The sequence below is a fragment of the Barbatula barbatula genome (genome assembly GCF_947034865.1).
Source record: "Barbatula barbatula genome assembly, chromosome: 5".
Lineage (NCBI taxonomy): Eukaryota > Metazoa > Chordata > Actinopteri > Cypriniformes > Nemacheilidae > Barbatula > Barbatula barbatula.
The window spans coordinates 17,088,804-17,377,161 of NC_136769.1; the positions used below are offsets into that span (position 1 = coordinate 17,088,804).

At 38.8% G+C, this 288,358-nt stretch overlaps 14 protein-coding genes and 1 long non-coding RNA gene across 28 annotated transcripts; 7 read left to right on the top strand and 8 right to left on the bottom strand.

Annotated features, from left to right (window-relative positions):
- Window positions 1-7,910: 7,910 nt before the first annotated feature.
- On the top strand, window positions 7,911-15,915 carry galr2b (galanin receptor 2b). Its single transcript, XM_079457430.1, has 4 exons — window positions 7,911-8,060; window positions 9,974-10,057; window positions 10,592-10,989; window positions 13,417-15,915. Exons 3-4 carry the CDS (start codon window positions 10,616-10,618, stop codon window positions 14,177-14,179), a joined length of 1,137 nt encoding a protein of 378 aa, XP_079313556.1. The 5' UTR covers window positions 7,911-8,060; window positions 9,974-10,057; window positions 10,592-10,615; the 3' UTR covers window positions 14,180-15,915.
- A 26,618-nt stretch (window positions 15,916-42,533) lies between these two features.
- On the bottom strand, window positions 42,534-66,246 carry axin1 (axin 1). 2 transcript variants are annotated; one of them, XM_079457046.1, is made up of 10 exons: window positions 66,031-66,246; window positions 63,382-64,356; window positions 54,192-54,332; window positions 52,688-52,784; window positions 50,695-50,832; window positions 47,605-48,143; window positions 47,348-47,518; window positions 47,021-47,272; window positions 44,824-44,973; window positions 42,534-44,674 (listed from the first exon to the last, which is right to left on the bottom strand). In XM_079457046.1, exons 2-10 carry the CDS (start codon window positions 64,275-64,277, stop codon window positions 44,548-44,550), a joined length of 2,511 nt encoding a protein of 836 aa, XP_079313172.1. In that variant the 5' UTR covers window positions 64,278-64,356; window positions 66,031-66,246; the 3' UTR covers window positions 42,534-44,547. The 2 variants fall into 2 exon arrangements, with proteins under 2 accessions (XP_079313172.1, XP_079313173.1); XM_079457047.1 differs by lacking the exon at window positions 66,031-66,246 and adding an exon at window positions 64,916-65,803.
- Window positions 66,247-96,293: 30,047 nt separating this feature from the next.
- pla2g10 (phospholipase A2 group X) lies at window positions 96,294-100,541 on the bottom strand. The gene is made up of 4 exons (XM_079457355.1): window positions 100,274-100,541; window positions 99,250-99,418; window positions 97,962-98,068; window positions 96,294-97,557 (listed from the first exon to the last, which is right to left on the bottom strand). The coding sequence occupies exons 1-4, from the start codon at window positions 100,308-100,310 to the stop codon at window positions 97,409-97,411; spliced, it is 462 nt and encodes a 153-aa protein (XP_079313481.1). The 5' UTR covers window positions 100,311-100,541; the 3' UTR covers window positions 96,294-97,408.
- A 558-nt stretch (window positions 100,542-101,099) lies between these two features.
- zc3h7a (zinc finger CCCH-type containing 7A) lies at window positions 101,100-111,869 on the top strand. Of its 4 annotated transcripts, none has more exons than XM_079457356.1 (23): window positions 101,100-101,268; window positions 102,084-102,170; window positions 102,477-102,516; window positions 102,594-102,791; window positions 103,156-103,314; window positions 103,393-103,473; window positions 105,076-105,129; window positions 105,214-105,253; window positions 105,333-105,631; window positions 105,754-105,997; window positions 106,281-106,318; window positions 106,405-106,576; window positions 106,689-106,844; window positions 107,343-107,548; window positions 107,795-107,895; window positions 108,640-108,821; window positions 108,899-108,963; window positions 109,054-109,190; window positions 109,290-109,395; window positions 109,670-109,778; window positions 110,042-110,175; window positions 110,658-110,821; window positions 110,903-111,869. In XM_079457356.1, exons 2-23 carry the CDS (start codon window positions 102,103-102,105, stop codon window positions 111,090-111,092), a joined length of 2,943 nt encoding a protein of 980 aa, XP_079313482.1. In that variant the 5' UTR covers window positions 101,100-101,268; window positions 102,084-102,102; the 3' UTR covers window positions 111,093-111,869. The 4 variants fall into 4 exon arrangements, with proteins under 4 accessions (XP_079313482.1, XP_079313483.1, XP_079313484.1 ...); XM_079457357.1 differs by having other exon boundaries at window positions 101,162-101,268; window positions 102,053-102,170; XM_079457358.1 differs by lacking the exon at window positions 101,100-101,268 and adding an exon at window positions 101,371-101,593 and having other exon boundaries at window positions 102,053-102,170.
- Window positions 111,870-111,932: 63 nt separating this feature from the next.
- LOC306894652 (THAP domain-containing protein 11-like) lies at window positions 111,933-114,020 on the top strand. Its single transcript, XM_079457365.1, has 2 exons — window positions 111,933-112,229; window positions 112,706-114,020. The coding sequence occupies exons 1-2, from the start codon at window positions 112,022-112,024 to the stop codon at window positions 113,026-113,028; spliced, it is 531 nt and encodes a 176-aa protein (XP_079313491.1). The 5' UTR covers window positions 111,933-112,021; the 3' UTR covers window positions 113,029-114,020.
- Window positions 114,021-116,306: 2,286 nt separating this feature from the next.
- LOC306893816 lies at window positions 116,307-120,760 on the top strand. 2 transcript variants are annotated; one of them, XR_013786629.1, is made up of 6 exons: window positions 116,307-116,438; window positions 117,402-117,724; window positions 117,819-117,944; window positions 118,058-118,133; window positions 118,508-118,562; window positions 119,244-119,956. It is a non-coding gene; the product is annotated as an uncharacterized lncRNA (long non-coding RNA). The 2 variants fall into 2 exon arrangements; XR_013786630.1 differs by lacking the exon at window positions 116,307-116,438 and adding an exon at window positions 116,781-116,934 and having other exon boundaries at window positions 117,406-117,724; window positions 119,244-120,760.
- A 324-nt stretch (window positions 120,761-121,084) lies between these two features.
- Window positions 121,085-125,898, bottom strand: snn (stannin). The gene is made up of 2 exons (XM_079456789.1): window positions 125,759-125,898; window positions 121,085-122,682 (listed from the first exon to the last, which is right to left on the bottom strand). The coding sequence occupies exon 2, from the start codon at window positions 122,599-122,601 to the stop codon at window positions 122,338-122,340; it is 264 nt and encodes an 87-aa protein (XP_079312915.1). The 5' UTR covers window positions 122,602-122,682; window positions 125,759-125,898; the 3' UTR covers window positions 121,085-122,337.
- Window positions 125,899-129,450: 3,552 nt separating this feature from the next.
- On the top strand, window positions 129,451-132,125 carry litaf (lipopolysaccharide-induced TNF factor). The gene is made up of 4 exons (XM_079456791.1): window positions 129,451-129,755; window positions 130,231-130,450; window positions 131,011-131,167; window positions 131,285-132,125. Exons 2-4 carry the CDS (start codon window positions 130,234-130,236, stop codon window positions 131,391-131,393), a joined length of 483 nt encoding a protein of 160 aa, XP_079312917.1. The 5' UTR covers window positions 129,451-129,755; window positions 130,231-130,233; the 3' UTR covers window positions 131,394-132,125.
- Window positions 131,854-132,705, bottom strand: rmi2 (RecQ mediated genome instability 2; the record flags this gene model as incomplete). Its single annotated transcript, XM_079456792.1, has 2 exons — window positions 131,854-132,005; window positions 132,408-132,705. The coding sequence occupies 2 exons, from the start codon at window positions 132,703-132,705 to the stop codon at window positions 131,854-131,856; spliced, it is 450 nt and encodes a 149-aa protein (XP_079312918.1).
- A 9,349-nt stretch (window positions 132,706-142,054) lies between these two features.
- On the bottom strand, window positions 142,055-161,912 carry mslna (mesothelin a). Its single transcript, XM_079456227.1, has 77 exons — window positions 161,860-161,912; window positions 161,609-161,672; window positions 161,488-161,513; window positions 161,087-161,108; window positions 160,949-160,980; window positions 160,746-160,856; window positions 160,421-160,620; window positions 160,221-160,315; window positions 160,026-160,138; window positions 159,790-159,939; window positions 159,632-159,700; window positions 159,289-159,503; window positions 159,141-159,210; window positions 158,692-158,832; window positions 158,396-158,598; window positions 157,490-157,593; window positions 157,252-157,370; window positions 156,949-157,125; window positions 156,840-156,871; window positions 156,661-156,758; window positions 156,546-156,568; window positions 156,422-156,443; window positions 156,312-156,339; window positions 156,126-156,222; window positions 155,877-156,017; window positions 155,585-155,796; window positions 155,340-155,443; window positions 154,994-155,112; window positions 154,700-154,876; window positions 154,591-154,622; window positions 154,412-154,509; window positions 154,297-154,319; window positions 154,173-154,194; window positions 154,063-154,090; window positions 153,877-153,973; window positions 153,628-153,768; window positions 153,334-153,545; window positions 153,089-153,192; window positions 152,743-152,861; window positions 152,449-152,625; window positions 152,340-152,371; window positions 152,161-152,258; window positions 152,046-152,068; window positions 151,922-151,943; window positions 151,812-151,839; window positions 151,626-151,722; window positions 151,377-151,517; window positions 151,075-151,286; window positions 150,851-150,990; window positions 149,984-150,102; window positions 149,754-149,909; window positions 149,468-149,676; window positions 149,307-149,392; window positions 149,058-149,188; window positions 148,851-148,976; window positions 148,578-148,768; window positions 148,400-148,491; window positions 148,142-148,275; window positions 147,913-148,037; window positions 147,712-147,829; window positions 146,799-147,011; window positions 146,491-146,658; window positions 146,239-146,391; window positions 146,102-146,151; window positions 145,872-146,004; window positions 145,684-145,766; window positions 145,430-145,559; window positions 145,153-145,343; window positions 144,925-145,015; window positions 144,714-144,837; window positions 144,424-144,611; window positions 144,183-144,338; window positions 143,919-144,052; window positions 143,626-143,771; window positions 143,405-143,499; window positions 143,114-143,327; window positions 142,055-142,980 (listed from the first exon to the last, which is right to left on the bottom strand). Exons 2-77 carry the CDS (start codon window positions 161,646-161,648, stop codon window positions 142,898-142,900), a joined length of 8,625 nt encoding a protein of 2,874 aa, XP_079312353.1. The 5' UTR covers window positions 161,649-161,672; window positions 161,860-161,912; the 3' UTR covers window positions 142,055-142,897.
- Window positions 161,913-170,045: 8,133 nt separating this feature from the next.
- Window positions 170,046-174,142, bottom strand: ubfd1 (ubiquitin family domain containing 1). Of its 3 annotated transcripts, none has more exons than XM_079457285.1 (7): window positions 173,976-174,142; window positions 172,957-173,238; window positions 172,349-172,557; window positions 172,198-172,263; window positions 171,741-171,846; window positions 171,350-171,432; window positions 170,046-171,257 (listed from the first exon to the last, which is right to left on the bottom strand). In XM_079457285.1, exons 1-7 carry the CDS (start codon window positions 173,989-173,991, stop codon window positions 171,147-171,149), a joined length of 873 nt encoding a protein of 290 aa, XP_079313411.1. In that variant the 5' UTR covers window positions 173,992-174,142; the 3' UTR covers window positions 170,046-171,146. The 3 variants fall into 3 exon arrangements, with proteins under 3 accessions (XP_079313411.1, XP_079313412.1, XP_079313413.1); XM_079457286.1 differs by having other exon boundaries at window positions 170,047-171,257; window positions 173,833-173,983; XM_079457287.1 differs by having other exon boundaries at window positions 170,068-171,257; window positions 173,959-174,004.
- Window positions 174,143-174,467: 325 nt separating this feature from the next.
- On the top strand, window positions 174,468-180,253 carry LOC306894610 (UNC93-like protein MFSD11). The gene is made up of 14 exons (XM_079457289.1): window positions 174,468-174,579; window positions 175,080-175,274; window positions 175,799-175,857; window positions 176,611-176,718; window positions 176,808-176,887; window positions 177,026-177,122; window positions 177,508-177,566; window positions 177,791-177,935; window positions 178,164-178,213; window positions 178,308-178,373; window positions 178,464-178,589; window positions 178,717-178,891; window positions 178,999-179,134; window positions 179,233-180,253. The coding sequence occupies exons 2-14, from the start codon at window positions 175,185-175,187 to the stop codon at window positions 179,383-179,385; spliced, it is 1,344 nt and encodes a 447-aa protein (XP_079313415.1). The 5' UTR covers window positions 174,468-174,579; window positions 175,080-175,184; the 3' UTR covers window positions 179,386-180,253.
- An 853-nt stretch (window positions 180,254-181,106) lies between these two features.
- Window positions 181,107-184,353, bottom strand: il4r.1 (interleukin 4 receptor, tandem duplicate 1). The gene is made up of 9 exons (XM_079457288.1): window positions 183,808-184,353; window positions 183,571-183,703; window positions 183,232-183,392; window positions 182,983-183,131; window positions 182,735-182,891; window positions 182,554-182,644; window positions 182,392-182,461; window positions 182,186-182,286; window positions 181,107-182,111 (listed from the first exon to the last, which is right to left on the bottom strand). Exons 1-9 carry the CDS (start codon window positions 183,869-183,871, stop codon window positions 181,541-181,543), a joined length of 1,497 nt encoding a protein of 498 aa, XP_079313414.1. The 5' UTR covers window positions 183,872-184,353; the 3' UTR covers window positions 181,107-181,540.
- Window positions 184,354-186,122: 1,769 nt separating this feature from the next.
- nsmce1 (NSE1 homolog, SMC5-SMC6 complex component) lies at window positions 186,123-189,588 on the top strand. Of its 7 annotated transcripts, none has more exons than XM_079457297.1 (9): window positions 186,123-186,315; window positions 187,438-187,497; window positions 187,595-187,725; window positions 187,950-188,071; window positions 188,162-188,239; window positions 188,318-188,464; window positions 188,567-188,683; window positions 188,835-188,961; window positions 189,068-189,558. In XM_079457297.1, the coding sequence occupies exons 3-9, from the start codon at window positions 187,608-187,610 to the stop codon at window positions 189,175-189,177; spliced, it is 819 nt and encodes a 272-aa protein (XP_079313423.1). In that variant the 5' UTR covers window positions 186,123-186,315; window positions 187,438-187,497; window positions 187,595-187,607; the 3' UTR covers window positions 189,178-189,558. The 7 variants fall into 7 exon arrangements, with proteins under 7 accessions (XP_079313423.1, XP_079313421.1, XP_079313419.1 ...); XM_079457295.1 differs by having other exon boundaries at window positions 186,129-186,462; XM_079457296.1 differs by lacking the exon at window positions 186,123-186,315 and adding an exon at window positions 186,386-186,532.
- On the bottom strand, window positions 189,562-192,392 carry kdm8 (lysine (K)-specific demethylase 8). Its single transcript, XM_079457290.1, has 8 exons — window positions 192,314-192,392; window positions 191,614-192,099; window positions 190,969-191,141; window positions 190,740-190,872; window positions 190,444-190,491; window positions 190,179-190,328; window positions 189,994-190,086; window positions 189,562-189,763 (listed from the first exon to the last, which is right to left on the bottom strand). The coding sequence occupies exons 2-8, from the start codon at window positions 192,058-192,060 to the stop codon at window positions 189,599-189,601; spliced, it is 1,209 nt and encodes a 402-aa protein (XP_079313416.1). The 5' UTR covers window positions 192,061-192,099; window positions 192,314-192,392; the 3' UTR covers window positions 189,562-189,598.
- Between the last annotated feature and the right edge of the window lie 95,966 nt (window positions 192,393-288,358).

Here is a 288,358-nt window from a genome sequence, read left to right on the forward strand (position 1 = left end):
CACCTTCACAAAAATAAGCAATAACTAGAACAGGTCTTCAGCTCAATACTAAAAACAAACACACGCATCAGTGTGGAAGAAAAGGACCACTTCCCTTTAGTCTGAGGTTTTGTGAGCATTGACACTGTGAGATCTGTGAGTCAGCTCCACCAAAGCACAGGGTTTCCAGTCAGCCACAACGCTGAGGGAGCATAAAATTATCAAGCCAGTCCACAGCAGCACTCAGCACATCCGTCCATCCAGAGCGTTTTTTCAAAACAATATAATAAACCAATCCACCACAAACCAAAGAAAAACACAGCAAACTAATATAAAATCAGAGGAAAATCGCTATATATATATATATATATATATATATATATATTAATCAGTAAAAATTCCCAAAATAAAGTCAGGTTACCCATCAATCACACTGCTCCACTTGTTGTATATCACATGACAGTACCTGTGTATTAAAAAAACAACCACATGTGAATAAAGTGTAAAACTACAGCAACAGTCATAAAGTGACTCAATCTTGCAAATACAAATCTGCATTCAACTAAGACTTTCTTTAATCAGCAGGTGAATTTAGTGTGGACATGGTTCATGATGTTATAAAAGCAACCCTGATGTAATATTCACCCAAAACAGGAGTAATTAACTTTCTAATATTTCCAATAATATTAGTAAACATTATTCTAGTATTGCATTTATCTATTCTTTAGTTAAAACATTTAAAAAAGGAATTGCAAGCTGTTTCTTACATTCCACTTAATGATTGTTCAATAAGCATAAGATAATCAAATGAATCTGCACTTACTAATGTGAGTTGAATCTGTGTGCAGAACGTCTTTTTTTCAGTAACGTAGCATCGTCTGGATGACTACAATCACAAGTGTTGTTATGGCCTTGGCGAGATGATATGTGCCTATAGTGTTGTTCTACAGAGACATAGTAATAAATACAACAAAGCCACAGAAACTCAGAGCCAGCGGGATGATTTTGGACTCTTGGGAGAAATTATATCCATCATTGTGCTGAAAAGAGACGCTCGGTCGCTCGCTCTGAAGTGACGACACACAACGTCATAAAGTGCTAATAATTATTTAATACAAGTTACTTTATCCTACATATATTACAGTATATACCTTTATATCAAGTGTAAGTTTAAGTATATGCATTTTATATATAATTATTTGCATTCAAATAATGACCCAGATTTGAGTCCCTTGAATTATTCTCTAGCATGATGACAAGCAGGGCTACCCATCTTTTATATGAAAGAAAATCTCACCAGCATCTTTTTTAATATATTCAGAATAACACAAGTTTTCTTTAAAACCTTACAGAAACAGATCTTAAACCGCCGACTGGTAGCATTAACCAAACCACACATTGTTTCTAAACAACACACATTTTTATTTAATTACAAAATACAGGTTTTCCCCAAATGGGATTGTGGACAACACAATCACAAGAAAAAAAACACACTGTCTATGGCTGTATTTCATGTCAAAGTGGATCTAGCCCTTTACCCAGCAGGATCAGTGAGGACTCCCTCATCTTCTGGAGAAACTTCTGCAGCTCCTCTTCAGAGCAAATCTGAAGGACGAAAAGGAAAAGTATGTTCAGATGCAGAACTGAACATCAATATTCATAAGCGACACGCCTGCGTCATTTGCTAGAAAACAAGCCTCTCGTTCGCCTGCAGCTGAGGGATAACGGACATTATCGGTAATTGAGTTTTAACCCATTCACTCCCATTCTACCTCGTGGAAGTAAAAGGATACGTGGAGTTATAACTCCGACTGCATTATTCTTCAAGAAGAAAGTCATATTCACTTAAGATGCCTTGAGGGTGAGTAAAACATGGGGACATTTTGAATCATGGCTGAAGAATCGCTTAAACCACAAAGCTTTTATCATGTAAAAACTAAAACTGTAATTTTACAGGCTCTTCCTGTCTAAGGGGCTGGTTTTAGCTAAATTATGCTGCAAAAAGCATCTGATGCTTCAGTATGCAAAACGTTTTTCACTTTGACCATTTAGAAAAGATACTATCAACAGCTAATGAAGAGAGACAATGTTAAACCACTAAAGAATTTTCAAGGAAGACCTCGTATAGTTTGTGGTGGTCAGACGCTATGATGTCAGTGAGATGCAGACTCTCCTGGTGGCGTTCTGTACGGTGTGGTACGGTTAACAGCAGGAAGGACATCATAGGCACACACAAACGCCGCAGCAGAGTCTTCTGATGACGCGCTCAGAATGACATGATAGTGCCCTTTGGTTGCTTCTGTAGCTCTCTGTCAAAATAAAACATTTGCAAAAAAAGATTAGAAATGCAACATACCACAATCATTATAGATAAAAGTTGAATTTCATTTAGTTGACAACGAACACTTTTCAACACAAATAAGTATTACTTGGTCTCTAGGAATTCTCTGGATAGCTCTTCCAGTTCCTCACTGCCCAAACCAGAGGAAAAGACTCCAGCTCCACCAGAGTGTACACCATCACCCGGAAATACGACCACACAGTATCCTCCCACGTCTCACACACAGGTGACTACACAACAAACAAAGAATAAAAAGAAAAAAGTAAATGGTTGGACGATTGTACCTGATTAAGGTTTCCACTAAGTGCTGCATAGATGGCTCGTTCATATTTGTTGAACTGCTCCTAAAACCGCAAAAACAAATCAGAAATTTTGTCTGAATCACTCTCCCAAAATAACATCCTAGATGGGAACATCTTTATTATACTGTTGATATCCCTGAATCTCATTTTAAGCCTGTTTACATCAACAGACTCACTGCCCCTCTTTTGTTCTCATTAAAATGATTGTGCCCCATATATGACCTTATTGTATTAGCAATAGCTGCTGAGTTTGACTATAACGTGACTACTGTTATGCATATAGCTTTACTGTAGATCATTTACATTTACATTTACTCATTTTGGCAGACGCTTTTATCCAAAGCGACTTACAAGTAGTTTTATACAGTGGCACATTACTGCAGAGCAATCAGGGGTAAGGTGCCTTGCTCAAGGGCCCTTCAGTCATGACCTGCTGGCACTGAGATTAGAACCGGCATCCTTCTGATAACAAGCCCAACGCTCTAACCATTAGGCCACAGCTGACCCCCCAGATCAGTGGTAAGAGCATTGCGTTAACAACGTGTAGCAGTACCGTTCTCTGTCGTTGGGGTTATTAAATATGAAGGGGGAGTGCCCGTTAATTGCGTCCCTTGCGTATATAAGGTTTTTTTTATTATTATTTTTTTAATTCAAGTTTTTTTTTATTGAAGAAAGTATAAAAACAGACAATAGAAATGCAGTACATTTCTAAAGCTAGGGGGAGGTACAGTCAGTATTATAGGTATACTTTAAAGAGTGTACATGCTTGCAGAATTTTAATAGCTTTTTGTTTCTTCGAGGGCAATATTGTCTCAATATAAAGCTTCACTTCATTTTCAAATGCAACAAAACACGGCTTTTTCCCTAAAAATGTTTATTTATGAATGTGGAATTTAGCCATTAAAATAAAAAAAATTATAAAATAAGTGCGGGGTTGTTTATCTTTTGAGTTTACAATACCTAGTAGAACAATTTTCCACAGTAATGTAAAATTTTCATCAACATTTTCAACAATGAAACAAAGTACATTTTGCCAAAAAAAGATACATAAAGGCAGTGCCAAAATAAATGAACAGCTGTTTCTGGCTTCTTTTTGCAAAAACTACAACTTTCATATCCTTTTTAAATTTGGTTAAATAGTGTTTAGCAGGGTATATTCTGTGAAGAAGTTTAAAAGATACTTCTTTAACCTTGTTTGTTAAGAGATAGCGATTGGGTAGAAGCCAGACTTTTTTCCAGTCAACATCACTCACAAACTGACTCCAGTAAGCAATAACATTTGGTCTTGAATAATATCTTTCTGAAAAAGGGCTCTTATTGTCCTGTTATAATTATAATGACTGGAGAAACATATTTTACCTACAAGGGACTGATTTGGTGAGAGGGGTGGAAGTTGCTGGTAATCTAATCTTTTTTGTTGTTTCAATAACATGCATATTTTAGAAGAAATTGCTCCAAAAACAGTTGCAAATTTCCTTGGTGGTATAGGAATATTATATTTGGACAAGAATTCCTTATAAGTAAAAAGAAGGCCATCTGAATTAAAAAGTTTGTCTACCAAAACAATATTATTTCGAAACCAATTTTCAAAGAAAATAGTTTTTTGTTTGAAAGGAATGTCCTTATTATTCCAGATAAAGTATTTGTGTGGTGAAAAGTTGTGTTTGTAAATTAAACTCCAAGCTAGAAAAGCTTGACGATGAAATGCAGAAAGTTTTACAGGTATTTTGTTAATATCAAAATTGGAAACAAGGAAGAAATTTATGCCACCCAGACTAGATCAAATATGGAGGGGAATAATATTCCAAATCAGTAATAAAGTGAATACTCCGTATCAAGGTTACTTTAGTTGACTAAAATAAAACTTTGAAAATGTTTGTTCATTGAAATCAAAGAAAATAATGACCTAAAGGGATTGGAGAAACCCCACCAAAGGAACAATTTAAATGTTGCCGCATAAATAACCTAAGATTTACTAACAAACTAACAAAAAGTAAAATAAGACTAAAATAAACGTCTGTTAATGTCAAATAGCAAAATAAAAAATTTACGTATAAAATGACTAAAGCAACTATTACTAAAATTTACACAGAAACAAAAAATTCTAAAAGTAAAAGTTAATTTAAAACATGAAACTAAACTAAACTAAAATCAAAACTGTAATAACTGTTTTGATGTCAATTCCACTATAGCAAACACGTATTACACGAAGTATTTAGTTAAAACTACATCAGAGGTAACTTAAAATATTTGTAATCCCTTACTTTACTTTTTCGAGAAAAAATGATTACATTTCAGTAACTAAGTACTCAGTAACTAGTTTACACTCAACACTGCTTGTCAATATTGTCACAGAAAGAGGTCATAAATTATAACCATTATGTGGTTATCAAACTCTTCAAAATAGGATATCAAAAGTGAATTTGTTTCATGGTGTTGGAGGGTAACTGCAAGACAGTTATAGATTCTCAACATCACTATCCATTATCACTACATGGCAAATGTTTTTTTCCCAATGTTCAGTGATTAATGTCCATCTGTTGGATATCTAGTCAGATCTTCTCCCCTGCTGCCCAGCCTCCATCAAATATCCAAATTACATGATTAGAGAAATCAAAGTGCGAATGACTTGTGGTCTTTCAAGGGGATTTTATTCTTTCGCCATTAATCTATTTTCAAAAGTTTCATGTTTAAATGTTTACGATTTTCAAAAGAGCACAGCTCAGATTTGACATGGTTACTTCACATCAGGGATCGTTATTCAGTTGTCATCAGGATAATTAAGACAAGCACACACAGAGAATCTAACAGGATGAATAATCAATATTAAAAATGTCACTTGTATAACCAGTCCAGTTAATTAATTCCTTTAAATTGATTAAATTATAATCTATATTGTGAAATAAAGAGATACAATTTCACATTCGGGTCAATGAATGAAGAATAATAAATATTTGCTAAAACTTTCGTCCTTTCTTTCATAATAAAAGTTATATTTAGACATAGGAACATTTGTAAAAAATTCCTTTATTTTGTGTTTGGACGTTCTATGTATAGTTTGATTTGTCCGATTACTCAGATCAGTAATAATAACGCTTTTTTAACAATAAATAAACACATATTCATGAATATAGAGCTTGACATGGGTGACACTCCTAGTCCTGTGACACCGCTAATTAGAAAACCTTTAAAAATAATGCTGAGATCATTTCACAGAAACACTACTTGGACCAGATTTCGCTGGTTGCGTTGCCATGACAACCGAGCAAAAGAGGGAGAACTATCAGAATGTGCTATGAATTTAATTTGTTTGTGCAGCGTTTAAATATTTTAAGATGTAAGATTAAAGGATATACTGTTCATTACACCAGAGGAAAACAGACTTGAATGTGCAGCGTTGGTTTTAGCTCTTGAGCGGGTGGAGGAATCGAAACACACTGATACTGTTGTGCTGAAACGACAGGAGCTGGCCCACACTTGACCTCCACCCCGGAGCCTCTCACAACGCCGCCTGAGATGCTCACGTTTGTGCAGACATTTAACGCTGTGGGTATAGAATAGAAGTAATGTGGTGTAAATAATCCATTAGCGAGGTGTTTCGTTTTATTCACAGTCTACCAGTAGTAGAAACCCGAAACGCCTGAAGTCATGAAACTGCATCATATACAATTTAAATATGCAGGGTAAACTTCCTGATGTAACACAATGATCACACATGCATTCGACCAGAAGAATCATTAATGTTCTGTTCTGTTCATCACCACCATGGATTCACATGTTCACATTTACTTATTTTTAAATTGTGCATTTAAATGTATTTCAACCCCTCTGAAATAAATAACACACATACTAGAAAGTATGTGTCTCAGAAGAAATACAGCAACACCTTCATACATTCATTCTGTGGGAATGAGAATAAAGAAGACCTTAAATGATCAGCGAGTCTGTTGCATTGTGAGCTTCACACAAAACACACAATCCGACTGCTGATGCTCTTTGTATTCAATGTGTGTCTGCCATCACGCATCTCTAGAGGGATCCCATTCTCACAGTCTTCATCAAAGTGGAACAATTCTCCAGTGACCATCTCTTCCGATGTCTCTAGACTTTTCATCATGCCAATTTATAGCCCCCAAGTCAAGATTTCCAAATAATTATATGGGTACCTTTGCCCCAAAGAAATGTAGTACGTCAGTCAAATGACAGGCAGTGCATGTAATTCTTAATAAGAACAAGTGACTGGACTAAAGCATGTGTTAATTACATGAACATGAAGATTTTTATTACAATTGTCAGAACTGGTTTGAAACCTGACATTATTTCATACATAACAACACAGTTAAGTGATATTTCACCCAAAAATTAAAATAAAAAGTTATTTTGATGAATACTGTTAACCGGCACCCATTCACACCCAATTGTTCCTTCAAAACAACTTCTGTGTTCTGCAGAAGGAAAAATGTCACACAGGTTTGACAAGAGGGTGAGTAAATGATGAATTAACATTTTTTGGGTGAACTTTTAATGTGATCTGGCTATATGCTTTTTCTCTGAGGGTGGGAATGGATGCTTATATCAGGCATTGATGATTTTTTTTTAAAGCACTGTGGTTCTGTGCTGTGCTGTATGGCTCAATTCAAAGCTGTCAGAATCCTTTCGAATTCTGATTGTTGCTGGCAGATTTTCATTTGAAGCATTTGGCATTCATAGTGTCTATTTAATTAAAATAGTGAAAAGAGAGTAAGCATTCAGCAAAAGCCTTTATCTGGCAATTTACAGTATTCAATGTCATGCTTTTTTATACTGTATAAGTTCCCTCAGAATCAAACCTGCGACCTTGGTGTTGCCAGTGGCATGCTCTGATAGCTTTAATTCTAAACACATCTTTGGATACATAGATGATGCATCTAAATGCCAACTATATTTTGGCCCATGCACAGGCGCAAGATTAATCTGATCTATATGCTAAATATTTTATCATGTTTGATAGTCAAGACTTGGGCAGGTGCGCACACCAATGAAAACTCTTGTGTATTGATGCCAGCAGCACGGCATGCATTAGTAAAGTGTATGAAATTATATTTCACATGCATACCACATCGTGAACTTCCATGTGCATGCGCATTGAAAAGTGTAGAAGAGAGAGCACACCATCTCCATCTCTCTCTCTCTCTCTCTCTCTCTCTCTCTCTCTCCTGCAGTGAATTTTGAGTGTCTCCTGCATTTACCACGATGTGGAGGAGGAGCCTCTATATGTGAGGGAGGGAAAGCAGAGGGATGGAGACGCTGAGAAGCGAAATAGCAATTAGAATGAGAGGAGATGAAGGCTGCTGAAGTGTTCAATTCTGCAAGTGCCACCACCTCATCCGGACAACCAAGCTTCTCAACATTACAATGACTCTGAGGAGTGGATGATAATGTTATGGTTCATCCAGCTGGTGAGTCAAATGTTTAAATTGGAGATTTTGGGATGTTTTCTGGCATTTATAGTCTGGACTCTGAGATTTACATTGACACCTTTAGAATAAAGATTCAATGAAGTGTAAATTAGACCTGTGCTTTGGACAGGCTTTGTTTTAACATATGCATGTGCAATTTGCTTAGCTTATCTTCATTCATATTCATAAATCTTTATACGGCACTTATATAATGTTCACAATTGAATGCGTCTATGATTGCATTGGGTCTTATCAAATTGTGTCTGTATACTTTATTTTGTATATTGCGTTCAGTATACTGCACGCTTTTTTCTCCACATTTTATTCCCACAGAGATGCAGCTGACATGCTTTTATTATGAGTTCATAAAAGTTTCAATGTATTTATTTTTTTATTTGTATTTACGTTTGAATTGTGGTTCAGGACAAATGCGGCAGTGAGATGCGGTTTGGGTTTGCACCCTTTGAATCAGACAGATGTATGAATCAGACAGACTGTTACCAAAGGGATCAGTTTAACAGGCCCTTCATAATGAAGGACACTTCATGTTATACTCACTGGCAGGTGGTAATCCAGCATCAAATAAAAAAAAATTGGAATGTTTACAAGGAAAATTGCTCGCAAACAAAAACGCCACAAACAGAGGTGCGAGTGGGATAACCCACAAGGCAAAGCAGAAAAGATGATACCCGTTTATTGAGCAAACATTTATTCAACATTTCAGTCCCGCCATGTGTTCACTCAAGGTAATCCTTTGAAAGGCTGTGAAAACACATATTTATGTGCCATAAATCTGTAAATAACAACTGGAGTGCCTTTCTAGTCTCATAAAATATTTGTAACCTACCATAGTTTTTACATTTTGATCAATAAGATTTAAGCACAATTCTCCTTTCTCACGGGTAATATGACTGAGTCCAAATCGAGCGGTTTTAAAACACGGCGATAATCTTCAGGCTTTGTTGCAGTGTTTACATGAACAGAGGGAATAATATCACAAAGACAGATGATGTCAAAGTGTCTGCTGAGAAATAATTGAGATTAGTCTCAGGGTTCATTTCACCCGATGCGCATACATAACGTCTTACTTGTTTTTTTAGAAACAGAAGACAGTAGACATGTTTCATCCTTACTCTCTAATATGTATTAAGGAAGAGGGATAAAACCTGAATGCGTCCAGGAGAGCCTCCTCTCAGGGTAAACGGCTTTCTGATCATTTAGCCCAATTTACTGCAATAAAGCTCTTGCTACAGTATGAGTCACGCTGAGTATCTGTGCCTACAGTAGTTCACTTAAAGAGCTATAAATACATCTGACATCAGTTGCTCCTAGTTCAATAAAACAATCAGTGTTGTTTCTGTACGGATTCAAAGTCAGCTTTTGGTCGTATTTTTGGTCATAGAATACTCTGTCTGATAAGTATGGAGCAGATAAGTCGACTCTGCACATTAATTTTTGCACTTTGTCGGTCTATTAGGAGCACTGCATTACATTTGTTAGTCCAATTTTCTTAAACTCAGCTGAAAGCTCTCGCTGCTTCTCACACTCAATATGTCTTTGCTACAGAAACACCCAGCTGCCTTAATTGAATCTTTGGCATTCATATTTTTAATCTGGGTTTGGATTGTGTACTTTTAAAAAAATCAGATGGATTAAAGACCAGAATGGATTCAGATTTCAGATTCAGAAGGAATTTTCTTTGGTGATGTAGCTTCAAGAACACACGTTCAAGACAAAAGACGAATGATGTTGAAATTTATAGTGTCAAATAATAAAGAATACATACGTATATAAAATAAAAAATTCAAGTGTATTGAAAGAATATTTCTGTTCAGCAATGCAGCGTATCATTCCCTGAACCTGCTTGTTCACGAAAAAGATAAAAAGTGAGATCTTTTTTAATCCTCCCACAGCTGGATCAATATTTGAGGTGAAGAAATCGATGTCGACTGTCTCTGAGCAACACCTATTGGGAAGTACTCTTGGATTAACCGCTGGTAGGCAATTTTAATCCTTCTGCTTTTAAGGTTTACATAACATAAACACCAATGTACTCCTCTTATTAATATATATGTTAGGTATCTATTCTCATTCCCAATACAAACAACTTTGAACTAAGATCTCTCATGAGTACGAAATTAATTTATCTGTTTTCATTTTGATTAGCTCTCAAGCAGATGGAGACATACTCTTCATACCCCGATGAAACTGCCTCTGGAGGGGTTATCATAGCATTCTGAAATTGATTTTAGCCATGAATCATTTTATCCTCCTCATACTTTCACAATCTTTTGAAATCGTGACGTACTTTGTCATGTTTGTTAAATTTGCAGTTGCAAATGTGTTTCATCTTTCATCGCTTTGTGATCGAAAATCTTCATTATAAAAAACCTCAGATTGCTGTTTATCTGAAATGTTTGCAGAGATTTGCCACTATGGAAATCGTTCACGTTCTTTTATGTGATGGAAATCCATCATGTCAACTGATGCACAGACTATATCCCTGTCTTATATCTCGTGACCTTTTGCAGGGCTCTGAAGCTAAACACCTTAAAATGTCAGATCACGAAGATCTAAATAAAGCCATTGGACACTGGAACGCCTCAGAGAGCTACCAGCTCAACCCAGCCAGCGTCATTGTATCGGTGGTCTTCTCGCTCATCTTTCTTCTGGGGACAATTGGGAACAGCCTGGTTCTCGCTGTGCTTCTCAGAAGCGGGCAAGTCGGATATAACACCACCAATCTCTTTATCCTCAACCTCAGCGTAGCCGATTTCTTTTTCATTATTTTCTGCGTGCCTTTCCAAGCCACTATATATTCTCTAGAGGGCTGGGTGTTCGGTTCCTTCATGTGCAAAGTGGTTCACTTCTTCATCAACCTAACCATGTACGCTAGCAGTTTCACCCTTGCTGCCGTCTCTGTGGACAGGTACGTTGGATGTATGTTATATTATGTTCTGTGTAGACATAATAATGTCCTTGTCACATCATTTAGAGCGCAGTCTCGTGGAGTCAGAACCCAACACGTCAGTGAACACGTCAGAACCCAACAGAAATGTAATTGGTCAGGGCTGTAGTTTAATGAAGTAGATTATCTGAACATAAGGAGGTCTTGCAAATTGCTTCAGCATAGGTTCGAGTTGAACTGGATAAATGTCAAAATTATTATTTACGTCCTTTCACTTTGTGAATGAAACAAGTCCAGATCAGAAGAGAGATCATTCCTTTTATTACAATTAATCTAATCACATAAAATTATTTCAACAAATATCATTTTATTGGACAATGCTCGGTTAGATTGTGTGATATTAAGGTTGAACTAAAAGCTTGTTTACACTCGTGTCTGGCTCCGCACAGCATTTTGTGACATATGACTCATGAGATTTAGAATCTATTGATTTGTGTTCATGCACACAAATTTCCCTTTTTTCCATGTCAGTCAGGATAGCCTTTTTTCAGCACGACTTCCATATCCAAACGTTTGTATGTTAACATACATACATATATATATATATATATATATATATATATATATAAAACCTGATTTCAGGGGAATTCGTACATACATGTATTTAACAAGGTGGCTGAGCCTTACCCCACCTTAACATCACAAGCGCAAAAGCGAACTGTGCTTAAATGTACAAATGAGATCGTACCAATTCATACGAATGAGCCGCAAATTATGTGTACATTCCAGTTAGATTATGTTGATATATCAACACTTAAAAACTTTGCACACTGTGTCTGAAATTTGCATCTGACATTTTTGCAGGTTAAACATAAAAACGATCAATTTTTGAAAACTGTCAATCGCATTTACACATCCTTAGCAAGCATTTGGAGAGCTGTTTTGACAGTTCAGAGCCATCATACAAGCTTATGCCAAAATTTCAGGATGGCGTCTGAGTCCACTTCATCTCATAGCAACAAATCACTGTATGAGAAACAAAGTTCGGATTACAAAGACGAATATAAAGAAAGAGTATGGCAGATGAGCAGATGATTGCGGAACAGCAGGAACAGGATAGTATGTAGCTTTTCCATCAAGGAAAAATGTTTGTAAATGAGTTCTGATTAATAACTGAAATAGTGGAGTTTTACGGGGGAAATAACAAAATGGGAGGATGTCGGGAGGTGGGTGTGAAAGCGGGAGACTCCTGAACAAAATGGGAGTGTTGACAGGTAGGGTATGCAAGACGATGAAGGCAGAGAGTGAGTACAGCCTATGAAAGCCTTTAAAAACGCATACGACATTTTTGGATTGAGTGTGCAAAGACCTTTATAGTTTTTCGAGTCTAAGCCAGCACAAAGTAGTGAACATTTACCATAGTTCACTATGGTATTTGTAATCAAACCACAGTAAACACAAATTTACCATTGCCATATTTATTGTAAAGCTATGGTAATACAAATGCCATTCTGCCCAAAAGCACTTTTCCCAGGGGATACTTGTGAGGTTTGAACAAAGTACATAAATATACACTGAACTGAACAACAGTATCTAAAATGTAAGTTAGTTTTTTGTTTGTTTTAATCCTCATTCACCAGTATGTAAAAAATACCTGGTAGTTTTATTTCAACTACATTTATATTTAGCCATTTTGAAGACAATTTTATCCAAAGCGACTTACATAGCATTATCCTATACATGTATACATAGGTATCTGCAATCCCCTGGGATCAAACCCACAACCTTGCGTTGGTAACGCAATGCTCATACCACTGAGCATTAGTGTTTTCCTCTAAAAGTGTTTATTGAGTCTAGACTTGTCTCGTACTTACTCATTTTCGGATGCTTTGTTGTGAATTTAAAAAACACCATTCGCCTGCCACATGTATTGATGACGCCTTGTGCATGATGACATAATTGATGCTACACGAACCCATACACTCGTACGGCCACATCGAGTATAAACCAGGCTTAAAGTGCCTACCACCTGTGACTAACAGGGCTTGTACACAGATCTGACACAAGGGTTGGCATGTGCAGCAGAGAAAAGCACAGTCAGCCAAGCATTTTCAATAGCACTAATCAAACAAAGCCACTCATGTTTCATTCAGCCGACTGCCCTCCATCCAAACTAGAATCTTTACCTTTGAAAAGGTAATTTCATGCTTCCCTGTAAAAATGGTGTGGGGCTGGGAATCCCCACGGGCTATTACCTGTTTACTGGGAATAAAAAACAACACACATTTGTCATGTGAACAAACACAGCTGCAGTCATGATCATGTTGCGTTTGCCAAATTACTTGATTTTCATGAACAAATCACATGTCCAATGCCTATTATTTATAAGACTTTATACAAGTCAAAGCATCATATTTGATAGCTCTATGTTCACATTTTCTTTTGCAGATATCTAGCCATACGTTACCCTCTGCGCTCTAGAGAACTGAGGACACCGTGTAACGCTGTAGTCGCAATGGTAGTCATCTGGGGCCTGTCTCTCATTTTTGCCGGTCCCTATTTGAGTTACTACGACCTCATCGATTTTGAAAATAGCAACGTGTGCGTACCGGGCTGGGAGGAACATAATCGCAAAGTGCTGGATACCTGTACCTTCGTTTTTGGCTATGTCATTCCTGTGCTCATCGTTAGCCTGTCGTACACACGAACCATCAAGTATCTCTGGACGGCAGTCGACCCTTTGGACGGCATGTCGGAGTCCAAGCGTGCCAAGCGAAAGGTCACCAAGATGATTATCATAGTCACTGTGCTTTTTTGCATCTGCTGGCTACCGTACCACGTGGTCATTTTGTGCTACCTTTATGGAGACTTCCCATTCAACCAGACCACGTACGCTTTCAGATTGCTGTCCCACTGCATGGCCTACGCCAACTCCTGCCTCAACCCCATCGTTTACGCCCTGGTGTCTAAACACTTTCGCAAGGGCTTCAAGAAGGTGTTCAGCTGCATCCTCAGCAAAAAGGGCCGGAACAAGGTGCACGTGGTCCACGTGGCGAACACCGTTCCCGGCTTTGAGGCCGGCTCTACTGAAGTGTCCCAAATGAACGAAGAGAACGCGAGACATAACGAGAACGAAATGGTCAGCCGCCCGATCACTGAGCCACAGAATGCGACCATGACCATGACATTGCCTTTTCAGAATCAGCCATGATGGAGCGGAGAATTGCTAATAATGTCTTACAGAAAGCCTTATTAAAGAACTCAGACAGAGCCGTGGATTTAAGATGCTTTGATCCACATCACTATGGTTTTGTGTTGACCGAATAAGTACAGAAAAGTCTCTTTTGTTCAAATCACTGAACAAACTGAAAATGTGTTTTCAATTGGTTCGGTAAGAACGATCTTTTTCGCTTTGCTTTGTTATTTTGGCTGTAATGCTGGAATATGTTTTATTCACAAGCTCTTGTTTTTTGAGCAGCTTTGTGTGTTTGTTTTCTTTTTAAGTGTTTTCCTCAGAGCATGTTTCAATTTAAAGCTGTGATGACTCTTCACCTGTGAAAATCTGTTAGCGATTATCGTACGTAACACGCTTTAATATCTGAAGAGCGTATTATCTTTACTTGTGTGAAGCTGTCATTTGTTACCAGACTTTGAAGAGCAACATTGTGCTCCTTAGCTTCTCTTTACCTTAGCTCTTTACAAAATGTGCTTATGTTAAGTATGTTTTTGCGGTCACCTCTTTTTTCAATGACTTTATCTCAAATATTTCTAGTGACTTGTTGCATTTTAATTTCTTAATGTCTTAATTAAAGTTCTGTACATTTAAGGAATACTCATGAGTGATAATTGACAACTGACAAATTTAGATGCTGGAAAATCACTAGAAAGGTTTGAGGTCAGTTCAGAATTGTTTACAGTGTTTGTGATTTTTCCGCTGTTGTAAAATGTCTTAAAACTTCATTATTGAGTTTACACCCAATTTAAATAAACAACAGAACATGGTAACACACAATAGAAAATGTAATGGATTTAGGGCCAGATTTACTAAACAGGTTGCACAAGAGCACAATTTAAAAAAAGGGCTGATGGTAATGAAAAACTGCTGGTGATCTACTAACAGGCCCACATTAAAACACAAGCGCAATATCTCATTCCCATAAGGACCAATGACCTACCAAGAGCCTCCACATTAGCATCAGGTTAAAGACCTGATTTAGGCGTTAAATTAGCGCAAACCTAGTAAATTGCGTTGCGTGATTTTATTAAATACGGTCCTCACAAGTTTGCATCTTAAGAGGAAACTCCTAAAGATACAATACAATGTTGCATAAACAGGTTGTATCCACGTCTTTTCAGGGCAAAATTTCACTGTAGTTTTTTTTGCAAGAAGAAATGATTGTGCTGCCACAAACTGTTAGTAAATCTGGTCTTTAATGGATATAATGGGAATTGTATTGGTTTTAATGGAAACTATAAAGCTGTCTGTCATGGATTCTATTGGTAAGCTGTTATCTGGGAGATTAATTCTATTGGAATAATGTCCAAAACTCATTTTGCAATGAATTTCGTAATGGTTTTAATGGAAAAGGTTGGTTCAAAATGGTATTTTAATGGAAACCGTTAGACTTTTTGTAATGGTTTCTATTGGGTGTTTCTACTGGGTTTGTTTTGTTTTTATTCCAGCCGGGCAGAATATCTGCACTTCACAATCTACACACTGCTCAGATCTTCTAATGTTTACTACAACCAAATAAACATGGCTAAACAGAATGTTTATCTCAGAGTACAGGCAACTATTAATTTACTGTCCAGTTCTTGTGCTGCCTTACCTTCATGTCCTCCCTCAGTATGTATTATGTACTGTAGCTAACACCAAGTGGTACTGTATGTTGGCGGTTTTGAATTTGATGTTGACAGTAAATTTCAATAAAACTTGCATTGATAATCCTTTGGCACCAGCATGGTATTTTAAAATATACAAATGAACTTGGAAACGAAATGACCCCTTATGGCGTCGACAGTCGGCTGAGTAATCTTTTAGCCTGGGACAAGCATTTGAGAGATTTATGTTAGATGAAACAGGATTTTTAAGTAGGGGAGTGAAGCTGCAACATTAAGTGAGAATTAAAGTCTAATGTCTTGCACTTACTCTCCTAGAAAAATGACTTTAAAGCAAATGAGGGTTGAAAGCACTTACGCATGCAGCATGAAAACCAAAGCGTCAAGATACTGCAGCCACACAATCTAAACAACACGAAAACGTATCGTTTAAATACACCTTCACTGAACGCAGGCTTTTAAACATCCTCAGATATGTTTTAGCAGAGAAGCTAATATGAGAAGTTAAGTGTGATCATTTGTTCAAATCAGCCAAAGCCCCTCAAACATGCCTCCGGCCCAGATGCAGTTTGTGTATTAGTTTGCCCATTTACTCATGCTTTTAGTACCACCACCGAACAGACAAGTTTTGAAATCACACTTTAACAAAATCTGCCATATTTTATAATTCTGGAATCGATCAGCTTAACAGCAAGACTTTCATGAAGATTTATTGTGCTCCAATGAAACATAACAGTGTATGAGTATGAAGCAGCAGCAAATGATGACATTGATGACATGTAATACCAAACAAAACCTTCTAGACAAAACTGGAACAAACGAGCCACAAAAAAGCTTCATTACTACATCAAGCACTTACCTGTAATGCAGGATGAAAAAAATGTGTCAATTGCCTTGTTATGCACATTAATCGTTCATGACGAATCTGAAAGCTTTCGTGCACAATTAGACGTTTTTCATCTGATAATTAATCTCGACTTTCCGGAGCTCGCAGTCTCATTCACTGCTCATTTAACATTTCTGTCAGGCTTTAGGTACACTCAACTCTTAAAGTAAAAAGACTAAGACTTCTTTGATGTCACAGAGATTCAATGGATAAATTGGCTTTAGTAAAATGCATCAGTTATGTGGACATCAGGAGTCCTGTCAGAAGCAGACTTTAAATATAATCTGACATAATCCTGACATACGTAATGTCACGTTATAATTGATACCAAGAATTTTCTTTTTCAGAAATGTACAATAAAATCCAATAGCTTTTATCTTTTATTGCTCAATGTATTACACCACGAAATGTTTAAATTAAAATACTGCATGAATTTGGAAGTACGGGAAGGCTTGGGTGAAAGCAATTACATTACCCTTCCTTGACTATAACAAATAAATGAAATTACAGTGAATTTCAGTGACAATGCTACTTGCATAACACTGACATCATAAAAAAAACCTGCATGTAAATGCATATAACATGATAGATCCAACTATGGATATGGCTTGCAGATCTTAAAGATTAAATCCAGTTTCACTAGATCTCTCCACGTCAGAAACGTATAAGCTCTGAAAATATCCGTTGTGAGTTAATAGGCTACTTCAAATCAACCACCAAGTAGATACAGAGAGGAATGGAAGAAGAGCAGGCGGGAGACGAAATGATGTTGAATTAAGTGAAAGATGGGTTCTTGAATAATCTCAGCTGTGCATCAATGCTCAGTTTAGCTCTGTCCATCTTCGTCTGACTAGAAACACATTCAATAGGTATTATTTATCATGCAAGATAGTGGAAAACTATAAAAAAATTGTCTTGTGACGTTATTCTGAACCTCGAGATGGAGACCATTGGAGACTCGTATCACATAAAAGACAATACAGCACCCATCAGAAGATTAAACGTTATCAAAATAGAGACAAAATGTAATGAACAATAAGGATAAAACTGAATAATAAAATGATCATATACATGGATGAATTTATATATGATAAATGAAATGTAATAAATGCATACATTTAGCAAGGGTTAGAAAATATATAATGGAAATAATGTAATAAATGAGAAATAGAATAATACAATTAAATTAAATTAAATAAGAAACAAATGTATGTTTCTACTCAGATCTATCAAATAACAGTTCTCATTTGTCAGGACACATGAAATATACTGTATAATGTACATAGGTTGAAGCTTTGAATGGTGGATGTACAGTCTGTTTAATAGGTTGTACTGTCGAAATATAATACTGTATTTTCACAACTTAAATCTTCACAGTTTGGTCAATTGGAAAGTCTTTCTGAACAATCAATACCAAACTACACAACCCTACAGCATTATAACCAGACAGTACTTCTGGCTCTCATTCACATCAAAATAAAATATGCATTTTACCCTGACTAAGGTACATCGGTTTCCACCTTTTTCTGATACGGAATATATAAGTATTCATATATTCAAGTCAAGAGACACTTAATTAGACAGCCAAGCGTAAGATGGGATCTTCTTTCAAGTGTTATTGCAGTATTTGTTATAAAGACATCTGGAAATACGGCAAGGTGTCAGATAATTAAAAAGAGTTCATTCATAGAACAATTAAGAGAGTGAGTTGTGGAGTGATGGATAATATAACAACAACAAAATATAAATACATACCTGGGTTATGGGTGCATGTGTGTGGGTGCATTTGTGTTGCGAGGTTTTCCTTGAAGCCAAGACACTAAATTACCTTGCGCAGTTTCTGCCACTGTGAAATCTATAACTACAGCTCAAACAAGTCAAAGCTATTTGCGATTTAGGTGAGTTTAAGGACCATTTAGGTGTAATGAACTCAAATACATTTTAGGACTGTAAACAGCTCTTTTGCATATCTTGGTGCATACTGTAATGATTTTGTGCTGAAATGGAAAGTACCCAGTGTAGAAAATGCTTTTTTTATTTACAAAACAGCTAAGCTCTAATTTGGAAAATCTTTGAAATAAAAAATCCTGTCTCTTGCTATTATTGTGTAATTTCTGAGCAGTTTTCTGGGTTGCTTGCATCTTTCAAGGGGCCCATGGGCTCGCAGGGTGCATCTAAGGGGCATAGCGCTTTCGCAGGGTGCATCAGCTATCTTGAAAGGGGCCCATGAGATAAGCATCTTGCAGGGAGTTAAGGGACACATGATATATAAGGGCTCGCAAGGAGCATCTTGAAGGGTGTTAAGGGGCACAGGACCTTGTCGGGTGTTAAGGGGCACAGGACATGATATATTTGTTTTGGCATATTTTTGCATCTGGACACCTGGACTTGGTCAAGAAGGGAGGAAGGGTGTCCAGAGAAGGGGCACTTGCTACGGTTAAAAGTGCACACATTGTTATTGACCACATATATAGTTGTCTTCAACATATATACTTGTTTTCTATATGTTTAGATGTTTTAATATGTTTTATTTACACTTATTAAGCATGTTTTGTCACTTATGTTTTAAGAGCACAGCAAAGTAAACACCAGCAATGTCTGTAGGTTCTGAAGCTTGAAACTTGACCAATGCATAAATCTATTGCTGGAATGACAAGACAAGTAAAAAGAGGTAACAGGAGCAGGTCTGATTGGTTTAAGAGAAACCCCTCTTTTCAGGTATTCCACTATAACAATTTGCTGGAAAAAACTGTATGATGCTTTGGGAAGATCTCACTTTGTTTGGCATGTGTAAATAAAGTTTACTTTTTGACACCTGGACCCTCTTGTCTGAGCAATTTCTTGAAACTGCAAGAACAACTTGCGACGACACTATACAGATTCAAACATACACAATAAAAGCTCTTTCAATATTAAATCATTCTTATATTGTTCCTGTAATTTGCTTCTCTTGATACATGATGAACACTGCATCAGAAATCCTCCTCTGTTCATTCTGTTTGTGAATTGTAATGTAGCTAACAGGAGAGCTGTGGGAGGCTGATAACCGGTTACTGGTCTTTCATTCATTTAATGTGACAGTGACGGATTTACTTACCAAGAACAAACCCTCATTTAAAGTGATCAAAATCACCAAGTCTGCAACATTGTTTTTTTATATACATGTTCTGCACATAAAGAACTAAGAGCTTATAGAGCGGGTCTATACATTTCAATTCAATGTCTTGCGAGTCACTCGCTGCTTCTACAGTAACATAATTTGACAAAGTGCCGTGGGTTTTGACATCATCTGTTGACACTGTCAATCACCAGATAGTGCTAGCAACCCTGTCATCTCTAGGAATCTCAGGCTCTCCTCTTCGCTGGTTCAAATCCTACCTCTCTGGCAGATCCTTCAGGGTGTCATAGAGGGGCTCGTTGTCCACTGCTCACCACATGATCACTGGGGTCCATTAGGGATCGGTGCTTGGACCGCTGCTTTTTATCTACACGACAACATTGGGACCTATCATACCGGCACACGGCTTCTCATATCACTGTTATGGTGACGAAACCCAGATCTACATCTCGTTTCACCCAGACGATACCACTGTAGAAGTTAGCATAACAGCCTGACTAGAAGACATCTCAGCATCTCAGACACGTCCAGCTGAACCCGGCCAAGACAGAACTTCTTGTGTTTCTGGCACACCCCACGGTGCAACACGATCTCACCATCCAACTTGGCAATACCATAATCACTTGTTCCAAAACAACCAGGAACCTCAGAGTCAAATTGGATGAACAACTGTCATATCGCTTATTGCTCGCTGAACTCTTTGTAAGTCGCTTTGGATAAAAGCGTCTGCTAAATGACTAAATGTAAATGTAAATCTGTTGCTCTATCAGCAGCTGCAAGGCTTATCCATCCTATCCATTTTCAGCGTAAGGCATAGCTTTGTCACAGTTTCAAGTCAGTGGGGATGTGCCTTATCAAATAGACACAATCAGATGGTTCAGGATTGTCGGTGTTAAAGAGGATAAAAAGTATATTAAAAATCTAATGCACTTTAAGCGACGCTTCCAGCTGTATAAGGACATGATGTCCCAGTACAATGTTTTATGTATAGCATGTGTGCTGAACTTATTGAATAAAAAAGATGATTTATGACGGATCAGTTGAGTAAATATTTAATATGATCACTAAGAATAATAATTAATAAATTAGCCACATTAAAATATGTGTTTTCTTGATGTCTTTATCCAACAAAATCTCACAGGAATTTGCAACTATTTTACAAGGTGGCCAGTTCTTACAATCTTATTCATGCATTTCAGTGCAATTTTAGCACTGCTATTTTTTGAATAATTCACATCATACGAATTAAAATAAAAAAGCTATGAATTCCCTTTATCTTAGCTGTAACTTAAATTCCTAATCATTTTATGAAGTGGCCAACTAGTACGATCTTATGTGTACGTTTTTGTATGATTTGCATTTGCACCAGTGATGGTAGGTTTACGGTGGGGATAGGGGAGGGGCAACAGTATAGTTTTTTAATAATCATAAATTTTTGTATGATTCACATTATACGATTTTGCCACCTCGTGAAATAATTACGAATTCCCTTAATCTTAACTGTAGCTTAAATTCCCCAAATACACAAAAGTATGATACTTAGTACAAAGCAATACTAAACCCCCTCCTCTAACCCCACCCTTTGAAAGCAAATCGTACTAAAACACACAAATAGTAAAATAATTAGGAATTCCTATGAGAGCATGGGACCAGCAGCATCTTCCATGTAATTCTCAAGGACTGCACATACTCATGAACTGTATTATAATTCACTTCGAATTAAAACATCTGATAAAGACATTAATATGATGACTTTAAGACACATAACGTGCTAAAATCCTAAATGTAAAAGTGCACAACACACACACGTATTCTCGGAAAAGCTTTCACATTTCATTCGCAACAAAGACCTTGCTGTGAAAGCTGTAACTGCCTTCTCTCATCAAAGCTCAAACACAAGGATGTTTCTAATGTCTGCCAAAGCAACACTGCCACTTTTGAAACAGGCTCACAATGATCAAAGCCGTATCCGTGCATAAAGGCAATTAGCCAATTGCATCTGAGAACAGCACGCTCTTAAAGGGCCGTGCTATGAAAGACAGGAGTTCTGAAAGGCATCTGGGCGCCCATTTCTTCATTTTCTATTCATGACTGATTTCAACATTAAATCTAATATATCTTGTTTGAACAGGTCAAATATATGGCTGAATTCAGCCGAAGCTGAGGCTTTGAATTACTCATATTGTATTATTGCAATATTGCCAGTTCGCCAGCTTGATCTTACCACCTTCCTGTTAGATCCACTGTTTATTTCTGCCAATCCACTTCATCCGTTTTTTAAATGGTTTGTACATCTAGAACCCTTGCACATGCCAGCGCCTCTTGAACAAAACTGAGCAGCTCTTAAGGGAGAAAGCAAACCAGATGGCAACGCTCTCTTCGGTGGCTCTTACACTCATTTACCTTGATTCTGTTTCCATACTAACCGCTTCACTTAATTTCACTTTCACTTCAGTGATTTAATCAAAACCCACTTATACACGGCAGATTTTTTTGCATTGATCATAAGCAATCACTTATGGAGGAGAAATATAAGATAAATGTGGGCATTCTTCTGAAGAAATGATGAGTGAATGCCACTTGTACCGTATCTTCAAATGTATCAGATAAAATCCAAGTTTTCGTTCTATATAGCATCACCTTTGCTCGGTCTACTCTATGCGAATCACAAAGGATTTAAGACAAAGATCTATACTAGTCACTCTTTACCATGCCACTGAAATGAACGGATAGTGAGGCTTTTAAAAACCGCTTTAAATTACAGAGAACTGCAAATATGGAACGCATCCGTGAAAGCAGTTGGTTTTGCATCTGAAATTCTCACAAAAGCACAAAGTTATGTTTGACTTTTCAAGGACGCCAAGCATTGACTCCTGGTTTTCTCACCAAAGAGACAAGCATGTCTTTTCAAAGGCGCGTGGCACACTCATTATGAAAAGATGAGCCCAAACTCTGCAGCAATTCTGTGTAGGAGTGAAGCCCACTTCCCATAGATGCTTCTCTTTGAACAGATTAGACGGAAGGCAATACGATTTCAGCCGAGAGGAATCTCGTGGGAAATATAGTTCTCTAATTATGGTTGGAAATAATGGAGCTTGTGTTTTGTTCGTGTTTTGTATATCTGCCATTGGACACATCTGTGAATTTTAAACAGTAGGAAACACTTGAAATGTAAAATGACTCTATTACAAACAAATATTTTACACAAATATAATGTAAATAACAGCACTATTTTAAAACCAAACATCATATGTACATTTGCATGAAATGAGGTTGCTGGTTTTGAAGCATGGTAGCCTGGTTTAAGATGGTCATTTTAGGTTTAGGACCACCTTAAACCAGCACATGATCAGCTTAAACCAGCACAAACCATGCTTCAAAACATATACCTAACCAGCAAATGCTGTTTTATTTCATCAGGGATGTAAGGAACATTTCTTCAGCTGTGTACTATTAGCCAAAAGTTCACCTTATTTCACATAGTTGTTTGCAAGACCAATTAACCCCATCCCTTACTGTTTTTCACCTGTTTACCAGTGCAACAGCGAGTGGAGATACATGGTGTCCTCCAGCCTGACCAGATGGTTTCATTAACAGAGCCCAGCCTGGTATAGAAGCAACAGAATGAGCAGTTCAATGCTAAAGGCGCTGGATTGATTACTTCACCCTATAGAGGTAAGAATATTGGAAGACTGACAAATAATTAATCCACACCAATAATGCTGCACCAGTGCTATTACCATTCTCCTCACCTGCTAATGAATCTTATAGGTTTAATGCTTACCATTTGATTTTTTAATGCAGCCTAATTTGTCCCGGCTGTGAATGTGTCGATGTTTTGATTTATTATCTTCGCTGCCGGCCACATGTTACATTATTAAACGTTACCACTTTATTCATTTGCTTAATATAACAATTTTGAGACCATAGAGGTGCCTAGAGAATCACAAGCGGACATCAATGTTTAAATTATGTAAGCAAAGGGGAGCGTTGATCTCTTTATTTTATCATAGGGAGCCAATAGTGAATACTCTCATTTGATGACTGTTTTAAGGAAGAGCCCCAAACCATCTGCTCACAGAGAAAGCCATCTTCACATTCTTCCGTTTGTACTGTATATGGCCCTGACGTTAGGATCTTCAATCTTCATATTATGGCTTAAATCTTTTTTTTACGTGTTTTGTTAAACGTGCAGCTAGATCACTCTCCACAGGCAGTATTGATGACATATGAAGTAATGCTGTAAGCTAATGGTCTGGAAATGTCACCTCTGATAATGATTGGTTCATTTATGCGAATGATGAATAATCCAACAGATCACCACCCCCATTGACAACATCCTCCCCAGGCCCCGGCTCATACATAGCAGTTTTTCATTTCATTTCATTTTATTTATTTATTTTTCAGTGCACTAAAGATAAATATTGCAGTGCCAGCAGAAACCCTTGTTGACTGTATTTCACTGCTTTGACCATGAGTCTACTCAGAAAACTGAACCTTTTCCACATTCCACGAAAATTCATAACACATTCATCGATAAAAAAAAATTTAACAACAATAAACATCTGTGGCATGTGGTGTTATAGAGTATTACAAGAGAAATTAAAGCGTACAAGGGAAATATTATTATTCTCTATTATATCTATTCTTGTTATATTATTTTATTTTGCTGTCTTTAAGGGATAGTTCATCCAGAAATGAAAATTCTGCCATTATATCCGCACTCTCAGATTTGACCAAACCTTTACAAGGGGCAATTCACATTTTGTGTCTTTTGCCCCTATTGACTAGCATAGTATTTATATTCCCTACTATGGCAGTAAATGGGGAATGTGTTTTTTTTTGGTTACTGACATTCTTCCAAATATCTTCCTTTGTGTTCAGAACAAATACATTTATATACTGTAGGTTTGAAACAATCTTAGGGTGAGTAAATGTTTATATTAATGTCTGAACAATCCCTTTAAGAATGTCCAATAAATTAGTATTTTTAGAGAAGCATTATTTAACTATATTTTTTTAAATGACGGGGTTGAGGTTTCATTGAGTCATAGACTTTTCAGACTGTTATTTAATGCCCAGACTGTTTGCATTTCAAAATGTCAGGTACTAGCCTATATAATTGCAAAGCGTGCATTATCATTTTTGCTGTACATTTTCTTCTGAGAATTCTATCATTTAAGGCACATGGTAGATAGAGTATATAGTATCCCCATCTTGCAAGCAATCTGCAACAGCAGGTGCAATGTTGTGCTTTTCTTTTTCCTTGTGGCCATTTGTTTTTTTATCCCTGTTGCACATTCTGTGATGTTCTTGTACTGAGCATGGCATCAGTTGAGAATCAGATGATGATGAACCCCCCCCCCCCCATTGTTATTCATGTATCGCAAGTCTTAAAGAAATGCCCATGAACAGAAATGACGTATGCGTTATACAGAGATTCTGCTGTGGGAAATTGTAGAAGAGTCATTTATTTCACTGATGTTTCACAAAATGGTTTCACTATAAATAATTATTATGGCTTAAATCAAAACAAACCAACTGCAGTTTGATTGATATTGATTGGATCATGAAAAACATGATTTTTGAAAAGAAAATTAAACTGAGTTTTATATATATATATATATATGCATGTCTCGTGTTGAAAGCCTTTTTCAATTTTCTTAATCTTCCACATTGCACCTTTAATATTTGTTGTTGTACCGCTCTGTCTAACTTTTTACTATTTGACTTTGTTTTTTCATTTAGTTTCTGTTCACAAAACAGTTTAGATGCACCAACCGTAATGTAATTCTGGTAGCTGCTATATCAAGCGTTTAACCATTAGATTAAACTCATTCATCTTTCACTGCTTTCATTTTTAGATTAAAGGCTGCAGAATAGATAAACTACATTAAGAATACACTCTGCACACATATCCCTATTTATTGGTTTAAAAAAACTAATTAACGTCATCAAACCATTCATCTACATCCATAATTCCACACAGCAGTCAAAGAAAACATATAAAATAATAATGCATTAACAGTACAGTATATACTATTATTCCTTATCTTGATGAATAATACATACATAGTACATCATAGCCTCTTAATCTTAATGAGGAATAAAACGCTACGATTAAAGTTGATATAAACAAGCAATTAGAGTATTTTGTGAGAAGACTACCAACCAGATCCTAACTTTTTCTCAAATAAAATGTTTATTTTTAACAAGGTCACCGTGAGACCTTCACAGCTTGTGTGGAACATTTCGGCACAGTTATAAAGCAGGTTTTGTTAGGGGAATGTTAATTAAACATTAAGGCAGGCAAATACACATGTTTTCTCGCTGAACGTGGAAAGATGTTAACCAGCTGTAATAGCATTACACACAATGAATGTGTACTAAGCTTGACTAAGAACATCAGGGAAATTGTGCAATGTGAACATTGGGAGGCCTCTGAAATGCCTTGCATTGTGGAGAAATGTTCAATATTTGTATTATTAGATGAGTAGTTGCAGCATCACGCAAGAAATCGATGACAAATTACTTCCTGAGCTGATGTTCACTGTTAGCTGTTTATAAGCAGTAAGAGCTGATCCTATTTGTCTCCATTCAATACTCCATAATATTGCAGGTAATATAGAGAAAACTTCAAACTCAGCTGAGACAAGTATTTTAAAGAAGCACTTTCTGACCATTTACTGTTGAATAAATGAGAAAAAAAAGTGAGATTGTCCACTGCAGTACAATATCAGTGTCGAGAAGGTCCTTACAACTGGTGTTTCTGTTAAAACAGAATTTAGTTTAAGGCATAATGATGGTAGAAACTGAAAGGTGAGAGGACTTCAGCTGACACTCATTCCACACGGTCTCGAAATGAGTCATGAGAAAGGACCACGGCAGTTTTGCTTCATCCATTCGATTGCCTTCCTGCAGCGAGAGTGCCGGAGATGGTGAGGTTCACATGCACCCGATGGTAGTACTATTGCCGTAAAGTGGATCCTAAATTTTCTGGAGAAACCAGGTAAGCCACCTTTCTACTGTGCAGAGCCATGGGAACATTCCTAATTTGAAAGCATGCAATGCGGATTATCAGATCAGGATGGAGAGGCTGCCTTGTCCCTTGCTCTTTCTGCTGACTTCAGGATGGTAAACTCCAAATGTAGCACACCCCCAAGCAGCATTTTTTTTCTCTATTGCAATGTCCTCTTTCATTTTATTTGTATTTGTAATATTTGTGATGACTTTAAATAACAATAAATGCACATTAACAGCATCTGATGTCATACCTATACATGTCTGCCCTATTAGTACCATAAATCAACTGTGTTAACGTGACATGTGACATCAATGCATACGTTGTCTCTGTATATAGTTACAGGCATCAGTTGTTATAAATGTAAGGCCAAGTGCAGGACTAAAAGCTTTCTTTTTACATGGGAAAATTTCTAATATACAGTGTATATTAGTGTGGTCACCTAGCAGCTGAAAGCACTACTACATTTGTGCATTTGAAAAATGCTTTTATCCGACGTCACGTGCAGTGCATTCAAAGTAGCCTATACATTATTATATTCAGTAATTCTGCCAGAAGACTGTAACTGTTTAGAGAACCTTAGAATAGCATCTATGACTTGCTACCGGAAAGTTAAGGGGTTGGATGAAGGTCAGAAGTAGAGACGTTTAGTCCATCTAAAGGCCGAATCACAACAGTTCTGGCAAAAGCGGCACAATAGTTCATAGCACATATGTTGTGGGCACATGGAAACATGCACAATAGAAACATTGGCTCCTATTCAATTGGAAAAATGGTTCCCAGTGAAGCCATTTCATCAACTGTACCTTCACATACAGTTTGAAGATTGCAGGCACATATTATACATTTACAACACATTTATATTCATTTGGCAGACTGTATTATCCAAAGCGACTTACAGGTGGGAGAGCATATAAACACGCACACAACATGCTAAACAACACCTTTACCTAGGCCATGCTACTAGCAAGGGAGATATTGAAACAACCATATCTTTTTAGACACAAGACATAGACAGTTATCGGTAAGTCAAATAAATGCGGAACAGGTATGTTTTGAGCTGTTTTTTTAAGTTGTGAAGGATGCTGCAGTTAGGTTGGAGGCTTAGATGAAGGTTTTTGCAAGCGATTTGGTGCCTCGCTGTGATGGAACAACTAGGTGTCACTCATTTTCAGACCGAAGATGACGGGAGAGGATGTAAAACTGGAGCAGTGAGTTAAGGTAAAGGGGCGAATTTGACATTATCGTTCTGAAGGCCAGTGTCAGCAATTTAAACTTGATGCGGACGACAACAGGTATCCAGTGAAATGAAATCAGCAGGGGTGTTACATTGGTTCTTTTGGGCTGATTGAACACTAGACGTGGTGCTGCATTCTGGATCAGTTGTAAGGGCTTGACTGCATTGGTTGGAAGGCCGGCCAGTGGAGAATTGCAGTAGTCCAGTCTTGATATGACCAGCGCTTGGACTAGCAGAGAGGCATGCTCAGACAGGAAAGGCCTGATTATCCTGATGTTGTAGAGGTGGTTGCTGCAATGTGAGAGGTGAATTTCAGCTGGTCATCGAACATCACCCCCAGGTTCCACCCAGACTTGGTGGGTGTTTTAGTTGAGGATTGATGGGTAGGTTGTTATAACCAGCAGTTCTGTCTCGGAGAGGGTGAGGGTATTATATTACTTACACTACTTCCTTTTTTACAAAATATTTGTGATATTTGGACATTTCTCACATTTGTCCACTCATTTGTTCACACACACACACACACACACACACACACACACACACACACACACATATATATATATATATATATATATATATTGTTATATTATAACCAAACACAGACCAGAAGTAAACTTTGGACCAGGCGCGTGGGTCCAAAAACACGGTCAATAACCACAATGCACCTTCATTTAAACAGAGCTTATCTGACATAAAATGGTCCTTATTCTGTTGCAAGACAAACACATTACAGTTTTAAGTAAATGTTTTTTCTCCGTAGTTATTCTCCATAAAAATAAATGTAACAAAATTCTCCATAAAAATAGTTATTCTCCATAAAAATAGTTATTCTCCATAAAAATAAATGTAACATAATGTAAACCTATAAACAATGGTACATTAACATGACATCATTGTTTTGTATAATCAACAAATACAACACACATGACAAGCAACCAGTGAGACAATGAACTTCACAGTCTTACAATAAAATCCATTCTGCTGTATTATAAAAAAATCCTAAAGGGCACACAGATGTTTTTATAAGGTTAGCATGTTTACGAGAAAAAGTGTCAGTGACAGTAATTCTCTGCATTCTCTGATTTTAACATGTTATAATGTTTAACAACATAATAATTTCTCCACGTTATGCACTGCAGCTGCACAGCACCTCTCCCTGATGTGCTGTCTGCATTAGCACAGAAAAACCCATCGCAATTATCGCACAGCCTTTCTGTTGCGTGACGATGCTGTGTGTCTCCTAAAGGAACGTGTGTGTTACAATAATCAGTCTTTTCAAAAAGATTGAAGTGCTCTAATAGCACCCATGGGAAATACGCTGTAACTTCAATCATTGATCCAGACACTTGCTCTTCCATAATTTATTCCATTTCGTTGCACAAGCTCAAACATCAGATCACACCACAACGACGTCTCAGAGACCAATGCATCAGATTCAAACCTTATATATAATAGGTATTTTGTTTCTCACTCCTTTGGTCGTGTGGTCACCTAGCAGCTGAAAGCACGAGTATTCATTGATCACTTCATACTGAGTGACCGGCCTTGTGTCAGTCAGAAACCTTCCCTGACTCTGTAATGAGACCTGCATCAATGTCGCAGATACGCAGCAAGCACCAGTAAATAAATGTATTTCTCCTGACACTCAACACACTATTATCGTTTCACATGGCTGCTGTTAATCCTCTGCTCAACAAGGGGAACGTGATTGATTTCGAGCCTATCATGTGTAAAACAGCAGATCCATGAAATTACAGCATGAACCAGATAGTATTACAGTACTATTATAGGTCAGTTGTTTGGTTGATAATCCATCAGTGAGCGAGACATTAGCACGCGGCAATGAATAAGGCCCGGTTCTTAGGTTTACTTTTATATGAATTGATTTCACTTTAAAACTAGATAGTGTTGGTTTTATTGACGAAAAAGTGCAATAGCTTTCTTAGAAAGATAAATCAGAGAACACTTTTGGCTTAAAAGTTTTTGGAATTCGCTAAACCATCAAATTAAATGGGTGGATGCTTTTATGATATCTATGGTGTCACTAATAAGATTCCAGAAATCGCTTTCAAAAATATCCATTGAATTTACCTTGTAAACAGGTTGTTAAAAGATTTTTTAAAGATATTAAATTGACCCTTAGTCTTTTGTCAGTTGAATAAAAAAACTATTCAACATCTTTTTATTATCTTCGTAGTAAATAGTTTGGGTTTGATTTTAAGATCTTTTTCAGAAAGAAGTGTGAAATTGATATTATTGTGGACGCTTTTTTTTTTCATTTTATGATAAACCTTTAGTTTATTGCAGTCTTATATTTATTTATTGTGCTTATATTTTTCATTTTTTTATCATTATGTCGACTCTAAATATTTTTTAAGCTTTTCCTGTCTTAAAAATATCAGTCGATAATATCTGCGTGCCGATTATATCGTGCATCCCTATTAACAGTGACCCAAAGAATATTCAGACACCTACACTAAGCATATTCATTTATTAATGTATTTGTATTATACAATACCAAAAACAAAATATCAAAAGTACACAAAACACATCAAACAAAACAATTTGGTCAATGATATTAGTACAGTGGTGTGTTTAAAATGAAGAAAGAATTTGGTTGTAAATTTTTGTGAAACATTTCCATAACATCTATAACATCTGTGCACGTGCCAAATCCATTAGAATTTGCCCCCATTTTGGGGGGTCACTGTACATCAGAAATCAGCTTAATAAAAATCTAGGAATATGGACATATTTCTTTATTGCAGGTTTCAATACCATTGGAGGTTGCATTATTGCTACAGTACGTATGAGAGTCACCTCCGGCCTGTCCCGACATTGTGCGCCTTTTGGAGTGGTTTGAGCAGCCAAAACATCCTGTGCTGATCCGGAAGCGTCCTGATCTGTGTGAAGTTCTCCAACTGCAGCAAAGATACGGATGAGGAAATGGCCAAGGGTGTTATCCTGCAGCTGATCAACACTCTGAAACACTGTGAGAGCAGAGGAGACCTTCACAGAGATGTCAAGTCCGAAATCATCCTCGTCCGACACGTGTGAAGTCTAGTTGCTGGATTTGGCTGTGGAGATTTTCTTATGGGCAACTACTAAAACTTTGCAGGTTGTTGTTGGGAGAGTCCTTAATTAAAGACCTCAGCGTTTTTAGGTTACAGTTTGATATGCAAAGGTTTTTTGGACTGGGACATTTTTGTTTATTTTAATTTTGATTTCTCAGGAACTACTGTCTATGCTCCACCCGAGTTGCTTCTTGCCTTGTAAAGTATTGTATTGTCTGTATTGTTGAAGACAAGGACTATATGTATTGTTTAAAAGACTGTCGACACTTGCTCCAATAGTGTCTTGATAAAAATCCAGATAATCGACCCAGTTTGGAGGAGATTGAGCGTCATCCCTGGTTTATATCTGTATGTTATTAACATAACATAAAGGTCAGAAGTAGAGAACCACTGTTTTTTGTTAGTAAAGCATGCTATGAAGGTCTTGTTTTCTATAGTCTTAAGACTATTGTTTTGAATTGTTTATGCAGGATCATCTGGATGGTCATCTTCAGGACGAGATGGAGAGAGAGTCATATACTATAGAGCAGTCATCCTCAATAGGCGGGCCACGGTCTGGATCCGGACCTTTGCTTTGTTCCATCCAGTCCGCCAGACAGCCTTATAAACCATTTAAACCTTTGCCTTTTTTGGTCGTTTAAATTGAGCCGCGTGTCTTCACAACGGAGAATCACATCTCACGAGCTCTCAGGAACATTTATGTTATTTATCTTTTGCCGCTATATCCTCTAATATCTTTATTTAGCCCCATTTTAACTAAAAGATGCCAAAGATGCACCGCATGAAGAGCAGAAGAACACATGCTTATCTTAACAATGCTAGTGCAGACAAGCAGAGCAGGTAAATGGACACACAACCGTAAACAACATGCAGCGAATATTAAAGCATTTGTATCCGTCAGTCTGTTTCCTGTTTGCTATGTGTCTCCAACCTTTCAAGCAGATTTGGGATATTTTATTAACCATAACGTTTTCATCTACATTTAGCATTAGCATTATTAGTCAACATGTGAACATGTGTGATCCGGTGGGATTCTATGCTTACATCTCATAAAGGAATCGATTACAATAACAAGCATCAAAGATCAATTTCAAGCATTGATTTCACTAAGATTTTGGTAATATTCCATCAATATTGAAGATATTGTTATATTTTCACAGAATATTACTTTACACAGACTTTTGCTGGGTTTTCACAAAGAAAATGTTCACATTTTGTAATGAACAAATTATATAAAGATGGAAGTAGGTCTGGTATGAATGTCAAAAGGTGACAATGGCATGGAAAGGCTAAAATAGTTATTAACTCTGTTTTCTGTTTATGTTATGTTATGTTATGTTATGTTATGTTATGTTATGTTATGTTATGTTATGTTATGTTATGTTATGTTATGTTATGCTATGTGACATTACATTTGCTGTTTGCATGTTGTCAGTAGTTTTTTATTTACAAATATGAATCATCAGACTTCTATTACTGTAAGAGGTCATTCCCCTAAAACCCCAGAGCCTGTACATATATCAAAAAATTTAATAAATAGCCTGATAAAAGATCATATCTTCTACACAGTGTATCCAACTGGGCTAAATAGATGAAATAGTTATTTATTTTCAAAAAACATATTGTCCGGACCTCCGTTTGGAAGAAAATATAAAGACCGGACCTCTATGAACTTTAATTGAATACCCCTGCTATAAAGAGTCAGAATGATGATAACCCCTTGGAAATATCCACAGAGCTATATCTGCTGTTCCTCAAGGTCAAGATAGTGTGTATAGAGAATTTTATCACGCTGAAGGTTTCAATAATGTTAATACCCGATGGTGTCATGTGTTCTCTATATTCTAAGCAGGTATTCAGTGGGAAATGATGTGAAGGGTTGCAACCTTCACTTTGTACACGTTTGTATATATCTCGAGAGAAATGATACCGGTCAGAGGAGGTCAGTGAAGGGTCATGACACCCATTACAAATTCAAAATTAAAATTCATCTGAGAATGTGAGCTCAGGAGAAGCATTTTATTGGCTTTCTAGAAGCAGCAAACTAGGAATGAGTCTTATTAATGGGTTTTAAGCTGTAGCCAGTTCCATATCGACACTTCACTTGCTATGAGGAAAACTCCTTTTTCTCAGATGACTGAAGCTATTTCCAATAATGCAGTGATACTGCACGGCCATTGGTTTGTGAAAAGTAAAACTTTCAAACACTTGCCACACGGGCAGAGCCCTGGTAGGCCATCCCCGGGGTATCGGATAGGGTTCTGGGAATAATAGCAAGAGGCTATACACTCCAGTTCGCTTACAGGCCCCCGCGTATACTGAGGAAAGAGCCATAGAGACAGTTCCCCCAGGCCAATCTCAGACTTTTGAACTGTGCCTTAATGAAACTCTTCGAGGCAACTTTTCTCCTTGGTACTATGCCTCTTGGAATGGGCTCAGTTCAATCTTCGCTCACTGAGGGCAACAAATGTGCCGGGCAAACTGAACCAGGGTGCAGATAAGTTATCTCGGAGCAACGTCCATTCAGACGAATGGACACTCCACCCTCTGACGGTTCAGAATATCTGGGAGATCTTCGGCAAGGCAGATATAGACCTCTTTTGCCTCAGAAGACAACTCTCGTTGCCCAACCTACTTTCGAAGAACCGGGATGCCTTGGCCCACTCTTGGCCCAATCGGCTCCTCTATGATTTGACCCCGATTGCTCTCATATCACAGCCGATCAGAAGGGTTCAGAGATCAGGCGCACAAAGTGCTGTTCGTAGTCCCACTCTGGACAAACCAGACTTGGATTGCGGACCTATCTCGACTGCTCGTGGCAGCCCCGTGGCCCATCCCCTGAGACGAGACCTCCTCTTTCAGGCATTATTACGGTAAATAGATGACTTGGATTCTGAATGACATGTTAAGAACTGATTTACAACACCTGTGAAACTGAAGCTAGATAACAGACAAGCAAACTTGCTTTAACCTTGTCACAACAATGCTCTTGATATATGACTATTATATGTCATTTTTTTGTTGCTATTTACTGCACCTGCAGTATTAGCAACCTTAGTTTTCTAAAACTACTTTGCAGTAGAACTTGTGTGTAGAAAAACAGGTGCACAAAGATATCTAATAAAAAGCTAAATCAACCCTGTTCTTTCCTGTCCTCTTCTTACACACCTGAAAACCTGAAAAAAACAATATTTCACATTATACCTACCCTCTAATTCTTTCTCAACCAAATGTCTTTTAAAAGAAAACAAATTAAAATAAACATGCATATACTGTTCAGCCATGGAAAAATAACATTCTTAAACATCAGGAGTGACAAAGTTCACCCAACAGCAACGTGAAAGACTGACACCATGAAAACTGTGATAAAAATCCAGGTTATCATATAAAACATAATTTTTAATTTTTTCCTAAATCCATGTTCAAATTTGACTGTTGTATTGCTTAAAAGTGAATATGAACTTTTTTCTTTGCAGTATTTGAGGTCTGAAAAAATACAGAGCATCTATTGTTATTTTCACCAGTTTCTCCAGGTCTCATTTTCTGCAAATAAATGCAAATAGAAACATTTTTATTTTTCGAAATGAAATATTGTTAGTAGTTCCCAAGTGAAACGAAATACCTCGGAATAGTACATTTTGAAAAACTGAAATTTTTTTTGAAATGGTCTCTTAATTTTCTTAACTCTGTAACCACTTGCAAATAAAAAATACTAAATGAATGGTGTATCTATTTACACCTGTTTCTGCACACATTTAAGAAATACAGTCATACAGAAAGACCAGGGATGCCTCAGTGTGTGCGGACTCTCTGACACTGTAATACTTGTGCTGCTTTATTTAATTCTACTTCACAAGCAATGAGTCATTTTGCAACAGCAACATATAATCGAGAACAGAGTTATATCTGTGCTAGCGCAAATAAAACACAGATGAGTAAATCACAGCGTGCCAGACGAGTGAAGAACAAATAAACAGCTTGCAGTGAACATTTTCTACTGTGTGCTTACGTGAGATCACTCAAATTTCACGAAAATATGGAGTTTAATCCTAAAAAACTCCAGACAGGCAACATTACCAGGCAGTGCGTGAAACACTGTGTCCTCTATATTTTGTAAGTCCCAAATCCCATTTCCAAGCTCTCTTATGAAGAATACTTATTGCTTTGAGTGCTGCAATACAAGACATGCAATTTCTGTCCCAAGAATCCTTTCACTTGATTTAACAGAAAAAATGTCCTCATTTTGCAGAGATGATGATGTGCTGTGCGTGACACGACTATATTTTAACATTTGGTTTAGGATAATCCATCAGTGTGACAGGAGTTTAGTCATACAAAGTCATGCAGCCAAATGCATGCAGGCAAGAATTTATTATCCCAATAATAATCTCTAAATTAAACCTGGTAATGAAGAGAGAGAATGAAAGTGTTTTTTAAATATGATAATAGGAGAATGCGTTTTGTGAACAGAATATGTTTGAACTGAAAGGTCAAAAACAAAGTAAAATAGTTCTGCAATTTAACTTAAATTCTTCATTACAAGGATAAACTCTGGCAATGTTCCTCAATGACTAACCCAAATTACTGTTCATTTTGTTCATATTGAATGTGCATTTTTATATTTGTAAACATGTAGGGGTGGTTTCCCGGACAGGTCTTATGCCTAGTCCCAGACTAACTTAAATGTTAGAGGTGTCTTGCTTAAAAACAACTTGCATAGACAGTGTGATTGTTTTGTCTCAAGATAAACACAATAATGTTTTTTGTAAAGTATGTTTTTAAAATTTACTTGAATATACCAATTTAACTAATCCCTGTCTGGGAAAACATGTAATTTGGGCTTACATCTTCGCACTAAACCACACAGACCCATTTTAACAGGTTTTCAAGAAATCATGTAAAAAGTGCGAACTCAGAACGTTTTTTAAGGGCTTTCTCCAAAATATTCACTTTCACTTGCATCATTTACGCTGTTTGAAACCAAGGTGCATCATTGGGCTGCTGTAACCATGGAGACTGCAGAATCCACTGATGTTAGCCAAATCCAGCTTCAGCATTGTACTTTGAGAGGCAGCTTTATGTGTCAAGATTATACTCGCGGGAGACTTTTTATGATAGCGACACATATTCATTTTGTTCTGCTTCTTTGTACATTTGGTCCACCGCAAAGGCTGGCAACGTGTTTTATGGATGTAATATCAGTCCTATCAAAGTACACATAATAGTGATAATATATTTTTTATATAAAATAGCCACAGATCTAATTAAAAAAATGAGAACGTACTCGGTTACTTACGTAACCTCGGTTCCCTGAGATACGGGAACGAGTACTGCGTAGCAGGACGCTATGGGGAAAACTCATTTTTCTCCGATGACTGAAGCAATTCAAAAGCGCAGTGAAACTGCACGGTGATTGGTTGGAAAAAAGCAGAGCTTTAAACCTATCGTAGCGGAGCTGCCGGACCAATGGCGATGGCACCCGCCAAAATGGGCGGGGCTTATGGCTATATAAGCAGACACATCGCCGTAGGGTCTTCAGGTTACTTCGACTGAAGCGACGACACAGCAGCTCGTAGCACGGCAAGGAACGCAGTACTCGTTCCCGTATCTCAGGGAACCGAGGTTACGTAAGTAACCGAGTACGTTCCCTATCGATACTTTACTCGTACTGCGTAGCAGGACGCTATGGGGAACCAGTATAATCACCCCGTGCTACAGATGGAACGAAAAACATAAATAGTCTCGGAGCCTTGGTTCGGAGACAGGGTAAAGCAGGGAAACCCTGAAAGCGGCGAAGGCCAAGCTAGAAGGTGGCCTAGACCGGTTATCGTCCCAAAGTAATTAAGTGCTGGCGTGGCTATAGCCATGGCTCAGCGACCTAATTCAAGCAGAAAGGACCCGGGCCTGAAGGGCCGGAACGTCCAGATTGTAAAATCTTGTAAAAGTGGACGGCGAAGCCCAGCAGGCCGCCACACAGATATCTTTTATAGAGACAGTGGAATGGGCTCTAACTCTCGTGGGACATTGAAGGCCCAAGGAAGAGTAAGCCAGCGATATAGACTATCGAAGTGGATAGTTGAGGCTATGTTTCGAGACCGAGGACCCTTTGGTGCGGTCGCCGAAGCACACAAAGAGCTGTTCCGACCGTCTGAATAGGGCGGAGCGCTCAATGTATATTTTTAATGCTCTGACTGGGCAGAGCAGACTAAGCTCTGGGTCCCGCTCGGAGGAGGGGAGAGCAGAGAGCGAAATGACCTGTGCTCTGAACGGAGTAGAGAGCACCTTAGGTACATAGCCATGCCTTGGTTTGAGGACGACTCTGGCGTCGTTCGGCCCAAATTCCAGACAGGATGGGCTCACAGAGAGAGCCTGTAGGTCCCCCACACGCTTCACCGATGCTAAAGCGAGAAGCAGAGCGGTCTTGAGCGTTAATGAACGGAGGTCCGTAGATAGCAGAGGTTCAAAGGGAGGACCCTTTAGAGCCCTCAGGACCGTGGGCAGATCCCAAGTGGGAACTGTAAGAGGGCGAGGGGGGTGTAGCCGCCTGGAGCCCTTCAGGAAACGAACGATAAGATCGTTCTTGCCCACTCCTTGTCCTCCGATGAGGGTATGTGAGGCTGAAATAGCCGCCACATAGACTTTGAGTGTGGAAGGGGCACGGCCGTTATCCAACAACTCTTGTAAGAATGACAGTATCAGCGATATGTCACAGGACACTGGGTCAGCGCCACATGTTGCACACCAGGAGGCGAAGACAGACCATTTGAGGGCGTAGAGACGTCTAGTGGACGGGGCTCTAGCCTGTGATATGGTGTTCAGTACGCTCTCTGGGAGGTCCGTAGGCTCCCGTCGAGAGGCCAAAGGTGCAGAGCCCACAGCTCTGGCTGGGGGTGCCATATCGTGTTCCCTGCCTGAGAGAGGAGGTCTGGCCTCAGGGGAATGGGCCACGGGGCTGCTACTAGCAGCTGGGAGAGATCCGCGACCCAAGGCTGGTTCGTCCACAGAGGGGCTACCAATAGCACTCGGTGCGCTTGATCCCTGATTCTCCTGATCGTCTGCTGCAAGAGCGCGATCGGGGGAAAAGCATAGAGGAGCCGGTTGGGCCAAGCGTGGGCCAAGGCGTCCTTGCCCTTCGAGTAGTACGTCGGGCAATGAGTATTGTCTTCTGAGGCAAAAAGGTCGACTTCCGCCTTGCCGAAGATTTGCCAGATTCGCTGAACCGACATGGGGTGGAGCGTCCATTCGTCCGAAGGAACATTGCTCCGAGATAGCATATCTGCTCCCCGGTTCAGTTTGCCTGGAAGATGAGTTACCCTCAGTGAGCACAGATTGGACTGGGCCCATTCCAAGATACTAGGGAAAAAAGGCGTCTTGAGGAGAGGCCTCCCTGATGATTTATGTAAGATACCACCGTCATGCTGTCTGATCGGACTAAGACGTGACGATCTTTTAGCACCGGTAGGAAGTAGCGGAGAGCCAACCATACTGCCTGCATCTCCAGGTAGTTGATATGGAGGCTTCTTTCCTGGTTCGACCAAAGGCCGGTTCGCCATCGCACAGAGCCCCCCAACCCGTGTTGGAGGCGTCTGTCGTGACCACTTTCCGGCTGGATGTGGAGCCCATAGGCATACCCTGCTCTAGCCAAAGGGGATCTTTCCACGAGGCTAGGGCGGTTACGCAGGCTTGATTCACCAGAACACGCAGTCGTCCAAGACGCCAAGCGTGTGGAGGAACTCTGGGCTTCAGCCAGTACTGGAGGGGGCGCATCCGGAGGATGCCCAGGCTCAGTACCTGAGATGCAGAGGCCATAAGGCCTAGCATTTTCTGAAAAACCCTGAGGGGGCGTGAAACCCCGGGTGTGAATGAGGCCGCAAGCCGTCGAATGACCAGAGCTCGTTCTGGCGATATTCTGGCGGTCATGCGTTTTGAGTCGAAGACTGTTCCCAGGAACAAAATACGTTGGCTGGGTGACAGTGCGCTCTTTACAAGATTGATCCTGAGTCCCAGGCACTCCAGGTGGCTGAGGAGGAGGGATCTGTGGGACCTTAGCTCGTCCTCCGACTGGGCTAGAACAAGCCAGTCGTCGAGGTAATTCAGAATGCGGATTCCCTTCTGTCTGAGAGGGGAAAGAGCCGCATCCATGCACTTCGTGAAAGTGCGGGGAGCTAGAGAGAGTCCGAATGGAAGGACCGTGTATTGATAAGCAATTCCCTCGTAGGCGAATCTCAAGAATCGCCTGTGACGAGGGGCTATCTGAATGTGGAAGTAAGCATCTTCCAGGTCCAGAGAGAAGAACCAGTCCTCTGGGCGAATTTGCGAGAGGATCTGCTTCATCGTGAGCATTCTGAAGCGCCGTTTCATAAGGGCGTGATTCAGATGTCTGAGATCGAGGATGGGGCGGAAGCCGCCGTCCTTCTTTGGTATGAGAAAGTACCGGCTGTAGAAGCCTGACTCGATTTGATCTGGGGGAACCATTTCTATGGCTCTTTTTCCCAGTAAATTCCTCAACTCCGTGCGCAGAACGTGAGAATTTGAGTCCTGCACTCGGGTGGGGACGACCCCGCGGAAGCGCGGGGGTCGACGAGCAAACTGGAGTGAATATCCACGGGATATTATTTCCAGAACCCAATCTGATACCCCGGGGATGGCCCTCCAGGCCTTGGCCTGGGCGGCAAGGGTTTGGGTGCAAAGAGGAGGTACGCAGCCTTTTGGGGGCTTGACTCCCAAGGATAATGGAAGAGGAAGCTTGCTCTTTTTTTGACAGCTCTAACACTCTCTGAAAAGAAAGTGTGTGGAAATATGCTCTTTCAGCGTCGCCGGATAGCGGCAGGGAAAAGACCGTGCTGATAGCGAGAACCGTTCGCTCGCGAAGCCGCCCACAGAAATCCGCCGGAGCGAAGCCGCTTTCGAATCCGCTGAAGCGAAGGCGCTGAGCAGGAGGTCGAATCCGCTGCAGGTGCTCTCTCGACGGCGAAGCAGTCAGTCTCGGGAAGCGAAGACGAGTCGTCGCTGAAGGAGAAGAGATCTGAAGACCCTACGGCGATGTGTCTGCTTATATAGCCATAAGCCCCGCCCATTTTGGCGGGTGCCATCGCCATTGGTCCGGCAGCTCCGCTACGATTGGTTTAAAGCTCTGCTTTTTTCCAACCAATCACCGTGCAGTTTCACTGCGCTTTTGAATTGCTTCAGTCATCGGAGAAAAAGGAGTTTTCCCCATAGCGTCCTGCTACGCAGTACGAGTGAAGCATCGATAGGGAACTTTAGTTCTACAGACATGTTTATTGATATACTCAGTGTAGGGTGTAACTAGTTACTGTAATTTCAATACTTTTCCCTTGAAAAAGTAAAGTACGGGATTGCTCTTATTTTTGTCATTGAAGTACAGTTACTTCTGATATATACTAAATACTGTGTAATATATTCAATAGTGGAAATGACATAAAAATGATGAGCCTAACTTTAAAATGAATCCTTTAACATATCCTTCTTACATTTGTATACTTTGGTCAGTTAATAAGAATCATTTATGAAGAAATTTTTAATTTATTAATTTAATAAGCGGCTTCATGTCATTCCTTGAATCAATTCTATAGAAATTAATTAAATACTTTTTGGAGAGAGTAATTTGTACAGTAATCTTATTACACCATTAAATAAGTCTTTAGTAACTAGTAATTCATTACTTTTCTAGAAAAACCTTTTCGTTTATGTTAATACCATAAACATCATTTTAGACTAAGAGATGTTTAAAGGCATTTCCTCTTCCGTGGCAAATGTTAAAACCCTTCCAACCTTTCCATTTCAATGAACATATTAAAACTGCATATCAACGATTCATGTCATCACGTCACACTCATGGAAAGATCTGCTTTATTTTTAGATGAATTTTACTCATTGCATTAAAAAAAGATATTCCATTTGGACCTTCTCACTAAATAAATCACATTTTAAAGCCACCTGAGCACTAATAAACTGTCACATTCAATGGCTTTCAAATATAATTCGCTGCATCACTGTTTTACTTCCACTTCTTTGTTTTGTTAGCTCAAATAGGAAAACTCATTTCCCATTGGTGAAGGCTCTCACAAAATGGACACACTGTGCACAACTTGTTCAGCACAACACAATCACTTTGACAGCCGCAGGGATCAAGAGAACTTGTCCGAAAGCACATTATCACTGAAACAGCGGACTGTAGTCATCTTTAATCAGACGTGTGAACCAAAGCCGCGGATCAGGATTTGATGAGTGAGGACCTTCAAACGTTCACCTGCCAGCTTTGATCACTGGGTCCAAAGTTGAGAAAAACACCACGTATGATACGCTGGAGATGTGCAGTCCTGCTAATTAAAGTCTTTCTGTTTTTATTTAGTTCTCCTGGCTTGTTTTAGACACCATAATGATCTTTCCCTTTCAATTAAGAAGCTTAGTGTTTTTGTAAGCCCATGTCTAACACGGTCTTCCAGAATTAATTACAAATCCAATATGACAGACTAAGTTTAACCAGCCAGGATCCTGAAGGTTCTTTCAAACCTGAACCTGAAGAAACACAATTAAACGTACCGGCACCCCAAAGATCTTGAAGAAAGCAAAACAAGAACTGAACACGCGTTACTGTGGGCTAAGCTTTCAAAACTAAATGTAAGTTTACACCTTATCTTATTTGTCTGAAGTAGCGACCGACAATACAGTCGCCATTCTCCATACAGCTGCGAGATGAGAAAATGATGTACACGAGTGCATCCAGCGACGCATTTTTGTGGCTTTTTTTCTTGGAGGACCTCTTAGAAGTGCCATCTACAAAAGGGGCCCCCCTAAAATGTTAAGAGAAAACACGCAGAGCTATCAGCTTAGAATCAACACAGACCTGCTGAACAGACACACAGACCCTGTCCGCACTGCTTGTATTTTGATATTTATACTACACAGAAAATCAGAGGACTAAGGTAACTGAAGTCAAGGTAAATTGCAGAAACTTCATAACTATTCCATGGTCGTGGAGCCTCATTGGGTCTAGACATGAAAATGTTGGAGAACAACAGCGCCATCATCTGTTTAGTCTGTCAAATAATATTGCATGCCATATAAACCTTTAATTCATCAAGCCAAAAATTCTAATAAGTAAAAATGCACCATAAACCCCCTAAAACAGTGGTTCTCAAAAGGGGGTCCCCAGCTGACTTTTAAGGGGGTTAAAAATTTAGAATTTGACAAAATGAAATACATTTTTAAAACTAAAAACTATATATTTCTTACTATTTGGCCATTTTTAAATGAAGTAACACGTTTCCAGATCTAAAATATGTTATTGGGTATCATTTGAATATTGTTCAATAGGAGTCAAAAAGGTTGAGAGCGCCAGCAGTGAAATGAATAAAACACAAAAGAACAATGCATATATTTTATTACATGTCTTTATTGTCTGAAGTACCATAAAATGCTAACTGTACAACTCTGCACACTGAAGCAGAACCAGGGCACTAAATATCCAAATGGGGTTGCTGGTTGTAAGTTGAAGACACATAGAAAAATGTACATATTTACATAAAAAGACAAGTGTGGCGATGCTTGCCGCATAGGAAACTAACAAAAAAAGTTCTTAAAAACATAATGCATGTCCCTGGTACTAGACACGTGGGGTGAGGAGAGCAGACAGTGAATCGGAGATGAGCGTGGTCAGAAAGGCACTCTGTGATGTCTATGTACAGGAAATCCATCGTTCGGTGAGACGAGCCCATGGCCAGGCTATTCACAGTAGTTAACACTTTACATCCCCACTGAGAACCTCTGCGACAATTACAGCAAAATCAAAACGATTCGAAGGAACATGAGAAATGTTTGACATTCTGCACTGAGTACCCATATTGTTCAAGTGGATGGAGGACTGACATGAATGAGGGAAAAACGAGATAAAAAAATAAAATGCCAACTTAAAATGGGGATTTATTTAAAATATCCGCTAAAACAGGAAGGTGGGATGCCAGTACAACAAGAAGCATTCTAACATTATAACAGCACCACGTCTGGTCGTCGCCAGCCCGTTCCTAGCGATTAGTACACATCGCAGATCAGCACCAGCGCACGTTACAACACACAACCTGAAAGCATTGCGTTGTAATCGAGGAGCTTCATTTACGTTCTCCCCAAAAGGATTTTATTCAACTCCTAAGATATTTTATTCTCTTTGGTGTTTCATGATCTCAAGGCAGACCATGTTCGGCTAAATCGACCACGGAACCATTCATTTTCGCCAGGCACCAGATGTAGCCGTGTTAAGCGAAAAGGCTACAATTCTCTATTTGTATCTTTTTACTGAAATACATTAAGGTAAGTGTAAACATGATCGTCATCCAATGGCACTCGGTATGGACCCCGGGAGCACACGCATGTGCGTTCATACAACCACAACCAAATACACATTCATCCGTCCTAAACACGTCCCCCCTTAGCCGCTCCAAAATTACTTCCAATTCATCCTCACATCATTTTAAGGATACAACCTACATGCCTATATATCTTTAAGTAACATCGGTATGCTCGGTTCGTTCGCCTGCGTGGGAAATTTCATCCCTTTCACGTGTAAAGAGGGGAGTGAGAATTGTGGAAGTTGTGACATCACAAAGATAACAATGTGGCTGAGCCACAAGTTTAAGCCACAGAGCGGCCGAGCATCGGCAGAAAGGACCTGCGCTCAAAGCTAATCTCACTCTCATTTGACATCAATGCATATCGCAGCTGCGCGTCTCCATTATGTGCCGAACTTATTCAAAACTGGTTGTATGAGTTAAAAGCACTTTAAAAAGCGTGAGCTAATGTCTCTGCCATTCTGGTCTCACACTGCCTCCGCGAGTCTTGTAAAAAGACTTCTCGGGTTGATGCCAGCAACATTGATGCGGGTGATTTTTTTGTCTTTTTTAAATATTTAAATAGATATAAAACTTTCTCTTTTTGCTTTTAAACAGACAGTCTGTACACATCTGGTACCAGTACATATAAAATTACAAGAGTTGTTAAATTAGAAAGGATATGTTCCTTCTGATACGTCATATCAAAAATATGCAGCTTTAGTAAACATATTCATAGTACTTTTTTCTAGACTAACTTTACATTGCTACATTACATTTCAGAGTTAGAGATATACCAAAGGTGACAGAACACCGTCTCGCTTTTCCCCCTCTGTGAGTCCAAAGGCTCTCGGCACAACGCCGTGATGTTAAGCTGAGCAGCCATTGTGCAGAGGTTAACGCCTCAGAGTAAATAGTGTACTTTCCACAGCAACCAACTCTCTCTCCTGCACGTCCATACACCCTCTCAGCACCTCCACACCGCTCCCATCGGTAACTCCACAACTCCAGAGCACCTCCTTTCTCCCTCTTCTCTTCTTTCAGTTTCCGCCTTGTTTCAGTCAATCTTCTCGACTTTTCCGATGATCTTCTCCTCGAAGATGGGCAGGATGGCGTCGTCTTCACGCACCTCCTCGAACACCACTCCGCAGTCAAACTCGTCACTTACTTTCTTGAAATAATACCTGTGGTGGTGAGGGACAGAGAGAGAAGGTGAATTGGTCAATCTTTTAATGAACAATACGACTCACTTCATCTCTTCTCTAAACAGAACAGCGCTGGTTTCTTTTGACTTACTTTATGTTGCACAAGAAAAAAATAAGTGGGGCTTTACCTGTAGCTCCCTTTCTTGGTCAGCAACTCCTTGAACTGTCCCAGCATGACAATCCTCCCTTTGACGGACGTTCTGTACGGGATCGGCTCTCCGCAGAAGTAATATGCCACAGTGATGTTCTCAGAGGGCTGCTTCTTCATATTCTTGTGCCTGCAACAAACCACAATATACTTAAAAACTGCAAATGCAAGTGTTCTTTCCTTAACATAGATTATTAACACATGACACTGGACAAAATGATGCGTCTTGCATTCTCAGTGGCAAAATGAAAAAAAACAATGTCCCCGAAGGATGTTGGACCCAAGCCTTATTTTTAACTCTTGTACTTGCTTTGCCTCCCACTTCCTGATTTAACCCGAGCGAAGGACTGTCTGAGGCCTGCCGAGTAAAACTGAGCCGTTGCTCTAGATTCCAGCCGCCTGACAAATGCTCCCCTACTCAAAAGAAAAAAGCTTGGCACTGTTGTGTAGGGCTGCTTTCAATCCCCCACGCTAATGCTTTGATGTGACTAAACTGCAAATCTGCATGAGGAGCAGGTAGGCAGCACACGTCAGTGGCGAATCGCTCACAATCCTTCGAGTCAAAACAATCACTCCCGCCGGTAGTTGCTTGTTGTGCACGTGACCCTCCTGTAAAGAACAATCACCTGAGATTAACTTTTGTGATTCACATGACATAACATCGAAGCAAGTGGAGTTACAATTCGCAACCTCGACTCTAGATGCCGCAAAATGTCATACAGTGGACCTTTAAAACCCTCTATTCACTACAACAGTGAAATTCAGACTTTATTCCAAAGTACGCTACTTGAAGTATGCAGACAAGGGGGTCGCTCTACACATACAAACAACCTAGGTAGCAAACAGACGTTGGGCCAACGTCAATATTGGTTGGTTACGTTGGCCCAACGTTGGGCCAACGTTGGTATGGTCAGCTGCAATTGCCCACCACTTCCCTCAAATTATATATATATATATTTATATTTATATATTTAGAACAAAATGTGCATTTATGTAGAAATAATTGAACACACCCCCAGATGAAGATCTAAAAAGCTATGCTTTAAAAGCACAATATTTCTGTTTATTTTAATACAATTTAATGTTAAACAAGTTCTACCATCTTAATTGTTTTTAACATGCTGTCTTTTGTTATGTGTTATTAGTCATGTTCGACTTCATGATGACGTCAACGTATCGCGAGTCACGAACTTATACGTAGAGATCTAATTTCGAATTGCTCTCGCGGTACATTGACGTCATCATCCTGTCAGCGCCGCATGAAGCCACATACACGTATTTGTCACTTTGGTTCCTTGTTGATTTCTTTGACTTTGTTTTACTTTTCTTTGCATTTTTTCTGCTGTTTTTTGTTACCAATAAATTTCATTTTTATAACCAATTCAGTTTGTCTGTTGTTCTGTTTTAATGCAATTCAACAATGAATAGGCCTTATCACAATCTTAAAATGTTGTGTTGGGCCAACGTTGGGTGTTGACGTTGGCCCAACGTAATTTTGTCCGTTGGCCCAATGTGGTTTTAGTGGTTTTTATGTTGGCATAAGGTTGGTATGGTATTTTTTAGGTTGGCAGAAGGTCTGCTGGCCGTTCAATAACATGGTTGGATGGACAACGGACAAAATTACGTTGGGCCAACGTCAGCATCTAACGTTGGCCCAACACAACAACAAACGTTGGGCCAACGTCTGTTTGCTACCTGGGAAGGTTGGTGAACTACATGAGGGCGCACATGCCACAGCCCTGGAGTATACATGCATGTACGTGTACTGGTGGCGTGAGATGACGTGTTCTATGGGGAAGCATGAGGTGGACAGAACGCTAAAACCCACATACTCTGTCTCAAAGAGCTCCGTGTCGGAGACGGCTGGCACCACACTGAGGGAGGGAATCAGAGCGGGCCTGACAGCGGCGCGACCCCTCTGGATCACTTCCATCACATACCTGAGGAACAACCCTGAATTAGACACGCCAGCTGCTATTGCAGGCTTGGAACGTCTCGATATATGAATGTACCCGAGCAGAACGCAATGCGTCCGAGCAAGCCTGACTTGTGGTATTGTTGCTGTATTGTTTTGTAGCAAACAGCCTGTGATTATCGCTACATGCTAAAAAATACAGTTACCACTATCACGCTCACGTTGATAACATTTAAGAATCACCAGTGGATGGAACGCTCACCTCTGCTTGGCCGGCAAAGTACTAGATTTCTTCTTCTCCTCCTCCTCGAGCCTCCTACGCGCCTCCTCCAGCTGTGTGAGGGGGTTTGGGGCAGGGTTGGGGGGCATGGTAGGATCCTGGATGAAGGGATGCGAGGGCTGCACGTTGTTGCGGAGCTGAGCGGTGACCCAGGGGTGAACTGCTCCTGGGCGCTCCACAGAGCTGGGCCTCGACACCTCGTGACTTTGGACCTTCTTGGAGCCCGAGATGCTCCTGAAGCGTGAGGGAAAAATGTGATTAAAAATATCATTTCAAAACAAAAAAAATTTGATAGTGACGTGGACTCACCCGTAAGGACTCTTCTTGTATCGTCCAGCTTCTTTTTCTCCTTCCATCATCCACTGTAGAATCTTCTGGTTCCTCTCCATGTCCTCGGGTTGGAAGGGATCTCGCATCTCAAAGTTCCGTCCGTCGTCTCCTTTCCTGACGGTTCGCTTGGATAGCGTGCTGCCTTTACTGCTGTAATGAGAAACATTGAAATCACTAACGCTGTTGTTTGAAAAAGTTTCTACTAATACAAGACACGAAAACATCAAGGAACGTACCCGTAACCATCCATGGCGTTTGGGCCGACGCTCATCCCGTCAGCGTAGTTCCGCGACTTGGATCCATTGTGGTGCTGCTCCATGTTCCAAGCGAAGCCTCCGTGCATCCTCATGGCTTCCGCCTCGGCCTGCTCCTTGGGTTTTCCCCCGGCGACATAGTGCGTGTGGTGAACGTGTTTGTGATGGTGCATGTGGGCCGCCTCACCCTTAGGCCCCAGCCGAGCCGGGTGTTTGCCCTGGCCAGCAGACATCGGCATTATCATGCCAGACATCTTGCCCGCTGGCAGCCCGTCTGGGGAGCGGGACTTGGGAGAGTGGCGGCCTGTGCCGGGAGACTGACACCCGGGCGTTTTCATGACGCGCTGCACATGCTCATCCAGGATGCTCTCGGGGTTCTCCTCGTGCGCATCTCGCAGCTGCAACCCATTGTAGCTCATTTCAGAGTAGCGACCACCGTAATGCTGGACGTGGACGGGAGGAATCCTGTGATTGGCCAGAGAGGGAGCGGTGGAGATGTCAGCATCATCGCCTTCCTCTTCCTACAGAAGACAGAGGTAACAGATACACAATGTTGTAAGTGGAGGACTTTGAATGGGATTTTTCTAGGTTACTTTAACGTGATAGTCACCCAAAAATAAACAGTCTTTCATTATTTACTCACTCTGGCAATGTCAAACCTGTACGACTTTCTTCAGCAGAACACAAAAGAAGATATTTTTAAGAATGTTGGTAACTGGCACCCATTGACCTTTTTTGACTGGTTTTGTGTCCAAACAATAGAAGTGAATGCGAAAGTGTGAGTAGATGATGGGCGAACTATCACTTTAAGTTACAATTAAAAAAATAAATGAATAAAATATGATGGGAATGTCTTTAGGAAATCTGATAGACTTGACTAGAGCAGAGACCCATGAAAATTAAAGTGCAATAACAGGTTTAAACCAGCAGATGTCCTCCTTCCATAAGCAGGACAGGATCACACTGCTATTGAAATGCCTTTGTTACAGTCACATTCACATACAGACAATGACTTGAAACGCATCAACAGCAGCATTTCTTTTGGAATTTCCTCAAAATGCAACTTCATCTTATATTTAGAGAAGACATCAGATGTTTTCATCAAATCGCACAAAATTTAAACTTTATTAATATCCTAAAAGCTGGACTACATTTTAATCAATGTCTTGTGACTTCATTGCATTTAAGTCACATTCTACATTGTTAGATTTAGACAATGAGAACCGAAGTGCTTTTTTAATGAAAACAGCTTCTTGTTTGAAATCCAATTAAGTTTCACAGTGTTCCATGTAATTGACCACCTTTCACAACCCCTTTAAACTCCTCACTGTTGCATGCATATTAATGACTCTGTATTTTGAACATACAGTTTTGTACCCATATTCATATCAAATGTGCACTTTTATGTACTACTCTCTATTATGGAAAAAACATCAACCCTCAGGACACCGCAGGAAATCTTTTTGCAATGCTTTGAATGTCTCTCCAGGTAACAAAGCCTGACAAGATTTGAGGATTTGGCTCATGCATATTTTTATTTCAACTAAACAGCTGCACAGGTCAGCTCTCCAGACACAGATCTTTGACAGATCGTGCCAAAAAACTGAGGAGGAGGTGATAAACAGAACACAGCCGCAATGCGCAAACCAGCCAATTTATGATTGCCCTCTGTGGGTGATTCGACCTCTAAACTGGACGCTTCGATGCTTATCCGAGTCTGATGTTAATTATCCAGCAATAATAAATAATAGTGTAACATCTTGGAGAGAATGTCTAAAATTGCCTACCAAAATACATATATGTTGGAATCAAGTCTGGCCCTGCTTAGTCCTTAGTAATCCTCGAAATATCTGATGTGCTAAAGTTAACTTCGATACCTTCCAAGAACAGAGATCTAATCTCCACATGACCAGTGAGAGTATAAATTAAGAAGACAATGACATTCCTCTTTCGGTGTCTTATTAACAGAAAGTCACAGTTCCGTGACGGAAGTTCCTCTTACAGGAGACCAGACTACATAAATAACCTTCGTTGGGAATTAACACCTGGCTTTGTGTGGAGAAAAAGATTCCCATTTGCGGTGTGGGTAAGCATTTCTTCACGCCTCGACTGACTTCAAACAAAGTCATTACACCCAGGCAGACTGGCAAGTAGGTGGATCTCGACAAGTGATTCACCTGACGCTGAAGAAAGAGAGACTGAAGAAATGAGCTGAGTGGCACTGATGAGCCAGGAAATCTTCAGAAGGCATCCGGCCTCCTGCTCAAAGAGCGCTAGCCAAAATAACAAAGCTTTGCGATTTTGGCTATTTCTACTTTAGAATACTACAGTATGTGTGTATTTTCTGGGTTATCTGAACGGACTAATGTAGAAACTACAAATAAGCACCCCAGTAGAAGTACAACACCACACGTACTTCCAGGAAATGCTTCTATCACTGTGGCCGTTTGTCAATATGCGTTCTTCAGCGGTCCTCGTGTTCTCGCTCTACGTCTTCAATAAACGTTAAAGTTCAGTTCCAATAGAAGTTATGCCTTGACGTCACTTTCCCACGTGAACACGCCGGGACACGGGCCCCCTCGACGGTGATCCTTATGACTTCCCTATAGCTTACAATGGAATCAGGTGTACATGGACACCAGAAATGTTGTACGGAATGTTGCAATAATTTTGCCCCTCACAGGGGCGCACTCTGGCGTGCTCACGTTGTAAAGTGATGACACGTCCATACCCTCCAGAACAGACAACGCATGAAAGTCCTGGGTGCGTTCTTGATATCGAGGATGCATCGAATGGAGCCTTGCGCGCCTACGGAACTAGACAGGTCTATTTTTAGTGAAACTTGTGATGAATCGCGCAGCCCTAGTTCTGAAATAACGGTTTGAAATACATTTAAAAGTTAATAAATACTAAAATCTCACAAAAATTAACAAGCGTGTAAGTTTAAAATCAGTATATTCTGTGTCTCCTTTCCGATAAGTTCAGAGTACGCGTGAAAGGACGACCCTGCTGTATATTGTCAAATTCATGCTGGACATCCATCTGACCATCATGTTGCTGGAATGCACTCACCAGTCGGACCCTCTTGAGTCTCTCCTCCAGCTTTTCCTGCGCTTCACGTTCTCTCAGCACTCCCTCCAGCCTGCTGATCAGCTGCGCTGCAAACTTCTCCGGGTCCACGTGAATATCCTTTGGCATCCGGTTTGTGCGCTGATAGATAGATAGGAAGAGATCACCAGTCAGTGCTCAAGGTCACATTGTCATTTAATTCAGCGCTCTTTAAAAACCAACCATGTATGTGAAGACAGAACAACACCATAATGGTTTTGATCATTTCACACACATTATTACAGGCCAATTTGAGAAACCTTTGTAGCCACTGAGAAATAACACTGGAACACACAACCGATAACCAGAAGCTCAATACAGCTGCTGTTCTGAAAATAATATGACTTTATGGCGCAATTTTCTGCTATAAAACCAAAGAGACTTCAAACAACAGAAGTCCAGGGAATGTATTATTCAAGAAGTCTGGACTGAGAAAAAAGAAAAGACAGAGGAGGAAAAGACTCATGAAGAAATACAGTTGCAGGCAGCGCCTGGAAAAGGTCCAATGAAACCTTACAAGAGCCGTTAAAATTTTGATTACAGGGCCAAATCTGATCTAAAGTCTGTTTCAGCTCTCTTTGTTCTGCCCTTCTGTTTGCTTAAGATTCATCAGTCTCCTCCACAGCCCACATGGTTACATGCCCAGTGGAACTGCAGAATCTGTCAAGACTTGACAAGACATTTTGGTTGCTAACGCTGCCTTCCCGCTGCAGACCAGAATATAAGAGAGCCCCTTTAAACTTGAAATAGAATGAAGGGGAAGTGCAACCAATGAAAAGGCGCAAGCAAGAGGGGGTTGAGGCTCAGGTGTACTTCGATTTTCAAGTCGAAACATCTTGAGCGCAGTAGGGTGGTTGTTTTTATAGGCATTTTCCTCTGACGCACTAGCTGGCTAGAAGTTAACTTTTAGTCTGTTTGGTTATTTAATTTAGTTTTTAATAAATATTTATATTATCATTTTAATGTTATTAATTGTTAAATTAAAACTATTCCGTTATTGATTCTTTGCAGATGTCTAAGAGAAGTTGAGTTTGAGCCAAATAACGTTATACTTCCTCAATACTTGTTTGTTTTGCGTTTATAAATATAAAATTATTATGCAAATACTCAACCATATATTATGTGTAAACAAACTTTTAAATGTTTGTTTATGTTGTTGCTGAATCGTCTGTACAACATAAGGACAACTTTCCTTTACTAGCATAAAATCGTGAACTGCACTTCTGGGCTTAATGTAAACATCCTGAAATGGCATAAACTATAAAAAATATACATTTTGCGTGTTAAAAATATGAGAGAAAAATATTTAGTGACATGTGGGTTAGTACAGAATTGCACATGTGGAAATCAAAATTCAGTAAAGGCTATATTAGTTGGAAAAGTTTGTACTTCTGCTGTCAGGTACGCATTCGAAAAAAGAAAACGGCGCAACGGCTCCGGTACGTCACACGCTCGATTCGTACCATCCAGTTTTCGGTCTCTATAGGTTGAGTGAAAGGCCCCGGTGAGGGGAGGTGTATGTTTGCTCTGTTAAATTGGGCTCTTTCTCAGAGACTCCAATTATGCGGGAGCTGGTGCAGTAGGAAAGCCAAAGCATCAGAAGGGAGGCTTCACATCTGCTGGGGCAGAGCAGGCAGAGCTGACGAGAGCATCAGGAACGCTTTAGACAGCACCCTCGCGCTCGCTCACTCTCCATCAGCTATTCGCCGGCACATGATCAAAGCTCCCCAGCCACCGCTGTGCATCTTAAGAATGCACATTCATTTTAGGGCCAATGGGAGAGACAAGGAAGGGGGAAGAAACGAGAGCGAGCGAGAACGGCGAGGAAAGACCGTAAGATGATGGACGGAGACGAGACGTAGAGAATAGAATAAAATGGGAGGTGGGGGTGGAAAGGAAAGGAAAAGCCAGAAAATGTGTTGTAGAGTCAACACGGTGTTCTGGAACGCATACTTACAGGAATATGAGGTAGTGGCACTCGCCCGTTAACTTTGGCACTTTCGTGTATCTCGCGACGGTGTGGTTTGCGGTGTCTGTACGGTGGGACTCCATCTCTGTTGAGGAGAAAATAAAAACATATTTCAAGATTGCATTTCTTGATGAAACCATGTTTATCGCCACTAAACGAAGACGTTTACAGATCTTCATGTTTTCAGCTCAAACGCAGAAAACTGTGAACAAAGTGAACCGAACACAAAGGGTTTAACAGAGTTTGCTAGTTATTAGCCAATCAAAAAATATATCCACACAACACAACTCTTGTGTAAAAACACGACTATTGTACTCAACAGTGCAATAAGTGATTGGAGTTGTGTACGCTTTTGTTGTCGGACCGAAAGCGGAAGCAACATTTACGCCCATCTGACTGAATCCCTAGGGCACTAGCGACGACCACTTCAGAGATGATCTCGCTCGAGGTCTCTCAGTGCCACCATCCCTGGGAGCTTTTAATCCCCCAGGGTCCTGCTGCGGACCCCCCTGCATCTCTGCCTGGCGAACAGCTGATAATGGCCTCTAATCTACCCCACTTCAGACACATGTTGGCGACTTTAATGTGTTTTTTCCTAACGTGGATCACTCGTGCCATCTCTGAACGCGGCGTGCTCCCCGTTGCCGCCTCAAAGTTGTCCTGCTGTTCTTCACTCGAGCAAATCCTATCAAACACTTCTTAAAAAGCAACTCGCTTCCTGTGGAGGAAGAAAATTTACTCTTCTGCTAAATAACAGTCTGACTGGCTGGCTGCGCGTATGCCAGTTTAAGAATACACCTTTACTTACGTAAACGGTTACCAAAAATACAATTATTTAACATTGGGATATTTCCTCCGATGGACAACATCCTCTCGTTTTATTCCAAAGCAATCATTTAAAATAATAGCATAGGGCTGTGAAATAAGCAGACAAATTTGATTACACCTAAGGGCAAAATGCTGTTCATTCTATTATAAGCTCTTATTTTCCGACCTTGTTTGTTTTCAATAATTAATTTCCTGTTCTTTCAATAACCTGCACAACGTGAAGGCCATTTCCTTTGTTTTCAGGGAAAGTTAATTTAAAGGGAAACAAGTCAATGCCTTCAAATTACAGCTCGCAGCGCCTCATACCTCCCAATTTGAAGCTCTATAATTAGCATAAGTAATGACATTTAGAAGCTTTCATTGGTGTGGATAATGAGCAGATGGTCCTCCTCAGAGGAGAGCAGATTTGTTTCTGTTCCCAGAGCAGTGCTGGGGGGAACGCCACTAATTCTGCATGCGAGAGACGCTGTTCTGAGACCAGCCGTTGCTGATGGCTGCCAGCCTCGGCTTAAGACACTCCACTGACAAGTAATATTAAGCTTCGGGGCTGAAATATCTGAGTTTTTTGGGGGGGAAATCCTGCAAATTTGACTCTGGGATGGCTATAAAATGAAATGAGGATGGATTTCTGTGTGCACGGATCCGTGCATAGATTTGTACGTACATGCTGCTGTCGGTCAGGGAGAGGGTGTCTGCGTCGCTGGACATGCTCTGTTGCTCGCTGTCGTTGGCGCTGGTGGCGGGAGCCATGGCGTAGCCGGTGTTCACATAGTATGGATTGACGGGCTCTCTCCATGACGAAGGCCTGTTGAAGAAGACAGAGAGGAGATTCCTGTCAGACTTGATTATGAAGACAATAACAGTCATTTTGGAGAAACACTTCAATGCACTGACTTGATGCATGACCAATGTTTCTTATATGTCGTATCGGTCACGTGACTCGTTGTTCTGTGCCCTACCTGCTAATTTTGTTCCTTAAATAAATAACCACAAACGTAGTTGGCGTGATGATGATGGCAAACAACTACCAAAAACCTTAATCATCTAATTAACCTAAAGCATTTACTTTGGTCTGGGCGTTGGCAACATGAAAACAGTTCTCTGAAACCAATTATCTTGCATTAAGTTAATAGAGACTAAAAGCGACATACCTCACAGCAATATCACAATCTACTCATGCGAGGACAGCTGCTTTATTAAAGTCATAGCTGTCAAAAATTGCATTACGCACCCTTTAGTCGTTTCACACCTGTATAGATTTATTTGTTTGGAACGCAACGAAATGGTAGTCGAAGGTGCCTCAGAATAGGGCTGGGTGATCTTCCCAACAAAAGCATATCACGATCTTCATAACAATGAAATACAGGGTTGTACGTTTTTTCCACATAGCACCGGTGCTTCAGAGGTTTGAAGTTTTGTAGCACAGGCCAAACAGTTGTACAGGCAAGTAGCAAACATCTTTTACCATCTTTAACAAACACACAGATCATCACATAAAAAGACTGGTTAACAAAAAAAGACATAATAGTTTGTCCACATAAAAATACTGTAGTTGCCTATACTATGGTATTTACCAGGCCTTTGGTAAACTGCAGTAACATTCCTAGATAGTATAGTAGTGTTTGAACTTTACTAGTAAATATTAAAGTATACACATATTACTTCAGTTGATCAATTTACAACAAGAATACCACAATTTGTTAAATCAAATGCTATAGAACACTACAGTATTTTTTCATTCGAGCGTTTAGGTTAACCTCTGTTTTACTTTGACGGTTCGTCGTGATGATGCTCCCACAATAGACACTTGACTTTCAGTGCAAGTAGTTCAGTGACGATAGTTTTTTTTAAACCGTGAAAAACTTTCAGGGCAACTCTGGACATGATGTTCATGTGTTTATGTCCTCATACAGTGAGACACAGACAAATCCATGAGCATTTAACTGTGAAACACATTCACTAACCCAGCCTGGAAACGAGTTAATCGCAAAATAGACTAAAACGAAAGTAAATTAGCTGTGCGCCATTGACTAACGTCACACACAAACAAGCCCCCTGTCTAATACACTTGCAAAACCGTATCCTTGCATCTTGGACGAAAGCGATCCGAAACTCTCTGCTCTCGCGATGTTAAACCAAACAAAGAAATTATACAGGTGTTTGGAACAACTAGAGAGTGAGTAAATGATGTCAGAATTGTAATATTTGGGTTCACTTTTTAACTTGTTTCGGGATTAACCCTTCCGACTCACAACACTCGAAAATCAAACCAGGTTTCAAACACAACAACATCTCTAAAAAAGCTGTCTGATCGCTTTGGCTAACAAAGCAATCTGGATGATCTGCTTCCAGACACCGTTTTGTGGCATTCAAGGACATCAAACTGTTTTTAGAACCGATCTCCACCTGACTTTGGAGTAAAAAATGCCAGCTCACAGCAGGCATTAATACTTGCATGTTTACAAAGCTCCTACCAGCCTTAGTATAAATCCGCTTTAACGCTTAGACCATTTCTACAATTACTAGGGATGTGCACTATGACTAATTTGACAGTCGTTTAAACGAAAGTTTTGTAACCGTGGAGTCCACTAGTCTAATACGAAGAATGGCCCAGAAGGCGGTCCAAAAACTTTGCGTCGGGTCTTTATGGAGGCTGATAGATTTGAAAGACTATAGAATGTCTTAGTCCAACTGTTCATTTCCAATATTTATTGTAGCTAAAACAGGCATACGCGTTGCACTTATTTGCTGATGCGTCAACCCAGACTGGATCATTTTAGTGGCAGGTCTGTACCTGGGGTTAAAATATGTAGCCATAAATCCATTTAATTTTCTTCTTTACGTGCGCATAGAAAGACGAATTCTGTGTGAATGGTCAGTCACAGTGCAATAGTGAAAACGCATCCCACTGAAACAGTGTAACACTGCGTCAAAATGCGCAAAATGTCAGTTGTTTTAATGATAACACTATGATTACCTTCCACAGCCATCTGCCTGTGGAAAAAACCGAGACATATTACATAACCCCGTATGGCCAATTTGAGAATGAGAGATAGATGATGAAAATAAGATCGAATGAAGAAAAGATAGTCCACAGTGCAATACAGATTAAACTTTACTCTGCGTCTCAGTCTTTACACATCCAGCTGTGAGATGTGGCGGAATACAAAAAAAAAACATGGGTGTTGGAATTGTTTCTAAAACAAACGCCTAATCTGACAAATGGCACCAAAGTTCCCAGTTTAAAGCAGGAAGCATTTACTATTTTTACAGCACTGTGTCTTTGCTGTGGTATTTGTCTCTGTTTATAAGAATGATAGGACATTAGAAACAAAGCTTATTTATTGTGTGGTGCTTAGGAACGACTGGGCACTGTTTGAACCGTTCGTAAGCGAGGCTGAAAGATCTCTTTATTGTCAGTCTAAACAGAGAACAGAAACCGACAGAAGCGAATAGATAGAAATGTAGAAAAAGGGAAGGGGAGAGATAGAGAGGAGACTCTCTGCAGTCTCCTGTGGTTATTCCTCACTCTCAACCCATCCACCGTCTTCTAATGATTCGAGCAGCAGCCGTGTCAATATTCACAGTATAAGTAAAACAAAAGCCAGAAGCCTTCAGAGACGATCCCAGCCTTCAGCAGCCTTCTCCACATGCCCGGCATTCCCCATTCCATTTGATTCTTCACAAAACAAAGGCTTTAAAACAGACAGGGGGCATCTGGAATATCTGAATCATTACTGTGATTCAAACTAATCGATCGCCTTGTTCCCCCCAATAACATGCCTTCCCTGAATCCAACACCGCCTGTGACATCTCTCACGAACAAGAAAGAAAACTCACTGTTATATAGCCACATTAGGATTTATCTGCCTTTCCTCACAGCGCATTACCACTTAAAAATCCCTGCATCTAAAGCAAATCTGCTGTGACAAAAGCACGATGCGCATCTGCAAGGGACCATTACCTAGATACAGGCCGTATTTCACGATGTTCTTTTAATTCTATTCGTTGAGCGGTCAAGACGCTACCTACTCTGCGCCAGCGTGTCACGTGTGCTTATCCCACATATGCGGTAGAGAGAAATCTCTGGGAGAAGGAAGCACAGTGCATATGATCGGTGTCTCCACGTAGTTTACAAAGCGTCTTATAAACACAGCAAACTTGAAGCGTTACTGCTGCAGAGTCGCTCCGAAACTCATTACAAAGGCAAGCACAAAGAATTTATATGCCAATGTTAATTTATCGGCTAACGTTAGCTGCTGCTTAAGGTGAAATGCAACAAAGTAAGCGAAAAGAAAGCAGCGCTATACCGATTAGAGAAGAGATTAAGGAAGTCGTATTGAGCATTAAAAGATTGAATGACATGCTAAAGATCGAACAAAGTATGTAATTTGCATGACTAAAGAAATGTAATAGTTTATTTAATATATCTTTTTGAAAGATATTTCTCATTCATTACTGTCACAAGCAAAGAAGCTTCAAAGAGACATGAGCCAATGGCGTTTCAGTGTGAGCTCTGTGAGTGCATTTCATTGGCTGAATATGCCCTTCACTGAACGAACGAGTCAATTGAGTCAAAATGAGACTGAATGAACTGGTAGATGTCGTTTATGGTCTAATATCTTCTGTGTTGCAACATTGCATATGCAGTAGTTACTAGGGGTGTGACGAGATCTCGTGGCTGTGTGTATTAATTATATATTAATAATATTAATGCCAACCACATGACGAGTGGAAGAGAAATATAGACCTTATTTAAATACTTTTTGAAATATTATATCTGATATGAAACATCCATCCATGCTTAATGTGCAATTCTATCAGTGAAACGGCACATACCGTAAAATTTAACATCAGTAAGTCATGAAAACTTGTAGTATAAGAAAGTCAAATATTAAATAAAAAAGCTCGGACAAATTCAGTCAGTCGCCTATTACCCGTTACAGTCCTTAACAATTTGAATTCGAAACAAACAGTTTTAACCTTTCCTGTTCAGACAACCATAAAAAAAGTTACTTTTTTTCCTAGTCGTTTATGAGAAACTAACATGTTGACATTGTCCAAATTAAGATGTGTACAGCTGCATTGAATGCGCATTCAGATGATGTGCTCAGAGCCCAAATGAATGTCTCACCGTGGACAAAAAACAGAAGCTAACGTGGCTAGAAAATGCCCATGTGTGACTGCTATTAGCGTTCTATCAGAGTGTGAGTTCAGTGGAACTGAATCGCTGTTACTTCCCACTGCAGCCTTTTAAACAAAAGAAAGTACACTATTGCTGAAATTCAAATGTCATTAATCCCAATGTTCCATTGATGCCCGCGTGTGCTCTTATTACTTGATTGGCAAACAAGTGCGCTGGTTTTAATCCCTGCAAGGAAAAGCCAGAGTCGCACGCATTACAAGCTCTCTTATGTGCGGAAAACACAAACCACGCACATTATTAACTCTCTCTGGCGTGAAGAAAAGCCAGAGTCACGCACGCGCATTAAATGGTCTCTCGTTGGCAGAAAAATCTGCGGCAAACAGCTAACAAAATTCAAATTGTGCCTGAACAACATTAGATATATTCAGATGGTGTTTAAATATGTAATCTGCAATTGTTTTGCGTGTGCTTCGGTTTCATGTGAGAAAAGCCATTTTCAAACACCCTTTGTGGCGACCCGTCAAAATAAAAGTCTGGTTAACTTGAAGTTATAACCCTCACATTTGATCACACCACTCTTTTATAATGTATTCACCCTCATGTCATTTCAAACCTGTTATGCAGAACACAAAAGAAGATATTTTGAAGAAGGTTTGTAACCAAACAACACTGACCCCTATTAACTTCCATTGTATAGACACAAAACCACAAACATATCATAAAATATATTTTGCATTACACGGAAAACAAAGTCATTGTCATAGACAGGAATAAATCTAAACCCTGCGGGTCAGGTTGTGACAGGTAAAGTAATTGTTACTTTATTTGCAGGGCAGGTCATTAAAAGCTAAAAAAAACAAGGTATATACTAAAATTCTGGAGCTAAATATTATACTTTAAGACCTTTTTTAAGACTCTTTCCATACATTTTAAGACCTGTTTTAAACCTGTATAAATGTCCCTACCATAGTAGGAAAAAAATATTTTATTGTTCTGTTGAACACATTCTGGGGCACCTCTGACTACCATTTAATGGTATATATATGAGGTGAGTAAATGAAGACAGAATTTCATTTTTGGGTGAGCTGTCACTTTAACTTATGGGAACGAATATATATTTTCATATTTTATTAGGTTCATTGATAAGGTTACAATACGTAGGCCTACCTAGCAACGTAACTTGCATTAACTTGCGTGAACTTGCCAAACGGCTCCAGCCGCCAGCCACCACAACAACAAAACAAACTTTGATATAAGAAAGTGAAGATGGAAGACGAGGTGTAAACATTTAGAAGTATTTCCACGCCAGAGTAAGTACGCCAGAGTCAATTTCTGAATGAAAGCCTCTTTACCGGTCTGTAACCTGTGTACTTCAGACTGGAGTGGGTGGTCTGACAGTAGCCTCCGCCGTTCGCGACATCCTTTGACATCATACAGTGAACACGTGCACTCAGTTCCCTGTACTAAACAACTTGTCAAAGTATGTTCTGTGCATCCCGGCCACAAGTGCCCTTTCTAAGAGAACAGTGACAATCAGCTTTTGTAGGCGGAGTTTAGTGGAGAGACATGAAGTGAGAATTGCTTGCATGTTCGCGTGGTTTTGGATGGCGAATCGCAAAGAGGGTGGGATTATAATTTCAGTGCTAGCAGCTTTCCATATCAACCACCCCACCTTTAAATCATTTTGCAGTGTAGCCTATAATAATCCAAAAGTTTTCGTTTATTTAATTTTATAATGTTGAATGCCACTTTTTAATGAAGTATTTTTGTTGTAGAGCACAGTACATTCTTTCAGCAGTCAGTTATAGGCCGATTATAGGCTATACAAGAAAGCAGAGGGCTATTTTTTATTTAGCCTACTTGTTTTGCTAAATTTTATTTCAAGTTATATTGTATTTTACTGAAAAGCAAGACAAAATATACATATAAAAGCATATTTTAACCATTCAGTTTATACAATAGTGAAAAAATTGTCCATGTAGACAGAAGAAATGTGATAAGCCATGTTCGGCATTCTGCCTTTAAGCCAATTGTTTCATTTTTATTCGGCTTCGGACAAAACAGTTCATTTCGGTGTATGCCTGCTCAGCTCTCTGTACAGTCCACATGGTTTTATTTTCAGTCAAACACTTGGTGAACATTACAGATCACAGATGCTCAGTAACACAAAACAAACTAGGAGTATGCTCTCATCCTAAACTTCTGAATTCCCTCGCTTACTATTATTTGCTAGCAAATAAAAGACATACGACTCCTGCAACATTTAAATGCAAGAAACCCTAAAGCGTTGACCTAAAAGGCTATTTAAAAAATAAACGTTGCGTCTTTCTGTAATCCCAGCCAAAAACTTCATGTAGGCCTAATGAAAAAATCATTCGAGAACAACTTCACATATCCAATGCTCCCGCTAATTAAAAACACATCAGGTCCAGGGGCGATGGAACATACGTTCAGCTGGGTGGAGCGTGTTCTCTAGTTTAAGAATATCAGACTTTCATTTAGTCATGTTATGGCTTGTTAAAAGGTACGCTTTTACAGTTTTCCCAAAATTTAAATGCCAAACGGAGCCCTCCTAATGCTAAACGTGAACTGCTGGGAGAAGACGCGAGTCAAAATAGCAAAAAGCCACGGGAAAACAATCTTGAGAACAGATGCACATCCTTTTGTAAAACTCCTGGGGATGTTTCTCGTGCTTACAGCTCACCTGAACGCCTAAAAAGCTGAGATTTTGGACAGAACAGGGTTACTGCATCATCACTAGATGTCAAGGCCTGTCTCAGATGGTTGAGAGAAATTGGGTCAACTTCTAGGGATAGATTTTCACAATTTTCAATCTCTTTTGCGGGAGGAGTGCCAGTGGAGAACACAGCGCAGTTTAGAGCAGAGGAACACAATGTATGCCTGAGCATTTTACACAGGCTAAATCAGGCTGTGTAAATCCTCCTCTCGCTCCTCCATGCCTGCTTAGAATTTAAGCTTTGATGAAAGGAAAAAAGACACTGCATTCAAATATTCATAATATTAAACTAATAGTCCAAAATCTATATTCTGATAGGATGAGGTGGATGCGAAGGCATTGTAAAATGAGAATAAACGCACGACAGGGACTGCACATTGTACAGTAAATTGGCAAATCGTTGCAGTCACAACATACAAATCACAACTTCCTAATTATGAAACATTGACACTTTTTTTATTGAACAGCTCGGAAATACTTGATTTTGATCAATCCCAGAATTCTGTTGCTGAAGGGATAATACACCAGAAAATTTTAATGATGTCATCATTTACTCACCTTTAATCCTGTATGACTTCTAGAGAACACAAAAGATGCTCTTTCAAAGAATGCTGGCAACAGAACGATTCCCTTGGATTGTACAGACACAAAACCAATGCAAGTCTATGGGTACCGGCGTTGCTCGGTTACCAACATTCTTCAAAATAGCTGTTTTCTGTCATACAGGTTTGAAATGACAAGAGGGTGACAGAGTGAACCATCCCTTTAAATATATTTGCCAATCTTCTATGCAGTTTGTTTAATTACATGTTGGTACGATATGAAATTATTTTCACCACAAAACATATGATGCAAAAGAAAAGATGGCGTAGAACGTGTCATCTTGATCAACTCCTAGACGTCTCACAATTTACCCAGCTACCACTGCCATTTTACATAACACACCACACGAAACAGTGCTCGGAGTGATTTAAGCACGGTTCATATAAGTATGGTAAACTCACTGCAACCCATTTTAGAAAACATCAATTTGAATGCACCTGTCGATATTTGCTTTTAAATCATGAAAGCTTTGTAAACTTCTTCAGAGACTGTTCAAATGCCCATGCACAGCTTTCAATTCCAGCAGGACAAGGATTAAAGTATTTAGCAGTCACATCTCTAAATCCCATTTTGCTCGTATGGAGGGACTCGAGGCTCTGATGCATCAAGTGATTTGCTGTAAATTTCACAGCACGGCTTAAAAACCAGCCTCTGCAGATTAAACGATGTCTGCGCGATGCACGATATGGACCAGAATTCCCAGCGCTAAAGCACACAATGGGCCATCACAACCGGTGGCGAGGAATTCCTTAGGAATGTCTGAGCACGAAACTTCACTACAAAACACAATCCCTGAAACAAACATTCCCATATTCACATTCTGTGGGCAGAACGGGGTGGTACGGACAAAGAAAAACAGCGATCGAAACATACAGCTGTGGGCATTAAGTCAGATAAACGAAAAATACCTGAAGCATTCGGTACACCTAAACCTTTCTTCAGACTGTGTGCATTTTTACTTTTTTGCAAATATTCAATCCGGTTTCTCCTTTGTGCACATTCTAAAGAGAATTCATGTTGCGGTTCTCCTGAAGAAACCTTTATTCTACCTCAAAAGACTGCCATTCAAGAGACACCTGCATGGAAAACACAAAGAGAACCCACTTGCACCAACTCGCAGTAGGTAAAGACACCGCTGTGTCCCAGTATCTGTCTCGCAACCACAGTCACAGTTACTTAGAGGTTTCTGCCTGTACTGCATTCCTCTCATCTCCTGTGGAGGGCTGCGCTTAACTCAGATTCTCCTTTTATCTTTTGCTTCTAACTGCGCCTGCACCAGGAAAAGGGAGAGGAAAGAAGCAGACAGGAAGGAGAGAAAGAGAGAAAGGGGGAGAGAGAGAGAGCCTTTTCAAAGCTGCTGGGATTTACCTGTACTCAAGGTTGTCCTGATATCTCTTACTGTTGGCCACCCGGTGAGGCGCGGTTTCCAAAAGCAGCTTCTGGGTCAGCCTGTTGCTCGGGTTGGGGTCACTATCCAGGTCCTGTTCCTGGCCCTGTTCGCACCGCCATTCCATGTCTTCGTGGAGAGTCGGCAAGCAGCCTGGCAAGACTTTGCCGTTCCCCGACACCGAACTCTGGTCACTGAACAGCTTAGGACTTTCCCCACCCGTCCTGGTGTATTCCAAATATATGTCAGACTTCAAAAACAAAGGATAGGTGTTTTCCTCCATCATAGTCTGAATCTCAGTCTGAGCCTGGTCGAACATGGCGGGATCGATGTGAAGCTTCATCACACAGTCCTTGATGAAGCTTTTGGTGGCTGGTTTGATCTGTCTCGAGACGATGCCGTTGTTATCCAATATGTACTTTCTGTAAATGGCTTTTGCCAGCTTCAGCATCTTCTCCTCATTACCCTCGTTCGTCTCCTGCTTCCGGAAGCCGCTGCAGGCGAACCAGAAGTCCAGCATGTCGGCGCATTCCTCCTGTTTGAGGAAAGTCCTGAACATAAGGATGCCGTCTTGATCATCCAGGAGAGAGTGCAGCGACTCGGCCCACTTCAGGTAGGGGGGCGTCGGCGAGGCGCTGCCCTCGGGCTCATAGCCCAGATCCAGGTCGGGCCTTCTGGGCGTAGCTATGGAGGCCTCGTTCTTGAGGATCTCGCTCTTGGAGGAGTAAAAACTGTGGCTGTACTGCCGCCCATCGCTGGACACCAGATCGCCCTCCTCACCGGGCACCGGGGGTCTGGGGGATTCCTCAGTGAAGCTGCCAGCTGGGTCTGCCAGATAACAGCCCTTCTTGTTTACACTCATTCTCACAGTGTCCATGCACCTCGTCCCAGTACAGCCCACGAGCCAGAAAGTTTATATCCCGACTTCTTTTAATGCCACTGCAAAAGAATTCCTCCTATAGGAAAGAAAAAGAAACATTAAAGGCGTGACACATTGAGCCCTCCAGTGTCGGTGTACAGTAATGAAGTTCATTTGAAGAAAAAACGAGCACAAGGCTGCTAGTATTTAAAACATTTCAATATTAACACTGCCATGCGGATAAACGTGAACGCTGATAACAGAAAAATACATCAAATTCAGAGTAAGACAATATTGACCAGTAAAGATATACTAAAAGGGCCGCAGTGGATTAGATATAATCGATATTGCTCTTATTCTATTTATTATTATTAAACGGAACGCGTTGACGCACATCAGGCCACGTGATCACGTGTCTCATCTGTCCAGTCTCAACTAATAAAAGGTAGGAACCACTTCAATCCCACTACAGAATATAAGACCATTAAATGATTCAAAGACTATATAGTGAACATTTCAATGCAAGTCTGAAGCACACACGTCACATCACATAGTTATATTGGACCCAGATTTATATGCAATTTAGGTTGAATTAACCCTGCAATGTTGTATCAACAGAGGCCCGGGGCATTTAGTGCAAACACTCTTTAACTCACCCGTGACATGCCATACATCCAACACTTTCAAGGTTCAACCTGCCTGCCAAACAGATCCGATCTGGAGAAAAGCCGCCTTGAGCTATCCTTGTCCAAGCCTAACAATAACTTAAAACAGCTCAAAGTTTGAAGGAAGCTAGCATCTCACTCCGTTATCTGGCTAATCCAGCATCAACGTACACAAACGCGCGAGACGAAATGATCACCACGCCACAATAAAACCATCGCGGAGCAAAGCAGACCTTTAGAAAAATAACTCCCCGTTTACCACTTCGATCGCGAAGCGAAGCAGCTATTCCGACGCTTGCAGTTACATGCTAAACAACCTCCTGTAAGTGACAAAAACACACGCGATGAAAAGCAACAACCTCAAAAGATCAACGCAACGAGCGAGGAGAGGAAATACGTGCGGCGCGAGACCTTCCCGAAGAAGTGAAGGCAGACGGCGAAAACACTTTCACCATCTTCGAGCGCGTTAGCCGACATTGCTAGCTAGCTAGCCTGCTCCGCTGCAACTGAAAGCGATCCGACTCAACTAGTGCGAGAACACGTTGTTAAAGCGCGCTATCTTTAATCGTTATTAACACCGATCTACGTTCATCTCGCGTATGCGCCGGTACATCGTAAAAAACGGGAACCTAAAAGCAGATCGCTTCCACTCTCGGTGCGTTTTTTCCTCCCCTAACGACATTACAACACCCCTTTCGCTGCCCTCCCGATTTGCTTTGAAGTGAGCCCCACATTCATCGCATTCATGTCTCGGCCTCAGCAGCAGGAGCGGATGGGGGAGGGGGAAGTAAGAAACAAACTCCATACACACACACACACACATAGCCAGGCCCTTCCGCAGCCCAGCGACTAGTATGCAACTTTGCAACACTGATTTTCACACTCCCAACACGCGCATCCCGATCGACGCTGGCGCGCCCGCCCGCCCTCGCTTGCGCCGCGAGCCGATAATCCGACGTCGAAAACCCAGCGCGGAGGTTTATAACCGAGCGCGTGATTCAAAGGCGAAGCAGCGAAAACGGCACGCTTCATCTCGCTCTCTCTCCGCTACCGCAAACCCCCATTACACCCGAGCCCGGAGGAGAAAAAAGTGGCCCGTACTCTACCTGTGAGAGCCTGCTTTCCGTTTCCGAGCGCATCGGGAATAGCGTTGTACGCGACTAGATGCGAATCGTGTCATCGATGCGGATCTCGGAGTTTAAAAATAACAAAGAAAACAGTCGCTTCTCCACCTCTCCATGGCTGTCTCTCACACTCCTGTGCCCGTGTGCGAGTGAGAGAGCGAGAGAGAGAGGGGAACAGAGACGCGCAGCGCCGCGCGCGGACAGAAACGGCACTGCCGCCAGAAAAAATAAAGGCGAGGAAACCTCGGGGTGTAATCCACGTCTGTAGTTTACTGTAAAAACGTCATATCATTACCATAATGGAGGATATTTCGTTATGTAGTTTGAATAAGAAGACCGCGCACCGTCTTAACCAGTGTTCTATGAAGAAATTATGTTTTTTGTCGGTAGCAATGACGCACGTTACACAGCCATCATCATGTGACCACCTTATTACCCTATCCAACTTTCAGCATTTATTAGAAACGTTTTCTGTTCCAGAATGTGCTTGGTGTAAATACAGTCTGCCAACATCTCATCTCAACATCTTTAACAGTTTTACATTCAAGCGTAAAGAAATGCGATTTCACGTGATGCTTCTGATCTCAGCATAGACTAAAACATGACCATGAAACAGCCTCCACAAGTCAACGTGGGATGAGATTACAATCACGGGCACATTTTGGACTGCATCTCTCCATCTGCCAAAACATGAAAGTAAGCTGAAATAAAAAAGAATGTAGGAGATTTAAACTCCGTTCTTTCAGTCATGAAAAAGCATGCGGCAGAAGGTATGCATCATTATAATCCTTTTATACACACTCAAACCCCACAAGTCTCGCAAGAAAAAAAGGTTTTTGTTCCCGCTTCCTTTTTTAGCCCCTTATTCACCCCGCAGGAACAAAGACTAAAGTTGAGTTTAGAAAAGAAAGTTAAGAATAGAGTGTTGAGTTAAGAGATGTGTCAGAATTGTTGTGTGAGAGTATCAAAAGTCTATGCAGATGATGTGTCGAAAGTAGTTCTAGATTTATGGTAAAGTTCAGCGAGGGCAATCGTGTCTTATGACTGCAGGTCATATAGTGTTTAAGGAACTGGCTTTGAAAAAATTAGCAGGCCTTAAAGACGAATATTACTTTGTGTTCTCCAATCCTCTGAAGTTATGACTCAACACCTGGATATAATCAGGCATGTAATCTCATGGATTCATTGTGAAAAGATCAAAGGCCTTTGGAATGTGCAGTCCCGTTCCTCCTTTTTATGACTTGATTTGATTAGCTCATCTGAAAATGAAAGAGCGGTTTGTGTGGAACCGTGAATTTTATGACACAAAACAAATTGTTCAAGACCAAGATGGGGCCTTGTCCAAATGACTTCACCTTAAAACCTGACACAGCAAAAAGTTTGGTGACGTTGGCGAGTATATGTACTGTATGGTTTTGGGTACAGCAAAGGAGCCTTTCTGTCATATTTATGGGCTAAATAAATGCGTGTATGGCTCTCAAAACAAAATCTTTGCTACAGTAAAACAAAAAGTGCCATTTTCATTTTTGTCTTTAAAGGTCCAGTGTATGAAATTCAGCGGCATCTATTGAAGAGGCTGCAAACCAATGGCTCACCCCAAAGCTCACCCCTCCTTTCGGAAGCACTACAGAGGCTGACACAGTACTAATGCCCCTTTCAGATTGCCAGGAACTAGCAGTGGCAGAGCGACGGGATCTCATTCATCTGGCGATGCAAGCGACAGTGACCATGGTGACAGGAAGTGGGTGTATCCAGCGACGGGAGTCAAGCGACAAAAGTTGAGAATTGATCAATTTTATGCAAGTGATTAGCACTTTCGCGAGAGACTACCAATAGGAGTAAAGCAGTGGTGCTCATGTATTTACGAAGCACGCTCTGTAGAGCAGTTTGTCCGTTTAGGGCTACTGTAGAAACAACATGGTGAATTCCATATAAGGAGACCCGCGGTGTATGTAGATAGAAATAGCTCCTTCTAAGGTAATAAAAACATAATACTTCATTATGTAAGGTCTTTACACACCTCTGAAGATATTATATTGCATTTCTGTCAATAGATCCTCCAAAAAATTACACACTAGACCTATAAGAGGCAAGAATATTGACAATTACATCAAATCATTAGATTTTCTCATATAATTTTACATTACAATGCGTAATCTGCTTCGGTTAGTAAACTACATGCACATCTATTCACAAACAAGACACATTTTTGGAACATCATGCAAAGGTATATTCCCCAACTTCATCAGGTCTATTAGAATGAAAAGAAAAATGCATTACCTGGAGAAATCTTATGTTTCTGTCTTGCGTTTTCTGGCATCCCCCAACTCTCCATCCATCGACAGAAGATTCCATTTCAGTATCATTTAATAAATCAAGTTCCAGTAAAAACTGCATCCTCTGTTTTTTCACAGAAACCAAGCTGGGTGTCCTCAACAAATCAGTCCATTCCAGGTTATTTGCTGCGTCCATCCGAATCTGAAAGAGGTAGGAAAATCTTCAACATCACACTTGAATATTATTGTTTAACAATAAAAAAGTTTGTTTTATTTATCTAAGAAACGTACGTTCAAATACCGATACAGGATTTGGCTGCATTACTTCATAGTGATTCCCTTCGAATTTCAATTAACTGTTGGTTCACTTGTATTTGTTGGTAAACAGGGAGCATTTGTATTTTAAATAAAGTTTTACAGTCAAATGACTGTGCATATTCCTCCATGTATATGGGCTAGTGAACAGCATAAGGACTGCTGGGCCAGTGTTCAAATCAGATGGCATCAGCAGCTGCAAACTCAGATCTATCCTTGCCCTTCCTGAGACCTGGCTTTGATTACTGGGCCCCCCACCACGAGCCAACACATGGCCATGGGTGCATACCAGCTCACTACACAACCTCTGAGCAACCACTTGGAAACAATCAAAGGGTAAATAGCATGAAATAGGGGTGTTTGGAAACGCTTTGGAGAGATTGTACAGATTGGGAATGCATTTAGTAATTGCTCAAAGACATTCACGAGAGGACCGATGAGGAGGCGAGCAGAAACTGCGTAAAGCCATTTGGAAAACTGCAACCATGGGTTAATGTCATATGGATGAGTGTCAGAATGTTCTATAATTGTTCTTTCACAGACAAGTGAAAGTCCCAGTCCCAGAGGAAACTATTGGAATCATTTGACAGCTGTGTTCGGCAGGCCTGCTGCGTGAAGTTTGATGTACGTTGTGACTGGCAGCTGTAGCTGCCATTCTGCTACCTGTTGAGTGGCCTTGGAACTCTTAGACAAATGACACGACAGGTGCACTTTCGGCTTAAGTACCTGCTCCTATACAAAGCAGCTGGTAGGTTGCAAAACAGATGAAGAAATAGACAGCAGGTCTTCTCTGATTTACACTAAGTTTGCTTTTGGTGTCCAGCGCTCTCCTCGCCAGCATAAATAACCGTTTGTCAATAGTCATTATATTTTAAAGAGCACTAAAATTAACACTCAGGAGACACTTACAGCTGCAAAAACAGATCACTTCCATTTTTTTAACTGTGGTATGTGTTTCAATGTATTATTTGCTATGCAATGTGGTCAAATTAGATGTATGACGAAATGAAGGCTGACATGGTATAAATATAATTCTCAATCAATGTAACTTTTAATAATGTACTATCCAGGTTGTACCCTGTCTGTGGCTCAAGATGCTGGAATAGGTTTCAGCCGTTCCTTCATCTTGCAGAGGATGAGCTGGGGAAGGAATGGATGGAACTTAATGTACAATGCTCTTTCACTGTGGCCATGAATGTACACGTAAAATTTAGTCCTCCATACCAAAATAATAAACCGGCAGCGAAAAGATTGATAAAAAGTAATGATGTGAGCTCATTCCTTTGGGGTTGCCATTTTAATGATAAATCAAATTGCATCATTTGACTGTTACAGTATCTTTTAATAGTTAGATATGTCTCAGCTTTTTCATGTTCCTGTCTTTAGTAAATAAAAGGGATCAGTGTTTATGCACTTTCAATATAATTGACTCAAATGTACAAATGTTATCGGCAAAGGTCAAAGAATATCAAAGCTTTAGGCTAATCATTTACAATAATCCTTGATTCTCTCTACTGGCAATAACAAAATACCCTTGCTCATATTTTTGGAATATAATACAGTGTGACATCGCATTCTTGGAAACTGCAGTCTGGATCATATGGGATGGAATCATATTGAACAAGGATTGAATGGATCAATCACATGGGATATTTAGTCAGGTGCTTCCAGTTGAACACACATCATTTTATATTCCAAAGGTTTTCAGGTCTGACTAATGGGATTGCCATGGGTTCACTATAGCTTGTCTGTATCAGCAAGAGTAATTTCCAACTTCAAGGACATCCCGCACCATAAACAGAAATTAGATCTTTGTGGTACGTGACACAAGGCATGATAGCGGGCCCATAAAAGTGCCTTTTTTTAACCATTTGCAATGTCATCACAAACTTTGTGTTCAAGTGTAACTGTCGCCTAGTGTAGTCTGATGAATCATATTTTATCAAAGATAAAACTGAAAGGCAAAACTTCTTTGCTTTTATGTTACTGATTAAAATCCTGAAAGTTATTTAAACTATTTACAACATTTTATGGTCTTATTGCATTAATTATTTATCAGTATTCTAAAAGGACTTTTAGAAATTCACAAAGATGCCAGGGTATCTGTCTCATATTGACTGTATCAAACATTTATGAAATTCTCATTAAGTGGGCAGGTGTACAGAATGTGAAAATGAAACATGCTTTAAATATGGTAGGAAACAGACAAATTCTTGGCCTGAGGTACATTCACTTTCATTTTGTAATCACCTCTGACTAAAACACGCAACAGCACCCATCCGTTTGCTGAATCTCACATCTGGTGAGCTAAGCGGGATAAGCTAAGTCAAGCCCACGGCAGTTTTTTTGAAACCTATTGTTTGTGACCGCCCCATCTGCTCCGATTCGCCAGTATCAGGCGCAGGAGCAGATGAGTGGGCTTCCACAGGGACCCCTGCTGTAACATCACAGAAGGAATGTATCATTAGAAGAACCAAATCAATACCCCTCTTCAACCAAAAATGAGATGTGTCTTAGAAAACACAGTTCATGATGAGATATAAAAGAAATCAATTATTACGCTTGTTGAAAATATTTTCATCATCTTTTCGATGGCATATGAACGTAATTTTCACGGTCGTCTCCGTATGAGTGATTGTTATTAATCTAATATTATAGTAATAAATATGATGTCATCAATTACTCGTCCTCTTGTCATTTCATAGCTGCATGACTGTCTGTCTTCCGCAGAACACAAAAGAAGATATTATGAAGAATGCTGGTACCCGGCACCCATCGACTTGCATTGGTTTTGTGTCCAGATATTGGAAGTAAATGGGTGCATGCGCTGTTCGTTACCAATATCTTATTTTGTGTTCTGGGGAAGAAAGAAGGTCATACAAATTCAAGAGGGTGAGTAAATGATGACAGAATTTTTTTATTTTTTGTGTGAACTATCCCTTTAATGAGTTTTTCACAACATTGTTAAACATATTATGCATATTTAAAGGTGATTCTTCAACTGTGGGCACATTTTTAAATGACTTTTATGCAAAAGATTTAATGTTCCTACCATTAACAATTACAGCAACACTCGTTTTAAAAGTCAAACATTTAATGTGTGAATTTCTTTTTAAAAGGTTGCTTTAATAAAATAAATACAATTGTTAATGACAGTAAACCTGACAACTTGAAAGTGAAGCAAATTCACGTATCTTAAAATCTTATTTTATATATTACTATCAATCAAGCTGTAATTCTTTCAAATAGTGTAAAACTATTATTTCATTGTGTGTTTTAAAAACATAATATCCCAGCTAGTGACGCATATACAGTACATCAACTGCTTTTCTTAAACTCCACAGGGACAAATACAGAGTTGAAGAAACACTCTTTCATTGATGTAAGATAGATATCGTAGCTCTGCATTGCTTCCCATTATAGCTATTTCCTTTAAAAACAATAGGTACTAACTTCATGGCATGTGCGATTGGCCGCAGTGTCCCTGAAGACTGTAACACAACAACCAGCCTCCAAACGACACAAAAGACATTCCGATCTCTCAGCTGCATGTCACCAGTTCTTGTATGCAGTGCTGTGGTCTAACCATTTCAGTGGCTGTGACAGACTAATATGCAACTCAAGCTTTCAATAAAAAGGCGCTGACAGCCATATTAGGTGAATGAGAATTTGAAGAAAACAAGTGGGTCCAGCAGGTGTTCCTTTAGCTGATTATCAGTTTAGAGGGAGATCTATTTGTTTCTCTGATTTAAGTGAAATGTATATTTATAAACAAATACAAATGAATATATGTATGGTATGTTAAAGGATTTTTATAGATATCATCACACAAGTGTTTGGTAGATGTAAACCGGTCCTTTGAAAAAGAAAGCAAACCGCCGCACCATTACGACCAAAATTGAAGGGTTTATTCTGATGTCATGATATAAGTCCTCTTGACAGGAGTAGGAAAACACATTTCTGCCGAGCATTCCTCTGTGTTGGTTTTTGTTACAGCTGCCAATGCACATTTACCCTCCTTGTAGGCTATGCTTGAAATAGGCTTATCTTTGAGGGGCCTGATCAGTTGACAATAGCCCATTTAGATGTTAAAGCTGAGTGCTGCTCTTCTCATTTCTACAAAAGATAATTATTCCTTCAAATAAGTTACTTCAAGGTTCCTTTTAGCGCTTCTGTAAAAAGTGGAATAATAAGGCTTTGAGTTATGAGGGAAAGTGAGATTTTGAAGATACAACCCACAATAGACAAAGAAGCACATGCCCGAAATGGTCGGGCTGGGAGCACCATGAAACAAAGAGAAGGAGCGTCTGCTGGAGAAAAGCAGATTTATATTTGAATGATTGGGACGTCATATAAAGAAAGTTCCTTTGGTGTATTGATAAGCTGCTCTTTTTAGCGCTTGGAAGTCTTTGGAGAAAGGTGTTATCTAAAGACTGTCAGAATGCACTCTGGAGTCCTGCTGATAGCTTTTGTCATAGCTGAATAAATCGTGACTAACAAGGCCAAGAGTGGATTAGGCACAGAGGATTAAATAGTTTGTTGCTTGGGTTGAACTACTGATTAAAGTTTCCATTTGCAAACACGCACAAAATGCGAAATTTGGCTACTTGTTTAGTCAGCAAACATGGTTGCGCTAATGACGGGGTTATGGCTAGCCATGTACAAATGGGCGAACGAGTCTGTCGTCGATCGAATGCTAACAAATGCACAGTCAGAGAAGCTTAAAAGCTTGTTATTATCACCAATACTATGAGCTGAAAATGCACAGCAAGCGGTCGTAACAATTGATGCACCTTCTTTGAAAGCGAGAGGGCCGTAAGAGAAGCGAGACTACGAGACGCGAACAATAAAGACACGACAAACAATGCAACGCAGAGGAAGACGAAAACCACCGCCAATACACATTCTATACCACACATCTCGTAAGGTTACCTCAGCGTGCGTAAGAACAACTTTTAGTCGTTCCCAAATGCAGACTATCCTGATCGTCTCTCAACGGATCGGGTCTTGTGTTACGCAGTCTGCGGCATGCCCGGCCGCCATCTTTAAGCACAATTGAGTTTAGTTGACGATGGTCCTCCGTCCATCTTTCTTTATCCTCGCGTTTTCCACCCAGCCCCCTCTCTGTTACGAGGGGTCTTCTTTGGACATCATACGCTGTGATATCGACAGGCTTCCTGACCGCTTGGTAGGGATTCGTTGTGGACGTGGAGCCTGTGCGGCTGTGCTTCACCAAATTGTGGATTCTCTGACCATACTTGATTGGCTCAAAATATATCCGCCGAGGACAAATATTCATCCCAGATCTGAGGCCTTTGATCTGATGAAGGCCAGATTTGAAAGCCCCCTCCAAAGAGCCCCTTAAAGACAGAGTTCCCTCAGATGTTCCAAGTAATGAGATTTAGAGTGCTATGATTAATCTAGGCCAGTTTCATACAGACACACATGCAAACACAAAAGATGCGGACATATGCATACTCGGAGCGATCGAATGAACTTTGCGGACCAATTCCTCCCATCCGCAAATTAACAGAAAAACGTACGAAAACCGAACAAGAGCCCAGCTGGAGTTCTTTGATCGCGGTTTGGAAAAATTGATCTGAAGAGGCTTCGACAATGATATTGAAAACAGCGGCCGTGCTGTTTTTTCTCGCTTTTATTTTCCCGACGCCCTGGACTATCATCTCGGATTTAGCAGGCTCTAAAATGATCAGTGTTTATTTTTACTGTTACGCGTTAACGCTAATCTTCTTGACCACCATCTCCGACACATTTCACGGAGTAGTCTACAAGAACAATAATGTGAGTGAAGTCTCAAAATGGTTGATGCTCTCACCTGCCTCTCCTGCTGGGTGTCTCCTCCGCTGTGATTTCTGCTGTCCGCCATGACTGGGCGCAGTCGCCTACTTGCCACCCCAGAGTACTTTCTTATACTCATGAATCGGTTTCTGTTTCTTACTACTGTGTTGCTGAAAGATGTGCATCTTTACTTTATGTTGCAGCTTTAGCTCTGCAACCTGATTGGTGGACGCAAGGACCAGATGATAGACCTAGGAACCCTATTGTAGCTATGGCAACAGACCCCACAGGCATGAGTGATTTGCTCCTAATTGCAAAGTAAACATGAGAAATGAAACTGAATATTATCACAAAGCATGACGAACCTGGGGTTGACGTAAACGCGATAAGCTCAAAAGGCAAAAACAAAGCTCAGCACTGTCCGACACGCTGCCCGTTCGAAGCAGGATGAAAGGGGAAGCACAAAGACCATAGAGTAGCCGTCCTTTTCAAACAGCTATGCACAGTTTCAGTGTTTAACGTGCATGATGGATTATGTTTGTATGTATGTAATTCATGACAAAAAGAACAATGTTAAAAAAACAATGTAAATTTTTCTCCGAAATAAACACAGCGAGATGAGAAACAAAATCGATGTAGGCAGATGAGGGTGGCGGAAAGGAAAACGTAAAGACGAGGAAAGATGATATTGCCTTTGTTGGGTAATGTTATCAGCTGCTTACCTTTCATATGGATTTCACACTTGCTTGTCTAGTAGCAGCCAGGGTCAGACCCAGCAAACCCTTCCCACAATGACCGATTTTCCATTCAAATCATCCTGGCGAGGATCCTCAGTATTGCCTGCCACTTGCATTTGCATTGGCGCCGCCACTCTCAAACAAATTTACCACACGCACTTCGACTTGTTGTCAGGACTTCTTATCGTGCTGGTTTTGGGGTCGCGTCGGGTGGCAGCGGACTGTTATTGAAAAGACAGTTCTGATTCCACACACTGCGCCTTCAAGAACAGCTATGTGACTACTGAGAAAAGAAAGTCACAACAAAATAGCAGCTGGCTATTAGTCTCAGTGGCCCCTGAGCACAGTGCACAGACTCATATGTTGGGGGGACTCGGGTGGGGGGGATTCTTGATTGAGGGAGGGGATCTTCATCTTGTTAAATTTAAAACATTTAAATATATTTCTGTCTTATTGGTTTACGATACAAAGTAACATTAATTACTACTACTTATTATTATTATTTATTATCATAAATATTTTAAGCAACTTTCAAAAGGGACAAAAATCAAGCAAGCATAAATACAATTTAATTAAAGAAATAAAAGTGCATCAAAATATAAGTGTATATGAATAGTTGTGAATAAATCTCAGGTCCTTACTTACCGTTCTATTTTTAAATTTTAACATCCAAACTTCTTACCTCCCTCAAACAAGATGTTTTGGGGGTACAATTTGCTAACAAATGGCAAACTAAGACAGTAATTCAATACTGTGTCATTTCATCTAGTACATTGACTACATTTGATTTTGTTTAAAAAAAACATTTCTGGTCATCAAAAAAATGCCCACTCAGTCATTTCTGAATTTCAGCTGAATTACACTAAAATAAGCAACAACATTAGACAACATTTGCTATGTCCATACTCACTTGAGATAGGACAATACAACAAATATTTTCACTGCAGTATAGATATAGTTGCAATCGGACATAATATCAATGTTAAAAGATGGACTGTGGTTTTTCTTTAGTCTTGTGTAAAACAACAACGAGAACATTATTGATGCACTGACCACCACCTACAGAGCAATTCAGCGGAACATGGAACACAAGCCAAGACGCCAGAGGAAATTCAATATATTTTTGTTTAGCTCATAAACAAGAAATACCTTCCATACTATTGCAAAGGTCATATGTATAGGTCATTATACAGCAGCCTGATGTATTATTCATAGAGAATTCTCCTCTGAATAATACAGTAGATTCAACCATTTCACTGCCACCCACACATGCTCTCAAAATCATGTTGATTGTGACAAGTAATTAATGTAATCTACTTGATTAAAGCTGAAATGTGCAATTGCAAAGACAACGACCATTTCCAAAACGCTTTCGTGGAGACTACCCATCTCTCTCATTGGTGGGACTAACATCCTGTCCCAAACTCTGTGTGAATATATGGTGGCAATACTCCAATTAACACAGCATTGTTTTCAGGGAATTCAGCCTACACGTGGCTTACTAGTGACCAGTGGCGTAACGGACGGGCACGTAGGGCTACCCCTGTTACCCCTGTAAAAGTTTATTTTTGAAGTGAATATATAGGACTTTTATTTTGGTGTTAATTTGTTCCTACTGCTGTTTGGTGTTCACAGTATCCTTTGTGGTCATTGTTGTTATCCAAAAGTAAAAGTAAAGTGAGAATAGCTACAAATGTCCTGAAACGTAATCATCTTAGCATTCATTGCTAAGTAAAATAAAATATCTCCAAACAGTGTCCAAGTGTCACAGATGGCGCTCTGAAGCTTTTTTAAACCATCCCTGTCACCATGCAAGTGGCTATCAAGATGTCGTTTTCTAAATTAAAACTAATTTAAACGTTAAATCAATATTCTTTTTGTGACGGATTTTATATTAGCTGAAGTTCCTCTTAATATATTTAATATAAGTAGCCTTTAGCCTACTCAACTCCCAAATAATAAAGGCGTTGTATGTACCCAGCAGGAGTCTACCGCTACCCTAGACGTGGTATGGCAAGCTCACACTATGTGATTTTTGGTTGGATTTTGCTGTCGCAGACAGATTTCTAAGGTCCAAGACAAAAACTCTCAAACAGGACCAAATCAGTGCTTGTTTTGGTTGCCGAAGCTCATTAAGTATAAGCAGGTGTGCAACGTGACCTGGACCTGACTCGAGCTATCCCACACGCTATGATATTTTCAAACCTGTTTGATATTATCGCCAAGTGATCTCGTTGTTCACATGTATTCATTAACATTACAGAGCGTGTTAAATGGCTAGAAAACACTTTAAAAACACTTAAATGTTTCACGCTCCATTCCAGTGGATGGCGTAAACGCACCAACAACTCATTTGCCATCCACCATCAAACTAGAAGTGTTCGCGATGTGGGAGGTGTTTTCGCTGTTGGTCCTTGACCAAAGTCTTGTTGTTAGCGCACTTTGTCTGCTTTGTGTTGTGTAGTTGCATTGCGTTGCATGCAGATGAAGGATGACAAGAAACCTTCTTGTGTAGTGTAAGCGCCATAGCAGTTCAAGAAGTAGTAGGACCACGAGACAGGAATGGCAACGGCACCACGTGTCGGAGGACTACTCACGAAGCTATTAGCTCCGCCTCTGTTCTACCTTAAAGCATCAGCACACTCCTACCACTTGCACGTAGCCTGAATTTTTTAATTGAAATAATTCGTAATTACGCTGATAGTGTTTGTAATGCTTTTGACAGAAAATTGACAGAATAAAGAAAAGTGTTGAAGTCATGACAAAGGTTGTTATGCTTCTGTCAGCTGGCATTCTGATTGGGTTTTGTTCCAAGTTACGGTCAACAGAGTGCTTGTGCGTTTTTCCTCAGGGTTTCCCCCACAAATCAAGATTTCTGATCGTAAATATTCAACACCAATATTCCACCATCGTGCACACCGATGTTCTTCCGACCAGGTTCATTCACTCTTAACACACACCACAAGAAATCTGATAAGACAATCTTTAGATCCCTTTCAGATCATCGGGACTTTACCTAGGATTGTCAAAAGTGGAGAAATCTGCCTGATTTTCTTCGGCATAAGTTAAGTGATTTTTAAATGCATGAATTCCACTGATTTGATTATTTGGTAGATGGGCCCTGCCTCCACTCTTGCGGGAGGGCCAAGGCAGTTTAAGTTACACCACTGGCCGTTGCATCTTAACTAGACATTTTTTAATAATTGTAATATTGAATTAATATTGCATATAGAACACTGAATTGAATGAAACCTTTCAACTTTAACAAAATGTTTGCGTTCATAAGTCGTAGTAATTTAAACAATAGTTGCCAATTCACATTTTAGTCAATGATATAACTGATTAAATAGATAAAAGCATACAAAGATGTAAGATTATACAAAGGTTTCAATTTCAAAAACTGAAACTGACTGGAAATGTCAAGAGGAGGGGCTTGCAACATTCAGCAAAAACAGCGAGAGATATCCCCAGGGTTTGAAGGTGTGTCGAAAGAGTATCCAGTTTCTTGCTGTTGAAAAAAGGGCGCCTTGCAATTCATATGACTTTAATGTTACGGTTCTAGAATAAAGAGCCAACCTTATCATACCCACATTGGCACTACATTAAACAAAATCATACCTAGATCGACTGAACAGCTTCCACAAAGCAAGCCTCTAAATTCCATTCAAAAATGACGACAGTTCATGATAAATCAACAGAATCATCAGTTCTGGGTCTTTTGTAATCCGCAGTGAGGAGCGTATGTCTCATGATGAAATCAGTTTTCCTTTGTAACACAGACGGCCTGTCATTTTATCCTCAGGATCATCTATCAGAGTTGCTTTTACACAAGCTACCGAGAAGGACTTTTCTCACCTCAAACAACGAACCGCTTCACCTACCATAATTCACAGCTGGAAGACATTCTCAGAATTCCCTGTTCTCACAAAGAGGGTCCGAACAGACGTTTTAAGTCGACTGTTGCATGAATAAAAACGCTTCATTAGGAGCGTGTTGAGACCCAGGATGGTCATGAGATTGTGGTGCTGCATTGATTTAAGATCAATGGAGACCAAAGGTGTTCAGAACACCAAATCAATCCTGCATAACAATAAAACTCAACACCTCAAAGCTCTCTCCATCCCCCAGTGACACAAACTGACTTCTGGCATTGAGAAGACAGCTCAAACATTGTAGGTTGATTGAAGTAAACACTAAAAATCTAAATTCACCTCAGGTGTCCTATGAATCAGAAAGAAATATTCTGTAATGCGTGCACGCTTCTGGTTCGCAAATACATTGTTCTGAATTTTCACATTTGCATTTGTCATGCATAAAAAGTGCTCACTATGTTGTTTTATGGCAATTGTATTATTGTAATATGAAAGTATTTATGCTGCCATAAAAGTTACATATTTAATTTAGGCAGGTGGTAAATATATCTGGAATACTAAAATATTATTCAATACTGACAAAGAAAAGAAACGCATTGTGTCGTTACCATATTGACCATTATCCCTAATAAATCTTTAAATTTCCCACTTTAACATAAAACTTTCTCTTCGTTTTTAAAAAGCCTGCGTGGGCAAAGGTAACACACACTTATTTATAAATGTAGATATGACGGTGTGCTTTGAAAAAATATCACCTACAGAGCATTATTCAAAATATGCTCCCTGCCTGTACAGTGCCTTTCCTGTTCGTTTCCCAAATCTCAGTCAAGAGCTCGGCCTGCTCAGGTTTCAGCAACAAAAATGAGCTCTTCTTGCTCCCACCCCCATCTTTGTACTTCTCCCCCCTCCCACCTCTAGCTGTCTCTCCCAGAGACTCTTGTTTATTCCTCCCCTCAGGCTGTAAGATTGGAGCCCGGGCCTGCCATGAAAGAGTGCACACAAAACAAGGGAAGATTAAAGGACACAGAGATATAAGGAGTGCATCTGACCAAACCATCTGTGCTACATTCAAAACCATTTTTACCCTACACTTACATGCAAAGGTGTAGGAGCCACAGCATAGGAAACAATATTTACATTAGTCATTTTGCAGACGCTTTTATCCAAAGCGACTTACAAAGTTCAGAGTTCAGGGAGCAATAAGCGATATGTCATACAGACACAGGAAGAGGCAACATAAATACAATTGGATATGGATCACAATACCTTTATGATAATATCACAAAACTATAATGAATTTTAAGGTTATATTCATTATGGTTAGAGGTCCTCTCTCTCTTTATGTCGTTTTTAAGCATGGATACAATCCGTTGGAATGGATGAACAACACATAGTTGTTAAAGGGATAGTTCACCCAAAAATAAAAACAAATAATTTCTTCACACTCGTGTTATTCAAAACATGACTCTATCTTCGGTGGAATACAAATAAAGATATTCTGATTAATGGTTTTGTGTCCATACAATGTCAAACCAAATCTTGAACTCCTTTTTTTCCTAGAATTGATAGTCAGGGTTAATAACGCGCTCCAATAAGTTACAGAACCGAAAATCAGACAATTAAAGACATCTTTCACCAAAGAAAACAATTCTCTCATTAGTTACTCACTCTTATGTCATCTCAGACATACAGTATGTGTTTTTCTTTCTTAAGGAACTAGTTGTCATGTGATAAGACATCCCAGAACCAACCAGATTGTAAATGATCACTGCGTCCCCATATTTGCTTAAAGTCATATTTTAAAACACAAACGTGTGTTGGGCTTTACGGTTTTAAGAGGACTTTCCATAGACGTAATGATTTTTATACTGTACAAACGGTATATTTGCATCTAAAAGTAACCTGCACAGAATACTGCATTTTATATGATAAGATAATCAGCTTTTAAATAAGCTGTTTTCCTCACGGGGTTCCAAGGTGAAAGCTTACTGGTTGTAGGGACAACCAGTTGGTTATTTATTTGTATACATATCATTTCAAAACAAGAAAGCATACATCTTGGGGGGGGGGGCACGAGGGTGAGTAATGGTGAGAATTCCCTTTAAGAACAGAACGCAACAGAATCAAGACTTTATGAGAGCAACAGCCTCCCCTAGTGGTTTCCGAGAATATGACGCAACAACCCAGTGCATCGTCTGCATCCTAAAGATAAACAGACTGCGATTGAGTGATGCTAGATTGTATTTTCATCTAGTACGATGGAGAATATTTGTGATTTAATGATCGTACAAATGACCGTATATGCAAAGCAAGCTTAAAATCCCCTCTGAAGACACAATAACCAACTCTAAAGTAACGTTAACCAACAGTTTGATGCTGTGCTAAGTCCATTATTCACGTTAAAAGTGAACAACCACGGATAATAACAACGCTATACTTACCCTTCATCAGGGGAATCACGCATTCCAGAGCGCAGGCGCGGTGGCCAAGTGGTAAGGCGTCGGTCTCGTAAACCGAAGATCGCGGGTTCGAACCCCGTCCGTGCCTTTTAAACACGTTGCGCTCTGACGTTCACTCCGCACACAGATGTCAATCAAAAGAAATCGATCATACAACGATATATCATCGACTTCTATAAGTATTCCGTCAAGGTCGAGGAATTGTTAGAGGAAACCTATACTTGACGAGCTACATATATCAGTCGTTGTTCTTGATGTACAGCTGCCTGGATTTATACATTTATTATTTATGTGGAATGTTGCCAAAAAAAAAATCATTCGTTCCACTCCGAGCAGAATCAGTATTTTAACGAGTCTGTGGCAACAGACGAAGTGTTTCGTTCCGAAAACGGGTTACTTACAAACAAAACCGGTTAATAACGTTACTTTAGTTAAGCTTACAATTACAAAGCCTTATTGGTGTTAAAACTTTACGTTTTTATTCATGTTTTAACTTACAGTAAGGCTATTAAACATACCTCCATACATGTGTGGTTGACATTGATGTGGTTGATGTGGCGTTTACATGTCTTGCGTTATAATTATCTCGCGGTCACTTCAAAGAGCGCGCCGACATAAACGAAGGACAAGGCCTTTGTCACTTCATGCATTCTCTGATCGGATAGCTTTAAGTCTTCGTAAAACTCGTTCGTTAACACTTGACCTTATAAGCAAAACGTATATATATATATATATATATATATATCACCCGCATGTTTTTGTCCTCTTGGTATTAAACGGAACAATAAATAACGTTATTAACCGGTTAAGTGCAATTACAAATAAGCGTGTCTGTTCGGAACGATTAAACTTGATTGCATTTTTCTTTATGTTCCGGATAGAATTTCGTTCGTTTCCATTTTTGTCCCTTGAACTGATTCACAGCTCAAGATTCTTTGTCAGCCCAGTAACAACAGTGTTATAAGCACTGCCGCAGTATTGCCAACAGGGGGCGGCAAAAAGCAACAAATCAGTTCTAAAATGCTACAGGTTTGATCGCAGATTTTAATTCGTATTTCCCAATTGAATGCATTTATATACGTTTAATTGACACCATCTCTGTCACATTTGTGAATAAATATACTCGGCCGGTGGCACCGTATACGTATGCATGCAAACCAATATAACACCAACTCCAAATCGTTTGTGCAGATCAACTAATTCTAAACGTTTGGCTTCTAATATGCAGCATTATCCATTATATTTAGCTGACAAAATAAACGCGTTCGTTTCAGCTCGGGGTTTCTAAGAACGTCCCTAGTTTCTATATTTGGAGATGACTTCTAGGAAAACTGAAACTGCCAGCTACCCTATCCAGTTCCACGTGTTAAACTTTGCTCCCTTTTAAAGCAAAAGAAAAGCATTGGTCAGCGTCGCCCGAGCATATTCCGACGTGAGCGATTTTAATATCGCCCATCGACGATGGTAGATAGACGCAGGGATGTCAGCGCGGAATTTAGGGCGCAATTGGCGTGCGTTGCTGAAAATGGGATCTCCCCCTGCACGGCCCCCGCTTACCTAGTAGCGTGACCATGAAGCAATGCATGAGCAGAGAGATCTTAACATGCACTGAGTCAGTCTGCTCCTCCAGACGCTTGCTGATCTCGCCACCGGGAGCACGCATGTATATCGAGCACTTAAAGAAACGACGTCTGATTCAAATCGACCAGATGTTTCTAATAACCACACTGCGCTTTACGCATTCGAGGTAAGTTTAAAGCGATGATACGTCGACATGCGTTCGCGCGTTTTCTTTATCCGAGTCGGTCTGCAGGTGTGATCAGAATTCGCGCAGCGTGCAGAATACTTATTCGTTCTATTGATGATGTCATAGTAGACATCTAACCGTTAGAATGTGACATTTAATAGGAATTTAAATGAAAAGGATGAGGATTAAGTATGCGACGTGTCTTTGAAAGCAACGTTGATATTTTAGGCGCATTATGCCACACGTTATATTTTTCGCGGACGTTGCTTCCCGACAGAGGCAGACAGATTGTGTCTGAGAGACTACATGAACTCTCCGGGGAGCCGAACACACTGTCTGGGACCCAACTGACGATCAGTTGTCTGCAAACAAAAAGCTTTCAATAGGGCGGCTTCGATTTTAAAAGCATTTGATGGATTCTTCAGATCGCCCGCTTGGACGGCAGGGTTGAACTTCGTGTGATAGCTTTTGTAGACGCTGTAATTATTCCATATTTTGGCATGTTGGCCTTGACTGAAGAAGGTCACCTCCTATGATTTATGATCTGAAGAAAGTAACAAAGAGAACGTGGATGTGACTTGAAATAAAACTTGAATTTATGGGACAGAAAGGTGCTGAAGTTGGATGTCGAATATAGGAAATACGTTTATGTCTAAAGCAGCCCTCAATATTGTAAAAATCATTGTGATTTCAGTGGCGGGACTTTCTGGGCAAGATGAGTGTTGATCACAGTCCAACTGGCCCGCAAAGTCCCGCTTTTGGGATTCGCTCTCACGGCTGACAGTAAAATGCTTAGCCTTTAAAGTGCATATTTTTGCATCTGTATCAACCACATGTAATCGGTATATTTAGACCATGTCATGCGCCTCTACTTGATGACAGTCGGGGAGGTTTTTGCATATACTTTGAGTGTAAACGGTTCCCACAAATGTGTCTGATCTGAAGTTGCACGTAATTAAATGTAAATGTAATTCCGCAGGGAGAATGAGGGGCTTTTGGGGGCACTTGTGTTTCAGTTTCACCATCATAATGCCCCTAAAAATCCTTATTGCTCTTGCACTGATCACCATAGTGATCATAAGATTACATGCTCTTTCCACCCTCATAATGTTGTGAACGTGTCGGCTGCTGTTTTTACAGACAAACCTCATTGGTTTGTTGCATTTGTGTCTATTGACCGTGATGTTAATGCACTTTATTTACAGCCATTAGCATTTCAGATCTGATGCAGACATAATTTGTTTGTTCAGACTTATTTAAGATGCACCGATTATAAAACGCGATGCAGACGTTGCCAATGGGACCACAGCAAGAGCACTTTCAGTGTAAAGTCTATACCTGGAAAAATTGTTTGGATATATCACATGTGTGCTTTGCGTGCACAATTATGCTGCGCTTGTGCATTGTCCTGTCGTACTGAAGGCAGCTCAATGCCTTAAGGATCTGCTGCATCTGCTCATGCATTCTTTCATTTAGCTAATGGTGGTAACAAAACTGCCTTATTTTAATTTCCCGTTTTTTATTCATCTCCGTTTTAAATTCCTGCCAAAAAGAGCCAGACATGCACAATAATAAATTCGGCTGTGAAGCTTAATTCTTATTTACTTTATCTCTAAATGAATAATGCAGGTTGGAAATTGAGAAGTGTGACACCAGCCATTCAGCCGTGCTTTAATGATGTGACACTGCCTTAAATTACGGCTGACAAGAGTCAAGAATTAACATACATGCACTTTGTTTAGATTTATAAACAATATGAGCAACACTTTAAAGGGATAGTTCACCAAAAAAATTAAATTTCTTTCATCCTTGACTCACTCTCATGTCATTTCAAACCTGTATGACTTTCTTTCTTCTGCACAATGAAGATATTTTGAAGAATGTTGGTAACCGAACAACACTGGGCCCCCATTGACTTTCCCTGTATGGACACAAAACCAGTGACACATTTCTCAAAACATCTTTTGTGTTGCACAGATTATACATTTTGAATGACATGAGGGCGAACAAAAATAATGAGAGAATTGGGGTAAACATCCTCTAACCTGTCATATCCACTCTGGCAAAGTAAAAAAAAGAGTTTGAATATATATTTTATCAATCTATTCATTCCCTGGCTATATGAGCTTAGCAGTGTACCAATGAGACCATAAGCGTTGCTAACATTACGCTAGCAGTAGAGCTTCGGGAACATTTAAAAAACACAGTGGAAAAAAACAGCAAAAGTGACTTTGTGTGATTTTTAGTACACTCCAAAACATACCACGCCATGTTATTATAAGAACAAGGGATCTATTGCTAGTTGGGGGAACAAGATGTGATTCCAAGAATGTCAAGAGTCTTGTGCCACATGTAAGTAGTCGATTCTGTTACAACTTGCCAAATTGCAACAAATGGGAATATGAAGTTGTGAACTTTCACATACTTGATGTCTATTTGTAATAACAGAATCAACTATATTTTAATTGTCTACGGTTTTTAACTAATATAATAAGATGACATAGAGGTTTTGCACTGGCTCACATCTCTTTAAAGTCTCTGGGCACTGAGCTGGTTACTTGAGGAGGATTTAGCTGTGGTCCTTCCTTTCTGTTCTGTGGCTCTGTTACGGCTCAGCTCATGGTAATAGGAGAAAGGGAGACTTTCAGCTGGGAAAGTAATTATTGACACCCCACACAGCCAACAGTGAATCCTTCCTAACCAAACTCATTTCAAACAACAAACTTGTGTTGCTTGTAGCCTTACTGCAAGGATGTTTTTCTAATGGACACGGTAAATGTATCACAGTCGATTAGGTTATGACTGACAGCAAAAAATAAAATGAGCATCAACCACACCTCATTTAAAATATTTTGAACGTCTTTTTAGACAAAAAAACATTCACCATTTCTTGCAAAATCCCTATCTTACTGTTCCTTTGGACGCCAATAAAACCTCTGAATCAGTTTTTAAGAACCACTGGAGAGTCATTTGTGCTGAGTCGGCAGTTCACATTAAGTGCATTTACACATACTTAAACACCCTCTGAAGTGCATTGAAATCTGCAGCGTTGTTTGATGCACTGACAATTTCCTTTGAAACAGGAAATTAGGGCGGGACGCACTGAGTGGCTCCTGCCCTTTTAAAATAGCCAATCATAAGAATGAACATTTGATGCTTTCGGTTCAGCTTTTAATTGGTCAGAAAAATCTGATAAGTAGCTAAAGTGCAGAATGAATGATGTCATAAAATGTGATGTCATCACATTCTTTCCGGAAGGAGAGAACGTATTTACAGCAGTATGCAGTATGTCCATTTAGGGCTACTGTAGAAACAACATGGGGAATTCCATGTTAGGGGACCCACGGTGTATGTAGATAGAAAAATATTATTTTAAAGTAATAAAACATAACGCTTCATTATGTAAAGTCTTTATACACCTTTAAGTAATGAATCAGATTTTGAAATTGTATTGTAAACATTAAAGTTTACATACAATTCTGGATAAAATTATTATTTATATTATGATTGTATCTCAACCCTGTTTATCAACCTATAGCCTAGAGCTTGATATAATCGGATTCGGCTTTGTGCTCTGAAAACAGAGGTCAGGCGAGATATGTGAATAAATATTTTTTACCCAATGTGTTATGTTAGACAGATAGATTAAACTTGTAGTTCAACTAACCCAAACCATGTGGTGGTTTGATTGTAGCTCGATTGCAGCCGCCCATGTAAACATTTATTAACGGTGTTATATTAATTTACATAGTTTGAAATCGGTGTATAATGTTTTCCAGAGTATATGCGTACAGTCCTTAAAATCTGTAGCAATTTCTGCTAACACGTGTTCTCCTTGCCCTTCATGTTTGCCCTTGTTTTGTTTAATGTACACACATGAAGGTTGAACTTGTCAGTTACAGTTAGTAATGCAGGCTATGTTGCTATATCTCTCCCTACAGTTTCTGTTATTAAGGAAAAACTTAGAATATTTTAAAGACTGAGGAGGCTAAAAGATCTTGTCATTACCATGAGTCACCAAATCATGGGTCTAAATGGAAATGTGTGGAAGTGAACTATTTGAGAAAAACACACAGAGAAACGGCGTTCTGAGCATCATTCGGTTCATATTTTTATTATTAACTTATCTTTAGATTGAACTTACATTACATTTTATATTGTCTTGCAGGTACAAAGCAATACTTGGAAAACAGACATGAAAAGCACTTGTGTCATTTATGTCTCTCTCCTTTTTCCTCAGGGTAAAGCTGAAGGCTTATAGCCAAATATGATAAATGGATTTAGGTTTTATTAATAATGTTTTCAATGCCTTTTAAAGTGCTCTAGGAGTGTGAGAATATATAGAATGAATGCTATTCGACAATTTATAACATAATGTTCTGAAAACAATATAGTTTATGTCAACATACATCAATTGAGACATGTTCATCAATTAACTGGTCAGTATCCGGAGATTTGAACAAATCTAACTGAAACCCTCGGGAAATAAACTTGTCAATAAATATATGAGTTGAGATTGCACTTATTACTGTTTAAACTCTGCTGTAAACAACCAAATCATCCATATGACTCACACGGGCTTGTGAAAAGCCATTTTCATTCATTATTTTTATAGCGCCCTCACTGGATAAACCCTCTGTCTGTATGTAGTTGTGTTAAAACGCCAAAATTAGAAACGTAATTCATTCATAAGTCAATTACTTTTAATAAACAGGAAGAAACACTGAATTTGCATGGTCAGAAAAATCCCAATAAGCACTAAATTGTTTTATAATGCTCGTAATTGCTGATATCTGAAATGTCAAGACATGCAGTAAGTCTTGTGCTGTGATTGGTGCACAATTCTCACGTGACTCACGTAGTTGCGCAGGGAAGAAGGAATAAGGAAAGTTTGAACAGAAAACAGGGTGCATGTCAGGAGTAAATATAAAACAGCCCTCACTGCTGCTGCTGGTGCTGTGTGTTTGTGACATATTGAGGGATCAACCTGTTGCTTTAATGCAGCCTTGGTGTATTGGTATTTTAGTTTAGGTCACTGAGTATTGATTACAGATATATGTTGGAGTTGTTTTCTGTTTACTTTTCACTTATATTATTAAATATATATAATATAGATAACATCAGCTTTCTGTCTGTTTAACAAGGTGTTGGACCACCAATTGGTTTAATACACAACATCTCAACATATTCATACAACTTTTGAATAGTCTCCAGTGGACTGAGGTACCATTCGTATATAAGAGCATCTTCCATTTGGGAACCTCCATTTCACTCTTTTTATAATTGCTCATAAAAAACAAAGTTGGCCTGTTAAGGTTACAGATGCTCCTTCTAGATGGGAGATTTGTCTCGTACATTTCACCAAATTCTGTTCCAAAAATGTTTTAAACAAAAGATAACTTAGGGTTTTATGCCTACACAATTAATATGACACTCTAAAACCGTGTTGGGCCAAAAGGTGACAAACCCAACCATTGGGTTAAATAAACCCAGAAAATTTTTATATTTGACCCAATGCTGGGCTGAAAATAATCAACCCTTTTTTTAGTGTTACCCCTTAAACATTGGGTCTTTGCCTAATTTTTTATTATATATATGATACACACACACAGACACCATCATGCAGTGATTAATTTATTCCATGAGCGACAGTGTCCTATAACAGGGGGTTACCGAGAGACCAGCTTGGGTCTTATGATCTCAACATATCGGTGTCCATGTGCCGACCCACTCCATCTAGAATAAAACAGCTTTCATTAGGTTCCTGGTGAGTCTTCATCTTGTCAGCGTTCATGATTTGAATAAGAAGGTTAAATTATTTCTGATTGGTAATACTTTTATGTGTAAAAGTGGCTGAATGTGCCTTAACATGAACTGTAATTTTAAAAGGTCCAAATTTTTACTTTACAATTTGTAATGTGTCAAGAAGGTTTGGCCTCAATTAAGCTGCTACCTTGATTTCACCTTTCCAAGATTATGTGAAATGACCCGGCACATAAGATTATTCTCAAAAGTGATGGTGAGAGGTTCAACAGGTCCAAAGTGAACACCAGCCTGCTCCCATATGTAGACCTCGAAGTAATTGCTCCAATCAAACGAGAGCTGAGAAATGATGGATTTCATAATGCACGCAAAAAAATATGCGTATATGAGAATATAAAGTGGCATGAAATCTGCAATAGTAATGTTTATATTGTTTGGCAGATAACGGTTATTACATCTAAATTGTATTTGCATTTGGCCCATGCTTTTATCCAAAGCAGTGCCTTTGATGTCTGGGAATCGAACACATGACTTTGGCATCGCTAGTGGCATGCTTTACCATTTGGGATTCATCTCTGGTTTTCTTTTCGTTCGTTATTTGTTTGTTGGTTACTATTGTTCTCTCACGATCAAACATTGTCAAAATCGATGCCAGGCCGAAAAACAGATCATTTGTCACCACAACAGATAACTGTGAATGGTAAGATGTATTAAAGATGGGTGTTTACAGAAGAATGATCTTTCACCAAACTCGCTATTAAAGTTGCCTTGCCGTCTGTTGCACATTTGAAAGAAATTATAGACCTGACAATACTGGTTTTGTTGTTTTGATTTGCCGGTGGGCTCAGTATGATCTAGCATGCTGTAATGGATCATGCTTTTTGGCTGGCCACAGTGTCTTTGTGGTTATCACGAGTCCATCACACACACATGCTCCTGTGATACAGCAGATTGGCCTTTGTACACTCCAGCCAACTTGTTATTTACCTCAAATTAATGTCAGGAGGTGTTTTTTCGAACATGAATCATATAATATATGTGGAGGTACAGTCATGGAGTTTAGATTTTAACAAGCATTTCTACATGTATTGTGTTCATTCTGGAAATAAACCTCACACTGACTGTAAAAAAATCTTAACTCTCAACTTAAAAACTTTAGTTCAAAAGCTGCATTACATTATTTAAAAGTTAACTAATTTGGACAAAATTTATATTATGAATAAGTAGAATTTCGTATTTAAAAATCCAGTTCAAGTAACTTTAAAAGTTAATTTGATTTAACTTACAAATTTAATGCAGATTCTGAACTAGATTTATTTACAGCAGCGTCATGAAGTCAATAATGAACTGGTTCTAAAAGACAAATAAACACAACGTATATAGTTGTTTAAACATGAATAGGAACTTGTTTTTTCATTTTTAAAAACCAGAAAACGTATCTTTTTAAACTAGTTTGTCCCCTTTCAATATTCTGCAAATTAAAACATTATTATTAATTGGGATGTGGCAGACATGTTTGCAGTAGTTCACAGAATTAAACACATAACCTATTAATAGTAAATTTGGATAAATGTAAAAATATTTTGAAGTGGTCTGGTAAATTCTAGCAGCAACAACAGCAAACAGACCCAGCAAAGATGACTGATTTAATATTGAATCAATGTTAATTTGATTATTCTGAACATTGTGTCGACATTAAACCAATTATCGTTATGTGCTCCTGGACTCCCACTATTATCTAAAGAGGTAAAAGTCAACTACCGTAAGTTGACTAAATAGACGATTTTGCATACTAGTAAATTGCTTACTAAATTATCAACGATTTCAAAGTTAAGATGAGATATACAGATATAAAAGCCGAATTGACTCCATTGACAAAGAACTTTCATTTTATGATCCATGTATCCTTTTCAGGGGGGGTATTACCGCGTGGCAAACCATTAGTCTGCATTCTTTGTATCTGTAATGTTCCTGTTGTTTGGGAGAGGAGTGTAGCCATGCTGTCATGAGTCATGAGGTCAGGGATACGGACACATACACATTAGACTGTAGCGAGCATATGCGTCAGTAAAGCTCTTAACTGAAACCACATGCCGCCATCTCACAGCCAAACCAAATGAATGAATGACTATTTTGAATAAAAGCTGAGCCCAGCTCCACGCATCTAAGGTGCCTTGCAGTCATGTGATATTAATTTGCTAGCGTGTTCGTTTCATCGCTTCCATTTCTCTTCTACAGAATCTGTTGGAAGCCTTCGTGTTTTAAGGGGAATCTCGCAGCGATGCTTCCCGGGTGATAGTTCTTGAAGATTTACTTCCCGTGTGCTTTTGAGACTGCTGTTTCTTGGGCCTTTGTCAAAGGGAAATTAGAAAAGAAGCCAATGCACATGGCTTTTATTTCTGAGTCAGATACAGTGTCTCAGCCCAGCAAATGGATTTATAGGTTCAAAGTGAAGGACAAGATGTGCGGGAATGATACAACAGCGTGTGCGACATCTGTAAAGACGGGTAGCTAAAGATCAGTCGTAAAATTCGCAAATCTAACGTTTGCTTGTTAATGTGACAAGGGCAGGAAGACTTGAGTTTCACCTACTTTTGAGACTGAAACAGATGAGACAGGTTAAGACTTGAGTCACTGCTCCAAGAGAAACATCCAGTTGCTTCAGAAAAGATTCACTGTATGCTGCAAGTCCAGACATTACTCTGATCCCTGAAATAAAATGATGGATCAATCACAAATCTCAATCTATCTATCTATCTATCTATCTATCTATCTATCTATCTATCTATCTATCTATCTATCTATCTATCTATCTATCTATCTATCTTCCTCCTACCTACCTTCCTATATTGATGTTGACTGTTCGCAAAAAAATAAGAAAAAATAAACAATTTCATTATAAAAGGCTTAATAACAATTTATTCTTCTTTTTACTCTGTAAAACAGGCAAGGGTGGAGCTTATTTTCACTGTTATAAATGTCTTTATTATTATGTCTTTATTATTTTTTCATGTCACACAGGCAGGGGTGGAGCTGTGATTCCTTGGGGCTCACCTTTGTCTTGCCTGTAAAAATGGGTGACTTATGTATAATTATAGGAGATTGAAACTTGAAAGTCACAGGAAAATAATATGCATTTGTGGATTAAAAAAATAAAAACTCCCATGGGTAAAACAAAACAATGATTCCCCAATCCTGTTGTGACACATACAGTATTTTCGTTTCAACGACAGTGATATCAAAGAGCAGTTTGGAATGGCTTGTTTACAAAAGCAGCGGCTAAATCATCTGTGCCAAAGAGGCGCATTCAATAAAGAAACGTTTAGTAAGCGACGTGGCCTCTTTGAACTGGCAACGGTATTATTAGCATGTTGGATTAACTGTGCATCAAACCAAAGTTCATTCATCCAAACCTGAACAGCCTTGTTTGAATAAGATGAATAGAAACCCATGAGAACATACAGCAGAGAATGTTCTTAATCCTTTTATGAGGGTTGCAAATATGCATAGGAAAATTTAAAATTACCACAAAATTTAAAACGGTTGATTTCAGAGTGTGAACAAATGTCAAGACCACAGATCATGAGATGCAACATCCTCTACCCAACAGGCAGCGTTTTTCTTAAAGGGACAGTGCCCCCAAAATAGAAATGCTGTCGTCATTTACTCACCCCTCATGTCTAACCTGACTTTCTTTCTACTGCAGACCACAACATTTTTACAAACATTGGTAACCACACTTTTTGTACGATTTTGAAGGATGAGGAAGAATTTTATTTTTGGTTGAGCTATCTCTTTAAGTCGACACCAGAGATTCTCTCCCATTTGCCAGGTAGGAAACAGTCAGGGGAGCTCCATATGCTTGCTGTGTCCTCTGGAGACTTCATTACATTCATCTCTCATGGTGTAAAAGCCACAGAAACAATTAGACCACGGTCAGCCTCACCGGATGATCATATTGTTCTTCAATGACTCAAAGGGGAGTTTTAAATAGTCCTTTTTATAGGTAAAGCCAATCTCTAGGCAAGCTCACTGATGCATTTACCTTCAGCACTACTTGAACTTGTAGAGTTTTCCGGGTGCAGATCATTAAACCTTGAGAGTAATTATATGGCTTGCTATTATGAAGGTGATCATCGAGGCGGGATTACACATGAGAACAAAATTATATAGTGCTTACTGAAGAGAAGCAATTACACCCCCTATCCCCACCACTTGTAAATTGTAGTAATGTTACAAAATTTTATGAACTGTTCTTTCTTTATAATAGCTAGTAATTTGGTCAGCACTCATGTACTGTATGCTATACAGAATGTATACTTCACAATGTTGTCTTTTTTCTCTTGTTATGTGTTCAAAGAGATTATCACAGACATAAATCTGCCCTGGAGACCAGTCTGTTCCCTTTTCTTGACAGATTTGAAATAAATGGTATAACTATATTTACCTGTCAAAGCTCCTGGTGTTTTGGAGTGAATTGCACTGTATACTCATGAATTCATCATCATGTTGACATGTTGTCACTTTCTTGCGATGTAAATAGGAACATATAAAGGTATTTGGACATTATTTTGTAAATAACTGCATTGCATAACAATTATAAAATCAAGTATTTATTTAAAGGGAGAGTTCACCCAACAATGAACCTAACACTTCAGTATAGGGGGCGATTCTCACTATTAACTAGTTGTTATTAGCATGCCTATTTTTGGCTGTTTATTAGTACTTATAAGCACATAATCTGCATGATTATACTATGAATCCCTAATCAAACCCATTACCTAAACCTATTGACTTCTTTACTAACTATTAATTAGCAACAAATAAAGATATAATGCGGAAAAAGTCATAGTTAAAGGGTTGTTAATAGCAAGAATTGCCTCCTATAGAGTGACCAAATTGCTGTTTGGTTGAACACACAGAAATATATTTGGAAGAATGTTAGCAACTGGCGGGTTCTGGGGCACCATTCAGTGCCATCGTAGGAATTGCGTCGTGTAATTGTTTTTGTTGAACACAAAAGAAGAGATTTTGAGGAATTTAGGGAAGCAGACTGTTTTGGGGTACCATTGATGACCATTTAATGTTTTTTTTTTACTTTGGTAGTCAATGATGCCCAAGAAATGTCAGTTGCTAACATTCGTCCACAAATTTTTCTGTGTGTTCATCCGAACAAATTAATTTATACAGATTTGGAACAACTTTGGTGGGTAAATCATAACAGAATTTTCATTTTTGAGTCAAGCGGTATTTGTTTTCAGATTGTTTGATGTTTTTGACACCAGCGTGATGTGAGTGTACAAATTATTTTTGGTGCCACTGTATTAGAAACAAGACCTGTAAATGCTGTTTAATTGTCTGTCTTGAATTCAATCTAAAAGTGTTTGGATTGATGACAAAAGTGGGAAAGTCACGTTTCTGTCATTTCTGTGAATTAACATATTAAGAAAATGTTCATGCCATCACTGTAGAAAAAAAATTCTGTCTTACATTTGAAGTAATATTAACTTGGACTTACAAGTCATTTCAACTATTGTAAATGATGCCAATTGTGACTTTTAAACATAAGTTGAAACTGCTTAACTTGAGTTAATAAAAAAAGTTTAAATAACTCCACCTTTTTTAAACATTCCACAAAGATTTTAACAATGATTCAGTCCAACGTTTGTATTGTTCATATATTTGACCTGTGCATAATTTCACAACACAGAAGGATGTCATTTACTGTTGAGATGTTTTTCAGGTTTCAGGAACCAGATGGACATGGCTATAGATAAAGAAGAAACCGTATGCATTGAGTAAAAGCATTTAAACAAGTAAGGGCATTGTCCAGAATTTCAAGATTGTCTCAAGTAAACAAGAAAACACGCAGACGTGAAATTAAGACCCCCCTTATTCCCCACTTCCATGTGACTCCAGAAGCATATGACTTCCATAACTTCATCGCTTATTAACCACTGATGGAAGGACACAATTGAGTGAGTGTTTGTGGAACTTGCCCCAGATATTCAGGTCCAGCCGTTGGGCAGATCTTCTCCTATTTCACACAGCTTCACCCTTCCTGACAACAGACCGCGAGGAACTTCACATGTGTACCGTGGAATGTGAAGACCAGTTCTGTCCATTAAAATCCAGTATCCCTTAACAAGTGTCACACGGAAGAGTATTTACCATGCCTGTGTTATTAAATGACCTCATTTACACTTTAGTATCAATTAAGTCACTTTGATGGCTTTGTGTAGACAATAGTTGTGTTCTAATAATGCAATGTGAATTTTGGGTCATGAATGTTTAAATGTGACGATTTCCCATGAAGATCTTATAATTCATGTGCATCCATATGTGACAAAAGGTCATGCATGCAAAGCAACACAGCAACAAAACAGGAAATGAAATAAACATTTTATTATGTATGTTTTGTATTTGTTTTAGGAATTCAATATATGAAGTGACATCAATAATGTATATTTAATAATGACATTTCAGTCGAACAATAAAGCTAAAGTGAGTAGCGACCAGAATTCTTTTGTTGTCTACGCGTGATGTTTAGATGAAAACTGAAGGAATGCTGCCACCTACTGGTAGGTCTCGACAAAGCGTCACACTGGTTTATCACTCAGGCCTTCATCTCTCTCCAGGGTTCTTGTTCATTCAGATCAAACAGCTTATAAAGAACAACAGGCCATTTATATGAACCTGATGTCACTTCTTCGTAATACTGGGAATGATAGAAAGGATAAGCGTTAGTCGTGGATATATATGAAAAGACTTTTAAAGACACGGGGAGCTGGATTTCCTCTTTGGCCTAGAAAAGACATCACAGCTTTGCCAAGCTCAGGATTCCCATCATTCCCTAGATATTATTAACACATTTGTTTGAGGTAAGGGAAGTTGCACACCAAACCAGCTATAATATTCAAAGCTTCAGTATGATCCATTCATTTTCTGTCAGATCTGCTCAGTGGTGTGTGTGTGTGTACTGTAACTATGTGTTGTAGTCGTCCTTAAAGTTTCATCACAGTGTGTTCAGGAAATGTTCTATTGGATTTTTAATAGACTTTGGCGGGTGAAACACTATTTTAAGTGTGATATGGAATGTTTACAGAACAAATGACCACAAGATATAATGATATGTTCACTGTTAGTTTTAAGGTCAAATTTTCCATGATTTGATCAAACAATCAGGGAATTTACAGGCATTGTTATTCCATTATTGTAGCATTTTCTTTCTCTCTTCAACATACTATGTAGGTTAAAGAAAACTGCAGTGGTTATCACATGGATCCAATTGCATGTTTTATTTTTATTTATTAGCGATGTAACATTATTACATTATTTATTTATTTATATTTATATTATTGAGGATCATATTTTGTAACAGTAAACAAGTCAAACAATTCTTTCAGTAAACAAATTAAAACAATACACACACAGACACACATTAGGGCAAGTGTCGACTCTATAATGAAGAATAATGAGCAACAGATTTAATTCCAATTGTAGTACGAGTGTGTTTTTCATAAATACCATGTCTGGATAGGTGCTTTGTGTGTGTGATTTATATGTTTTAATTCAATTTCTGTTTGCCAGACCAATAGATTGATCATTTTCATTTCATTTTTCATTATTGCTGTTTTTTATGTGTCATATTTTATTGGATTTTAGCTTCTTTTTCTTAGTTTATATAGTGTTTAAATCTTTATATCAATATTTTTCCATGTCAATACATGGCAAGTTCCTCTTGTAACAACTAAGCCCCTTTAGTGTTCAATACTGTAACTAGTTTGTACCAACCTTTTTCTTTATAAGGGTGGAAATCTTCTGTTGTACAGTTTTATGGTTGTACCAATACATAAATAAAACAAACTGATTCACTAACATAACATAATGTAATGATAACATGGCTCAGGTCTCTCCCCAGAAAACACACTTTGGAGCTTATGTTTGACTATTGGCATCATACTCTAAAAAAATATATAAAAAGCTAATGAAATTGTAATTAATTTGTTCATTTTAATGAATTTTCCTGTTAAACAACCCTGCCTGTGAAAACAGAGCTTTTGTGATTTACTATTTTTAACATAAAATCATCCTACATAATGTAAAGAATATTCAGTTAAAACATAACCTTGATATATTGACTGAATAATACCATGTCAAAGTGTCCATGTCCAGTATTTTCCCATAATAATATTGTATACTGTCTGTAAAAACATTAACTTCGGTACTTCAAAATATTCGGTTTAGTATCATAAACACATACCTATTCTTGTCATTTTTATGGCTGTGACTACTTTGATGCTCAAACTCTTTAACCTGGCAGAGTAACATATTTCAAATACAAACAATGCAATGTTCCCAAGTACTTGTTTAATAAACGTATTCAGTTAAATTAGTAAATGTTGCAGGTTGGATGATCATCACCACAGAGAAAGTCAGGCCACATCATGTATATTTTGTTGAATGGTGCTTTTCCCAGACATCTGGCTGCCTCTCTGTCACATCGGCACAGGATTTTCGCACATCTGTCATTAAGCGAGTCTGTGTTGAAGAAGCATCAGAGAAATGTAAATGATTGAAAAATATTCCAGCCATATTGTGGGTATTAAATATATCATAACTATAACAACACGCTGTAAAACTCATGAGTGCTGCCTGGTGTTTACTGCGGGAACCTAAAATATATTGTGGTTTGGTGAAGAAAACAACCTCTTTTAGCCTGAACTCTTCAATCTGCTATAATACACACCCTGTATTTGCACTACTTCCTGAAGTTGAAGGGAAACCCAAACTAAACATTTGTAGTATTTCAGTTCCACCTCCAGAGTTTCATTGACCAGGATGTTAAAATGAAGTCAGTGTAATCATGTAAAAATCTAATATAGTCTATGAAGCCGATTTAATATAAATAACACATATAAACACGTTTAATATAAATAACATACCACAGTCAACCTCCTCATCGTCACACTTCCACTGATAACTTTCCATCTTAGTTTGACAGCCTGCAAACTCTGCGTCTGCATAACAGCAGTCGTGCTTGTGACAACACCTGGATCAAAGACAAACAGAATAGATGACAATATACCCGGGTTAAAGCCTAATTTTATAATTTACAATTTTAAAAAATATTTTATAAGAATAGACGTTGTCAAAGCGCAATTTGATCTCATATGTGAGGGAATGTTACAACAATGACAGAAAGATGAACTGCTGACTGTGTTAGATCAGAATGAAAGCGACTGCAGGTTTGTTTATTCATTTTCAAATCATGCCATGATGTCGCTGTCTGTAATAAGACGGATCTGCATCCTAAATAAATCCTGTAAATCCTGTATTTTTGTGTTTGGAAATACACGGCCATGGTTTGTGTATGTGTGTCATGTGCTGTCCTGTCTTGTGACCCCTCCCCTTGTTACCTGAATAATTGATCTCATTACTGCTTTATGCTCCTCACCTTATTTTGTAATAATGTCTTGTTTTCTGCCCTGTTTAGTGCCCTTGTGTTGGTTGCTCTAGGGTCTCCCTTGGCTGGTGTCTAAATGCACTGGGTTTCCCAAAACCTTACTAACGCTACGTCATTCTTTAGTTATACCTTAAGAGTGGTAGCGACGTAGCGATTTGAAGGATATGAAGGAACCCAGCCCTGAAGTGAAGTGCGGCGGGCAGGGTGGTACGAGAGCCGTGAGGGAAAGGCGCGAGGCCGGTGACGTGAGTGATAAGAAGCGTCAGCTGCGCATGCGCCGGTCTTGCATCTCTCACGGAGTAACTCCGGGAGAATAATAGATGAGCAACAACAGGGAACTGCGAGAGAGGACCAGGCCTGGAGTTTATGTTGTGTTTTATTATGTTTGTGTAGACGGCAGTTGACCGTGAGAGAGTTGCCGGCATTATAAGTTTGTTTCGTTTTGTTGTTTGTTTATTTATCTTTGTTACATGAAGTTTTGAGGTTTTATTTAAGTTCTGGTCAGACTGGTTTTGCTGGTTTATGTTTAATCGGAATGCTGTGTGCAATTACTGAAAGGGCTGCAGGGGCAAAAGGCGTTGTTAGGCAGCGTTCCATTTAGGAAAACCTGCCATTAGGGAAATGGCTGTCAATGCAAATACAAAGTGGGTTTGCTAAGTGTATGTCATTTCCAGATATTTGAGGGAATGCTAAGATTAAGATTGGGTTAATAGTATGGGCAAGTCTAATCACTGCAAAAAGAAAAGTGCAAACAATGTTATTTTTACCAATCTGTGTCATCCCTGGGCCACCCTTGACCTCCAAGGCCACAGTAACATCCATACATCGTATAAGCTAGCGCCGATCTTCCTGTGCTGCACCCGATAACCCCGGCCAGTTCCACGAGACCTCTTCTGGTCCGTGAAGACCTCTGTGGCTGCATGGAAGCCATGCTGACTGAAAAGAGTAAAACACTAAAATTGAGAAACACTGAAAATCCTACAACTGCACATTCCACAACACTTTAAAAGCAACATTTATCCAGAGTAATTTGGAAGGGCACAGCCATATTAACATATCGTCGCTGTGGATCTTTCTGCATCCTGAGCAGGTTTGAGATAGCAAGCTTGAAAGTTTTGTATTCCATTTGAATTTGTTAATAGAAACTCCCCAAATGTACACAACGCAAAGAAAAACACCATGTACATAAAATGTCACAGAATAAGTTTATATGAACAGCTCAATGTAGACAAAAATGTCAGATGGGAACCGCATGATTCCAAGGCGATGATATAATGTAAGTTGCATTGTTTTAAAACACGATTCAACGTCCTACCCCTTTTATGCAAAGGATATTGTGATTTTTTTATCAATGGCGTGTTAGATTCCACTGAAGTGAAGTGTTGGAGTCCTGAATGTGTCATGGAATGGGTATAAACTAAGAGTTAAGAGTCATTAATAGCTATATGTGTAAAGAGGTTGATGGTATAATTTACAATAATTTATTGTTTTAACCCGGTTGTTGTCATCATAAATACTGGTTAACAAAACTTTGTAGCCTAAGTGTTTTTTTACCTGCGCAGGTATGACTGTCCTTAAAAGTTCATTATTAAACATGTTAATATTCTAAAAGCTACAGAAATATAATTATATTGCACTTATCTTGAAGTGCAGTTAACCCCTTTTCAATAAAATCGAACCATTCTCTAAACAGTTTCTACACGTGTCCATTGACAAGCAAATCTTAATGATTTAAAATGTCAAATGAATAAGCGCAAAAGAAGACATTGTGTAGCCTACATACTGACTCACCTGCAAAGAGCAGAAAGGTCCGGTAAAGCGCAGGCATTACTGTCAGGTAACAGCCGTGTGTCTGTTTACTGTGGGATAAACAGACTGCCTTCAGTGCTCAGCTTATTTTAGGCGTTACTTTAACTCAATGAGTAATCTCAGGGAAACACAGTAACACACTCCTTCCAGCGTCCTCCCTCTCTCCCTCTCTCCCTCTCTCTATCTCTCTCTCTCTCTCTCTCTCTCCTGAAGGCTACTGGGCATAATTAAGATACGTTGACGTCCGCCCTACGTCATCTGTATTCGTGAATCATGATATAGTTTTACAATTAAGATAACAACTTTTTTCTAAAATACCAGCTGTTGATAAGGCTTATATTTACGTTTGATCTGAAAGTATGAACTATTCGTATAATCTTTTTTTGTCATCTTATTTATGCAGCAATTATACTTACTAATGTAGTATAAACCTTGCTTTTGTGAATCGCTGTCACAATTCTAGGCTACAGATAGCTAACAACGCCTTGAAATGATAAAGTTCAGCATTCTGAGCAGACCTTTCAAAAAAGTCCCAAAATGTAAACAACGTGAAGAAAAAACATCATATGTAAATGATCTGTCACAGAATACAAATTGGCTTTGTGAAGAACTTATTTTGACAAACGTGTCCAATATCCACACCACGTTTTGTCCTCGGTGGAACATATATACGCGATTGACCGCCTCGGTCCTCGTTTACACTTATTTTGTGGCCCGTTTTCATCCGTATTCACCCACATTTCTCTAGTGAAAGGATCAAAAACATGAAGTCACAACAGGATTTGACTGCGCGGTTTGCATGTGGAGCGCGCTCAACAGGGGGCGCTCTGACCATCTTCAACTATTCACCAAAAAAGTGAACAAGACGTCATGTGTGGATCACATTGCCCATAGATGAGACTGGATTGACACACACATGAAAACATCAGAGTTTGTATGGACACCTCGGATCTCTACTGATTACTATTATCTTTACGGTGAGTTTTTACAGACTACAACATACATGTTCGTGTACATACGCTCGGCTGAAGGCTATTTTGACTGGTCGTGTTGCCACAGCTGCGCGGCAAAATGCTACCGCGCTAGTCTACCTAGCGACTGTCCATGTAACACAATAGTTTGCACGGCCATCCATTAAACTAAAGCACAATAACATGAATACGTCAGTTCTGATTTCACCGAGAAACAGGCCCTTACACTCGTTGCCATTTTAGAACAAGTTAAAGATAAAAACCCGTTTACATTATTTAACTTGGAAAGGTGTTGGCGGCTAGTCAATCGATCGACGTGTCTCAGACATCGGTGAGCTAATGTTACTTATCTAAAGAGTTTATTGAGGCATCGAATGTGGGTTTATATTATATTTGGGTATTGTTTAAACGACGACGTTACGTCTAGGTCGTTTTAAACGCACGTCGAGTGATTCTTTGCCGTTATAATAAAGATTTTCCTAATAGTCTGTGTCAGAAGTTTCCACAAGTCACCATCAGACGCCGCCGCGCAATACTTCGGGATGTGGTGGTTGAAGAATATCTAGAACGTCGGAAGTGTGTTGTTTGACTACGTTGTCGTGTTTTGTATCGCGACATGTAGATTGTGGTTAATATCGCCAACCCGGTGTGACGAATCTGCCGGAAAACGAGTCGTTTGTAGACGCGCTTGTTAAACGGAGCTGAACCGGGAGGTTTTCCTTAAAATGATTCTCATCCGCCACGGGTCGCTCATAATAACCGGATGCTCTTTTAAATCATTCTGTTGTAGTGTGACCGTCTTTCTATCGAAATCTTCGTAGGTGAGTCTCACATGGGAAGATGTCAGCCGCATCACAGGACCGAAGAAGCCGGTGGCAGGACATCGAAGAGGGACTTAAGTTTATTCAGTAGGTGTTCGGCTTTTAAACGTCTTCATATGCACAGAAATTACTTTGATAAAGAAGAGACTGTCAAGTGGTTCACGTTGGGTTGTAGATGTTAAAAGGAGGGGGAATGGCGCTAATAGTTGGAGCTTGATGTCATTTAACGTTGGCTTTATTTTGTAATATGAACAAAATATAATTGCACTTCAATCAAGGAACCACTTTATATCTAGCTAGAGCAATTTCTTCTTGCTTTTTTTTACAAATTTGAGTTTTTTTGGTAGTTATAGTTTTATATTTTCTAAGTCACTTCCACTTGTTCTTTGTTAGGTCCACTTTGCCTTTTCATGGCACGCAGGAGCAGTACGAGGTTTGTTGCTCGCGTTCACAACAAATAATGCAGTCGTCGAAGTTCTTGAATACATATTTATCCATTCGTTCCTCCAGCAATTCATTCAGGCTCTGGTGAGAAATCTGTTTGCTGAGGGAAATGACGTGTTCCTTGAAGGCGAATGGGCGAAATCTGTTGAATTACACACAGAGGCCTTAAACATCGCGGAATATGCAGAATCGGAGGATATCGGCATCTCCCAAGAGATAAAGGAGAAGCTTCACGCTAACCGTGCGGCATCCTACTTAAACATTGTAAGATTATACGTTTCTTTGTTTTCCATATATAAGGCATAATCCACGGCTTGCTGTGCATTAAAACCCTTTAATGCTCAGCTAGCCATGGATTATCCCGCTTATACCATGGTCAGAGGTGACAAGTTATAGCTTTTATTGATGTTTACGGTGTCATTTTTGATCAGACGGGTGTAAACTTATTTTCGTCAGTTAAATTCAAATGTTGATTAAACTGACTTGCGCATTAAGTGGTTTTAATGTGCACCTTTTCCAGCCCATCATAATCGAGTATTGAAACAGGCCAGGGTAAAAAAAAGTGAATTATTGTCCCGGCTGGTATGTTAATGCACTGTAATGCGTTTATTTGTGGTAAATGGTGCAGGGGCTCCATGATCAAGCCCTGGAAGACTGTGAAAAAGCTCTTCAGCTGAACGAAGGCAACTACAGGGCACTTTACCGGAAAGCTCGGTGTCTGAAAGAGATGGGAAAACATCAGGCGGCGTATGACGCTGTGGCTAAATGCTCGATGGCAGTGCCTCAGGTCAGTGCACTTTACTTTGGAGATTTACTGAAAGAGTTTATGTATAGATTAGTTCTTCACATTAAATTTTTGTTGCAGGATGCTTACGTGATTGAAATGACACAGGAGCTTGCCAAAATGTTGGGCCTGAAAATTCGTAAGCCTTATGTGAGAAGCAAGGTAAAATTCATGTTTTTCATAACAAAAAGCACATGTACACACTAAAGGTGTCGTGATCGGGCCTTTTTTTCTCCTATTATTTTATACTGTTTATAAAAGGTCTACTTATGACGTTCGCATGGTTTGACATTAAAATCAATAAGTAATAGGCTATTTTTCCCTGGATTTGAGGCCGGCTCAAGAAACACTCGTTTTTTATGGGCGGGCCGCATTGAAGACATGGAAGTAAACGGCCACTTCTATGTTAGGGTAACAGTTCCAAAAGACAGCAGTGTGCCCTCTGTTGTACATTTGTGTCATTTTGAAAGCTACATTTATATTTATTGCCTTCTGTAAAGCTTGTTAGACATGTAGGTTACACGTGATCAGGACATATAAAGTGTTATCTAATGAAGCAATAGTGACACATGGTACAGATATTTTTACTCGCATAAGATTACTGCACCATTCCAGTCGGATTCAATGTTGACGGCACAGCATTGCTTTTTCATCTCCGTCTCTCAAATCCAGTATCGACATATGTGCCTTGTTTACAAAGGAATCCACGGTGAAATTAAGTGAACAAACGTTCAATGTCTCACCCACGGGAACTGGAACGTCTTTAAAAATAAACTTCAACCACACATTGCTAATATCAGAATCCGTAGGAAGCGACTTTTTGAACAGCCAGGAGCTGCACAATATGTTGCATGTTTGTTGCTTGGTCGCTCTAATTAAGAATAACAGTGAAAAAAGTCCTCACTTTTGCACATATGACACGGAGGCTAGCCCTTCGCCAAAGTGACAGTGTTGCCAGATCTTCACAGAAAAAATAAGCAAATAAAGGCGAGACAAAAATAAAACCTTTAAAAAATATATATTTTATAAGACCAAACAATCTCAAAATCTGCAACTGATCATTTATTAATACCCAAGCGCCGAGGCTTTTTGATCTAAGACCAAACAAGAAGCATAAAAGCGCTTATTAATAACAAACATGACAACACTGCAAATAAGCGGTGTGGACTGCAGCCTTCCGAGCATAAACACAACACAGCGCATCTATCAGCGGTAGTTTAGTTTAAACTGACGGACAAAATAAATCTTAGGCAAAAAATATGTCGCTATGGTTACCAGTTTGTCAATCATCCCAAATGTGGGAGTGTGTACTTTGTGTACATGGCTAAAGTTATTTGCGAACCAATGGGCGGGGCTAGAGAAGTAGGTGTTGGTATTCTTCTGTAGAGGTGGTGTTCAATCTATCAATGACATCTTGATTAAGGTTCTTTCCAGGGCCTGGCGTTCGCTGGGCCTGGTGTCAATAAAAGTTGTAATTTCAGTAACAAGGACGTCTTACGTTCTGACACTTAAAGAATGTTTGTTTGAATACGATGAGCTTTTATATAACAAAAGCTTGGGTTAAAATTGATTTCTTAATTCATGATACCTTTAAGAGTGAATTTGTGTTTTAAGACCTACAAAATAGATGTGCCCTATAAACGTGAAGTATAAGACGACGACTTCAAGAACATTTTGATTTTTAATAGTCCTCCCACAAGTTTGCACTATATAGAATTGTAACTAGATAATCAGGTTTTCCCCTTATTTGTTTTTTTCACACAGCCTTCCTTGAATGTTTTGCCTGGCACAAGTATATCAGGAGCTGGTAATGATAAGGTAAAACTTATCAAGGTCATGCACACGGTGTCTTAAAAAGTAGAAATGTCAGTCTCCTCACAAAGTTGCTTTGTTTCCTAATAGCATTCTCAAAACTCTGCCTCTGTGGAATATATCGAAATGGGTACGTCAGTGTTTTTCACATAGAGTAGTTTTTCACAATGTATTATTTGCAGTAATCTAATTTATGTTTCGTTGCATAGAACTGGGCCCGTCTGTACAGGGTTTGGGAGGCTCAGTCAGCATGCCGGTGTGTTCTACTGTAAATGAGAAGGTTGAGGTAGAGTCTCAGTCTATGGTCGGCGTAATCTCACCACAGATCATTCCAGTTGAATCCCAAAACCCAGAGCCTGTTCCATTGCCCATTCACATGCCCCTGGTTAATGGAAGCAGACACACTGACTCCTACACAACAGAGACCCAGTTGGACTATGATACTGATTTTATTGGGGATGATCTGGATGAGCTGTTGGACATAGCAAGTCCTCCCGAGTCTTCTTTGGTAAGCTCCAGAACCACATTTTTGTTCACAAGCCCAAAGGTTTGATGCAGATTTGTGTACAAATAATCAGCTAAAGTAAGATTTTGTTGTAATACTTTTGTTTCTTATCTTATCTCAACAAGGATATTCCCACAGTAGAGGGACCCATTCCTTTACCCACCAGTATTGCTGTCAGTAGTTCGCTGCAAAATCCTCTCCTCATGCCCTCCCATCTGAGTCACCCGTTTATGAATGTGGTCCCGCAGTGCACTGTAAATTTGCCCGCCCCCTACCACAAGCAAATTTCATCTTATTCTTTTGGTCTGGACACATTTTCCTCACCATTGGATTCGTTGGATAATTTGTCGATTTCAGAGTCTCAAACAGGTATGTTGACTCAAGAGTTTAATGTTATGCCGCACCTGCAAAATGAGGGGCGAATTGAGAAAATCGTATGAGTTATGATTTAAAGGTGTGTTTTTTTGTGAATCATTTGTGCCCTCTTTTGACCTCATATTTACATCACATCAGTTTAAAAAAAATCCTTATAAAGTTACTGACTAATTTATGAGCCCCTAATTTATGCTTCGTGTTAATAAAGAAATTTCCATTGGGTCTTATTGCTTATAAATTCTGATTTCCCTTTTTATCTTTTTAAATCTCAAATAAGGACCAGATAAAGGTTTTAGCCAGCATCATTTCATGTCGGTAAGAGTTTATTTTCCCTCGTGGGTAATGTTTTCATAAAAATTCAGCCTGTCTTTTCTTTTAAAGTCGGCTTTTTGCTCTTTCAGATGACCAACAGTGACATGTCCGTGCCAAGCATTCCACCCATCGGGATGGGTTTCAGCACATCCGACGGGTCATACATGCAGCATTATCCCCCTCAGCTAGATCTTGCCAAGAACCCACTTGCTGATAGCCACGATTTCAAACAAGCCTGTTCTTCATGCTACATTAAAACTGGTAAGCGTTAATCAATCATGCATGAGCGTTGCTAGGCAGCGACTGCGAACGCCGCCTTTTTGATGCCACAGGTTTTGCGTGTTCAGTGTTATTAATCACCCGGTGTCCACAGGACCTGGAGTACTGGATTACACCTACCATCCAGATGACCACAAATGCAAAAAAGATTTGCTGTTGGGGAGACGCAAGCATGTTGAGCTCCCAACGTGGAAGCTTATTCGCCCGAGACCCAAAAACCAGTACATGGGTCCCTTTTATATTTGCAAAGGTAATTGTTTGTGGCTTTTCTGCTTTTGTGGCATTTACACCTATGCATTCCGCTTAAATCTGAAGAGACTTGCATTTTAGGTATACACTTTTTATCAGTATTCGTATTCCCTGGAAACCAAACCCTTGACCTCTGTGCTGTTTGTAAAATGCTCTAATTATCGGTGTTAGTTCACCCAACAATTAAAATTCTGGTTTTAATCGTTTACTCAACCTCTTGTCATTTCAAACATGTAGGACTTCTTCTGCAGAACACAAAAGAAGATATTTTGAAGAATGTTGATAACCGAAAAGCACTGGCACGCATTCACTTCTATTGTATTGACACAAATCTAATACAAGTGAATGGGCCAATTAACAACATTCTTCAAATATCTCCTTTTTTGTTCTTTGGAAGAAGGTAAGTCATGAATGTTTGAAATGACAAGAACAGAAGTTTATTTTTTGGGTGAATTATAACTGAATGCACCTAAACTTTTTGTAAACTGTTGTTTTATAGATGTAGCAATTGGGGAAGAATGCAGATATCTTGGACACTGTACCTTTGCTTACTGCCAAGAGGAAATTGATGTTTGGACGCTGGAACGCAAAGGCTTCATTTGCAGAGACAATCTGTGCGATCCGTTTGGACCTAGACCTAAGATCAATTTGACTATTCCAAAAATCCTACAGGAGCACCATGGGATATTTATGTTCCTCTGTGAGGTAAACCACACTTTTTTTCTTTCAAATTGTTTGCTCGGAACAGATGGAATGAATAACTAACACCTAAACATTAACTCATCAATTTAAGGGACATTTTCATTTTATGAATTAGAGAAATGTTTTTTTTCTGTGGAGTTAAACGGACTTCTAAAACACCTAATTGCATCACTAAACTGGAAAGACCGGTTTTCTAATGAAATTCCAGTTTCTCAAGGAAACACATCTAACATGTGACTTGCTCTGTAGGTTTGTTTTGATCACAAACCCAGAATAATCAGCAAAACCAATAAGGACAACCCCAGTCTATGTTCGCACCCTGTGACAAAGCATGCATTTGAGGAAAAGAAGTAAGCATCTCTTTTGTGGACGTCCTTAACAGTGAATGGAGTGACTGAATAAATCACTACACTGCAAAGAAATAATTTTCTTGGTATTTTTGTGCTGCTTTCTAGTACCAATATGTACAAAATATTAATTCAAATCGCATGTACTTGAGAAACAAAATTACCTAAGATATAAAGTTTTATTCTCTAAAGAAAAATTAAAATGTTCGATTATATATGGGTAGTTGACAAAATGTGTCCTATGGTGTGACAGCAAAAATAACTAGCTAAATCTCTCATCTGCTATTTTATAGCTATAAATATTAATAATATAAAATATATAGTTTTTTTGTTAATTTGAGCTATTCCCACCGTAGGACACATGTATGGTTTACTTGGCAAACTATATACACAAAGGTAGAGTTGACAAAGACAATAATACTAAAAATTCATTTGAATTCCGATTAGTTTTTCATTGATATACTCACGTTATGCATGTGCATACATGATGGAGTCTGCAAACTGTATCCGTTTTTAGAACACTACATTTGTTTTTTTATATAGCAGAGCCTTCTATCATAAGCGACTAACATGAGAGAGCTTTTAACTCAAACCTCAGTGCTATTGTGTTTCATTGGTAAAAAACTAATACAGTAGTGTATTCCTGGGATCGGTCAAAAGCGTCTGCTTTGGGTGTCTTGGTTGTTTAGCCTAGTGCCATGTCAGATCCCGTTAACAACTGATCTCTGTCATTGCTGTATTTCTCAGGTGCCTTGTACATATTTTGAAGGATAAAACTGTTAAGTACTCCAAAATTCGTCCCTACCACCCTGCAGTCCAAATGGATTTGTGTAGGCACGAGGTACGTTACGGCTGCCAGCGTGAGGATGGCTGCTTTTACGCCCACAGCCTCATCGAGCTTAAAGTGTGGATGATGCAGTGTGAACAAGGTGACATTCTCACATCTCATGAGTTAAAAGACATCAGGGCTGGCAGAAACACTTAAACCTTGTGGATTTGTTTTCAGGAATCTCGCATGAAAATATTGTTCTGGAGTCCCAGAAATATTGGAATATGAACGCTGCTCCTCAGGTAGAATATATATATATATGATGACCCACAGACATGTAGTCATGTTTCTATGAATGATCGTTTGGAAATCATTTTTTGTGGCAAACACAGGAGCTCCCAGCAGCCCTGCATAGATTTGGCCCGCCCAACCTAAAGATGCAGTTTGTATGCGGTCAGTGTTGGAGAAACGGCCAAGTCATCGAGCCAGACAAAAACAAGAAGTATTGTAGTGCCAAGGCGAGGCATCCGTGAGTCCCTTTTGTATGTTAACTTGAGTGGCTGTTATAAGTTTAATCTTGTGCAAATGTCTGATAGTATTTCCTTCTTTGTTGCTTCCTGATGACCAGTTGGTCTAAAGAGAGACGGGTGGTGCTGGTTAGCTCTGTTGAACGGAAGAAGTGGACCACAGTTCGGCCTCTCCCAACAAAAAAGCCTGTTCCTCTGCAGTTTGAAGTAAGTGTAATGTTTTGTTTGAGATGTTTAAGGATTTGTGTGACTTTAAAAAGGTTAAAAATCTTATGTTGACTAAGCAAGGATCTAAGTTTGATTTCATTATGATTTCAATCTTTAACGTGGCCTTAGTTAATAGAAATACAAAGGTTATTTTCTACAGAATGTTCTTTATATTATGTCAGATGATTTTAAGTAGAAATCAATAAATTACACAAAAATAGACTTTGTCTAACTGTCTCTTGTCTCTTAAATAATCATTTTTATGCTTATTTAGATTTGCATGCATGTGGCAGCTGGTAAAAAATGTCAGTACATTGGTAACTGCACATTTGCGCACAGCACAGAGGAGAGAGATTTATGGACCTTCATGAAGGAGAACAATGGTAAATTTATGCTTTGGATTAACAAACCCTTCAGGTTAATTGAACATCATTTACATACAGGAACATTTATCATAGGAATTCACTGCAAAATATATAATTTACTGCTTTCTTTTTGTCTCTATTTATGTAGTACCATAATTTTTGTGCTATGGCCAAAAACTAAAACTAAAAAATTATGGGCAATGTTTAAGCTTGTAATTTTCTTTAGAACATCAAACAGTGTAAAGGATGTTTGGATGGTTAATGATAATTTGTGTTTGTAGTTTCAGACATGGAACAACTGTATGAGATGTGGCTACAGTCTCAGAGGCCAGGCTGGAGTGAGGAGACTCTCAACAGTTCTGTGAGGGAGAATGGCAAACAGATACACATGCCCACAGATTATGCAGAGGAAGTGGTATGAAAACAAGTTTTGTTGTTTTTTCTTTAATTTATATTGAACATTTTAATTTTAAATTATTTGATTTGTGATAATTCCTTCTAAAAATTACACGCCACCCAAAAATTAAAGTTCTGTCAAGATTTAATCACCCTCAAATTGTTCCAAATCTGTATAATTTTTTTTAGATTTCTGGGGCACCATTTTTTTTTGTTCTGTTGAACACAAAATATATTTTGAAGAATTTAGAAAAGCAAAAGCTTTCAGGGGCACCTTTGACTTACATTTAAATTGTCTACCATATTCGTCAATGATGTCCCAGACCTGTCAGTTGCTAACGTTCTTCCTAATATATTTTTGTTCATCAGAAAAAATTATGTATACAGGTTGGGAACAACTTTTTTTGCATAAACTGTCCCTTGAATTCCATAATTTCCCATCCTCACACCACAAGTTGCTTCCAAACCAGAATCTTCAGATCCGAAATGTTGTTTTATCAGGCTGGAAACCATTGTTGGTTGTGTGGGAAAAACTGCAACAGCGACAAGCAGTGGCAACAGCACATCACCTCCGAGAAGCATAAAGAGCGAGTGTTCAACTCTGAAGATGATCAGAGCTGCTGGCAGTATCGCTTCCCCACTGGCACTTTTAAAGTCTGCGAGCGGTGAGTGGAAACGTCAGTGGGAAACGTTTGAGACAGGATGAGGTGGTGTCATTTCTAACGGATGGGTTTTGATCTTCTTAGGTTCCTTAAGGGCACCTGCATGGAGGGGGAACTCTGTAAGCTGGCACATGGAGAGGAGGAGTTGAAGGAATGGAGGGACAGAAGGGAATTTCTTTTGATGAAACTTGCCAAAGCCCGTAAAGATCACCTAATAGCACCGAATGATGATGACTTTGGCAAATATAGTTTTCTGCTTAAAGATATTATGTAATGTTTTAATAGATTTGACAGTTAACGCAAGGTGTTCTGGAACTAAAATGTCTTGGGTTCAGTATTGAATCGGGCGAGCATGGTGTAGCTCTCCGTGGTGGAGGAGATGATGATGCTCCTAGGTTTTCGTGAAAGCACAGAGCTGGCCTTGTGTTCTGAGAAATCACGGCTTTGTTGCTTTTATCACCGGTTACAATCAATGCACCATCGCTTTTTTTATGTTTCTGATCTTAACTAGCACACTGCGGATCACCTTTCAGGTACTGGAATTCGGATTTTGTTATCGAGACCTCAAGCGGTATCTATGACAAGAGGTGTATTAAGAGGCATGTTGAGAAACTCCTGAGATTCCCATGGAACGTTTACAACACAGAAACTCGGTCTCCGCTTGTTTGTTCATTTCTATTTTCTATTTGGCCCTGTATCTCTGTTCTTTAAAACAGTATGTTGTTTGTTTGTTGGTATTCTCGGACTGACGTAAGCACAATACAGTTTTTATTTTCTCATCTGTTGTTTCTGAAAGGCTAATTGTATTAGAGAAATGATACCATCTGTGTGTATTAATAAAGGAAGGTTTATGTTAAGAAGCGTTTTAACCACAAAAGGGATGTTGGAAAAGAAATGACCTGCTAACTGCACTTCTGTGATGATGACAATAAATGCAATTATGCATCCAGTCTGGTGTTTGTTACTTTTATACAATGAAAATGCCTGGTTACAAAACTGTTAAAATTAAAGTTACAAATCTCGCGGTACTTCACGACACGTGACGTCATGCATTGATCGTTCTGCGCAGCGCGGCTTCAAGTCAAGGGCGCCTACGGGTTTTTGCATTGACGCAACTGCCTTTTAGGACCACCCCCTGAAGGGCAACAAGCCTTTGTTTCGCTGCCCGCCAGTTCTTTTAAACACGTTTTTCATTTAACCAAAATGCCGGACAGTTGTTGTTCAGTCGGATGTACTAACAGACGAGGAGACAAACCCGGGTTGTGCTTCTACAGAATTCCGTCGGAGAGAGAGAACCCGGAGAGGAGGAGATTGTGGATTTGTTCAATCAGACGCGCCTTCGTCCCGGAAGAGGGCAAAGAATGGCAACCGTCAAAGTACACACGACTTTGCAGCGAACATTTCATCAAAGGTAAGCTTGTTTAAACATCAAGTATACGAGCTGTTATATAAGTAGTCATTTTATCTTTAGATAACCGCTCAGACATGCTTCGTTTTCGTGCAGAGACGCAACCAATTGAAATGGCCTTGATGAGTTAAGGCCCGTAACTCTCAGGACGATAAGCATGACTATAAGGTTACATTGTTTATAAAAGATGTGTTCATTTAAGAAAATACCTGTGTCATTCTGTAGAGTTAAAGGGATACAGAATATCTAACCCCCATTCACTGCCATAGTAGGGAAAATAAATACTATTTGAGTCAATGGGGGATGAGATCTGTTTGGTTACTCACATTCTTCTAAATATCTTCATTTGTGTTTAGCAGAACAAAGACATTTATACAGGTTTGGAACATTCTGAGGGTTAGTAAATGATGGCATCATTTTTATTTTTGGGTTAACTGTCCCTTTAACACATGTTGGATGTGAACCCACGTGTATTATAGGTGCCAAATCTGATGACCCCTCGTCCCCTGACTGGGTACCATCAGTCTTCTCGCAGTCACCAGTCACCAAGAAGAGGAAGAGGAAGAAAGACGTGGATAGGTCTGAACAGAGCAAGAGTGAAGAGGAGATAAAGGAGCAGGCTGCAGTGGATGTCCTTCTAAAACTGTCATCAGCGTCACATACTAAGTATGACCAAAAGTGTAACAGCAAAACGTGCAAGGAAAAGATCGCAAGACTACAAAAGGAGTGCATAGACCTCAGGAAGGAAAATCGAAGGCTGTTGGACATTATAAAACAGGAACATTTAATGAACGGACTTTAAAAAAAGGTCAAGACAATGACTTGAATGGCCACATATCATTTTTGAGGCTGCAAATACATTTTCCACTTTCACTGCTTGGTTGTATCAATCTTCAAGGTTACAACTGCTACAGGAGAGTACAGAAGTGTTGGCACAAGACTTGTCTGACCAAACTGAGAGCTTTAGCAGTTAACCCCCATGATATTTAAATAGGTCCTCATAAAGATGTCTATATTGTTGGCAAACATTGAGTACAATTTTATCTGTTATTAATATTTTGTTGACCCTCTTGTATATGGGATGAATTTCATCTCTAAACTATTAACAAATGCATGCGCAGTCATCCATAAACGCAATACATGTTACCCATGTATTTTACTATTCACAAACAATGCCTTATGATTTGAATCTTGATATTTATAAACATGAGACGATTTGTACAAATTGAGACGGATTTTTGAATACAAATGTTTTATTTTGCGTTAATCATTTTGGGCACACCAAGGACAAGTTGTGCATTTGTGGATCAGGCGACACACGTGCATTCATCTTGTTCTGTGCATTTAAATGTATATACTTTGGTTTTGCGATTTTGTGTTGGACAGGTCAAACAGGGCTCGAATTTCGCTGCGGGACAGCACTTAATTTGAACCTTTAATAATAATAATTTGAATACTTTATTGCCAAGTGTGCTTGCACACACAAATAATTTTTTGGGTGTTGGAAGCTTCTAGCACAGACATTCAACAAAATGACAATACAAATATAATAAGATTTAGAGTCTAAAAGATTCTGAAATATGCATTTATAAAATAAAAGATCACTGTACATAAAATGGGGGTTAGAGACATTGTACAGCCTATAATATATAATAATATACATATTAACAGATTGTGTTTACACTTGTGCAAATGGATAATGTTGTAAGAATATGGAGTGTTATATACATGTATAAAAAATATGTACATATAATAAAGCACTACAGTGCACACTATAGGAGTAGTGAAAATGGCAGTTATCTGTTTATGTACATTATATACGTATCATTTGTCATATTTGCTTTGTTTGCGCGCTATTTCTGGTTCATGTAGTTCTAATTGTAAATTAAAAGCACTTGAGGGTTCGCACTCTACGTAACGAGAGGTAAGTGACAGCATCACGACGTGATCATTTCCCACCACGCATACACTAGATTAAAATATACACAATATATTTTAAAATGCTGTGTATTTGGGTTAAAAACTATCATTTCAGGATGAAATCAACGGTCAATTTAAGATAGACTTCATCAAGGCTTGACATTAACCACTTTGGAATGATGAAGTTCTGTCTGCATTCCGAAGATATTATGCTTTACAGTTTTTCTTTCCAAATTTATTATGGCGAACGAGTCTCTTTCATGATTCATGAGCCTAAATGTATTAAATGTACAACATCAAAATTCTCTTGAATTTCGAAATGGAACATGTCAAATGCATTTAACTGTTACAACCTAAATTCTAATTTTAGAAAATACTCGTTCTTCTTGGAATTAAAAAGTATCTTGAAAAACATTAAGGGTGGGTTGCACCAACAAGGATTAGTTTTAAATCTAGATTAAATTAAGGTTTATTTAATAACTTTTAAGAATTAACCAAATTGTAAACCTTGATTAAAAATAATTAGGTTTATATTTAAGCTATCATTTGATCCGAGTTTACATTTTACAGTAAACCTATATTAACTTTAATTCTGTTGCTCCATTATTTTAAACTCAGGATTGAACTTGCTACTGAGGAGGTTCAAATAATAATAAAAACATCTATAATAAAATTAGCAGGAAAATGATCAGAAACAGATACATAAGCATCATGTCATGTTTTAGTGGTGTGTTTATTGTAAATAAAAATGGAATAAAACACCTCAGCACGAGTGAGGGCAATGCGGTTTGAAAAACTGGGTGGTCGGCTTTGAAGCATCGAGTTCAAGATGCTCTGCTTTCTTATCCAATACACACAAGCACAACATCTGTGATTTAACGGAAATACTCAGAAGAGTAATATAAGGGCACCAGTGACCAGGGACACCGGTATTGTGGGCGCCCTGTCTAAATTGTGGTTATTAATATAGAAACAACAACAGCTTTATTGGGCATTTCGTATTGAAATACAGCAAGTTCCGAGATTAAACGCAAGTACAGCGTAATTTTATTAGGGAACACGCCAATCACCACAACAGGAAATAATCGATTATAATGGATTTTTTACGAGCCTAATAAAAAAGTCTAGCGCAACCTTTGCGCTATCACAGCCGTGCTGATGTAAAGCCATATCACACGCCTTCTCGAGTGAGATTGCATTATTAAAAAGCACAAATGACAAAATTTCTCCAGGAGTTAAAACCCAATCGGACCCCATACAGTATACGAGTATATAGTATATACTATACTTGTCTACTAAAAATTCTGTTATTGTGAGGTGATGCATTTTTGAATAGTTTGACATTAAATTGAAAGTATATACACTGTAAAATATTACCGTAAAAATACGGCCAATTTTAACGGCAAAATACTGTTCTTTTAAAAAACGGTTTAATAATGTTAATTTACAGTCATTGATCTGTAAATTAATTACTCGCTAGTAAAATTAGAACATTCAACCGTAAATCTGTTTACGGAATTTAACCGCAAAGAGCTGTATAGCAAACAAAGGCAATCAGAGTTAATCTTTATTTAGTCTGGATTTACATTTAAACAGAGTAATTCAAAACATTACTGTGATAATTTACACAATCCTTTATTACAAAGTAAAATAAGTTTGCACAGTAAGAAATATACAAGTTGTACAATTTAACTTTGCCCTCAGTTAAAACAATTTCCCCATGGACAAATAATTAAAGGGATAACATAATTAAATCCCCTATTTAAAGGGTTTTTTCAGGGGTGAAACAAAATGACCCCATGTTTTACTCAACCTTAAAGTATCGATGATCCTCAGACAAATACAGTCGATGATATAGAAATAAAGTTTGGAAGAGAAAGGCTAACGGGTATGATAACTCAGAATGTATTCATAAAAAATACACCCTTTAACAGAGACATCACAGCCAGCGGTGATTTTAAGAAAGACTTGCCGAGGTGAGGCTGCGTTGGGCGGGGTGCATAAGTGAAATCGACTCACTTGTCCGAAACAGTTGGAGCAAATTTTTTAATAGACGCTATCTTTATTAAACGACAGCAGATCTGAACTTTATACACATACATTCTCGTCTAAACAACTCTCAAAACTACATTTTGTTACACAAAACAGTCATATTTTGAAGCTCTTGGCTCGATGACAACAGTAACGTTACTTGCGCAACTAACGTTAGCTAATTTACGGATGACGTTTTTACAAGTCAACGAGAACACGAGTACGCCAGGAGACGGCCATATCTTCCAAGACACTGTCAAGGTAAGTGTTTTTATTTGTATTTATCTATTATTTTATTATATTGCGCTTCGAAACTTATATATTTTGACTGAGCTGCGTGGCGCGAATTACCTAGACTGACACACAAACCAGAGAGTTCTCAAATGGCCACCACTGACGAGCATCAGAAGCGGTGCGGAAGGGGGAAACTGTTAGATAATTCAACGACACTCCTTGACTTAAAGTTGTAGTAGAAACGTTACAGATTCAATCTCAAATTGAAGCTATTTACAAGGTAGTCGATCATGGGAACTAAACCAGTCTAGTTGCTCTCCCCTCCCCCGCCGCTCGGGTTCTTACTCCGCAGCACAAGAGGCAGTGGCGGACCTGCTGAATGAATTCTAGTCAGTGTGACACCTCGCGGTTTTCGTAGCTGCATACATTTCATTTCAAGTCTCGTCTGAAGAAATTCATGGGATTCAAGTTTGATTATTAAATGAGTTTTGTGTCTCCACACACACGTTCTGTTGCAAATACGGTACAGTAGACTGGTGGTTTGCTTCGTTAAATTGGCGATAAGCGCATGCAGTACAACGTCGATATATAACATAATAATTTACTTAATAACTTCAAATAAAGTAAAAAATACAGTTTTGTGTGTGTTAGCGCAATATATTACATGTGTGGTATGCTTTTGTACGTTAGCTAGACCAAGAAGACTTGGTAAATTGCCGTAAAGTGACTATTACCTGAGGTAACGTTAAATCCCTCCAGATATAAATGAATGAAATTCAGACTTGTGCTGTTTCGTGGTGTTAAAGATAAGCAATGTTTTTTTGCAAGCTTTGTGGACACATATGTAGTACTATACCTGCATTTCTGAGACATATGCATGTTTCTCATGTCAGGTTTAATTGTGCCTGTTTGCAATAAGTAACTCACTGTTATCCGATCTGTGTCAGTGACCTTATTTGAATTAACATCTAATGTTTTTTTTGTGTCAAGTCAGGTGTAAACTCTGAAGGACCTTTTATAAGCATCTTAAATCACACATTAGAGACGGGAGGAATGAAGACTGTTCTGTCCCAGACGGATAACACAGAGAGGGCCCACCTGCTTATCAATCTTCAGCGGTCCCGTTTTCAGGAACATGAAGATGGACTTGTTTTATGCATTTTCTTTCCACTAGTAATTTATTAAAATTTCTGTATTGAAGTAATTTTTTGATGTTTTTCCATGTATTGTGTTTTCTCTACAGATTACTGCATCTTCATCTGATGTTGAGAAGACACTCATTCTACCTGCCAGTCCTCGTCTGATTATGCTCGGTTAGTGTCACCGGTAACCGGTTGTTCAAATGAAGCAATCTCAAAGGCAGTTCATTGAAATTATAATGTAAATGTTTTTTTTTTTTCATTTTAGACATTGGAGGGCAGGCAAATGTTGTAAGATGGATGCTTAGTCTAGAGGGCCGTATTATATTTGAGTGTACATCTTCCATCTGCAGTATCAGGAGGAGGCTTGTTGCACTTAAGAATTTCTTCAAAGGTACGACCTCTAAGAGTTTTCCATCCTTTCACTGTTTAGTAGTGTATATAAATTCTTCAATCAGAATGATTAACAAATGGTTATTGTATTCTGTAAAAATTTGTTGAACCTAGACGCTTAATTGGAATTAAACCAGAACGAGTCTCCAATACCTGCAGAGGAAAGGTCTCCAAGAAGACCGGCAAGGTGGTGAGTAAAAATATTCATCAGTTAATCCAAAGGTTGCCTCTCTACTGAATTGCATTCTGTTATAAAAGCAGGCCGTTTTATTAAGTAATGTACTCTGTGTTGCTGAACACACCGCGTTTTTATAATTTTGAGCTCCATTGTCTTTCTCATGGATCAGCATAGTCGTGGCTGTTACACGAAAATTCACAAGTTACACGAGCAGAGCATCATCATGCAACAAGTCTGCGTTATTTTTGGGGCAACTTGTTTGACGTGACCATCGACACACATTTCATTCATTTTAAACACCGTGGCAAGACTGTAGCTTTCCAAGAGTAGGGTTAGAGATACCTTCTATAGATACTCTGCTTAAAGTTTTTTTTCCTATCTTTCAGACTACCAGCATGTGAAGTTGGTCACAGATGGTGGAAAGTTCTTTGCCGATTCAAGGTTTAATAATACAATGTTTTCTATTGTTTAAGAAGTTAGATAATATGTCTATAGACTGTTCTTTTTGCACAGTATCTGTTTATGGAGAAATAATAATAAATTTGTATCTGTTTAAATATGTCTATAGACTGGGTTCTTTATGCACAACATATCTGTTTGGTAATTTTATGGTTCCTCTTCTCATCTTTGCCAGTCTGTTGTTTAATTTATTTAAATAAAAAGCATTCATTCAGAAACTCTGCTGCTAGTATTTTACTGAAAATATGCTATTTAATAAAACTGTAAAATGATGGTACGCAGCTGGAAACCATATTGCCAGTACTTTACCGTTAATTTACAGAAAGCCGTAAATGAGTGAAACCGTAAAATTACGGTTCGCAGCTGGAAACCCTGCTGCCAGGATTTTTCCGTTAATTTACAGAAAGCCGTAAATGAGTGAAACCGTAAAATTACGGTTCGCAGCTGGAAACCCTGCTGCCAGGATTTTACCGTTAATTTACAGAAAGCCGTAAATGAGTGAAACCGTAAAATAACGGTCCGCAGCTGGAAACCCTGCTGCCAGTATTTTACCGTCAAATTACGGCAGAATTTTTTACAGTGTAGAGTAGCCTACTAAATTGTGCTGTATACTAGATTAGGCTGGACAAATCAAATGACCGTATTTGTGTTCCTCTATTACAGGTGGACTGAACCCACTGGAGCACGAGGAACACCTGTCAGGGGTCAGAAATTTGTTAGAGCATAAGAATGGAAAAAGGTCAATTACAATATAGCAATAACAAAAGTTGTACTGTCCAGATGGGAAACCTTAAAACATAATCTAGAACCACTCAAGTAGACACTCTCTAGGGCTCCTCCAGTAAACATACAGGGCCTTGGTTTAACCCACATGGGCTTTATATGATGGGACCAATATGGATGGTGCCCACTTGGGTCCCACTTCTGCCCCAGTTAGATTCTATGTGAGATTCATATGGTCTAATTCACATAAGGCCGACATGGAACTCATGGACACACCCAATTGGGGCCCAGATCAGCAGACAAAGGAGACACCTCAACATATAACAAACAGGCTTATTCTGAAATATAAATACAGGCTGTATATGTTCTTTAAGTCCTAAAGCTATATTTCATAAATATTTCCACATGTGCCATTACAACAGTGTGCAATACTGCACTTCTATGCAATTTCTCTATTCTACCCAAAACAAACATAGACAGTGAAAACCCAACAGAAGTAACAATTCATTTAAACACACACGTGAACAAAAACGTATCGCACGCCTAATGAAAACGGGTTATTTTAAATCGTCAATTTCTCACATATTAAATCTAGACGGGAAAGGTTATGTGCCATGCCGCAATGTAGGCTATTGTGAAGCCATCAATACATTAAAAAAAGAATGAAGAACAAACAGAGCCTTGTGTCATGAAGTTGGCTTGGCTTGATTGTGTGATTAAAAACAGAGATTTAAACGTCAATGTTTGCAATGGCAAATAAATGCAGTCTTTCACACCACAAAGTTTTGTAAAGCTCCGTGAGACTGCCATCTAGTGGTAGTTGCTTTTCTTAGGGACGGTTGTGTGTGGATTGTCCAACCAAAATCGTGAAAAAAGTATCTAAAACACAAATGCACAGAACAGGATGAATGCACGTGTGTCGCCTGATCCACAAATGCACGTTTTATACATGCACACATTGTAATATTTTTCACAAATCATTCGCAAATATATATCCATTTGTACAAAGTGATTAATATTCATTCAGTTCAGAATTTCAAAGAGACGAAATGAGAGACATTTATAACGCGTAGCATCAATAACAGATTATTTATTCATACTTGTTTGTATGTGGGTCGTGTAATGCTGAAAACAGCGAAACAAAAGTATCAAAATTTAAATGCACCAAAAAGGATGTCCTTAGTGATGATTATATATAAATTATTATATATAAACACAAAATACATCATTTGTATTCTATTTGTACAAATGTCTCATGTTTATAAAAATCTAGATTTCACAATTCACAACTTCAGGCATTTGTTTGTGGATGCGTAACATGTATCACGTTCACGGATGAGGTTGCACTATTTGTTAGTAGTTTTGAGATTAAATTCATTCCATACTTGTATGGTTATATTCTGGAGTCATTCTCTTGGGTTTTGTCTAAATAAACCTTGCACATTTGTTTAACTCTCAAAGTTGAGTTGCAGTTTATACCCCAAGTACAACTATGCAACCTGAATATAAACTGTTTAATACATCTTTAATTATATATTTCAGTTAAAAGCAAAGATGTCAATTGTCCAAAGTTGTGCATCACTTTTGGTTGGGACAGTGCTGCTTCTACCAATTGTGCTACAGGAACACGGGGCTATCTGATTTAAATTTATTTGGTTATGATGTCATATAAGCTTAACATCACCGGCCATTATTTAATAAAACCATTCATAAAATAGTTATAACGGTCTCACAAATGCACAGGAAACCCATGAACTGACACCAAACAAAAAGTTCCCCCAGTAGATTTTCTTTTATTGTTCAGTAGAGTCAAACAAACACTGGACACACTGAGTGATATAAGCAATATACTGATCACCCTACTGCCAAAATACCCTCAAGTTAACATGCATGCACCGTCCATCATGTGAATTGCTTTACTGTAAAGTGAACAACAAATAATTCTCAAATTCACAATAATCAAAGTGAAATGTATGTGACAGTTCCCTACATGTATAAATCGAATAAGTAATGTCAATGAAATGATTTTAGCTGCATATTCTAGATTTGGCTACCTGTCTAAAGGCCTGATTGTTCATTTTGTTTAATAAATTATAATAGACAACATTTTAATCGTTACTATATAAAAATAAATAATTTCTTTTTTTCCTTCTCACATGTACAAATGGCAAACAGTGTGGTGACACAAAAACTAAATGAATTATAAGAAAATAATACTATGAAAGACCTCGGGACAATGTAGTTCAGTATCCGGCTGCACAGCACACAGACCATCTATAAAAATAATAATTACACTTTCAAATGATCGATCTCACAATTTAAAAATGTGCTCAACCACAACAATAAATGCCTCTGATGCCCCAACATCATTAAAAAAGACTTCAGTCATTGGCTTTCAAACTTATTGTGGCTACCTAGAAGGTCTGACCAGAAAACAGCCAGCGCTGTTGCAAAGTCTCTTGTAAAGCATGTTCATGTAAGAGCATTGCTACAGTTTTTACTTTACATTTGGCAATTTTTCATATCGTGAACTGCTTATATTTCTATTACTTATGTGTAAAGTCATATTACGTGATGACAAAAACAAGCATAAAGCATCTAAAAAAATCTGTTGGAATCACCAAAGGATAAATATATTATGCGGATAAAAAGCCTCAAAATCATCTTAAGCTGACCATATTTTTGACATGGTCCGTAAAATCAGTCCATCTCAAGACCAGAACCAGCTCTTGTCAAAAGCAGCACAAACATAATCTGTCTTGGTTAAGCTTCAGATCTCAGATTAAGCTCTACAAATAATAAGCATTGCATGTGACATCAAATGCAGCCGATCATCAATTTCACATTATAATAGGGTTCTATTAGACCACCACAAAATGGGAGGAAAAATCAATACTCAATGCAACAAAGTGACCAAACAACTGCATGCAATAGGTTTGTCTTTCACCATTTAAAAGGGATGTTCACATCAGTGTTGGGTGGATTTGAAAAGATTTGAGACATTGTAGTCTGTACACAGTTGGCATTCGAGAAGTTAGGTGTGGCTCTCAGTCCCATTAGGGGTGAGCTTGGTCTTGTGCTCAACCTTCGGGCCCTTTGCTGAATACTGGACCAGCAGGAAGGGCTCCTTGGTTTCGCCTTCACCGACAATGCTTTCCTCATCTTCAGAATGGCCAATGCGCTGCAGCCGCAAGTAGCACCAACAACCAAGAATTAACGCCCCTAGTGCGGCAATGGCAATGAGTATAACAATAATTGTCACAACCCCGGTGGTGGGGCTATGGTCCATGATAGACATATTTACAGTCAAAGAATATTTTTATTTTCTGGTCCACACGTGGACGTTTTGGAAAGGTTATGGGTATGGCCTCGCCTTCATCTGAAAGACATAAATAAGACATACGACAGCAACAGTTAGAGGAAAGATCTCCCAGAGGCCAACAGAAATTCATTGGTACCTGGGTCAAGTGAGTAGACTTTAACATTGAACAGGGTCAACCAGTCAACAATGTTGAATGTAATTAGTTACTGTAATTTAATTACTTTTCTTTTGAAAGAGTAAAGAACTCTTAATTTTCTGTAATTTAATTGCAATTAATTCTGATTGTAATTGAACTAAATACTGTGTAATATATTAAATAGTAGAAATTACATCAAAATTATAAGTCTAACTTTAAAATGTATGCTCAAATTAAGTGGTTCTCAAACTGTGGTACATGTATATATAGTGGTACTTGAAGAGACCCCTGGTGGTACGTGACACGACAGGAAATTAAAAACTCTATATATTCATTTTAGTGATGGGCAACTATTACATTTGTTAATCGCATAACTTTTCTGTGATTAATCTTGATTGATACACGTAAAATTAAATAATGAATTCAAAATTCATTTATTTTAAACGTACTGCTATATGAATAATGTGCTTTTTTACAACAGTATTTCCTTAACATAGTAGCATTAACAGTTTTAATTTAAAATATTTATTGTAAATCTCAATTTAAATCAATCAAATTAAATTGAAAACCAGAGCTACCTGCCACTGCCAGGGCATTAACATTCTTTCTACTTTAACATTCTTTCTAGTTTAATATAATGATTGAATTTATTGCTTATACATAGTCCTTCAACACAAAGTGTAAAGTGTACTGTATTTTAAGCACACTTTTAACAACTTAATTATTGTATTCTACTTTTTTCTTTATCTTAACAATTTGTGTAATGAGAACACAATTCCTTTAATATGAGTGAATGTTTTGGGCCCGTCCTTTGTTGTTTGATGAACATTATAAACAGTGATCTTTATTATGCTTGCCCCTCAGGCCAACCTCAAATGCTCCAATTGGTCGAGACGCGTGGTGTTTAATTGCAAGAAATAAAGTAGTATTTGGGTGTAATGAACCTTTAAAAAAGAAAGTAGTTAGAATTGGGTGGAAATACTGTCTCATGCACATTTTTTGGTCCTCAAAAACTAGGGTCCTTGGGACTGCAATTCTGCACTCCGATTCGGTAGGTGGCGGTGTCAAAAAAAAGAGGGTCCTAGAAGTGTCCTGGAATTGCATCCTCTGGCATGATATTGCCCCTTCTGTGACCCATGGTTTGTCTGTACATTGAGAGCCAGTGAGCAATTGACTTTGGAAATAAAGTGTTAATGCACGCTAAAATAATTAACGCAATTAATTAATTAACTAATTAATATGTTAACGTGTTAATTATAATAATTAGTTTGCATTTCGTATTTTAAATACAATTTCAGATGTTTAATACATGATAGATAAATACAGAATACGTCTCAGCCTATGTGCAATTTTAAGAAAGTTGTATGAATTATTGTTTAATGATCTTTGGTCAATGTAACTCAGGCATCAAACACAGAGCGGGAGCAGACAGGTGCTTGTGAGTATCTCACTTTCTCTCTTCCGACGAGCTACGTGTAGCTTCTGCACTTGAACCGCTGTTTAAAGCTGTTGTTATTGCTTTAATTCAGCATTTATTGCTAATTCAACAAATTCAAAGGTTAAATCAATGAAGTGAGCAATTTAGTTTTGACACGCCGCTGAAGTTAAGTGTGAGACTCTGTTTGTTATATACAGCTGTTCTCAGCCATATCTATATCAGCCAGGAAATGGTCATTTTGTAAGTTATCAGTATTAAGGCTGATAAATATAGCCGATACATTATGAATCCTTATCTCTGGTTAAACCACTTTCATCTCCACACTGCACAGTTAAAATCCAGTACAGCACTATCTGTCATGATCATTCACTTACTGTTATTAGTAAAACATTGTAAATGTAGATACGGTATGATATTTATGAATGTGTAATATAAAGGATTGTTTAAAGCCGATTTCTGTCTGAAAAAAATGCACTTTTGTCAGAAAATTGTATATGAATATTTAGATACTGGCCAATGCATCGATTATCGGCTTCCATGGTTAAAGAATTATCGGTTATCGGCAAAAATGTACATATCAGTGCAACTTGAAAAACAAGCTGGTAAAAAAAAAGTTTTTGTATTATTAATAAAACATTAGAATTGGAGGACAATGTGTAAAGATAAAGATTCACAGTTCTACTATTAATTTGGGTCTTTATTCATGTGTTTTCTATGGCTGTCATTGGTGGTACTTGGAATATCTAATTATTTTGAAGGTGGTACTTGATCTTAAAAGTCTGAGAACCACTGCTCAAATGTATCCTCACATTTGTATGCTTTGGACAGTTAATAAGAATAATAGAACAATAATATTATGTCTATCCTTGAATCAATTCTAACCAAGGTTGATGTAGGATAAAGAAAGTAATAAGCAATTAAATACTTTTTGGAGAGAGTAATTTGTTCAGTAATCTAATAACACTATTAAGAATGTTATTAGTAACTAGAAATTAATTACTTTTTCAGAGCTTACTTACCCAACACTCACAGTCAACCACAGTGCGCTTTGTTTTACTACTGGCTGTCTATGTGGGTCAAGAAAATATTTATCTACTCTTGTCCTGTGCAGAATCTGGGTTGAAATGCAAACCCATATTGGGGACCTTAGCGACTCCCCTCATCTATTGGACAACAAACTACATCAGTCTAAATGTTTCCATTTGTAAATATATGCAAATAAACACGCTTGGTTTAAATGCATAACGAAGTAGGGACGTGACCTCAATGAAGCTACAGGTTGTGCAACACATTTGCTGTGAGCATCTCTAGTCTGTAAAGGCTTCCACGTTGCCCACGCGAAGGTGTTAAATGCGCACGGGCTTCACATTAATGCAACAGTGTGACAGAATAAAGCCAAAATAATTCAAGTGTCAAGAAATGCCGCAGCCATTATGTTTGCACAAAAACGCCTTTAATCCAGTTGCGTTTAATGTACAATCCATGATCGTAGACTGAAGTAACCCGAAGCTTTTATGATACAATACTGAGATACAGTTAAGGACGAAGGTGAAGCTTACCAGCATCAGGAGACGGTCCATTTTATCGACGAATACCGTTTGTGCTTTTTCTCACCCCGAGACATTTTGTGGACCCTTCATGCTTCACGCGCTTACACAAGATAAACACTTCAGTCAGACAATCCGCTATGTAGTATAAGTCAAATCAAACGCGCATATTTACGTCAACCTAAGCATAGAAATAGAAATAAAGATATATAGTTCACTTGTCACTTTACAGGATATGACATCACGACTAAAAAAGGCGTACATCCAATCACATAACAGTACAGCCCTTTGATAATATAAAAGTCCTGTCGCTTATGTGGAAGTTGTTTTTATTCAAGTGGTGCTCGCTGCAGAGCATATGGGCGGACGTTAGACGTCCAGCGAGGAGGAGCTACCGTTCACATCCAGAGAGGAGGAGCTAGATGAAAGCTTCACCTCTGTGGATCTCGAAGCGCCGCACATTTTCGTTCCTGAAAGCTCTACGTCAAATCCTTGATACACATTAGATTGCCTGACCTGTGAATTTATCTCAATCGTTTAAACGTGGAAACTGCGTTGTCCTTGCGTGTGTGATAAGTAAATAAACAAAAATGAACCTATTAGCGTGTCTCTTCCCGTTTCATCCTTTTAAATGTACACAGGGTAGATGGGAATCTAATGTATAAGGAATATCATTTTGGATGGATTCATAACTAATTGATTAAGAAGACATGGATCAAGTCCAGTAGTCTGAAAGTTTAATAACCAGATAACTTAACAGTTTAATCCAGATATTTTGGATCAAAATGAAAAAAGTGAATCCAAATCCTACAAAAAAGTTCTGAAAAACCCAAACTAAAGGTTTGATCCGGATCAAAACCAAGATTGGATTACGTGATCTAATCCGATTATGTAATCCTTTTGAAAAATACATTTTCAAGATTTAATCCAATCCGTTGTGCAAAATCCTAGTGGTATACTTTTGAAAAACTGGGCCCAGGAGACAATATTTTGATACTGTTATCTGGCATGGTTAACAACACCTATTGAATCTGTTTCTAGTCAGACTAAATTTGACAATCCTAAACTGAACATTACAGCACAACTGAGATGATTCAATTAATAATTTTTCAGTTTATTTAACATCACTTCGTCTCCTGCCTGCTGTTCTTCCCTTCAGCTCTTCATCTCCCTGGTAGCTATGTTTAGGTATCGACTCACAACGGAGTTGATATTCCCCGATTTAATAAATTCCTGAAGGAGAGAGATCTAGTGAAACTGGACTCAAATTTATAAGATCGGCAAGCCATATTCCGCAGTTGGATCTATCACCATAGCAATAAATTGTAAAAAACAAAATTGAATATTAGTAAACAAAGATGCCAGAATTCTTTCCCTACATAACTTTAATTGTTGAAAAACATTTATAAAATAATATTTACACAGATCTATCAGCTAGCCTTTTGTTTCAAAGGTCAGGGTTATGCAGGCAAGACACACGCAGATTTCTTCTATCATACATTTCCTTCATGAAAAACATCATGTCCTCCATTCTTTCAAATGTGAAAAGGAAGGGAGCCTGGATCTTGTCTTCATCCATTTCACCATTATAAAAAATGGTGTCAAAAACAGATCCTTGTTATGGCCAACAAGGCACCATCCTCACTCATGCTTGTGATCTGTGGTAGGTGAACTTTCCCAGTAAATTGTGTTCGGTTCTCCTCCACCCAGTCACTGGCAAGCTGAATCCGTTTCATCACAGCAGAGTCCTTTGTGCAAAAAGATAAGACATTTCAATAATAATGTCAATATTCAATTGCTGCTCAAACACTTTTATGAAACAGGAAGGTAATTGCATAAATAAGTCAAACAATAGAAAAACATATCTATGTACATACACGGATTCTCGTAGTTGGGGTGACCTCCATGACATCTGGCATAGTTGGGATGACCTCCATGAATTGGAGTGATCCGGTTGGATCACTTGTTTGTTGACAGAAACGTGACTTTATAGAAGGAGTGCAAAAACAATACACTTTTTCCAGTGTGCATTATTTATGACAAATTACCTGCATACTGAGGAATGCTCATAATGCATATCTTCATTCAAAGTATAGTTATCAATATCTTACCTTGCCAGAGGAACAGCTTGTAATAACTGATGGCACCACCACCTCATGATTGCAGGCATATCAGACTAATAGATGCCAAGTGAAAATCTTAGTCATTAAATTTGGAATCACTTTTGTAGTTCATTTTGGTGATCAAATAACTAGAAATGGATAAATATTCCACAGTCAGTCCCTCGAAGCTGAAGTGGTGCACCCTGTTAATTAAGAGTGGACATACAGTGCTATATAGTGTATTCTGAATATATTATAGGATGACATTTCACTGCTAATGATAATGGTTTAGATGCCAAGTTAAAAGCTGTAGCTCAAAGTCACTCAGGAAGGACATAGTACAAATACAAGGTGAAATATGATTTGCTAAGTTTCTATTATTACAACAATAAATCTGGAGCAGTCACATGTAAGAAGACAAGTTTAACATGCTATATTATACCATGGTCAGTCTCAACACTGGATTCTTATTAGCTGGAAGGTGTTGTGCATTTAAACAGTTTACTGAACAAGTAATTCCAGTCTAGTTGGCATAGACACATCATATTTCCAAAATCAATGACAGTTTTCTCTATTAATGGTGGCATGACCATGACCATTCGGGTGCTTTTTTCACATATGTGTGCTTAATTTCGGGTGCTTTTTCATCTCCATGTCATGCATTCAAATAATTCCACACAGATTAACGTGACATGTAACGTTAGTTAGGTTCTTGGGTTTTTGACGCTAACGTTAAACTATGCACGATTGCATATTCAGGGACTCAAAAATAGCTAAGAAAACATTTGCACACAACCAAAAGTAATTTTTTTCTTTAAAGATAATTTTTTGCATACTCCGACCACCTCCAACTGTCTCTGACTCTCCGCCATCTTCCCATGTGGGGCGCATCACGTGCTGCTGCACAGCGGTGTAGTTTGAGGCTGAAGCTCCTCCTCGCTGGACGTCTAGAGAGGAGGAGCTACAAGAAAGCTCTGCAGCGAGTAGCCTCTCTTTTTATTTGCATAGACATGGTGTGTTTATTAACTAAAGAAGCGTGTATAGGTAAAAAAGAACTATCGAGGAACTTTAGACACAGATAGCTCGCTTCATTAAAACTGTCCTGAAAGTATGGCTGCTTTAAAGTTGAAGTTTAATTAAATTGTTGCATGTGATTTGAAGTGATGAGTTCATTGCTCTGACCACTATGAATGAACGGATCTTGGAATTTGACACCACGTTATGTCTATATTTGATACTTTCATAACTTCTACCATTGAGACATGATAGAAGCTAATAGGACAAAGTGTCTGCCTAATAAACTGCTTGTTAATACGATTAAAATGTATGTTTAAAAATCATTTAATAATCATTAATCAAATATTAATGAAATTATCCAAATTACTTACATTTTTGTGACAGCCAGTCTCAGACTCGAAGTACAAAACGTATATTCGTTGCGGAAAACATGCTATAAATCAGAAAAGTACCACAAAATAAAATTTACTCAAAACACACACCAAAAATTATTTGGGTCATCAATCTGTAGGTGTGTAGACGCAGAAAATACATGGCAAACCGTTTTTAACATTAAAGTTATGTGTAATTATAAACCACAATCCTGTGGTGAAATCATTGCATATGCACATCGCGTGACCAAACACGGAACTGTTTCAAAAGTATCCAAACTTGTTAAATTTTCACCTTTTTCGCCAGTTTTTTTTCAAACATCCTCATTTATACCGATTGTTACTTTATGCGTGTTTAGATCACGTCTACATTAACAATTGTTAGATGATCTTTTATCAGACTGGACATAGCCCACCCACTCAACCATCTGTGTCGGGAAACGGCAAGTGCGTAACAAAACTTAGAAGCAGGAAGCGTCTTTTGTTGTGATTTTCCTCCCAAGAAAACACGAACAAACAGTAAGTTTTAGTTAACATTTGTTAACACTTGTTATTTCAAACAAAGGTAGTTATAGCTATGTGTTAGAGAGTATAAACCATAGTGAAAAGCTTTGATAACTTAAGTTTCGCTTTGACGGTCGCTTGATGTTTTCGGTCTGACTTTAATTCCAACCATGGTTGTAGTAAAAAAGTTGAAACCGTCTAATTTTTTTAAACCATATAGTTAACTACAATTCTCATGGTTAAAGTATGGTAACTATACTAAGACCATGGTAAAGTTGTGGTCACTATGGTTTTACAACAATACTGTTAAACTATGCTTACTGTTGTAAAACCATGATTGTAGAACCATGATACGGCTGGTTTTAAAAAGTTGAACCACTAGGAACTGAGCTATTATATAATGATACAATAAAATTGCAATTATTGATTTGATCTATATTATTTTATTTATATATATATATATATATATGTTATTGTTAATACATCAAAGGCAATGGCAAGCGCACCTCCGTTGGAGTCATCAACACTCATAGGATACCCACCACCTCCACCATATGAGGAGACAATGGGTACAGTCCCACAGTACACACCAGGACCGATGCCCTATCCTCCAACTGATGTGAAGGCAACTCAGCCTCCTTATCCACCACAAGCCTATGGCCAGATGTATCCACCACCCCCACAAGGTCAACCGGTGACCACTCCTGTTGGTAAGGACCCCTTCTCTTTCATTCTTATACACAGAGAAAACAACACTTAGAGTGTAGTAACACGGTACAGATAGGTCAAGATACATCGCTAATGATTTATAATTATGGTTATTATTTGGATTTGCCATTTTGTTAATGGACCTGAAATCTCTTATTTAATAAACTTGTTTTGTAGGTATTACATCCCATCCCTCAGTGTACTTGAGTCATTAAAAATGTTGGAATAGATTTTAGTACTACTTTAATTTAAAGCAGATTAATATAGGAATATAATATTCATGATTAAAACACATAACACAAGAAAAAAAGTTACAGACGTTTAAACAAAACATGGTATGACATTTTCTTACCTATTCCTGTGAATATGTTTTTAGACATTGTTCTGATAAACTGTTGTTCACCAACAACCACTTTGATGTATGCACCAATGGCTGGTAGTCTAGATGGTAAACCACACAAACCAGCTAGTTCAGAATGGGTTTTTCCACAGTACCTTTATCATATTTAAACAGGTAACAGCTAATGTGTCAGTATTTCTTAAGGATTTCCGTGTTCTTTAGTGTCAGTTCAGACCGTGTATGTCCAGCCTGGTGCGGTGTTCAGAGATGCTCCAGTTCAAGTTCATTGTCCAGCATGCACACAGAATGTGATAACCCAGCTGGAGTACACATCAGGTACATTAACCTGGCTCTCCTGTGCAGGCCTGGCCATTTTTGGGTAAGAAAAACCTACACGCATCTGGTTTCCAAATATTACTGCTGACAACTGCATGCTTGATGTCATGTAAACGCTTTCTTCATTGTTCTGCTCTGGGTCGTTTCTCTCCTCCTATAGTTGTCTCTATGGGTGTTGTCTAATTCCCTTCTGTGTGGATAGTTTGAAGGATGTAACTCACCGCTGTCCAAACTGCCGCAGACCTTTAGGTGTTTACAACCGAATCTAAAGAATTTGCAAAGCAGCTGTGCCGCATACCTGATGTGTGTCTGAAGAAGAAAATGTCATCGTGTTGACTTGAGCAATTTCTGTGCTATTGACACGACTGACATACATATACATGTTTATTCATCTATGTATACCTTAATCTGCATTTTACATTTATACTCACTGTGATTTGATTAAGAAATACAAATCGGTTTATTTTCTCAACTTTGTAAAAGGAATGTTGGTTACACAGCACAATTACAGTTAAGGGCTCGAACAGCTTTTAAAAAGGAACAATCTTCCTTCTGTTCTGTTTATTTTGCGATTAAATAAATACCACATATACATGTTTCCCAGTTAAAACAATGGCATGCATATTGTATACAGTTTAGGTTTCTGCAATCAGCCTTGCTTCACCAAAAATGCTCTAACGTTTAACAATATTATAAATTAAATAAGCCAACCAAAACAAAAATTTAGTTTTATGGCAAAGTCTGCTGGAGATCCTCCACTTCATGTATCCAGTTTTTCCTGTGAACGGTGGCATTGTCAGAAAGATCTGCCATCTTCACAGCACGCAGCACTGGTTCTGGACTATAAGACTGAATGACCCCCATAATCATTACATATTTACCTGTAAACAAAAGTTAATAGAGTTAGTGTTGCATTTATCTTCCTTCCTTGTCAATTAAAGGTCAGTACATGTTATGTCAACTTGTTTATTGAAATGTGGTTAATACAGTTTATAAAGCTGATTTGTGTGACGTCATTATTTCCCACACTAAAAATGAAAAGTACTCCAGATTTGGAAGAAACAGGGTGCTACTCTAGCATGTCACTGTAGATCAATAATGTTACCAGATACAACTTAAGTTTAAATGCTTTAGCAGGGTTAAAATCAGTATAAAATAATAAATACTGTAAAGCTGTAGTTATGTATATAATGTTAAATGTAACCTTATTGTAACAAAACTTTTGGCGTCAGAGAACAAAGTATGAAAAGCATAAATAATGTCATTCATAAGTATTGACTGACCAGGACTGAGACACGGCTTTCCCTTTGGCACGTTGTTTACGCCAGTGACGAGGAAGTTTCCGGTCTCGTCCAGCATCAGTACGGTGTTGAGATCAGATTGGACCTCCACCACAGTGCCCTGCATCCAGACCACAGAGAGCCGTAATAAGTTGGCTTTGTTTGAACCCAGCCTCTTAATAACATACTCTAGCTTTCCATTTGATGCCTGACACTCGTTTCCCTCACGAAGCTGGATGGATAACACTTTCACCGGGGGACATCGTGTTTTATCGGCACACATAAAGCTCGCACCGATCATTTTCTGCCCTTATTGAATTCGCGGTAATTTTCTAAAACGTCACAATAAGGGAAATGACGCGTTCGTTTCAAAATAAAAGACACCGCGTCAGTACGCGATCAGTCCGCGCATGCGCGCAACGACGCTTTAGAAACCGCTCATGCGCAAATTATGTTTTTGTTTTGCGACGATTTACGATACTGCACGATCTGTTCCACGCTTGGGCAGCTTTGTACCGCGAAACTTTTTCATTCACTGACAGCGAAAGAGAATGGAGTTCAAGATTGAGGAAAAGTTTGCCCTTTACGCTGCCGTTAGGCGATATTTGATTGACGGGCTGGTAATTCCGGCATTGAAGAAGAAGGTCTCACGAATGGCTGCAAATTTCGTTGTAAGCGGTAAGTGAGGCTTTGAAATGATAGCGTTGTTTCAGTACAAAGCCTGTCAATTACGACGTTTCATCAAGTCAACATTTTTCACCACACGCGTGTTTGCATCCCTGAACAAAGAAACACTGTGAACACAAGGTGTAATACCAAACAAAGCAGCAAAATCATTACTAAACAAGCTAAATTTGTCTCACAGAAAGTAAATTATTCTACACTGGCCCCAGTGCACAATTCATGAGGCTGGTTGTGCTGTCTGAGGAGCAGAAGCGGGCTGTCCTGGAGGAGTGCCACAACAACCCTGGCAAAGGGAACCATGTGGGCGTGAGGGCGACCATGGACAGGGTTTTTGTGGGGTACTACTGGAACAGCATAAAGGCAGATGTGGCAGATTGGGTAATTCTTTGGGAACTCTGATGGAATTTAACAGAATGGTTCTCGGGCAAAATAATTGATTTAGTGGCTTTGTTTGTCTTCTGTTAATTATTTGGTCTTAATAATATATTTATCAGGTCAAAAGCTGTCACAGATGCCAAAAGAATAACCCCATGAAGACTGTGTCTCCTGTCCTTCGCCCTATTAAGGTAGAGCTTAGCTTGGACCACTTAAAGCAACACGTTATTTATAAGGCGATGGGGTAATAAGCAATATCTCCACAGGTGAAAGAGCCGTGGGAGGTGGTCGGTATGGACCTCATTGGTCCACTGAAAAAAAACATTAAAGACCATCAATACGTCCTTACGGTCACAGACCTGTTCACCAAGTGGGTTATCGCTGAGCCTTTGAAGTGTGGATCCAGCACTGAGGTGGCTGAGGCACTTGTGTCCAAGCTGTACACATTTGGTATGGTCCGGAAAATCATCACTGACATGGGCCGTGCATTTGTTAACGAGGTGTGTGTCCTGATTATTCTCTCTCTTCACACAGGTCATATGTCATTGTCACAATTCACACTGTTTTATTGTTCATTTCAGAGACAAAACATTTTGAAAATAAAGACGTGTGTCTGATTTATGTGCAGCTTAATGTACACATATTTGCGGTGCTAAACATCAAGCGTGCCATCACAAATGCATACCATCCACAGTCTAATGGCCAAGTAAGTGTGCCATCATGACATCCCACAAAACAGCCAATGTATACTTAAGTTCATGTAGTAATTCCTTTCTATGTTGAAGGATGATAGAACTAATCAAAATGTGAAGAGGACTCTCCGAAAATATGTAAATCAGCACCCGGATGATTGGGACATCCACCTGCAGGGCATAGTTTATGGAATAAACACTACAAAACAGGTTATTATTCAAAATGACTAGATAATATATATCACATACATGCTTTAAGAGTTTTATTTTGTGGCTCAATGCAATCTAACAAAACCTTTTGTTTCAAATTAGACATCCACCAAGTACAGCCCCTACTTTTTAATGTACAATAGGCACCCCCGTCTACCACAGGCATTAAATGCGTGTGAAACAGATGCTGCCTTTGAATTTGCAGACCCAGAGGAGGAGCTGGACCTAAAACTAACTGAAGTCAAGGCCCTCAATGAGACGGTCTGTTTATAGTTGTGTGGATGGCATGTTCAATTTTAAAATGTTCGCATAGTAATTCATATATTCTTATCTTTAAGGTACGGAAAAACATTGAAAAGGCGCAGGGGATACAAAATAAGGCTTTTGAGGCAAAGAAAAGGAAAGGGGTTCGCCAGTGCTCAGTCAAGGCAGGAGAGGTGGTCCTAATTGAGGAGCCGAAAAAGAAGATGAAGAAGGGCAATTGTTTGCAGGATCTCCACCAAGGGCCGTTGACCATCACATCCCTGACAGAGAAGGGTGTAGCAAGTGTGGCTATGTCAGGGAAAATAGAAAAAGTGAATGTTTCGCAGCTGAGACACTTCTTTCGGCCACAAGGTATTGTTATAATCCTACTTGGTGACAACACATATAAACACCTGAGCAGTGTCACATGAGGACATTATTTATTTTTTGCTGAAAATATATCTCTTTATTTATGGTATTTTACTAAAGGGACAACAGGTTGAAGTCCAGGAGCTGCCCCTCACATTGAAACCAGGCGGATTACATTGCGAGGAACAGTCCTCGGCTTTTCTCTGGCAAGGTGCAAGAACCGCCATACATGTTGTTGGATCATGATGACCAGATGAATGCGTGGAGGGTGCTGATTGAGTCGACGGAGTGGGATGCCAAGGAGCCTTTCACTTTCATTTTTGAAAATAGCCAGGACATGGAAACGTTCATTACAATTAAAAGAGACACCCTCAACCTGAGAGTAAATGCTGGACGTGGGGTGCACAGTCACCCGTAGACCGTGTCGGTGTGTGTGTGTACGTGCGCGGGCTTGTGTGTGGTGGGGGGAGTGGGTACAATTTGTTATATTTTTTACTGTTAAATAAAATGCAATACTCAATTTACTCCCTGACTTTGTAGTTCTTTCTTCATGAAAATTAATATAGTCTATTTAGACATACGTGTTATGTTCCTTATTAGCATCTGTAAATTATTTTATAATTTAGATTATTTTACTAATTTAGATTAAATGGATTGATGTATTAGCCTATATAGACCCATAAATTACTACATTTAAAGCTAACTAGTGGTCTCAGGTTTCTCTGAACAGAAAGAACAGAGAATGTCATTCTTAAGTCTCTTGAGAAAAAGCACTAAACTGGGTAAAACCTGTAAAACTGTGAAATAATTTAAAGGTGATTTCTCTCATTTTACTAGTTATCAGGTATTTGTGAGGTAATGTCCAAACTTTTTTCCACGGAATATCACTTACAAAATCATTCCAATAAGAAATTACATATGGCACAGAAACAGACTCCTCTTGAAACAAGACTTGAATTTTCTTGTTTTTTTTTTTATTTAGATGAAGAAAGGCATTGTTTACCAAATGTCTTACACAGATCCACTGAGCGACAAACAGATGAAAAAGAAAATCCTTTATAAAGCATGATAACTCCTCGTGGCACTGCATCAGCCACGATGGCAAACTCTTTTGGAGCAACAGGAATTCCATGCTTTGCCAAGAACTCAGAATAATTACAAATTGAACCATTTTGATTGAAAACCCAATTATCAATTAAAAGAGATTTATGTTTATACAGTAGGTCCTTATTATTCCAAATTATATAAGAGTGAGGAATAAAATTGTTTAAAGATGAGGAACCAAGCTAATAAAATTTGCCTATGAAAAAGGAATAATTTAACACGGATTTTCATTATGAATAAGAATTTTAAACCCCCTAGTTTGGAAAAAATAGCATTAGGGATCAAATTCCAGATAGATGCAGGCTTATTGATAACGTTTTTTATCCAATTTATTTTAAAGGTGTGGTTAAATGTAGTAAAATCAAGAAGGTTTAACCCCCCCTTATCAAAGGAGTTCATAAATACAGATTTTCTGACAAAATGAGTTTTATTCTTCCAGACAAAGTTGAGGAGCATGGTATAATTGTTTTTGAGAATGGCAGTGTCAACACTCAAAGAAAGAGCAGCATATGTTAGCCTTGACAAGCCCTCAGCTTTAGCAAGTAAAATTCTTCCCTTCAATGACAGATCTCTCTCCAGCCATATATAAAGTTTTTCCAATCTCAATTAGTGGATTAAAATTCTTTATTAACATCTTTCTTGTTCATTTTTTGTTATAATAATACCTAAATATGATACCTGATCTCTAATTTGAATATTAAAAATTTGTGACAAATTACAGTCTTTGAGGGACATCATTTCACATTTCGATAGGTTCAGAACTATGCCTGAAGCGTTGGAGAATTGCTGGATATATTCTAGTGCTGACAGAACTTGATTCGCATCATGCAAAATCAAAGAGTGGTGATGGACTCCGCCGTGATCTCCTGGGCCCGGTTTTTCAAAAGGTTTAATCCGGATAAAATTGATCTGGATTTAGTAATCCTTTTTTTGCGATCCGTGATCACGTAATCCATCTTACTTTTGGAGCCAGTTTTTTAAAGCAACATCGGATTGGATCAATCTGATCCGGATAGGAACTTTTCAGGATCACCAAATCTGGATAACCAGTGCTGGATAACCAGTGCTCAAACAGGAAAGGAAATCACAATGTAGAACTACAGATATGTAAAGAGCAAAAAGTAGAATAGCCAGTGTGGGGTCAATATACATTTATTTTTATTTGAAATGAAAACACACGCTCATCTGAGACCTACAACACAAACACTGTACATTGAGGATATTTATAACAAGTATTAAGTATAGATATATTGAATTAAAATAAAAGACTTTATGTCAAATACTCCACAATAATTTCAGATTTCCTCATCTGATGTGGGCTACGCTTGTCTGAGCGTAGCCTTTAGGAGGCGGATCTCAAATCTGGCCTTGGTTTGCTGCAGTTTGGTCAGAGTCGGTTGTTCCTCTGCCAGAATGAGCAAACAAGGACGTACAACAAGGGACGCAATTGTTAGACACTATTTCTGATTTGGATTTGTTTTGGATTTCAAAAATCAGTGATTGCCATTCTTTGCATTTTTTTGGTTATTCTTTAATCCTTGCATGCATCACTAATAAATATTCTACAAACAAAACTATTTTCGATTGTGATGAATATATATATCAATTAGTGACAGAATAAAATTGATTGTTTTTGGTCAATTTTGACAGCTGTTTGGAGGCCAAACTCTTTCTACTTTGGTGTTGGCCTGAAAGGCTGAATACGTTAAAGCCTACGTAATCACTGTAGCCTGACGGATGAACAAATAAAATTGAAACCTTATGAATAAATAGGATATCTTGTAAGATACTGCATGATCCAAATATAGTATTATTTGATACATTTTTAAAGTTTTCATTACATTTTGGGCATGAAATCCACGCTGAATCCACCCTTCTGATGGGATCAGTTTAATCCAGCTATTTTGGATCAAAGTGATCCAAATCCTACAAAAAAGTTCTGAAAAACCCAAACTAAAGGTTTGATCCAGATCAAAACCAAGATTGGATTACGTGATCTAATCCGATTATGTGATCCGTTTTTTCTTTTGAAAAACACATTTTCAAGATTTGATCCAATCCGTTATCCAAAATCCTAGTGGATTACTTTTGAAAAACCGGGCCCTGGGGGATTTACTGTTTTTCAAGCTCTTGATTGCGCTTTGTGCTTCCATGAGTTACAATTCCATCTCAACATATTCTATCACTTTCAGAAACAGATTCAACATTATTAACTGAATCCAGAAACAAATTAGATTTCTGGTCTGTACATTTTGAACTATAAAGATTTTTTATAAAAACTGGCACTGAAATTGGCAATATCTTTTGGATCTTTTATCATTTTACCATCAACATATAATTTATCAATTGTTGAAAGGGTAAAAGTTCGTTTTTCAAGTTTAAAGAAATATGCAGAATTAAGTTCACCCTCTTCGAGCCATCTTTTCCTGGATCTTATATAAGCACCTCTAGCTTTCGATAAATATATATCATCTAATTTAGTTTGCAGAGCTGCAAGTTCAGATTTCTCCTCCAAAGATAAACAACTACAGTTATGGGTTTGAGATAATTTCATGACCAGGCTGTCCTCAAGAACTTTTTGGATAAGATTGCTCCAACGTTCCTTAAATAAACGCCAATTTCAAATTTTAGAAGCTCCCAATTGGTACAAAAATAATTTTGAATTGTGGCTGCTTTCCAATATTGAGCAATTAACTTTTTAATTTTACCATTTACATCTGGTAATTCTAAAAGTGAACTGTTAAGTTTCCACAAAGAGGCTTTACTATGCTCTGGTGCATAATCTGCCGTTAAAGGGGTATCAATAAAGATAGTTTTATGGTCAGTTAAAGGGGTATATTGAATGCCATCATTCAAATCAAAATTGGACATGCATTTTGATATGAGCCAATAATCAATTCGAGATTGACTAGACCCACTTTTGTTGGCCCAGGTAAATTCCAAATTTTTAGGGTATCTGTCTCTCCAAATGTCCGCCAATTCAAACTTATTTATTAATCCTAACAATGTAGGGCTAAGACATGCAGTCCTCTTTGGCGGATATCTATGCAAATCATTATTTAATGATACATTAAAGGCTCCTCCTTGTATTAAAAAAGCATTAGGGAATTTATTCGACCAATGTGTCAGTTTCTCATCTAACTTGTCATAGAAACATTTATAATCCTGAGAAGTATCCTACCCATTTATATTTCCAAGAATTATTGTTTGTTGGTTAAGTTAAATCACTAGTAAATGAAAGTGGCCCAAACTATCCGACTCTGAACCTAATATATCCCCATAAACGTGTTTCTCAAAATGCTTACTCCGGGAATGTTCAGTACCATGTGAACACCAAATATCATTACCCCACTGAGATTTCCACCATTTGTAACACCCCGTTCAACTCACTTTTCTCATAAAGTGCAAACAACCACAAGAGAAAAAAAATTGCCAACCCGGTACTTAAGGTTTTGTATTTTAGTTCAGAAAATAATGATGATCAAATTAAATTACGGTTTTCAAATACCCAATTCAAAGCGTAAGACAAAATATATATATTGTGACGTAAGGGAGTAGGGCTGGGGTGTCCTGTAGTTAATGAGGGGGTGGGGACTAAATGTGCATGTGCCATGAGTGTTTTTATGGTTTTAATTAAATAAAGCTGTTATACTTATTCCTGGAGTGTTTGGTCTATGACTTCCATTTGCCTGGTTGTTACAATATTTATCTGTTTGTAAGGGAGATTGTAACTATTGATATAAAGTCGTCTATTGCGTAATACCATGAATATATTATGTATTAAGGGTAAAAATAAACCCTAACTTAATTTAAAACATCCATTCTCCTTTGCATATGAATGAAGGTTACTACTAAGTAGGTCTATTGGCTAAATCTTTAGCGGACAGTCTTTTACCCTCTGACAGCGAAGGGGCCGTGAAAGCCAGCCCTCTTCCCTTTCCCTTCTGGCCTTCTCTACTGTCGGCCACAGAAGAGACCTTGCATCCTTATCTTTCTGCGAGAGATCCTCGAAGAACTTTATTTTCTTCTTCCTGACCAAGTCTGAAGTTTTGGCGTCTTTCCAAACTGTGTCCAGCTTAACGCGAAGAGAAAAGGACAATTATGCGACAGGAGGATTTCTCCGCAGCAGAACGAGTCCCCAATCGATGAGCGATGTCAATTCCGAGGTGCAGATCAGCCGCGATGCTTGGGGAAACCTGGCTGAAGAGGTCGATGATCATCTGCTTCACGTTCTCTCCTGATTTCTCCGGAATACTAGCAACACGCAGATTCCACCTTCTTTTGTAAGCATCCAAATCGTTACATTTATCACGAAGTTCAACATTTTCTTTCTCCAGTTTTCCGATTTTCCTCTGCATCTCGTCAGATTTTTCAATCAAACACTTCACCTGTTCAACATGGAATTCAAGAGAGTTGAATTATCTGTTTAATAGAGTTCGAGTTCTCGATCACCGCTTTTCAACTCCTTGAATTCTGCGCAGTTTCTTTGTGCATGGCCTCCATTCGTTGGATGAATCTCATTAGCATAGTGTTACTCACCACTGGATTATCAGAACTCGGTTTGCTTTTTTTGGCAGGATTGGGTTCAGGTAAATATTTACAAAGAAGAAATATTATTAAAGTGCGGCTATTCGAAATGATTCCCGAACATGACCAGATTAGAAGTAAAACCGGGATTTGAGCAAAAGTTTTAAGAGCTACCGCAAAACCGTCTTCTCACGACGGCATCTTGGCCCCGCCCCCTCAGAACGGATCATGCATGTGGAACGGATCGTGTACTGACACACCGTGTGATGTTTACGCGAGAGCAATTGACATCGGCAAGCCCCTCCCCTCAAATGGCAGTTGAATATATGAGTTGCACGGGGACCGGAACGCTTTTTGGTTTCACAGCGCCATAGAGAATCATTGTAAGATCCGAAGCTCTAATCGCTTTTATTAATTTAATTTAATTTACTAATTTTTATGCTTCAAAAATAATCAAACGATGCGCCTGGGGTAATTTTAACATCAATCAATAGTGAGGAATGGAATTTATTTTATTCAATTTCCTTAACCCACACAAAAATGCAAATTGTGGGGGCAGTAACACGATTCAACTCCAATCCCAGTGAAGACAAAAAAAAATATTTTCTGGTTTTCATACCTTCAAGTTAAAGTTTCTATCTGCAGATCGTCATCTTCAGTATAGTGTCTCTGGCTAAAAGTAAGTGAGTCCATCGTACAAACTTAAATACCTATATTTATATAATTATTAGCTATAATTATATTTAACCTATAGTATAATTACAATGCAATGTGAGTCACTTTGGATAAAAGTGTCTGCCAAATGTAAATGTTAATGTTAAGTTAAATTATTATGATATGAGACCTTGTGCATTTAAATCGGATTTCTCCTAACTTCCACCTTAAAATATAAAACTAAAACATCACTGCTACATATATTGAACCATTAGGAAAGCACAAACAGTCATAAACGAACCAACATATTATAAAATAGATCTCAAAATATTAAACAAATTTTGCTCGGAAAAATTATTATTATGGAGTTTTAGAGCTTCCTGCTGTACAGTATATGTTATGCACAAGTGAGTATTTCTTACACTAACTCTTACCATGAAAAACACTGGATGTTGGTCTACAACCTGGTCCCATTAACTGTGCTCTGTACACATCAGATTTACACCATCCACTGGCCTCCACTTTATGCAAAAAAGCAATTAGCAACTGTTTATGCAGCACCAACAATATCACATTTCTATCCTTGCCATTTGTTGCTTAAATTGCATTTATGGACAACAAAAACCTTTTCTTTTCTTTGGCCTACTATAGGCTATCATACCAAAATCGTGCTTTCTGATAGAATGATCAAACTGAATGAATGAGAATCGGTCATGCCACTTTCAAAGCCTATACCATCATAACCACCTTCTTGTACCACTTTGTGATAAATAAAATGAAATTACTGTATGTACGTACAACACATAGTTTATAGTTTATTTCAAAAACAACATAAAATAAATGTATATTTAATTAATACTCTGAAAATCAATATCTGACCTTAAATATAAATATGTCATCGCAGTCATTGTTAATGGAATAACAAATGGAAGTGTGTCAGCAGTTTTGCAATATAATCATGCCAACCATTCAATCATTTAAATCCTTAAAATAATGATGAACCATTTGTGAACATCTGCAAGAATGAGCTACTTTCCTTAAGAACATTCACTTACTGTATGTCATTAAACTTCAAATTAACTAAAATAAACAATAGTTTGATGATTTTTTCAAAATGACAACAGTATTTTTGTTCTTCATGGATTACCTTTTATTTGTTTCTGTACTATAGATTACATTTCACATTATCAGATATGATCATCATCACAAATAAACATGTACCAATCATAGAACATTATACATACGAGATCAACCAAAGATTATTCTTATAACATTTTTAAAGTTTGAGAAGTTTTTTAGTAGTATAAAACCTCCAAATGTAGTTCCAAAATACGGTGTGTTGATAGCATAATTCATTTGTCCAACATATTCAAATAAGTAAAACATCCACATTATTCTTTAAATCAAAGTGCTACATATACCTTCCTCTGAGATGTTATAAGTGCAATATTTCTGATTTAATAGATGTCAAATATGCAGTTATAACTATTACTGATATTATATAATATAAAGGAGTAAAAATGAAACATTCTAAATAACAAAGATGGAAGACAGTTTATCCCTTTATAGAATGGGACCAATATTAATCAAACAGAATGAGTAATTATAGACAAATAAAGTCGTTTTTCATTTGCATTATGGTAATATGTCCACTTTGATGATTGTAAAAAGGAGCAGAAGAATGGTGAATGAGAATGACCATTCGTTGGCTCTGATTCCTACGAAAACAAAAGACCAACAAAAAGGTTATTGAGTTCTTATAACAGCAGAATTTAAAATCTTATCCAAAACTCGGTGGAAGGCATGCATGGACCATGTTTTCCGTCTTATATCATGTGTGTGAGACCCTACCTGAAGCTCCATTAGTGATTTTAACAGTTGAAGCATTTGTAACAGTTGATGGAGTTGGGTTTGTTTTGCCTCCAGTCAGATTGAAATTCAGTTTATCCAGGTCCGACTGCAGCTGCACTGAGATCCAGCTGCGCACGAGCGTTTGATTTTCATATGTTTTTAGATCCCGCACATTAGAACCGAGAAGCCCAACAACTTCAGACACGGTGAGATTCTGTAATGCGTCATGTCAGATAAAATGAGGAATGAATACAATAAATGGCATGATGTGTAATGTCTTTCTGTGCTCACCTTGACAACGCCTCCATCCAGTTTCATAAAAGTGACCAAGCTCATACTGACGTTTAAAGATGTTAAATTCCTGATGTACGTTACATCCGCACCCCCTGCAAACACAGAAGCGGATAATGCTTATGTGAACTCAATTTCTGTCAGCATGTACAAACCATTGCTTATGTAACAAAAGTGACACTTCGTACACATGAAGGTGTATATTTTAAGCTGTCCCTTACCGAGATAGGACTCAATAAGCTGATACTTCGAAAGGATGTCACTATCCCGACTGGCGGACACAATAGGGAAAGCTGTGTTAGCTCGGGAGAAGAACACCTTTTTGTCATCAGAAGAGCATTTTGACACATCCAAGGACTCAGCCCCCCTGTTTTTGAGAAAAAAGATGTGAATTTACAGATAATGAGGGTTTATATATAAAGAAAAATCTTGTTAAAGGATTAGTTGTGTCACATATTCACTCTCATGTGTTTATAACCTGAATGTGGTTTCATAGACACATAATTTGACTTACTTGATGCTTTCAGATGATATTGTTTCCAAGGTGCTGGTGTTCAGAGAGCAAAGATTTGTTCCTTTCACTATATTCAGCTCAGTTGAAGTCAGAGTATTGTTAGCGCTTAGGTACTTTTTGATGATTTCTTTAGTCTGAAAGACAAATTCCAGTGGCAACATAAAACAAAATTTTCATTGGCACCTCCAAGTGAGGTACAGTATGCATATGAAAACTAGACAAGAAAATTATAGATTCGATCGTCAATACGATGAAAATCTGCACCTGTGGAGAGGTCCATTCGCCATCATTCAAGTTCATCAATGCACCCAATGTGTCAGATTTTGTGATGTTCCATTTATTAATTTCATCCGTTGTTGCAACTCTAGACACCTGGCCCAGTACAGTGACCTGACTCTCCGAAAGGCCACTTGGTGATATCTGATGGATTAGAGCATGCAACATTAAATCTATCCTGGATATCACGTTATAAGATTTCACCAAACCTTAGTATTTTCCAAATTACCTCCTTGAGTTTGTCCAAAATGACTCTCTGGAAGGTATCATCATATATTTTTTCACACAGGCTAGCAAGGTTGTCCCTCACTACATCGGCACTCAGGCAAGCCTTGAACTGTGTAACATCATATCCAAGGGGGAAGGCATCATTGCTGATCTCAACACCGGTGATGTTGCCCTTAGTGCAGACTGGCTCTGAAAATGCAAGTTACAAAATTTCTTAGTATTTTAGCGGAGTATGAAGAAACAATAACACAAAGAACCCTGTGGATTCAAAGATGAGAAGAGACTGTATACCTGCTCTGTTGGCCAGTGGTGTTGTTACAACGAGAGCGCGAAACAATTTCTTCATTAGGACTTTTGGGGTTTTATTGGTACGCAGTGATTTCAAGAAGCTTTTCAGGAACTTGCTTAAATCGTTCTGTTTAAAGCAAGAGTGGCATGCAGAAAGGATCAGAAAAACATTTTCTGTGTGGTCAAACCATGAATGTTTGCATGTTTACAGTACCTGCTGGAATGATCCCCAAAAAGACTTGGAGAAATACAAAGGAAGAATTCCCAGATCGTCAAGTGTTTTCTGATTCCATTTGCCTGGTAGTCTGCGAAATGCAATTGTAAGAATTTGTAAGAATTCAGTTTTTGTATCAAACTGAAATGCTCAACAAGCGTCTATACAAGAACAGACTGCAATAAAAAGAAAAATTCTACAAAACCAAATTCTATTAGAATAACTTACCCGTATTTTGACTTTCCCGTCATGAGAACTGTTTCCATGGCTCCCGTCTGGGCATCTGAGAGATCTTTGCAGTTCTTCAAGTTCTCTAGGATATCCGTGTCGGAATTCTCAATGTAGTCTTTGTCTAAAACGCATGCCAAATTGCCCAGCACTGCCAAATCCTTCTTCTTGATGTTATTTCCAACAATGTTCTTTAAGAAAATAATGCACACGTAAATATTAAATCTAATATGAAATAATAATCTCAAATTGTTCTTAACTGTCTGATACTACTTACAAGGCAGCCTTGAGCATTATTCCACAGAATGTTGCGTTTCCCTTGCAGTTCACTTGACAGGACTGAGAAATCGGCTGAGCCAACCTCAGTAAAATATGACGTACAGTCGCTTTTTGGGATTGTTTCGTAACTGAGAACGACAGCAAACTAAATGTTTTACAATCTGTTGCTTGAACACAACTATTATCTGTTAGCCTAAAGCTTTATATAAAATGTGTAGACATGGTTTAAAAAAGATTATGAATAACTCTTACTTGTAGTACAGCAACATTTCTTTTGGATAGCTAACAAAATCCAATGGCGAATTATCTCTGATTACGTTATACATGCATGTCAGCTAGAAGAAAATGAAAAATATAATTTAATGGAGTTTATTTGGTAAATTGATAGTTCTGTCATCATTCAAAATAAAAGAAAACAGATTTGGGGATTTTTTTTTTACCTGAGACTCACTCAGTTTGACATTGGTTCTGCCTGGTCTCCGTCGGCAGGCATTAATCAGGCCCTTGGTTTTAGTTTGAGTGAATTTTTGCACTCGGGAGCATGTGAATCCTTGCAATACATCCACTGACAGACTGCAGACCATTCACAGTACACCATTAATTCTTACATTGCTAATCATAATGCATTTTCACATCAGAGATTTCAAAATCCGTTTGCAGAAACACTTACTCGTCAGGATTACTAAACGCGTTAGCGACAGAATCGAAGAACAGAGCAGCCTATAAAGAATTCACAGTAAAAAATGTTTAAAAGAAAATGTATTTGCATGCATGTTTTCTTTATGCAGTGTACTTTAGCCACAGTACCTGTTCAGGTTTCCACTTTTTATCGTTAAATTGTTTCAAAACAGCTACGTCTGCTGTGGCGGGAATAACCAGAAGGTTTCTGGGAATTTGAAAGGCCATCTCACTGGGAACATTTAACATTAGAGCAGATAGTTGCGTGTTGACTCGGACTAGCTGGAAAAGACAATTAAATGGTTAACTCTAAACTGTTTGTTTATTGTATTGAAATGATACATACGGTAACACTGAAAATATGTCATGTTGACAAAGTACCTGGTTCACAAAGGTCATCTGAATAATCTCTGGGGCGGCCAGTATGTTTTTGACAAACACTGGATTACGAGATGTTTGAAGAATTTGTTCTGGAGCAATAGTGACCAGGTTTTCTGAAGGGAGTCCTCCAATCAGAGACCCGAGACTCAGCAAACTGATATTGTTGAGCTGCACAAAAAAAAAACATTCTCCGTAGGTCGAACAGTACAGCTTCTAAATTCAGTCAAGTGTTCCCCGCAAACTATTGACTCCAATGTGCAAGGTAGAGCTATAGACTTCATGTTAACATGATTCGACTTTAAGTTTACCTTAAAGTTTCCACTCAGAAGCACTGTTATAATGGCCTGGGCTTGTCCAAAGCTCCAGCCGGTCACATTGCCCAGTGTTGAGAGACCACTGATCAGATCTGACGGAGATGCTTTGTTTATTTGCACAGTGGTTAGACCGACACTTTCTTGTCCCAGGTTTTGAATAGCACTTGCATCTATTTTTGTTATTTTTCCAACAAGAGCAGTAGATATCTGAAAACGTTATTAGACAGTTACATTTAGTCATTTAGCAGACACTTTTATCCAAAGGGACTTACAAAGAGTTTGGGCTATGTCATAAAAGAGCAATAGTACATAAGGTGCTAATACAAAGTTACTAGCTTCAACCAAACCAAACTAACCACTGAGAAAATGTATATACGTCATTCAATATACCTGGGGTAATGTTGATTACCAAAAATAATTTCATCTGGTTACTATTTGATTTAAAAAAGCAGAAATGTCGCTTAAAGCTTGCACGAGACCAAAGTGCTTGCTTTTTTTCTCAATTGTGACATAGCCGAATGAAACGGCTTCTGAAATGAGAAGAAATGCGGCGGGACTTCATTTCATCCATTGGGAACTAATTGGATGGTTGGCAATGTTAAAAAAATGGAGGCAGATTGAAATCTTTTCAGCAACGTGTTGCTGGAGGGGAGGGGCAAAGACGAGTCCCTGATAGGCCCGACCCCTCGCGACATAACTCGTAAAAAGGATAAGAAGAAATTTAAAACAGACACAGTTTTGCTATAAGACAAATATTTCGCATGTTCCCATCCATTCAGAAATAAATTTGTGCAAAGTTTTATCCAACAATGCAACTAAATTGTCATTTTTTGTTTGTTGCCGTAATCTACATAATCCCAAAATGCTTTGAACTGAGGTCAAATTCCTGAAACTAAGTATTACTTACTTGAGGATCTACGTCGGAGCAAGATGTTTTAAAGTTTCCGAGAATTACATTAGTCTGATTCTCATTTAGTTTAGTGAAGACTGATACCGGGGCATCACACTGCAACGCCGATGGCAAGCTAGTGAAATACAGAAAATGGGTAAATTTTTGCTACATGAACCCAGGGAATGCATTTTCTTCTGCTTTTCTGTTCAAACATACAAAAACAGATCAAAGCTGGGGTTTTGCAGAAAGATGAGCTCGGTGTAGCGATTTAACACTTTCTTCGGGATTCCAGATTGATTGAACATCCGGATGTTTTCAGGATCCACACTAAACATTTTAATCTGCAAGAGACAAATGGAGATGTGAGCAGATTTGTCATATTAGGATTTGAATGGCAAAGAAAATATGTTGTAATGAGGTAAATATGATATTGTTGAAGTCGTACTGTGCTCTCGGGACCGAAAGAGTACAGATCATCAATACTCATGAAGCTGATGAAGTTAACACCGATGAAATTGACAAACCATGCGGTTGAGTTAAATCTTGTGTCACTGACGTTGAAACATTTTGGATTAGAATCTAAAAATTGAGTACAAATATATATCAACATTATATATTATCACTAGAAAATGTAGTTCTTGCATACTGGACATCATTGAAATCATACAATTCTTTTGTTCACCAAGTGAAAAAGCCATTTCACCTGTTTTAAGATACGTCTTAATGGTTGTGTTGTATATATCCGCACTGGAAAGCTGAGAAGCATTAAAAGATTTGCTGCCCAAGACATTGACCCTAAAAGAAGAAAGAACGTACGTTGGAAAATAATTTCATTTCCAAAGTTCTGAGCGTTATTATGTTTACAGCTTAAAAACACTCACATTTTTCTGTATGACGAGCACGATGCATTCAGGGTGTTGTTTGATCCAAGTACAGCAGTGTTCAAGAACTTCAAATAGACCTTCAATCGACGGTCAAACCACAAGTCAATGTCGGTCTGATTGTCACTTGTTAATGCCAAAGGCCAGACGCAGGGCAGGATTGAACGTTTCACAGGATCCGGTACCTCTACCTGTGAAAAGAAAAGAATTATAACTAAATAAAAGTTTTGTTTATGTGCCAACAGCTATTACAGATCCAAAAGCAGAACTTACATTTTCCAAAAACTCTGGGGTTTTGACCATGTTTTTGAAAATGAAACAGATTTCTGTATCACTGTCCACCACATCTGGCTGTGAGAGGTAGGTACCCAGCTCAGAAGGAGATATAGAGTTTACAATCTGAAATACGTGAAAACCAACGTCAGTTCACATCTACATTGAGAATATAATTAATGCTATAAAGCTGATTATAAAACTTGCGTCTATTTTCCGAGGTGGCGGGACCAAAGAGAGGAGGGTGGTCAGATTCAGAGGTGGCCCAAACCCTAGCAGGCTTTCATTTATGAATGTGACGAAGCTGTTGTTACTGTAGCATCTCAGAGGCTGTGGGCCTGCAAAAAAACCAGAAGTCTCATTATGTATAAAATGAGATAATTTTACTTGCTTCAAAAAAGTTGTTTTTGATTTATTTTGATGATAGTGGATTTGATTTCTCTGACTACCACATACCTCTGATAGACTTTAGAATGTTATTGTAGATTGCATTCTTGGTATTATTTGGCATGGAAGGTCGGACAGTATCTAGCAGCCTCACTCTGTAAATGAAAAAGTGTAAATTAAACGACAGTGTTCATGTACAGTCATTGTCTATGAATATTCACAGGTCTTACGTAATTTGAGAGATATTGCAGTCCCTTGTGCTGAGGATTTCAAAAAATGGAGTGACCAGGCTGTCTGTAAGGTTGGTGAGCAGAGGCTTTATTCTAACGTTGATCCACTTGCCAAACTCATCATTACTGGTGTTTGCATTAGACAGGTTAGCTCGATCAAATATCTGTCTGATCAGGGCGGCTTTTACGTCTTGTGTGAGAGGGACGTCCTGAAGAAAATAAAAATTCAAATGATTGTCAAAATATATGATGATTAAGTCTATATTAATGCCTGACTTGTTCTTACCTGCACTGCTGGGGAAAAGCTGTCAAAGAAAGTGCCCAACTGGCAATCTTTAACATACTTCATTACATTGTTGACACCTGGAGGATCCATCAGGGATCCAGGACTGGCAGCAAACTCGGATAGTTGTTTCAAAGACAAAAGAGGCAGGACCTCCACCTATCACAAAAAAACAAAGTCAAAAGAGAATTTTTTGCCGTATTATTTAATGAAGTATTATTTTTAACACTCACCGCTGTAAAGTTTCTGTTAAGTGTCTGAAGTGTCTTTAGAGGAGCTGACTGTGAAAACACCCCCAAGTTTCTTACAAGCCACTGTGTGACGTTGGCTGTATCTCTAAGACACCTGGGATCTGTGGAGAGTCCAGAGGAATATTTACAGAGCAATTCATTAAACTAGTCAAGCAAGTCATTTTTCACTATTATAATAATAAACTATACCTTGCATGTTTATTTAAGTTTTGGACTTGTTACTTGGTACTGATTACGAATGGTGAATGGTAATGGTTTGTAATGTTTCGGCTGGCCGATAGGGTATGTCCGTCTTTTCTGTCTGAACCCAATAGCATAAAAATGTGCTTCCTTTAGACTGAGCACCTGAAATGGTGCGGGACGGCATACAGAGAGCCAAGCTACGAGCCTGAACCAGCAGTTATTTTAAAGCATGTTCGACTTTATGCTGCGCAACAAAAAACGACAGCCAGATGACATCAAAGTACCCTCATATGTTATGTTGGTACACGTAACACTATAATACGTCTTTAATTGTTTATTTTTATGTTGCTCTGTAAGATGAATTTATTTAAGTTTACTTTTAGTTTGGTTTATTTCGTTTTTTAAATAGTTTCTATTTTCTATTTCTATAAATTAGTTTTGTTAAGTAGTTTTATAATTTTATTTGATACAATTATTATTATTTTATGTTGTTATATAAAATGAATTCCTTTTAGTTTCAGTGTTTTATTTCCGGGCAACATTTTGAATTTTCAAATATTTTATGTTTTTAGTCGTTGATGACATTGTAAGGCCCCAATTTACATTTATATAGGTCACTACACAAAATAAACTTTGCCCCGGATCAACAAATGATTTCAAACTCACCGTCAGTGTTATTGCGAGACAGGAATGCATTAATGAATTCTGTGAAGATTAAATCTTGTCTTTGGGTCACAGGAGTGGCCTGCCGTGTTTTGCAAACATCTTGTCCATCTTGTGGAACTGCATTCACAAATGCCTCAAAACTGAAAAATATCACACCCCATATTTTACATTTCATTTTATCAGCTGCTAAACTGCATGCAAATGTTAACAACAGATCAACCTACATTCTGCGAAAAGTGTCACAAGATAAGTTTTTGGTGCTGAGACAGGACAGAGATCTCTGAGATAGTGATGGTAAAAATGGTTTTAGTCTCCCCTGGAACCATGTGCCAATGAACGCAGCATCTCTCAGTCTCTGGGGACTTAAGCGATCGATCCTGACATCGACTATCACATCCAGAACATCAGACAAGGAGACGTTGCTGGGACTGGGAGTCTGAGTATTACACCATTAAACATAACATCAAAGACAAATAAATTTGTAATATTGTATCATATAAAAATTTTTTACGTGCGAGTATCATACAGTGTTGGAAAATCTCAGCAGTGCTTCATCAAGCTGTGTGTTGACTCGGCTGAAGAAAAGCTTCCATGTTTCTTTTGTCACATTGCTGGAGAGTTTGCAGGCCAAAATTTCAGCCACTTGTTGAGGAGTTAACCGTGAAACCTGACGACACAAAAGTACCCGTGTCCAAAACAAAACAATGATACACATACAGAGATGAAAATAACAAGACACAAAGACCAAAAGAGTGTTTCTGTTATGTGATCTTACCGTCGGCAGACAGGCAAACTGAGAGACGGTGAAGTTGCAAAGAGTCTGAGAGCCTGTTGCATTCACAGATGTATTCAAGAACTGGTCCAAAGCAGAGCTGTAGGCCAGAACGACATAAAACTCAGTTTATTATAAACTCAATTTGTGTCTTCAGTGTTGTGAATGAGATCAGAGAGAACATCTCACCTGCTGACATTCGCACAGATGGCAGTTTCTAAATGAAGAGAAGACAGAGAGTTTTAGAGAACTCAATAACATCATCATTTAAAATCATCAACATAAATAAAATAATTTACCATTTACTGGAGTTGATACACACTGCAAGAAACGTGAAAGAAATATTAAAACATCAATATATAATAAAACAGAAATAAATGATGTTAAACGAGAACACATTTAGTTTTGTTTCTAAATACTTACTGGGCCAGATCTGTCTATGCACTCTAGAGGGAAATACGACAGAATTTTGGATTGAATAACTTTGTTGTAAAGAATTTATTTGAGAACACAGTTGCATCTCAAGATGGTGTCTTACCATCAGGAGGAATCATCAGCAGAGAATCTCTGTATGTCAGCAGAGCTTCAGTTTGGTTAGGAAGAAGAGGTGATAATGTCTGGTCCACCCTATCAACGCTGATTCACAGACAAAGAAAATCTTGAATTTAAAGAAACCTGAACTCTGTTTGTTTTAGTTATTTTGAAAAGGCCACTTACATGTTTCTGTAATTTTCACAACTGAAGTTTGCCTGCAGGACAAAAAAAGTTTACTGCCTTGTTTTACTGGAACAAGAGGGATAACAGTTGAACAAAACTGATATTTTACCCTGCGTGCCCGAGTCTGAAGAGAGGGGAGGAAGTTATTTAGTTTGTCCCTGTTAGGTGCTTGAAGAAGGAAATCAAAGACTCTTCTGAGGATTTCATTTCTGTCTCCTTCTCTAGCAGGAGGTGTGAACACCAGTTCATTCAGTTGTTCGCTTGAGAGAACATTAAGAGCGTCCAGCTGAAATTGAGAGAAACTTTACTTACATAGATTTCCACTGAAATGCTTCAGATTATTTTCAGACTTTAAATGCATGAAGGCAAAATTTTATTTTAAACTGATTGTCTATTGACTCACGGCTTGGAAATTGCTTTTCAAATTCTGGAAATCTTGAAGTGTTGCTAAAGTAGAGAAGATACCAAAGTTCTGCTGAATGAAGTCCGTACTGTTGGTAAATGGCAATGTGCAGTCAACACCTGAAACAGAACAACAACAAACCAAAAAGGACTTTATAATACTTCTGAATTGTTTGACATTCAAATAAAGTGAACTGAAGAGTTGTATGCCATCACGTGACTAACGCAAGAACCACAAAGTAGCCTTTAATCTGTGTAGCTCTATAATGAATGTAATGGGAACATTTAAAACATATTAGAGAGAAAAGCAACATAATTTGCAAAAATGATCAAACAAGAACATCTACCTGAGTTCTGTCGATGATACAGGAATGGACGAATGAAATTAGTGTACACAAGACTCAGACTCGAATTGCCCATCGGTCCAGTTTTATTATTTAGCTCCACAAAACTATAAAAAGTAAAAGAGTTAGAGACAGTAATGCATGATTTCAACATGACATGTTACATATCTATTAGACTCCACAAAATGAAACTTCATTTTTGTAAGCTTACCCTATTACTTCCCATAACCCAATAAAGTTAAACTTACATGTTACGATAACTTTCACAGCTCAGGTTTTTGGTGCTGAGACAGGACAGAGATCTCTGAGATAGTGATGGTAAAAATGGTTTTAGTCTCCCCTGGAACCATGTGCCAATGAACGCAGCATCTCTCAGTCTCTGGGGACTTAAGCGATCGATCCTGACATCGACTATCACATCCAGAACATCAGACAAGGAGACGTTGCTGGGACTGTATGGCTGAAATATTTATATATATATATGTTTCAGTTTTCATTGACCAAATTCATATATGGGTACATATTCCTCATGAGTATCATACCATCCTGGAAAATCTCAGCAGTGCTTCATCAAGCTGTGTGTTGACTCGGCTGAAGAAAAGCTTCCATGTTTCTTTTGTCACATTGCTGGAGAGTTTGCAGGCCAACATTTCAGCCACTTGTTGAGGAGTTAACCGTGAAACCTGACGACACAAAAGTACCCGTGTCCAAAACAAAACAATGATACACATACAGAGATGAAAATAACAAGACACAAAGACCAAAAGAGTGTTTCTGTTATGTGATCTTACCGTCGGCAGACAGGCAAACTGAGAGACGGTGAAGTTGCAAAGAGTCTGAGAGCCTGCTGCATTCACAGATGTATTCAAGAACTGGTCCAAAGCAGAGCTGTAGGCCAGAACGACATAAAACTCAGTTTATTATAAACTCAATTTGTGTCTTCAGTGTTGTGAATGAGATCAGAGAGAACATCTCACCTGCTGACATTCGCACAGATGGCAGTTTCTAAATGAAGAGAAGACAGAGAGTTTTAGAGAACTCAATAACATGATCATTTAAAATCATCAACATAAATAAAATAATTTACCATTTACTGGAGTTGATACACACTGCAAGAAACGTGAAAGAAATATTAAAACATCAATATATAATAAAACAGAAATAAATGATGTTAAACGAGAACACATTAAGTTTTGTTTCTAAATACTTACTGGGCCAGATCTGTCTATGCACTCTAGAGGGAAATACGACAAAATTTTGGATTGAATAACTTTGTTGTAAAGAATTTATTTGAGAACACAGTTGCATCTCAAGATGGTGTCTTACCATCAGGAGGAATCATCAGCAGAGAATCTCTGTATGTCAGTAGAGCTTCAGTTTGGTTAGGAAGAAGAGGTGATAATGTCTGGTCCACCCTATCAACGCTGATTCACAGACAAAGAAAATCTTGAATTTAAAGAAACCTGAACTCTGTTTGTTTTAGTTATTTTGAAAAGGCCACTTACATGTTTCTGTAATTTTCACAACTGAAGTTTGCCTGCAGGACAAAAAAAGTTTACTGCCTTGTTTTACTGGAACAAGAGGGATAACAGTTGAACAGAACTGATATTTTACCCTGCGTGCCCGAGTCTGAAGAGAGGGGAGGAAGTCATTTAGTTTGTCCCTGTTAGGTGCTTGAAGAAGGAACTCAAAGACTCTTCTGAGGATTTCATTTCTGTCTCCTTCTCTAGCAGGAGGTGTGAACACCAGTTCATTCAGTTGTTCGCTTGAGAGAACATTAAGAGCGTCCAGCTGAAAATGAGAGAAACTTTACTTACATAGATTTCCACTCAAATGCTTCAGATTATTTTCAGATTTTAAATGCATGAAGGCAAAATTTTATTTTAAACTGATTGTCTATTGACTCACGGCTGAGAAATTGCTTTTCAAATTCTGGAAATCTTGAAGTGTTGCTAAAGTAGAGAAGATACCAAAGTTCTGCTGAATGAAGTCCGTACTGTTGGTAAATGGCAATGTGCAGTCAACACCTGAAACAGAACAACAACAAACCAAAAAGGACTTTATAATACTTCTGAATTGTTTGACATTCAAATAAAGTGAACTGAAGAGTTGTATGCCATCACGTGACTAACGCAAGAACCACAAAGTAGCCTTTAATCTGTGTAGCTCTATAATGAATGTAATGGGAACATTTAAAACATATTAGAGAGAAAAGCAACATCATTTGCAAAAATGATCAAACAAGAACATCTACCTGAGTTCTGTCGATGCGACAGGAATGGACGAATGAAATTAGTGTACACAAGACTCAGACTCGAATTGCCCATCGGTCCAGTTTTATTATTTAGCTCCACAAAACTATAAAAAGTAAAAGAGTTAGAGACAGTAATGCATGATTTCAACACGACATGTTACATATCTATTAGACTCCACAAAATGAAACTTCATTTTTGTAAGCTTACCCTATTACTTCCCATAACCCAATAAAGTTAAACTTACATGTTACGATAACTTTCACAGCTCAGGTTTTTGGTGCTGAGACAGGACAGAGATCTCTGAGATAGTGATGGTAAAAATGGTTTTAGTCTCCCCTGGAACCATGTGCCAATGAACGCAGCATCTCTCAGTCTCTGGGGACTTAAGCGATCGATCCTGACATCGACTATCACATCCAGAACATCAGACAAGGAGACGTTGCTGGGACTGTATGGCTGAAATATTTATATATATATGTTTCAGTTTTCATTGACCAAATTCATATATGGGTACATATTCCTCATGAGTATCATACCATCCTGGAAAATCTCAGCAGTGCTTCATCAAGCTGTGTGTTGACTCGGCTGAAGAAAAGCTTCCATGTTTCTTTTGTCACATTGCTGGAGAGTTTGCAGGCCAACATTTCAGCCACTTGTTGAGGAGTTAACCGTGAAACCTGACGACACAAAAGTACCCGTGTCCAAAACAAAACAATGATACACATACAGAGATGAAAATAACAAGACACAAAGACCAAAAGAGTGTTTCTGTTATGTGATCTTACCGTCGGCAGACAGGCAAACTGAGAGACGGTGAAGTTGCAAAGAGTCTGAGAGCCTGCTGCATTCACAGATGTATTCAAGAACTGGTCCAAAGCAGAGCTGTAGGCCAGAACGACATAAAACTCAGTTTATTATAAACTCAATTTGTGTCTTCAGTGTTGTGAATGAGATCAGAGAGAACATCTCACCTGCTGACATTCGCACAGATGGCAGTTTCTAAATGAAGAGAAGACAGAGAGTTTTAGAGAACTCAATAACATGATCATTTAAAATCATCAACATAAATAAAATAATTTACCATTTACTGGAGTTGATACACACTGCAAGAAACGTGAAAGAAATATTAAAACATCAATATATAATAAAACAGAAATAAATGATGTTAAACGAGAACACATTAAGTTTTGTTTCTAAATACTTACTGGGCCAGATCTGTCTATGCACTCTAGAGGGAAATACGACAAAATTTTGGATTGAATAACTTTGTTGTAAAGAATTTATTTGAGAACACAGTTGCATCTCAAGATGGTGTCTTACCATCAGGAGGAATCATCAGCAGAGAATCTCTGTATGTCAGCAGAGCTTCAGTTTGGTTAGGAAGAAGAGGTGATAATGTCTGGTCCACCCTATCAATGCTGATTCACAGACAAAGAAAATCTTGAATTTAAAGAAACCTGAACTCTGTTTGTTTTAGTTATTTTGAAAAGGCCACTTACATGTTTCTGTAATTTTCACAACTGAAGTTTGCCTGCAGGACAAAAAAAGTTTACTGCCTTGTTTTACTGGAACAAGAGGGATAACAGTTGAACAAAACTGATATTTTACCCTGCGTGCCCGAGTCTGAAGAGAGGGGAGGAAGTTATTTAGTTTGTCCCTGTTAGGTGCTTGAAGAAGGAAATCAAAGACTCTTCTGAGGATTTCATTTCTGTCTCCTTCTCTAGCAGGAGGTGTGAACACCAGTTCATTCAGTTGTTCGCTTGAGAGAACATTAAGAGCGTCCAGCTGAAAATAAAAATGAAAGACGCTCTAAGTTTACACAAATATACAATCATGCATATGCTTGAAATGTTAAGCTACTATATTGGGTCAGCATTTATGCATTTAGCATTGATAATTATTTTGACTCACGGCTGAGAAATTGCTTTTCAAATTGTAGAAATCTTGAAGTTTTGCTAATGTAGAAAAGATACCAAAGTTCTGCTGAATGAAGTCTGTACTGTTGGTAAATGGCAATGTGCAGTCAACACCTGAAACAGAACAATTGGTTGACATTTAAGATAGGTCGTGTACTTGTATGACTTATGATGTGACCTTAAGTCAATATATAGCTATAGCTACGAATGTGGAAAACATGTGTATGATGTACTTGTGTTTTGTCGGCGTGACAGGAATTGTTGAATGAAGTTAGTGTAGACAAGACGTTGAGTAGGACTGACCATCAGTCCAGCATTGTTATTCAACCCAGAAATACTGCCGAAATAAAAAAAGATGTTCAAGGAACCATACATCACATTTTATATTTCCTTTTAGATGTTCAGCAACATACAACAATGAAAATGGTTCATTTTAACATGTTAACTGTTGATACATTTCCTGATTTAATAAGAATTTAGTATAAACAACACTGTAAAAATACCAGAAGCTGGGGCGTCAGAAAAAAAACTAAAATAACATTTTCTGTAAAAAGAATTGTTCTTCATTCATTTTACTTGCAGTTTATTGTGTAACTGAAAATTTCATGTGTGTAAAGTCTATAAAATAAAACTAGAGTTTTTCCTAAATTACAGGTAAAGTACAGTTTTTTTACAGTGAACATTTAAACTATAACTTCTATTCTTGTCTTGTTGATTTCTTATTGATCACTATTATATTCATAGAAATATTTCCCTGATTTTCAATGATGAAACCACCTATACTGTAACAAAAACTGTAAGAGTACAGAATTGAACCGTTTTTTCCTTAAAGATGTTTTTGCATATTTTTGAAATACGGAAAAAAACTTAATATTACAAAAAAGACTGCAAATTTGCAAGAAAACATAAAAAACATGTATATTATGTGTGAACAAGCTCTTATCTGACTGTATCTTTCTGGTGCCCCAGCTGCCAGAAAATGTTTTTTGCAGTATATACTATGGTGCTTTGAGGACAGAACATGATCAGGAGGTAAAATCAACCTTCAGACGGTAGATGAATGTATGACTTAAGGACAAAAGTATGAGATTGTAATAATCAATGATGTTCATATATCAGCCGAATACATGACAACATACATCTCCCTGTATGCTTGACAGCTGAAGTCCCGTCTGCTCAAACAGGACAGCAATTCCCCATTGACTGTGGGTAGTAAAGGTACCATCTTAGTTTGAAACCAGAATTTTGTGTATTCCACATCAGCAAGATTTCCACTGGAAAGACTTTCTGCCGGAAGCTCCCCGAACAGAGCTGTGAGATTGCTCTGAGCTGAGCTTGAATTCTACAACAAAAAAAGATTGATGTGTATTTTGCAAAGGCATTCTTAGATTACCACTTAAAGTTGAAGCCATTTGGCTTTATTCAAATTTTTTACCGCTGTAGATTGATTGGCAAATGTCCGCAGCTGGTTGGTGAGTGCTGTGATCAGAAGTTGCAGGTTTCCCTCAGTTATGTTTAAATTTGAAGAAGCAACACATTTGATTACTTTCGCCACACTATCCGCTGTCTGTGTAATCTGGGAATAAGCATTACAATATGAAACATTACAAAGGGTCTAAAACATCAAAATGGTCATATTGGGTTGAACTAAATATGTTACGGGTCATGTCAAAAAAAATTACAGTCGCTTTTGGCAGTAGTAACAAAACAACAAGGGAGGGATTTGTAGAAAACTGATGTCGGGATATAATTTACTTGTACAAGTTGTTCCAGTTTTTGTTGAACAAAGAACAAAACCACATTCTTAAGATGTTTGGTATGTCAAGTGTATTGTTGGAGCTGGATGGCGGTTTGTAATGTGCGGGATTGAAAGGTGACACTCACAGGACATAAACTCTTATTACTGGTGACTCCACAGATTTCCACAGGATCTGCGGACTGAGGGTCCATGGCACTGAACAAAACATAAAGATCAGAATTAGTTGCATTACTGTAGGGTATAGAAACATGTAATATAATATGTTCTACTCACAAGACAATTCTGACAATATCTGAGGTGATGTCTGAAGTTTGGTTTCTATATTTCTGCACCACAGGAGTTACCACATACTTCACCCAATCATCAATGTTGCTGCTGTTAAAAGCCCTTGTTATGTTTTCCAAGGACAGGGATTGGTTTAGAGGAAGAGAGCTCAACATCCAGTTTAGCAGCTGTGTTACATTGGAAGGGATATTGGATGTATTTGTCTGAGAAAAAGAAACACAAAAGCAATGTCATTTTTCATAAATACAAACATTATTGTTTTATTTTATTTTTCAATGAAATAGAATAAATGCACAGAAAAGGCACTGAAATTCACAAATAAATCACATACAAGTTTGGTTATAGATGTTCTGATGAATATTCCCATTGGTTTCAGTAAAGTCAGAAACGCTGTGAGATTCTGCACAAAGATGAGAAAAGTACAAGATTGATCTTGTTCAGCTACATCACGAAGAAATGAAATCCAGATCTAACCATAACAGATCTTACTGTGTTTCCCTGTGTGATATCAACTGTCATGCCCAGCTGGAAACTTTGGAGCAACTGATTGACAGTAGCATTGTCTAAAGTACCAGATTGCAGAAGATTAAACATCAGCTCGGCTCTCTGCTCTGGAGAGAGCTGATTTATGACAGCCACCTGCAAAAAGGCAACAACATTTAAGAATAAGTCTGACTGTTGGCTTGTGTAATATCAAACTGTAAAATGCTTTGTCCTCCTCTTACCCCAGTAAAGTTTGACTTCAGAGTTTTGAAATCCTCAAGGGTTGCGCTACTAGAGAATGTTTGGAAGTTCAGCCTAAGCCAATCCTGATCAGTAACATTCTTGACACAGGCCGCTTTAAAGGCAAAAACTGAACATAAGCTCAAAAGGTCGAACCAAAAAAATGACAGAAAGAGCTAATGGACAAAATTGATTACCGTCCTCAGCAGTTCTTGACAGAAATGCTTTTATAAAGTACTGATAGACCATCTTCTTTCTTTCAGGGCCAATAAGCTTGTCTAGCTCTTCAACCCTGGAAAAAAGTATGTTTCAATTCTCTCAATCTGCTGTACGCATATAATGCTCATACGATTCATGCTTTTGTATATAAAGTACAGTATATGACGTAAATACATACAGTGCTTGGAAGCTCTGGCAGGTCAGGTTGCTTTGACTCAGACAGGAGAGGGTTTCTTTAGACAAGGACGAGAGATACGGACTGAGCTTCAGCTGGAACCAAAGCCTTGCAAATTTAGCATCACTCAGAGAAGCAGAAGTTTGGTTTCCATCCCTGCTGTTGATGAAGCTGGCGACCACACTAGCGTCAAACTTGGATCTCTGTTTGGATCATTAAAAGGGATGAAGGGATAAATCGTAAAAAGGGATTAAGATGAAAATGTTCTATTGACTTCCTTTAATAATCCAGGGTTCTGACACGAAAATGATATTAAAATTTACTGTACCAGTAAAGAGTACAGATCAAAGGCAGCATCGGTAAATCCCTTGAAACCATTGACGTTGTTGAACGAAATCCCAGAACATGTGAGGGTTGAATTCAGTATACTATCTGAGTACTGTAAAGAAAATCAGGGATTAGTTAGGGTAGATCACGTAAAAGTAAAACAAGTCTAATGGCAAAAATGATGGCAAATTTATAAACACGTACTGAAGCGCATGAACCGTTGTTGGAAATTATGCCTGTAAAAATAACATGAAATTAATGGAAATATTCATAAACCTGTTAGGTGTGTTTCACAAGCGCAACTAGACATAAAGAGATGACGATGTGAGAAAAAGCCCTCACCGTTTTGTGATCCAAACAGACACTGAAAATGTTGAAAATATGCCACAACATTTATAAATTAAAAACATATTGGTAAATGTATTATTAAACAAGTTATTTTTGTCAGCCTACAAAAAGGACAAATTTTTCATCATTACACTAAAAAAGATTGTTGGTTCAACTTAAAAAAAAGGAACCTGGCTGATTCATAATGAATCCAACATAAAAATATTAATACAACAAGTTGCATGAAATTCTTTAGGTAACTAATACTTTTAAATTGAATGACCCGACATTTTAATGCAGCCAGGTAACATTTTTTTACAGTGTACAATCCACCATTGTAAAAAAAAATCCTTGAATGAACAAATGATTTTAAAGCTAAATCTATAAAAATATACTGTTTGGAAAGGACTTAATACCTGGCTGGTTGTCAATGTGATAAAGCCTAAAAAACAAACAAATAATATAATCAACAGTCTTTCTAAAAATTATTATGGCAATAAAGAAATCACAGGTATAGAAAATAATCCCACCACTCACCAAATCCAAATAGGATGAGACTAAACTGAAAGTGACTCATTTTCACACTTCAACACCCCTGATCCTAGCAAGACACAATTGAATGGAATAATTTCTAACAAACTTTATTTGCATGGGGTCAAAAAAGTGATGATAAATTACCATTTAAAATGTGACACATTTGAATCATTGTCCCAATTAAATTTAAACCTTTCATAATTTGATTAATGTTATCCCAAACACAGGCACTCAAGAAAAGTATAAGCACTTACCAGTCAGAGGAGTATCTGTGTGTGTGTGTGTGTGTGTGTCAGTCAGTCAACCCAATGTTCAGCAGGTTCACACTGTTAAATAAGCTTTCAGAGGGGTGTGGGCCAACAAAATGCTTAATCCTAACCCACAGCAGTCATAAAAAACAAGACCAACAACAAAAATGATATAGCGTAAAAGGTGAAACAAAAGAGTGGGAACAGGAATGGTCAGTTTAACTTTCTGTTTTCTGATAGTCAGCTCTCAAATACAGTATGTACAACTGCAAGTTTCCTTTTTGCTTCAACATTAATCATCTTTGTCCAGTAAAATATATTTTCTACATTTCTAAATCTTTGTAAGACTGGTGACTTTAGGTCACTTAATGTTTTTACCAGAGCATCATCACATTGTTTAGTTTATAATGTAAAAATGTTCATTTGCTGGGTTATTTGGTGAACGAAATTATTTTTTTTGTTATTTTTTATATTAGAATATGTAATGCTATTTTAATTAAACTTTTTATTTGTACTTTATTTAATGTTGAAATTATTATTTTCTCTTTATTATTAATTTCGGTTCCATATATTCTTAGATTAAATGCTGCTTGTCCTGTGAAGGGTTGTGGGGAGCATGTTGTTATAATTGCTTCCAATGTTTCCTCATCTGTAAATCGCTTTGGATAAAAGCGTCTGCCAAATGACTAAATGTAAATGTACATGTAAATAAGTTTATCAGCATCATTCACATGTTTTTCGTGTGTGATCGCATGTGTTTCACACGATCAGTGTGATCTTTGCACACTTAAATTATATATAAGAATATACAGTATTTGTGGTATTTTGAACATAAAACATAACATGAAAAGTTAAACAAATAGTCTCCTTAATCACACAGTGTGTATCAAGTATGGTATAACGTGAGATTGAAAAGAAACAAGTCATAAAGAATTGAATTGAATATAGGGAAGATCAGAAAATTTGTATAGCATCCAGCATCTGTGTTACATTGCATCTTTATTTGTTACATTGTGGGTAGAAAGAGATACATAAATGCAATGTTTTTTTTAATAGTTAAAATACATTAACATATTTTGGTGTGTTGTTGAGATCACTGTCATCAATTAAAAAATATGATCAAAGAAGAGGTGCCTTTTCAGGGCAACAGAAGAAAAACTATAATCAGTTAAATAAGCACTACATTCCAAAGAAAGTCAAAACGTACAGCTTCGGTCAGAGATGATCCGATGAATCTTCCTAATAGTTTCAGTAATACTAGTATGTTTGTGCGATTCTGCACAAAGATGAGAAAAGAATGAGTTTTATCTGTGCATCTGCCCGCCCCATTACTGAGAACAGGAAAAAAATATTTGTTCAGCTACATCACAAAGACATAAAATCTAGATCAAAGGTATGTTAAATGTTATGTACTGGAGCTGTACATTCTTAAAATGTGTTTACTAATTGAACACGTTTGTCACATGTTACTTGGAGCCATTTAAAATAATGTTATGTTACGACAAAAAAAGACAAGCAAGATCCTCTTAACACAATCAATGATTACACAGACTAAACCTGTTTCCAGAGCTTGTGTTATGCACTCAAAGTTGCAACCCCGAAGGATAAGTCAAATATAACACCACAACAATTTTGTGCACTTGTGTAACTGTACATATGGAGTAATGTAGATACGTGCAATCTCATTGGCAAGTAATCCATTGGCGGAGCAATTACATGTTATTTACAATTGTGGAGTGCAATAAATGAAGTGACAGAGATGCGTCAAGTCAACTTTACTCTCCACTTAAAACAATAAATCTCATGAACAGCGAGTCAGAGTAAACTTCCACACACCGGTTAACCCAGAACCAACAACTCACAACATCCCACCCTTAAAAGGTAAATGTGGTGAGGAAGTCGGGACGGGAGCCATGAGGCGGGCCGGTGGCGTGAGTGATAAGTGCATCAGCTGTATGCGCACCGGTTCCGCATCTCTCAAGGAAGAGATTTGGAGCTTAAAAGGACGACCGGCAGGACTGTTGACGAGAGAGGACATTGTGTTAAGTTTGTGTTTGTTTTATGGCCGGCAGTCGACCGTGAGGTGGCATTAATGTTTATTTGATTTAATTAAAGTTTTATTGTTCAAATGTTCGCCGGTCCCCTTCTCCTTCCTTCCCTTCTATGGAACTTTGCTACAGTACAGTCCCTTGGTTAATGTCTCTTTCAGTCTTTCTTGAGGGTCACCACACAGCCCCCCCCCCCAGAATTCACCCATACAAACAGGGTCAGACCGAACAGGGACCACAAATTGAACAAAGAGCTATATTCCGAGTACAAAACAGAACAGTGCCAAGAAAAGTCAACGTAAAGGGGGGGGGGCATAACGGCCATAACGGCTATGCTTAACAGGAGAGGGAAGGGCAAGGGGCTGAGGATGCCGCAGGGAGGCGCCCTCGCTGTGGGGGCTGGGCCAGCTAAAGTAATTCGCCAATATCCACATGAGATGGTCTATAGCCCCCCGCTCAGGGCTACCCCCCATATCCACAACAAAGTTCTTAGACCCTCCCACCAGGACATGGAAGGGCCCATTTTAGGATGAAGACGTACTTGGCTGATGGCAAATCCTTGGGGACATAGGACTGGCGGAGGCCATGGCGAGACATCTGGAAGAAACTGCCCTGGGACGCGCAGAGGCTGGCCATACACCAGCTTGGCCGATGAGGCTTGAAGATCTTCCTTGGTAGCGGAGCGAAGGCCAAGCATAACCCATGGGAGGTGGTCAGCCCAGTCGCAGCCTGTGAGGCTGGACCTTAACACAGCCTTCATGTTAAGATGAAACCGCTCGCAAAGTCCGTTGATCTGTGATATATAGGCTGTGGACTTTCACCCCCAGGACCTCAGCGACCACAGTCCAAAGTTCCGATGTGAACTGCGGACCATGGTCCGAGGAGAGGTCTGACGGTGTGCCAAAATGGGCCACCCAAGCCATAACGAATGCCCGAGCCACTTCAGCTGATGTAGTGGAGGACAGTGGAACCACTTCAGGCCACCTGGTGGTCCTGTCCACCATGGTGAGGGGTAGGTGTAACCACGGGAGGGTGAAAGTGGGCCCACCAGGTCCACATTCACATGATCAAACAGTCTCTCCAGCACTTTGAACGGTGCCAAGGTGGCGTTAGTATGACGAGTCACCTTTGTGTGCTGGCACACCACACAGGCAGCAGCCCAGGCCCTTACATCCCTCCTCAGGCCCGGCCAAACAAACTTAGTCTCCACCAGCTCAGTAGAGGCCTTCACCCCCGGGTGGGAGAGGCCGTGGATGGCGTCAAAACATTACGCTTCCAGCCAGCAGGTACCATAGGCCGCGGTTGGCCAGTAGGGACATCGCAGAGGAGTGTAGTGGTGGCCGTGTCAAAAACCACATCTTCCAGGAGCAGCGCTGTAGGTGCCGTCCTGTAGGCTTGCACTTCAGAATCTGCGGTCTGATCCTCAGCTATAGCAGCGTAGTCGAGGCCCGAGTGGATGGACCCAGCAACCGCCTGGGAGAGGCAGTTGGCAACAAAATTTTCTTTGCCGGGAAAGTGCTGAACATCAGTGGTGAACTCGGAGATGGCAAAGTGCTGATGCTGATGTCGACCAGACCATGGTTCCGAAGACTTGGCCATGGCAAACATCAGCGGTTTGTGGTCAACGAAAGCTATGTAACACCTTCCCGCCAACAGGAAAGGTAAATGACGGGTGGCGAGAAAAAGACCCAGCAGCTGCCTGTCGAAAGCACTGTATTTCCTCTCGTGGTCACAGAGCTTCCTGCTAATAAAGGCCAGCGGATGCCATATCATCCATCACGAAGCACTTAGGGGTACGAGCCCGGCAGAGCAGCTTTTATTTATTATTTAAGCACAGTATATTCGAGTTTCCCCTCACGAGGTGAACCCTTGTATATGGGCTAGTGATCCACACGTAGTGACTCAAAGAATTAGATGCTTTGTTTCCAGTCAAGACTTAGAGAAACTTGTGCATGCTTTCATCACCAGCAGGGTGGATTATTGTAATGGTCTCCTAACTGGCCTCCCCAAAAAGACCATAAGACAGAGCAGAACCAGAAAATATGATCATATCACACCAGTCCTCAGGTCTTTAAACTGGCTACCAGTTATATATAGGATAGATTTCAAAGTTTTATTACTGGTATATAAATCATTCAATGGCCTAGGACCTCAATACATTGCAGTTGAATATAGACCCAAAAGAACACTCAGGTCATTAGGATCGCAGCTAGAAATACCAAGGGTTCACTCTAAGCAAGGAGAGTCTGCATTTAGCTATTATGATAGCCGAAGCTGGAACCAGCTTCCAGAAGAGATCAGATGTGCTCCCACAGTAGTCACATTCAAATCCAGACTCAAAACACATTTGTTTAACTTTGCATTTAATTAATGTGCACTGTGCCTCTGACCGTCCGACTGTTTGTGCTGTGCTTTATTTTATTTATTTTCTATTCTAAACTGTATTTTATTATATTTTTTATTCTTAACTGGTTTTTCTTATTTCTTAACTTTTCTATCAAATGGATATTTTTAATTTCTTCTATGTAAAGCACTTTGAATTACCATTGTGTATGAAATGTGCTATATAAATAAACTTGCCTTTGATCACATTAAGCATACAGTTTTGGTAGACAGAGGGAGCATTTGAAAGGCCGTATGGCATAACCAAGTATTCATAATGGCCGGTGGGAGCCAGTAAGGATTATTATTATAATTACCATTATTGTAAAAATGGCAGTAGTAACACTAGTAAGTTTATAAAATATGTGGATGTGGTAACTGTTGGGATAGTAAACAGGATCATTATAGTATGTTAAAAATAGCACTGCACCATTGCATTGCACAGTGAAAAGACACTTTTCTCTCTACAAGACCTAAAAAGAAGTTAAAATGTAGATTTGATAACATCATACAGATCTACTTAACTGTGGATCAGATAATTTCAATCACAAGAAACTGATTAGATGCAGATTTAGAACAAAAATGGATTCAGAATCATACTGTAGGCTACCCCGTTACCGTAACTAGATTATGAGGCATTTTATCTCTACATCTAAAATGTAAAGACATGCCTGGAAGACCTTGAAAGCAAAATATTTTTTGTAAGTTTAAGACTACACTTTACCATCTTTTTCAACATTACACTGACCTGCAATACATGAGAAACAGGTGCATCTTGTTGTGTTTGTCTAAGGAATGTTAGGACTGTCAGGGGATGACGCATGTACACGGTTTAGTGGGGTTATTGAATAGAGACACCGTTGAACAAGACATGCAGATACAACTTTTAAATCAAAACATGTCATGTATAGATCATTTGAGTCATCCGCTTGTGATGAACACAATTGGCTGAACCTTATTTTACAAATGACGACCATGACCTAGAATCTGAAAAATCGTAATATGCACACAAAGGTTAACATTCGTTTCTATTGTATAGACGGGTGTTTCTGGTGACAGGGTGACAGGTGTTTGACTGTCCAAAATAAAAAAATCAACCCTTGGAAGTTTTAAATGTAATCATCAAGTCTGTAATACATATAAAACTGTCAACAAAATAGCTTGGAGTCACTTAGATTTTAATATTTGTCATTTAATAAACAGACAATATTTGAAAATGAAAAAGACACGTTGCAGAAATTACATTTTTGCTAATATTCCAGCTAACTGGCAGCTAGCAAGGTGTCACCACCAATCAGAGTCGCCATGGAAACGAAGGCAATCAGCATCACGCACCTGCCGATCGTCACCACCTGAAGCTCGTTCCAGGCTGCATAAAAGCAGATGATGGGATGCTTTATAGGTAACCAGTGCAAGGTTGACCGAACCGGGCTAATATGCTCATACTTTTTTGTACGTGTAAGAACTCGAGCTACCACATTTTGGACCAGTTGGAGTTTTTGTAATAGGCCTGCAGGGCAATCACCTAATAGTGCATTACAGTAATCTAGTCTTGATGTCATAAAGGCATGAATAAGCTTCTCTGCATCTGATGGTGACAGCATATGATCTAGTTTAGATATATTTTTAAGATGGAAGAACTCAATTTTACATGTGTTGGCGACCTGGTTCTCAAATGACAGACTACTATCCATGATCATGTTGTCCGTGATCATTTCATTTACAATAACTGCCTTTGAATTTAGTGATCTCATATTAAGTAGGCCGAACTTTATGAATTGGTTTTGGTTGTTTATTACATTGTCTTCAGGTTTAATCACGATCAGATTTTTTCTCTGACATTTGCCAAAATATTTACTTTGTAGTATTATTCGGGGGACACATACGGTCTCTATATTTTTGGAAACAGTAACATTTATAGCAGTTGAGGAGCACAGACTATGATTAAAGTTTTGACTTACCTGAGGGAGACTTACCGGAGGGAGACATAGTCAACAGGTGCGTAGCGCCTTCGAGATGTTGTCGGACAGGAGAGCCGCTCCCATGCTGCTGGGATGCAGGCCGTCGGGGCGGAAGTGCCTCGGTCGCTCCCAGAACAGATCAAAATTATCAACAAAGAGCAGCTTATGTTCAATAGACCAGGGATGCTCGTACATACCCAACATCAGCAGTAAAGCTAGTCACAACAAGATTGTAAGGCTGGTGCCAAGGTGTCCACACCAAAAGGGCACCACATCCTGAGAGACAAAGAGCTTCACCCAATACACTGAACTCCCCACAGGGTTTGCATCTCCATCCCAGATAACCTACAACAATGAATGATGATTACCAACTCACACCTTCACACCTGTTCTCTTCTCACCCTCTCCTCTTTCTCTCCATTTCAACTCAGAGCTCTTCAAAGCTCACCCATGAACTGGATTGGACAAATACCATATCTTTTATGAACAAAGAATCTTCATATCGCACATTTCAAATGATACCAAATATGCATTAGTACAATGCACTCATTTCCACAGCAGTAGAGCAGATCATAACATAGGTCTGAGGGTTTAAAGATATTCTGCTCACTGTTGAGGGTGGGTCTTTGTGTTACCAAAGGTTATTGGCAGGTGCCCCTCTCTCCGTACTCCAAAGAAAAGACTGTATTCAGTACGCCCTCCAGACAGTGGGATTCCATGGGGCCCCTGCCACTCGAATCATGGAAATTTTGCTACAGAGCAATCGGAAATATGCCTCGGAGGCCATACAGCCTTCCAGATGTTAAAAGAAGCCTTATCATCCTTTATCCTTCAGATGGAATTTTTCCAACAACAGCCTGGGAGCAGTTCTGTCCCAATCCAGGGATGGAAAGGAACACCCGGTGATATATATATCAGACAGAAGTTGACACCAGCCGAGAGTCGCTGCTACTGTAGAGAAGGAGGCTCTTGCCATGAAGTAGGCAGTCCTCGAGCTAGGGTATTACCTGCTCGGACAGAGTTTCACCCTGCTAACCGACCACACACCCCTTTGGGAATGGCGAAGGACACAAATGCCTGTGTGACGCGGTGGTTCCTCGAGCTCAAGGATTTCAACTTCGTAGTCCTACACCGGGCGGGGGCCTCCCATGGCAACTCCGAGGGACTCTCTAGGATGTGGTCAGGCTGGGCAACGGCACAATCAAACCCTCACACCTGCTGATCGTCACCAGCTGCTCCCAATTCGGCTAACCCTTCATAAGCGACAGCGGAAGGGGAAAGAGGGGGCTTGTTCTCCAGTTAAAGGGTTTGATCTCTTGACTTATGCCTTTTTTTCCTATTACAGAAACCAGTGACTGATGATCAGTAGACTTCACCACCACCTTATGCGCATGTCTCCCTTCACACCCCAGATAGGCAGGATATCAGAGTCTTCTCTCCGATGCAGATGGAGCCAATTCCCCATGGATTATTCGCCTCTTGCACACATTTGCATACATTTTTAAGACTATCCGGGGATTTCAACTGAATATTTTCTTTGCCTGTCTCGTCTCTCTAACCGCCACAGGGTCAATATATTATATTAAAATATTTATCTCATTCATCACTACAGATGGACTTCAAACAATGTGTTGCTGATGTTACTCAAGAATGTTATTTTTATTATCATGATGTTGTGGGTAAACTAATATTTTTTTCCCTCTTTGGGTGAACTTGCCCTTAGCCATTTGAGGCAAAACAGGAATTTCTACATCTCCTTTGCACTAAAATATACGAAGAAATCATAAAAAGTTTCTTCTGTTACCATTTATAAATGTTTTTATCATGTTCACACCCATATAACTTTATTTCAATATGAAAAAACGTAAAGGCGCTTTTTTAAATACATTTTATAACACAAGCTAATACAACACTATTTAATCATATACATTATGGTCTCCAGTCATATAATGGACAGAAGAACATTCAACTATCAAACTAGTGTTGTTGGAATGTGTGATTCTGGAAAATCTTATTTGTGATACTGCACCATATCAGAAAAACTGAAGAACCAAATATATTCCAGAGAAGTCATTAAGATCTGACTAAGGGGCTTTATTGAAATAAAAATAATGAAAAAAACTAGTTAGCACCATGTTTGAAATAAACAACATGCATGTTGGTCTGATTGTATGTCAGAATATTAGCAACAGGGATCTTGTGTTTTAAGCACAGTATTACAAATTTCTTCCTGATACATGGGTTTGGGGCTAGGGACATCGCTAGTTTTTTTAAATAACATTACCTTTTTCATGGGCACTTAAAATATTAAAGAATGCACTAGGGAAAAGTCAATGAATGTTTGATTGTTAGGATTGTAATTCTGCTTTGTATACAGAGATACCAACCTAAAAGTTTCAATAAACGGGACCAGATGAATGTGGTAAGATGCTTTTTTTAACATTTACCATCAAACCTGGATTCAATTCTCGTGTTGGTAACAACCCTGCTTATTTGTCAAAACCTATGCAATGACAAAATTGATGGTAAAATCAACAACTGTGTGTCAACATTGGCAAGTTTGCCCGTGTTGTACAGTAAACTACTTGATAAAATACATTGATCGTTTTCCTTAAATAATTTTATTTCTTTCAGAATAACTACGAGAAACGTATATGCAAGTTCTGTACAATTCTCTGTTTATGTTTGGGATCGCTTTAAAAAAAGGGTGGTAGAACAGTTTGAAAAACGAGATGCTGACACTTAGTGCACTTAAAACCCCCCAAAATTTCTGTCCGACAGCAATCCTTCGGTTTGTTCTGTGTATACTTCAAAAAAATCGGTTCTTCAGATTATTGTGTTGGCTCCAGTTAATGTTTCCATCGTTTCTGAATCCCAATTCTTCAGTGTCTATAGAGGCACGTTAAAAATACTGCCATTTCCCGAGGACTGTGTCTTTGATTGCATCGACAAATTGTGCAGGCACCCAGTAGACCCAATATTGTGAAGCTTCTGTCGGACCCAGCTGAAATGCCTACAATGACATTATAAATATTAAACACGTTCAAAAGCTTTCTTGTCTGTTAGCATTTATTTATTAACATGTATAGTGAGATAAACGAATACCATCATGTTATAGTCCTCGTGACCCTCTATTGGCTCAGTCACAACGTTTTTGATGGAACCCATTGGGATTTTTTCCGTTCTTTCTGAAGACGAGAAAACATCAAACTGTAGTGATTTGTAAAATACAAATAAAGCATTGTATATTAACTATAAATTCAAGGATGAAATCTTTATGCAAGTACATCTTTTTTTATGGTTATAAAAATGTACAGTACACAATTGGAATATACAGTACGTAGTATTCTTGCAAATAACTGCACCTATGTATATTATTTAGTACCATGTTTTCTTTTCATTTCACTGTGTGTTTAAGACTAAAGTAACCTGTAACCTGAACTAATTCCTTGTGTGCCTGTGCACACTTGGCGAATAAGGCTTATTATGAAATCACCTTTTGTTCCAATCCACAGTTGATCCTGTTCCAGTTTGAAAGTGAGTCGTACTTTTCCACCAGACTTGTTGTACATTCCTGATAAAGGCACTGTTGGTAGACGCTCCTAGTCAAAAAAATAAAGATCACTTCTAATGTCATTAAGTGTGTATCAGATCAGGTGTAGGCACATATTCTTGCTATAGTCAATATGCCAATGATTTCGAAAAATCGAATAAATATTGTTGACCGACACATAAGTGCATCTCTAACAATAACAAAATGTCACAAATGCATTACATAAAGCAGTTTAAATCTGATTAAAGTACAAATGTTCCAGGTATTTAATAAACAGTTTATTTGAAATAAAATCAGCACCAGGCCCATATGCAGTTTTTAAGGGCCACCTGTCCGCGATCACATCTGCATACGCAGACTCCGTTTCTCATAGCATCTTTTTTCAACAGTTCGTAATTACCTTAACTCCTTTTATTGAAGGCATGACATCATCTGGTTTTCCTTTGTCCAAAACTTTTCTGTGTTGCTAAAACACAACCGCAAACAAGTATAATCACTGAAAGCATTCATACCACTGTAAAGAATTCAAACTATGTGAAAACATTTCTCACCTTTTGCCTGCACAATGGCTCTTTTTTGTTTTCCTCAGCTTTGACGTCTTGCTGAATTACTTCTTTGGGTGTATTTACAGCTAGTACATCATTTATCGTAGATCCAACCACCATTATCTTCGCACCATTTGTAACTTTGATTTCCCGAAGCGTCTTGTCCTCTGGTAGCAAGCCTTTGTACATAACTTTCTGCATAGCAGGGGGAAGACCTAGTAAACAAAATACAAACAGATCATGTCCTTGCCATGGAGCGATTTTCAAGTTGTTACACTGTGGGCATTCTCTCATCCATCACTTCTTAACCAATACTAAAGGTTTTGCTGTGTAGGCTGAGGACGTGTCTGATTTTCCATATGTCAAATACTTTTACGCTTTTAAAAGATATTATTAAATACAATTATATTTATAGAAGTGAGAATATAAATGCAGTCAAGTTGGTCCAAACTTCTGAACACTGGCAATGGTTTTCTCCATCACTCGTATTTTAACAAAGTAGCAGCAGTTTAACAAAAAATGGAATCACCCAATTTATTTTATCAATGAGTCAGGACATATATGTGCCATTAAACACACAACTTTAACTGGAATGTACCGGAGGAGATGCATACCAGTAAGTGAGTGAATCTTTTCTTTTAGATTGGCTCCAGTGCCATCTAAAGGGATTTTAAGATCGTATTTATTTTTGTTCCAAATAATTTTTACGTCCACCATCTCGTTCCCCTCATCGCTTTCCTCTCCATTGCTGACAGCAGCGGGCTGAGTTGACGTGCTTTCTCCATCAGCAAGTAACGCTTGTTCAGTCTCAGCTGTGTGGCTTTGTCCAGCAGCTTCACATGAAACTTCTGGTGCTTTCTGCACAACCTCTGCATCCATTCCTACCACCTCACTTCCTGTGGGAGTAATTCCAAAATGAAACTTAAAAGGGTACCATTCAAAGTTCTTAAAAAGGTGTCATTGTATTGATAAATAAGCAGTTATGCATAACAGTTATGTTATGAGAACACAAACATATATATATATATATATATATATATATATATTAAATCTAAAATAATTAAAAATTCAACTGACACCCAGAGAGTACAAAAACACAACTAGTGATGCATTCTTTAAACAATTACTCTACTAAAACCCCCCAGCACTGATGGGTAGATAGGAAACTAACCAAATATTACCAGCATGCACTACAGTTACAACACTGCTGATTACAAAAGGATACAACTCATTGGAGCATTTAACTGTTATGTAGTAAAAACTAAAGATTTATGGCTGCTGCCTAGAGCAACGAATCACCCAAAACCACTTTGAGCATCACAGGCTCGTCGGGGACATTCTGATGCCAAAAACGCAATTTCAAAATGATCCATCATCCCAAAAGACACTACGATGTTTCTGAAATGCTGTGTAGGCAGACAGCTCACTAGGTTTTGTGTCACTGCCGAAGTTTTCGACAACGCTATTTAGGCTAATCACAAAATATCTACCTATTATTTAACACTGACAAGTTGAAGGAACATCCATTCTGTATTATTAAGGTGCCCAGTAATGGCAGCTGATAATGCACGTTGATGAATAACACCGCAAAGGGAATACAAATAACATTTAAGTACATTTTCATGCTACCTACCATCCTGCGCCGCCATGATGATTGTGTACAATATGAGAGGCTGCTGGGAAAGAACGTGCTGTCAGTGAATGAACCTCGACGCTTTCCGTCCCGACTTTGCGATTATCAGTTGTGTAAAATAATCTCCTCGTTTCGTCTTTTATTAGTTTTCATGTATTCTCTTTCATCTGAAAAATAAAATATTGTCAGACCTTTTTTTTATATGTACGTTTATGCCTGGCAAAAAGGTAAAAATATGTTTTAAAACGTTTAATATTCTTTTTCTTTATTAAAAACTCTCGGGTTCAATACGTTGAATATCGTTCATTACTATGTTGGCTGTTTTATGCAATGCAAGAATAATTTACTGTATTTTTCTTAGAGTTTAATTAATTCATTATTTCAATACAGGGGACACAATTTCCTAAATGTAAATGTATTTTTAATTGTATAACCTTATAATAAAAGAGTTCGAAGTGTGTACATAAAGTAAAAGAAATCCAGACGGGACGTGATCTATTAATGTTCGCCGATATCCAAACACTGGTGATCGGAAGGGGCTCTGTGAACATTGTATGTAGATCTACTCAGCTACAGCGCCACGCGTTTAACAGCAGCTTTATGGGTCAGTGATGTTTTTCGCGATTACACAATCGACAACCTTTGAACGTGTACAAATTTTGTAACAAGTGATGCCATTTTTTTCTAATACAATCGCTGCTACTTTAAATGGTCGCGGATTCATTTACAGATGCAACAGAGGCTACGTGTAAAAAGTTTGTCTATGTCATAAATGCGTATAAATAACTTGCGGTATGTGCGGTGTTGACAGACTTTGATACCGTGTCGTAGATATTAACCCGCAACAATAAACTAGTTTCATAGTCTATTTAAGTATACTTGCGGTGTTAGTAGCATTTTAAACAGCTTGAGAATGTGTCCGATTACATTTATAGTAAAGTTATTTCCACAGTAACCGTCACATGGATTTTGCATTCCTGCAGCTTTCATGAGGGTCACGAGGCTCGTGCTCTTCTGTGACCGTGACCGACGTCTCGCTGCAGTTCACTAGCAATAACCAGAGATTCAGATATAAATTAACCATCTGGGATTTGCTTTCCAAAGGTTATGCTTTCCAGGACACTGCCTTTATTTTCATGGACCAGGGCCCACTCTGTACTGTGAAACTCTGCAGCTGGCATCATATATGTGGATTTCAATGAGCTGAGGATGGCTGACTTACGGACGTATAATGTTGTTGTTTTGGGAATTGGATTTTTGCTAATTTTTACAGCCTTTACCACTTGTGGTAATATAGAAGTAAGTTAAAAATGCATTCATGTTGCATGTAGGCTATTCGCGGTGTAAATGCATGATACGATTACTAAAACATGACAACAAAGAAGGCTATTTTATTATTTAAGAGATCAAGCACTTATGTATTTCATTTATCAATGGTAATAATACCAAAAACCATCATAAACACACATATTTGGGAATCTTTTGGACATTGTTTTAATAACAAAACAGTACAGTACATTATGACAGTACAGTAAGTAATATTGGGATTTATTTGTAGTGTCTGTTTTGTGTTGTACCGAAGTATTTTCAGTCTTCAGTAATGTTTTCCCGGTGGCCTGAAAACTGTATCCCTCTATTGTTAAAGTTAACCCAGGTCATGCGCATCTCGTGTTTCTCATTTACTTTGTTAGTCAATGAATTTATCTGCATGACTAATGAGAGCATGCAGATCTTATCAAAATAATGAACAAACTCCACAAGATTCATCTTCAGTATGTGTTTAACGTTTTAAAAATGAATGATTGTTTTCCATCTCCTCATAGCAAACAGTGGTGAAAAGTTTAAACAACAGTGGCAATCTCAGTGGCAGTGGGTATCACAGGTAAGAATCATTTCCGCAGTCCTCTACTTTTTTACATCAGATTTAGGAGTTGTAAATATAATTGTGAGTTTATCATGTCACGTGGAAATGCAGTTTTGTATGCACTCATTTATCATCACATTTACCATAACCACTCATAAATAAACATTATAACAGAGGCAAAACTGTTGAGGTTAAGTTTATTGTGACACTGTCAAATTTTCATAAAGGGGCTTTCAGTTGAAAGTTAAGGACACGCTGAGATTTTATAACAGAGCAATGCATGCTTATTCTATTCTATTCTTTCTTGGTGCTGGCAGTATGTTTAACCGCCTTAATAAATATTCACATACTAGTTTACTCAAAACCATTACTATTACGAAGGGAAATATTTAAAGAATACTCTAGTCATTATTTTCAGCATAATGTAAGTGAAAGAGGAATGGGGCTGTCATCCTTCAAAACAACAAAATGAATGTGAGGAAATGTTTAAAAGAAATTCACCCACTCACCTGGACGGACTATTTTTTTAAAGGTGCTGTGTGTGATAATAAACGTGTCGTGAACTGGCCTTTTTATTATTTTATACTGTTGTCGGGGGTCTACTTGTAACGTTCACATAGTTTTTACATGTAAAAACCTCAGAAACAATAAGTAAAAGGCTAATTTCTACCCTGGTTTTGAGGACCTAAAGAGTAACGTACAGGCTAGGCAGGTTATGAAAATTGTATGAAAACCAGTTAATCTGATTCTTTTCCCTCACTCTTTTCACAGCCTTGGAATAATATATGGAGTTTTTTCATTTTGTAATTTATTAGCTCCTACTGTTGTTGCAATCATAGGAGCACAGTTGACCATGGTCCTAAGTGGGATTCTTTATAGGCAAGTATAATACAACTCAATCATTCTTCAGGGTTGGTTATTATGTCACCGCTGTTGTCTCACTTTGTTCACTTTGTGTTTTCTCTCAGTGGTTACATAGCCGTATTCATCATTCCATCCACATGGTCCCTTTATTTTACTTCAGTGCTAATTGGCATTGGAGCGGCCAGTAAGTATTTATTCAAACTTTTTCACGTTTGCTTAGTCTTGTTTCATATTAAGAAATAGAAAAAAAATGATAGATTCCAAAGCAAATGTCTGCTTAACTAATTCTTATTGCTGTAACTCACACTGTGTTTGCTTGTAGTGCTGTGGACCGCTCAAGGACACTTTCTAGTGGAGAACTCTGATGCGTCGACCATCAACCGAAACACAGGAATGTTTTGGGCTTTACTGCAGTGCAGGTAAAGAGTAAAGACGTATTTCGAGAAGAGTTTACATTAGAAACTTGAAAGCTCATAATGTGTGATTTTATCTTTAATCACTAATGATTGTATGAACTGTAAAATAGAAATGAATGGATAATTAAGAGAGCAATAGTTGTGTTTGTGCCACATTCCAGTTTAATAACAAGGTGACATCTGTCATGATTCACTAACCCTTTTATATATTTTTTTATATATTTTCTTTTTATATTTAAAGAAACTCAAAAGATGGATATCAGGTTCACAGTTCGCTTTGTTCCTCTGTGCTGATGTACTGTGTAACTCATCATCCAATTGTATGCAAAATCAGCAGTCACACTTAATGATTTCTTTTTACAATCTTTAATTTATGTTTTCCTTTCAGTATGTTGTGTGGCAATCTATACGTTTATTTTGATTGGAAAGGAAAAACTGAGATTTCAGGTAACAAGAGATTCAAAAATGATATATTTAAATTAAAGATGCTTCGCAACATGAAAACAATTGAGGCTTAATAAACAAATGCATTCACTGTTATTTCACATAAATCAATCAGCACATATTTGATCTAACCACAATACATTCAGTCCCTAAACTAACATTTCGCAATACTTTCAAATTACTTTGTAAGTTTTTGTTCTTAATTTATTTCTGTATTTGTTGTACAGATAAAGACAGAAAGATCATGTTTACAGCTCTGTTGGTTATCTCAGTGCTCGGGACACTAACCTTCCTCATCTTGAGGAAGACTCGGGAGTTGGAAGACGCTCTCTCTGAAGAGGAGGGCCATTCTCTGTTATCAAAACCACTTATGTAAAATTCACTCAGTAGCTCAGATTATTCCAAATCCAGCTGTTACAACACACAGACTATATACTGTGCTGAATGGTGGGATTATAACACCTAGTCCTATTAAGCGAATCTTAATATAGCTTAATAATAGACATCACACATCGGGCCAGTCTGTCTGTCTTATTTTTAGCTACATATTATGTCAAGCATATTGTGGTGTCTGATTTTATACTGTATGTTGTTTCTTAGATATAAACACAGAGCAACCTCCGCTATGAGAGATGCCAGAACAGAGCTAAGTAAGTTTATATTCTTTTAAAAACATCTATTTACAGAATGATTGAAGACATTTGAAGTCATCCATCAGTGTTTTGCTTTTGTGTGTGACCTTAGAGACCATTTTGGAGATCTTTAAAACAAAAACCATATTGTTATTAAGTTTCTGCATGGCCTACACCGGTAAGATCACTAAAGGAAAATATCTTCAGCTCTGTACATTTTATTTTGAACCACAATGATCATGCCCTGTTTTATGACCTTACACTGCAGGTTTGGAGCTGTCATTTTACAGTGGCGTGTATGGAACTTGCATTGGCGCTACCACACACTTTGGCGACACAGCAAAGGGCTTGATCGGTATTTCGGGCATCGTGGTGGGAGCTGGAGAAATTATTGGTAAGTACACTTTCAGTATGTAGCATGTAACAAAGATAAATTTTTGTTCAACTTTACCTAAGTTAAGTCAGACTAGTACTTAATAAGATGTAAGGGAAGTTAAAGAGTTTGTTTTTTATTTTTTTAGGGGGAGGACTGTTTGGCCTTGTGTTGAAAAATAGCCGGTTTAGACGCACATCAGTGGTCTTTCTAGGAATGGTTGTGCACTTTGTTGCTTTCTACCTGATATTCCTCAACATTCCAGATGATGCACCTGTGGTCCTCAATACTAGCTCACAGTATAAGCCATATCTTACGCCAAGGTAAAGTATTGATCACATTAACCCCAAAAAGCAGAGACATCTATACTGCACCTTAGTTTCTCCGTTTTCTTTTCATGTTAAGCTAACGTTTGTTTGTTCCCTCACAGTGTTTCTGTTGCCCTGCTGTGCAGTTTTTTGCTCGGCCTTGGAGACAGTTGTTTTAACACTCAGCTGTACAGTATCCTGGGATGGGCATATGCTGAACAGAGTGCACCAGCCTTTGCTATATTCAAATTCGTACAGGTGAAAAGATTGCACATTCCTGTTACAGTGGCAAGTAAGGTGTAGTGTAAAACATGACAGTGCTTCAGTGTATTAGTAACACAGTCTTCTTCTCTCAGTCCATCTTTGCAGCTCTGGCGTTCTTCTACAGTGGTTATATGTTGCTCTCCTGGCAGCTCCTGGTTATGGTCATCTTAGGCTTCGCAGGAACCTTGTGTTTTTTTATGGTGGAGAGGATGCAGAATGGTTTAGCTGATACACTGGAGTATTAGACACTTAAATTGGGCCATTGCTCAAAACATTTCAGTAATCATTTGGACTACTTGCACTATTTGTTTGTTTTTATTAGAATACATCACCACTCTTGATTTGAAGATGTTTATTTGCTGTGATAGAATATTAAGAACACTTTTTAAACAAAACAAACTAGGTGTATGGTTTGGAGAGATGTAAGTACCCACACAAACGAAATCTCAGTCAGTTAAGTTAGTCTTCTGAAAGTATTTCTCTCAGGGTTCTGCTGTATGTTTTTTGCGATTAATATTTATGCATCTGGAAGACGCCTTTATCCAAAAAGCTATACATTTTTTAATTCTGTATTTTAAAATAAGACACAAACCATTTTAAGACATCTTCCAATAAGACTTATTTTATGTGTTAACTAAATATGCCCATTATTGTGAAATCTTTAAGCAGTAACTAGTTTTTAAAACCATACCGTAAACTGTAACTATTAAATGTTATACCAAAAATGATTATAATCTTGACTCGCCTGAAGCTCGGTCACAAGTCAAACAGATCGGGGTTTAAACAAGAGTTTACACTGTGATTCAGTTTTTATGACAAATGTATCCTAGATGTTCATAAGTTATTTGTCAGCATTTGCTTTAGCTTCATGTGTAACATTGTTTGTGGAAATGTTTCATTGTTTTATATAAATATTGCATTTGAACTCATCTGGGTACTAACACCTGTTGAACACACAAATGACAATGTTCATTTGTAGCTATGCAATAATTTTGTTGTGTTGTAAATTCTGTGCTGTTTTTATCTCTTTACTGACAATCAACATTATGAAACATGCTTTTGGGGGGTTTTGTGATGTTTTGTAAGCATTTAAAAAAAGAAAAATTGAACAAGTCTGTTTTCTTTTGTGTATATTGTCTTCTGCTGCTATGAACTTAATATAATTTAATTTTTGAGACCTGATTTGTTGGACAAACGCAGCTCTGGTCTAAGACTTTTTTTGGAGACAGTGAACCACTGAAAGAAATGCCTTTTAAGTCTGCATGTTGAGGGGTTTAGGTTAGGTGCTGCTGTACCCCTATATAGTGATATGTAAAATTCAGTCAAGTACAGTTTCATTTTATCAAATAGCCAGTAGACAACAAACAGGTGATACAAAAGTTTGTTTTGCACCAAGCTTCCATTAAAAGTTACTTTATGAAAGGGGTCATTTAACCTTAACGCCCAGCAGGTGGTGCTGCACTTCTTAGCATTAAATGCAGGTGCAGATAAATTGAGATATAGCCTTCTGCAGCTGGATACTATTGGATAAGTTTGGAAATTTAAGTAGCCAGGCTCATTCGTTCGGACCTACAGCTTTGAATAGATGTACTTTTCTTTAGATTTCCATTAGGTTCTTTAAAGATCCATCTCTTTTTTTATAATCCGAAGAACCTTTTGTGAGACAGAAAGGTTATACGTTTTTTATGAATCCATTAATACAAAAAGTTTCTTCTATGGCATCGTGAAGCACCTTTATTTTTAAGAGTAGAGCAGCACTTTCATTAGAATTTGCATATGGTTTTGACATGCAGTTGCACTTGAATTCCATGGAAATGTTTGACAACTTCCTGGTTAATGCAAGAACAAAAGATCATAACCAGTTCTAGTCCTCGTCTGAATGGAATCAACAAGTTTAACTTTCACAATATTTCAGTCTTCTGGGGTTTTACTTTAAAGAGAGTAGGATTAAAAAAGGACACATAGATAATTTTAAAAGCTTTTATTTTGAATATTTACATTCTACGAATGTGTTGAAATGCAGTGGCTAGCCTGAAATTCCTAATAAAGAACATGTACTAACTAAAGTACTATTTAATGGAATACTCTGTTATTATCAGTCAAACGCCTTTCTTTGCCATTTTCAAGTACTCTCCTCTAACAATGACTTGCATCTAAACTTAGATGAAGACGTTATTCTTCATACAAAATGTATCAGTTCATTTTTGTGAAAAAAGAAAAACATTTTCAAATTGTTAAAAGGGTGAAACATTGTGAAAACGTCAAAGTAATACATGGTGTCTTAACAAGGATTAGAAACAACACGGTTGTTATCAAAGGTCATACTGTACATTCAAATAAACGATTCATTGTAATTCATTGGAAGCATAATAGCCATATAAAAATGTTTGGACAGTGCAGTTAAACAGGGTGATATGGATAAATGACTTTAATGTTGCCATGCAAAGGAGGAGTGAAAGAACTTTGCTGGAAGGGTGCGTGGCCACCCGTCTGACAAACTTTCAATGCTCCACAGTGGCTTAGTCCTACTTCGGTACTGGTGGTAAGCATCTCATTGGGGTTGTCACCAGACTGAGTTTTGCCAGTGTCTGAGTCGACTGGGTGGTAACCACTGTCAATGGTAGGCTCATTTGTATTAAAGGTATTACAAGTCAGTTTGAGAAACTCGGAGCTGTCTGCTGGTGATTTAATATAAGACAAGTTGCTGAAACACGATGACCCGGAGCAATTCCCAGAGTCTTTGCTAAAACAATTGGGTTTTCTTTGGTAGCCAAGATGGTATTCAGTCATCACAGGTACCTTTCTGTAGATTGATGACTTTAGACCAAGCGCCTTTTCTAGCTCACGCATGGCTGCGATGTGTATGTTGTCGTCTTCCCAGACCTCAATGCCTGTGTGGCCATAATCCATTACGGCTGAATCTACACTAGCTGAACTATGATCTTCGTTTGTATTTACCGATGACGATATCCTGCAAGGAAAAAAACAGAGGCGTTAATCAGAAATCAAATTAAGTTGGCCGAGTGTTGTCAAAGAAAATCTTACGATTTCTTCAGATCAAATCTTGGGCTTTTAGGATAATCCGATTTTAGGATGTCAGTCTGGATAGAAGAGATTGGCACGATGGAAGGACTCAACGTGTTGATCTATTTAACATAAGAAACCAATAAAAAAAGTTTATTTAACCAAATGTCTTGAGCTTGGTGATGATATAATGGATACTGTGAGAAACAAATTTGAGATCCCCTTACATTCCGTTCAGGATCAAAGTCAGAATTAATTTTTGGCTTGGAAATCTTGTCCCACCATACTCTCTTGATGCTGTAATGGGTCAAATGAGTGTGAATTTGTCAAGAATAAAAACTGTTGAATAGGTTAGTCTAAAATGAAGATGGAAAGAACAGAAATCTTACCTGAATGTCATGATGAAGATAATGAATATAAGAGTGATCAAAGCAACACAAACAACTGGAATTAATTTCAGTATTTCATCTGGTGATGAGGCTACGGAGAAGAGAGTTTTAAAGGTTTATTAAAGAGTATTTACATAGCATTTGCACTGATGTCTGTAAAAACAAATAAGAAAAGACTTACGTGTGGTAAACGCAAGTGATTTACTTTGATCACTTTCTATCATATAACTATTGTAGTGCGTGCTCATGGTTGCTGACAAACTGTATTTGGTTTTTGGATCAAGATTACTACTAATAATTTCAATGAATCCCACGGTATTCAGCCCCTCCAGAGGTTCCTGTATGGACAAAAATGTTTTATGTTACACCTCCTGATACAATTATATAGCACGAAAAGGGTCCATCATCCTACTGTCTCCTTCTCCTTACCTTCTTTCCTTTTCCTACGATTCCATAGAGTTTAATTTTTAACCCGTTTACAAAATTTCCAACCTTTTCCTCATAGTTTGCGTCCCAAGTGACTTTAAAGTTTCCATTTTCAGTCTTCTCAATTTCTAAGACTGGAGTTTTGGGTTTAACTGCAGGAAATAAAAAGTCATTTGTAAATGATCCGTCCAGTGAGGCCACATGAAATGTTATAATTAATAAATAAATAAAAAACACACAACGTATACTTACGAAACTCCCCAGTTTCCAATACTTTGGTGAATAAGACAGTACCTCCTTTCAGAAGAGCAGTATTGAAGTTCTCACCCATTACGAATCCATGCACTTCTACCTTGCATTCACAATCATTGGCACTGCCAAAACTTTTAAATACGCATGTATATTCTGTTTGCCTGTAATGTAATAATGTTCAACAGTAAATTACTGTCGATACCTGATAAGAATAGTAATGTTATTTACGGACAACACATTTTCACTCTAAGTGACGTTTAATAAATCAAATTAATAAAAAGTGTTTTTCCCGAAATAGAACCATAGGCTGCTATTAAAAAAGGAAATAAAAGCACTTACTCTCCTGCTGGATAATGGGTGACGTTTAGCTTGTATTCAGAGCAGCTCTCAGAGGAAATATGGCATTTCATTTCTCTTTCAAAGTCATTAAAACACGTCAACTCCATTTCTGTTGGTTCTAAAGTGTTTTTTGCTAAACGAAGATATGAGTGTTAGTATTGTTAGCATTTAACGATTGCACTCAATTATTTATAACATTTGTCAAGACTATTATTTTGTAAATAAGGTATTATTTACCGTAACAAAGTGCTCGGAACAACAGAATAAAGAAGATCTGACTCGCGGGAATGGTAAAACGCATCGTGTCCGTCTTTCCCTGCGCTCAAGTGTTAAAAAGTTACCATCCAAAAAGCATTTTGTTTGCTTTTCTTTTATCCGTCTCGTGTTAAACTCGCATAAACGAAGATACGAAGATATAATTTAAGAGATTAAAAGAAAGGCTGAAACAAATACGCTCAACAATTTACACGACTTTCAACACTACACTTCCCTTTTCGCAATAGCAACATGGATAGGGGCGGGTAAGGCTAAGGTTTCCAGGAACAGAGACGCAGCCTATTCCTCAATTTCCTTTCTCTTCTTAACCGCTGACTCCCGGTCAGCTGCAGCGCTTGTAATGTGACTGGGCCAAGTGCGACACACTTGACAGCTGATCTCCAGCCTGTTCAAGGGAAAGACGCGCAGAATTCCATGGAAGATCAAACCGAGTTCAGAAAGATAACATATACGTAGCGGTCGAGTGAAATGTTAATTGTTGTGCTACCAGACTTTCAAAACGAGAATGATGAAATACTATTGCATTTCAGAGGAAAACATTTGTGAGGTAATAGTTTCACTTACCCTCACTAACTGAGTAAACGTTGACCGATAATGTTGACCGATAATATTAACATTTAACAATGCCCTTGTAAACACATTTTTATAAAATAATAATAAAAGTACTAAAATAAAAAAATACATAAAAAAAAATATATATCTTTCGAACTATATATACAAATGAACCACCTTGCTCTTATAACTGCGGTCCTGAAACTGCAACCGTTGCTATATCATCCAGTTCGGCATGTGGCGCGGTCACAAAAAAACTAGGGTCCTATAACCGGGGTCCTACAACTGCACCCTCCTATTGGGCAGGAATATACTATTGCTTGTAGCTCAATTGGTGGTGAAGGGGAACATAGTAAGACAAATCTGATGAGCTTTGGGTGGATAGGAGATGTGAGGGCAAGGATTATAGGACTACAGAATCTGAGTTACAGCAAGACGGTCCCAATTTCATTCATTCCCCCCTGGTGGTTCTCCTTACCAATAGTTGACTTCAGTTTACAGCAGGAATTAAAAGGAAACCTTAAGCAAATTCCAGCAAGTATTATAGTACAAAATTACCTTGAGAAACAATTCCCGGATTCTGTATTTATATATACAGATGGGTCAAAAGATCCTGGTACAGGAATCGCTGGTGCAGCAGTATATGTTCCAATTAATGATATTTATATTAAGAAGAGAGTGACTAATCATGTGTCAGTTTACACAACTGAACTATTGGCAATATTATTAGCCAAACAGTGGACAGAAAAGAGAAGAATAAACAACAGTGTCATTGCATCTGATAGCTATTCAGCTCTGGAAAGTATTAGATCTGGAAGGTCATCAATAAGAATGGATATTATCAATGATATATTTAATAAGATGTATGAACTAAAAATGAAAGGTATGTGTAAGTTTTGTTTGGGTCCCTGCTCATGTAGGAGTAGAAGGAAATGAGAAAGCTGATATTCTGGCCAAACAAACGTTAAGAACAAAGCAAGTCGAACTAGAAATTCCTTTGAGTAAAACTGAAGCAAAGACACTTATTAAAAATTATGCACAATTGGTATGGCAGGTAGCATGGAATGAAAGTGAAACAGGGAGACACTTGTGTAAAATACAAAATCATGTTGGTGTGGGGAGAAAATACATAGGAAAAGAAGGGAAGGAATCATTATAACACGGCTTAGAATAGGTCATACTGGGCTTAATAACACACTGCAGATGATAAGCAAGCACCCAACAGGGGAATGCACTTTTTGTAATCATAAAGAAACAGTTGAACAATACAATGATAATAGAATATTATTTTTCCAGTCATTAAAAACGGTTAAACACAATGATATTTCATTACCAGGAGTTTTAGGAAAAACAGTTGATAATATATATGACAATATAATAAAGTTTGTTAAAGAAACAGGGTTAAGCAAAAGAATATAGGTTACATATGTTGACACAGTAATTACTTTTTCATGAATAATTGTAATGTCATTACTTATTATTATTAATAGTACTAGCAGTATTATTATTATTTTTAAGTTATCCATGTTATCCGTGTTCCACACTCCAGTCCAGTCGGTGGCGGTAATGCACCTTAAGCTGGTTTGCCAACCGCCAACAAACCCTAAAGAAGAAGAAGAAGAAATGGTGGTGAATTGTGTTAGCAGCAAAAAATGTGACAACAAAATAAAAATGCGACGAGCCCCTTTAATACACGAGAGAAACAGGAACTTACGTTGCCCCAAGAAGCCATTTTGACAAATGTAAAATTACTTTCGTCAGCGCAGAATAGTCCAGTTAAATAAATACATTTTCATACGTTTAATACTTTCTTTTTAGACTTGAGGTCATTCGGGTTTTGAACCACATTAGTAATGAGAGATTTGATATTTAGCGTTTTGATTCATAAGAAGTACTTGCATAATGCATAATAAACAGGTAATATTTAAATTAAAATGTATTAGTCACAACACATTGGATTTATGCAGCAACCGAGCAAGACCGTATCACGTGACCGGAAGTGTCATTCGGGTAAAACCGCGCGACGGCACGAGTGAACGTCTTTTGGCATTATATTTAAAAAAGGTACAAAGTAAATCAGAATCTATAATAATAAACACGGTTGCGGTTAAACTACATTGTGGGTGTTTAAAAGGTCAGTCCTGAACTATCGATCTTGTTGAATGTTGCGGATAGTCACATGGTTGTGTGCAACGTATATTACCACAACGGTTGTGTGTAACGTATATTAACACAACACTCGTAAACAAGTGCATTGCAATGCTGTTGTTTTTATAGGCTTAACGTTACATCTACGCATTCGGTAATCCTTATAAACGGCTTAATAACAAGTTACTGTTTATCTGTTGTCATCGTTTCTTCCTATGATTTGTGTTAAACTACTTTCCTGTTGTGATTAGAAACAGACCAAGTCATTGTTGTGAAATATCTGTTATGACAGAATGTGGCTCATTGTCAAGATTTAACTTTCTTAAAGGTCTAGTGTGGGAAATTTAGCGGTATCTACCGGTGAGGTTGCGAATTGCAACCAACTGCACATTCCACGACTTCCTTTCAAAGCACTATAGAGTTTTCGAACCCGAATGTAAATGTCTTCGACGTATTTGTGTGTGCAGCCTCTCACTAAACAGCCTGACCATTGGAGGTAGGCTACAGCAATTCAGCTCGCTGCTTTATTTACGCATTAGCCTATATTTTGTGTTATTAAATTACCATAAGACACAAATATAATACCCGACCCGTGTCCGAGACACCCCGTGAATCTTTTAGATCAAGATCTCGGGTTTTCGGAATTAAGTGGACCCGTGAAGACCTCTACTACTGAGGCTGGCAGAGGATTGAGATGTTGTCACGCTTTTGCTTCTATGCCGAAGGAGATAATATATTTGTAGAGCAGTTTGTCCGTTTAGAGCTACCGTAAAAACAACATGGTGAATACATCCCTCGGTGTATGTAGATAGAAATAGCTCATTCTGATGTAATAAAAACATGACGCTGCATTATGTAAGGTCTTTACACACCTCTTCTTTCTGTCATTAGATCCTCCAGATAATTGCACACTGGTCCTTTAATATGACTTGATGTGTGTAAAGCATAAATGTAAATATAAATATTACTTTTATCTTCCAGGCATCATATGTTTTCCCAATATTGGCAAGTTTGAACAATTTAGTTTATCAAGACATATTTTCTGCAGCTCTTTCACCAGAATGTCTCGACCAATGGGAGACAGTCACAGACGCTTTTTACAGTCCATGATGAGCAATGGAATCATCAGTACTTCCCAGGCCAAAGCTTTACACAAACACTGCTGTGAGACTCACGGAGGTATGCACTCTATGGAAGTTAGTTTCATAAATCATTCAGTCTGATCTGTGCGTTTATGTCTTCATATAACATTATTCATATTTTCACCTATAATAGTAAACTATGGAATAACACAACTGTAACTAAAGGAATGTTGTGACTGAAAGCATTCAAAATAAACTATTATATTCTGGTGTCTTCAAAGTAGTCTCCTTTCGAAACATGCCTCTCTGTTAAATTTACAGCACATTATGCGCACGATAGATTAGATGAATTCATTGATGTCATCAATACTCAGCTTCAGCCCATGTTTATGAACATCAGGAAGGGCATGTCTGAAGAAGATGGACTCCAGTATTATGCCTTGGTTAGTTAAAATTGGTTTGCAGGTATTTACACTTTTGATTTGCATTTTATAATTTGTTTTATTAAACAATTTTGTTTTGTTTTATTTAAGGTTAACATGGCAGACACTGACGTAACAAGAATGGCATCTGATTATGCAGATAATGAACTCGAATTATTTAGGAAAACGGTAAGCAAAAATGTCATGAAAAATATCTAAATATGTAAGTGGGTAAGATATCTCCTATTATTTTGATTTTGTTTTCAGATGGATCTTATTGTAGACTCTGAGAGTGGGTCTGCCTCCTCCACAGATATTTTAAATTGTGCCGACAGCCTCCAGACCAAGAAACTGAAGAAGAAAGAAACCGAGCATGTTTTAAATAAATTTGTCCAAGACAAGTGGTTAAATGAGGTATGTTTTTAAATGAGGTTTTTTTTTTATTTATTATCTTTTTTCTTTTTCAATGACCACTAAATAATGTATTATTGTTTGTTCTATTGTTTTCTGCTTTAGAAACATGGTGAATACACACTTAGTGTTCGCTGCATCATAGAAATGGAACAACATATGCGCCTAATCTACCAGGATCTCATTAAAGTGTGTAATGTGTGCCACAACATTGCCCTGCAGGTAAGGACATAAACACATCTAAGACCATAAAGCTTTCAAACAAAAAAAATTACAAATAAGCTTGCTGTTACTTTTGTAACGTACATGACACAATTTCCAATCTATGACTAAGTTGCCTTACGTCAAACAAAATATTTTAATTTATATTCAGTGCCAGATTTGTGAAAATCCAACATGTGGAATCAAGATGCATCTCCCGTGTGTTGCTCGATATTTTAAAGGACGTAGTGACCCTCATTGCCCCTCGTGCAATGATTTCTGGCCTCATGAGATTCCAGGTAAACTACATTATCACAGAGATACTCTAATGATCTATATACACTGCTGCAGAATAGTTTAGAACACCTCACAAAGGTTTATAATCTTTCTTATATTTATTTGCAGAAATTCTGCGTTCTCAGTCTCAGGGCTCACAAAGTCTGTCTTCATCAGCCAAAGAGAACACTGCTCCCACCCCTTCAACATCAGCAACACGTCGCTCAAGAAGGTCCTAATATCACTAACAATACTAATATCAATAGAGCCTACCACAGATTTAATTTTTTACCCTTAAAAGAGTTGTATATTGTTCTACAAGATTTTATTAAAGGACTTGTTTTTCAGTTTCACAAATACATTTTTTATAATTCTGTTTTGAAGATTTTTTTATATTAAAGAATTTGTAAATATGTTTCTGGACATTAGCTTTAACTGAAGGTTTAGCACATTTTGTATTTGTTTTTGTTAAATAAGCACTGTTCTTTCTTTTTTTAAACTGACATTTACAATTAGGTCATTTTCAAGTCATTAAATGTTACTTTTATACCTAGAAATTAAATAAAATATATATGCTATCAATGGCATTTTCACCAATAAAAGCAACACAAAAACCAGACAATAAACTTGTGGAAAATTGTTTAATTCTGTACACACACATCAAGACCACCAGAAGCTAACAGAAAAACTGAGCTCTAAAGAGCGCACGTAATGCCAATGTTGGACAGGTATGAAGAGGACATCCCCAGGCTGGAGTACGCACTCCTTATATGATGCTTTAGAGAACTCTGGGAATTTCACCAGGTCTGGATTCTCAGCCTCTACCTGGTTTGGGTAAAACAAGGTTTTGTTGTTATTTAAAGTTAATATTACATCATTAGTGCTCTGCTCTCTACAGTGCGGTTCCCCAGACAAGATTTATGCCTAGTCCCAGACTGCATGTTTGAGCAGTGGAGTGAGCCGTTGGTTGCAATTCGCAACCTCACAGCTAGATGCCGCTTAATTTCATACACTGGACCTTTAAGTAAGGCTATGATAACCAATCAATGGTCTACCTGACTGGTGTTGTGCAGTAGCTGAGACTCATGTGGATAGAGATTATCTGTTTCTTCTGGACTGTAGAGACGTATGTATTTCCTTCCAACCACCTGTCACACAAACAAAAAATTGGCAATGTGATACAGGGAGAACAAAAACTTCCAGTAAATGCCAAATGAACGTTTTATCTTTTAGGCTTTACTTGTGTCAAGAAGTTTTGTTGTGGATCCTGATGGAGGGGAGATACTGTCCCCCCAGGCCCAAACCAGGCATTAATTGTTATGTCATCCTCATCTCCCTCTCCAAGACAACAATAGTCCGGAATACGAATATCTTCTTTCAGCTCTGGAATCTAGTGGCGTGTTTTTTTTTATTTAGTTTTTGTAGTTGCAATAACTTATCTTTAAACACAAAAATACTTGTGATAGTGAAGGCGGACTAATGTTGTGGCATGTCGAAGAACCAACCTGATCAAACAACTGATGCTGAGCCAGATATCCCACACCTTTCTCCTCCTACAACACAACAAAGTTACAACTGATTGGTCAATACAGAATTTCAGTATTTTTGTAACCGTATATTTTAATAAAAGCTCATTTTCTTTTTTTACTTGTACAAAAAATATATATATTTTGAAGAATGTTGAACACCCCATTGACTTCCATTGTATGGACCAGAAACCATTGAGACATTTTTCGAAATATATTTTGTGTTCCATAGAAAATAAGTCATATAATTATGACATTTAAAAGAAGCATCTTACTGTTCCTAAAATGTAACTGTCTATAAACTCGTTCACTGTAATGAGCTTTTGTGACCACTCTTCATCTGTGTACTTCGATCCCACTTCAATGGGAACCGTCCGGCAGCCAGCGACACTTCGCAAGTAGTCTATGCTTAGAGAAATAAAGAGTAAACACTAGTGAACAAATAGACATTTTCATAAGATGAATCTCACAAAGTGTAAAAAGCTAAAAAAGTATCAACAGTACCTCCATGGATGCTCTGTGAAGGCTGGCCAGTGGTCAATTATTCCCTCAATGACGACGGGCTTTTGAGGATCCAGGAAATCTGATCTGAAGAGCTCCAGAGATGGACACTGTATTCTAGGTACAGCTTGTGCAGGGTTTATTAAGGGCTCGGATACACATTCCTGTTTCATTTTCTGTTTTAGGAAAGAGTATTGTAATAGTATTCTATTGGTATAGTATATAGCTGCATTGTTATAATTCACGATACAATAAACCACACAGCTAAGCAGCACAACATGTTGTAGCCAAGAGGGACACATGTTCCAAGACCAACATCATTTGTTAATCAAAACTTTTCCCCTAATACAAACTATAAGGCCAATCCAATGTCATAAAGTCTGTCATCTGTTTTTATCTTCATAAACCCCCGATGAAAGAGTCCAGACATCAGAAAAATGTCAGTCTATATACATTTTCTATTTACCATAAGGGAAAAAAAACATGGGTTAAGGAACTTTTCAAGAAGAAAACCATATTCAGTTAGGATGCCTTGAGGGTGAGAAAACATGTGGAAAATTTGAAAGTATCCCTTTATGCTTACATTTTTTTATACAGTAAGCTCACAAATAAATAAGAAATCAAAAGCTTTGGGATAGATGAGTTCACCTTTGAACAGGGTTCTTCACTCTTCTCAGCTTTGGTACTCTTCAGTTTCATTGTATTCTTTAAAATACAAACAAGTCTTTGCAAAATGTTATCCATGATGGCCGCTCCCATTAACAAACCCATATCACATGTCTTAATGGCCTCTTTGATTTTGGCTTGATATGGATCTTCATTACATAAACTTAAGACTTTAAAGAGGCAGCCATAACTGTACATCCGCCTCCATTCCTTGTCTACATCTCTCCATGTCCCAGTGTTAAGCTTTTCCCAGGAGTAATCTATAATCATCTGAGCCGTTTCAGCGGAAACTGGACAGTCTGGTCTGCTGTACAGCTGATCTCTGGCCAGTTCAAGAACATTCAACACACTGGGTTCAATCTTGTCACTGAACTCGATAATAAAATCGCCCATGGTCGAGGGCAAAACAGTGCGCACTTCAGTCCACATCTGAGCCAGAGGAGGACAATTTAGCAGATCAACTGGTTTCTGATTTAAAAGAGAAATTGTATATATAGAAAAAACATGCCGCTCTCATATTCACGTACAGCATTAACAAAACTCGCTGCTAAATATTTGACATATAACGATTAGTGGTGCTTAAAATTCCAGCTGTACTTATCCGATGATAACTAAAGGCAATTTGTTATAAATATAAACGAAAACCAAAAGAGTTCAAGCAGAGAGCACGGGAGATGTTTACCGCAACACACAGCTGATTGTTCCGTCCAGTTTTAATGTCCTTCCAGAAACACAGATCACACACACAACGTTCCGCTTCAAGAAACGCCGTTCAACAGAAGCACTTTCGAGTAAATGTTTCATCAATATACTTCGGGTTTACTAGTGACCCTTCTGTACTACTTTATTATCGTTATCATTTTGAATATTAGAAAGCATTCGTGAAGCATTATTTGATGTTCTGTAGGGTTTTACTCTTGTTTATCAGTTTCTTTTCAGGCCTGACATTGATCCAAAATTACATAATTGTATTGCTCGATTATTACATTCAAATTAAGAGGCTGGTTCGTTTATATCATTATTTACATTGTAGCCAATGTGTGTTCCTTTTAGAGATTACTAACATTTCAAATAAATTATATGATACCCAGTCTGTGAGAACCCAGCTAAAGTGTTGAAACGTTTTCTACATAGGCCTACATAATGCAAAGCACATTTTGTGAAAATATAACCTTGAAACCATTGACCAACCAAAGCCTTTTATAGTGAAAACAGTAGTTACAATTAAACTTTGGTGCTTGTTTACAATTTGATTTTGGGACATATCATAATGAAAAGACCAGAAGTATATATTTACCTGTAAACCGTGCTGGAAAAGCGCTTTATATATGTATGATATAGGCATTGAGTTGGATCTACATCCCCCTTTGAAATTTCCTCCCCCGACTCTGTCGCCCCGCATCCCTCCATTTCCATCCCTGTATTTACATTTATGTCTTGCGAGACACCTACAGTAAACTGTGCAGCTAAACCAGCATAACATTCAAAGGCCTTTACTGTATTTCCCTATTTTGGTGAGATGCGCCACGGAGTGTTAAAAAATTGTCACATTCCAATTTCCCTGGAACAAGACTCAACCACTTGATAAGATGCTGCACATGTAAAATACAACTGTATCTTTTAGATTAGCATTGCTGTGGAAGTGTTTAAATATGCAGTAAACATTGACCGCTAGGACACACTTTGATGCCATAATCTGTTTGTGTGTTACTTAATGACTATATTTGTTTGGTTTGTAATTTACCCTTGGTTTTTTGCCATGGCCATTGAGCAGACTGCTCTGTGGAAAAGAGCCAGCTGTTGAAAAATCTGATGTTAGCGCAGCTAGATGATCTGTGAAGGAGCTTGTTTGTTGTGCAGACTGAATTTTTTTTTTATGAGATTTGAATGGCCGTGAACGGTGTGGTTATTGCCATATGTTGTTTTCATTATACATAGAAGGTATGAAATAGAGCCGAGAAGGTATGAAATAGAGACGCCCGTCGTCGTACCAAAAGTACAGCGATGACATAAGGACGTACTTTGATAAATTTATAAAAAAACATATAGATCAGTGGTTCTGATGAAAGGACATGATAGGAATAGTAGGAAAAATACAACGGTAGTCAAAAGTGACCCAGAATTGTTTGCTTTCCTACATTGTTCAAAATGTCTTCTTTTGGGTTCAACACATTTTTCCTACTATGGTAGTCAGTGGTGGCAAAGAATGGTGGCCATCTTTTTTTCCAATTCACGGCGTAGTCTCAGTAATATCTGAGTACACACAAAACCGCTTAAACGACAAATCAGTGGCCCTGTAATTCTTCCACAGATATACACTAAAAATGGAGGAGAAGATTTGGAGCATGCCCATAAACTATGCACCTTAGATGCTGAATTTTTTATCCAAGAGTGACCTTTATAAGGCTTGTCTTGTCAATAAACAGGGTCAATATGTGACATGAATGATGTGTCATAATACTAAAATGTTAAACAGGAAGAATTATTGATTGTTGTTTTGTCTTTGCAGTGTTAATAATACAGCCTTTGTTTTAGGTGAGGGCTCCACCTTTGTCAGACATGAATGCAGAACACAACTCAGTGTATGTAAGGCCATTGTATAACTTATTTATTTTCTTACAGTACCTGTTGTGAAGTTGTGTAGTCTAGACAGAAACCAGTTATATCAGATGAAAAACCCTCCAGTAATTTTTCACAGATGTGTTGATGCATTTCACATGCTGTAAAAATATTTTCTTTTGTGTTCAACAGAACAAAAAATATATGCCATTATGGACTAAACTGGTTATTTTGTGTTTTTTAATTAAATGGGGATGTAACAAAGAAATAATTTGCTTTTTATTTAGTTAGCATTACATTAGTTGCCATTAGATTTGATTTCTAATAGTGTTTCATTTCAACGTTTATGTTATGTGTTTAGATTCAAATTTGTTCACATATGTGCATCATAACTCGCTTAACTCAAGCAGCACGCAATTGAATGACTTTTTCAAGAATTCAGTAATTATGTAGAGCTCAGTGGCAAAAGTAATTTTGCATTATTGCATTAAATATCTGTAAAGCAATACCCCATGGAAAATAACTCTAGTAAACCTCTAGTAAACATATTTATGATGATTCCAGTCTCTGAGCTCTCCCTTTAGAAACCTCACACAAATGAATGATGTGTCATAATACTAAAATGTTAAACAGGATGAATTATTGATTTTTGTTTTGTCGTTGCAGTGTTAACAATACAGCTTTTATTTTAGGGCAGGGCTGAATGCAGAACACAACTCAGTGTAGCTAAGGTGAATATTTGAGTTTTATACAGGGCCATTGTTATTTATTTTCATACAGTACCTGTTGTGAAGTTGTGTAGTCTAGACAGAAACCGGTAATATTCTACGAAAATCATCACAATCACATTTTTCACAGATGTGTTGATGCATTTTACATGCTGTTTTTTTAGATTCACAACCCAGATAGTGTTGCGGAAATGCTCGGTAATGTTGCGACATGAGATAAGCAATAGGAAAAGCTTATTGCAGTGCCATGCGGTTGACATTTTAGAGAACACGTATGACCTCGGTTGTGGTGCAAGCTCTTGCTTATCTGGGATCTTTGAAACATGAATCATACTGTGGTGGTTCAGACACTGTACTTGTACAGACCTGTTTGGGAGCAGGTTGGACTGGCTCTGCTGGAGACAAGAATGTATTATTCAAATGTGACTCACACTGTTGGGAGGTGAGGAGAGGAAGGATTGTGCTGAAGGTCGAGGGCCTGATGATGATGATGCCCGTTCGCAGGCTGTCAACACTCACATCACATGCTGGCTGTTTTCCAGAGCACACTTCAGCACTTCACCTTTCTCTGCCTCAGGCTCTTCCCGCAGGGCAGGCCATGGTTCAGACACCTGGAGTGCTGTGGTTGGCTCCACCTTTATGCTGAAGATGATGACAGTGTTTTATAAAATGTGTTAGAAGTGGTTGTTAATCGAATGAATTCTGAAGATTTTAATTACTCTTCTTATGTATGGAATACATTATGTAAGCAGGAGCATATGGAAGGAGTTTTATGTAATGTATTTGTATTTCACTTAACCCTTACATCCATACAGCCTGATCTCACAGAAATTCGTTAAAATATTTGCAATTCGTTCAATAAAATGTACAAAAACATACAACATAGTTTTTCTATGAATTTTTTAATATGTTTTTATTACAAAAAAAGCAGTAATGAAGCCTTGCCCCTAAACACAACCACCACGGTTGCAAAAGCAGATCACAAAAAAACGGTCAAGTTGGTAAGAATTCATAAGAATTTGCCACATAGTGAAAGATTTTTATGAAACTTATGAGATCCATATCAACATATAAAATGTTGCTTAAGGGAAACAGCATTTCAAGTATATTAAATGGGTATCATTAGTTGATGGTTACGGTTACAGGGACAGTTCACCCAAAAATGAGAATGAACCTCAAGTTATTTCCAACCTGTATACATTAATTAAATATATTTAGAAGAATGTTAGCAACTTTTCTGGGGCACCATTGACTGTCATTAAAGGGTTGTCAAGGTTCCCCAGAACTGTTTGTATTCCTAAATTCTTACAAATATTTTCTTTTGTGTTCAACAGAACAAAAAATGTATATAAACACAATAATTCCCTCTACAATGGTATCAACGGTGCCCCAGAAATCTCAGTTCCTAACATGCTTCCAAATATCTTTCTTTTGGATTTTGGAAGGTTTGGAAACCCTAGTTTGAGGGTAATTCATGGCAGAATTTAAGTTTTTGGGTGAACTATCCGTTTCACAATGGAAAATTTAAATAAATATATTTTATAAATTATTGTGAAAATGCCATTATGGACTAAACTGGTTATTTTGTGTTTTTTTATTAAATGTGGATGTAACAAAGAGATAATTTGCTTTTTATTTAGTTAGCATTACATTAGTTGCCATTAGATTTGATTTCTAATAGTGTTTCATTTCAACGTTTATGTTATGTTTTCAGATTCAAATTTGTTCACATATGTGCATCATAACTCGCTTAACTCAAGCAGCACGCAATTGAATGACTTTTTCAAGAATTCAGTAATTATTTAGAGCTCAGTGGCGAAAGCAATATTGCATTATTGCATTAAATATCTGTAAAGCAATACCCCATGGAAAATAACTCTAGTAAACCTCTAGTAAACATATTTATGATGATTCCAGTCTCTGAGCTCTCCCTTTAGAAACCTCACACAAATGTTTCTAAAGCATTCCTGAGATTTCACTCACAGGTTGAGAAATAAACTGCACCCTAAGCATGTTACCCAGGCAGTAGATGATCTTTGTGTTGGTAATCAATTTAAGGTTAATCCCTCCATGACATCTAGTTGGCCTCTGCAGTGCCACAGCAGCAAGTGTCGGCATTAGCGCAGCTGCCAGCCGCACATCCAGGGCATCAGGGCAATGTGAAGTGTGACCATAAACAGCAACATCCCAGGGGATCAGAATACCCAGTCACCATGCCACCAGAGGGGGGCGGGGAGTAATGGGCTTCATTATGCTGTAGGTGCTCTAGAAAAAAAACACCCAAACAGGCCTGCGGCGTGTTGCCGCGGATCAGAATCCAATTAAACACTGTTTAGTTCTACATAAGCCGGCAGTCATAGCTTGTTGACTCATGAAATTAATGCATTATTGTGGCACAAAGGAACCAGTGTGCTAGAATGCGTAACATTTCCTCATGCTCTGTCTCAGACGAATCGTCATGCATACCTGGCAAAGGTTTACACAATCAATGACAAAACACCAGAGCATCGATAATCCTGATCACACGTCAAATGCTTGTTTTGTCTTCGCTATTTAATAAAATAGGCTCAATACACAGATTCTTTGGAATGAACCCTGAAGAGCGTGACGTGTGTTTGATGGAATCCATCCCGCTGTTTTGGGATGCATCCCTATGTGTTCTCCGATGCTGCGGACTGTCAATGTAAATAATGACCACTGCAGTGCCCCTCTGCATCTGAAAGCAATTTATGAATGCATAAAAACTATTAAAGGTTAAGAGTTGCAAACATCTACGCTTGTTCTTAATGGACGTGGGAGAAGCCCTGCGGTGGTGACAAATGGAGGTCCTAAAGTTAAACGCACTGTGAAATCCCTTAAAAGGAAAGCCTTAAATAGGTAAACATAGCACGCACAAAAGCGGCCTAGCAGCATGCACATGGTATATTTACGGGAAACCACACTATGAAGAACTTTGTGTATTTTAAAAGGTTTTCATGGTTATTTCAGCCCCTGCTGTTTGATGCCGGAACTGCAGCATGATGGGTGCAAAAAGCACATTTTACCATCTTCAAACTAACTAAATATATGCATACTTTTAAGTTGTTGTAGATCTTTTGAGGTTGAGCAGTTTAGTTTGGAGAGCTATTAAAAGCGATAAACTTGCACTTAAAAAATTGCTGTGCCATGCTTGGGTAAAATATATCGACTGACGTCCGGTTATAAAAATATGTCTTTTTTCTGGTGCATTGGGCACTTGTGCAATTCCAGCTAAGCAGGTGCTCGGTCTCAGTAGTCTAATGCGTGTTGAGTGTCTGTTTGCCCCACCAGAGTACAGGCAACCCCGTCTAAACCACTTTGGATCAAATTAATTCAAGCAGGTGTGCCCCACACTCCTGGGGTGCAGGTGACACCTGCTACATTCCTTTAATTAGAGGAAAAACAGCTGTTTCTGCATAGACCTATGGAATAAAGCCCCTCTGCTTGAGCTCTCGTCTCCTTTGAATCAAGATGCATCAAGTGCTAGTGACATTTGACTCGCTGTACCATCATTAGAGGAACAAAAGCTTAACACAGGCCACCGAGGACACACACACAGACAAAGAAAAAAGTGAGGAATTGTATCCACAAGTATCCGGAGGTTGATACTGTAAAAATGAATATGGGTAAAACTTCCGGTGAAGCAGCGGAAGCAGTGAATTGCATTAATTGCAGCGTTAAATCACTTATTCTGATGACAGAAAATGAGTCTGGGATTCATATTTTGAATTGTACTGTTTGTAATCTTTTAAAAAATAATTTCGAAACTGATGAGCAACACCTGCTGTTCGCAGCTGCACTTTTGCTACCAGGCGAAGCTTATTTCACAATTTCTAAAAGACAAACTTTAGAATGCGTACCGCTTATCTCAAAGTGAATGGGTACCGCCATTGTTCAGTTACAAACATTCTTCAAAATATCTTCTTTTGTGTTCTGCAGAAGAAAGAAAGTCATGGGCAATTCCAATGTTGTGGACGTGACATTTCGCGTTATGGACGTGACCTAAAAAATGCTCGGTGAATGATTTTTTTACGAATATATTGAACCATCTGTTTATATTTTTCATAAACTCTTGTTGATAGAGTCTAAACATAAAAAAGTCAATCTATGAACACATTTTCTATCTGAAAAAAGGGAAATAAACATGAGTTATGGTTGTGACAAAAAAGGACGCGAGACGAAAAACTTTGTAGGATTTCTGTGGAATAAAATGCACAATCCTGTAGCAAAAATACCCAATGTATGGAGAAGGGTATGATAGAAAATAAAATAGTTACTTTGTTTTATTATTATTATTTTCATGTGTCCATTTATCAGGAATATGTAGCGTGACAATCCTGAAAATGGCACTTACCTGACATCATGTCACTAAAAATAAAACTAATGCTTTACAAATTTGAAGAGAGATGTCACATGGGTACCTGAACCACCAAATGTTAATATCTGTGCTGTTACCATAGTAAAAAGCGTTGGTAATATAACATTTTATAAATATAATATAAAAAATGTCATGGTAAGGTTGTCCTCACACTGGTTTGAAATAACAGATTTTTCATTTCTTTAATTTAGATCTGGCAAACCTGAGTGAAATCTTTTTATGATTTCTCATGTGTATTTTTTCTTTATTTAATTGTTGCAATTCAGTTCTGAAACATGTCAAGCTAAGGAGTGATATTCTGAAGGTGTACATCTACAGCAGTTGCCTGCAGCACTGAGAAAGACATGAACAGTCACATGATTCCTGACTGGACTGAGGCCAGTCCTAATGCAGAGCAGCAGGGGACTTCATTCACACTCCGAGCAATAGCAAGGGAAATCCCATGAGGCACGGGGGGGGGTAAGAACACTTTAAAGAACATCTTACAACACCACAACAGAACAGACATATTCAGAATGGTAGCATGTTCTTCGTATGAAATCCACGTTCTTCATGTTGGGTCAACAAGTTGGTGACCGCAGAAACGACTGTTTTAAAGGATGGAATATAAGAAAATACTAAATGTTAATAAAATGAATTGTATTGCTAAGGTGGAGTAAACGTGACTCACAGTGTGACCAGCCAGCAGAGGGCAATAGTGTGCCAGCAATGCCACCTGAGCCTGTACCTCAGCACCGTGTTAGTAAATATGGACTTTATGGATAATAACACCCCATTTTACCCATTTCTGTTGCTTATGGGTCATTCGCGTGTTTAGATGTTTACATTCTTAGTTATTTCAGGTATTTCAAGTAATGCTTGAGTTCAATTACATTGCCCACTGATTTATCTGTCATTAAGAAATAGATGAACTGAAAACAAAATGATTTTTTGGGTTGTTGAAAGCTGGCTGATATACATAATTTTGTTTTGTTTACTATTTCGTTTGAAACCCTTTACACTGGAGTTTTACGCAGAGACTGAAAGTAAATGGTAAACTCTGGTTGTCAGTCGCTAATGGAACAAAGGAGTTTAAAACATCCCAAGAATGTAAATCCATGATGTAGTTAAGAGTAAATATAATGTTTTATTCATTTGGTGTACTATTTATTTATATTTTAAGAATACAAACAAAATAATAGTTGGAAGTATAGCAGGTATCTAATAAATAGCTATATGTAACCGAGTATGAATAACATTTCCGAAAAATGAACAATAAGCTAATTCTTTGTTGCTGATATGCATTGTGCAAATAAACACATCAAATGAGCTTGGTTTTAACAATTTGTATCCACACACTACAGACTGATAAATTAACTCATTTTACTTAACACGGAACAGTGTTATTGCAGCATTGCTACTGTCAATAAAGTTCAAGACATCGGTGTGGAGCGTTCACATGTTTGCCCCAGTTCTGTTCGACAAAATTCACAAATAACGCCAACATTCATTATAATCGCATATCCCAAAAGGCTTTATTATGTAACTCCGGCTGAGCCAGCAGTTACCTCCATTCCCCACCCGAGAACTCCCTTTCTAGTACACACCTGGCATAAGGGCCGCAAAAGATGGCTTGTGGCAGTATGCGAACAAACAAAACCTTTTGGGTGTGTGGGCGTGTGACCTTGGGACTCATGCCCATTTTCCAACTGGGTCAGCAGTTACCTCAACGTGCTAAGCCGAGCCTGTTCTCTTCTTCAGCGAGAGAATCTAATGCCCTGGGTGGATGCTTTTCCAGTCTTCAAGCTGCACGTGGGAGGGAAAGCGTTTGTGCTTGTTTGCCGTGGGAGTGAGAGATTGATAATTCTTCTGGCACCTGTGACCTGCCTCGCTTTCTGCCGCTGCCAGCTGCCTGGTCACATCACAGCCACATGAGGAAAATGTCCTGTGACAGAACAGCCAAGTTTTACAGCAAACACTGTTCTGGGCCACTTATTCTACTCAGTGTTTTTGAAAACCCCGTCAACCGTGCCACGTTCGTTCTGTACGTAGGTTCAGCTGTGGTAAGTTTTTTGTGGGATAATGCAGTGTTGTTGGGACCTGAAGCGTTGAGTGAATCTTATTAGTTGTGCTTGACTCATATTAAAGTGATGGTGATGAAATCCACCTGCTGATTTTTAAACTCCTTCCTCAAAGTCATAGTTCACCCAAAATGAAAATTCTGTCATTATTTTCTCACCCTCTTGTCATTTCAGACCTGTATGACTTTCTTTCTTCTGCAGAACACAGAAGAAGCTATTCTGAAGAATGTTTGTACTCGCCCATTCACTTCTATTGTATGGACACAAAACCAATGCCAGTAAATGGGTACCGCTATTGTTCGGTTGCCAACATTCGTAAAAACCTCTGCTTCAAGATGCATTAAGGTGTAACAACAACAATACTCCTGGGGTATTCCATAAAGCTGGTTATGTGACATACCCGGGTAAGTTTAAGGCTTAGTTAGCTGATAACCTCCACTTTCGGTTCCAAAAACGGAGATAACTTTCAGTAAGTAACCATAGCAACTTCCTCTCTGAAAATAACCTGCTCCGGAGTAGGTTAATTGTCCAGGGTTAGTTCATTTCAAGGAAACGTTACTAAGCTTCAGGGGTTGTCTGCACATGTGTGCGCTTTTGATGACCGTCAAGTGGGAATGGAAGCACAGTTTACATATAATATATTATAAATTTACAGCAATATTACATTTCTAATCTCACCCATTGCAATTCAGCATTCACAACAAATGTTATTATTAACTTTAGAATTTATCCTTTTCAAAATGAAATCATCTTTAAATCAAATAATGTATAAGCTTGTATTGTTAAACTAATTTAATGCTTTATGTATTTGATTGAATAGTGTGTATACTAGGTTTATTAAAACATCTCCAAACATCAGTGGATGTATATGCACGATTTTCAAAAGTTAATGAATGTTAATAGTGAGGTATTTGAACTGCAGAACAATTTATTGAGCAATTGTATATCATTACTCTTGTCCACTTATTAGGCAATATTTGATTCAGTGAGTTAAGGATAGTTGTGGCCTAGAGAGCCAGACTTAAAACTCAAAGGTTGCAAGTTCGAGTCCCAGGCTGGCAGGTGTCCAAGGCTTTATTAGGCAACTCCCCCAATGGGATCACCTATTGTATACTGTTTAGATATTTAAATTATTTGTATAACTTTAAAACCATTTACATGAAAAATACATAATGAAAATACAAAAATTTAAATGGAAATATTTGAAATTTATTTGAAAGTGTGGTCCTAACGTTTTATTCTTTACCCATGACACAGCAGACCCTTATCCTCTAATGCAATTGAATAACCATGGTAAGTTTGTACTGAAGTACAGCCTGGAAACTTTGCAATGTAATTAAATACATGTAAAACACACAGGTAGAAAACCATACACATGGTAAAAAACGTTTACAAACATCTCAACAAATCTAACAGAGAGCCATTATGAATTATATATTTTAATGATCTTAGAACAAAAATACTAAGTAGCCTACATATATCTAAACTATCTTCATATTTAATAGCGTTTATAGTTTTAGGAACGTATTAATTACATTTCACAATAATTATGTTTTTTAACACGGCACTTTATACACCGATGCAGATTTAAGTCTTTTGAGACTTATTGATTTATAAAACGTTGTTTCACAGTCAAAAACTTTAAGCTTCTTAACCGGTTCCTAACCGTCCCATCTGTGTTGCATTGGCAATGTCTTTATGTTGTTCCTGTGAGCGCGTGTTAACTCTGGGTGACTTGCGCGAGGTTGATTAAATTTACCCTTCAAACGTGTTCTGGAACCAAAATTATTCTGAGTGAGCAAGGTTTGGGTTAATCAACCCAGAGTTCAGGGGTTAGCTGAGGGAAAGTTAACCCTGCTTTCTGGAATACACCCCTGGTATAGGGAAAACTATTTTTTAGTCCACTCCAGAACCTTTCTTGGGGAAAATCATCCATCCTGTTATCTATAAGTATGAATATGCCCCTTTAAAAATCTGTGTGTGAGCTCTCTCTGTGTTTTTACTGAAAACACAGCATCAATCAACTGTATCTTTTATACAGCTATATTTGCTCTGAAATATTTAACAGATTGTCAATGGTGTTATAATAGTAAATTGGACTGGTTCCACCACCTTGGGTTAAGTGAGAAACCGTGATTGACACTTTGTATACTGGGTTGTTTTTGTTTGTGTAAATACATTTTCATCTTGATTTAGCAAGTGGCAGTTCACCCAAAAATTATATTTCTGTTATCATTTACTCACCCTTTTGTCATTTTAAACCTGCACTCCTAAAAAAAGGTGCTTCAAAAAGTTAGAATAGAAGAACGTTTTGGTTCCATAAAGAACCTTTAACATCCGAAGAACCTTTCTGTTTCACAAAAGGTTCTTGGCAGCAAGAAAAGGTTCTTCAGATTATTAAAAAGTATGAGATTTGATTTAATGTTTTTTTGTGGAGCTAAAAGTTGTTCTTCTATGGCATCGCTGTCGAGAATCTTTGAAGCACCTTTATTTTAAAGACTTTCTTTCTTCTGTAGAACACAAAAGATATTTTGAAGAATGGCACAGAACCAGTGCATGGGAATAAGGGCTGGTTAACAACATTCTTCAATGTTGTTGGACTCAATGGATTGGGGACACACACACACCTGTTTTATTGATTCGCTAAATAAAATGTTTCTGGGTCAATCAAATAAACAATAATATCCGATTTCCCTTCATTTCCTCAGGGGTTCAGCTCCCCCAAAAGTCAGAAATCATAGAATTGCACTAGTTGAAGCTCTTTGAGCTGTAGTGTAGATATTAAATACATTTTTCTTTGTTTAATTAACATCATATTGCATCAGTCCACTGGGCTTCTTGTACTACTGTGACACAGCTGGCCACGCCCTGCTGCCTGAAGAAAACTGTGATTATAACGTGTATTTGTCTTCCAAGTGTAGAAATGCTCTTTAAAATGATATACACTCTACTCTATACATTTACATTGAATATGTCACCCAACATCGTGACTAGTCAAATAATAATTATGTTGTCTTGGATGCCGCTCCGTGTCACTGTAAAGTATAAAGACCTCCATTATAATGTTTGGAGCCCATTGAAAGAAGTCAATAACCTCTATCCGAGGTGGCTTACAGACGCTATTGTATTTGGTTTATTCTCATTTTGAATTGGAATAAGTCAGGAATGAAGCTAAAGAAGTTAGCTGGCTGAGGGATCGCATTTCCCCATAAGCTCCTTATACTACCTCCAACCTCACAGCTCCCACATTTAATTGTTTTCTATTATCTGCTGAGGAAAGTTCCCATGGGCACTATGTGCTGTCAGACTAAGCAATAGTTTAACCGATTGATTCGTTGACACCCAAGGACTGAATGATTTATACAGAGGTTCTTGTCATTTGTTTTAAAAACGATGACGTCGCTCAACAAGAAGTTGCTCGGCAATTTAGCATGTCAGATGTTTAAAAAATGTGCATAGTAGTTGAACTCATTCTTTCTGTGCAAACCTTGCTTCCTCTGAGAAACACGGATAAATGTCACCAAAAATGTTCAGACCAGCATTTATAGCAAACTGTTTTCATCACTAAGCCTAAAATCAATCAACACCAAATCAGAAATGTGTTTTTTCAACATATTAGCACTGATATTATTACAGTGGTGATTATTACTATTTTGATACTGCAGGTAAGAAACAAAAGTAAAAAATCACTTTATCCCCGTTTATTAAGATCTCACAAGTTTTGAAGTCCCTAAAGGCTATTATAGAGAAACATCACAAACATCACGGTAAAGTGAGTCTGGCTTGTTGACCGCTTTTCTATACGGTAAAGGGTAAAGCAATGCTCAAGCGATTAAATCCCATAGTGGAAGAAGTCCATGTTCCTATTTCACATCCTGTTTGACTGTGTTAATAGGAGAATAAGCTGCTGAACTTTGTGTACTATGAAAAAGTTGCACGGTAGCAGCCTGTCCTCGGCCATCAGAATTCTGTCACACACTTAGGGGCGGGATAACTACCCAACCTGCACAATATAGATATTTCCTTTGTGGCTGAGGGTCCCATTTTGCCTTCATTAGAGCACAGTCATACATCTTCCACACACATTTGTGGCGTTCCGGGAGCGCCGGCTTCATCCAGAGGACTCTGTGACATACGTACTGTATCATCTGGCAACCTATCGGCGCTAGGCTAACCTTTCTAATACTGATTTAGAGGAAGATCTAAGAGGGCGAGAAAAGGTGCAGATGATACCGGCCTCCTCCAATGAGATCTCCATGAGATAAACCATCAATGACAAGACTTCACCCTAAGGCCTTGATATATTTTGAGCATTTTCGTTCTTTGCAAGGGTGAAAAAGGAATGCCTTATCGACACTCTTCAATTATTTTCATAGCTTCAAATATCAGGATATACAGCAAAAAAATGCCGACCAGACTGAACTTCTTCAGAAAGTTTACTCTAGTTTGCTGAAAACTAATTGAATATATCTTCATCTTGACCTGATTTTGTTCGAAATTACATCAATTTGTATTGGCCTTCTTGTTGAGGCCTTTAATGCATTGTTCCTGTAAGTAAATCACCCTTAATCAATTACTCAGTCTCTCTATGGCCTGAAATCTCCGCAGCAATTCCCTACACTACTGCTTCAATAACTAACAAGGAATGTATTATGTGATGCTGCACATTATAGGAATAGACAGCCGCTGCACTTCGAGCCAATGTTACGGAATGTCTTGGGATGGCATACATGCAATATTTGTGAAGCTGAAAATGAGATATAAAATGTATCTTGTTTGGATTGATGTGCTCACAGAGGTGGGTGAATTGATTTTGGTGGAAATTTCGAGTGGAGGTGCCAGCCATGAATTGCTGTTTATGGACAAACATTTAATCTTGGGAGAATCTGAGAGCAGTGATGGATGCTAGATAGGAGAAATCTCAGGGTTCAAGCAGAATATAGATTGGTGTAGGAAAGCGTTGGCCCAGTGTTTGGTGCAACATGTTGCTTCTCAATCCTTCTCTTGCACATGGATGTTTTCAGTGTCAGGGGGGACCTGGTACGTGAGGCTTGCAGTAATTGAAACAATCTTTTCTCGCAGCCTGTGCTGGATAGAACTTCCAAGGCTGCCTGGGTGCTTGAGGTCAGAACCCCGGCAGGATGTCCTCTGGTTCCTCGAGTCACTGCAGGCCTCTGTCTGATGAGATGAACCCTTGGTCCAGTCACCGCTCTGCCTAACTACACCTCTGAGTGGGTGCTTGGTTTATTCCACAGCTATCGAATGAAAAGCACTCTTAAATTTACTGTGCTCCCCTAGGGTTTTTAGAAATCAAATCATGGGAACCCAATAGTCTCTGTCGATTGTTGAGAACAAATTCTTGGATGAATTACGATTCAAGCGTGTGCTTGTGATTTCTGCATTTATATCCAAACAGCCCAATGTCATGAATTTAACTTCCCTGCCCCAAAATGTATGAAGGGTGAACTTATTTGCGAGGCCTTATTCAAAACCACACTGGGGACCTACAGTATGTAACATGACACATTTTAGTGTCATCTATAATCTTTATTTGTTTCTAGTTTCGTAAAACTGACCACACTCTACTAGTTCAGGATCAGCTCTCCTATTCATAGCTCTGTGTCTTGTATTGGCTTAGATCCTGGAGGACTGAATGGAAGTCTTACGCACCAGCGCTCCATTGGTCAAACCCTGTTATTATACAGCCTTACATTAGGTCATAGGAGATCAAAGGAGTACTCAGCATCAAAAATAAAAGATAAATGTCGACTAATATCAAAGATAATGTCGACTAATCACTTCAGCCCAAGCCATGATTTATGTACAATAAAGCACAGCATACCCTACCTTAACGCTTGCGTACTAGTACATTTATTTTATTTTCCTTTTTATATTCCTAAATACTTTTTGCTTTTGTAACATGTCTACTTCCTTGTAAATTTGACTACTGCCTTGTATAAAATGCTTTGGAAATGTAAAGACTCTTTAAAAACCTTTGCATTTGTCGCCAGCAAGAGCACCAACTAGAAACTTTTAGTACAATTTTAATTGGACTAAAACTCAGTTTATCACAATTAAACTTTTCTCTTTTCTAAACAATATCGAAACCGAACTCTTTCCTCATGACATACGAAAAACAGTGTATTGGTGTACAAAGTGTATTAGTTGTTTGAAATACGACACTGCTTAAGGTTTAAGTATAATTTTAATCACCAACATTAGAATATGGTGTTAGTTGAAGCATGCCGTCGTATGATAATCCTTAACCTGCCGGTGTCTATCTGGTAAATATTGCCATAAATAATGTTATCATCTTGTCTCAGAGAAATCAGGCATTCATCATACTCCAGAGCAGAAGAGTAGGAGGGAGAAAGAGCATGCGTGGGAAGGAAAACGTCAGGCAAGTCTCAGGTGATCTCCGCCGAAGTGTTAACTTGTGTAATAGAACAGGGCCGTGCTACTTCAGCCGTAACCCAGCATACATAAATGGCCGCATAAATCCTACATTCATATCAGAGTCAATGGACTCCCGTCAAAGAGGCTCGGGCATATGCGTTACATTTTCTGTCTCATTTAAACGTTTTGCTGTCTTTTTTCTTTGGTGAATTAGTGATGCTTTGTTGCCGGAGACACGTCCACAGCAGAGGACTAAGTGCGATGGGTCTAATTTGAGGTGCTGAGATAGGTGTTATCACGTTGTGAAACGGTCCATCTGTCTCTTCGCAAAGTCATTGATTGTTCCGTGAGCGATGAGCTTCAATGTTATGTCGTAGCTAACGTTGTCCACGCGTTTGGAAAAAATAATAAATTAAACAGTTACCACCCACCCAAAAAAATCAGTTTAAGACGCCGTTAAATACGATTTGGCCCTGCTTGTCGTAAATGAATGGCTGAGCCATAAACAGAAATCCAAACCATTATCTTTGCTCAATGACAGCTGAAGGAGTTTTCCTCATCAAAGCTTTTTAATTGGATCAAATTACGGCCAGCGAAAGCCTGAGCCCTTATTGAGTTCATGAAGCCTAACTTTCAAATCACTTCTAATAAGACATCCATATTTCAATGTGAAAGGCATGCTGGAGTACATACATGTGTGCTAGGTCAATGTGAAGCTGAAACCGTACTGTATGGATGTCAGATGGCCGTATGTTTTGTCACTTCAAATAAACACTGCACGTGTGTCGACATGCTGTCGTCCGTGTTCTGTTTTCGTGAGCAATGGTACAGGGAGTTGAAAAGGAAGTCACCATCCGAATGAGGCCAGTGCTCTGGTATCTCAGCACTCGGCGGAGGGGACAAAGCCAGGGGTGAAGGAGATGTTCCTAAGCCGAGAGCCGCTGTGGTCATCATTCACACTTACCCCACTGACAGTACACCGTGGCAGGGCTACTTATCTCCTCTTTGCAACAGAGGGAGAGAGAGCGCCCTGCTAATGTCCTTTACAATTATCACATGGCGAAGTATTAAGGGTACGCTTTCCTCTCCGGTCCTTAGGGATTCATTGTGGTTTAACTAGTAGTCACATATCTGTTTATGTTGACAGGTTTTAGGTGTGGTTTAAGGGCCTTTTTTGCATAAATAACAATGAGTTTAAAGTTCTGTCAACATTCAGTGACCCTCTTGTCATGTCAAACCTGTAAGTGTTCCTTTCTTCCACAAAACATAAAAGAAGATTTTTTGATAAATGATGTTGACCAAACTGTGATGGCAGCCATTCACTTAATTTGGTTTATGTCCATACAATAGAATTCAATAGCTGCACCCGCTATACGGTTTTCAACATTCTTCAAAACATCTTATTTTGTGTTCTGCCGAAGAAAGAAAGCCATACAGGTTTGAAATGAAAGGAGGGTAAGTAAATGATGACAGAAATTAGCTTTTTGGGTTAAATATCCCTTTAAGGAAGACTTCCGCCAGAAGCTTTGCCAGTGGTTTTGTGAAAGAGATGGCGTCCTCCATCCATACCAAGAAGAAATATTCGGAGTGACATTAGGCCTCTCCCAGAAACCCCCAGGACACCTTCTAAACTGAATGGTCTGGTGCTACTCTACTCACACAACACAGCGTGTCTTATAACGAAAGCCAAGACGCTGTGCCTGGTTCTTGAAATTCAAACGTTGCTGTGGTTCTGTCTGGTGCCTTTTAATACACTTTATAATTTATCGCATTGGTCAGAGACCATGTGCATTTACGTAAGGCTCTGAAATATTAATCTCTGATATATCATTAATGGTGATGATTGGATAAAGATGGCAAGTGGGAATCAGGCGTGAGCTTCGTGGAGGGAAGAGAGGGTCTTGTGTAGTCTGCAGCTATAGAACAAGTCTCAGTGGGAGCTATCTGAAGACAATTGAGGAGAGTTGGAAGATTGGCTTCATTGTGATATTAATGAAAACTCTCTCACCCTAGACGGTGAGCTGTCGTCAATTATAAATCATCGGCCATATTCGACTTGGTGGTTTGGAGAGGCGGAGCTGGGAGAAATGAAAGAGAATGCACTTAATCACTTCTTCCCCAGCCCATTACATAGCATGAGCGCATTGCCGAAAGTTATTAGTGCACTGACACAAAGATATGCTCTGTTTATAGAAGACGAGTCGCTGCGTTTTATTTCATAAAACCGGCCATGCTGTGGATGGGAGTGTTTCAAAAGCACGAAGGGTCTTTCTGGCTATATTAGAAAAAAGCCTATTACATTCCCAGTGTTTCACAGGCGTACCAATATAATTGTCAGATCAATCAAGAGAGGGGAAGTTAGGGCAATGCATACAATTTCGCAGTCTAAATAACCAGCCTAAATAACTAATTCTTTAATTGAAATAATGTTTTTAATACAATCTCTTATTTCTGCTGAAGAGGAGCAATTTTGCCGTGTATATTTCCTTTATGTGTAAAAAAACAACTAGGGTAGAATTGGATATTATCCCCGCTCTTGATCACTTGATCAAACAGAAGGTCTGAAATTCAGATACTAAAGCACACGTACAGTATTTGCAGAGAACAGATGATGTGTGTGGCCAAAGTGACCTTTGAAATCTGTTTCATTTGCACTAACAAGACATTGCAGGAGACAAGGGTAGGCAGGCTAATCTCTTTGGCCCCCTTTGCGTGTACAATTTCAGAGTTTATTCCAATGAACTCTTCTCCGCAGTCTGAATGTGACAGCGAAATTACATTTTCTTTCACATCAGTCATCTATAAGCAGATTTTGTCAGGTTTATTCAAAGGTAAGCCGTTATTTCGCCGGCAAAGAGCTCAGAACGATCAGAAACAAAAGGGGCAACAGCAGGCTGGCGAGAGCTACCGTTGTTCAAGCATGAAATGAATGGCCCGCGTTTCCTTCGTGTTCTGCCACCGAAGTTCAGCCTGTCAGTGTGATCCTTGACCCTTTGGTGCCATAAAAGCCGCTGTTGGCCATTCATGTGCACTGTTATGCCATTGACAAAATAAGCAGAGGCAGTTGGCCACAGGAAAGTCTCGCAATGCACAAAAGCACTCCTGTTATAATAGAAGAGGGAACAATAACCATCATGCAAATCATTATATACAGTAAATGAACCCCTGCTGATCATGCTCTCTTATAAGTTATGCACCAATTAAGCAAAATAAAAGGGAATTTTCTGCATAAAAATGCCAATAATGAGCTTTTACAACAGCTCTTTTTTTATCTGAACCAAACCTCAGCAATACAAATATAGAGCACTTGTAAGCTCTTTGTTGTGTTCCTATTAAAAGAGAAGCGGGGAAAATTCAGACAAACTCTTTAGGGGATGGGGCCTGATGTGAACTGAGACTTTCATCTGCTTTGAAGTTGCAAAAGCAACCCTCGCATGTTTATTGTTGACACTCACTGCAAACCAGAAAATGTGCAGTAGCTACAGGTCACGAGTCTACCCAAACAACAAGCGTGAATAATAACTCGCAGCACCATCTGGGGCACTTCAAAGCTAACGTTTCTGATAGACGTCGACAGCGGAGGTGTTTTGGGGTCACGTGTTGATGTTCGGACTGCACAGATTAACCGCCGTCTATCCAGCAGAAAATTGTGCTTTTAACTGAGGGAAACCTCTGTCCTTGTATTAGTACATGCCCACAGAGCCACCGACGTGTCATCGCTGTGTGTTTTGCTCCAGAGCAGTTATCCTGTTATCCTGAAAAGTTATTTTTATTCTACAGATGCTGCTTGCTTTGAGCCCCGGTGAATTGAGAAGGACAGAGGGTGGCTTGCATAAGTATGATCTGGGCGCTGACATATTCTGTTCCCGCCTGCACGACTCTACCTGGGGGCTGACGCTCTCCTAGAGGAAAGCAAGTCGCTGGGAAGCTCTCCAGTCGAGTCCTCCGTCTTGTGATTGTAAAAGCACAAAGTAGCCCTAAAAAAACACCTTGCTTGCCGCTGCTTGAGGGAAAAGCAGACTTTAGAGGCGGCTGTTGTAACAAGTGCAGACAAGGGTTGCCTTTCTGAGGTGCGGTGTCCTTGAGAGCACGGTTTGTTCTCCTGCCTTTACTGGCAAAAAAGAGAATATAGAAATGTGGGAAATTTGGTCCCAAACCTTTTATTTTACTTTTCTTCACAGAATATCATACTGATACATGTATATAAGTGTTTCAGTATAGACAAAGAAAAGGATTTATTTGTAAAATTCATTGTAATGCAGTACCAAATGGAACAGGGACATATAATACTGCATAGTTCCTATAGTATCCATAATGCATCAGGGCCAGTGGAAAATTGTATTAACTGTTGCAAAGCTTAGGAGACTCAACAGAGTTTCTTTTTGTTTTATGCATTGGCGCTGAAAAGGTGTGGACAGGGCTGTTTTCACGACTGACCTTGCATATGCATTTGTAGGAGTTTTCTCTTCAGATGCGAACTTTATGGCAGGCGAGTATTTCAATGAACCACACAATGCGATTTACTATGGTTTGTGCTGGTCATTGTAATGGTATTTACAGCTTTACTTGACACAAAAAAGCATATCTTAAACCCTGCGCTAATTTGCGCGTTCTTTGTTGATAGCGTTGATCATTATTGGAATGAGATCTTGAGCCTGTGTCTTTTTTTTGTGCGCCTTGTTGGTAAATCACCTGCAGAAATGTTCACTCCGATTTGCGTTTTTATTTTTGCGCTCTTGCACTATTTGGACCTGTATATTAAATCTGGCCCTAAGAGTCCCTTTGTGGTTCCTTTTGCTTAATAAACCTGAAGGCTAATAGCTAAATTGGCATCACTCTTACTACTCTCACAGTTTTTTTATTTGGATATGGCCATTCATGTGGAGCCTGAGAGGGTACACACTGAAATAGATATAAAAGTAAAATGTGAATTAAATAGTTTTATAGTCAATGAAAACATTCACCGTGTCTGTCGAACATTACTGACCTTCTCCATCTAATTTTCTCCACATCACACATTTTGACAGCTGATTTATTGGTGATTTTATTCAAAGGGCCCATTTTTTCCGACAGAGAATGGACAACGGAATCAATTCCGGTTTGTCTCAAAAATGTAGCAGAGGGTTTGGTGTGTGCCCCGACCAGAGGACAGACTTCCGTTGGAGCGAAACTGCTGTCGGCATAGAAAAATGCAAACTTAATTACTGCCAGATAATAACTTCAGGCAATCAAAACCTACTCGGCTCCGAGACTCCATCTAATTGTCATGACAACTAAAACCTTTTGTCTTCCATTTAGTCTGAGGCTAAGCAGGACCTCCAGCCCTGTAAATTTCTCCTAACTGGTGTGACTCGTGTGATAAGAGCGTCTGTGATGACTGCAGCTCGCGGGCTTTTATTCTGCCGCCTGTCTGTTCAGAATGACTAATTGCGGTGGAATGTGAACATGCTGGAGATGAAATGTGTATGGCTAATCCAATCATTTCCAGTAAAGCTGCGGGAAAATGAGGGATGAGGAGACCCTCAACATCTGTGCGTGCGCGCCTTGGATCGTTTCTTATAAAAAAAGCCAAGGCATTAGTCTGCTCTTTCAATGCTCATTATGACTCACCGTTCTGCAAACGTCTAATGATGCTCTTGTTGGACTAGAGACATTACATCACTGGCCGTTTATGGCCCGCTGGCTTACTTCCTTCTCTCTTCAGGCTTATTTAACTTTGAGCTTTAGTGCACTGCTTACTCGCCACATCACTTATCATCGAGATATATCCTTGCGTTGTATTTAAACAATATATTGCATATAAAAAATTCCTTGAAGAGAAGATAAATACACGCACAAATTATTTAACTGTCTCCTAACATCTCGTCTAGTCAGTTTTAGGGAGACTTTGTATCCACCACACAGTGGGATATGGAGGGAACATGTTTTTTGATAAACAATTTAAACTTTTAAAGCATGTTATTGTGGCAACTGTCATAGAACTGCTTACATTGCTCACAGCAGGCCAATTTGGAAGCCTGAATATAATTGCTTTGAAACGTAATGTTGAAGGTGGTGAATTTTTTACGCGAGCTGTTTTGGTGGCAGCAGTGTTGGTGCTTTAAATGGGATGAATTTAGAGGTGCAACTTCACAGAGAGCGTTTCAGAGCGCTGTCAGTGTCAGCAAACATAACTCCGAGAAGCAAAACCCTCACCGAGAAGTTTCTTCTTTAAATTCATTCCCTTTAAAGCAGCTTCTCTACAGCTATCAAAACAGCGGTTGGGTAGCGCATTCACCACCTTCAGCAGTATATTTAAAAGCAATTATGGTCAGGGTTCAGACTGCTTGAAAATGAGATAAACTAGTTTCAGTCGGGATACATGAAACGTAAGTTTCCTTCTGAATTGTGACAGCGATGACACAGTTGTGTACTGTATCGGAGTAAAGCGGCTTCTTGAATGAGGGCTTGACTTTGTCCCTTGGGAATTAAGTGGACCATTGAAAGTTGGAAGCATGCAGAGAAGAGTCATGATTTTTATGAAAGATTATGAAAATTATGAAAAAAGACCCGCAATATACAATAAACACTGCAATATTCCATTAAAAAATCAGATTTTCTGCATGGTGAGATTTAACTAGTCAACCTGGTAACGGTTGATTAGTTGGTGTACGACCAAATCACATACAATCTAAATTCATATATTTTAAGAAATATTATAGTGTTTTTTTTGTATAACTTATTTACCCTTGCACTTCTTTTTTATTTTTTATTCATGTGCCCTCTTTAACCAAAAGCGTCAACCTCCTGCCCCCGAAACGACTTCTCTTCCTGTCATGAGTTATGGCGTGAGGGCGGGGCTACACGTTTCTGCCCTCCAGCAACATGTCATCAAAAAGCCTCATACATTCCTCCATTTTGAAAGCAACAGCAACTTTCCAACAATCCAATCAGTTCCCAAAGAATGAAATCAAGTACCGCCTAATTTTTCTAAGTCCAGAAGCCATTCAACTCTGATATACGTCACAATAGGAAAAAGACAACTTCCATTTCATGCCGACTTTTAATGACTGTAAATATGGTAATATCTACTTTGAAAGAGACAGAAAGCAGTGTTTACTCACAATATTATCTTGCTCAAGAAGATTGTAACAAATAGGCTGTAACATTTGTCTGGTATTTTTGTCTTAGAACAAAAGTGGTTCAAGCTTTAATTCCTCTTGGATAAGGATATATTCCTGGAATGAATCAATGAAGGGAAAAGCATGTCATGGCTGTTTGTTTTAGCCGCCTTTTGAAAGTATGGAATTCAACATGGACATTTTGTTTTGCCATTGCAGTCTTGTCGGCCTCTACCTAGAAAAAAAGTTCAAAGTGTTTGGCAGTTTCTGAAAGCTTTGAGACAGGAGGCTCTAAAGACAAAAGGGGATCAGAAACCACTTTAAAAAATGATGTCAGAAAAAAATCAATACGTAGTGCAAAGAAACAAAAACGCTGCTAAGCGAAGAGCCATGTAGAAATGACCCAATGTCATCATTAACCATGACCATATGTTCTGGGGGACATTCCCAATGTGCAGCATAAGGTAAAAATTGCACATTTATTTACAAAGGCGTAGATAATTTGCTCCAACAAAAATTTATACGATCGTCTGTGCTCATTTTACATTCTAATATAGCTTAATCACTACAGATTAGATGTGGTGTAGTAGCAAATTAAATTTGTTCTCATCAGCATTCATATCTATGATAATATAATCATCTGAATTAGATATTACTGTGAATAGCCATTAATGCTTTATATTAAACTGGTTTGGTTTGTTTTTTTGTGAACTAATTTTGTAATTACAGACAGTGCAAATGCCACTAGATATGCTTTCATAAATTAATGTACTAACTCTCTCAGTTTCTTTGATTGTTCAAACAGAAACACACAGCCTAGTTTCTGTGCTTACAGCTTGAGTATTTAACAACTATACGCATTGCATATAGGGGCCGCATGATGTCAAGCCTTCAAGTGCATATACAACTTGCAATTACTGATAATGATATCCGGTTATTTGTAATATTCGGAAATATTGTAAATGTATATCTAAATGCACATACAGACTTATGTATAACGGCCAACGTTATCAATAATTGTATTAAATCAATTATTCAAATGGTATTTGTAAAACATTTAAATCAGTTGTATGCGATTTTCAGAAAAATTTAAGTTTGTTAATTTTGTTAATTTATGAAGGCAAAATTATAGAACAAACCAAAACTCAAAGAAATGCAAATACTTTGTTTCTAATCTCTTTAAATACTAAAGGTTTGTAAAACAAATGTTAAGCATGTCAAGGAAATGAATTCATTTAAAGATAAATCATGGTCACACCACATGGCATTTTTTATGGCTATGGCCAATTCATAGATGAAAAACACTTTTTTCATTTTTTATGTTTAAATAACTGTAATAGATTTCTTTATTTATTATGAAACTTAAAATTGGCATGTTAAATCCTTTGACTCATATATGTTGTCATGTATGTTTGTGTATTTCTACATATAAATATACACACCACACTCACATGTTATATAAACAGGAAAATATATTTTGGAATCAATTAATTGGCACTTATTTGTGTAAAAAAAACGTGATGTGGAAAGCATAATAAACCATATGAAAATTACAGAGGTGCCATAATAAAATTTGCTCAGATATCGTAACTGATTTGCTGAATTGACTAAGTGGTGCCGTATTAGACCATAACACCATTTACCAATTACAATTAGCAGACACTTAGGTTTCAAGATGTTGTTATGCTCTGGTACAAATGTTTATGCATTTTAGAGATGCTTTTGTTTTATCTAAAGTGACTTTAAGCGCATTTAAGCAATATGTATATTCAGGCCAGGGCCTTGGCGTTGCCAGCGCTATGAACACTTTTAGCCGTCTGATAGGAAATTATATCATGTTGTATTTTCGAATACTTTGAAATAATGATTTGAAATATCAGTGTGCGTTGATGTCCGCTCACTTCCAGCATTAACCTCCCAACCTGACCTCATCTAAAATCATTATAACCTCAGTAGAGTTTGTTGACGCGCCCGGCGCTGGATGCACAGCCCATTATCACTCGTACCGTCACCCTGCAGGGCCATCCCTTTATTGATAAAGAAAGCTATACTCGGTGTCCTCAGCATTTCATCACCACAACCTCCATCGCTGAACTCCATTTAGGTGCGGCGTGAGATGATTGGGTCGGTCTGATGGGAGGTCACCGCTCGCCGTATAACTGCGCTCAGAAGAACTTACACAGCGGGGGGAAAAAATATATAGCACGGACATTTATTTGCCATCCCCAGAAAAGGGCATCAGCGATCTGTGAAATCACTTTGTTCGTTTGAGATGGTTGCACATTCTGTCCATTTAGTTCTGATAATGACTCAGATTATATTCCTCCCTCTTTGCCTGCCTGTTTTTGGCATCTGCAGTTATTCAGACTGGAGCTTCTTCGCACCCTCCCGTCTACGTTTAATTTAGCTCCTGCCAAAAACCCCAGCAGCCTCTGCCCCATACTAATAACTTGAACGGATTCAAGACCGAAGCCACGTCTTTTGTTGCGAAAACGGGCGTTTGTTTTACGTGATCCGTGCGCTAATCTGCCCGTCGAGACCTTTTGATTCCTTCCCTTGACTTATGCGTTTTAACATGGGTGTTGTTCTTCTACATCTCTGATTTTAGTGCTCTGTGGGAAGTCTAGGGATATGCGCCACACACTTCGTTCTTGGCTTGTCGGTCTAACGAAGAATTCCTAAGGCTTGAATAATTATCTCTGCGTTTATCATCGAAATAACTATTGATGCTCACCGAGTTGTGTTGTTTTTCCTTTCGAGGGTAAACAACGTATGCTCGACAGTGCCGGTGTCACACAACACCACAGGTAGAATCAATATTGTTCAGAGCGTTCAGCTTATTTAGACAACAACAGTGTGTCTTCTAGTTTAAAAGTGCAATTTGCATACAGTTTACATTTAAATACATACAGCCACGGACATAAAAACATTCCAAAGTTTCATTTATTCACCATTTCTAGATCCGTCCAGTGTCTGTTGAATTTCAAGAACATCAAACCTCAGGAGTGACATAACGTCATCCAACAGCAATGTGAAAGACTGAAAAAAAAATCCAGGTTATCAAACAAAAACCATTTTTTTGAACTTTTCCTTTCACTTAAAGTGAATATGAACTTGTTTCCTTTGCAGCATTTGAGGTCTGAAAAATACGAGCATATTGACCTGTTTCTCCAGCTTTCATTTTCTGCAAATAAATGCAAATATAAACATTATTCTTCAGAATGAAATAAAAATGATAATTTTACCTAAATGCATACCTATTAATAGTAAATTCAGAAAACTGAAAATTATTTTGAAATGATCTCTTAATCTTTGCCGCGGCTGTATCTATAGTATTACATTCATATTTATGCATTTGGCAGACGCTTTTATCCAAAAGAAAAACATACTTTGTATTGTACTATGTTTGTTTCCGACGATGTGCAATCCCCTTGGATCAAAGCCATGACCTCGGTGTTGTTAGCACCATGCTCTAACCACTGTGCCACAGGAAAGCTAATGTACCTCCAATCCCCAGTGTCTGTTGAGATCAAATGAACGTGCCTTGAAGGCTTTACATATTTATAAATGTGATGTGCAACACAAATCATGCATAACTACTTTATTTATTCAATATCGGCATTTGATTTTCAAGCTATGGTGTTGTCATCTGCTTGCTGCAATTACACTACTTTTACAAATAACTCGGCTGAGCTTTAATTGACTTATAGATGGCTAGCAGGTGCGAACTCCTGTTTGATTACTGGGTTGCTGAAGGAGGTGTAAAATATGAATGAAGTGCCAATGTGTTGTCAGTGGGAGTGCTGAGGTGCCTATACTCCTCGCTGTTGCTGTCTGTAATAATAGCCATTGTAGAAAAGAAGCAAAAAGTCTGACTTAACACTAGATTTATTCAGAATAGATGTGAAATGTGCTGGGTTTGAGAGACTTGAAATTTGCATTTTATTCTGTGTTCCATGTTACATGCAGATTTATTTATGATATGAAACCAAATTTGAAGCTTCAGGCTACAAAACACTTTAGCACAGTCATAAAATATGAAATGTCTCCCTTTAGTTCCTCTCATTGATCCATTCCAGATTTTTGCAACATGGTAATTTTGTCTATGATATTTAAACATGGTGAAACACAGTTCTTTAGACAAACTGTAGCACACTGATTTTACGACACAACACAGAACCAGTGAGGGACCCAAAGTTTAAGATTGTCTTGTTAAAACTTTAAGACGTTGCTCTATGCAGTCCTTAACCGCCGGTCCTTAAGGGTCTCTGCCCGGCTAAGCTCCCGCTTCTGTGTACTCACAGAGAGAAATAATGAAGTCCAAAAATGGTCAAGAGGACCTTCAAAAACAGCTTTTTGGCTTTTAGCATTTGCTATCTGAGTCTGCTTTGAACCTACAAGGAATATTAAGGCATATATCTGGAACTGACAAATACACATTTGAATTCCACACTTGGATAACAACTTCCGCTCACAATGAGGGGATTCTTTCTGTTCTCTTTGGCAAAAGCTGAAAGGAACCCAATTAACCCGAGTTAGAGAGAGCAATACAACCAGCGGTGCCCATATTCAACACTCAGGAGATCAGTCTTTACTCTTAGAGTGAATCCGCTAGGATGCCTCACGCTTTCCTAATTGAAACCTTTGGGAGTAGATTTTTAAGTTTGGAAAAAAAAACATGTATATCTGTTAGCATTGAGTTGCGGCCTTTTTCTCTTGCCAAGTTCTGCCAATAGCCAAACAACTTGTTTAGCATCTCTTTGTTAACTGTTGCTTTTGTTTTGTTATATCTGAATATTCATGGTGTCTAATCAATAGAAAATCTGTACTAGAGGTTTCAAAACATTATTTGCAAATTAAAATATTTGCAAGAATGTTAGAAACTGACTGGGGCACCATTGACTACCATAGTAGAACAAATTATTGTATATTCTTTCATCTATTTAACACAAAAGAATATATTTTAAGGAATTTTGGAAAGCAAACAGTTCAAAGGCACCTTTGACTACCATTTACATTTCCTTTGTTACCATTTATTTCCAAATATACTGTTTGAAAAACCTAAAGGGTGAGCAATTCATAACAATAAGTTTTGGGTGAACTCACCCTGATCATAAACCTTTGACAAGTAGTGTTTACATAAATGCTTTAACTACACAGCAAAATATTACTTTACAAGAACCTCATACCTCCCCTTAAATGTATCGAGGGCCTTATTTATAGCTTTTATATAACCTCTACAATCACAGGAAAAGGTAAGAGACCACTTCCAAATAATTTTCAGTTTTCTGAATTTACTATTTATAGGTGCATGTTTTCATTTTGTGAGCTAGTGACAGCAATTTCCCCCAAATCCAAATGAAAATGGTTAATGGATAAATTAGTCAGGGCTACCAGATCTTGAATACTGCGAAAAACAGGTTCATATTCATGTTAAAAAAACAAAATAGAAATGTTTTTACATGAATTAAAAAAAATCACATTTAAAATTGAATATGATGGAATAATCATGATTTTTCTCATGTGTCTTGTCATGCTGTCAGTCTTTCACATTTGACTTTGTCACTCCTGATTTTGTTGAAACTCAACAGACACTGGACTGGCCACAATACATGCAAATGTTGATTAAAGGCAAAACTGGTGTGCACTTTTACTTTAATTCTGCAGCTTTATGTAACGATTTTGCATCTAAGTGTTTATTTGTAGCACAGAAAAAGAATGTAAGATGATTCCAACAGCAGTCAATTTGATACGTTGAAAATTTTTGGAAGTTAGGTCGGATCAATGGCCGTGACTCATTAGGAACGCAGCGCACTTTAAGGAAAGACCCCCACAAATCCATTAAGGCACTGTGGGATTAAGAGAAAGAACATTTGTCAAATTAAGTGAAACCTGTGCTATTGATTCCTGCTAACCAAGGTAAATGAAAGGGAATTAATTAAAGCAGATTAACGGATAAATGAGGGCAAGGCAGAAGCATTTCCTTGGACGCATTAAATGACCCACAGGGCAGATGAAAGGACTTTTGGTACACTTTGTTCACACCTATCCGATAATACTCCACAACAAGCCGTTTCATTATTGTTATGTATGACAAGCTGTCAGGATGTTGGCGTGAAAAGAATGAGTGCCTTTCTAAATTCAGGTCAAGTGTTTTAAGGGAGAAGAGTTGGAGTCGGTGAAGCTGTAATTGAACTTCTCCAGGGCTGGGGTCATTTGTCCAGTGACAGTAGATTACTGGTCCTACTGTTTGTGATTAAGTCTACAAAAAGCCATGCAATCCCATACAGGCTTACCGTCTCCAACCTCCTGAGAGGAAACAGCTGTTCCTTCCTTCTGTCTACAGGAGGGAGATGAATTTATCCCTTAGCAAGTTCTTTGTCACTTTAGCTACCGCAAATGATTTTTTAAACACAGCTACTCCATAGTCGACAATGTCAATGTCAGTGAAAGCATTTGTAAAACTGGTAAATACAGGTGTTGTCATAACTGACAAAAGCCATGATCAATTTAAAGATGCTGTGTGTAATTTTTTGGAGAATCTATTGACAGAAGTATAACACACACACAACTACAGTATGTCTTCAGAGTTGTATAAAGACCTCACATATGGAAGTGTTATGTTTTTATTACATTAGAATGAGCTATTTCTATCTACATACACCGCAGGTCCCCTTGCATGGAATTCGTAATTATTGACAATATGACAGTAGGCTACCATTTAATGATAAGTCTTTGTTTTTTTAACTGTATAACATCAATCACTTTTGCACTTTTTGAAAACCTTTGCTTATGTCATTGTAAACTGCACTTTGCCTCCTTAAAAAGCAAAACAGAAAGAGTGCGGCACTCAAAATGGCTTTTAATCTGGATTGTAATGTGCATAATGTGCATGTAGTTGCGATTCCAGATAACCAATGTTAAAAAAAATAGCTATCGGACATATTTTGAAGCTTTACATTGTGATGCAACTGTAGCATGGATCCACTTTATCAATGAGAGTAAAAAAGGGGGTTGCACACCGGATGCGGAAGTGCCGAGCATTGTGTCTAGGACAACTCTGTTATTAATGTGGTAGAATCGAGAGGTTTCTGTATTAATGCGAAGTTTTTCTGTTAGTCCCAAACAGATAAATGCATCTTGCAGCTTATGGTGAAGTCAGTGTTTCAATTAAAGATGATTTCAGTTTGATATTATGCGAGTGGCGTGTTGTGGGGCTGCAGTACTCAGAACAGTTGTAGTGGAGTAGTGAGTTGTATTGGAGAGCCCGCCGCTGGGTAAAATGACAGCCCCCGGTGTGTGTAGAAAACAATATGTTGATTTATACAAGCAATGGCGCTACGCTGCCCGGTTCGGAACTTCTGCATCCAGAATTTATTCCTTTTATTAAAAATTAGTGAGCCTTGAGGATGTCAATAAACTGAAATGCTTTTAAGCGCAGACAAAATGTGCATTTAGGAGATTTAACCATTCAAAACTGACAGTCTGGAACGTGCACTCAAACAAATCTAGAAATTCCATGATATCACGCTAAACTTCAGCCTCTCGTCAAAGCCTCATATCAGTCACTTGTCGGTACATTTATTATGTCCTACATGGTGAATGATGCATAATGCACTATATGGGAGAAGGGGGATGATCCACAGAGACATTCACATTAAAGTCTTAATTCGTGTTAGTGTCATGCAAGCTGTTGCACGTGAATGTCCTCCGGTTAAGGGACACGATAGCACAGAGCTGATCATATGCGCTGTCATACGTGCAAATCCACTGAGAAATCAAAATGTATCTGACCTGTTTGAAGTCTACACAGAATATTTTAAGGGTCTATGGAAGAGATCAGACATCACAGCCTGGTGAGTAATGTAGAAGAAAAAAGCCAGTTTCACTCACCAACGTAAATAACAAGCTTCAACTGACACATCACTGGTATCTCTGATCTGCCTATTCTTTTCAATAGACTTACACCGTCACTGTGGCTATCACGCTGTTAAATACAGCTTTGCCAGGCGGAGGCTGTGGTACTGTAAACTAAACGCTATTGGATATTTTAAAAGAGGGAGGGGCCACTCGATGTGTCTCTGTGCATTTTTCAGTTGATATTACGTCAACACATCTGCGCGTTCCAAGGCCATTCAGTGCGCTGTTAAGGTTTGCGACAGAAAGGCTTAAATTAAAATGTAAATGAAAAATCTAGCAACTAATTCATAAACCATTATTTGCAAAAGGGAAGCCAATAAAACTGTTAAGAATGCAGTTTGCAGCATTACCGTAAATTTTTTGCCATTGAGTTTATTCATGTTTTTCTTCTTTCTTATTGTACATTTTGTTTATTTTTTAAAAGTGGCACAAACATACTTCCATATTGAAAGGGGGAAATATACCATTTGAATGGGAGTGATGTCTCCAACTACAAATGTGTGTACCTTTCACTTGTGACAGACCAAACTGAAAGGACAAGCAATGTTTTATTCAAGGTTCACTTTCAGTACTTTCAGTGGGTTCCTTAAATGTGCACCAGAGACATTAGTGTAAAACACCGCTATGACCCAATAAAGACGCCAGTAGCAGATACACTGGTGGAACTCCTTGAAGAACAATATCTGCTCTCTCTCTCTCTTTTTTTAAGGGACTGAAGTACCCACAAATCATTTTTCAATGTGTGGAGAGAGAAATCAATGAGGAGTTCTGCAAATTGAGTTTGCCACCTGCTTGACAAACTTCACGCTCAGAATGCACCGGACCAAAAAATCTAAATCAAGTTGTCAACAGGCATTCTATCATGGTGGAACGCCGGCTTGAGACTATTTTAAAAATTCCCCGTAATCACTTCAAATGCACACCAGATGCGAAGAGGGCATGGACATGAACTTACAGTCTTCACATTTTAGAAGTCCATACTTGGCAAAAACATCAAGACCGTCCTGTGAGAGAGAAAGCGTTTTGTCTTTCATAAATACCTTTTTTATTGCACAGTGATGGAAAGCTATGGGCTTGCTGAGGAAAAACACAGGCTGTTGTATTTGTTGTCATCCGAGAACTCAAAATTTAAACTCGGAGGAGTGTGGGTGCAAAAAATATGGTTTTATTGGTTTTAAAGGGAATTAAGCAGCCGGAGAGTCTGTGCAGATTAACTGTCTTATTTGGCAGCAAGAAACACGGATCCTGGGCATTCCCCCCTTTTCAATTTGTCAACCGGAATGCGAGATGTTCTTCCAGAGCTTGTTGTATCTCCATAAATTTGCAACTCATTTGCACTTGCCGATTTTGACAGAGACCCCTGGACAGCGGCACTTAAACCGGTCATTATTTATTTGATCTCATTTGGTGTGATTTAAGGCAGGGTCTGGCCAGTAATTAAGCTGTGTCAGCGCGGAGACGTGAAGCCAGAACGGGCGCTTATTGATTTACAGTAGATTACCATCTTTAGAGGAGGACCTGGAGAGAGCCACAATTTACTCTCGCATTCTCTTTTAACTCAGATGTTTTTTCTGCGCCCGACCCTTCCCTTTCTCTTTATTGCTACACGCAACCGTCTCGCTGTTGTTGCGGTCCACATGTTGCAACATTCTATTTGCATAACTCATTTCCAGGAACGCAGCTGTCCGCTGCTGCGCCTGACAAAAAAGCAATATGAAAGAAGGACAGCCGCTACCTGACAAAATATAAATATAGTAGACGAGGAAACTACATGGTGGCAGAAGTCAAGTGTCGTTTAATGATGAACAATGACATCTCACACACTTGCTGCTTCTAAGAGAGGAACAAAACATTACCTTATGTTCTCCTGAGCTCTGATGGGTGCGTGTAGCGAGAATAACTCATGCGATGGAAGTCATAAAAATTCGACAATACTCTTGTCTTTCTTTTAGCAGCTACTTCCTGTGGCAGAACTCAAATTTTTCAAATTTCCTGCATAATTGTTCACCATTTGCAAAAAATATGTTAAATACATAGAATTGACCTCTGGTTAGCTTCCGAGTCGTTTGCAGACCTGTCGATAGCTCTGTTATTTATAGCATTCACTAATTTAATAGTGTTGGACCCTATTGTATTGAAAAGGCTGGATGGAAACCATGCCAAAATGCACATACTGTATATTTTGAAAATGTGCATAAAAGCTTGCCCTCAAAATATGTGCTCATTAGTGTCTGATAATATCTTTATAGGATGAAAATATATGTGCATAAACCTAGGAACATTTACAGAATACATTTCTTGATGTGCATCCTAAAGTCATGTGTCTTTTCCCGGACAGGTGGTATAACTGCACTAAAGAACAGCCCAATCTCATTGAACAGCATCTGGAAAATGGAGGACCAAGGCTGGAATAGTAATAAATAAAATAAACAAATGGAATAAATGACTTGAAGCAAATTTAGTCAACCAAGAATACCAAGAATTTCGAAGTGGAACAAACCAACAGGGGCGTATACTCTCAGGGTTCCCACGGGTCATGGAATTTCTGGAATATTGTGGAATTTCAAAAGGTCTATTCCAGACATTGAAAGTCATGGAATCTTATATATTGTTTGTGTAAGTCATGGAATATCAGTGATTTTGTTTGTCACTTTAAATTTTAGTTCCCATTTATGAAAATGTAATTTTTCTGTACTGTATTTTTTATCGTGTTTTTGGGGTATTTTTATGGTTATCTTCAGCGCCATTTTATTCCCTTCCCGCTTGTCAACTGGCAATCATTTAAGTCAAATTTACATTTCAAGAGCTTTGGCAAAAAACCGACCACTTCAAAGACTGGGTTTTATTCATTATATGTTATGGAAATTCAACTTTTTAGTCAGTGAAAAGTCAGGGAATTTGACATTTGCCTTAGAGTGGGAACTATACTGTAGACATCAAACTGGCCAATTTGCATGCAAGACCAAAAATTCTGTCATCATTTACTCACTCTCCTGTCTTTTCAAACCTGTATGTCTTTCTTTTTTTATCTGCAGAACACAAAAGAAGACGTTTTCAAGAATGTGGGTAACTGAACAGTGATGGCAGTAGCTATTGACATTTTTAGTTTTTTTGTCCATACAAAAGAAACGAATGGTTACTGATTGCTTATCAACATTCTTCAAAATAACTTATTTTGTTTTCAGTGGAAGAAAGTCATACAGGCTTGACAGGACAAGAGGGTGAATTAATGATGACGGAATTAAAATTTTTGAGTGAACTATAAATTTAAGTTTGTCTAACATACCTTAATAACTACAGTAATAGCACTTACAACCAAAACCATAAGATTCGCTTCATTAATACTTTACTGTTGTGTACTGCTTCAGTGAACATGGATGCATACCGTAGTTGTTTCTTTCTGTTTATTCCTGTCTCTGCCTCCTCCGAGGTATTTTGCACAGATTCCAAACCCTGCTCCCTCTGCACACAAGCCTGCCAAAAACACTGTTTGCACCAAGTCTTCTGCTCCTGCCTGGTGCTGTTTGCTCTAGGGTGGTTCATCCTTTTTATGGGTCTAATATCTATCCCCTCTATCCCTGTTAATGTGCTTGCAATCCAAGACATTTTTATGTGCTCGGACTGAGTCTTGGAGACGTCGAGGCTGGTTTTGTGGCACCCGTTGGGAGGGGCAGCCTCAGATCTCCTGAGGCTCCACTAACTGTGTTTGTGTCATCTTATTAGTTGCTTTCCTTTTCCCCCATCAAGCTGTTCTTTAACAGTCAGGGTTTTAATGTGAAAATTGACCTTTTTTAGTGCAATACAACAAATCACCAATCATACGGTACAAATGTACATCGTAACATGTATGATTAACCGGCCCTCCGTATGGCTTCACTTTACAACCAATAAAATCTCAGACTGAGTAACTGGAGCTTTATTCTTATTGGCTACATGCTGGCCATTACTCAGAGGAACTTGTTTTGCATCTGGCATCGGTAGCACATTTACCGACCGGGGAGGATTTATTTAGTTAATAATGTGGGGCCAGATATAAACCCAGGAGCGGAATGAGTTCTTTAATGGTCACTTTGAACAAGGACCTTAGTTTGAGCTCAACAACTCATGGTAAAGGCAATTTCTCAGACGGCACCTGTCTGCCATTACAACGCCCTGTTCGGATCACCAATAGAAATGACCGGACAGTATCGGTTCCAAGGCAGCTTCACATGAGCCGTAGCCGAATCTGCACAGGCCCCAGCTTTTGTGGCTTTAGTCATGCCCACCAGACATGTTTCGAAACCAATATGATAGCTGGCAGGCTGTCTGTGAGGCTTCACTGGATGTGCATCTCATTCGCTATATGGCTTTTCTGTCCTTTTTCTTCATAAATCCACCACGGCGCACAATCCGGTAAACACTGTTCCCTCCACTGTTCTCTCCATGCTCTCACAAAGATTCACCACAGGGAATTTTCTTCAGATTTGTGTCAATCATTTTGTCTGCCTAAGCTGGCCAGTTAATCCTGCCGCTTCACGACAACAAAATCCATTCTTCAGTCGTCCAGTGAGTCTCTCTATTATAATTTAGTTGCTGCCGCTCTCTCAGGTGCAGTTAGACCAGCTGAGACATTGACGCCCACAATCAGGCGGTTTGAGGAAAAATAATATCATGCTGTGTTTCACAATGCAAGCCTTAAGTTTAAAGTTTTTATTATTTACAGTGGGAAATTAGCTAAATATCTTCATGGAAAATGATCTTGACTAAATATCCAAATCCTTTTGGCGTTAAAGAAAAATAATTGATTTTGATCCATACAATGTTGTTGGCTATTGCTACAAATATACACATGCTATTTGTTGCAGGCGGTTTTGTGACTTTGTGGTCTAGGGAAATGCATTACATAGTACTATATTTTGTTAATAATTTTTTGTCTTTCAGTGGCATTTTTTATATTATTTTTATACGAATTAAGTCAAAATGAATATGAAAAATAAATGAATTGCATCATTATTCCCATGTAACATGCATCATTACATTTATTCAATAGAATCTTTAAACATATTATGCATCTATTCATATTTGTAGCAATAGCCAACAACATTGTATGGATCAAAATCAATTATTTGTCTTTAACGCCAAAAGCATTTGGATATTTAGTCAAGATCATTTTCCATGAAGATATTTAGCTAATTTCCCACTGTAAATAATAAAAACTTTTGTATTTATGAGTGGATGCAGCAAGAATGGCTAGAAACACACCTACAAAGTTTGCTGCTGCTGCCCGCTCTTTGAGAATAACCAAGTCAAGTTTGTACTCTATTTATCTTAGAATTTCTGCTTTTAGCTTCATCTACCTTCCAAAAAGTCATTGCAGCGGTAATCCACCAAGAGCCTTAAAACAAACCTGTTTCTTCTTATCAACGACCTGCTACAGCGCCTCTGATGGACAAATTTAATGTCGATTTTCTCAATAATTCAATAACTGATTTTGTTTTCCAGGGTCACATATGACATCACTACATAAATTAAAGCCATTGGACGTTCTTCATGCTTATAACAGCAATATGAAGTTTGAAGGATCTGAAGAGAAACTTTATTTATATTTCTTTGACATTCATGATATATTTTAGCAATATGGATTTTTGAGACGCGTTTCATGATTGGCTATTTACAATCTCAGATCGCTCATTAGATGTGAGAATCTGTCAGGATATGATTAATTATGCCACAACAAAAAGCTTCTGTTTGTGTCAAGTTGATGTATATTCTGTTGTTATTCCCTAATGAACAAGGGAAGCGCTGGCTTTGCTCACGCACGCACAAACTCTGTACGAGCATCACTGCTTTTAATCTGGCATCAAGCCCTTTCAAACAAAACAGAACTGTCTGAATAATCGTCTAAAAACACTCAACGCCCACATGATGGCTCTAGAGTTTATTATCACTCATGAGAAAGTTCATATCCGTAGAGTCATTTAGACAGGGAAATGAAAGCCACTGTAACAAATATTTACCTCCAGTTTCCCTTTCAAACCCTTAAAGTTATATTATAGGTTAGCTTAACCGCATTTTTAACCAGACAGTAAATACCGCAAATGAAATGAAGAAACTGCGTATAGTATTTTGTTGGTGCCATAAAGGGTAAAGTGGAGAGAAAGAGAGAGAAGACAATTTTGCTGCGCCTTTATCAGCTCATGCCTGCTTGTGCTCTTATTTGTCTGATAGACCAGCAGATTTCTCTCCCCGTCTTTAACTTCTGCAACTTTACTGTAAATAAAGCGATGGTTTTTCTAAATTGCTGCTTTGACCCTGGAGAAATGAAGGCGGCACTTTGGGAACAGCACATAGTGCTTCTATTTTTCAGTGCCTGGCCATCAAACTGTCAGAGCAAAAAGACCCAGTTTTACCCCCAAAAGCACTCAAATCTACATGAACTGTGGATTGTTTTCTTGCCTACTGTATAACACCTCTACAGGCTGGTTCTCATTGTATTTATAACAATATGTGGCCATAATTGTAAATGCTGATTATTTATGATTTTTATTAAATAACCAGCTCTTGTTTGCTCACATCGAAGGACGCCAAACCATATAGCTGCAGACCATTATATAAGCTTTTGGGTGGGTTCCTTTTACCTAGGCCATGTTTTACCAACAACCCAGAACACTCAACAACCACTTAGAAGTGCAGTCGAAACACTTTGTTGTGTCGCAGCACTGTTCACATTTTCCTCAGAAAATACAAATTTAGCTGTGTAACATATACACAGAATGTTTACTGTATATAGCTCAGGGGAAAATGTGCATACTTCACGCTCCCAAACATTGGATACAAATAATTCAGGAAGTTTGTTTTTCTTTCTTCTTGTGTTTTCCAAGCAAGCATCTTTTAACTGTATATGCGAGCTAGTTGGCAAACAACAGAACGGTATTGACTGAGTATTGAGGTCTTTGAGGGAAGATGTGGCATTGATAGTCCCAGTGTGTGTCCTGTACACATGGAGCTGGGGTTGTGAAGTTTCACTACTGTGCCAATGGGGGATAAGGATGTCATATGAAACAGCAAAGGTTATATGTATGATGATATCTATCCTAAATAAGCAGTCATTTCTGTCAGGGATCTTAAAGGGATAGTCCACCCAAAAATTCTGTCATGTATTACTCATCTTAAAGTTGTTCCAAACCTGTACATTTCTTTGTTCTGTTGAACACTAAGAAAGATATTTGGAAGAATGTTAGCAACTGAGATTTCATTGACTAGCATAGTAGAAAACAAATATTGTATTTTTGCTTCTGTTAAACACAAAAGAAAATATTTTGAAGAATTTAGGGAAGCAAACGGTTCTGGGGCACCTTTTGATGCTTTTCCACTGCATATTACTGCACGATACGGTGCAGTACAGCTCACTTTTGGCGGGTTTTCCACTGGGTACAGTACAGTCCCATTCAGCGGAAAAGCACCATTTGACTACCCCAGAAATTTCAGTGGCTCACATTCTTCTTAATATCTTTCTTTGTGTGCAACAGACAAACGAAATTTATACAGATTTGCAACTTGAGAATGACTATCCCCGTTAAGTTTTTTAAATTTCCATCATTGGGGATGGATGGGGTACCTTGGATTGCTAGCATCAATCTACCTGTTGATATACACTGTATTTTAAAAAAGCAGCGTATCTAAAATGTACATGTTTTTGATGTTATTTTACTCCCAATATTTCAATTGGCAGTATTTAAAGAAAATGTTAAATTTGGGTTAAGCAGCCTTTAAAATGTATAATAGATTAACCTATAGCATGACCGTGGCATTGCTACAGCAACAGCAAGTTTTATCAATCTCCAATGATGGAATAACAAAAGCATACTATTTGTTTGTTTGTTTGTTTTAATGTCTGCAAATGTGTGCTGATAATAGTCGATTATGTTTTCTCAGAATCTTACTGGCCATTTGTGTTCAGCGTGAGGAAAATCACAGCTCACTCTAATCATGTGTGATTGACATTGAGAGGCACGTTATTCTCTATACAAACCTTTTATTAAATAACAACATTATTTGAAAAACATCAAAGGGATGGCAGCAAATACATTTCAGTATTTTTCATACCTTGTTTGTAATTTTGGCCCCCGGCCCATTTTTCTTCATATATAATGCATGGCTGAAATATACACAGGGCATATTTCATCTTCAGAATTGTAATACGGTAAATCAAACTAAGCTGAACAAATGGAATGCCTTTTACTGATGATGTTAGCACGGTGGGGTAACAACTAATAGTAATCGTGGAAGTCTAGGCTATTTGTCCTGCCATTTCTGTTGACAGGAGCCTAATATTTGCTCAGGTACTCCGGCGAGACGGAAAACAAAGCATATTTTTTAGGATTTGCCTGAATCAGTTTTTTGTTCTCGATGCACGGCTACTGCTACTGCTACTGGTCTAAAATAAAAATATTCATGGGATTTTTGGGGGGATTTTATCAGGCTTTTAGTGATTTATTTAATTAGATTACAATGTGAGATGATGGCCAAGAAGGTTTCGTTATTGAAAGTCTCTTCAATACCTCCTCCTACTTTGTTTTACTCCGGGCAATGTTTTTGTCAGGTCTCACAACCTAGTTCTAGTTTCAAGCAGCCGTTAGAGGATTCTCAATTAAAAGGTTTCTGTAATTACTGTATATGAGCCCATAGTGTTCTCAATCCCCGTACAGACCTCAATTAGCTTTTGTGTTAAGATGAACATATTTCCATTAGACGAGAGTCCCTCTCTTGTATCTGACCCAACATCAGCACCCGAATCTGTGCAGACGAAGAAAAATGTTGGCTGACACAGGGTCAGGGTCTGACAATTCCATTTTGTGGTTTACAGGTATCTAAACAACAAGCCTCTGAGACAAAATAACAGACCACAATATATTTTACTGACGGTCGGTCGCAACACATTTCCCAAGACCACATATGAGAGGGAAATGTGCAAAAACACGACGTCAGATCTGCTCCTTCGCAATTTTCCTACGAGAATCGGATTGTGTGCCTCTTATGCATAAACGGACAAAAAAAGCCAACCATGCGTTCAGAGGGATATTGACATGAGGAGAAATCTGGACACGGAGCATCATTTAACAGAGCCTGGGGCACCCGGCTTGTCTGCCTTCTTCCACTGGAAGGTCTCTGCTGCAGCTCCGGCTGCGTGCTGTTTCATTATGATGAGACTATGGGCCAAACGTAGCCAAGCATATCAAATATCCTCCAAGCACATTCTAAATAAATCATTTTATTCATTTCATTACTGGTAGATATGTTGCACCCGTAAGAGCATCATGGGTAGGAAACATAGGACTTTAGCACAGAGGTCATTCAAAATAAGTGCCATGGAACAGTACAGACAAACAAACAAACAAACAAAGCATCAGCTCACTGTCCTAGAAGTACTTGGGAGGTGTAAGGTGACGGGTACTGTCCGGACTGATGTGAGCGGGGAATGGAGTTAATGGAGTTGTGTTTGAGTAATGGAGTTAAATAATAATTTTACCTAAACACATACCTACAAATAGTCAATTAAAAATAAAATAAATGTATCTGAAATGGTCTCTTAATTTTTTCCGTGGCTGTTGTTATGAATCACAGAGGAGAACCCAAGCGCAGGCAGCAGGGGTTAACAAGACTTTAATAATAAATAACAAAACAAACACCCACAATGGGGACAAACACTAAATAAACTAGAATACAAAACTGAAAACAAACACTTCCCACATGGGGGGCAAAAACAAACTACTAACTTAACACAGAGACTATCAAAACCAAGACCAAGGGAACTAGGAACTCTAACATTCAAGGAAGGTAACATGCACAGGCAAGGTAACACGTACAACGAACGAGCACAGGACAATGAACACGAGGATGTTTTAAAGGGAGACAGACAGAGGATAATTAACAAGGGTCAGGTGCGGGTACTGGGTACTGAAACACTCAGGGAAGGTTAACGAGGAAACGAGATGGCGGGAACAAAGACACGGACCAGAGAGAGAGCAAGAAAGCCGATCGAACCAACATCTCTCTCTCACATAAAACATAAGACTTTGTCATGAATCTGCCTCAAGACCAAGAATAGACATGACATGAAGGCAGATTCATGACAGAGGCCCCCCCTTTAATGAACACCCCCAGGTGTTCACCAAGGGGAAGACCAACGAGACAAGACCGACTGGGTGACAGACAAGATTAAACAAAGCATGGAAAACAAAACTAGGGGCAGACAAGCAAGAACAATAAATGGGTTGGGTTGGGGTGGGACAATAAACACAACAAACATGGGAGGGGGGGTGGAGGCAAACAAAAGTTCATGGGGGGAACACAAGAGTCCATGGGAGGGAGTCCAAAGGGGTTGGGACGGGGAGGGGCAGTCTTAGTCCCTGGACACGCTCGAGAGCGTGGGGTCCTGGGAGAGTTAGCAGGGGGTACCCTGGAGGGAGGCGCGCGAGAGCGCGGAGTCGCCGGCTGGAAGGCCGGCTGGGGAACAGGACTAGACGCCGGCTGGAAGGCCGGCTGGGGAACAGGACTAGACGCCGGCTGGAAGGCCGGCTGGGGAACAGGACTAGACGCCGGCTGGAAGGCCGGCTGGGGAACAGGACTAGACGCCGGCTGGAAGGCCGGCTGAGGAACAGGACTAGACGCCGGCTGGAAGGCCGGCTGAGGAACAGGACTTGGGACCACCGGACTTGGGACCACCGGACTTGACGGGACCACCAGACTCCGAGCCGCCCTCCGTTGCCTCTTCTTCTTCAGCCGAGCCACCCGCCTGGTGGTCGGCTGCAGGAATGACGAGAAGGGGATGGGCGGCTCGGGATCCCCTCTTGCCACCAACGCTGACTGCGGAAGGGGAGAATGTATGTGATGGATTGGAGGGCGTGGCGATGCCCACAACCCCGATCTGCAGGGCACGATCCTCTGGAATCGCGGCCAGCGGAGAGAAGATTGGTTGGGTTGAGACCCCGGACTCCGAGCGAGTGATGACGTACCGCCACAGGTCGTAGAGTTCCGGAGGTCCAAATGATCTCATCTCCGCCCGCAAAAGTGGGTCCCTCAGACCGGCATTAAAGAGCACCGCCAGCTCCTCCTCTCCCATGTCCACATCAACTGCGACATCCAGGAATCTACCAAAATAGTCCTGCAGGTTTGAGTTTCCTTGCTGGATGCTGCAGAGGAGACGAGGCTTCCGGGATCGCGTGGTCATTGCTGCCTGCTGGGTTCAGTAATGGCTCGTTCGTTCTGTTATGAATCACAGAGGAGAACCCAAGCGCAGGCAGCAGGGATGAAGGGGTTAACAAGACTTTAATAATAAATAACAAAAAAAAACACCCACAATGGGGACAAAAACTAAAAAAACTAGAATACAGATGAATCTGCCTCAAGACCAAGAATAGACATGACATGAAGGCAGATTCATGACAGGCTGTATAATAAATATATGTAATTAAATGCATTGAAGATTGTGGGAAACCAAACAGTTCTAGGGCACCATTGACTACCATTGTATTAAGAATCAATAGTGCCCCAAAACTCTTTGATTACATTCTTCCAAACATCTTTTTTTGTATTCATCAGAACAACACAATTAATAAAGGTTTGGAACAACTTGAGGGTGAGAAAAGATGACCGTATTTATATTTCTGGGTGAAATATACCTTTAAGTAGTCGCTTATTTTTCCAGAGCTGTACATTTTGTTCCTCATTCTTTTCCATATATAAAACACAAGCCTACACATGAGGGAAGAGAGAGATGCATTTTTAATAGTCCAACAAAATCCATATACAGTGTGTTCTCATGTCAAAGAAACAGCTGGTGTTTTAGCAGATTTCTCAAGCTCGTAGGCGTGATGCAGGTTGTTAGTGGGGTAAGGGTATATTTACCTGACAATGACAGGCTTTTGGTTTGAGCGTCTGCCTAGACCAATGGAGAGATGATTTTCTGCTCAGGGAAATCTGGATATGGATAGAAAGACCTCCGGGAGACTCACAGGGCTCATCTCTGGGGATGACAGCTCGAATCAGTGCCTGCTAAGGAAAGATATCACCGGGTTCTTCCTAAAAGATAATTTGCTTTTGTAGAGAAACTAAACCTGTCTGACCACCCTGGAGTGTTCTGTAGTGCAAATTGAATAGTTTCATATTTTTTCTGAGCTAAGAAACAAAGCAGTAGCTATGACGACATGAGATTTAACTCATGTTTCCGTATCCTTACCCTGGAGATTATGAGAGAGGGTCATCTTAGTAAAGATTCTCTCCCTCTCTAGCAAGAATACCTGTTTTTCCACTTACAGTAGAAAAAATAAACATTTCCAGGAAAAATCAATGGTAACAATCAAACCGGACTCCTTCGTCATTTATCTTCATTTTCGAATCAATTTAGACTCTGCAGAGATGAAACCCAACTGTGAGAGGCTGCCCTGAGACTGCTGTGAGGTCAATGACGCTTTTAAACAAGGAAACCCAGATATACTCCGACTTACTTTGGAAGACACTCCTATCAAAAATGAATTAGTCAATTTATTAACACGTTGTAATATGAATTGCATCTGTGATATCAGCATGCAGTTGTTTGTGTAAATGTGTAAATAGTGTAAATATGCAAGAGACAATATTTGCGAAAACCAGCTCTACACCTGAAAATGTCACAGTGAAATGAAACGCATCTCTGATGAAAATGTTTTTCTGTGTATTGCATCGTTGTATTGCAAGAAATTGAACAAGTTCATTGTTTCATTTACTAGTAGGGTTGCACGGTATGAGGTTGCAATGCGATGCTAAAGCTTTAAAATACTAGCGATAACACTAAATTTTTTCAATTATGGAATTGTAGTAGTATCCTAAGTAAAGTTAAAGATACGCCATTTAACATTCATATAAACACTTACATCTGCCTTTTAACGGCATCCTCGAGATTATAGCTGTGTCTCGTTTCTGAAGGCTGCGTCCTCCGGAGGCTGCTATGTCATCGAGGCTGTCTCGTTTCTTAAAAGCTGGTAGGACAATCCCGATGCGCCCTTCAAATGGGACCTTTTTTCACAGGAATTCGAGGACACATAAGGTCCTCACATCCACAATTCTTTGAGTCGGCCAATGTCTACTATTTGAATAAACGGCAGCAGCTGAACATTCAATCAAATATGTGGCGTTTAAATGTAAACGTTTAAAAAAAATTTTTCGTGTTGTTTTACCTCAGCAGGCATATGTAGTAAATAGTATTAAAAGTGTTAAGTGATTTTTTTTTTTAAAAGAGTAAGGGAAGAAAGGGGGAACATTAAGCTTCGTTTACACGATGAAAAAAAAAAGTTTTTCCTTTGCATTTTTTTAAAGTTTCACGTACAGGTACACATGACAGCGTTATCAAAACGGTCTGCATTTACACGAAGAAAAAGAAGCTGTAGTATACATGCCAGTCCAGTGAATGGCGATGTTGTTGTGTAAAGAAACAGGACGCACCTTGGCATATACTTCACAAATGCACACTTATAAGGTAAAACTGCTTTTAATACCATTAACGTGAAAACCCTCTATAGAGGGTATGCATGGACGTCACTTTCCTATGTGCACACGCCAGGACACGCCCCTCTTGAGCGCCAGGACACGTTCCCCTGAGTGGTAAAATATGGAGAAAGACGGAATGTGAAATAAATGTGTATTATTTTATTCAATACTGTATACAACAGCTCAGAGAGTATAGATATGAAGCAAACTTGAAACGCTTAGGTTATTGGATACTACGTGATGACGTCACTGATATGCAAATTAGCTAATGATGTCATCTGCCAACATTTAGCAACTTTTTGGGCAGGCTTTAGCTACTTTCCATTGAAAATAGTTGGCAAACCTGTATACATGTCTTTGTTCTGATGAACTCCAAGAAATATATTTAGAATAATTAACCACAATGATTTAAAAAATGGTAGTCAAAGGTGCCTTTTAACTGTTTGTTTTCTTAAATTCTACAAAATATTTTATTTTGTGCTTAGCAGAACAACAACAAAAACTATATTTGTTCTCCTATGGTAGTCAATGGTGCTCCAGAAATGTCAGTTGCTAACAAAAGACTGTTGCTAACAGTCTTTTATCCCTGCTGAATAAAACAATAGGAACAAGCACATCAATTCTTGTTTCCATTATGAACCATTAGCATTTTCCATTAAAACCATTACAAAAAAGTTATTATTCCAGATAACACCAAATACCAACCAATACAGCTCCCATTATAACTATTAAATCCATTTAATGTTCTATTGTGTTTTGGGAGCCAGGATATTGTATATTGACAAGCTATACAACTTCACCATAAATCTTCCACCATCCAAATCTCGGCTCTGCCTTGCATTTTACATCCTATTGAATTGATGTACACAATTATTTCCTGAAAGGTTCAAATGTTAATGTTCTCAATAAGATGCTCTTTGCAATGGAGACACAAGCTTTAAAATATGCATCATGGGAGAAGTAAGGGTTTATCCTGTTGGTACCCCACATTAAACAAAAAACAATCTACTTTCCGAGCTTGCTTACCAGTAGAAGTCAAAACTGCGCCTCTAGAGAAAAGATCCATTTTATACCTTCATTCCTCCTTACATTATTTACAGAGCTAACAACAGGTGATTACTGTCTAGCACCAGTTAACAGAGCCACAGATGAAAGCAAACAAGAGTTTGATCCAGTTTCATTAGTTGCACACCATCGGATCTCAACCGGTAATGTGCTACGGAGAGTTAACATAATCTGTGGGACTTCTCTGATGGATAACCTGCTGTTCTTCTCAGCCTAAGGCATCTGCATTACAGTGTCAGCGGGGAGGCCGACATCAGCTACGCCGTTCTCTCACTGAATATTACCAGCCAGCTGGTGGTGAAGTCAGACAGCATAGTGTAGATATGATCATTTCTCATGTTGGTGGGCATGTTTCTACACATGCTATGATAAGTTACAGGTTTCGGCCGTTCATTTGATATTTTGATTTGAAAAATTTAAACTAAAAGTTATACTGATATTTGATAAAATTATATTGAATAAATATTACAAATAAAGTCCAAGGGACAAATTCCCTTAAGATTAGCTTTAATATTACTTTGGTGCAAAGCACCGCAAGTTATTTTCTAATCTCCCACGATTAACTTTAATATTAAAGTTTTGAATGTGCTGGAAAAAGCTTTGCGATATAACTTTTATTTGTGCAAACATGTCTCCTTTCTATGCTAATTATGTTGATTTGAGATTGCACCTTAGACTTGTTTTGAGTGGCACAAATGATGTTGAGGTTTTACGTAAACAGAATTTTTATTTAAATGAAATTTATACTGTAGCAGCAGTTATTCGTCAAACGATTATGGTGAAGGGTGATGAAATGATGATGGCCGATCATTGGATATATAAAATATTATTCTGGTAGCAACAAATATTGCAGTGTGTCACGATCCGGTCTGTGTTTTCCCCTGTCTGAAATGGACTTTTAAGTTTTAAGTAATTTTGTGTAGTCCTGTGTAGTCCGTTGTAGTTCTTTTGTTTATTTGGTTCCCTATTGATTTGCTCCCAGGTGTGTTTTGTTACCCTGTTTGGTTCTGTCTATATAGGCCCTTGTGTTTAACTTGTCATTAGTTGTTTCTGTGCTTTGGTTAATTTATGGTTCTTTATGCTTTTGTTATTTGGCTACGGTGTCTTATGTTTAATAAATCTTCTACGGCACGTGGATCCGCTTCCTGCCTGGATTACTCTTCGTTACACAGTGATGTTGTACAGTCATAGGAATGTAAAGTATGCTCCACAATCTAGATTTTCACATTGCATTGTACAGCATACACACATTGTACAGATTTTTCACAAAACTGTTACTTTACAGTGTTAAACTGAAGCCCCAGCTTCCGGAAAATAATTTTTTACAATATTTTATTAAGTAAAAAAAAGACAGAAAAAAACTCAAATTACACAAAAAGATTGCAAAAACATCAGGAAAATAAATCATTTAATTTTATGAAATTTTACTGGCACCCCATCTGCCGGAAAAGTAATTTTTGGTTTAAGTGAAGATTTTGTGCTTACATTTGTGCTAGTTGTACTGTACAATCCATTCCAAGTATGTAGCCCAAAGTGTAACTGGATGAAAAAAGCTTACTCTTGTAGAAGTAATTTTTAAGCCTTAGAAAAAGACTGTTGAAACTGAGCAACATCATTCTCATTAAAGTAACTTTGATGCGCAAATGGTTCAAAGGGAGCCATTTTATCACAATTTTCTTGGTGTCCTGACTGTAAGGCTCTAGGATAGAATGTTATATTAAAAGCAACTACCTGAAACCTGTTGTCTCTTTACAAGCATCAATGACAATCGTCGTGGCTAATTATATTTGACATCGAAATGGATTTGACTTGAATAAAAATTCATGGATGATTTGACTTGTTAGCTGAACAAGAAATACTTGAACTCAAGGTCTAAAGGTCTTCTTTAAAATATCATTCCAGTAATATTCTGCTATGTACTGTGTATAAACGTAATTCTAATATATACGTTAATGTATGGTAATGTCGAAATATTCACAGCATTTCCTCTTTGATGTCAAAACAAAAGTATTTGTTCACCATGTCTTCATAGTGACTGAAAAAGCCTCTACTTTCTGTGCAACAGTGGACTTCTCTGTGTGACATTCTACTGTACAGATGTGCTGTTGTCACACCAGACGTGTAGATGTGTCTGATGTGACGGATCTCTACTCAAGTGTCACGTAGCAAAAGAGTGCAAAATATAGCTTATGGACAAACGTGGGGTAGACCATATCAGTCGTATGGGTGGACAAAGAGGTTGTGCATGTTGTTAACCATATTATCAGTTTATCATTTAATCCAACATTGTAAATCAACCAAGCAACAGCGAGGATCGAGACATTGAACGGTTTGGTACCCACACTCAACCCAAGAGTTTTGCCTTCCTGAAGTTGTGTATATATTTTTTAGAGAGACATGATTGACTGTTCTGTGTTGCAGGCAGAACAACCATACTAAAGTATCGGTCAGGGATACAAGAAGCAGTGCTGGAAACCATGGCAACCATGTGATGTGTTGCTCAGCTCCCCCGGCCCTGCCTGAGAGGAGAAGAGAGGAGAGACAGATACCTGTAGAAGCCTAATCCCATTCAACACCTGCATACAAAGAAGCCCTCGCTTTCGGCGCGATATGAAAACGCAAGGGGGGGATTGACAAGATACATTTTTGATGGACTGCTGTTTTCCTGCAATGCCTGCATATCACACAGTGCACACACCAGAAATGACAAACATTACCGGCTACCTCCGTGTGATTGTGCTGGTAAACATTTGAGGAAGGAAATTTGAATTAGTCTTCCCTCCCTTTATTTCTTCCAGAGCTCGGATGACACTTGCCGAATGATTGATGGGGACCGTCTGGCACGTAATCGCTTGTTTAGTTTGGCTCCAGTCATGGTTTTTGCATTTGGGCTGGTGTATGGTTCACCTTGAATTGCATTGATTGTGTATCATTGGCCTTGATGTTATATAGTGTACATTTACATTGAAATCACTGTCGAAAATCATTCCAGGTCCCCACCGGGTTTCACAAAGGAAATTCTGCTAACATTTATTCAGACTCGTGAGTTTTATTCATCCATGGAATGGAATAGATGTAAGGGTGAACTAACTGACAGCCCCATCAGCCATTCATTTTCATTGTTTAGCGAAGCGCCGGTAAGCGGGCAGCTCTATTTTATGTGGAATTGGACGGACAACAATTTATACGCACGCTCAATTCAGTTTATTATTTCCGACTACGCCACTTGGGGAATTTCGCCCCAAGAATTTAACACAACCTCTAAACTAAAGGCACACACAGATCCTAATCACAGTTGGAGTCAGAGACATAGGTAATGGGAAAATATATATATTTTATTAATAAAGCAAGCATTTATAATATAAAAAGCGTTGACCAGCAATCACTCTCTTCAATTTGCTGAATGCCAATGTTGGCTGCAGCAGAAACCCGGGCGTACCCAAGGGGCAGTCTCAAGAATTTAACACATCCTCTAAACTAAAGGCATATCACTGAACGGAGTCACCTCTCGCTGGGAACAGCTCACTTGAACGGTTCGTGTTAGAACAGTTTACTCCGAGCGGTTAATTCCAAGTGATGCACTCCAAACACAGACAAAACAGAACAGCAGCTGATGAGGCACAGCACAACCAAGGCTTTACTTTGACGCACAGCGCAGATAATCCTCGTTCAAAACGTTGGTACCGTCATTAACGCATACCTAGAAATGAAACGGAAGGTGTTACACTGAGAGTTCTTCCTCGGTTTCACGCTCAAACAGTATACTCACAACAAAGCATGCTGCCCCGGGATTACTACCCCCGAACTATGCAGTGGATGGAGTCAAATGTCTCCGACAAAGCTCATTGGCAGGAAGCGCAGATAGATCTTTCACTACTACATTAAGTAGAAACTAGAAAGCGCACAGACCAGCAGCAAGCACCGCTGGTAGATAAATCGCTTCAGCAAACTTTTACCGTAACACCTCCCGGCGCACTCCAGCAAAAAGCAGCAGGGCGCGTGTATGACGTCACGGCCCCGGATAATGACGCACACTAAGGAAGTGGTAGCCCGTGATCTTATACGCACCGGACGCCAGGCCATTGGCCGAACACTAAACGATGACAAGTAAAAGTAGGAGGGGTAATAACCCTTCCTGCTACAATCTTCCCCTCCCTTTTTGCATCGGTGCCCTGACGATGGATTTAATACAGAGCCACCCACACCACTCATGACCAAGGCCTAAACAAGCTACCAGCAGTGGTTACCTCAGAGCGAACTGCAACCCTACTTCCTATCTCTCCTACTGTTCGGGGAAGGTGGTGCAAGTTCCCACACCGACCCGCTCCAACTCGGCCTGTCCGCCGAGGGGCGACCACCCTACCAGCCTGAGAACCAGGAGACACTGTGGGTTCCCCCACTACTGGTCCCCTGACCTGGTCGCCTGACTCCCATCTAACAGCACCTAATAAGGGAAGATCCAGTGGCAACCGGTTTGTACCAGAATTGGTACACACCAGATGACCTGTCGCTCGAGCAACGCAAGGGGTCTCTGGCACCAGTACAGCTAAGTCAACTTCATCTACCTCCTCTACCTGCGGTTCTTCCTGATCTTCTACTCCAACCCCAGGTTGGCCGTTCGGCAGGACCTCTGTCCGGCCACAAGCCTTCAATAACGAGCGATGGACACGTCGGACCTTACTCAGGTCCTCCACTGGTGCAATAGCATACACCACACCTCCCACCTCAGGAGGACGAACCACTTGGAACAACACCGGGCTCCACAAGACCGTTAAACGAGTGATCTCGTAAGTAAACGAGCTGGCCTTCCGACAAAGGTAGGTCACGAACATGTAAATCATGTCGTTCCTTTCGACGATCCGCAGCTGCACTTAGGCGTTCCCTCGCCCCCTGAAAGGCAACCTGTAACCGCTTTTTGTGTTCTGCAACCCAACTCTGAACACTACCTGCTATTGGCTCTGACACATTACCCAGCAGAAAATTCACCGGCAATCTAGGTTCTTGACCGAACATTAAGTAAAAAGGAGACTCTCTTGTCCCCTGGTGAGGGGTGGTGTTATAACAGAAGAGTACCTGCGATAAACACGAGGCCCAATCCCTCTTCCTATGGCCAGGCAGGGTTCGCAACAGGGTATACAAGGTGCGATTGAAACGCTCACATTGGCCATTTCCGGCCGGATGGTACGGTGTCGTACGGGACTTCTTAACGTGATAAAGCTCACAGAGCTGCCAAATCAGGGAGGATTCAAAATTTCGACCTTGGTCGGAATGGATACGGCCCGGGACCCCAAACTTAAAGAACCACTCCTCGACCAGAACCTGCGCCACAGTCTCGGCTCGCTGGTCACGGGTAGGAATCGCCATAGAGAACTTACTAAATACACCGTTCATGACCAAAATGTTCTCATGGCCTGATTGAGAAGGTTCCAGTACCGTGAAATCAATGGCCAGGACCTCGTTAGGTCTGGAAGCCAACAAATGGCCCATGTAGCCCCGTGCCATTGGTTGGCTCCCCTTGGCAAGCTGGCACCGTTCGCACTCCCTACACCAGTGAGTAATATCTGCAAACATACTTGGCCAGTAACACCTACGTCTTATTAACTCACTAGTCTGTTCGACTCCCTGGTGACCATGCTATTGATGCAGCTGCTCTAAAACTTCCTGCTTCATTCCCTCAGGCAATATCAACTGATAACACTCTTCTCCCCCATCAGGACGGAAAATCTGCTGGTACAATATGCCCTCCTTCTCCACCAATCGGTCCCACTGTTGCAGCAGTGTGAGAACGGGCTTAGCCAACTGGCGCCGTTCCTCTGGCATGGGACGCTTACCCCGTCTCCAGAACTGCAACAGTGGTCCAATGATGGGATCACTTCACCTCAAAATCGAAGGCAGCCAGCTCAGCAGCCCAGCGCTGTTCAGTGGCTCAAAGCTTTGCCGTGGTCAAATGACTCAGGGGTTATTATCCGTAAACACAAGACACTTTTGTCCCAAAAAATACTCCCTGAACTTCTCCACCATGGCCCACTTGAGCGCCAGAAACTCCAATTTCATGGAACTGTAATTGCTCATGTTACACTCAGTGGGCCTCAAGCTTCTACTGGCATACGCTATGGGTCGCACTTTTCCATCATGTTCTTGTGAGAGTCCAGCGCCTAAGCCTCCATGGCTAGCATCTACCTCCAAAATGAAGGTTTGGGAGAAATCCGCATAAGTTAGTACAGGTGCAGAAATTAACTTACTCTTCAGTGCCTCGAATGACTCCTGACACTGTTGTGTCCACACCTGAACTAAACTCTGCCTTTTCCTTTTCCCTGACTTACCCCCAACAACTTCAGCTACCAGTCTATGTAAGGGAGCCGCCAGCTTGGCGAAACCCTCAACAAAGCGCCTGTAGTAGCTTGCGAACCCGCAATTCTGAAACGATCGTAGGGCAACGCCACTGCGCCACGGCCTCAATCTTTCCCGGATCAGTCGCCACTCCCTGATCCGATATAACATGCCCCAGGTATTTTACCTCCCGTTTGAAAAAGGCGCATTTTTGCAAGTTTGCCTTCAGCCCCTCTCTCTTTAAACGGTCCAAGACCATTTCCAGCCTCTGCAAATGCTGAGCTACTGAAGTAGAAAACACAACAATGTCGTCAAGATATAACAGGAGCGACTGACATTGCTGGTCACTTAACAAGTGGTCCATCAACCTCTGAAACGTGCTTGGCGCGTTGCAGAGACCGAACGTCATACGATTGAATTCGAATAGGCCAAATGGGGTACAGAATGCGGTCTTCGGCCTATCATGCTCTGACACCGGAACCTGCAGGTACCCGCTGGCTAAATCCAGTGTGGAAAACCAGCGGGCCCCGGACAACGAATCTAACGATTCCTCAATACGAGGAAGGGGAAAGGCATCCATCCTAGTTTTGCCGTAAGGTGATGGTAGTCTACGCACATGCGCAGACTACCATCCTTTTTCTTTACTAATACGATGGGCGATGCGTATGGACTACTGCTCTCACGTACTATACCAGCTTCCAACAATTGGTTGATATGAGTTTTGACTACCTCATATTCCGAAGGAGGGATGCGCCTATACCGCTGGCGCACAGGGACGTCATCCAACACTGGTATATCATACCTTCGTAAGAAATCCCTAACCTAGTCCTGCTCTGCAACAGGCAGAACTGATAAGTCAAGAGACTCAATTTGGTTAAGCGAAGGAGACTCACCCCCTGCACTATGGGACTGTACGGTGGCAACCGTTGTCTTAACTTTAATGACCCCCTGTGGCAGGTTAACCAAGTAGACCTCCTTCACACTTCCCACCACTGTGGTAGGGCGGAGCACCACATCAGCTGTCCCAACATTTACCACGGGCACATATGCCGTACCTCGGCTTACCTGTACCAAGGCAGGTGAGGTCAAGAGCCGGCAGGGAGGCCAGACTCGGGGGGCTCTAACAACACAGTTCGGCCCTCAAACTGGTCCGAAAAGGTTGTAGCAACCCATCTAACGGTGCCTCCAGGAATGCGTTGCGATCTACGCCCACGCATCCGCACCCCACCTGCCTGGTTAGAGTGGTCTTCCACGCTCACGTGTTGACAATGCTGGAAAGCCCTCCATACACCTGGAAGTTGCATAACCACAGGGAGATCAAAAAGTGCAGTGCCATGCTGGCCAAGGAGCTCCTGGTAGCACCGGCTAAGTATATTCATTCCCAACACTCCGGGGATGCCTACACCCAGCCCACCAGGAGGATACCTAACCACCAGGACACCACACTGCGTAACCAACCTGCCACTCATTTCCACATCCAACTCCAAATAACCGATGTATGGGATCTCCAGCCCATTAGCCACTCGAAGCTGCAACCACTGGCAGTCCTGCAACCGGTCCCGCCCCCAAGGCTCAAAATGTTGACGAAAACAACTTTCTACAATAGTCGACACCATTGACCCGGTATCGACTAAACAGGGTACTAACACTCCTCCTCTAGAGACGGTCAAATGTGGACATGAAGAGATCAAGCGAGAAAATGGATCACGTGTATCTGTGGGATGCGAGTCTGTGGGAGAGTGACTCTGCGACCTGGTGGGAGCTAGTTTTCCGACGGTCGAGAAGGGCGCGATTGCCCATGTGTAATAGTAGAGGGACTGGCTACCGGCTGGGGAGGACGTGAGGAGCCCGGCTCCCATCGCACTCCCGAGCATAATGACCTGGACGCTGACACCGTATACATATAACTGGACCCGGCCGCGGTGATCGATTATGTACATACGGGGCTTGAAGACTAGCAATGGTCTGTGTGAGCTGATTTAATTGTTGTTGTTGCTGTCGGAACATTTCTCTCAGTTCGCTCATCTCAGACTGTTGGGGAGGGTTTTGCCTATCAGCAGAGGTGGCCCCACATACCCCATACTAAAGACTGTAGGCTACAGGGACGGACTGGCTATGCACCCGTACACCCCCGGGCATCCCCTCGCATTCCCACCTAATTGCTTCTCCACGAATTTCTAATAGCGAAACAGTTGGCTGGCGACGAACCAATTGTTTAAGCTCACGCCGCAGAGTCTTATCGGAAACATGCTCCACAAACTGATCCCGCAATACAACCTCAGAATTCGCAACAGCATTGGGTGCTTGGTTCTTAACCCTCTCTAAAAGAGCCATAAGCGCAAGGGAGAATTCTAACAGTGTCTCACCTTCCTGTTGCTTCCTTGAAAATTATTTCCGACTACGCCACTTGGGGAATTTCGCCCCAAGAATTTAACACAACCTCTAAACTAAAGGCACACACAGATCCTAATCACAGTTGGAGTCAGAGACATAGGTAATGGGAAAATATATATATTTTATTAATAATTAAGCAAGCATGTTGTAATAAAGTTCGTTAGATGGGAAGGAAGGAGGCGGGAACCGGCGAACATTCAAATACTAAAACTTTAATTAAATAAACAATAAACAAACCGGCAGCGACCTCACGGTAGACTGCCGGCCATAAAACATACACAAACTAAACACAGTTTCGGGCCCGGTCCTCTCTCGTCAACAGTCCTGCCGAACATCCTTTTAAGCTCCCAATCTCCTCCGTGATAAGATGCGGGACCGGTGCGCGCACAGCTGCTTCCACTTATCACTCACGCCACCGGCCCCGCGTCACGGCTCTCGTCCCGCCTTCCTCACCACATACCCCCATCACCCCTTACAGGCCGGGGGGCACCACCGAGACTGTACCTACTCCCCCCCCGGGGAGCCAGTCTCGGAGTCCGCGGCGCCTGGGGGTATGCACCGGCGAGACGAAAGAACGGAGACGGGAGCCCCCGGAGCGACAGGGACGAGAGAGGGGAGAGAGGAAAAGAAAAAAAAATTGTCCGGTTCCCTGACAAGCTGTCGCTCGGTCCTCAGCCAGCCGAGAAACTCTTCCTCGCGGTGCCATGCGATGGTACTGGACGCTCGGTGGACGGCTCGATCCTCCTCCGCCCCCTGGGGGCCGGCGATGGCCCTCCAGCTGAGGGCAGCTGGTCCTCCGTTCCCTGCTCCTCCCCATCATGGCGGCTGGCAGCAGGCTCGGCCCACGGCGAACGGGCCTTGGCTCCCTCCTGGACGGCAGCCACCCCACCTCGACCCAGGAGCACGGCAGCGAGGTCCTCGTCCCATCCGACTTCTTGATCCAGCACCACCGCCTCGGGCAGCCACTCGCGGACTTCCCCCGTCCGCGCTGCCCGAACTCCTCAGCACCGCGATCACCCTCGGCAGGGGGGCTCTCTGACAGCATGTCCCTCCTTCCTCCCGGGTTTCGGCACCAGTGTAATAAAGTTCGTAGAAGGGAAGGAAGGAGGCGGGAACCGGCGAACATTCAAATACTAAAACTTTAATTAAATAAACAATAAACAATGAACAAACCGGCAGCCACCTCACGGTAGACTGCCGGCCATAAAACATACACAAACTAAACACAGTTTCGGGCCCGGTCCTCTCTCGTCAACAGTCCTGCCGAACATCCTTTTAAGCTCCCAATCTCCTCCGTGATAAGATGCGGGACCGGTGCGCGCACAGCTGCTTCCACTTATCACTCACGCCACCGGCCCCGCGTCACGGCTCTCGTCCCGCCTTCCTCACCACACATGTATAATATAAAAAGTGTTGACCAGCAATCACTCTCTTCAATTTGCTGAATACCAATGTTGGCTGCAGCAGAAACCCGGGCGTACCCAAGGGGCAGTCTCAAGAATTTAACACAACCTCTAAACTAAAGGCATATCACTTGAACGGTTCCCGTTAGAACAGTTTACTCGGAGCGGTTAATTCCAAGTGATGCACTCCAAACACAGACAAAACAGAACAGCAGCTGTTGAGGCACAGCACAACCAGGGCTTTACTTTGACGCACAGCGCAGATAATCCTCGTTCAAAACGTTGGTACCGTCGTTAACGCATACCTAGAAATGAAACGGAAGGTGTTACACTGAGAGTTCTTCCTCGGTTTCACGCTCAAACAGAATACTCACAACAAAGCATGCTGCCCCGGGATTACTACCCCCGAACTATTTGGTGGGTGGAGTCAAATGTCTCCGACAAAGCTCATTGGCAGGAAGCGCAGATAGATCTTTCACTACTACATTAAGTATACAAATTAGTCACACTGCTCACTTAGTCTGAGCAACCCATAGAAACTTAATCTACAAAACACCGCCGCATGTCTCAAATGTCCACATTCACCTCTAGAAAGCGCACAGACCAGCAGCCAGCACCGCTGGTAGATAAATCGCTTCAGCAAACTTTTACCGTAACACCTCCCGGCGCACTCCAGCAAAAAGCAGCAGGGCGCGTGTATGACGTCACGGCCCCCGGATAATGACCCACACTAAGGAAGTGGTAGCCCGTGCTCTTATACGCACCGGACGCCAGGCCATTGGCCTAACACTAAACGATGACAAGTACAAGTAGGAGGGGTAATAACCCTTCCTGCTACAATCGTATGAAAAACGGCATTGAAATTTCTTCCCTTGAGTTCCAACCAACACATTTTCTGGGTTAAACTAGTCGGGATCAGGAAAACTAGTCGAATAGCCAGGATTTTTGATGGATGTTGGCAACTACAGAAGATATACATTAATTCATGGCAGCTCTATGTGTGAGCATATCCTGCTGAACAAATTCAACTCTGCCCTGAAAATATTTAATGATATTCGCTCATTACATGGTACGTGCCGTGGTTTTTCAATCGGACATTCACCTGACTGCCCTTTCGTACTCTACTCTAAAGACAACAGACTCGCTTCTGTCACTTTAAATGAGTTGCTCCCAGCTATGAGTTCACAGAAAATATGTGGTTATTACGCTATCGTTTCTGTGCAGATACATAAAATATGTAGATGTGTAAATCTGCAATGAGAATTCTTGAAGAACATTGATAGCTCTTTTTCTTTCCATACAATTAAAGTGAATACTGTCAGTAACATTCTAACATCACAAAATTTCTTAAAGGTCCAGTGTAAGAAATTTCGGGGCATCTAGTGGTGAGGTTGCGAATTGCAGCCAACATCTCCCTTTTGAAGCACTACGGTGGCTGACACACAACTAAGATGTCGTAACGTTTTTGCTTCTTTCCTTAAGGAGATAACGTATTTACGAAACATGCTCTGTAGAGCAGTCTGTCCGTTTAGGACTACTGTAGAAACAAAGGGGGACCCACGGTGTATGTAGATAGAAATAGATAATTCTAAGGTGATAAAAACATAACGCTTCATTATGTGTGGTCTTTATACACCTCTGAAGACATAGTTATTAATATAAAAAATGCATTTCTGTCAATAGATCCTCCTAAATGAAAACGCAAAACCGTATGTCTTTATTCTAGAATTTAATTCCATAGTCAGCACTGCACCAGCCCTCTCTGTCTTTCGTTGAGCCGATACGGGTATCACACACCGGAATTTAGGCTAACAAAGAGATACAAAGAGCACTAATTAACATTCAAAAGTCAAATGTTTTTAGACTAAAACAGAATAAAAATAGTTAATGGCCCATCCTGCATCAGGAGACTTTGAACTTCTGCATGTGCATGCAGAATGTAAGCGTCTGGTGCACGACACCTGTGACCCGAGTTGTAGACGCGACGTATATAAGATACATCATAGAAAACAAACACATAAAATAGATGGTCACATTTGGCAGCGGCAGCTTAAAATCAACCTGTAATAAACCATGGGCGAACGAACCATTCACATGATTAAACAAAACTACACGCTGTACAGCGACAGCACATAGAAATCAATCCGTCCACATACTGACTGTAGACCTATCAGCCACAATCTCAAATGAAGAAATATGTAATTGTCTTACATTACTGCTGGCTTGCATGCAAAACTCCAAATGTGGCCTTTCTATCAGGGTTGACACTGATGAAATCCCGCATGGGGGCAGTAATGTCCAAACTTTCCAGTAAACACGTTTAAAAGTAGTTTTTTGGCGCAGGTGACACTCAACCTTCAATAACGAATGCCTTGACGTCATCACTGTATTGTGTAGTCATTGTGGCTTACCTTTTAGAGTGACCCGATTAATGTTAAAAAAGAAATTAATAAAATTGATTTGAATTATTTTTGATAAAACATATTTATTTATTTATTTTTGACACTTGTTTTAGTTTTTCTTTCACCAAGATGTGCTGCAGTACACAAAGCACCCCTACTTCCTGTGGCTATGCCTAAATGTTACATACAGCACCTTTAAAAGTATCTTAAACAAAAAAAGTTTTTGAATGATATGTGGGTATGTAAAATCAAAATTTTTCGGTAAACTATCCCTTTAAGAGCAGCTTAACACCAGCATTTGTTTTACACAGGTCTGTGTGCTCTCAAACTTTCGCTTTCCTGCATTCTGTGAGACAATAGCATCACAATGGGCAGCTTGGGTTACATGTTAATGTAAATATCTGTGGATGACACTCTTCCCCTATATCCTCTATACTATCCACCAAACAAATGGAACCCTCAGCTGAACCTCTCATACCCATATTCATGGAATAATGCACCAATAATTTTAGCCATTAGAGTCGATATTATGATTTGCTGAAAGAAGAGGCTATTTTATGTTTAGTAGTGCTCTGTTTGTCTGTTGGCATCGCATATAGCACAGACTGCATGGTCTAAGGGAGTCTATCAATTCCAGGTGCTGTATTCATAGAGCGTTGCAACCGACGGACATTGCGCATTAGGTATGCTGTGTGTGTACGTAAGCGTGTGGGCATGTCTGGTTGTGAGCTTGTACGTGCCTCAATATGCAAGCCGCGTTCTAATTTTTTTTCTCCTTTTGAATTGTAATTTCATTTTGATAACAACACCATTTTGCAGCAATTATGTATCATTGATGTAATTTTACAGTCTGTCAAGTTATCCACTAACACACCTTGAATAATGTAGGATAAAAGCGATTCAAGTACAGAAGCCCATATTTCCTTGTTTTCACTAGATTTTTTTTTTTTTAGAGTTCACAGATAACAATTAACAAGTGAAATATGCTTCTATGTGTTTAAATCTGTGACATTTATTTTTTTGTATTATTTATGGATGGAAGTTTACCTTCGCAATAACATCTGCTTGTAAATGCAGGTGAAACAATAATTTACACTTTCTGATCAACGTTAACCAGTAGTCATACAACACATTCTATAATGCGTCCTATTTAATTTGCTCCTTATAAGCTGATAATTGTGCTGCACTAAATACTTGTTATAACCATTCACGATTCAATGTTCTACGCAGCTCCTTGTTTGGATATATGCAACACGCTGTTGCCGCTCATCCAGGGGCATGTTCAAGATCAAACCTGTGTGCATTGCTTTGCTATAGTTTGCGGATTGAGCAACATGTTTCCTGGAAACGGTTAGCAATGGAGTGCAACAGGGTTCGAGATACGTTTTCTCTTGTTTGGTGGGTGTGTCAAGAATGTCAGCTTAATCATCAGCAACATGTATATGAACCACGCGGGATTAAAGAGACAGCTCGCACAATGGGTCCAAGTAAAGTTGTTTAAATGTATCTGCTGCAGCTCGGTATACGCAACAATTCAAGATATTAGAAGAGATGTATTTTGCACTATTCAACACATATTAATACAGAGGGGTCCGAATCAGTATCGGGCTCCGAAAATTCTTCAAAAAGAACACAAAGAATGGCCTTCTCAGCTGCCATAGTTCAACTCTTGCGTCATCACAACGGGATATTAAACCGCACCACCGTCCTGTTTAAAAAAAGGTTTTGCAACATTTTGTCGGGCTGAACGCACCAAGGTATATATGTAAGCAGTATGGGTTTTAAGCCCTCGTTTTGTCAACTACTTTGCTCGATACGCTAACTAGTTGTACCGATAGGAAACGCGCCATCGCAAGTCATATTGATAATGTTTGTTGTTGGATAATCTTTAGCGTTACCTCCACCATCGCAACTAAGTTACTGTGAGTGAGTGTTTGATCTATACATCACGGTTTATAGAACAAGCTAGGTCATTCTCATTCTAGTAAATAATATCTGATAAATGCAGTCTCCCCGTTTATTTAGGATATTATGCATTAAGTGAATGCTTGGCTGAAAAGTTGTGTCTTTAATATAGATTTAAGAGAGTGTGTCTGACAAATGAGAGTGTGTCTGACCCTTGAATAGTATCGGGAAGGCTATTCCAGAGGTTATGAACTACGTCTGAGAAAGCTCTTTGGTGGATTTAGTCTAGGTGTTTTCAAAAGTCTGGAGTTTTGAGATCTTAGAGAGCGTGATGGGGTTTTGGTGTGATACAAGCTCTGTTATTTAGGTAGGGGCTAAACTGTTAGCCTTTATAAGGCTTTATAAGTAATTAAAAGAACTTTAAAGTCAAAATTATACTTAATGGGTAGACCATGAAGGGATGATAATATTGAGGTTATGTGATCATATTTTCTGGATCTGGTTAAAACTCTGGCAGCGCACCACGAACTGTATTTTGTGATGATGCAGGACAACCACCAAGTAGTGCATTACAGTACAAATGCATGAATAAGCTTCTCTGCCTCAGCAACACAGAATATTTCATAATTTGGCAACATGGGAAAAGCGAATAGTCATCAGAAGACTGTTGAACTGGACTGTTGCCTGTTGATAAGATTATTTGAGCTTGTTCATTTAATTTTTTGTTGACTTAGTGATAAGGTTTTAGCGTTTTTTGTTCTGTTTGGGTACTGTGTAACTGAAGTCACATTAAGTTGCCGTTAGTTTGCCGCTCGTTACGGCTAGACATTATAGTTTTTTCATTTAAAAGCACAGAGCTAGTTGATCACTGTTTGATCCGTGGCCCGTTCAAGTTGTTTACTCTTTGTTTTGCTAATCGAGAAGGCGTGTTCAGCTCTATTCTGTTAGCGCTAATCTCAACAAATAGCTAAGCAGTGCCTCTGCGCTGGCGCGGTAAGCGTCAGTGGTAGCGTCAGCCCTCGTGTGAAGACCGACAAAAGTAAAGACCTGCGACTCTACCTGCACGACTCCACCGAGCAGATTAACCGGCAAGGCACATCAGTATATTTAACATACCTTTGTTTTAATTTAATTGTATACTAAGATCATGTGTTTCCAGTTAATTCCTGTACTCCACCTCAGACAGTGCTCTCACCCAAGACGCAAGGCATGTCACATTCACTCTCACACCTGTCCCTTTCACGCCTCCACTTCTCAGCCACACTCACTGCTCTCTCCACAAACTACTCCTTCTGCACAGGTTTGCTTATCAACAATAATTGGAAATATTCCACACTATCTTCCCTATGCCACAACTATTCATTTGAATACCACGCTGTTAATATCACTTCTCCCACTCAGCTCAGTATTGTTGTAGTTTACCGGCCCCATGGTCCTTTTCACAACTTCATTGAAGAGTTAGATGTGCTGCTCTCATCATTCCCGGAGGAAGTCTTTGGGGACTTCAAGATCCACCTGGACTAGCCCTATGCCACTGCTGGTAGTCACAGATCAGGAAACCAGCTTGACCTCATCTACACCCGTAACTGCAACACAGACAACATTAAAGTCAAACCTCTTCACATTTCTGACCACTTCATCACTTTCAACATGCTCCTCTCTACATGCATTACACCAACACCACCACCTGTTTATTTTAGACGGAACCTTCGCTATCTGTCCTCTAGCACCCTCTCTGATAAAGTTACATACTCTCTTCCCTTGAACTTTGAATCTCTAGATGCTGACACTGCCACCGACACCTTATGCTCAACACTTACATCCCCTCTAGATAATCTTTGTCCTCTGTCCTCCAGACCAGCTCATGCCACTGCCCTTGGCTGTCTGATATCCGAGAACAATGGAGTACACTCAGGGCTGCTGAAAGGAAATGGCGCAAGACCAAGAGTCCTGCTGACCTAAGGGACTACCAGTCACTACTCTCCCCTTTCTCTGCCAGTGTTACCACAACCAAAACGTCTTTCTATACCACCAAGGGGAGCAATGAACCTTACACTTGGCAGATTTTCAAGACCTTTAACTCTCTCCTTGGCCCCCCTCCTCCCCCACTCACTTCATCTTTGACTGCGGAGGACTTTGCTGTATTTTTCACTGAGAAAACATCATCCATCAGCAAACAATTCTCAGAACCTCATATATCGATACACACTTCACTTCAAAAATCCATCTCTCCTCTATCGCTTCACTCCAGCCTTACCTCACAACATGTCCCCTTGACCATCCCCTCCCATCGCCTTCAGGCCATATCCAGCACACTCACACCTGCACTCACATACATCATCAACACCTACCTGGTCACCGGCACTTTTCCATCCAAATTCAAACAGGCCCAGGTCACGCCTCTACTCAAGAAACCCACATTGGACCCCTCTACTACTGACGGTTACAGACCTGTCTCTCCTCCCATTTATTGCAAAAACTCTTGAAAGGGCAGTTTTCAACCAGGTGTCTTCCTACCTATCCCAGAACAAACTACTGGATGACAAGCAGTCCGACTTCAAACCACTTCACTGAGACTGCACTGCTATCGGTCACAGAAGCACTGTGGCTAGCCAAGGATGAATCTAAATCCTCGGTCCTTATTCTGCTAGGCCTGAATTGGACACTGTCAATCACCAGATACTGCTAGCAACCCTGTAATCTCTAGGAATCTCCTCTCCGCTTGTTCAAATTCTACCTCTCCGGCAGAACCTTCAGGGTGTCATGAAGGGGTTTGCTGTCCACTGCTCACCAAATGATCACTGGGGTCCCTCAGGGATCGGTGCTTGGACGGTTGCCTTATTGCCATCTACACAACATCCCTGGGTCCCATCATACGGGCACACAGTTTCTCGTATCAGTGTTATGCTGACGACACCCAGATCTACATTTCGTTTCACCCAGACGATACCACTGTAGCAGCTCGCATAACAGCCTGCCTAGATGACATCTCAGTTTGGATGAAAGAGCATCACCTGCAGCTGAACCCGGCCAAGACTGAACTACTCGTGTTTCCGGCACACTCCACGGTGCAACACGATCTCACCATCCAACTTGGCAATACCACAATCACTCCTTCCAAAACAGCCAGGAACATATTTGATGAACAACTGTCCTTCAATGATCACATTACAAAGACAACGCGATCATGCCGATATGCCTTATTTAAGATTAGAAAGGTTAGACCCTATCTCACTGAGCATGCGGCACAACTCCTTTTCCAGGCCCTGGTAATCTCAAGGTTGGACTACTGCAATGCTCTCCTTACTGTTCTTCCTGCAAAGACTATCAAACCACTCCAGCTGGCTCAAAACTAGCAGCACGACTTGTTTTCCAACAGCCCAAAAGGGCTCATATGACACCACTTTTCATCTCTCTTCACTGGCTGCCGGTTGAAGCCCGGATCAGATTCAAGTCGCTAATGCTTGCCTACAGGACTATCACTGGATCTGCACTGGCATACATTCACACCCCTACACTCCTACGGCATCTTCTATTTCCTTCTCATAAGGGCAGTAAATTGCTTTCCCGCTCATTTTCCTTCACAACTCCTTCCTGGTGGAACACTTGACAGACAAAGGAGAAAACATATACCCTCTCAACAGTTATTGGTCTTGTTTTTGTTGAAACTAGTAACTTGGTATTAGCACAAATTGTAGTATTGCTCCTGTATGACATATTGCTTATTGCTCCCTGAACTCTCTGTAAGTCACTTTGGATAAAAGCATCTGCAAAATGACTAAATGTAAATGTAAAAGCAATTTTATTTGGGACTTATCTTTATATAACATACATGTTTAGCCACAGAAGCTTCCAATCCATTACGTGAAAACGTTACACTGCATTTTCCCAAGGTCTGCTGGAAACATGCAAACCAACAAATCAAATTAGCGTCTTTCGCAATTCAATTCACAACATGGTCACCTTGCAATGAGATAGTGTCTGTGAATATCACCAATGTGCCAAAACATTAATTTACTATCTAGCAGTTCAGTTCACATCTCACACGTCACAAATCCACTAGAGAGATAAGAGGAGAAAAGATGTCACTTCAAAAATGTGCTTCTCTATGTGCAAGCAAACGCCAATGGATAACAAAAATAAATAAATAAAAGAAGCACTAGAAAAAGAATAAAGAGCGCCAATTAAAATGACACGTTACAGCCGAGGCTCTGGCTTATCAAGAATATAAATGCCAGCTAGCTTTAATGGTGAAACCTAAACAAAGAGAAGTGCTTTAATGAGCGTGTCTTTCAAAGGAACGTGTTGTGGGCGCCTCTCTCGCTCCCGCGTGCGCCTGGCACCGAATTCGTTACGCCAGTCATGTTTGAACTTGAGAGCTCGAGCAGCAACCGGTCGCTGATCCTGTGTGTAAATCACCAAGGAGCCAATAGCACAAATATCAGTAGATGACCATAGACACATTAGCCATGCTAAGTGTGACATTTGTTGCCGAGCCACGAATGTTAATCATCAGAATGCACCGTATGCTCTCCTCGTGCCTGTCCGGAGTGCAGAGCACGTCTGCTGCCCCTTTTATCTGCCCTTTCCAAGGAGGTCTTCACATTCACAACACAGCCTCACAACCCCAGGCATGAAGAGAGTGAAGTTCTTGCCAGCTTCTGCCTAAATATACAGTATATATTTTTGGTTTAGAATTCAGATCTGATGTGCTGCGTTTCGATTGAAACATTTGCCTCATTATGAAAACAAGAAGTCATTTATTTTCTGCGTACACCCTCTTCATTGACTGTGTGGCACTGTGAATCAATACTTTGTATTATTAATGGCTGTCTTCAGAATTCTGCTGAGGATTATCTTATATGAAGCCGTTTCCTGAAATTTGTGCTCAATAATTCAGGGCTCCGTTCTAATGGGTGGTCAGCTCGAACATCAATGGGACGCTCACACATGCGCGTAAGCACGCTCGAAGTGTTGAGATGAGACTCTGTCACGTTCATTAGACACAAACTAACAAGGGCTGCAGATGTTAGAGCAGACATCAAAACCAAATCTCTGTGATCTCTAATAAAACATCCACTAGTTCAATCTTCAGCATGGACATTCGTGACTGCCTACTCTTTGGAGATGGAAAGGTTGACTCTATTTTGTGGACTGGACTTTAATGGACAAAGAGCTTTCCTGGTAATATACTGTCATCTGTTAGACATGCAATTAGAGCCTGAGACTCTTTTTATGCTCAACCACACACACATTATATGCGGGGAAATTCGGAAGACCACTTTTTAATTGCAATTTCTTTCTAGCTTGTTCTTTTAACTAACCAATATAGAGACTACTCTCAAATGCATACGCACCTTTTTTGTTTTCTTTTTTAAATTAAGTAGGGATTTCATTTTATAGTAGTATTTCTCACTTAGGCCATCTTTGATCAAATCTTTACTTCCCTAATTTTACATTCAAAGGCAGTTTGTATGATGTCGTTATTTTCAATAAATTGAAATGTTAAAGTCCCACTGCATTTGATAATTGTATCACTTAAAAATCCTCTTTAAGCATTAAAATAGCACATGTGAACGTTTTTCCTGTGATAATTATTTCTTCATAAATTAAAATGATTTGAAAAAATAACTCTTCATGAATATGCAAATTAGTGCCCGCCTCCATTCCATCTCGTGAGCTCGCCCTATTGATTATACGTGGGTACATAAATCAACGGTAAATTAATAGGAGGATGTGGCTTAATCTTGATTGAAATAATGTACAGATGCTAATAAATAGTTTCCATCGAATTAAATATTGATGTGTCTATTGTGACAGTATTTGGCAGAAGCTTTTATCCAAAAACCAACATTTTTCGCATTTCATAAGTCACTCCACTGCGATGTCCATGTTTAAAGGAAACACCATCACAAATTTAGGGCTCATTGCGAGTTTAAGAGTGTATGATTGCGTTATGATTGTAACAGGCAGACGTGTCGCTCTAAAACTTTAACTAATCTCCATAGTAAAATAATTTCAACCGTATCCTTGTATTTCTTTCATGTCAGGCCCTTGTATTTATTTAGTATGTGTGTAATAAGCATCAACTTATCACTGTTAGGGCTTTGCCAGTAATGACTGTACATTATCTTGTACATAATCACCCAAAAGAAACAAAAACAAAAAGGAACCAAGTAGTAGAGCCTTGGAAACGTTGGTTGCCTGCCAGCATGGGTTAATATAATTTACTTCTGGTTTGTTTAAATGTAAAAGGAGCGCGGTGGTTTGCTTGCTTGTAGTGCAAATTGCAAAGTGGGCACATCTTCATGATGAGGTCCCATCTTCAAGAGGCACAAATCAATTTATGTTCTGACAGTTTGAAGAATAGCAGCTGGCTGTGACCTTAAAATTACCTCAGGTCTGTTCTTCTGCTATCGATCTGGAGTTATCTGTGTAGAATTTTTAATTGGCTATGCACAATCCCTGCAGAGAGCTGCGTGTGTAAAATGCTTCATTTAAAAACCGAGAGGTTCCTGCTATTGAGATCATTAAATGCCACAGAGACTTTTTTGATGGACAAATTGCTGAAAACTGGCAGCTGGATATTTAGTGAGAGAATGTTTGTATACTATATACACTGAAAGACACTGCAAAAATTTTGGTCAATGGGGCCTTGTGTAAGCACATGAATAATTTAAATGCAAAATGATTTGATGAAGTACTTTATGCCCTTATAGCGCTTGATGCAATGTGACTTAGGACTTTTGGCCTCATGGACTTGAAAATTTAAATTAACTCTCTTAGGAAATGCTTTTAAGACTAGATGTTGACATTGTCCAGCAGTGTACAAAAACATGACAATTCTGTCTTTTTCAGTTATTATATTGTGTTGCCATTCTGTATTAAACATAATAGTAATGTAATAATTTAAAGTCTAATCAATAAAATGGTCTTTATTTTGGTAAATTTATAGGCAAATCTTATATCTTTTTATATATATATATGAAATGTGCAGAATTTAAACCTGGTACATATCCAGTGTTAGAGAAACCCTATATGTTGCTGTATTTGCTCCAGTTTGCTTATCACTATTGGTTTGCTTAACATACTCAAAATATTTGTATATTTTATTTTCTAAAAGAGAAGGTTTTATTGCCCAAGGTACATAAATAAAGCATGTGGTGGTTTAGGCTGATGTGGAGAGTGAGTGCTATACATTGCTTAAGCATACTTCACTCTTCCCCGAACAACAGACTTCAATCCACCCTGCTGAAATCCAGTTTCATGAAAAAACTGTTGTTTTGTATTTTCGCATCAAAATATTGACGTTTTGTACATTTTGGATTTTCAGATAACATAACTAAAGCGAATATATAAATGAGAATGGTAAGTCGGCTGTATATGACAAGTGTAAAAAATTATAGCATTTACTGAAGGAAACTGAGAGGTGATGAAGGAATGTATTAATAGTTACATTAGTATGTCGTGTTAATGAAATGTCAGAACACATCTGTACAGGTGAGAATGATAAGCTGTGTAAGATTTACAAATTTACAATCATGTGTGACCCGTCTTGTAAAGAATATTCTTTAACATGAAGGCTTTCAGGTGTAACCCTATTTGTCTTTCTCATTTTGTGCTGGCTTATAGCATTGGCATGCAGCTGCAGAATTTTTAAAAATCTTTTTTATGTGAGATCAGAGACTTTTTTATAAGAGTCATTTAAAATCAGTTTTTCTCATTTTTAAATTGACTATTTATGTGTTTAGGTCAAATTTACGTTTTTGTTTCATTCTGTAATGATATTTCTCCCCAAATTATAATGAAAGTATTATTTCAATATGCATTTATTTGCAGAAAATTAACAAGTTCAAATTCACTTTTATGCAATGCAACAGTAGTTGTGTACATACAGTATATATAAGACAAATTCAAACAATATTTTTATGTTATAAAAATATTTTGTGTCTTGTCATGCTGTAAGTCTTTCATATTGCTGTTGGAGGACTTTGTCACTTCTGAGGTTTCGTATTTGTGGAAATTCAACAGACACTGGACTGGAATAGCTCACCAAGTAATCACCAAGTGAAGTCGTGCATATCATATTTTTAATACAATATCTGTATGTAATATCTGTTGTCAAATCTGCAGTTGTAAATCGCTATGTCTGGTTATGTCTGATGTGAAAGGAACAGTTGCTTTTACATCTGTTAAAACGACGACTGCTTGCCACAAGTGCAGGATTTGTCTAGTGTTGTTAAACCATTTGTTGAGTGTTTAGACCATTTTTGAACAGCAACAACCTCAGTTTTTATGAAGACAGAATGCATAAACAGAGAAAAAAGCATGTACCAGACCACAACAAATGGCAGCCACACGGAGGGGAAAGAAAAAAACTCTTGCCATTTAAAAAAAACCCACTCCGATGTCCCTCCCAGCAGATGCTGCAGCTATCAGCTGTAATGACATGGCCTGTACTGAGGCCGACACTGGGAATATTCAATCTGAAGGCCATAAAAGAATATTGTCAACTCCGTTAACAGCAAGGGCCTAAAAGCAATGTCTGGTAACATGTTAAGAGTTAGCGGGTGGAAAGCTTGCTCTCTGCACTCCATCAACCCCAAGGAGATTTAGTGTGAAGATAATGCGGCTGGAAAAATGTCATAAATAGTCAGAACCCTGGGTGTTCACTCGCCTCGACTCGGCTCTCTGCTTTCTCTCTCTCAAGGCACCTTTACAAGGTGTAGTGATGAGTCGCTGTGAAGTGTAATACACACAGACTCAAGGCTTCTGCCGTCGCACATTGTTTCAGAACAGAATGTATTGTAAGGACACTGCGAGTTTTGTGGCGCATTAAAAGGGGCAAGGTGAGAGAGAGAGAGAGAGCGCTGCTGACTGCTTACTGCATTATGCAGCAACAAAATCCCATCCTGTGTATTCCTGGGAAGCAAAGATAGACGTATAAACATGGAACGTGGTCTTTATAACTGGCTGGATGCCACGGCTCCCTCAACCTTTCAAAGCTTGGATGGCTACATTTACTATTGCGTTAAATTGAAATGTTTGAACTTTTACAGTCACACTACTATTATTTTCAATGCGCAATGTTTAAAACCACAGATCATACTTTTTCTAGAACAAAACGAACTTTTCATATTTGTATCCATGCACACATTACCGATTAGTTTTTTTAAAGGCACAGCGCTGGATTGTGAATGGGACCCAGTACAGGGCAGGTTGTCCTGCAGCGGTGTTTTATAGCCGCGTGGCAACAGTTTATGTTCCCTCAGTAAGTCACCCCATTGACCTTGCTTGAGCGAGCCCGGTAAAAAGCCATAAGTGCAGATTGAAATGTACTTTTCTTGACAGGGTTATTTCACGTGGTCACAAGGGAAATGCGAATGTCAGCGCACTGTTGTCAAGCAAAAATGTAAACAGATATTTTACATGCTGTCAGATGGGGCTAACACCACTAACCCACTGGAGAGCCGTGGCAGCTGCAGCAGATCTCTCGAGGTCTAATATTAGATGCAGCTCCAAGCGCTGGAGTCCTGTCACTGAGCCTGTGCACTCACAGCAGATCTGAAGACTCTATTAAGGGACACAGATCTGTCATTAATGTTAACAAATTAGGCGTTGACATCTGGTTTGATGGATTGAGGGCATGTGTTGTTTCTGTAGTTCAGACAGAAGTCGGTGTCATCTACTGTAGCCTGATTTTTGGCTCCAGGTTATTATGGAGAATTAAAACGAAGCTATTTAAGCATTTCGGTTTATTCAAGTCAATTGAATGGAAAAATAAAAAAAAATGAAAATGAGAAATGTTGCCTCCGCAGTAAGCTATTTTGTGCACTTTTAGTTTGTATTTTTTAGTTACTGTTTATTGGTGTAATCTTTTGTGGTTCTTTTTTTCATTGTTCGCCTGTTTATTGTCTCCGCAGTTTTTTTCTTTTACCTTTGTGTTTCCCTTGTTCTTGCTCAGTCGTTGTTTCAGACCCTGTGTTATCCTCAGGCCTTTGTCGGTTATTCTTTATGGTTGTGGTCTTGTGTTTCTGTGTCGTTCATCCCCTGGATTCTTCATTAAATACCTGTTTGGATGATACTCTTTGTCGTGCGCATTACTATACACGTCAACATGTGACTTCACTTTACACGTCAAAAGGTACTTCACTCTCGAAGCAACCTAGAATGCAGTTTAGTTTTCTTTTCTTTTCTTATTATATAAATCTAAAATATCAACTAATAAATTGACAAAAGCACAAGTTTGGTCTTTACTCTAGGTTGTTTTACTGCCTGCTGAGACAGAAGGGTTTATTTGAAACAATCTTACCACAATAATAAGCTCTCATGGAAGAAAAAAATGTTGAAATGTTCTGCAATCACTTGTACAAAAAGCTTCAAAAAATTGAAAGAAAAATAACTTGTGATCAGATCTTCTTTCCATCCAAGTATTGTTTTTTTCACAAGCTAAATGAGAACAAATGAAATGAAAAGTGTAATATGCCGTTCGACTGGTGACTTCCTAACTTATTGCCCTACACAACAAAGATTTGATGCCCTTGTAAACTTCATAAAATCAAGTTATTAGTTTTACTCAAAAGTTTATCGAGTGAAACATTTGTTTCCAGGCAGACTAGTACAAACTTTTAATGATTTTACTCTGCCAGCCAATCAGGTTCAACGTTTTAGTCAGTGCTTGGCGTTTGTGCATACGTTATGCATTATATCGTGTGTGAATGGACTGTGGCCAGTTGTCATCTGTTCCTGACACTTAAAAGGTTTAGATATCGCTTCTAAAAATAAAACGTACAAACCAAATTATAAAGCAAACCCTTGTTGTTGTTCACTGATGTATATTACAGAATGCCAAGCTGGAGAATAATTTAGCGTGTGGGGCTGAATAAGTATGTTAATTGAATTTCCAGTGTGCTTCATGCCTTAAGCTACAATTCTTATGAGAACAAGAGATATCACGGTACTATTGAGAATAAAGTTGAGTCATAGTCATGCACTTTTACTTCTTTCCAATATTCACATGAATGAATCTGGTGTGATTATACAGCCACAAATTCATCCCATATCTGAACCAATTCAGCTCACATTCCTTGTCAATACATGATTTTCCCATGGAATTTAAGAACTACAGATTCACAGTCAGCGTATAAAATCTCATCCACAGAATTTTGTTTAAAATTTTCATGCACAGCCTGTTTTTTTTGGTGAGCTCAGATTTTAGCTCCGGGGGTTAAGTGGTGCCCACCGCTCTGTTTATGGATTCAGTTCATATCTTCAGCACATGATCTTGCATGCACTAGGAGATTCTCCTGTTTATACTTCTGGACGTTGTACCTCGCTGGCAGCAAATTAAGGATTCCAATAGACTGCGCTGTTGTGCTACACAATGACGTGAAATAAATGTTAATTATGTTGGTGTGCCCTGGGCGCCCCTTGGTCTTGTTCAGAGGCTTCATAACTATCCCAGCTGTCACCATCTCTCGCTGTTTTAAACACAATAAGCGCATACATTTTTATCATCATCTCGCAGAAAAGGGACTTTTTTTCCAACCTACATATATATATTTTTTGTTTGCAGAAGAGGCTACTTGAGTCGATTTAAGGTGAAATGAATGAACATTGACACTTTATAAATCCAGCATTTATCTATAACAAACAAAAAGAAGACAAATGTAGCAAGGACACATTCATTTTTATTATTTCTTGGACAGACCGTAAATCATTTGATTATCAGCGTATTTCTGGGTAGAGTATAAGCCGAGCATGCTTAGAATGCACAAACAGCATACAGTGATGTATTAGACATGGAAGAAAAACCTTAAAAATGTGTTAAAAATGTGATTGCTTTGGATAACAAATAGCAGACAAAGTGGCATCTGCAAACAAAAGATGCTTGATCTTTTCTCAGAACTAACCCATCATTTCTGAAATTACTTTATAGGAAAGTAAATTATAGGAAGTATGTGTCGTGCCCCTGCAGACCACATTACCAGATGATTTTATTACATTTTCCTATTGAAATGTAGTTTAATCATCAAAACATGAGATGGGGTCCATTAATTAAAGACTGTATGCTATTTTGGAAAGTTATTGTTTATTGCATATTTATTATATTGCTGCTGTCCTTATGAAACCTTCTCTGTGTTTTTAGATTTATCTTTTTTGTCATAAATCATTATTGTTATTGTTAAAATCCACGGGTAACTATAACATCCACGGGTAACTATAACATCCACTGGTAACTATAACATCCACGGGTAACTATAACATCCACTGGTAACTATAACATCCACTGGTAACTATAACATCCACGGGTAACTATAACATTCACTGGTAACTATAACATCCACGGGTAACTATAACATCCACTGGTAACTATAACATCCACGGGTAACTATAACATCCACTGGTAACTATAACATCCAATGGTAACTATAACATCCACGGGTAACTATAACATCCACGGGTAACTATAACATCCACGGGTAACTATAACATCCACTGGTAACTATAACATCCAATGGTAACTATAACATCCACGGGTAACTATAACATCCACGGGTAACTATAACATCCACTGGTAACTATAACATCCATTGGTAACTATAACATCCACGGGTAACTATAACATCCACGGGTAGCTATAAAATCCAAGGGTAACTATAATATCCAAGGGTAACTATAACATCCACGGGTAACTATAACATTCACTGGTAACTATAATATCCAAGGGTAACTATAACATCCACGGGTAACTATAACATCCACAGGTAACTATAACATCCAAGGCTAACTATAACATCCACGGGTAACTATAACATCCACTGGTAACTATAACATCCACGGGTAACTATAACATCCACGGGTAACTATAACATCCACGGGTAACTATAACATCCACTGGTAACTATAACATCCACGGGTAACTATAACATCCACTGGTAACTATAACATCCACGGGTAACTATAACATCCACTGGTAACTATAACATCCACGGGTAACCATAACATCCACGGGTAACTATAACATCCTCGGGTAACTATAACATCCACTGGTAACCATAACATCCACGGGTAACTATAACATCCACTGGTAACTATAACATCCACGGGTAACTATAACATCCACTGGTAACTATAACATCCACGGGTAACCATAACATCCACGGGTAACTATAACATCCACGGGTAACTATAACATCCACGGGTAACTATAACATCCACTGGTAACTATAATATCCACGGGTAACTAAACTTTCACTGGTAACTATAACATCCACGGGTAACTATAATATCCACTGGTAACTATAATATCCACGGGTAACTAAACTTTCACTGGTAACTATAACATCCACGGGTAACTATAACATCCACGGGTAACTATAACATCCACTGGTAACTATAATATCCACGGGTAACTAAACTTTCACTGGTAACTATAACATCCACTGGTAACTATAACATCCACTGGTAACTATAATATCCACGGGTAACTATAACATCCACTGGTAACTATAACATCCACGGGTAACTATAACATCCACTGGTAACTATAATATCCACGGGTAACTAAACTTTCACTGGTAACTATAACATCCACGGGTAACTATAACATCCACTGGTAACTATAATATCCACGGGTAACTAAACTTTCACTGGTAACTATAACATCCACGGGTAACTATAATATCCACGGGTAACTAAACTTTCACTGGTAACTATAATATCCAATTGGCAGGGGGAACACAAGGGGGCAGACAGGACCGTGACAATAGTATAATTTCAAATGTGCAGTGATTTTTTCATTTATTGAAATTTGGACATCCAAGGTTTCAGAAGGACAGCAAGAATATGTAAATAAAAGTGCCCTTGTGCTTATTTTTATATTAAAGACACTTAACAAAATTTGTACAGTGCATTTCTGTATTTTAGGTATATAGCTGTTAGTGCTGAAAAAGGTCTGGTTATTCTGATTGTTAATTTAGGGTATTTTGAAGAATGTTGTTAGCCAGCTCCCCCTTCAGTTCTATATTGTATGGACACAAAACCAATGCAATTGAATGGGTGCCGGTTAACAACTTCTTAACAAAATCTTCTTTTGTATTTTGCGGAAGAAATAAAGTCCTACAGGTCTGAAATGACAAGAGGGTGAATTAAGGATGACTGATTTACATTTCTGGGAAGCCCTTTAAGAGTACTACAAAACAACATTTTTAGAGTTCATTTGATTTTTGTCACTTCCTAGTTTCTGTGTTATTTGCTGATTAAGGACACAGTTAAAAAGTTGCTTGCTATCCCATATTACTTGAAACCACTTCAGGTTAATGAGCTTTAGGATATTGTTTCCAAAGTAGTGCAAAATAACTGACTTTGATGAATGCCACAGTATGCACAATCCAATCAATCAAAATGAAATTTCCATTAGAATTAGGGGCTCAATCTTTTAATTTCCTGGAAGAGAAAGTATTTCCACAGCTAAAGCAGAAATGTCAGAGGCAAAAATGAAGATCTATGCACTAGAGGAGTCCCAGACCATCTCTCCTCTATAGCATACCCGGACCCACCTCTCCATGGACCACTACATTAACTAACCTCATAAGATACACCAAAATTAAACGTTATTTCACTTTTAAATGCATCCCCCTTTGCCAAATGTATAGCACTTAAATGTTAATTTATGAACGCACATCTGATGAAGAGAAAGTCTTGACTGAATCTTTGCCATCCTTTGAGTTGATTGTGTGATGCTAATGAGGGATCGTATTTAAAGCCCTTATGAAAAGTCTGGAAAGTTGTTGCAGTCGGTTCACTTGATAATGCCAGTGACCCATTGTGTCAATGCTTGAGTGTAACCATTTTTTTCTGCAGTATTAAGTCTGCGTAGGACAACTCAGAGTTCATAACCCTGTAGATGTGGGATAGGGTAATTCCTTTCAATTTCTTAAAAATCACCCTTCTGCTACGACGAAGTATAAACACTGGATGAAGTAAATTGTTTTGTGCACAGACAATCAATTCTGATTTTGTGGTAATGTACCATGTGACTTGTGTATCAATCTACGTATTAAGAAACACTCCCGTGGGTATATCTGCTCTTTTTAAGTTACATGATAGCAGAAAACACCTGACTTATACGTGACAGATTTTCTAAATTGTCCCTTTAAGCAGATAATGAGCATTTTAGTCGAGTGGTTGGATTCCTCTCACACATTTTATAATAAATATGAACCGCAAAGGGTTTGTAATTTTTGATTTGATGAATATACCTTGCTTTTCTGTGTGCCCCAATCCTAATTCTAATCTTACTTTATCTTAATGTTACATTAAAATATAATATATATATATATATATATATATATATATATATATATATATTTATAAAATATATAACATAATAAAAAGGATAAAGTTATAAAAGGTGAGAAGAAGTCAGAGAAATTCTAAACGGCAATGCAATTCTAAACTACTGATGATTTTAATCCAGTGCTGGACTGGTAATCTGGCATACCGGGCAAATGCCCGGTGGGCCGACGCACTTGGGGGCCGATATAATATAATATTATATTTTTTTAATCTGCCAACGACCGGCCCATAAAGCAGGGACAGCGGCCCATTGGTTCATTTTCCATACTGACACTGGGCTGGCCCAATCATCTCTTAACAGACTCCACCCCCCCCCCCCCCCAGTTTCTCGTGTCAGATGCAGTCAGTGTCTTATAGAATGTTCACACCAAACGCAGTAAATCGCGCTATTAGCGTCTAGTTGGACGCTTGAACATTTTGCTTTTACTCGCTTCATTCGCGTCATGGAGGGGCTTCTGTCAGGCGGCTCCCGTCTAATTGCGAAATGGCGGACATGGATTTAGTTGAGAGGATAGCTGCGCATTATGTGCTATGGAGGGCTGATGAACGACGTAGACTCGTTCAGCGCCATGTCTGGGTCCATCAAATCCTTCAGAGGCGCAGTCCTTCATTGTTGTTTCGGATTCCTGCCTCCGCTCGCTATGTCATAATCACGTCCCTACTAGAGCAAGCTCCTAGTTCGTAAACGCGGCGCGAATTTTCGCCAAAGTTCAGATTTTTCAACTCGCGCGAACTATGGGAAGCCAAATAATCCAAATGTGGGACGAGACAGCAGGTATTACAGAGCTCGCGGCGAGCTGACATGTCAATCGCCCAGCCAGCCGACTCCTCGTCAGCGCACACGTTATTTAAACAGCGCAAACCGTACACTCAAATGTACCACAAAGAAACCCCTCATTCCTTATAAACATTTACATTTGTTTACATTTACACATTATTATCTTTAATAGTGTACAAGTAATCGGTAGTGCTTTGCATGGATACTTTGAAGAACTGCACATATAGACTCTATACTATAGAGGCTACGGAAAGACCTGTACAAAGCAGAAACTTCAATGACTTCCAATATCGTAGTCTTGAGGAGCACGCCAACCTCCTGGAAATTATATAGGACAGTTTACATGTTCAGGTAATTTATTTTATTATTGTAGTACGTTTTGCGCCTAGCCATTTTACCTCAACTATTAATGTTAATAATAGCAGAGGTTTATGGATAAAATGTAAATGAGTGGCGCAAAATGAACATTGTATATGTTTTAAGTGGTCAGTGCAGCGGATTGGTTGGTGCCACGCTGCCCATCGGTTGGCGATAGAAAATTGAATCGCGCAGATGACATGTCAGCTTGGCGCGAGCTCTGTAATACCCCGCTGTCTCATCCCACTATTGGATTGTTTGGCTTCCCTTACTGACGCTCAATTTGCGCGAATCACACCACAAGTAGGTATAGGTCTTTCACCAGGGAGTCAGTCAAGAGAGAGTGAGTACACTGGTCCACTTGCACTGGGACACTGGTCCATGGCACTTAGTTCTCAGCTTTGTAGGTTTTTGGGGGAATGGAACAGTAGATATGCATATTTACAGGGACCGCAAGGATGGTGTACTCGTTGGTTGTGTCCGACCCATTGTGGTGGGCCGGTCTGAGTAAAAATGCCAGGGCCATTTTTTTGTCTCAGTCCAGCCCTGTTTTAATCCCAGACCATCCAAACATTCTCAACTCAGGTTAAGAGAATTCCTGAAATCTTTGGATCTTAAAACTCATCTGAATAATAAGTGAATATACAACCTGATAACATGGCTTCAACTGTGAGCGTTGGATACACTATGTATTTTAAATAATATAATTTTTACAAAACACATGTTTAAGATTTATTTTGAGTTATGGAGTCTTCTGAAGGTAGTTGATAACATCAGGACTTTTGTAGCTTTTATAATGCAGGATAAACATTTGTCTACAAAACATGCAAACAAGTAGGATTTATGAATTTTCTACAGTTCTCAGCCCACACAATTATACAGCACTCCATGTTCAGTCAAACATCAACAGACGACTGAAGAGCATTGTTCTCTACTACTCTAAATCTATGGAGAGCTACAAAATTAACACTTTTACACTTAATGTACCTGCTGTGTTGTATAACATCACATCCTCCATGCAGAGTACCCTCCTCACGAATGCCCATAATTTGAAGTATTCCCTCAAGCTGCATAACCAGATACTCACCGCACACACAGCCCCGGCAATGTCTACCCCTTTACACAAATCAATGCTGTTTCCAATTGAACATAACCCATACACTGATTAAACCATCTTGTCTGATCAAATTTTTTCGAGTCAAGTCATTCTATCTTTTTAAGAGGAAAACAATATTCAAACACAAGCGCTTTGTGTAACACTCTGTAGGCGAAAGCGCATTGACTAAAACATATTATAAAACATATTTACTGTAGTCTCAAATAAGACTTTATGTGTACATGCTGTAGGTGGACTTTATCTAAATGACATATGATGTAATCTGTTTCATTCTATAATTGCAGATATATAAATTTGGTGGTTGGAAATTCTCCAAACAATAATAATACAGTTTAAAATGATAATTAAATTAGGGATTACTCTTAATTTGTTATTATTAGCGTATTAAAGTGTAATGTTTTGCTGATGTCCTTCTAAAACCTTGTATCTCCACATTGTAACAAGCTCTCCCGCACCCCCCCTCCATCAGCACCCGTTCACTTTCCCCGGACTATTGACTCTCACAAACTACATTTCCCATCATCCTTTGCACCCGCCATAATTGCACCCGCACCTGATACCTATCCTATGGACACTATATGTACCCTTGCTTGTGTTTAGTGAGTTGTCAGATCTAGTTGTATGTTGATACCGGTCTAGTGTACCCTTGTTTTGCAAATATCTAACCAATAAAAAGTATTAAGAAGTGCTTGACAACTTTGACAACACAGGATTTAATCATTTTAAAACTACAGCGTTTTTCCTTTTTCTGAAACACAGCGAATTTGGAGACCCAAGGATCCATGTAATGTTTGATTTAATATTTTGTCAGATATTTTTGTGAAGCATTATCTTAACTAAAGATTATTAAACATGTAATCACCGTAAAAAAAACATGTGTTGCTTTTTGTTGGTTCAACTTAAAAATGGTTGCCTTGAAGTTAATTCAATTTAACAAGTTTAGTCAGCTCCACAATAATTTTATTAAGTTAACTGATATTTTTAAATTGAATTAACTTAAAATAAGGCAACCAGGAAAACCAACAATTATTTTACAGTGATTCAATTTATTTTAATTTTGCCTCGTTGAGATGCTTTAGTTTTTTTCTCAGTTGCTCTTATTGTTGAGAGAGTTAAACATTTGTGTACCATTTTGTATTATGTAATGTTTTAATAAATCTATTATTAATTGGCTGTGTTTGACTCACATTGAAGGACAATGCAAAAATGACTATTCTATTCTATTTTCAATGTTCTCAAGGTTGATTTAAAGAAGTAATAAGTAATCAATTTACTTTTTAGAGTAATTTAATTGTAATAATTGAGTAATTGAAACATAACATTGACAATGTACTTGGTAATACATTTCTTACACATCTGTTTTTTGATCTACAAAAAATTCTTGCACACGTCTCATTTACCAGTTAATTAATGTGAATTAACATAAAGCACGTCTGCAGATATACATGGAGATGATGTTGTACAGTGTGAGTTGAATAGACTGTATTGGCAGAGTTGTTGTGTTGTCGGTAACCTAATTGCATAAATTTAAATCAAATTAGTATTTATTATTATAATGATTCAATTAAATTAGTTTTCTCCCCCAAACATCTGAGTAAGCACCACTGAATCGATTATATAATTATATATACTATTAATAACCAAACACTTTTGCCTTTATAAGCATTAGCATTACAAAAGCTGTATCTTGGTTAATTAGGAATTAATCCTGCGAAATACTGTTTGTTCAGCAATTACTCTTTTTTTTTTTTTGCCAAACTACTTGTTAAGTTTTCTAAGTATGTATGTGTTGTTGAGATTTCTTTCAAATTTAGTATTTTTCTTTTCTTTTTCTTTTAATGAATTAGATTTATTCACGACAGTGGTAGAATTTATTGAAAAATAAAATTTAAATAAAACACTTTTAACATTTTAGTTTTTCTCTCTCATAAAACCTTCATATTTTTACACCAAATGGTAAAACTACCGTACTGATTTTGGGCACCGGTATCATCACCCCTGCAGTTAATTTCTAATTTGTGAAATGGATGGTGTCACAACTAACCTCGTGTTACAACACTCCCTATTCATTCGCTTGGCAGACACTTTGATCCGAAGCGACTTGCATTCAAGGTCTACATTTTACCGCTTTGTGTGTACATGGGAATCAAAGCCATGACCTTGGCCTTATAGCCATGCATTACCAGTTGAGCTGCGGAAACCAAAAAAATACAATGCCAAAATATCTGCATTGTAACAAACAGCCATTCTTTTTAAAATAATGTCTTGTTTTAAAGTATTGCTTTTGTAACAGTTTCTCTCAATATGACTAATTTCTTCACAAGTGTGGCAGGGGACATTATTGTTTCCGGCGATACAGTGCTAAGCTCTGTGGGGAGTTGTCTGCTTTGAAACTTTCATGACTAAAACACTGACACATCTTTGTTTTCACACGTTCAGAAGTGCTACAGTATCTTTACGTATGTGCAATCTGCTACTTTTAAGAAAGCAAATCTGTTAATGAGGAGTGCTTTTATGCGACTAAATCAATACCAGAAATAAATCTGTCGGCTTGAATAAAACATTTTTTGTCGCAGCAAACAAGAAAGCAAAACGTGTTAGTCCATAATTTTTTATTGCCTTTCCAGTGCTAATATTTTGATAATTAGGTAGCAAATGGAGCCCTAAATAGCGTAATTCATATCTGCTGAGTACATTTTAGTCAAGTAAGGTATGATATAACTCCATCCCTCAACGAAAAATTATTTTAAGTATTTTAGAGTGTTTTGTATAATAAATCTACGGGTCTAATGCCTTATGTCTTGTAGATCCATTAATCTTTCAAGTCTGTCTCATAAAGCGCAAACAGCGATTGTATTGAATGAATTATTTATGTTATTAATGGGCCACACAAGCAGCCCCACACCGACGTTCTGCAACTGCGAGTTAACAATTTGACAACAGCAATGAATCTAATTGGTGTAATCGCTAACTCTCCTGCATAACATTGCTCATAAATGCTTACCCAAATCAGCATTGTCGACTATGAAATGAAGGCATATCAGGTGATGCGCACCCAAGAAACTTATAAGTATGCTAATATGCCTCATGTATGTGTTAATTTATCATTTTCTTAGAATTCATAAATAGTCGCACTGTAAGTCATTCTTTTTTATGACCAAATAAATCATTCCACATTTGCAAGTAGGGGACGCATGACATAACATTTCAAAAATTTTAATGCCTTCTTAAAATATTGCTATTCGGGAATTTTCTTTGCTAATTTTAGAAAGGACAGTACACCCATATGCACTTTCAAACGTGTCCTTGGTCCCCATCCGCTCATTTCATTTTATAAAACGAGAAACAGAGCACAACAGGAATTCCCTTGTGTGTGGCTGAAGGACGCGTGTCAAAATTCCTTGACCCTTCTACACGAGGGCGTGCAGCGTGATGATCGCTCACGTTTGAGTGAAGGCCTTGTTAAGCAGGTCGTCGTTGAGCGTAGCCCAGATGCCGTTTGAGAGCGGAGAGCGAGGCCGTGTCACTCCTATAACGTTCCATGGATCTCTCAGGACAATCAGTGATACGTGATGCAAAGCAATCAAAATCAAAATGGAGCCCCATTGGCATGTATTTTCATCAATTGGAATCAGCAGATTCATTTTCCCCTTCCATTTGCTGTGCGTGTGTGATTGAATGGCTGCAGTTCTCTCCTCCCACCGTATGAGGTTAAATAGATTTGGAGACAGTTGTATGTGAAACAGTTTTCTGGTTACGTTGCTATTTGATTAGCTGGATTGAGAGCTCTGTGTTTAGTCGCTGTGGCTGGTAAAGTAGCTAAAATGCCTTAAAGTCCTAGTGAAATAAAAAGACAACGCCTATGTTTTCATGAAATACTGCAGAGTTTACTGTTAATAGTTTATCAGTGCGGGTCATTCTCTTTTTAAAAACCGTGTGCCCTGATAATCTTTAGTTAAAATCTGAAAAAGTATGCTTGGGTGGAGCATCTGTTAACTCCTCCCCTTCAACTATCAGTCTGCTGTCAGTTCCATTCCAAAATGCAATGGCTGTTTTTTTACATCCAATCAAATTGCAGAAAAAGACGAGAGCCACTACCACTGTTTTCCTAAAAATTCAATTTCACTCAGAAATGCGTCAAAATACAGAAGTAAAAACTATCTTCCAGTTCACGGGGACTTTTAACCTAATTTTTCAAACTCTCTCTATAATGTAAATGCGTCTCTTTATTGCTACTGAATCTGCTCATTCATTTTCTGTGGCCTCACCCCCTACTGTCTCTGTTTTGATTTAAACAAATAGCCAGTGAAATCTGTGCTCTTGGTGTAGTGGAAAAAACGTCAGTTGCCTAATGTCGTTGGAGATGAATCGCTCACAATCTCATATGTCAACGTTTTTTTATAGCTATTTCCAAAGATATTTGGACAAATGTCATTGAATATGGTTTCTTATCTGCCCTGTAAGCACAATACGAATGTATGCGTGTGAATGCGTGATGACAGCCACGCCAGACGGCATTCTCTTTTAATACAGTTAAAAAGGCGTGCTGTGACGATGACAAAAGAAATCGTAGAGGGGAATGACAAAACACGAGAAAGCAGCCAAGACGTGGGTTATCTACTGGCTTCTCACTCGAGTGCAAATGCAAAACAGCATTAAGGCATCATGCAAGGTTGAGGAAAGCAACTGTTGTCATGAACCCAAGGTGGCACATTTTTCCCCCGGAGGAAAGCGGCGAGCAGATATTTACCTGAACGGTTATAACAGAAGAGATCATTTTATTCTAGTTAGGATCTTTCAACCGCGATCAATTTTGTTTGTCACCATAAATAATGGGGGTCACAGAGAGCTCTGAGGACCTCTGCGTACACTGTTGACAGTGCGCTTTTGCCAACAGTCACCAGACCAGTCACTTTGCATTAGAAGTTGTGTACATGAAACTTTTCCTGCTTTCGAATCATCTTCTTTGATGAGCTCGGGGATCCCGGCTTTATAATTTGAAAACAGTTTTGTGTAATTGGATTAAATGTACATTACCTAAAGGCTATGTGGTGGTTTGTTGATCTGCTAAGCTCTTTTCTCTGGCCGGTTATCAGATATGACACTCATTATTGCTCAGGGGGAACATTTTGCCAATGGCTCAGCAAGCTGATGTAAGTGATATACTCTTTTTCACATTATGAACACACACTCCAGAGACCACGAGTTTATGCTTGTGTAAATTTAGCAAAGGAATATCAATATTAGAGGCTGTTCTAATACTCATTTTCATTTTTGTTTGTTGATAATTCATTTTATTACAGTTTCCCTTTAGCGTGCTTACAATGCCACACATATTTCTGCTGGGTACATGCTTTCTACTTTATAAGGCAGTGTTTTTACTTCTAATTTTGAGATTAGAAATCATCATATTGTGTTTGATAGTGCCAAAAGTTATAATGTCATTTCTGAGTCACTTGTGGCGCCAAATGGTATTTCAGAATGGATAGTTCACCCAAAAATTAATATTCTGTTATCATTTACTTACCCTCAAGTCAAATCTGTATGGATTTCTTTGTTCTGATGAACACAAAGAAAGGTTTTATGGAAAAACCAAATAATATAAATATTCTTAATATAATATGTTTTTGTGGTAAACTAATACTTTAATAAAAAGGTTTCCTAACCATTTTCACAGGTTGGACAATGTCCCTTTGAAAAAAAATTAAGTAGACAAACATACCAATAGAACCACAGAGTGTTTACACTTTTCAGGGACGTCAAATATGAATATATAACTTAGACATAACTTTTTCCAAGGTGCTGTTGTGTTAAATGTCAGGCATTTGAATGTACAAACTAGTTTTATTTGTACCTGCTGCTTATTATTTACCTTGTTTCAAGCAAAGCTTGACATTTGGCTGGTAAAGTAGCTCAAAGCGCCATTGCAAGAAACATTTTCAATTCTCAAAAGAACAAGATGTGTGTGAAGTTACTGTAAAATTAAAAGTGTCAGCTTTGGTTGCATCCAGACATCAACGTTTCCCATTTTCCAGCATTTGATTTTCCATATGCCTAATAATTTAACTGTTTACAGACCTAGACATTGTAATATGTAACCAGTAGAGGTTTGTGTGTGAAGGTTACTTCTTTTGTGATTTTATATGTATGCATATGCATAAGTATACATAAAGTATAAAATGTTGAGTTCATGACTGTCATATAGAATAAAAACACAAAATATTGTTTAAATATTATTTAAAAAAGCCTTGACTCAAAATTGTGTATCGACTGGTTACATCATAATTTGTGAATTGGCACATTTGCTAATTATCTATCTAAAATATATAATATATAATTATATAATTGTTCACAAGCAACACTGATGTTTTTTAACTAAACATCATATATGATGCTCACTGCTAATTAATTATCTGTAAAAGAAAATAAGACAGGCATCATCTACAGTCTCCCATACTTCCCAAACCTGCACAGCAGAGAATAAAGTATTCATTTCTATTGAAAATACTTTTTTCTCACAAGAAAGCTTACTTGACATACTTATCATCCAGCACAAAGTATGCACAAAGTACAAACTGTAAAAGTGGATTGTAGATGCGCTGTGAAGTCCCAGTTTAAAGAGATGTTGTTTTTTCTGCACAGTTTGTGTCTTTGACAGGGTCTTGGGCTCTCACACCGACATACAGAATAGGGAATATGGAACCAAAACAGTTTATTATGCTCATATTGCACATATACTGTAAGCAGTGAATAGACTATATGTAATCCAATAGATTTGAAGGGTATGATCTGTCGTAACCACGTCTTTACAACCTTTACAAATCCATACTACCATATTAAGATGATTACATACCTTCTCAAGGTTATTTAAGCCTCAAGATCAAAAATGTAAATGTCGTATAAAGACCCATAATGACTATGATATCAGTTTGGGTGTGTGATGTATATAATCTAACCTGAACAGCATGGGATGAATACTATTTATCAGAGAACAGTACTAAAGATTTATACATTAAGACTTCACATGATACTTCAATGCTTAGAAGTCTGCTAATGGTGGATTTATCTTCTGACCAATGAGGATTTGTGTCACTTCTAGACTATTAAAAGACATTGACTCTATGGTGGATGATCAGAATGTCACATTGTACGCTGAATACTGGTTTCCCTACCTGATAACATCTACTGTTGGACGTTCAATGTGATGTCGCTTGTCCAGGGTTTGATGAAGAGGGCACATTTTTCTCCATTCACCTTTAAATGTAAGAACAGTGAGAGAAGTAATGGCAACAGTTTCATGGTGGTTTTTTTCAACAAATTCAAAAACAATTTCCTTCATCGTCTGTAAAAGTGCTAAATGCATGTTGGTCAAAGTGGGGTAATAAAGTGGAAAAGATGGAATGTGGTGCATTGAATACAACAGTGCCCAAGCATTTATTTGACTTAACCTCTTACCGTAACTATAACATTTGAGAATGCTTTTTCAATTCAGCATGAATGATACTTTAAACAATACAAAATCAGACTAACACAGTCTCAAAAACGTAACTATTTTACGAGGTGGCTAATTAATGATCTCATTCATACATTTTAGTGCGTCTTGCTTTCGGGTTAGTGATGTGATGTCAGGATATGTGGAAAGCAGAACCCAAACGCAGGCAGCAGTTGAAAATAAAATAGACTTGAATTAAATAATAAACCTGCGATGTGGCAAACAATAAACTAAAACAAGATTCAAACAAAAATCTTCCCTCAAGTGGGCCAAACAAACAAGGTCCATGAAAATATAGATAACAACACACACGACAGGGAAATGATCAACAGGAACAAGGTAATCTGACACGGATACACAACGAGGCTTGGAAAACACAATGAACCGACACAGGACAATAAAGAGAAGGGAACTATATAGGGACACTAACAAGGATGATAATACAGTGCAGGTGACAGGCAGGTGAAGGGAATGAACAATAACAGGACACTAACAGTGAGTTAAGTAACACAAGGCACTCCTCCCCCACTTGCCACGGAGGCTTGTAGGAGAAACTGGACCGGCGGAGCTTGAGGCGGGAGATGGTGCCTAAAACATAGTTCTCCGGGACGGCAGCAGGGAAATGGTCCTTAAACCAGCTCCTCTCGAAGTTGCAGCCGTTCCACCAGCTGGTGGTTCATTCTGTCAGGATAGGTGTAAAGCACAACCCAAAAGTAAGCAGTAGTTGAAAATAAAATAGACTTTAACTTAATATTTTAGTTTGTATGAGATTTCAAATTTTCATGTCAGATAAGCTACGTTTTGTATTGCTAATAATAATATGCATATGGTGGTCATGGTAATATTCTTTCAGTTTTGTGTGTAGGGACTTTTTTGTCATTAAGGTTTAGTTTGTACAACAACAATGCACGTGAAATGCAAACGTATGTTTTTTTAAACACGTACAAAGGTCAAACAATCACTGTTCACGTGGATCCACAAAAACAACTAAAAACAAGTACTATGAATTTTGTTAAATTTTTTACGTTTTTTTGTTGTTGAGTTGGGTAATGGAGTTTACAGAGACACAGTAATGGTATCGTTTGTGATCAAAGGTTTGTTTTCTAGCCCCCTTGCTGTTGTCTAAATAGACAGAAACCAAAAAAAGTTGAAAATGGGGTCCTTATAAGAATGGTCCTGCTGCCCTATTGTTATCCAACTATTTTTTTAATTCCTTCCTTTTCTTAAACTTATATAATTAGAATATAATTGTGAGTTTTTAAGTTCCTACGTGTTCTTGGTTATGTAATCGGGACATACAATGGCCAGGGTTCCTTCCTACACATTATTCATTACAAAATTCCATACTTTTCATAAACAGACTTTCCTCGGATTTCTCAGATCATGTTTAACATCTGAAAAAAGCAGTGGTTTTTAAAAACTGTTCACATGTATACACAAATATTTCCAAATACATTGCTGCTCTTGGTGCAGCAGAGGATGCTGTGAACAGGAGACAGTGCTTTTTCCCTTGCTTCATATGGCCACAATTACTGCGTCACCCATGTTGGAGATATTTTACATTAAAGTTTAAATGTAAAGTTTTGTTTCCATTTTGGAATTCTTTGCCAGCCACTGTTTTCTATTAAGGATAATCAAGCCATCGGAAAACGTACATTTACCTATTGTTGCTGATCATTCGGTTCACACTCCAACGCTAAATTTGACAACGTTCAGTGAGTTTAGCCGAACTGTCTGGGGCACTAACTCCAATCTAACCGCATAACATCCAATCACAGTAAACAGTCCTCTGGCAGATTTGATCTAGCGCCAATCTTTTGGCAGCACTTAAAACATGCTCCAAACGTCACAGACTACATTTATTATTAGAAATTCCTGATTTTATATTTTAGGAAACTGAATATGGCAATGATCTGGAAATGTATATTTTTATGCATACCCAATTTTATTTTGTCCATACTAATCCCGACCTGGAAAACACTCAAATCATATTCCATACTTTTCCAAAAAGCATCAGAACCCTGAATGGCGCTTCTAGCCTTACTAGTGGTCACTGTCAGACATGTCAGCCATAGTGTCTATCTTAAAATCCCCCTGATACATGTTTCAGGGGAAGAGCAGACAGTATGTCCAGCAGTGTCCAGCTATCTGTAGTCATTCTTGAAGGCCAGAGTCACACATCCAGATTGATTGTGGATAGCGCTATCATCTCCATCCATCTAGAACTCAGGGGAAATCACAGCTTGTTCTATCAATCAGAGTGAGGAACCGTTTCAACTTGTTCTGTGCCTCAGTGGTATTTTAGGTCAGATTTTTCACAACTCGCCATCGATGCAGAGAGATTGGGTGGGAAGAAAAGTTGGCTGCACATCCATGCCCATTTCAAAGAATCATGACGATTTTTAAGACCAGACGTCCTCAAATTCTCTCACATTCAGTCATCTACATTGGTCTGTTTTTAGCTTTTACCATATAAACACTAGATGGGTTCTGGGGACGTTTGTGAAGAGCAATGGGGATCAAATGGCGCTGTTTACCTCAGCCAGAGCAAAACAAACATCAACATTGGAGTTACCCCAACAAGTCCGGTCCATTAGGTCTGGACGTGCAGCAGGGAATCTTATGTGGCATCCATTAAAGGGGCAATTAGCTTGTAGTGCTCAATGTTCAGATAGCTTTTTATACTTCTTTTTCCGTTATGGAAATCCAATTTAATGACAGGAACTAACTCTGTGGGTTTTTATGAACCGCCTACGTGCTCTTTGATGCATAAGCACATTGTTACAATGGAAGCCTGATTACAGGAAAATATCACATTGTGTGCTGGGGAAAAAGTAGGAGTCTAATGACTAATACTGCCAGAACGCCATCCCAAAAAATTAACGGCTTTAGGTAATGAATATTTTACTTAGAGTGGTACAGTAATACATTGACTGAAAAGGAACAGATTGATTTTGTTGTTCTGATTACGAAATGATTCTATAAGGTATTTCTTAGGCAGCAAACAAAACATAAAACGCTGTAAAGGTTATTATTTCATACATACACTAACAATAATACACAATTACTCTTGATTTTGTTGAAAAACAGGAAAGCCTTCTTCTGCATCTACACAATTAAATGAAATACACTAACATCAGAAGGGTACCCTCAAATAACCTAAATGTGTATTATTTCCAACCTTTGGGTTTTAATTTCTACTTCTAATGGTTTCCAGTCATCCAAAGAAGTCATTTTTTGCACTTTACATTATGACATGTGTTCTTGGATTTGCTTCCATTTAGACACAAAAACACCAGTAAGATCAATGCCGATGTCAGGTGATAACTCGCAGCCGGTCTTCCAGTTTATCTCAATGCTGTATACAAAGGTTAAGAATTTCCTACGGTTCATTTTTTCCAAACCAGATTCATTAAATCATTTCTGCACTGTAAAACATTCTTTGCTGCATTACGTTTTAGGTACAATCAAATTGTTTGTACAAGTGATTTCAACTGACCATTTTACATTCTGTCAATTCCTTTACATTACTTCAATGCATCACAATAAGGGAAGCAGCCATAAGTTACAGTATCTCCACTCAACCGTTTGACAAAATATTTTTTTAAAAAACAAAAAACAAAAAAAAAACTTGTAAAGCCAGTTTATGAGTCATATGTACATATTGTATGTCAGTCACGTCATGTACATTGAAATGCTCGTTGTAAAGGCATAGGAAGTCTACAGCAATACAATAATAAGATCATATAAAAACAAAGTAAATATAATTAAAGATAAAAGACAAGGAAGACATTTAAAATCAACATGACATCATTTACTGTACAGGTGTCAGAAGTTGTAAAGGTATTTACAATAGAAATTTACGATAGTAACGTAATACATTTGATTGACATGTTTTTTTTGCAATTGGACACACCTTGTTCACAAAGTGTCATACGGTTTAAAAACATTGTAAGATTTGCAACAGGAAAGTTCCCAAAGGTGCATCTACACAAGTCTGTAAAATGTATCCTCTCTGGAATTACTGAAATTGTTAAACCTGTTAATTAGAAGTGGGAGTCCAAAGAGTTTTAGCCACATGCTGTACATTTCCATAAATCTATTTCCATTTTAATAGACTTTAATTAGTTATGCATTGTGGTAAAATCAATAGATTCAAATGAAACCTGAAAATTCCTTTTTTTTATTTGTGTGAAATTAGTCATTACAGTGGTTTCTTCATCTCCTTTGCTTAATCTTGTCACTGGGTAATAGATTATCCTTGTTGAGGGCCACAAAGTGTTAATTTCCAATCAGAAGCACTTAATTACCTTTGGCCTCGGCTCTCACTGTAAACTCGGGCAGTTCAACTTAGACACAGCTGATTGGTTTCATTGTGGAGGGAGTAAATCATAATGAAACAGAAATCGATGCAAATTAAAGTGCAAGGTCTAAACATGTTATTGAATTCTATTAGCACTGCAAAATTGCTTCCAGGACAGAAGATATTGAGCTTTCCTTCCACACGCTGCTTGTGCTGCACATTCCCACGAGCGTAGAAGATATTTGGTCAAAATTACAGAAAGCTTCAATTTACAAAAGAGATCTTGGCTATCCTGATCATAAGTATAAAATCATATCTGAAAGTCAATGTCAGGCCTTTGATTGACATGAATGGATTACATGTGTTATAAATGAGCATCAATTCTGTGATAATCTAATTAGACATAATCGCTTTTGTAAGCAGTCTCAAGGTTTCTCATTATTTACAGATTAGTCTGGAAAATGTAAGTAGTTACACTGTAACCAGCGAGGAAAGCTATGCTTTATGTTTCAAAACCTAATAACAAATACTGTAATACTCTCCAAAACCACACAAGACAATAATTAAATAAAGCCATCAGTCACACAACAATATAAAATCTGTTTTAGTCACCTTCAGGGCATTAAAAACCTGTTTTTGCTTCTTTTTGTCATACATTTTAATAATGTCTGTATTCTATATGAAGTGATTTTGTCCATGCAATGGAAAGCAATGGGTCCCATGTTGTTTTGATACTAATGTTCTTCAAAATACTTTATTTTGTGTTCTTCAGAAGAAAGAAAGTAATGAAGGAGAGTTTTATTTTTTGGGGTGAACGATTCCTTTACGCTGTTTTCAGGTCACTAAGCAAGTTTGAGTAAATATATTACGTTGAGTGTGTTAACTCCCTTGCAAAAAAGGGCAGAATTAATTGCCTCTATTGAAGCACGTGCTGGGATAACATGAAAGATCGATCATTGATTTGAAGCATGAGTGCTTTCTTCACATTGTTGATCATTCATATGATATAATCTGTCATTTTTTGTTATAAAAACAAACTAACATTTTTGCAAAGATACTAGTGGAGGACTAAACACCATTTACAATCATTTTATCACTTAAAGGCCCAGTGTATGAAATTTAGCAGCATCTAGCGGTGAGGTTACAAATTGCAACCAACAGCTCACTCCACCTCTCTCTTCCGAAGCACTACGGCTGACACAGGACAAAGATGTCATCATATATAACGTATTTACGAAATGCGGTCTGTAGAGCAGTTTAGGGCTACTGTAGAAACAACATGACGAATTACTAAGGAAATAAACACAAAACGCTTCATTTTGTAAGGTCTTTATACACCTCTGAAGACAAACGTATATTATATTGCATTTCTATCCTTAAAAAATTGCACACGGCACCTTTAATTTAACACAAACTTTTCTCTATCACATATCTGTGGAGGTGTAGACATCGGTGATGTCTTTTTTTCCGTTTTGAGAATGTTCGTTTCCCCGTGAGCGAAGTCTGATATTTTTAAGTGGGTTTTTCCATCTTTTTATACCTTATCCCTCCTTACACGTCCCTTAAGATGGCACCGAATTAAACACTTCATTAGCATTTCATACACCAACGCAACCTGCCCCTTGAGAACCAAAGTAGTAGAGGGCCAGTAATACAACATGGGCTTTTATCTTATTTTCTCGTGGTCGTTCGAGGATTCATTTGAAAAAACTAATTACAGATTTTAATTATATTCTTTTTTATTAATGCTTGTCTGCTTGTTAAAACTACTTGACATTTTTTAACGTGTAACATGCATTTATTGTTTTGGTTATGACCAGAAGGCCTTTAAATATTATACGGATTTTTTCTCAGTATAAAACATTATTACAATATGTTTTAATATGCTGTGACATTATAATGTAATGTAATGTTTGGTTGTTTTTGATTGCGCCCTCAGGTTTGACTTTGGCTGTGATATAATTTGCGCATTTATATATAGTATTGTCTGTAGCACGCGGCATGGTCAGTGACAAGAATACTGTATTGAAATGTGTCTTACAATAAAGCCATTAATATTTCCAGAAAGAGCCCAGCAGAATGCCGATGACAAGTCATTAGTTCCTGTTTTTTAATTAACAGGTTTTGCTGAGGAACTGCAGCTTTACAATTATGAATGTAATTTGTATTTTCATTGTGTTAATAAGATGTGTCTTTAATGGCGTTCACATGAGCATCGCATCTCTTCTCATGTGCACTCGCCTCAGTAGTTAAGAGTTTGGATGTGATCAATCAATCAGCCATGAAGCCATGTTAGGTTTTTTTCATCATCACACACATAACATTTTACTCTGAAGCTTTCCAGACAATATTGTCTTTTTTAGTATGGATGTGGCATTATCCAATCACTAGGCTTGAAAGGTGTGTTTTTTCATGTGTTGGTTAAGGGGGAAAATCAGCAGGATGTATTTAAAGATGGGCAAATCTGTTCAATGGAGCAAAAAGTGCTACACTTCCATTGGTGCTGTAGCTGAAGTCATAAATCGAAGTATAATTAGATTATTATTAAGTTATTTAATAAGCAAACAAGTCATGGCCAGGTGATGTGAATGCGATTTTGAATCTGTATGAATCTGCTGGGCGTTCTGCTAGACATAAGCTCTAAAAATGCTTGAGACAGAAGCCATTGGAGTAACAAATATACGCTGGGTTGTTATTACCCAACCATGGGTTAAAACAGCCCTGCAGAGTGTGTATTTTATCATTAATGGCTTGCTTGGTTTTTAATTTACTCCAGTGCTACTGCACAGTGTGTGTTAAAGGCTCCATGTCATGAGATAAAGCATTTAGCCTTTCTTTGTTGAAAAATCAGAAACAAGTAAAACTTTTTTTTTACAACCAAGATGCTTTAGTTTCGCTACAGTCATGATCTGTTATTTGTAACTTAGTATTGCTAGCAGTGGCGGTTCTACATTGAAGTGCACCCCGGGCGAGAACACCTTTGAGAATTTTTTTGAGAAAGCAATTTGAAAATTCTGTTTGCTAATTACAGGGCCTAACGTTAACCCAACTGATGTAAATAAATAATAATAACTGAACTTGTAACAGTTTTGTTGCAAAGCACAATATTATGGTGAAATTAGATCTCGTGTTTGTTGACTTAAAACCATATGTTGTATAAGTGTTGCCAGTTCTACCCGGTCAACGCAGGCCCCGAACCGACGTTGGTCCGAATGAGAGTCGGGCCCTCTAACGAGGAGGCTAAACATCTGTTGGTCAGGTACTGAGGTGTACACACTTCACAGCTCTATACTAGCTTGCTTTAGCTTCATAAGCATAGCAAGCATCATAGCAAAAAGGCTAACAAACGTAAGAGTTATCAAACCTACAATTAACATTAGCCCTTAGGATGACAACATGGATACAGTAATCATAACACAGAGAGAACAATATAGTTGCATACCTTTATCTTTTCAGCTTGCAGGGGCGCCAATTTGCCAATTCCCCACACAATGAATGAATGATAGATAATAGGAAACCGCTTCGCGGCGGCCCAGAGTTTTTTTTTACTGCTCGTGCCGGTGCCGCCCCCCATGTGACATGAAAAAATGCCGCCCGGTTCGCCCGTGCCTAAAACCGCTACTGATTGCTAGTCAGAGGCAGGTCCCAAGTCGGCATGAAATTTGTGGTGATGTTTTCTTCTAAATCTGGGTATATCTGAGTGTAATGGCTTCCTGAATTTCATAGTGACTTTAAAGGTGCAATGTGAAGATTGTAGAGGCGTCTAGCGGTGGGGTTGCGACAAACAGCTCACTCCACCACTCCCCCCTCCCTTTTGATGCACTATGGCAGCTAACACAAAACTAAGATGTCGTCACATTTTCTGTTATCTGCCGAATGAGTAAATGTATTTGCAAAACGCGCTCTCTAGAGCAGTTTATCCATTTAGGGCTACTTTAGAAACAACATGGTGAATTCCAGAGGTGGGTAGTAACGCAATACATTTACTGGAGTAACATTATGGAAAATATGTACTTTTACAGTTAAATTAAAAGTGGGTACTTTTACTCTTTCTTGAGTATATTTCTAATAGAAAATCTGTACTTTTACTTCGTTACTGTTGTTCCTTCGTTTTAAAATATGCATTATAAAATGCGTCGTTTATTTCAAGGTTGTCGTCTCTTTTTATGGGCATTCCCGAGTGATTGATTCTTTTGAGTCTATTCATTTGAAAGCATTAATTGAACAATGGGCAAACCCGTATGAATAGGTTCACGAATCAGTTTAAATGATTTGTTCAGTTCGCAGCACGATATGAATCATCTGAAGCGGCGGATTACTCACTCCTCGTAGAGCACAACTTAAGAACACACAGAACACCAAGAGTGGATATAAAGTGGATATGAATCTATATCTATCCAATCAAAACTGCAAATGTGCAAATGCATGCCATATGCGCGCACCTTTTAGACACAGAGACGTGGCCTTACAGAAATAAACATTTAGTAAAGAACAGAAGAAAACTTGTTGATGGCCGTGTAGTACACGGTTTACTGTATGTTTACAAGTAAGAGCTTCTCACAGCACACACATGTGACACAACATGTGAAGACATTAATTTAGTCTAAGATCAGTTTGTTTTTCATATCAGAGATCCCTGCAGATGTTTTAAATCATCTTAGCAAATGCTCTGTGTTTAGTTGAATGCATTGTAAACGCAAAACTCTGCAGGTTCACTTCAGTTTGACATGGTCTATTATTCTAAATAAGTGGTAGTTGTGTAGGCTACATTGATATTAGGACTAGATTGAATTTACAGAAATGCTTGACTCTTCTGTGTTTGTCTATTCTTTAGTCTCTGTGTGTATATTGCAAAGACATCTGCTCAAATTATTGATTAAATATCATATAAAAATATTGGAGTCAATATTAATTTATGAATAGTAGGCCTATATAATCAGATACAAAGTAACTAACTAGCTACTTGAGTAGTTTTTTCATTGCATAAGTTTTTTTAAATAGTGACTTTTACTTTTTTACTTTTACAATTTCTCTAGTTTCTTGCACTTTTACTTGAGTAAAGATTTTGGCTACTCTACCCATCTCTGGTGAATTCGATGTTAGACGACCTGTGGTGTATGTAGATAGAAATAGCTTATTCTAAGGTAATAAAACCATAATGATTCATTATATAAGGTTTTCATAATCCTATGAAGACATGAAGTAGTTACTGTATGTACTGTATATTTATATAAAGTAAGGGTTAGGTTAAATGGGTACACTTTATATTAAAGTACACTAATTCATTGTTAACTACTTGCTTATTAACATGAATATTGGTTGTGTATTAGTATGTATAAAGCACATATTAATCTACATCCCTTAATCCTACCCAAAAACTGAACCAAAAAACGACCTTATAAGCACTAATGAGGAGTCTATTGAGACAAAAGTCATAGGTAATAGTTAGTTAATAGTGCGAATTGGAGTTGATTGTGAGAATTGGTCCCTATTCTAAAGTGTGACCGGATAAATTTGTATAAAGTGTTTCTGTATTTGTATTCTTTGTTTTGTATTGAGTGTGAGATGACTCAGCAATATGTTTTCTCAGAATAATAACAGTAAACATTTTAATCTGATGTCTTTCAAGTTATTTTTCTCAGCAAAACACTAGCATATACAGTAGATGGCCTCAAAGCTAACACACTTTTTCATTCTCTTTTACCTTTGAAAAGCATAAAATAACAATTGTGCTTAACCTAGAAATATTTGAATGAGTTACACATGGTAAAGAATCAGCTTAAATGTTATCCTCCTTCAAAGGATTACCAAAATTCTGCTGTAAATTGGTCAGGGTGGATTTGCAATTTTTGCCCGGTAATCGATCCCATTTTCTCCGATGGCTTCTGTTCCACCTTCATGTAAATGGAAATGCTGTCGGAAGTTATCTATTTATGAAACCGGCAGTGGATTTGTCATAACGGTGTTTGTTCTTTACGTTTCACTGCGACGCTCCTCGCTACAAACAGAACGCTATTGTCACTCCAGAAATGTACTCTGAGAGGAATAAAAGATTAAAGGTGAAATAAATGGTTCCTCAAACAAGGGAAATGCAGACGCAGTTGTATAATGCCACTGTGAGAAAGAATACATTTCAGGAACGCTTTTTCCAAACCCACAAAACACAAATGCTTCAGAGGCTGCTGTGCACAAAGAATGTGGGATGCATAGGTGTGACACGTTTGTGTGGCTGTACAGAAATCTATTTACATAACTGCATTTTTTGTTTTAGGCCCCTCTTATAATGTTTTGTTGAAATACAAAGCAGATCTCAAAAAGCATCATAGGAGAGATTCCTAAAGCAACTATTTTGATTTAAACATGAGAATACTGCATTTGGCAGATCCTCTACAATGCTTCAAACAATCACTGGGGTCAGGTTTTCAGCAGATGCAGGAGGGACAAATGGGAAATTTTAAATAATATATGTAACAGCTCAGCGTACCGAGTGTGAATATCTACTGCTCATAGTTATGAACACTGCAAAAAGATGTGTTAGAGTTTAGTTAACTGATATCTTGCTGTCAGCAGCATGCCATCAATAGCATATACGGTAATGTATTTAATATGCCATTTGAACTGTTCTGTTCACTTTTATGCTACTTCACATTCATATTTTCATGATCTTTGCCATTTTTATACAGTAAACTGGGTCTCTAAGCCTCATGAGGCTTATACCAGAACAACATATTTGGGGAAGGCATGACTCACTGGGAATTTAGATAAACTGAAGAAATGCTTCAACATTGGTCATGTTTATTAATGCTCATTTTAAGTGAAAGTAGATAAAAATGGTTTTAAAGGGACAGCTCACCCAAAAATGTTTTGTCACCATTTACACAACCTCGAGCTGTTCAAAATCTATATACAGTACTTTGTTTTGATGAACTATTGAACTAACTAAGAGAAATATATTTGGAGGAATGCTTGTAACCAAACAATTATAGGCCACCATTAACTACCGTAGTAGGATTTTGTTGGTAAATATCTTTGTTCTGATCAACACAAAAGAAGGTATTTTGAAGAATGTAGGAAAAAGTTCCGAGGCACTTTTGACTGTAATGTTTCCTACTATGGTGGTTAATGGTGTCCAAGAACCGCATGGTTACAAGCATTCTCA

Coding starts and splice junctions, on each gene's coding strand:
- zc3h7a (XM_079457356.1), top strand. CDS start 102,103: ATGTCAGCCGCATCACAGGACCGAAGAAGCCGGTGGCAGGACATCGAA. Junction 107,896..108,639: donor CATGCATTTGAGGAAAAGAA/GTAAGCATCTCT, acceptor TGTATTTCTCAG/GTGCCTTGTACATATTTTGA. Junction 109,191..109,289: donor AGTGCCAAGGCGAGGCATCC/GTGAGTCCCTTT, acceptor CCTGATGACCAG/TTGGTCTAAAGAGAGACGGG.
- pla2g10 (XM_079457355.1), bottom strand. CDS start 100,310: ATGCCTGCGCTTTACCGGACCTTTCTGCTCTTTGCAG. Junction 98,069..99,249: donor CCCAGGGATGACACAGATTG/GTAAAAATAACA, acceptor TCTTTGATCCAG/GTGTTGTCACAAGCACGACT. Junction 97,558..97,961: donor CGATGAGGAGGTTGACTGTG/GTATGTTATTTA, acceptor TCTTCAACACAG/ACTCGCTTAATGACAGATGT.
- snn (XM_079456789.1), bottom strand. CDS start 122,601: ATGTCTATCATGGACCATAGCCCCACCACCGGGGTTGTGACAATTATT.
- il4r.1 (XM_079457288.1), bottom strand. CDS start 183,871: ATGCGTTTTACCATTCCCGCGAGTCAGATCTTCTTTATTCTGTTGTTC. Junction 183,704..183,807: donor GTTCCGAGCACTTTGTTACG/GTAAATAATACC, acceptor ATCTTCGTTTAG/CAAAAAACACTTTAGAACCA. Junction 182,892..182,982: donor TCGTAGGAAAAGGAAAGAAG/GTAAGGAGAAGG, acceptor TTGTCCATACAG/GAACCTCTGGAGGGGCTGAA.
- kdm8 (XM_079457290.1), bottom strand. CDS start 192,060: ATGTGGACTGAAGTGCGCACTGTTTTGCCCTCGACCATGGGCGATTTT. Junction 191,142..191,613: donor GTGAAGAACCCTGTTCAAAG/GTGAACTCATCT, acceptor TTCCTAAAACAG/AAAATGAAACAGGAATGTGT. Junction 190,492..190,739: donor ACAGTTACATTTTAGGAACA/GTAAGATGCTTC, acceptor GTTGTGTTGTAG/GAGGAGAAAGGTGTGGGATA.
- litaf (XM_079456791.1), top strand. CDS start 130,234: ATGGCAAGCGCACCTCCGTTGGAGTCATCAACACTCATAGGATACCCA. Junction 130,451..131,010: donor ACCGGTGACCACTCCTGTTG/GTAAGGACCCCT, acceptor CGTGTTCTTTAG/TGTCAGTTCAGACCGTGTAT. Junction 131,168..131,284: donor GCAGGCCTGGCCATTTTTGG/GTAAGAAAAACC, acceptor CTCCTCCTATAG/TTGTCTCTATGGGTGTTGTC.
- axin1 (XM_079457046.1), bottom strand. CDS start 64,277: ATGGACACTGTGAGAATGAGTGTAAACAAGAAGGGCTGTTATCTGGCA. Junction 50,833..52,687: donor TGCCACTACCTCATATTCCT/GTAAGTATGCGT, acceptor TCTATCTATCAG/CGCACAAACCGGATGCCAAA. Junction 47,519..47,604: donor AACGCCATGGATGGTTACGG/GTACGTTCCTTG, acceptor TTCTCATTACAG/CAGTAAAGGCAGCACGCTAT.
- LOC306894652 (XM_079457365.1), top strand. CDS start 112,022: ATGCCGGACAGTTGTTGTTCAGTCGGATGTACTAACAGACGAGGAGAC. Junction 112,230..112,705: donor CAGCGAACATTTCATCAAAG/GTAAGCTTGTTT, acceptor CGTGTATTATAG/GTGCCAAATCTGATGACCCC.
- ubfd1 (XM_079457285.1), bottom strand. Junction 172,558..172,956: donor AAAGATTCACTCACTTACTG/GTATGCATCTCC, acceptor TTTGTTTACTAG/GTCTTCCCCCTGCTATGCAG. Junction 171,258..171,349: donor ACGAGGACTATAACATGATG/GTATTCGTTTAT, acceptor ATGTCATTGTAG/GCATTTCAGCTGGGTCCGAC.
- mslna (XM_079456227.1), bottom strand. CDS start 161,648: ATGAGTCACTTTCAGTTTAGTCTCATCCTATTTGGATTTG. Junction 158,599..158,691: donor TTGCCAATCAATCTACAGCG/GTAAAAAATTTG, acceptor TTTTTGTTGTAG/AATTCAAGCTCAGCTCAGAG. Junction 154,320..154,411: donor GCTGATGATTCCTCCTGATG/GTAAGACACCAT, acceptor ATTTCCCTCTAG/AGTGCATAGACAGATCTGGC.
- LOC306894610 (XM_079457289.1), top strand. CDS start 175,185: ATGGCTGACTTACGGACGTATAATGTTGTTGTTTTGGGAATTGGATTT. Junction 177,936..178,163: donor CTGTTATCAAAACCACTTAT/GTAAAATTCACT, acceptor GTTGTTTCTTAG/ATATAAACACAGAGCAACCT. Junction 178,892..178,998: donor AAGCCATATCTTACGCCAAG/GTAAAGTATTGA, acceptor GTTCCCTCACAG/TGTTTCTGTTGCCCTGCTGT.
- galr2b (XM_079457430.1), top strand. CDS start 10,616: ATGTCAGATCACGAAGATCTAAATAAAGCCATTGGACACTGGAACGCC. Junction 10,990..13,416: donor GCTGCCGTCTCTGTGGACAG/GTACGTTGGATG, acceptor TTTCTTTTGCAG/ATATCTAGCCATACGTTACC.
- nsmce1 (XM_079457291.1), top strand. CDS start 186,301: ATGCATAATAAACAGGTAATATTTAAATTAAAATGTATTAGTCACAAC. Junction 187,726..187,949: donor CTGCTGTGAGACTCACGGAG/GTATGCACTCTA, acceptor TTAAATTTACAG/CACATTATGCGCACGATAGA. Junction 188,240..188,317: donor TCGAATTATTTAGGAAAACG/GTAAGCAAAAAT, acceptor TTTTGTTTTCAG/ATGGATCTTATTGTAGACTC.